This window comes from Danio rerio, chromosome 8 (assembly GCF_049306965.1).
Source record: "Danio rerio strain Tuebingen ecotype United States chromosome 8, GRCz12tu, whole genome shotgun sequence".
NCBI lineage: Eukaryota > Metazoa > Chordata > Actinopteri > Cypriniformes > Danionidae > Danio > Danio rerio.
The window spans coordinates 39,689,907-39,975,405 of NC_133183.1; the positions used below are offsets into that span (position 1 = coordinate 39,689,907).

The window sequence follows — 285,499 nt, forward strand, 5'->3', positions numbered from 1 at the left end:
TCTCCGGTCTACCTCCGAAAGCAGCACCTCCATTTCACATTCTGTTCAAAGTTTCTCTTTTTGCTTGATTTTGCCGTTGCTTTTTCGTTGGGTTTTGCCATTAGCATAGTCATTAGCATATTCATACGGGGGAGGAGGCAGGGAGGGGTTTTGCGCTCGTGCATGTTGCGCTCAGTTTCACGTTCATTCAGATGTACAAAAGAATATGCGTGAAATTCGGCGTACGCAGTGTTTCATACATCTGAATTTTTTTCTGCGTACGCACATTTACAGCTTCGTGCGTACGCAATGTTTTAGTAAGATTTCCACGCAAGTCTTCGTACATGAGGCCCCAGATCTACACACACATCACTGGTTTTGAGTCAAAGTAGGGACCAGATCTACACACACATCACTGGTTTTGAGTCAAAGCAAGGACCAGGGGCCTCATGTACGAAGACTTGCGTGGAAATCTTACTAAAACATTGCGTACGCACAAAGCTGTAAATGTGCGTACGCAGAAAAAAATTCAGATGTATGAAACTGTAGGGTCCAGCCAGTTGGTCCAATGACGGTATCCAATGGTGGATGAAGGTTCACTGCATGTTCGGTCTTTCCAGTGCACAATGTTGATTTATCTTAAACTTAACTCATATCTGACTCCAATTTTAGTATGAGATGGTTTAGAATATTAATATGTTTATCCTCGTTTTATCTGACTCCAATCATAAAACATTAAGAAGATTATATCAATATGTAATTTAGATAAATGTTTGAACCGTTTGTCTTCACTAGTAACTATTACATCCGTTCATTCGGGTGCTCATGTCGCTCAGAGAAATCGCCTCGGCCGAAGGCGTCCCTCACGGTCACACTCCGGTCAGTCTTGAATATTAAACAGAGGTAAATTGACTAATACTTTAGATGGCCGCTACCAGCGCGCTCGTTCTAAAATACTTTAGTTAGTCCCGCTTAGATGTACACCTTTGAGTTAAGATAATCATCATTTCTAATTAGAGGTTAGGGCATTAATATAAATGTACCGACTACTGGACTCTATAGTAACTTTGGTTTTCACCAAGCCCATGGTTTCCCATATGAACTTAATTTAGAATAATATTACCTTCAAACAAAGGTCGGGTACCCAATCTAGGTTAGTCGTGCAACACCTTGTTGACCTAGACGGAAGTTATCGCCCTTTCCACCTAAGTACACATGAATCAATATCAAGAGTCAGCCGGATCCCTAAAACACAATTAGTGTGCCCAATGCTCCATCTCAATTGGATTTTAGTCCGTCTACTGACCTGACGCAAGACGTGCGGAAACAAGGATACAGCGTAATCTACTTGAATTAATAATTACAGAGTGAGCAAAATATGGTCAAACATTACAATTTATTAGTCAGGTAAATGTATTATGCCAATTCAATCAGTCAATTCATAAATGATCAATACAAAACATCAAATTATCAAAGATAAATCCAAGATGAAAAAGATGCATTCCTGACTTTGTAATATACATAACATGGGGCAGACCCCATGTTATGGGCTGATCTGGTTAGGCAGAATCGCCCTGAGTTTTTCTTAGACCTTACCTTAAATAATCCAAGAATTCCCTCAAGGAAGTTGGTGTGAACAAAAGGCATTCACACTTAGTGGCACACCCCTCTCAGTGGTTCAAAAGATGCCTGAAGTTATATATTTATTGTTCTGATTATGTCTATTTCTGAGAGAATGAGACCATTGTACCAATCGCACTGAGACATTTCAAATGATATCAAACATGATAGTTAAAGTCAGTTTGGTTAGTCTAAAACATTGAAACATTGAAATGACCATATGTGTGACTTGGGGGGATGAAGCTGAGTCTCAGCATAGTCAGATGCAAATGCAGCAGGAACTGGTTTTTCACGCATTCCCCCCTGGTGGGTTGTGGAGTCCATTGGCCCTGTCTTCAGCTCATGTTTTGAATTGTCAAAGATATCAGAATATTTGCAATATTTCAATTCTTACAGAAACACTGCGTACGCCGAATCTCACGCATATTCTTTTGTACATCTGAATGAACGTGAAACTGAGCGCAACATGCACGAGCACAAAACCCCTCCCTGCCTCCTCCCCTGTATTAATATGCTAATGACTATGCTAATGGCAAAACCCAACGAAAAAGCAATGGCAAAAGCAAGCAAAAACAGAAACTTTTAACAGAATGTGAATTGGAGGCGCTGCTTTCGGAGGTAGACCGGAGAAAAGCGGTGTTATTTGCAAGTTTGTTTTCCGGAATTAACAACAAAAGAAAAAAATAGAGTGGGAGAGTTTAGCTGATGCGGTCAACACAGTTGGGTCTGAACATCGCACTGAGTGCATTAAAATAAAGAAATAGTGTGATTTATATCTGTAAAATGTTGCAGGTCGTTTGACAGTCTCAGTGGCGCTACTCGTAAGACGCATGTGATCATGAATTTATACGTTCGAGCATGAACTCGGCTCGAATCCAGCGTCTGATGAACTCTTTCTTGTTTTTTCCCCCGCTACATATCAGATTTTGCCAACTATTTATCACGAGAAAGACAAGTAGGAATAATCAATAACTTCATATCAATAAGCATCATATTTTATTTGCACATTTATTGAATGGAAATGTTTCTGATTCACGCATGCAAATTCATCTTCAGATAGTGTCTTTATAGCAATGTGCGTGTGGTAGATCGCTCAGATTACATTGGGAAAACAGGCGACTGCTGCAAATTGTGCTTTAATGTTTAGCTGGTCAAATGTATGGTATGGAAACCTTATATACCTGCTGAACCCGTCTCATACAGCTGCCATTGCAAGGCTCAGACACTTTGTAGAGAGGAATTTAACACAACCGCCTCTAGGAGTCGCCAATGGAAATAAAACAGACACGCACAAAAAATGTGCGTACGCCTGCCAGAAAGCTGCCGTGAAGCTGCGCACATTCCCACGTTCAGTTCATCGTTAGTAAATCCAAACGTGAGCGATTCTGAGCGTGAAACCTGGCGTACGCAAAGTTTTTGTGCGTACGCAGCTTTGATACATGAGGCCCCAGATCTACACACACATTACCGTTTTTTAGTCAAAGTAAGGACCAGTTCTACACACACATTACCGGTTTTTAGGCAACGTGGGGATCAGATCAGCACCCTTACTAATATTAAATTTTAAACCTCAATCAAGTAATTTGACAGTAAACTGCTTTAGAATTTTCATTTGAAGAGCAGGTCAGTTTATAAGAAATGTAATTTGAATACAGAAGGAACCTCAAGATCCAAACAGGAAATGGTCCAGAATAGATTTAATAAATGTTATATTTATTATAAATAATTTCCACAAAACCTTTAAACACAAAAAAAGCAGTAAACACAAAATCCATGAAACTCTCTTGCTTGTCTAAAAGCAGTTCTCATTGGGTATAACAAGCTTCCACATAACTCTTCCATGTCTGCGTGCACATTTAGTTAAGTGCAATAGCAAATAATATTAAACGGTTAGTTCACCTCAAAATGAAGATTCTTTTATTAATTCCTCTCCTTCAAATTGTTTCAATCCCTTGCTGTCTATGGAGGATGAGGAGTTCTTGCACTTCATCTAAGTTATCTTCCTTTGAGTCTGAAGAAGAATGAAGGTCTCAGGGGATTAGAGTGAGATGAGGGCAAGTAATTAATAATATAATGTACATTTTTGGGTAAACTCTTAAAACCCACCAGTATGTTCTATTTCTGTTTCTGTCGTATTTTAACTATTTGAAAAAAAAAACATTAAAAATATTTTAAAATATATTAATAAAGAACTGAACCCCACAAATGCAAAACCTTCATCATATAACCAAGCCACCAAAACTCCAAATAGACATCATTTGTTAAGCATTAACTCTACATTAATAGTAAGCAGTTTATAAACACAGCTAGATGCTCTATTGTTGACTTATAAGCATGTGTAATGTGCTCAATTTTTGTGTTTTCATACTTTGTTTATAATTCATTTTTCATAACTAAATGAAGTATTGCATTATTTACAAACTGTCTAAGAATAATTGGTGTTTTTTAAGATCATTAAGAATGAGTAAATAAATGATTAAAATACTATATAAATGAACATTTATACATTTACTATTCAGGCATATAATCAGGGCTAAAAAAAAAAGAAAAAAAAAAAGAAAATCCAATCGGTTCACTCTACACACAGCCCCACTCCTTGGTATCGAGCGCAGGCCCGGCCCTACATTTAGATGTTGTATAATATGAAATAGCAGTAAAAATTATGAAAATTGTTATGAAATAGTTTTTCAGTCATGTAGCCTAATACAAATATTTAGTACACTGCACAGTGCAATTATTATTTAAATTTATTATATCCATTATTATTAATATTAGTAAAATCTTTTTAAAAAATTTACTTTAGGCTATACTGCTATTTGCTCATGCAAAATTAAACACCAGAAAATATATCGTAGGCCTATATTAAGAGCTAAATAACAGTTAGCATCATAATTAGTTCAATTATGTGCTGTAGGCTATTGATTGACCAACACCCCCTGTATACAGTTTACACACTGCAGGTCTACAGTTCTGATGTGTATTTTGAATTACTTGTTTTAAATGACAGTAAGACATGCTATATTTAGTTTTTATAGTAAAATATACATTATAATCCAGTACAAAGTAAAATAATATTTATTAGTGGCCTATTGGCAGCGTATAGCCGTTAAGCTTATAGTCTAAGCATGTCATTTATTTATTATTAACATAAATTACAAACTAGCATCCTTATGATTTTATTTCGTTTCTGTATATTTTTATCAAACGAAAAATGCAATGATTTATACTTTGGTTTTAATTTTATTAGAAATTTAATAGCCGTTTAGGCAACACTACTTCTACATGTCATTGGCTCTGATTGCGTTTTTTACAGATAACCTATTTACAAAGATTTTTATTAAACAAGTGCACCACCACAAGATATTTTTGTAGGTGTAAAAATCTAAAAAGTATCATTATCATATTCTTGCCTTATTCATCTTTAATATAAATATAAAATTTAACACATTCATTGATTAAACTAGGGATGCTAACGATTACTCGATTGATTTATTGTCGGTAACCCTTTAAAACCGATAGACCTTATCGATGACCGATTAAGCATGGGCATTTAATAAGTTATGCTTTGCTCTTTGAGATGCGTCCACGATTTCACACATTACATAATCAAGTGTGCGCAGTTTAGGCTACGTTACCCTATGGAGTCGTGCACTCTCTTGACTTTGCATATTGGTTATGCACATATTGGTCATACCTATTATGCTCAGATCTCGTTTATCCGCTGGTGCTGCCATTAATCCGCTGGTCAAGTAATCAAAAAGTAGGCTACATGACGTTTAATTATGGGCAGGTTATTAAGACCAAACATTGGTTGTGCAAACTGTATTACGTTCTCTAAAATTTTAAAGTGTTTTAAGCTACATTATCTTTTATAGACTGGCATAGGCCTAAATACGCATCACGGCCAGACATTTATAGTTTATATAAAAACGAGCGTCACCGTCGCATTTGTTCACATGCTTTAAATTAATGCTTTTTGTCTCCCAAAAATAATATAATAAAGAGAACGATAAAATGACATTATTAACCGTTTAACTGTAAACATTTCTGTTCAGAACGATTAAAGTTGATCTTTTTTTTTCGGTTTTCGTTTCTGTTCCTGAAAAACGTCATTTGATTCTGTTTTTCGTTTCCGTTCCTTGAACCGGTTTGGAGCCCTGTATATAATACGTTTTTCTGCATGTTAAATAATGCTTTATTAACTCAACTTCATGTAGTTTTGAGATCTAATCTAAAGTGAGGAATATTGATGCTTTATAAATCCCTTATAAATGACAATTAAAGGCTCAGAATCATTCATTTATTCATTTATTTTCATTTTGGTTTTCTCTCTTTATTAATTCGGGGTCGCAACAGCGGATTGAACCACCAACTTATCCAGCACGTTTTTATGCAGCGGATGCCCTTCCAGCTGCAACCCATCCCTGGGACACATCCATACACATACACACTCATTTACTACGGACCATTTTAGGCTACCCAATTCACCTGTACCGCATGTAGGAGCACCTGGAGGAAACCCACACCAACACAGGGAGAACATGCAAACTTTACACAGAAATGCCAACTGACCCAGCCAGGGCTCGAACCAGCGACCTTCTTGCTGTGACAGCACTACCTACTGTGTATCAAATAAACAATAAGTATTTGCAATCATACCTAAACAAATACAATTACTGTAAATTTTAAACATTGCTGAATAACAGGAGTGTCGAAATACAACATCATTTGATAAAACAACAATATAATAATTTAACAATACATTACGTGTAAAGCAATTTTATATTTAGACAAGATTGCAATGATTTACTTTTCATTTGATACAGTTTCATTTGAGCATCTTGTAATAAGTAGAAATTAATAGTCATTTTTTCCCTGTATATAATGTAACTGAGCCTTATATTGTCATTTATAATGGATTTATAAAGCATGAATAGCCCTCGCTTTAGATTAGATCACAAAACTGCATGAAGTTGAGTTCATAAAGCATTTATTAACATACTAAACAACTTATTATATGCCTGAATAATAAGAATTATCAATGTTATTTTGAATAGTTTATTAATCATTTACTTGCACATTCTGAATTATCTAAAAAAAAACACCTACTACTTTTAAATATCTGGTTTGTTAATGATGTATTTTTCATTACTAAATTAAGTATTGCATTATTTACCAAGTATGAAAACAATCATTAAGCACATTATAATTGTGCTTATAAGTCAATAATATTTGTAATTTATATTTATAAATATAATTTATAAACTGCTTACTAATGTCTATTAATGTAGCGTTAATGCTTAACAAACGTTCAACTAACTATTTGCTAATGTTTCATAAATAATTCATTGTGTGCAGTTATTATAGTGTTACCCAACATTTATATATCTTATTAATCAGGCATATAGTAATGGTTACTCTGTCTAATAATAAATGCTTTATTAACTCAACTTCATGCAGTTTTGTGAGCTAATCTAAAGTGAGGACTATTGATGCTTTATAAATCCCTTATAAATGAAAATTAAAATCTCAGCTATATTCTACACAGAAAAAAAGAAATAAATTAAAAGGGGGAGTGATTTATAGCTTTATATATATATATACATATATATATATATATGGTGAAGCAGTGGCGCGGTAGGTAGTGCTGTCGCCTCACAGCAAGAAGGTCGCTGGGTCACTGGTTTGAACCTCGGCTCAGTTGGCATTTCTGTGAGAAGTTTGCATGTTCTCCCTGCATTCGTGTGGGTTTCCTCCGGGTGCAAAGGCACAGTCCAAAGACATGCTACAGGTGAATTGGGAAGGCTAAATTGTCCCTAGTGTATGAGTGTGACAGGCCCATATGACAGGCTGGCCGGAAGGTGTAAAAAAGTCGTTATCATATGGACAAGTCTAAAACTGAAGGCCTTGTTCCAAAAAGAGCCGACCCCGCAATCATACGGGACTAAGGCCAAAGAAGATATATATATATTTTTTTTTTCCATTAATTTCAAGATACACAAATGAAACTATCTAATGAAAAATAAATCTTTGCAATCTTATCAAAATATAAAATTACTGTACAGTGCAAACATCACAGAAACACTGAAATGAATCTTGTCATATTGTTAATTGTTGTTTTGAAATGATGTTGTATTTTTATTTTGCAATGTTTAAACTTTACAGAATTTTTTAAATAAGATTGCAAAGATTTATTGTTCATTAGATACTGAGCCTTAAATTGACATTTATAAGGGATTTATCAACTATAAACAGTCCTTAGGTCACAAAACTGCATGAAGTTGTGTTATTATAGCATTTACTAACACACATGGTTACAATTACTATATGCCTGAATATAACATGTATAAATGCTCATTTGAATAGTTTATTAATCATTTAATAACTCATTCTGAATTATCTTAAAAACCACCAACTACTCTTATATACAAATAGTTTGTAAATAATGCAATACATAATATAGTAATGAAAAATGAATCAGTAACAAAGCATGAAAATACAATTAAGTCAAGTCAAGAATACAGCGTTTGAAGCTGTATTTATAAACTGCTTCCTAAAGTCTATTAATGTAGAGTTAGTGCTAAACTAATGATGTATAGTGTATACTTACTATAAAAGTGTTATTCAGATTTTTTATCTAAAGAGCCGAGATTCAGTTTTTAATATAAAAATCCAAAGCTGACCAATCTCTGGTTTTTAGAGCCAATGGTTCAGCTTTCACCACAGCATGTACTTCCTGTTTGCTCCAGGATCTTCTCTTTATGGGACCTATGGGTGGTTAAAATATAAAAAAGTGGTTTTAGTTGCATAAATGTTCAGTCATTTTTACAACATGTGCTGTTATGTTAGTTTAATATTGTGATAGAAAATGCTAGAAAAATATGTCTTGCCTATTATTAAAAATACTTAAGATGGAGATGGATTAAAAAATACTTCCTAATAACTCCAAATCTGGTTAATGGGGTTACACTTTATTCCATAGTCCAGTTTAGACATTCTTCTAACTATGCGTAACTCTGCAACTACGTTAATTATCTCACCGTAAAGTATTATGTATTAGAGTATTTCAATAAGACTAACGCTCATCTGATTATCAGTAGAGTATTAGCAGACTGTTAGCTCAAGTTTAGCTCAAAACACTACACTGTAACAGATATCTGTTCATTACCAGTTCCTGTATTTTGTGATTTACAAGTGTTTTTTTTTTTGTTTGTTTTTTTGTGGTGGTGAATTGCATTATGGGATGTTGATCTCTGCTCTGTGCACTTTTGATGTTGAAAATTCAACTCTACAGTTTAACAAAGTGACTTTTACTGACATTTTAGTAGTTTGAAATAATATAATGTATAAGAAATAATATATAGAGATAAATAAGTCTTTAGAATAACAGAAAATGTACCGGCAGTTTATTACAAGGTTTCTGTAGCATAATATACAACAACAACCCAAACAAAAAGTCACTTTTTTTTACTTTTTAAGATTAAAAGTTGTTGGAAGAAAGATCAAGATCCCATAATGCAATTCAAAAGCAGAAACAAACAGATTTCATAAAAACAAATTATGAAAAACTGCTAATTTAATTATTATTACTTATTTTTATTAATTTTAGAGTGTAGAGTATTAGCTGACAGTTAAGGTTACCTCAATAAAACCAACTCTCATTGGTCTCAGTAAATAGTACAGCAGACTGTTAGGTTACGCTCAAAATTAGTACAATATGACTAATTCTTATATAAATTTAGTAGAGCATTAGCAGTGTTGATTCTAACAGACAGTCTAATACTGTTAGTTGACAAGTAGTTGCAGTTACTTGTAGTTAGTAGTAGTAGTAAAGTAAATTATCAAAATAAAGTGTAACCAGATATGCAATTAGTATATTTTTCCAAAGTATTTAGCAATATTGTTTAACTAACATGAAATGAGACATCAAGTGCAACTGTACTGAAATCATCATGGAAGTAATGTGCTTCTGTCCTGTTTTACCCTACATGTTATGTAAATGAGCTTGTGCATTTGGACTTGTACAATAACACAAGTCAGTCACAAATTAACTTTAATGATCACACCTCTCTTTTTTGTGAATGCTGGGTCTGCATCACTATCTTCACAGACACTGTACCATGGTGATGATACTTGAGGGGACTCTGAAAGTAAAAATCAAGTCTGAGAGTTGACTTCTCTGCATAAAGCTTACCAAAATATTTATTTGATTTTGTGTTGTTCTTTTTAATGGGTAAAAGCGTGTGATGGTAGCTTAAAAATAGTTTTCAAACATAGCACATACATATCATGATAAAAATAAACATTCTGAAAAAAGAAAAAATCTGATTAGAAAAATAAATAATATTTTTACCTTTTAGATTGGACTTCACCTCCTCCAAAATCACGATCCACTGTAACTTTCTCTGAATGTAAAAACCCACACAAAAATACATCATTTAAAACAATATGGTATATGTTTGCAAATACAAATGTGTATATAACATCCAGAAAATCTGGCACTGTATTACATGTTTGTGTGTAAACCCACGATTTGATCAAGATTCCCCCCTTTAAAATCTGCTGAGCGTCTGTTTTCAAGTCCCAGAAAAACTGAGTTGTGGGAACAGAGCAGTTCTCTTCTGCAGTCATACAGTCATAACACACACATACATATGAAGAGTTCGGTTGCAAAATGCGATAAACGGCATTTTTTGACATTTGGATTTTATTATTGGAAATCACTGTTCAGATGTACCTTAATCTATGTGTCAATTGCTGCCATTAATAACATTTAAGAATGCACATTTTAGGCCAAGTACAAAACGTATTTTTTTTCACAAAACGCAATATCCGTCAGACCAGTTTCTTTACAAAGTGCGATATAACAGTTAGAGAGCGTTCAGGATGCGGCGCGAGCTCAGCATCCCCTGGGAAGAGAGTCATCACCGGTGAAGTGCTCAGAGTTTGCTCATTGATTTAGCGATAGAAGATGAAGTCTTCAACTTCACAAAAAATTATAAAAAGGCCACAAAAGTGGACCAGAATAAGATACTTCTGCGTCAACAATACACAAATGCAGCAGGGAACGAGTCTCCGCTGATGTCAAGAGAAGGCCTAGGAGCGCCTTTTTTCCTACTCCCCATCACAAGATACCTGTCTGCAAGTGTTCTTTATAAGTTTATTTTTTAAATAATTTCTTAAATGTAGCTGAGTAGCCTATCTGAAGATTTATTTATGTGGTTGCACCTATTATTTAAAATTAATTCTTGTTGTTGTTGATTTATTACAAAGGAACTTAAAGGGCACATGTTGTTATGGAGAAAACGGTTTAGCTTTTTCACAACCAAATAAATAAGCTATTATTATTATTACAGTGAAATAATTCATTAAATATGACATAGCGAGGCAAGTTTGTGTCACGGACTCAGCTCCGCCCGCTCTAATCATACAGGTTTGGTTTTCTGCAGCGGTGTGGAAGGAGCCGCCCCCCACTCTTTCTGTACCAAGCTAAAGGTCATTTATCTAACTAACTTAATCTTACTTATCAAACAAAACATTGATTCACTAGCTTTTGGTAATGGTATTAATGTAGTATAATATAGCCTAAGGTGGATGTAGCGTTTTGCAAAAAAAAAAAAAAAAAAGTTATGTTATGTTATGTTGTGTACATTCTGGCCAAATCTAACTTAGAATCTTATTATTATTAATCAATCTTTGCATATATTATTCCATGTTTGACAATGTGGGTTGGATTAATATGTAGCATTTTGGCATGTCTTTTTTTACTTAATTATAGACATAAAATTAAATAAAAAATATCCTGGATTTGAAAATATTGTGTTCCTGGCCTTCACTGAGCTCAAGTTATAGTTTAATGTACAAAAATTGTGAATGAACTTGACTGTTGATGTCCTGAAAAATAATGTCAAAATTACCAACATTTTTTTTAAATGGATATATCTCGTTCTGCAATGAAACTCTTTATATACAGTTGAAGTCAGAATTATTAGCCCCCCTGAATTATTAGACAGCTTGTTTATTATTTCCCCAATTTCTGTTTAACGGAGAGAAGATTTTTTTCAACACATTTCTAAACATAATAGTTTTAATAACTATTTCTAATAATCATTTCTAATAATGGACTTATTTTCTCTTTGCCATGACGACAGTAAATAATATTAGACTAGATATTCTTTAAGACACTTCTATACAGCTTAAAGTGAAATTTAAAGGCTTCACTAGGGTAATTAGGTTAACTAGACAGGTTAGGGTAATTAGTCAAGTTATTGTATAATGATGGTTATATGAAATGATATATATATATGAAAGTATATACAGTTGAAGTCAGCCCACCTTTTTAAAACTTTTTTACAAATATTTCCCAAATGATGTGTAACAGAGCAGGGAATTTTTTCATAGTATTTCTGATAATATTTTTTTCTTCTGGAGAAAGTCTTATTTGTTTTATTTCAGCTAGAATAAAAGCAGTTTTAATTTTTTATGAACCATTTTAAGGTCAATATTATTATCCCTCCAATAACTTGCCTAGTTACCCTAATTAACTTAGTGAAGCCTTTAAATGTCACTTTAAGCTGTATAGAAGTGTCTTGAAAAATATCTAGTCAAATAATTTTTACTGTCATCATGGCAAAGAGAAAATAAATCAGTTATTAGAGATGAGTTATTAACACTGTTATGATTAGAAATGTGTTTAAAAAATCTGCTTTCCATTAAACAGAAATTTAGTACAAGAAATAAACAAGGGGGCTAATAATTCTGACTTCAACTGTATATAATTAAAAATATATATTTTATATATAATTTTATAAATATTTTATAAAAAATATTTACATATTTTTATATATAATTTATAATTTTTATTTTGAAAAATATAATTTAGACAGTAGTACTCAAGGGTCCAGGGGTCTGTTCTTCGGACCTCGCTTAAATAATCTAAGAATATATTACAGATCCTGGATCTTTTAATCTTGATAACTCATCTTAGGCTAATTTGGTTCTTCAAAAAAGTTTGCGAATCAGATTAAACTGATCTGAGAGGTGTTGTGACTGTGTGTTGTGACAGATCTATCGATCCTCAAAATCATTATCAGCAATACAACGATTGGCTGACGGCACAGCAGCTTGATGACATCTGATTAATGCAGTTATCAAAATTACATGAAATCCGTAGTAAACGGTTCGTTAAATCTGATATGCAATAACAGAGTTGTGAGTTACGTGCTGGAGCAGAGCAGTTCTCTTCCTCTGTCATATGGTCATCCTTCAATAAAAGCTGAATATAAAAAATATATATTAGTTAGACAGCAGTACTCAAGGGTCGTGGTCCCCACTATGTCAGACCTTACTGTGTGTGTATTGAGGACTAAGTGTGTTTCACAGCTTCTCTAACATGCCTCTGGTCCCCACAATGTCAGTGCATATGTTCACCAATTAGGACACACACTCTGTTTCATTTCTATATTTTGATTAAGTTAAATAATTACAATTAAATACACCACTACTACAACAACAACTACTATTACTACTACAACTAATAATATTAATAATAATAATAATAATATAATAATAATAATAATTGTTATTATTATTATTATACACACACCTCATCAGAGTTGTGGGTCTCCTACTGGAGCAGAGCAGTTCTCTTCCTCTGTCATATGGTCATCCTTCCATCCTTCAATAAAAGCTGAATAATAAAAAAAAATATATATATATATTAGTTAGACAGTAGTACTCAAGGGTCCCGGTCCCCACTACGTCAGACCTTACTGTGTGTATTCAGGACTAAGTGTGTTTCACAGTTTCTCTAACATGCCTCTGGTACATGCCTCTGGTCCCCACAATGTTACACTAGTGCATACATTCATACATTAGGACACACACTCTGTTTCATTTCTATATTTTGATTAAGTTAAATAATTACAATTAAATGCACTACTACTACTACATCAACAACTACTACAACTACTACTACTAATAAAAATAATAACAACAACATTAAACACACCTCATCAGAGAGTTGTGGGTCACGTACTGGAGCAGAGCAGTTCTCTCCTTCTGTCATACGGTCATACTTCAGCAAAGCTGAATAAAAAAAATTAAAAAAAAAATATTAGTTAGACAGCAGTACTCAAGGGTCCCGGTCCCCACTATGTCAGACCTTACTGTGTGTATTCAGGACTAAGTGTGTTTCACAGCTTCTCTAACATGCCTCTGGTCCCCACAATGTTACACTAGTGCATGGGTTCACCAATTAGGACACACACTCTATTTCATTTCTAGATTTTGATTAAGAAAATAATTACAATTAAATGCACTACTACTACAACAACAACTACTACAACTACTACTACTACTACTACTACTACTAATAAAAATAACAACAACATTAAACACACCTTATCAGAGTTGTGGGTCACGTACTGGAGCAGAGCAGTTCTCTTCCTCTGTCATATGGTCATCCTTCAATATAAGCTGAAAATAAAAAAATTTATATTAGTTAGACAGTAGTACTCAAGGGTTCCGGTCCCCACTATGTCAGACCGTACTGAGTGTGTATTCAGGACTAAGTGTGTTTCACAGTTTCTCTAACATGCCTCTGGTCCCCACAATGTTACACTAGTGCATACGTTCACCAATTAGGACACACACTTCTACTTCTACTACTACTACTAATAATAATAATTATTATTATTAAATTTAAACACACCTCATCAGAGGGTTGTGGGTCTCCTACTGGAGCAGAGCAGTTCTCTTCTTCTCGTCATATGATCATACTTCAATGAAAGCTGAATATAAAAAACACAAAATAATAATTAGACAGTAGTACTCAGGGCTCCTGGTCCCCACTATGTCAGACCGTACTGTGTGTGTATTGAGGACTAAGTGTGTTTCACAGCTTCTCTAACATGCCTCTGGTCCCCACAATGTTACACTATTGCATATGTTCATAAATTAGGACACACACTAAGTTAAATAATTACAATTAAATGCACTACTACAGCAACAACATCTACTACTACTACTACTACTACTACTACTAATAATAATAATAATACTAATAAACATACCTCATCAGAGAGTTGTCGGAGCAGTTTTCTTCTGCAGTCATATGGGCATCCTTCAATGAAAGCTATTTAAAAACAGCTTTGTTATATAAGTCATGTCATGACTATAAAGCTTTCATGACAGTCTTATGAACCCCCCTTTAAAGTAAAGCATTACCCAATTAATTAAACTTTTTTACCCATTAAGACAAGAAGAAGATATTAAGAGATTGATTTCATTATCTCTTATGGATGATGCAAACTCTTTATTTTTGAACAGATTTACCCTTAATCTATATTAACATTAAAAAACTCTTAGCTTTGCTGAATGTATTAAGGATTAATGTATTAAGTAATCAAAATGTCAAACCTTTCTCCAAGGCCAATCACATGCGCCATAGTCAAACGTTATTTCCTCTCCAAAGAAAATATCCCTGATTGCAAAAAGGCACAAATGAGGTTTTCTCTGAACAACGATCTTATTGACAGTGCAGTTAGGGTGCAGATCGTCCTCATGATCGGCATCAATGCTGCAAAACTAAGAGAAAAGAGCAAGCAACATTTTAATTATGCCCTCTCATAGCAATAAAAAGCTAAACTATGGCATGAATACAAACACAATGAATGTAATATATACATGTACATTTGAATGGGGAAAACACTTAACCACCTGTTCTTGTTTTACCATATAAAGTCAAACATAAAGACAGTATTTTTATTATATCTCATATATGCTTTGCTTCCACAAGCTCTATCATTTGTACTCAACCACAAAACTTCCTTTAATAAATGTGGACAACTCAAACTCTGACCTAAAAGATTTAATGAAATGTGTAGGGTTCAAAAACTACAAAAACCTCACATTAGCATCCTCTCTGTGTGTGAATTATAAATACAGTAAACCTTTTGAAGTGGATCAGAACCTTTCCTCAATGTTGTTCTAATACTATTGAACACCTGTTCTTCTTTCTTAGGACAGTTTTAAAGAACTTTTTTTCCACTTCGATTGTTTACAGGTCACACTTTACAATTAGGTTTTATTAGTTAATGTACTTACTAACATGACCTAGTAATGAACAATGCATGTACAGCATTTATTAATCAGTTTAACATTTACTAATTACTAATGCATTATTCAAATCTACATTCATGCTTGTACCAGTAATAATGCATTGCAATAATTAATGCATTGTGCGTGTTCAACTAGTAATGAACAACTTTATTTTCATTTACTAAAGTTAACAAACATGAACAAATACTGTAATAAAGTATTATTTATTGTTCATGTTAGTAAATGCATTAACCAGCATTAACTAATTTAACCTTATTGTAAAAGGCTACCAGTTGACAGCAAATAAATAAATAAAACACACACAGTGAACATTTATGTATTATAATTATTTATCTAAAATAAAACGTTTCTACACGTCATAGAACAATAAATTAAGTACATTTCTAGGACCAGATAGCCCCACATTTTAATTATAACCTCTAACGTTATATTACTACATTAACGTATAAATAGTATATAATAGTGTTATTTCAGGATTAACGTTAAATGTTTAAAGCAATTAACCATTTAAAAAGTACGATACAAGAACTATGAAAACATACCTTAGTAACCTTCTATATATTCGGTTTCCAGTGAATGGGTCTTGTCAGTGGAGCTGGTGATGTGTTTCTCCGCATCTTTTAATGGTTTTATCCTCCGTCGATCCATTTAGCCGCCCGGTGATTGGTGACTGTCTGACCGCGGCTCATGCACTCCACCCCGGCCTCTGACTCACGTAGCACCGGGCAGTTAGCACGTTAGCACATTAGCGCGAGTAACTTTTACTCGTGTAAACAAGTTAAATTACATACCGAACTGTAGTTTGTGTCTTATCAGTGTTATATTAATACGTAATTTGAAACAACATCGATTAAAACACCCAGGAAATTCGTTAAAACATTTAATTAACTATACCTGATAACTGTCAAAATATGCAACATAAGTATTTGTCATATAACCTATTTTATTACATTATGATGGTGAAAAACATTCTAACTTACCCAAAAATTCGAATAATTTGATGATAGATGTTAATTAAGTTGATTAAAGTCGGATTCACTTATGAGATTGCGCATGTGCAGTAGGCAGAGTGTGTGAATTGCGTCAAGTGTGTGTCAGGGTGCAGTACCGCCATCCGACTACAGGACCGCTATAGAGCAGTGCGCCGACACACACTTACACACTCAATTCAGGTAAATGGTCAAGGTGGGGATCAGTGAAAAAACTGCACTAGGCATATCAGCAACGCCCCCTGAGTCTTTTAAAGGCAAAACATAGTGGGGACCGGGCGATCGGTCAGAACGCACAGAGACGAGCTTTTGTGCAAAAATGAACTTAAAGGTGCCTTTAAAAAAGTGTCAAAGTACTTTTGAAAACAAAAAAGCAAACCCCCAATAGGTGGCAGCAAGAGGCCGCTTTATTTGAGTAAAGCATTGAACGATTCATTCAGCCAAAGAAGCCAATAGGATGAACGGACAGTTGAATCAATCCCTGAATCATCGACTCACCCGAGTCTTCTTGGCGAAGGCCTGAATCGTTCGTGCAGGGAAACGTCGCTGTGTATTATTCAGAGATGGCCAACTGTTCTGCTGTTTATTTTATTATACTTATTGCAATGATTTTACTACTACTATCAATAAAATTAATATTAATAATGATAATATTGCCGGAAGTTGTACAGCGCATGCGTCACGTGTTCATCATCAGCATCCATGACAACCGTCCTGTGGCTGTTGTTTGAATCTCGCTGTGTCGATTGGCATCTGATCTCTGCGTCCTCCGTGACAATTTTTCCAGATTATCGATATTATTGATCGTTGGATACGTCGATTGATCGCCTGCTGTTCCCATCACTCAGGTTTGACCCTTTTTATTACGCTGTGCTTTGTGTTTGTGTTCAGTATGTCTTGTGTTCACTACAGGTTCCAGAGTCGACTCACCTACGACTCGCTCCAGTTTGAAGGCCTCAACATCAGCGCGGGGGAGCTGAAGCGGCAGATCATGAGGAGCAAGAGGCTGAAGTTCTGCCAGCTGAAGATCAGCAACGCCCAGACTGATGAAGGTGAGTTGAGGAAAAGACACTTCAACTGTTCTACGCTAACATTAGATGCGTTACATCAGACACTTCTGGAAGCTGTAAGGTGGTGCTGATGCTGACATGTAGGGATGTTTTGGCTGTTTTAAAAGGCTAATGGCTCTCAAAGTATACCGTGCTCCATAATTATGTGCTGATTCTGATTTTATTTTGCTGTCAGAATACACAGATGATGCTCTCATCCCTAAAAACACGTCGGTCATCATCAGACGGATCCCTGCGGCGGGACTGAAGTCCTCAAACAGAAGATTTGTTGGGTAAGTGCTGTGAAATGAGCACACGCGTCCTCTGTTAGATGTTATATGAAGACTCCTGGTCTGTCCCTGGTGTTTTAGTCACACAAGCTCCTTTGTTTTGCAGACATCAAGCTGGACGCTGGCGTGAACCTTCACCTAGAGCTGATCCTTCACTCCTCTCACTGGAGCAGTTGTTGAAGGTATTGAACAAATGAATAGCACAATAGCAATGTAAAGCACACAATATACGCACACGCACTCAGCTTCTTAGGGAGATTTGAGATTGTTTGAAGGGTTGAGGGTGAAAAAGATTCAAATGTGCAAATGCCTGTGAAACAGACTGAGAATCTGGCTGAGGCAAAGGCGTCAGAGGAGGACAAGCTGAAAGCGGTGATGTACCAGTCCAGCCTGTGCTACTACTCCAGCAGGTGAGCGTTCAGACACTGACAGGTTTGCTTTGTGAGAGATGTCTGAGCTGATTCTCATGGTTCTGATGTTCACTAGTGAGGCCATGAGGCTGCTTGGGATCCCGGGACACCACATTAGGCACTGCCCCACTAATGTGGTAACTGGGTTTTCCAAGCTCACGGTTGCTGTGAACTTGAGCTCTTGTCCTCATCAGTCAGATTGTTTGCTCAGAGTTTGACTGTCACTCCTCAATTCACAGGGCAGCCGCTCCGCGCCGCACAAGCGCATCCGGAAGAGCACAGGGATTCCCCGCAGCTTCCTGTTGGAGGTGGACGACCCAGACCGAAAGGGAGTCATGATAGACGGCAGCGGCCGATACGTCATTCCCATCATAGACGCGTGAGTAAACTGTACTTGGCATAGCCGCATGTTCTAGTGTTTGTCCAAATCTCACATGATGTCTGCTTGTGTGTGTTTGCGCTCGATCTGTTCAGTGAGGCCTATGCTGCTGAGAAGAGAAAGAGGCCGTCCTTCTCCTGCCAGACCGAGCCTTTGCCCTCCTCGTCCTCAGCAGGTGCGGCATCTTCGGTCCGGGACGCCGGAGGGAAACGGTCCCGCTCCCCATCTTCACCAGAGACGCGCGGCGACCAGAAGAGACCACGTCGCTGAGAGACCTTCATCCAAGAGACCTGGAGCCGACGTGTAAATATTGTACATAGTTTATTAATAAAAGATAATAAAGATTATAGCCGCATGAACTGTGTGGACTGGTTAACCTTCACTCCAGCAGTGCAACACACACATACACACACACACACACACACACACACACGAATGAATTCATAAACACAATATCATGAAGTTTTGCTTTAATTTAGGAAAAGAGAAACTCTTCTGGGCTAAAATCTGATGGGTTTTTTTCAGCGTTCTTACTTCAGTCTTTAATGTCAGGTGATCCTTCAAATGTCAGTGTAAAGTGTTGAGTACACTATTAGTGCTCAGTCGTGTTTTTCATAGTTACCAGTGCCGATGGAGTTTTTTGAAGCGTCATATTCTGCTGGAAACGTTTCATTTGAATGGTAATGTCCCATAAGCGGAGGTCTTGTGAGTAACTTCACAAGTCGGTCAAAGTCTACACCGGTGACAAGCTCATCTACTCCCAGAACCTGCTACTCTCTACCTACACGTTGTCAGCTGATGTTTCAAAACCTCAACACTCGCATACAGAACAGCCTCAGCGTCTGCACCACTTATCGGCACTAGCTGCAAGTCTACACCCCCTCTGTCCAGAAGTGAGCACAGCCTCTTGGTACCATCCCAGCAAGCATTTTTTTGGGGTGTTTAAAGGTGCCAACTGACCATCAAAAGTAAAAATGACTCATTTTATCTCATCCCAACAGGGAAACCACCAACAATAAAGAATGAGTTACTATCTGGTGTCATGGCTTTGCAATTAAAACAAGTTTAGTTATAATGGAGGTCATTGGGGGCAAAAAACAGCCACTTGAACAATATGAACAATACATAAGGGTTAAAAGTCTAATAGACGGCTTGGTTAAAACCAGGCTAAATCTAGGCTGTCAGTGAGTGTGCACCCCTAACCCCGCCTCTCACAGTGACCTCACTAGCTCCGCTGAGTGCTTTGTGTCTCAGATTGCATGCAAGTCTGCAGCCAGATACTGCTGGAAGCTAGTCATCAAATACACAGGAACGAATGACTACACGTGTCAATCTGTCTATTAAACTATCTAATCTGTCTAGTCAGTCTTTTATTATCTTTTATATGCAAAAATATTCATTCATAAAAACATATGTATATATGAACACTGGGTCAAATAGGGTCCGTGCATTTTAAATCTAATAACAAAATTAACCCAATGTTGGTTTTGTCCATATTTAAATGAACGTGTGTAAACGCACGCTTTGATCAAACCTTTTATTCCCCTTGATGATATTGTGCTTTTTTTTCCCCTCAATGCCCTCCAAAGTTTCAATGTTTGGCCGTGTCTGCCATATCTGTTTTGTTTAAAAAAAAAAAAAGGAATGCATCGGTTCCTGCATGTAGAATTCAGAAATCTCATGGCATTGAAAGAAAACTGGCAGCAGTTGAGTGCCGAGGTCAAAGGTCAGATGAGCAGGCATCACACCTGATAAACACCTGGGGCAACTGTACAGTAAAAAAAAAAAAAAAACAACAAGATTAAGAAATATTGCTTTAATTTGAGAGAGACAAAAAAAACTCTTCCGTGTTAAAATTTGATGTTCCTCCAGCGTTCTTACGTCAGTCTTTAATGTCAGGTGATCCTTCAAATGTCAGTGTAAATTGTTGAGTGTACCATTAGTGCTCAGTCGTGTTTTTCATAGTTACCAGTGCCGATGGAGTTTTTTTTTTTTAGAGCGTCATATTCTGCTGGAAAAGTTTCATTTTAATGGTAATATGCCATGAGCGGAGGTGTATGAGTAACTTCACAAGTTGACCATAGTCTAGAGCGATGACATGCTCATCTACTCCCAGAACCTGGCAGAACGAAATGTTGCAGCTCGTCCGGTCTTCAATGATGAGCCCAAAAGAGGCCACTTCACAGAGCCGGCCCAAGGCTTAAGAGAACTGAGAGGCAGGACAAGATGGCGGGCTGGACTTGGTTAACTTTAGATTTTACACAAATCTCATTGTTTTGTTTTTCACCTAAAATAGTAATTAAAACATCCAAGATGTGTTTTGCCTCATCAAAATGTGGAATTTGATCAGCAAACTACTCATTCTAAGACAACTATGCCTTGGGCTAAATGACTTGGCTTCAAGTACGATGCCACACGATTCAGAAATGAAGGTACAGACTGCACAAACAGATAAACGACATGATGCATCTCATTTCACCACAACTAAAGGCAGCGACAAAAAAAAAGTCAAGCTCTCACGATGATGACATTTCTCATGCAACCCTTTAGCAAGCCTACATAGTATTTATGCCTAAAAGTCACTGCATGGGTAAATAAGAAACAAGCAACACACACACACACACATATATATATATATATATATATCCATGGGCCACTGTAAAGTAATATGGTTCTGTCATAACGTTTTGAATGAAAATCTGCATTTGGATAAGACACCTTTAGTATAGTTTTGATTTTAAGGCATAATAAAGATCAAATGCAAGTACGAGTGGATTTACATTGAAAATTTCAAACGCATCAAGAAAACCATGTGCTAAGGAAATTTCAAACCATTTGGAACGCACAGAGACGAGCTTTTGTGCAAAAATGAACTTAAAGGTGCCTTTAAAAAAGTGTCAAAGTACTTTTGAAAACAAAAAAGCAAACCCCCAATAGGTGGCAGCAAGAGGCCGCTTTATTTGAGTAAAGCATTGAACGATTCATTCAGCCAAAGAAGCCAATAGGATGAACGGACAGTTGAATCAATCCCTGAATCATCGACTCACCCGAGTCTTCTTGGCGAAGGCCTGAATCGTTCGTGCAGGGAAACGTCGCTGTGTATTATTCAGAGATGGCCAACTGTTCTGCTGTTTATTTTATTATACTTATCGCAATGATTTTACTACTACTATCAATAAAATTAATATTAATAATGATAATATTGCCGGAAGTTGTACAGCGCATGCGTCACGTGTTCATCATCAGCATCCATGACAACCGTCCTGTGGGTGTTGTTTGAATCTCGCTGTGTCGATTGGCATCTGATCTCTGCGTCCTCCGTGACAATTTTTCCAGATTATCGATATTATTGATCGTTGGATACGTCGATTGATCGCCTGCTGTTCCCATCACTCAGGTTTGACCCTTTTTATTACGCTGTGCTTTGTGTTTGTGTTCAGTATGTCTTGTGTTCACTACAGGTTCCAGAGTCGACTCACCTACGACTCGCTCCAGTTTGAAGGCCTCAACATCAGCTGAAGCGGCAGATCATGAGGAGCAAGAGGCTGAAGTTCTGCCAGCTGAAGATCAGCAACGCCCAGACTGATGAAGGTGAGTTGAGGAAAAGACACTTCAACTGTTCTACGCTAACATTAGATGCGTTACATCAGACACTTCTGGAAGCTGTAAGGTGGTGCTGATGCTGACATGTAGGGATGTTTTGGCTGTTTTAAAAGGCTAATGGCTCTCAAAGTATACCGTGCTCCATAATTATGTGCTGATTCTGATTTTATTTTGCTGTCAGAATACACAGATGATGCTCTCATCCCTAAAAACACGTCGGTCATCATCAGACGGATCCCTGCGGCGGGACTGAAGTCCTCAAACAGAAGATTTGTTGGGTAAGTGCTGTGAAATGAGCACACGCGTCCTCTGTTAGATGTTATATGAAGACTCCTGGTCTGTCCCTGGTGTTTTAGTCACACAAGCTCCTTTGTTTTGCAGACATCAAGCTGGACGCTGGCGTGAACCTTCACCTAGAGCTGATCCTTCACTCCTCTCACTGGAGCAGTTGTTGAAGGTATTGAACAAATGAATAGCACAATAGCAATGTAAAGCACACAATATACGCACACGCACTCAGCTTCTTAGGGAGATTTGAGATTGTTTGAAGGGTTGAGGGTGAAAAAGATTCAAATGTGCAAATGCCTGTGAAACAGACTGAGAATCTGGCTGAGGCAAAGGCGTCAGAGGAGGACAAGCTGAAAGCGGTGATGTACCAGTCCAGCCTGTGCTACTACTCCAGCAGGTGAGCGTTCAGACACTGACAGGTTTGCTTTGTGAGAGATGTCTGAGCTGATTCTCATGGTTCTGATGTTCACTAGTGAGGCCATGAGGCTGCTTGGGATCCCGGGACACCACATTAGGCACTGCCCCACTAATGTGGTAACTGGGTTTTCCAAGCTCACGGTTGCTGTGAACTTGAGCTCTTGTCCTCATCAGTCAGATTGTTTGCTCAGAGTTTGACTGTCACTCCTCAATTCACAGGGCAGCCGCTCCGCGCCGCACAAGCGCATCCGGAAGAGCACAGGGATTCCCCGCAGCTTCCTGTTGGAGGTGGACGACCCAGACCGAAAGGGAGTCATGATAGACGGCAGCGGCCGATACGTCATTCCCATCATAGACGCGTGAGTAAACTGTACTTGGCATAGCCGCATGTTCTAGTGTTTGTCCAAATCTCACATGATGTCTGCTTGTGTGTGTTTGCGCTCGATCTGTTCAGTGAGGCCTATGCTGCTGAGAAGAGAAAGAGGCCGTCCTTCTCCTGCCAGACCGAGCCTTTGCCCTCCTCGTCCTCAGCAGGTGCGGCATCTTCGGTCCGGGACGCCGGAGGGAAACGGTCCCGCTCCCCATCTTCACCAGAGACGCGCGGCGACCAGAAGAGACCACGTCGCTGAGAGACCTTCATCCAAGAGACCTGGAGCCGACGTGTAAATATTGTACATAGTTTATTAATAAAAGATAATAAAGATTATAGCCGCATGAACTGTGTGGACTGGTTAACCTTCACTCCAGCAGTGCAACACACACATACACACACACACACACACACACGAATGAATTCATAAACACAATATCATGAAGTTTTGCTTTAATTTAGGAAAAGAGAAACTCTTCTGGGCTAAAATCTGATGGGTTTTTTTCAGCGTTCTTACTTCAGTCTTTAATGTCAGGTGATCCTTCAAATGTCAGTGTAAAGTGTTGAGTACACTATTAGTGCTCAGTCGTGTTTTTCATAGTTACCAGTGCCGATGGAGTTTTTTGAAGCGTCATATTCTGCTGGAAACGTTTCATTTGAATGGTAATGTCCCATAAGCGGAGGTCTTGTGAGTAACTTCACAAGTCGGTCAAAGTCTACACCGGTGACAAGCTCATCTACTCCCAGAACCTGCTACTCTCTACCTACACGTTGTCAGCTGATGTTTCAAAACCTCAACACTCGCATACAGAACAGCCTCAGCGTCTGCACCACTTATCGGCACTAGCTGCAAGTCTACACCCCCTCTGTCCAGAAGTGAGCACAGCCTCTTGGTACCATCCCAGCAAGCATTTTTTTGGGGTGTTTAAAGGTGCCAACTGACCATCAAAAGTAAAAATGACTCATTTTATCTCATCCCAACAGGGAAACCACCAACAATAAAGAATGAGTTACTATCTGGTGTCATGGCTTTGCAATGAAAACAAGTTTAGTTATAATGGAGGTCATTGGGGGCAAAAAACAGCCACTTGAACAATATGAACAATACATAAGGGTTAAAAGTCTAATAGACGGCTTGGTTAAAACCAGGCTAAATCTAGGCTGTCAGTGAGTGTGCACCCCTAACCCCGCCTCTCACAGTGACCTCACTAGCTCCGCTGAGTGCTTTGTGTCTCAGATTGCATGCAAGTCTGCAGCCAGATACTGCTGGAAGCTAGTCATCAAATACACAGGAACGAATGACTACACGTGTCAATCTGTCTATTAAACTATCTAATCTGTCTAGTCAGTCTTTTATTATCTTTTATATGCAAAAATATTCATTCATAAAAACATATGTATATATGAACACTGGGTCAAATAGGGTCCGTGCATTTTAAATCTAATAACAAAATTAACCCAATGTTGGTTTTGTCCATATTTAAATGAACGTGTGTAAACGCACGCTTTGATCAAACCTTTTATTCCCCTTGATGATATTGTGCTTTTTTTTCCCCTCAATGCCCTCCAAAGTTTCAATGTTTGGCCGTGTCTGCCATATCTGTTTTGTTTAAAAAAAAAAAAAGGAATGCATCGGTTCCTGCATGTAGAATTCAGAAATCTCATGGCATTGAAAGAAAACTGGCAGCAGTTGAGTGCCGAGGTCAAAGGTCAGATGAGCAGGCATCACACCTGATAAACACCTGGGGCAACTGTACAGTAAAAAAAAAAAAAAACAACAAGATTAAGAAATATTGCTTTAATTTGAGAGAGACAAAAAAAACTCTTCCGTGTTAAAATTTGATGTTCCTCCAGCGTTCTTACGTCAGTCTTTAATGTCAGGTGATCCTTCAAATGTCAGTGTAAATTGTTGAGTGTACCATTAGTGCTCAGTCGTGTTTTTCATAGTTACCAGTGCCGATGGAGTTTTTTTTTTTTAGAGCGTCATATTCTGCTGGAAAAGTTTCATTTTAATGGTAATATGCCATGAGCGGAGGTGTATGAGTAACTTCACAAGTTGACCATAGTCTAGAGCGATGACATGCTCATCTACTCCCAGAACCTGGCAGAACGAAATGTTGCAGCTCGTCCGGTCTTCAATGATGAGCCCAAAAGAGGCCACTTCACAGAGCCGGCCCAAGGCTTAAGAGAACTGAGAGGCAGGACAAGATGGCGGGCTGGACTTGGTTAACTTTAGATTTTACACAAATCTCATTGTTTTGTTTTTCACCTAAAATAGTAATTAAAACATCCAAGATGTGTTTTGCCTCATCAAAATGTGGAATTTGATCAGCAAACTACTCATTCTAAGACAACTATGCCTTGGGCTAAATGACTTGGCTTCAAGTACGATGCCACACGATTCAGAAATGAAGGTACAGACTGCACAAACAGATAAACGACATGATGCATCTCATTTCACCACAACTAAAGGCAGCGACAAAAAAAAAGTCAAGCTCTCACGATGATGACATTTCTCATGCAACCCTTTAGCAAGCCTACATAGTATTTATGCCTAAAAGTCACTGCATGGGTAAATAAGAAACAAGCAACACACACACACACATATATATATATATATATATATATATATATATATATATATATCCATGGGCCACTGTAAAGTAATATGGTTCTGTCATAACGTTTTGAATGAAAATCTGCATTTGGATAAGACACCTTTAGTATAGTTTTGATTTTAAGGCATAATAAAGATCAAATGCAAGTACGAGTGGATTTACATTGAAAATTTCAAACGCATCAAGAAAACCATGTGCTAAGGAAATTTCAAACCATTTGGAACGCACAGAGACGAGCTTTTGTGCAAAAATGAACTTAAAGGTGCCTTTAAAAAAGTGTCAAAGTACTTTTGAAAACAAAAAAGCAAACCCCCAATAGGTGGCAGCAAGAGGCCGCTTTATTTGAGTAAAGCATTGAACGATTCATTCAGCCAAAGAAGCCAATAGGATGAACGGACAGTTGAATCAATCCCTGAATCATCGACTCACCCGAGTCTTCTTGGCGAAGGCCTGAATCGTTCGTGCAGGGAAACGTCGCTGTGTATTATTCAGAGATGGCCAACTGTTCTGCTGTTTATTTTATTATACTTATCGCAATGATTTTACTACTACTATCAATAAAATTAATATTAATAATGATAATATTGCCGGAAGTTGTACAGCGCATGCGTCACGTGTTCATCATCAGCATCCATGACAACCGTCCTGTGGGTGTTGTTTGAATCTCGCTGTGTCGATTGGCATCTGATCTCTGCGTCCTCCGTGACAATTTTTCCAGATTATCGATATTATTGATCGTTGGATACGTCGATTGATCGCCTGCTGTTCCCATCACTCAGGTTTGACCCTTTTTATTACGCTGTGCTTTGTGTTTGTGTTCAGTATGTCTTGTGTTCACTACAGGTTCCAGAGTCGACTCACCTACGACTCGCTCCAGTTTGAAGGCCTCAACATCAGCTGAAGCGGCAGATCATGAGGAGCAAGAGGCTGAAGTTCTGCCAGCTGAAGATCAGCAACGCCCAGACTGATGAAGGTGAGTTGAGGAAAAGACACTTCAACTGTTCTACGCTAACATTAGATGCGTTACATCAGACACTTCTGGAAGCTGTAAGGTGGTGCTGATGCTGACATGTAGGGATGTTTTGGCTGTTTTAAAAGGCTAATGGCTCTCAAAGTATACCGTGCTCCATAATTATGTGCTGATTCTGATTTTATTTTGCTGTCAGAATACACAGATGATGCTCTCATCCCTAAAAACACGTCGGTCATCATCAGACGGATCCCTGCGGCGGGACTGAAGTCCTCAAACAGAAGATTTGTTGGGTAAGTGCTGTGAAATGAGCACACGCGTCCTCTGTTAGATGTTATATGAAGACTCCTGGTCTGTCCCTGGTGTTTTAGTCACACAAGCTCCTTTGTTTTGCAGACATCAAGCTGGACGCTGGCGTGAACCTTCACCTAGAGCTGATCCTTCACTCCTCTCACTGGAGCAGTTGTTGAAGGTATTGAACAAATGAATAGCACAATAGCAATGTAAAGCACACAATATACGCACACGCACTCAGCTTCTTAGGGAGATTTGAGATTGTTTGAAGGGTTGAGGGTGAAAAAGATTCAAATGTGCAAATGCCTGTGAAACAGACTGAGAATCTGGCTGAGGCAAAGGCGTCAGAGGAGGACAAGCTGAAAGCGGTGATGTACCAGTCCAGCCTGTGCTACTACTCCAGCAGGTGAGCGTTCAGACACTGACAGGTTTGCTTTGTGAGAGATGTCTGAGCTGATTCTCATGGTTCTGATGTTCACTAGTGAGGCCATGAGGCTGCTTGGGATCCCGGGACACCACATTAGGCACTGCCCCACTAATGTGGTAACTGGGTTTTCCAAGCTCACGGTTGCTGTGAACTTGAGCTCTTGTCCTCATCAGTCAGATTGTTTGCTCAGAGTTTGACTGTCACTCCTCAATTCACAGGGCAGCCGCTCCGCGCCGCACAAGCGCATCCGGAAGAGCACAGGGATTCCCCGCAGCTTCCTGTTGGAGGTGGACGACCCAGACCGAAAGGGAGTCATGATAGACGGCAGCGGCCGATACGTCATTCCCATCATAGACGCGTGAGTAAACTGTACTTGGCATAGCCGCATGTTCTAGTGTTTGTCCAAATCTCACATGATGTCTGCTTGTGTGTGTTTGCGCTCGATCTGTTCAGTGAGGCCTATGCTGCTGAGAAGAGAAAGAGGCCGTCCTTCTCCTGCCAGACCGAGCCTTTGCCCTCCTCGTCCTCAGCAGGTGCGGCATCTTCGGTCCGGGACGCCGGAGGGAAACGGTCCCGCTCCCCATCTTCACCAGAGACGCGCGGCGACCAGAAGAGACCACGTCGCTGAGAGACCTTCATCCAAGAGACCTGGAGCCGACGTGTAAATATTGTACATAGTTTATTAATAAAAGATAATAAAGATTATAGCCGCATGAACTGTGTGGACTGGTTAACCTTCACTCCAGCAGTGCAACACACACATACACACACACACACACACACACACACACACACACACGAATGAATTCATAAACACAATATCATGAAGTTTTGCTTTAATTTAGGAAAAGAGAAACTCTTCTGGGCTAAAATCTGATGGGTTTTTTTCAGCGTTCTTACTTCAGTCTTTAATGTCAGGTGATCCTTCAAATGTCAGTGTAAAGTGTTGAGTACACTATTAGTGCTCAGTCGTGTTTTTCATAGTTACCAGTGCCGATGGAGTTTTTTGAAGCGTCATATTCTGCTGGAAACGTTTCATTTGAATGGTAATGTCCCATAAGCGGAGGTCTTGTGAGTAACTTCACAAGTCGGTCAAAGTCTACACCGGTGACAAGCTCATCTACTCCCAGAACCTGCTACTCTCTACCTACACGTTGTCAGCTGATGTTTCAAAACCTCAACACTCGCATACAGAACAGCCTCAGCGTCTGCACCACTTATCGGCACTAGCTGCAAGTCTACACCCCCTCTGTCCAGAAGTGAGCACAGCCTCTTGGTACCATCCCAGCAAGCATTTTTTTGGGGTGTTTAAAGGTGCCAACTGACCATCAAAAGTAAAAATGACTCATTTTATCTCATCCCAACAGGGAAACCACCAACAATAAAGAATGAGTTACTATCTGGTGTCATGGCTTTGCAATTAAAACAAGTTTAGTTATAATGGAGGTCATTGGGGGCAAAAAACAGCCACTTGAACAATATGAACAATACATAAGGGTTAAAAGTCTAATAGACGGCTTGGTTAAAACCAGGCTAAATCTAGGCTGTCAGTGAGTGTGCACCCCTAACCCCGCCTCTCACAGTGACCTCACTAGCTCCGCTGAGTGCTTTGTGTCTCAGATTGCATGCAAGTCTGCAGCCAGATACTGCTGGAAGCTAGTCATCAAATACACAGGAACGAATGACTACACGTGTCAATCTGTCTATTAAACTATCTAATCTGTCTAGTCAGTCTTTTATTATCTTTTATATGCAAAAATATTCATTCATAAAAACATATGTATATATGAACACTGGGTCAAATAGGGTCCGTGCATTTTAAATCTAATAACAAAATTAACCCAATGTTGGTTTTGTCCATATTTAAATGAACGTGTGTAAACGCACGCTTTGATCAAACCTTTTATTCCCCTTGATGATATTGTGCTTTTTTTTCCCCTCAATGCCCTCCAAAGTTTCAATGTTTGGCCGTGTCTGCCATATCTGTTTTGTTTAAAAAAAAAAAAAGGAATGCATCGGTTCCTGCATGTAGAATTCAGAAATCTCATGGCATTGAAAGAAAACTGGCAGCAGTTGAGTGCCGAGGTCAAAGGTCAGATGAGCAGGCATCACACCTGATAAACACCTGGGGCAACTGTACAGTAAAAAAAAAAAAAAAACAACAAGATTAAGAAATATTGCTTTAATTTGAGAGAGACAAAAAAAACTCTTCCGTGTTAAAATTTGATGTTCCTCCAGCGTTCTTACGTCAGTCTTTAATGTCAGGTGATCCTTCAAATGTCAGTGTAAATTGTTGAGTGTACCATTAGTGCTCAGTCGTGTTTTTCATAGTTACCAGTGCCGATGGAGTTTTTTTTTTTTAGAGCGTCATATTCTGCTGGAAAAGTTTCATTTTAATGGTAATATGCCATGAGCGGAGGTGTATGAGTAACTTCACAAGTTGACCATAGTCTAGAGCGATGACATGCTCATCTACTCCCAGAACCTGGCAGAACGAAATGTTGCAGCTCGTCCGGTCTTCAATGATGAGCCCAAAAGAGGCCACTTCACAGAGCCGGCCCAAGGCTTAAGAGAACTGAGAGGCAGGACAAGATGGCGGGCTGGACTTGGTTAACTTTAGATTTTACACAAATCTCATTGTTTTGTTTTTCACCTAAAATAGTAATTAAAACATCCAAGATGTGTTTTGCCTCATCAAAATGTGGAATTTGATCAGCAAACTACTCATTCTAAGACAACTATGCCTTGGGCTAAATGACTTGGCTTCAAGTACGATGCCACACGATTCAGAAATGAAGGTACAGACTGCACAAACAGATAAACGACATGATGCATCTCATTTCACCACAACTAAAGGCAGCGACAAAAAAAAAGTCAAGCTCTCACGATGATGACATTTCTCATGCAACCCTTTAGCAAGCCTACATAGTATTTATGCCTAAAAGTCACTGCATGGGTAAATAAGAAACAAGCAACACACACACACACATATATATATATATATATATATATATATATATATATATATCCATGGGCCACTGTAAAGTAATATGGTTCTGTCATAACGTTTTGAATGAAAATCTGCATTTGGATAAGACACCTTTAGTATAGTTTTGATTTTAAGGCATAATAAAGATCAAATGCAAGTACGAGTGGATTTACATTGAAAATTTCAAACGCATCAAGAAAACCATGTGCTAAGGAAATTTCAAACCATTTGGAACGCACAGAGACGAGCTTTTGTGCAAAAATGAACTTAAAGGTGCCTTTAAAAAAGTGTCAAAGTACTTTTGAAAACAAAAAAGCAAACCCCCAATAGGTGGCAGCAAGAGGCCGCTTTATTTGAGTAAAGCATTGAACGATTCATTCAGCCAAAGAAGCCAATAGGATGAACGGACAGTTGAATCAATCCCTGAATCATCGACTCACCCGAGTCTTCTTGGCGAAGGCCTGAATCGTTCGTGCAGGGAAACGTCGCTGTGTATTATTCAGAGATGGCCAACTGTTCTGCTGTTTATTTTATTATACTTATCGCAATGATTTTACTACTACTATCAATAAAATTAATATTAATAATGATAATATTGCCGGAAGTTGTACAGCGCATGCGTCACGTGTTCATCATCAGCATCCATGACAACCGTCCTGTGGGTGTTGTTTGAATCTCGCTGTGTCGATTGGCATCTGATCTCTGCGTCCTCCGTGACAATTTTTCCAGATTATCGATATTATTGATCGTTGGATACGTCGATTGATCGCCTGCTGTTCCCATCACTCAGGTTTGACCCTTTTTATTACGCTGTGCTTTGTGTTTGTGTTCAGTATGTCTTGTGTTCACTACAGGTTCCAGAGTCGACTCACCTACGACTCGCTCCAGTTTGAAGGCCTCAACATCAGCGCGGGGGAGCTGAAGCGGCAGATCATGAGGAGCAAGAGGCTGAAGTTCTGCCAGCTGAAGATCAGCAACGCCCAGACTGATGAAGGTGAGTTGAGGAAAAGACACTTCAACTGTTCTACGCTAACATTAGATGCGTTACATCAGACACTTCTGGAAGCTGTAAGGTGGTGCTGATGCTGACATGTAGGGATGTTTTGGCTGTTTTAAAAGGCTAATGGCTCTCAAAGTATACCGTGCTCCATAATTATGTGCTGATTCTGATTTTATTTTGCTGTCAGAATACACAGATGATGCTCTCATCCCTAAAAACACGTCGGTCATCATCAGACGGATCCCTGCGGCGGGACTGAAGTCCTCAAACAGAAGATTTGTTGGGTAAGTGCTGTGAAATGAGCACACGCGTCCTCTGTTAGATGTTATATGAAGACTCCTGGTCTGTCCCTGGTGTTTTAGTCACACAAGCTCCTTTGTTTTGCAGACATCAAGCTGGACGCTGGCGTGAACCTTCACCTAGAGCTGATCCTTCACTCCTCTCACTGGAGCAGTTGTTGAAGGTATTGAACAAATGAATAGCACAATAGCAATGTAAAGCACACAATATACGCACACGCACTCAGCTTCTTAGGGAGATTTGAGATTGTTTGAAGGGTTGAGGGTGAAAAAGATTCAAATGTGCAAATGCCTGTGAAACAGACTGAGAATCTGGCTGAGGCAAAGGCGTCAGAGGAGGACAAGCTGAAAGCGGTGATGTACCAGTCCAGCCTGTGCTACTACTCCAGCAGGTGAGCGTTCAGACACTGACAGGTTTGCTTTGTGAGAGATGTCTGAGCTGATTCTCATGGTTCTGATGTTCACTAGTGAGGCCATGAGGCTGCTTGGGATCCCGGGACACCACATTAGGCACTGCCCCACTAATGTGGTAACTGGGTTTTCCAAGCTCACGGTTGCTGTGAACTTGAGCTCTTGTCCTCATCAGTCAGATTGTTTGCTCAGAGTTTGACTGTCACTCCTCAATTCACAGGGCAGCCGCTCCGCGCCGCACAAGCGCATCCGGAAGAGCACAGGGATTCCCCGCAGCTTCCTGTTGGAGGTGGACGACCCAGACCGAAAGGGAGTCATGATAGACGGCAGCGGCCGATACGTCATTCCCATCATAGACGCGTGAGTAAACTGTACTTGGCATAGCCGCATGTTCTAGTGTTTGTCCAAATCTCACATGATGTCTGCTTGTGTGTGTTTGCGCTCGATCTGTTCAGTGAGGCCTATGCTGCTGAGAAGAGAAAGAGGCCGTCCTTCTCCTGCCAGACCGAGCCTTTGCCCTCCTCGTCCTCAGCAGGTGCGGCATCTTCGGTCCGGGACGCCGGAGGGAAACGGTCCCGCTCCCCATCTTCACCAGAGACGCGCGGCGACCAGAAGAGACCACGTCGCTGAGAGACCTTCATCCAAGAGACCTGGAGCCGACGTGTAAATATTGTACATAGTTTATTAATAAAAGATAATAAAGATTATAGCCGCATGAACTGTGTGGACTGGTTAACCTTCACTCCAGCAGTGCAACACACACATACACACACACACACACACACACACACACACACACACGAATGAATTCATAAACACAATATCATGAAGTTTTGCTTTAATTTAGGAAAAGAGAAACTCTTCTGGGCTAAAATCTGATGGGTTTTTTTCAGCGTTCTTACTTCAGTCTTTAATGTCAGGTGATCCTTCAAATGTCAGTGTAAAGTGTTGAGTACACTATTAGTGCTCAGTCGTGTTTTTCATAGTTACCAGTGCCGATGGAGTTTTTTGAAGCGTCATATTCTGCTGGAAACGTTTCATTTGAATGGTAATGTCCCATAAGCGGAGGTCTTGTGAGTAACTTCACAAGTCGGTCAAAGTCTACACCGGTGACAAGCTCATCTACTCCCAGAACCTGCTACTCTCTACCTACACGTTGTCAGCTGATGTTTCAAAACCTCAACACTCGCATACAGAACAGCCTCAGCGTCTGCACCACTTATCGGCACTAGCTGCAAGTCTACACCCCCTCTGTCCAGAAGTGAGCACAGCCTCTTGGTACCATCCCAGCAAGCATTTTTTTGGGGTGTTTAAAGGTGCCAACTGACCATCAAAAGTAAAAATGACTCATTTTATCTCATCCCAACAGGGAAACCACCAACAATAAAGAATGAGTTACTATCTGGTGTCATGGCTTTGCAATTAAAACAAGTTTAGTTATAATGGAGGTCATTGGGGGCAAAAAACAGCCACTTGAACAATATGAACAATACATAAGGGTTAAAAGTCTAATAGACGGCTTGGTTAAAACCAGGCTAAATCTAGGCTGTCAGTGAGTGTGCACCCCTAACCCCGCCTCTCACAGTGACCTCACTAGCTCCGCTGAGTGCTTTGTGTCTCAGATTGCATGCAAGTCTGCAGCCAGATACTGCTGGAAGCTAGTCATCAAATACACAGGAACGAATGACTACACGTGTCAATCTGTCTATTAAACTATCTAATCTGTCTAGTCAGTCTTTTATTATCTTTTATATGCAAAAATATTCATTCATAAAAACATATGTATATATGAACACTGGGTCAAATAGGGTCCGTGCATTTTAAATCTAATAACAAAATTAACCCAATGTTGGTTTTGTCCATATTTAAATGAACGTGTGTAAACGCACGCTTTGATCAAACCTTTTATTCCCCTTGATGATATTGTGCTTTTTTTTCCCCTCAATGCCCTCCAAAGTTTCAATGTTTGGCCGTGTCTGCCATATCTGTTTTGTTTAAAAAAAAAAAAAGGAATGCATCGGTTCCTGCATGTAGAATTCAGAAATCTCATGGCATTGAAAGAAAACTGGCAGCAGTTGAGTGCCGAGGTCAAAGGTCAGATGAGCAGGCATCACACCTGATAAACACCTGGGGCAACTGTACAGTAAAAAAAAAAAAAAAACAACAAGATTAAGAAATATTGCTTTAATTTGAGAGAGACAAAAAAAACTCTTCCGTGTTAAAATTTGATGTTCCTCCAGCGTTCTTACGTCAGTCTTTAATGTCAGGTGATCCTTCAAATGTCAGTGTAAATTGTTGAGTGTACCATTAGTGCTCAGTCGTGTTTTTCATAGTTACCAGTGCCGATGGAGTTTTTTTTTTTTAGAGCGTCATATTCTGCTGGAAAAGTTTCATTTTAATGGTAATATGCCATGAGCGGAGGTGTATGAGTAACTTCACAAGTTGACCATAGTCTAGAGCGATGACATGCTCATCTACTCCCAGAACCTGGCAGAACGAAATGTTGCAGCTCGTCCGGTCTTCAATGATGAGCCCAAAAGAGGCCACTTCACAGAGCCGGCCCAAGGCTTAAGAGAACTGAGAGGCAGGACAAGATGGCGGGCTGGACTTGGTTAACTTTAGATTTTACACAAATCTCATTGTTTTGTTTTTCACCTAAAATAGTAATTAAAACATCCAAGATGTGTTTTGCCTCATCAAAATGTGGAATTTGATCAGCAAACTACTCATTCTAAGACAACTATGCCTTGGGCTAAATGACTTGGCTTCAAGTACGATGCCACACGATTCAGAAATGAAGGTACAGACTGCACAAACAGATAAACGACATGATGCATCTCATTTCACCACAACTAAAGGCAGCGACAAAAAAAAAGTCAAGCTCTCACGATGATGACATTTCTCATGCAACCCTTTAGCAAGCCTACATAGTATTTATGCCTAAAAGTCACTGCATGGGTAAATAAGAAACAAGCAACACACACACACACACATATATATATATATATATATATATCCATGGGCCACTGTAAAGTAATATGGTTCTGTCATAACGTTTTGAATGAAAATCTGCATTTGGATAAGACACCTTTAGTATAGTTTTGATTTTAAGGCATAATAAAGATCAAATGCAAGTACGAGTGGATTTACATTGAAAATTTCAAACGCATCAAGAAAACCATGTGCTAAGGAAATTTCAAACCATTTGGAACGCACAGAGACGAGCTTTTGTGCAAAAATGAACTTAAAGGTGCCTTTAAAAAAGTGTCAAAGTACTTTTGAAAACAAAAAAGCAAACCCCCAATAGGTGGCAGCAAGAGGCCGCTTTATTTGAGTAAAGCATTGAACGATTCATTCAGCCAAAGAAGCCAATAGGATGAACGGACAGTTGAATCAATCCCTGAATCATCGACTCACCCGAGTCTTCTTGGCGAAGGCCTGAATCGTTCGTGCAGGGAAACGTCGCTGTGTATTATTCAGAGATGGCCAACTGTTCTGCTGTTTATTTTATTATACTTATCGCAATGATTTTACTACTACTATCAATAAAATTAATAATGATAATATTGCCGGAAGTTGTACAGCGCATGCGTCACGTGTTCATCATCAGCATCCATGACAACCGTCCTGTGGCTGTTGTTTGAATCTCGCTGTGTCGATTGGCATCTGATCTCTGCGTCCTCCGTGACAATTTTTCCAGATTATCGATATTATTGATCGTTGGATACGTCGATTGATCGCCTGCTGTTCCCATCACTCAGGTTTGACCCTTTTTATTACGCTGTGCTTTGTGTTTGTGTTCAGTATGTCTTGTGTTCACTACAGGTTCCAGAGTCGACTCACCTACGACTCGCTCCAGTTTGAAGGCCTCAACATCAGCGCGGGGGAGCTGAAGCGGCAGATCATGAGGAGCAAGAGGCTGAAGTTCTGCCAGCTGAAGATCAGCAACGCCCAGACTGATGAAGGTGAGTTGAGGAAAAGACACTTCAACTGTTCTACGCTAACATTAGATGCGTTACATCAGACACTTCTGGAAGCTGTAAGGTGGTGCTGATGCTGACATGTAGGGATGTTTTGGCTGTTTTAAAAGGCTAATGGCTCTCAAAGTATACCGTGCTCCATAATTATGTGCTGATTCTGATTTTATTTTGCTGTCAGAATACACAGATGATGCTCTCATCCCTAAAAACACGTCGGTCATCATCAGACGGATCCCTGCGGCGGGACTGAAGTCCTCAAACAGAAGATTTGTTGGGTAAGTGCTGTGAAATGAGCACACGCGTCCTCTGTTAGATGTTATATGAAGACTCCTGGTCTGTCCCTGGTGTTTTAGTCACACAAGCTCCTTTGTTTTGCAGACATCAAGCTGGACGCTGGCGTGAACCTTCACCTAGAGCTGATCCTTCACTCCTCTCACTGGAGCAGTTGTTGAAGGTATTGAACAAATGAATAGCACAATAGCAATGTAAAGCACACAATATACGCACACGCACTCAGCTTCTTAGGGAGATTTGAGATTGTTTGAAGGGTTGAGGGTGAAAAAGATTCAAATGTGCAAATGCCTGTGAAACAGACTGAGAATCTGGCTGAGGCAAAGGCGTCAGAGGAGGACAAGCTGAAAGCGGTGATGTACCAGTCCAGCCTGTGCTACTACTCCAGCAGGTGAGCGTTCAGACACTGACAGGTTTGCTTTGTGAGAGATGTCTGAGCTGATTCTCATGGTTCTGATGTTCACTAGTGAGGCCATGAGGCTGCTTGGGATCCCGGGACACCACATTAGGCACTGCCCCACTAATGTGGTAACTGGGTTTTCCAAGCTCACGGTTGCTGTGAACTTGAGCTCTTGTCCTCATCAGTCAGATTGTTTGCTCAGAGTTTGACTGTCACTCCTCAATTCACAGGGCAGCCGCTCCGCGCCGCACAAGCGCATCCGGAAGAGCACAGGGATTCCCCGCAGCTTCCTGTTGGAGGTGGACGACCCAGACCGAAAGGGAGTCATGATAGACGGCAGCGGCCGATACGTCATTCCCATCATAGACGCGTGAGTAAACTGTACTTGGCATAGCCGCATGTTCTAGTGTTTGTCCAAATCTCACATGATGTCTGCTTGTGTGTGTTTGCGCTCGATCTGTTCAGTGAGGCCTATGCTGCTGAGAAGAGAAAGAGGCCGTCCTTCTCCTGCCAGACCGAGCCTTTGCCCTCCTCGTCCTCAGCAGGTGCGGCATCTTCGGTCCGGGACGCCGGAGGGAAACGGTCCCGCTCCCCATCTTCACCAGAGACGCGCGGCGACCAGAAGAGACCACGTCGCTGAGAGACCTTCATCCAAGAGACCTGGAGCCGACGTGTAAATATTGTACATAGTTTATTAATAAAAGATAATAAAGATTATAGCCGCATGAACTGTGTGGACTGGTTAACCTTCACTCCAGCAGTGCAACACACACACACACACATACAGGCATACATGGTTTATGAGGTCAATGTGACTTTTTGGTGGTTTACGGGGACATACCTTTGCCAACATCCTACGAACATAAAACTTGTGCCAAAATTTTTTATTTGAGCTACAAAAGGCAAACAACGCTTAAAAACAGCAATTTTAGTTTCACAACACACTCAAATTAACTATGTGACATTTCACAGGCTTATGGGGACAGACAAAATCATGGTTTACAAGGTCTGTTTACATGTTACACACAAACCTAGCCCCTTCATGGTTTAAAAGGACTGATTAACACATTTTACATATCACACTATTCTGCTATTGCAGTAAGGGTGACAACAGAACAGACTCTGGCTTTCCTCAGCTAGACACCTGCTAAACCCATCTCAGTTGCTAAGGTTCTGCCTGTCACTTCTTAAATGACAAAATACTATTTTGCTTATAATACACTTTTGATTTAACAATTCTGTAGGCTTATTGTGTTGTATCAGTTAAACAATCTGTTTAATGTACTGTTGAACAATAACCTGAAAAAGACAGCATTTTAACATTAAAGTATGAAGAGTTAATTGTTTAAGGGCCTTTGCTCTTATTTTATAGGACAGTAGATATTTTGAAAGGCAACTTCAGATAAAAAAAGAACATAATTGGCAAAGAACCTTCAACCATGAACAACCAGAAGCACAACTGTACGATAACATATTCATTATTTTATTCTTTTACTTGGCCAGAACACAAATGTTCCCCTCTGTGAACTCTGTGTGGAGTTTGCATGTTCTCTGTGTTGGAGTGGGTTTCCTCCAGGTGCTCCGGTTTCCCCCACAGTCCAAAGACAAGCGGTACAGGGGATTGAATACACTAAATTGTCCGTAGTGTGTGTGTATGAGTGTGTATGGATGTTTTCCAGTGATGGGTTGCAGCTGGAAGAACAACCGCAACGTAAAACATATTCTGGATAAGTTGGTGGTTCATTTCACTGTGGAAACCCCTGATAAATAAAGGGGTTAAGCCGAAAAGAAAATGAATGAATGAATGATTACAGCTTATAAACAAACTAATGGTATTTTAAAATTTAATTAAGTCGTTCAACAGATTATTCTTTTTCAAATTTAAATATTTATACTAGAACACAACATGGTAGTGCACTAGAATACTGTCAAATACAAAACATTGCCACTCAATGACAGAAATAAAAAAATAAACTTTTTTAATTTTACTTTTGAAGTCCAGGAAAACAGCAGGGGAACTAAACATGTATATACATTTTATTATGAAATGCATCAACTATTATCGCTCTGACAAGAACAAAAAATAGATGGATAAAAATAGATAAAAAGATAGATAAAAAGAAAAAAAGATAAAACTAGACATAAAAGTTTGATTCCACAAATTGAATGATACATACAGAATGATATGAACACAAAACAGATTAAAAACTAAATTTCGTAATGTGACAGTAATATAATGTGTTATAATGTGACTAATTAATATCATACACATTTTCACTTTTTTGTCACAGTGACAATATTTGACCATTTTCAAACATGTAAATAAAAAACAAAAAACATGTCTTTTTGCTACTCAACACTGTTGTAAATGTTTAGTCTGAGGGACTGCATTTGTGGGTTATGTATTTTTGTGTGATGGGTATTGCCCAGGCTCATGAAGCAGACGTGGACCTGGACTGTGGAGCAGTACCAGACTGTGGAGTAGTGGCAGACATGGGTTGAGAAGCAGAGGCAAACTGTAGAGCAATGTAGAGACTACCCTAGAGTGATGATGGACTGTGAAGCACTGGCATGGAACAGAAGTGGGTTTGAAAATGGTTAAATATTGTCACTCTGTGACAAGGGAAAAAAATGAAAATGTGTATAATAATAATCAGTCTTTTGAACTCATTACAGCCTTCACGTCTGCTTTTGTCCATGGTCTTCTCATGTAGGTTGTTCTGCCAGTGCTAGAGCCTGAAAGCAAACAAGATGATTAACTGTTAGCATCACTGACTTTTAATAGATCATATCAACTGTTCATCAATATCGTTTAAAAGTCTCTTTCTTGGAAAAAAGGTTAATCCTTAGGTGTGCACTTACACCATGGTTATACATCACACAACTACATGATTTAACAGCAACATATGCGAGTATAACTTTCAGTAGCTGCTTTGAATCATTGTGGACTATTGAAAGTGATATGACCTTTCCATGTAAAGACTTTTCTTAATTTTAAAAAAAGGCAATCAATAATTTCATAATATTCCCTATTATATTTTTCCACTGGAGAAAGTCTTCCGTTTTTTAGTTTAGCTGAATAATAAAAAGGTAAAAACTGCAAAGGTCAATATTATGAGCACAAAAAATAAAATAAAAATATATAAAATTATAAAAATTAAAATTTATTTTTTGATTTTTTTGTCAGCCAGATATCGCAGAGCCCTATTTAAAAATGGCCAGATACAAAAGAGAAAGTGATAAATGGAAGACATTGACGAGAAATGTAGCATAGGAAAAAGCATTTGTGCATTTGCGCTACAAGCACTGCGATAGAAAGTCTGAACGTGTATTGAGTGCTGCTGGAAACATTGCGACTCCAACTAGGTCTGCTTAATCCAGACAATGTGTCAGCATGTTAGCTTTTCTGTCAAATAATTTACCAAAAACAGTGGAGAGTTAGTAGCCTACGCTGTTTTTTCCTCAACATCTCATTTATATTGTTATCAATAGGCTAATATTTTTTGTTCTTCTTTTTATTATTATCATTATTATTATTAGTTACTATTTATATTATCACTGATACTGAAAAGTGTTATTTAGGCTATTTGTGAAGTTCTTAAAAATGTAACATTTAATTATTATACAGGAGGGGGGAACCAGTGAATATTGTCCTCACCACTTAAAAAAATGTGTAAATAAAAACAAAAAAAAAAAAACTAAAAATAAAGGATAAAAGGAAAAGCATGCTCTTCATCATTTTTCATAATCTGATTTGTACATGCTGCTGTGTGTGTGCACTTAGGCTAGACGAGCAGAGTACACACATCTAAAGTTATCTTACTGTGAGCGTTTTAATGGTCAAATAGGTGTCAAAATGCTGTGTTCAGTGATCATTTATAAGAAGCTTAAAGCACAGTTTGTTTCATATTTTTATTCTATTGTACATATTTCCCTTTGCTCATTTACAGGGAGGAAAATAACTGCATATATACAGTTGAAATCCGAATTATTAGCCCTCCTGAATTATTAGCAACCATTTTCCACCAATTTCTGTTTAATGGAAAGAAGATTTTTTTTCAACCCATTTCTAAACATAATAGTTTTAATAACTAATTTTTTATAACTGATTTCATTCATCTTTGTTATGATGACAGCACATACTTTACTATATATTTTTCAAAGTACAAGCATTCAGATTAAAGTACAATTCAAAGGCTTAATTAGGATAATTGGGCAAGTCATTAATATTGACCTTAAAATAGGTTTCAAAATATTTAAACCTGCTTTTATTCTAGCCAAAATAAAACAAATAAGACTTCCTCCAGAAGAAAAAAAATATTATAGAAAATACTGTAAAAAAATCCTGAATTTGTTAAACATCCTTTTGGAAATATTTATTAAAAAAATATAAATAAAAAATTCACAGGAGCGCTAATAATTTTGACTTCAGCTGAAAAATCGTTTTGAATAATCTTGTTTGCAATTATGACAAAAATAATCGTGATTATGATTTTTCCCATAATAGAGCAGCCCTTACTGTATGTGTAATGTAGCCTACAGTAGATTATGTGATGTGATCAATTAAAAAATACATTTTCTTTTTTCTTAGTAATAAACATGCTTTTACACTATACTGTATGCTTTAGAAAAGATACAATAGATGGTGAGAAGTATAGCCCCAGGCTGCAAAAATTAAACAAATATAAGAATGAAGTTGTTTAGCCTTTATAGCGCCCTATTAAATTGTGTTGGGGTAAAAAGAATGTTTACATTTCTTTGACTATCATGGCGATGTTATTACCTCAAATCTTAAACGTGCGCACATTGCAAGAAATGAAAATCGCGTCACAGCACACACTACAAAATATTAAGGTTATCGAGTCAATGAAACACATCACCTGATAGCAGTATAACTTGCTTTATCAATAATTATTATTATTTATTATAGGCCAGGTTACAAATATTTGAAAATCTGTCACTACATGCCAAACACTCAAAATAGGTTCCCTTTTGCATAGCTATTAGTGGCAGTTATGAATTAAATAAATGGGCATATCGGCACGTAAGGTGAGTCGACTATTATTTATTGTCTGTTTATTTTTCTCTGTTCATTTCTTTCACATGCATGCAGAGTGAACAGTCTGTGCTGTTTCTGCTTGTTTAATAGAGCGCCTCCTCTTATAGCCGGCCTATTTCGGTATAAAGGACAAAAAATTTTTTTTTTGTATACTGTATGCTATTCTATCCCCTATATTAAACACAGCAAATGTATAATTAAATATTAGAAACATAAATATTTTAAGTTTCTAAAAGCACATTTTAATGTTTAAGCATTGTTTATTGGCCGTCGGCGTCGATGATGTGCACCTCTCAAAAAATGTAACTACAAGTCGCAACGACACAGAGCGCAAGGTCGTGATTTGTTTGATGGTCGTGATTGGTCGGCTTGGCAGCGCTGACAAGTCTGGGGGCGGGACCAAGAGCCGTGCGAGTGGTGCGAGCCCAATAGAGCGATTGTTTACACGTGTGGAGTCCCATGAAGGAGCTCTGGATAGAAAGTTTTGTTTTGTGTTTATCTCATAGTTAAAGTTGTTCCACGTCCGCCGGTTCCAGCCTCAAAATGAGCGAGTTTGAGTCACTTGCATGTTCAGGAAGCGTTTAGAAAAAACAAAACAACAGCGAAGAAACTCAACACAGAGGAACATTAACACCTCACTGCCAACTAGCGTTTTGAAAGTGTTAATGCAGACCAACAGAGACATTGCGCAGAAGTAAAATAAACAGCTACGCGGCTTGCATGTGCCGTGGGTTACGCCGATCATAACGCAGAAGTATAAACCAGGCTCTATAAACTTTAATTTCATAAGTGCATACAATATAATATTAATAATAATAAGACAATTAGCATGTTTATCAGGGTAGACGACATGCAGTGAGTGGATAATTCCATATGTGCAATATGTACATTTAAATCTCTCCATTTTGCTGTAATGGCTGTGCTGTGTTTGACTGGCAATAGCTTTTAGATTATAACCCGCGACCCACTTATTAATATGCAGCCTTTTTTGATTACATGGGGCCAGTTGCACCAGCAGTGTGTAAGTTAAAATGAAGCCTAGTTGTGACTTAAAGGGACACTAATTTACAATGTACGCACTACTAAATATTTCTGTGTTGCAGCATTTCACTCAGTTTAAACCTAACGCTGTGTTCCAACTAAACATTTACCGCAGCCTCCCCCCATGTATAATGGTAGAAAAGAGATGACGGTGAGATTAGTTTACATCGAGGAGCTTGCGATGATCTCCCTCTATTCACAGCCTTATTTTCTTCCTAAATCTCGCATTTCTTTCGGTTTGTGAATGAAGAGTTTAATTTTGTTTCAAGAAATGTTTTGTGTTAACATACATTTCTTTATGACTGGGTTTTTTCTCCCTGCTATTTTTTCTTTAACGTGTAGAATATTTAAAAAATCAAGTTTTATGTTTTGATAACTTTGTGTAATTTGTGTGCATTCACAGCAAATTTTCAAAGAACAGTTATATGTAGATGCATTAGTTGCAGAATTCTAAATCAGTTTAACGATTGAAACACTTTTTATTTGATATTAGGTGATTTAATGCAACTATGTATGGCTTTACGGAGAGCTTATGACCTTACTAACTACGGTTTGCCTTAAGAGCATGTGGTGCAACCGAAGTAAAAACAACTTTAGTTATAAACATGCCAGTAGTTATTATTATTATTATTATTATTACTACTACTTCTATTATTATTAGGCAATTTTCTGAAGCAACCCCTGTAACCAATTTAGTGCTTTTGGGTTGTTGTTGTTTTCGGTTAAAGCGCAATGCCCCATTAACACCTCAGACAGGCTGCTTCATTAATAGCCAAACATTTTGTTTGAGATGAGGGCAGGGGTATATCTTGAGTATATTTCACAAGCAAGGTTGACACAAAATCCCCGGTTATATACCTTTTACCTATAGGCCAACTTCTGGTAATGTAGGCTTATATAGGCTGTTTCTATTCACAGCAACTTATGGACTGAACTACGTGTTAATTAAAATTTCTATATTAGGCTCGTAGCAATTGATATTGGGAGTCATGGAATATTGTTTGCATTTATTTTGCATATTGTTTGCAATATCCTACTTTAATAATAATAATAATAATTAATATTATATTAAAAAGTTTTTTCTATTTCTAAATAAATAGCCTACTGTAAATTAGGCCTACAACCATTAATGATTTATATATGAAATTAGAAATGAAATTCTTAATAATATTTGTAAAGGAAACAAATATAGGTCTTATATGTGCCGTTATATATATTTCAATTAATATGGAATATAAGTGCATGTTTTCACCAAAACTATGATAGATTTTTTTTTTAAATGTGTGATTGTGTAAAACAATATACTTTGCAAATAAAATAATGTTTTTTTTTTTTCTCTCTCTCTAAAGAAATTGTTACCACCTCGTTTAGAGCATCATTATGGGCATTTTACGTTATAACTAATGTGGGTCAAACAATAGATCTGTGACAGAGAAACTACAGGTTTTGGGACACACTCGTCACTACATCGTTCTTTTCCCAAACGACACATTGTACTATGATATTTCTGCCGCGAGTTACGTTGTTGTTTGGGAAACCCAGCCCTGGTGCAGAGCCAGAGGAAGAAGCGTGCTGCGCTTGTGGAGCAGATAAGAAGCAAGAGAAACTTCTAGACCAGGGGAGAGTTTCCCAAACAACGACATATATCTGAATGAAGGGGTAATCTACTGTATTTTAGCCTAATTATTATTTCTAATGTTTACACACTGTGAAATAGGCTAATCCAATCTTAAAAAAACACACACACTAAATCATTTTTTGTGAATTGTTTTTATTCCAAGCTAAATAACATTTTAGAAAATGTTGCATATCAAGCTGTTGGTATCTCCTCGCGGTTGAAATTGGCTGTTATGCGAAAAAAAACAAAAACAAATATTAGCTCGCAGGCTAGTTGCTTTTTAGATTTAATTTAAGCCTATATTCAGCTGACAGCGCACACTCAGCCGCGATACAGAGAGAAAAAGTAAATAATAGATTCTTTAATGTAAACGACTAAGAAAAACTTCGGCTATATACTCGGGAGAGGACGTAATGAGATCTAGACTGGCTGTAAAATATATACACCAATAGTAATAGTTAATCAACGCATTTTATTAAAAAAAAATCTACTCATTTTAATATTGCGATTTTTACATTTTTTAGAGAATGTCTGTTTTTATTAACTTTTCTGTCATTTATTTCAAATTTGTCATTATTTTATTAATTTGATGATGTTAATATTTTACATAGGCTATTTTATATACACATCTAAAATCATTCAAATTAAGGTTGTGACGATGAGGAAATTTCCCCACCGGTTAATCGACATGTGACAACACCGGTAATACCGGTATCATAGTGGGGGTCGGGGTTTCCTCTTTTCTTTCTGCTTTTAAATAGCTTATAAATGCATATAATACTTTCACTTTCAGTTTTGCGGGAATTGCCAATTCGGCGTAAATTGTTTGAATGGACGAATGTGATGAATGTTAGAATGTTTTTAAAACGAATAAGAAAATAAAATAGCAAGATAAGTAATTAAATTGCACAAAGTTTAAATAAGATTAAACGAATGAACAAGAAACAAATATAAAAGAAAAGCTTTCAAAATTACATTACAAAAATGACAGGTTGACACAGTCTTTAAAAAAAAATAAAAAATAAAACATTGTAAATTGGCATTTATTAACAGTGAGGTTTACTTGTTCTTTGCGAGGAATCCTGGCCAATATGTTGACCATCTCTGGCTTAAGATGGGATCTTGTGGGGCTTACTATGTTCCCCATCGTGCTGAACACACCCTCAGATGAGCAGCTTGTTGCACGTAAAGATACTTTTTGGTTACATTTGCTAACAGGGGGAACATGTTTGGTTGTCTTTTGTTGTCCTACCTGACTTCAATAGAGTGGAGGAACTATGACGTCAATTTGTATGCAAAAACCCGGAAGCGAGTTAGCATTTTAGCACTTCCGGTTCCCTCGTCCCAAAGTCAATGGGTTTTTTGAATGGGGTTTCAGTAAAATCGCTCAAATAAGGTCCGTGGCTAACACCAACTCAATATACTTTCACGTTTTGTTCTACGACATAAAACACATCAGTTACAGCACACTCTTCAACTTTTAAATCGATTATGCTTCTTTAAAAAGACGGTTGCTATCAAGTTGCTAAATGAGACTACAGGCTGCGTCGGGGGCATTATACGTCATCGAGCTGATCTGGTCTGGAGCGCAGCTCGCTTGGGCGTTTGGATTAGTCTGTGATTTAAGTATTTTCAGAATAGTATTTTATAGTTTGTTGTATTATTCTAATTGAGAATTCAGATTGTGTGTAGATAATTCCTTCACATGTAAAGGCTGTCGAGACAGATTCATTTGTTGATCATTCATTTTAATTAAACGATAATATGAAGATACTGCTCAGTTTCTTTCCTGCTCTCAGTAATGCAAACGTGTGAATAAATGTGTAAAAATACATGCATGTTAACTGTCATTTTAACGTGATCAAGTGATTTCTCGTCTTTTTTTCTTCATCAACACATTTAACTCTGTCATAACTGCAATATTTACACTCCTCCATAAAACGTATAGCAGATGTGACTGTATTGGGCTGTTTTTCGCTGTACTTCGTGACACAAAAGGAATATTGAATGTTATTCTGTGTCCATGATGATGAAACCTGCAGGCATTTGATAGACTTGTTCCTCCTCACGCCGTCGTCTGTTAAGGTAAGCGGGCTGTGTGCACGCGAGCGATACACTTATTTAAATATGTCTCATAATAATACTATATAGGCACATTTATACACATTTTTTAAACTTTTAGAACAACCGCAAAGCAAAACATGTATTTCCCACGTAAAAACGATCCAAAAGGCACAAAGGTCTATGTGTGTTTGCGTATTTATTAGTTTATAATATATAGCGTGGATTACAATATAATATACTGAGAGGTTAACTCTTTGTCATGGACGTTATTTCTAAAAATAAGCTTGATAAGTCGTCTGTAGTAGGGTGGGGCTGACGTCACTGACGAGCGCCCCGAGGGCGCTGTAGTCCGTTTATAGCCTTATGTTAGCTTTTTAAGTCTTGCGTTTGCATTTAAGATCCAAAAGTGCTCAATGTTATATTTTCGTGTGACAATTATCCGGCTGAACAAAACGTGTAAGTGTAATGAACAGTGTTTGAACACAGAGCGTATTATTCGCAATCTTCGAAAACCCTATGGGAAAATCCTATAGGGATTTCCACGAGGGAACCAGTTTTATGCTAGCAGCCGATTAGCCTACAAAGTGACGTCATAGTTCCTAGTTCCTCCACTCTATTTCTTAATGTATTATTTAGCCTATTGCATTATATATTAATAGCTTAGTCCTTATGAACAATCCGTTTATAAAATAGCCTTATTAACGAATTTATAGGCTAGTGAAGAATAAACCGAATATGAAATATGATCCTTGCATAATGATCACAACTAAACAAGCTAGCACTCATTTTATATATAAACTTTAAATAAAAAAGAAAGAAATGTTAAGAAATTAAACATTGTGTAAAAAATCTAAAGACAGGCTAAATAAAAGTAATTTTATTTAACAGGCTAAAAAAATAATCAACATGTAAATGTATAAATATTTCGATAAGTATTGTTATGGAATATTTATAACTATATGATCTTGCTTTTTTTGGTTATATCCATACAAGCTTTGAGCTCTCTTACAAGCACAGTTGACAGGCGCAGGTGTCTTATGTCACTGTCAGTGGCGGATTACACACAGCATACCCTGGCAAGATGTTTTATTTGTTGCCGATTGGCGTGTTGTTCCTTTTTTAAAACACCTTTTGTTTTTAAAATCCCTCAAGGTAATGTTGTCTATCGAGTTATATAGTCTCCCTCGGAGATATTGTAGTTCAGTAACATGCTTCGCAGCATATAACCGTGAAGCTTAAATAGGCTGAGCATATTTTTATTAATTTTAAGACACATTAATACAAACTAGCCACCGTTTGATTTTTTTTCGTTTACGTATATTTTTATCAATCGAAAAATGCAATGAATAGTTTAATTTGGTTTTCATTTTATTAGAATTAATATAATTAATAGGCTACACAACTCCTATTGGCTCGAATTGCGTTTTGACAGATAAGGCGTGACTTTCTGGCTCAAAGATATTTGTGCCTGTTAATTTCAGCGCTGTATTTTGAAAGATTTCGCAAAGGCTTCAGCTGTTCTACCTGTCAGCTGGTACCAGCCTCAGTTTTGCGACTTGACCTGTGTGGCGTTTCGATGTCTGAATGATAGCGAGAGAGAGATGAGATCAGACCTCAGATTCGATGTGTAGCCGCACTTCACAGTTACTTTATAGCAATTTTTAATATTGGCTCACCTAAATTAACTTTTCATTTATTAAAAGCCGAAATATTTCCAGACAGATGAAGCAACTTTCGGTTTTTAAAGACAGCGGCCTCAGTGATAAAAGACGCGCGCACACAGGTTACATTCTTGTAGGCATATTCATCTTTTATTTTTTTACATGAAATGCATAAAGTGCAAAAAAGAAGAGCTGAACTTCGGAAAAAGTGCTCACTTCAGTTGCCGTGATGATTGCTTTGTTTCTCTGCAGTTGGCTTGTCGATGGCGCGGCATTGCTACATCATTCTTGTTTTAATAAAAATAAGATATTTATTATTAAACACTGTGAGATGATGGTCGCGTGATTTTTAAAATGAGAGTATGCCTTGCATATTTATTCTCACGTGATAAATGAAATATGACGCATTACTATGTTCAGATTTTAATTATAAAGCATGCTCTGGCCTTAAGTAAATTATTACGAATTCTATTTTCCATTTAATTAAAATAAATATTTAATAAAAAAATAAATAAATAAAACGAATACTTAGAAAAAACAAATGTGAGGACGGTGTCACGGTAAAAACGTGATGTCACCGGTGTTGCGTCTTAAAACCGGTATCACCGTCAACACCGTCTATCGTGGCAAGCCTAATTTGCTTTTTTAACTTGTGAGAGAAAAGCGAATTTTACCTGTCAGTGGCTGCACATTGCTCCTAAATAGCATAAAGCATTTCTTTCTTTTGTAACATTCTTTTTTTTTTTTTTTTACTTTAACCCATTAAAAGAAAAAGTGTCATAATAAATACAATTATTATTAAAAATGCAATTAAGTTTTGTCTGTCGCATAGTTAACTATGTGATGTGGGTAAATGGTGTTTCAATGCTGCAAGTCCTATATTTCAAACCTGCGGGAAGCACTGTAATTGATCGTTTTTTTTTCCCAATAAGGTGGTGTAATAAATACATTACAATTTTTAATTAAAAGTTATTCACATTAAATAATAATAATAAAAAACATTGGTTTAAAGAATGTTAAAAACGCAGGATTATGTTTTAAATAACTCCAAATCGAGGCATTCATTTTAGGCCTCTACAAACTACAAAACGTCAATGCAAATTAATGCAATACTATATGTAAAAACAAACTATTATATACTATAGTGGCCTATAAAAAATGGTCAATATTGCCTTATTTCTCGTCTCGCTCAGCACATGTGCATTGAATCGCAAGTGACAGATACAGAGGAAATTAATAAAAATAATATAGGCTAGATTTAAAATAATATAGCCCACCTAGCAGTTTTCTTTAAAATTATAATAGGCCTGTATATAAAAATGGACTGAAAATTCTTGTAGGCCTTTTGTGATGTTCAGTTATAAAAATGCTTATCTGTACATTTGTAAAACTGTCCTGTTTAGGCTATACTGCTTCTGCTTTTGAAAAGGAAAAAAATAGTCTGGGCTATACTTTGAATTAATCAAAAACAGTTATAGGTTCAGTTTGAAATTTAACTTGATAAACAGTTAATAATGGCACCTGATGTTCAAAGAAACATCAATGGGGCGTCGATTAGGGATGTTCGGTTCTGGGTTTTTTGGATGAGACTCTTAACTCCTAATTTTGGAGTCGGTGGAATACATATGCATTCACTTAAAATAGTGCAAGGATTAAATATGCTGTCTCATATCGCACTTTACACAATGCTACTACGTCAATTCCAACATTGTGTTGTTCTCTGGTCAGATAAAACCAGCAGTAAATCATTTCCAGCCAAAATAAAATAGTTATCAACCTAAACTTTTTTACAGCATATTTTAATTGTCTAGTTTAACTAGTTTAGTTTAACTTAGAAAATTACAATGCAATCTTGGAGACATAAAGTTAAAACATAATTTTAATATCAAAATGTTTAATGGAAAGATGAGTGGCAGTTCATTAACAAATAATCCCAACTGAGCCCAAACAATGTTAAAAACTATATAGAATAGTCTAATTATTTAGTATAGTCTAAGTATCTAAATACTTTACAGAGAGAATAAAATAATCTGTGGTTGTTCATTTCTTTGTTTATTGATCGGTTGAAGTGTCAAAAAATAAAGTAGCTAGCTTCTTCATTTGATTTAATGACCAATTAAATATTAAACCACATACATGAAATATTTAACTTAAATAATTCATTCATAAACAAACCTAAAATAATAAATAAAAGCAGTGTGACAGAGCAGTATATGCTTTAAGGCACAGTCTCTCTTATAAATGTGGTTTTCTTTAAAGTGTACTTTTAAATAGCTCATTAGTTTACTCTTAAATATTACTGTTTGTTTGTGCAATTTGTTAATTATTGTAATTTAATAAAGGTGTGTTAATGAGACGGCGGAAGAAAAGGAGTGACTCAGACCTAGTTTTTGAACATTTTACCTTGACTATATTTTTATTTAAAAATCCTCTTTTGGAAGTTTTTGCGTTCCCTCGCAGATGTTTTGCGTTCTCGCAAAACTGTTTTTCCACAAACACTTCCTGTTCACTTCATACATGTCAACCCTCCTGTTTTACCAGGATTCTCCCAAGCCTTCCGTTTTTGCTGTGATTCTCCCATATTTCTCTTTCTTTCCATTAAAGCTGTGGGTCGATCATCGCTCTTCATATGCAACCTGTGAATTAGCGAATGCATGTATACGGATGTGCTAGGTATGATAAACTGATCCCAGATCAGCTTCTATACACACCATTTAAAGCGACACCTCTGTTATCAAACAAGTGATGAGCAGCAAATGAATCTCTCATTTTCTTTTATTTCATATCAGAGGTGTCAATTTAAGAATGCACAGATCTATAATGAAAGTATTCCATTACTTAAGTAACTGTTTGTGCTCATTTAAGAGAAAATGAGTTGTGTTTAAAATAAAACACACAGGACGAACATGTTTACATATTGTTAAGTATATTTGTCTGTTTAAACACAGATCTGAATCCTGCACTTTAGCTCCTCTTTAAATGGCATGTACAGAAGTTGATCTGGGATCAGTTTATCATTCCCTGATTCAGAGGTTGCATATGAAGGGCGATGATCAACCCACAGCTTTTAATGGAAAGAAAGTAAATGCAGACATTTTTATATTTGTTTCAGAATGCTTTCAAAAATAAAAATATATGAGAAATATGGGAAAATACTTAACAATAGCATGATAGAGGGATAGAATGGTAAAATACAGGAGGGTTGACAGGTATGAAGTGAACAGGAAGTGTGGATAACGCAAAACATCTTTGTGAGGGAACAAAAACTTAAAAATATATATATATATATATTCCTATCACTGTTTTTTTTCTACCATCCTTTTTTTTTCTCCCACTCAGTTTTTTTTTCTTCCACCCAATTTTTTTCTTCACCATCACGTCCCTTCCGAGTCTCCGTACTAATGCCTTAAAATGTAACTTAATAAATTTTTTTTAATGACATTTGATTGTAACATTTAACTTTTTCCTAACACTGATTTTGGTTGGTTAAGGTTTTGTGAAGCGTGATTCAGTAATGCTGATTTTACTATATTTATTTACCGGTTATAGAATAGTCTAACCGTGGATTAGCTTGCATGTATGGGCATAGTTTGACGTCTTTACCTAAAACTTTAAACCTTTATAGGCCTATTATAGGCCCATATAAGGATAATAATATTTGATATAAAGCACTCGTTTGGCAATGAACCATGATCTGTCTGCGTTGATAAATGGTATAAAATCAATAATAGCAAAACTGCATATCATTATTACTATAAAAAAGTATATTACTGCCTTGAGTCAGTAACTTAGGCAGTAATGCAAAGTAATAATTAATGTGAATAAATAGCCTAAATGAAAGGAACAAGAGGGACCAAAATTAGTCATGGGATTAAAATGCCTCCTCAGTTATGATATCCTGGCGCCGGGCCTGCTACCTTCGCAAGTATATTATAAACATACGGGAAGTAGGGCTATGCAATTAATCGAAAATTCGATTTTGATTATGGCTTCAAACGAATATGAAAATCATTAATCGAGATAAAACGATTGTTGCATCATATATCGTCCTCTTTTCAGTTGTACACATTTGTTGCTCTGCAAAGCTCAGTTTCACGTGAATATTACTAAAAGCATGCATTGTAATTTTGCAGCACGGCATGTGCATCATTCATTGATGTACATTCGAATCATTCATGTTTTAAAAGCATGAATGAGACCGCATGGTTTGTGTATGCGGCACACACATATTCGCACACTGTGTGCTCAGAGCAAAGCACACACATCTAAAGTTATCTTAATGTGAGCATTTTAATGGTCAAATAGGTATCAAAACGCGATGTTCAGTGATTATTCATATTAACTCTCATTTAAGTAATAAACAAACTAGTTGAGAATCAAAAGACATGTGAAAGAGAAACCATAAATCAGAACCGTACTGCTCTTAAAGTGAAAGTGCGTGATATTCCTGCTGCCGACTGTTTTTACCATTAATCAAACAACAAAAGAAGACAATCCCTCACTGTTCTTGTCTGAAGGACTTTAGTAGCTATAATCAAAGTTTTTTTTTTTTTACAGTGAAGATGCTTAAAGCACAGTTTGTTTCATATTTTTATTCTATTGTACATATTTCCCTTTCCTTTGCAGGGAGGAAAATAAATGAATACAGTTGAAATCTAAATTATTAGCCCTACTTTCCCCCCCCAATTTCTGATTAATGGAAAGAAGATTTTTTTTAACCCATTTCTAAACATAATAGTTTTAATAACTAATTTTTTATAACTGATTTCATTCATCTTTGTTATGATGACAGCACATATTTTACTAGATATTTTTCAAAATACAAGCATTCAGATTAAAGTACGATTCAAAGGCTTAATTAGGATAATTGGGCAAGTCATTGTATACCAGTAATTTCTTCTGCTGACCATCAAAAACTATTTTGCTTAAGGGAGCTATTAATATTGACCATAAAATAGATTTCAAAATATTTAAACCTGCTTTTATTTTAGCTGAAATAAAACAAATAAGACTTCCTCCAAAGGAAAAAATATTATAGGAAATACTGTGAAAAATTCCTGAATCTGTTAAACATCATTTGGGAAATATTTATAAAAAATAATAATAATAATTTCACAGGAGCCCTAATAATTTTGACTTGAACTGATAATCATTTTGAATAATTGTGATTAAAATAATGACCAAAAAAATCGTGATTATGATTTTTCCCATAATAGAGCAGCCCTAGCGGGAAGCACTGTAATTGATAAAAAAATAAGGTGTGTATTAAGGACATTTCAGTATTTATTAAGTGTTGTCCACAATAAATAATAATCATATTAATAAAAACACTGATTTAAAAAGAATTTTGTGACACCTACATCTATCATTACAAACACAGGTTTGTTTTAAAATAATAACTCTGTACCAAAGCGTTTATTTTAGGCCTGTATAAACTATAAAACATCTCTGCAAATTAATGCAATGCAATATAAAAAACAAAATTCAATATTTTGTCAATATTGCCTTGTCTCTCAGCGCACAGGCACACGCACTGAACTTCAAGTAACAGACAGAAAAAATAATTTAAAATAATGTAGCACACCTTGCAGCTTTCTTTAAAATTATGATAGGCCTGTATATAAAAATAGCGCCAGACCGTTTCTCAGTATTTCGCTGGTAATGTTTTTAAATAAATAATTAGGCCTACTTAAATATTAATTTGCTATTAATGTACAGTAATTGAGACAAAATAACATAATAGTAAAATATAAATATAATAAAAGTAAAATAAGAGTAATAATAAGAAAAAAATAAGATTTTTAATAGGTAAAAGTAAGAGTAAAATATAATCAACAAAATGTAAATTAAAACTGTGAATTAATAGGTAAATAAAAAGCTTATTTATTGACCATCTTAGTCCTATCACTTTAAAATAACAAACACTGTTTATCACTCTACGACGCAATAGTTTTTATTCATAACAATTTGCTTTTGTATGTTATTATTAGCAGTAATAATTATTATATCCATATTTATATTTGTTTTATTAAAAAAAAGCTTAGATTTGCCCACCTGCAGGTTTTAGACCATATGCGGGCAACATGTTTTTTAGGATATAACTCAGGTTTATGACAACACTTAGTTATTATTGTTCATTTATTCATTTGCTGAAAATTAGAACTGCATTTAGAAATAGTTTTGAAACAAATACTTGCGCTTAACAAACGCAACTAATTATTATTATTAGGCTAACTGATGTCTGTGCGTAAAGATTTTCCTATCCACCAAGAGCGAAAGTGAAAGTAGATCATTTATCTCTCATTCTCGCGCGGTAGATGCTCTGTTTAACAGTTTTCTGTTAAAAATAACTGTTAACTGTTTGCTTGTGAAATGCTCAGTTTTTCCACTTAAACTTACTTTACGTCATGTAAATAGCAAATGCGCTTATGGCACGATGCAAGGCTATTAAAGGGAATGGGAGATGAGACTCTGATTGGTTTATTCTCAAAATACACCTATAACTCATTAAGAAAATAAACTCAACCCTTTAGATCATGCTTAAAATTTGCTTAAAATAAAAAAGGCCTAAAATGCACATTATTTTTAAAGTAATTTTAGTTACTTAGTTTCTTCCTGCATTGTTATTGACAGAAATTCTTAACATCACCACCATCACTGTCTGGCTTCCTGGATTTCTGTCAAGATTCACCTGTTATTTCCTGAAGGGAAAAAGTGAGAGAGACATTATTATTCACTTATTTAAATTATTTAATTATTTTAATTATTATTAGTTTATTTTCTTAATAAATTAAAACGTGCACTCATTGACTTCCATGTTATTATTTTTCCTACTATTGGACTTTTCTACTTTACAAGTTTATTTTTTCTGTTAAACGAAAAACAAGGTATTTTGATGGAAGAAGAAAACCTGCAATCATTGACTTCCAAAATAAAAACACCAAAAATATGGAAGTCAATGAGTACAGGTTTTCATCTTCCATCTTCTTTTGTGTTTAACAGAAAAAATAAACCCATAAAGGGTGTGCAAATGATGACACATTTGTCATTTTTGGGTATGAGCCAGTCACAGAGTTGTTTTCTACAGAGGTTTGTTAATTCTTGACAAAAGAATTAACAAACCTCTGTAAAAAACAACTCTGTGTTGGTCAAAGCGACTGGCTCATGGAGGTACTGAAACAGAAAAGCAAAGATAAAGAAAATTCAACATTCGTTTACTTACTTTTAAAGTCTCGCATAACAAACCATGCCCTCATAAACCATGAAGAAACACATGTTATAATAGTCTACTGCTAGCACCATGTAAACCTACACATACTGTGTCCTCATAAACCATGAAGAAACACAGATTGAAGGAAGTGAAGGATGAGCAAATGATGACAAAATTGTCATTTTTGGGTGAACTATCCTTTTAAGGAGTGTCAAAATAGCATTACAAAAGAATTAACAAACCTCTGTAGAAGACAGCTCTGTTTGTGTTTGTCAAAGTGACTGACTTATAGAGGTGCTGAAAGAGAGAAGTAAAGAAAGATGAAGAAAACATGAAATTCACTTACTGAAAGCTTTAAGTCTTGCAAAACCAATCATGTCCTCATAAACCATGAAGAAACACACACGTTATAAAATAACAGTCTACTGGTAACATTGTAAACCTACACATACTGTGTCCTCATGAACCATGAAGAAACACACAGATTTAATAAAACAATAGTCTACTGCTAAGTCACATCCAATAGACATACTTGGTCCTCATAAACCATGAATAAACACACAGGACTGCTAACCTGCATTTAGCAGAAATAGGAAACTGTTACTTTAGCACTTAAAAGGATGGTTCATCCAAAAATGAAAATGTACTTGCTATTAATATACCCCAAAGCATTCCAACCCTTTAAGGGTTTATTTCTTCTGATAAACAACAAAAACAAGATATTTTGATGGAAGAAGAAAACCTGCAATCATTGACTTTCATAATAGAAAACACAAAAAATATGAAAGTCAATGGTTACAGGTTTCCATCTTCTTTTGTGTTTAACAGAAAAATAAACCCATAAAGATTTAAAACAAGTAAAGGGTGAGCAAATGATGACACAATTGTCGTTTTTGGGTGTACTCCTTTACTCTCCCCTCATAAACCATGAAGAAACATGTTATAATAGTCTACTGCTAGCACTATGTAAACCATTGTAAACCTACACATACTGTGTCCTCATATACCATGAAGAAACACACAGATTTAATAAAACAACAACCTACTGCTAAGTCACATCCAATAGACATACTTAGTTCTCATAAACCATGACTAAACATACAGGACTGCTAACCTGCATTTAGTAAAAATAGGAAACTGTCAATTTTGCACTTAAAGTGATGGTTCACCCAAAAATTAACATTTACTTACTATTAATTTACCCTCAAGTGTTCCAAACTTTTATGGGTTTATTTCTTCTGTTAAACACAAAAGATACTTTGAAAACTGATGAAAACCTGTAACCATTGACTTTCATATTATTGGTATTTTCTATTATGGAAATCTATGGTTACAGGTTTCCATCTTTTTTTTTTAAAGTATTTTCTTTTGTCTTTAACAGAAGAATTAAACCCATAAGGTTTAGAACAAGTAAAGGATGAGCAAATGATGAAACAATTGTCATTTTTGGGTAAACTATCCCTTTAACGACTGTCAAAATAGCTTGACAAAAAATTAACAAACCTCTGTAGAAGACAGCTCTGTTTGTGTTTGTCAAAGTGACGAGCTCATTGAGATACTGAAAGAAAGAAGCACAGAAAGATTAAGAAGCAGGGCTCGAAATTGCGACCATTTTGGTCGCATATGCGCCCGAAAATTAATCTATGCGACCTCATAATATATTTGGGCGCATTAGTGCGACTGCAGATAATGGTTGTAGTGCGACCTGTTTTGGTTTTTTCTAAAAACATGCTGAATCGCTCTTCCCTGCCTCTATATTGGTTCATATTAGCTGTCATTCACTCAAGGTATTGCGCTGTCAGATGACAGGGAAGGAGCTTTTATGACCACAGGAAATGCAAACGGCTGAAGAGTAAAAACTTAAAGCTCACAAGTTTGAAAACCCCACCTAAGTTGAGGCGCAGATGAAAGCGATCATGACACGTCACGTGGTGAATAATGATCCGCCAGCTGTGATCAATCGAGTACGCGCTTCTTGGAGAAGGTGCCCGAATCTCCATGCGTCGCTTTCACTGCGTGTTCAGCGCAAATGTCCGCTGAAAGTCAAATCTAATACTGTACATATCATCGCCAAAGAAGCTCGCCTTTACTAAGTTTACACTGAAACTGCGGCTCATAACAAAGACCGGATTTGCGCCGATGGTTAGCGCAAGAATCTTGCGCTGCCTACTTATTAATTGGGTCGGCTGACTCGCCTGCTTTTCCACAAACACAGAAAAATGAAGATCATCTCAGACTGAACCTTTAAATTGACACAAACTGAAACCAAAACTTTAAAAGAGTGATAGAAGCGAGACTTTACTTTCTTTCTTTTGTCTATTCTTTTTTAAGGTATATATTATTTTTTTTTTTATTTACTGATGACTGCTTTGCAGCTTTCATCATTGAATTGAATGATTTATTATAATCTTTTGTTTGTTTTGTAGCAGAAATATTATTTATTAAATTGACATGCATATAAAAACAGCAGTACAAAATTAATATTTCTTACTGCAATGCTTCATTTTTGTTTGATGCAAACTATACAATTATTTTTCATAAAGTAACAGACTTTTAATAGCAGATAACCTACATTCATGCACATTCAAGGCAGTATCATAATGAGAAATGGAATTCATTGTTACTATTATTGTCATTTTCATCATCATTAATATTCTATGGCCTAATTATTAGACATTCATTTTGGAATTATTGCACACAAATATCAATGTCTTCGCAGCATTAGTTAGATAGTTGTTTCTGGTTTTTGTTAGTCCTATTAATGTTGTTTTAAAATACAATAAATCCCTTAAAAAACAATTTGCAGCGGTGCTCATTCATTTTTGGTGGGTGCTCCTAAATTTTTTCTGGTGCTCCTAAAAATTTTTTGGTGCTCCTAAATATTTGAAGTTGGGAGCACCGGTGCTACCAAGTAAAAAAGTTAATTTCGAGCCCTGAGAAGACATGTCATTGGCTTAATGAAAGCTTTATGTCTCGCAAACCAATCATGTCCTTATAAACCATGAAGAAACACACAGATTTAATAAAACAATAGCCTGCTGGTAAGTCACATCCAATAGACATACTTGGTCCTCATAAACCATGACTAAACTCAAAGGACTGCTAACCTGCATTTAGTAAAAATAGGAAACTGTCATTTTAGCACTTAAAGTGATGGTTCACCCAAAAATTTCCTTACTATGAATTTACCCTCAAGTGTTCCAAACCTTTAAGGGTTTATTTCTTCTGATAAAAAACAAAACAAGATATTTTGATTGAAGAAGAAAACCTGCAATCATTGACTTCCACAATAGAAAACACAAAAAATATGGAAGTCAATGGTTACAGGTTTCCACCTTATTTCAAAGTATCTTCTTTTGTGTTTAACAGAAAAAATAAACCCATAAAAATTTAAAACAAGCAAATGGTGAGCAAATGATGACACAATTGTACTTTTGGGTGAACTAGCCCTTTAAGGAGCGTCAAAATAGCTTGACAAAATAATTAACAAACCTCTGTAGAAGACAACTCTGTTTGTGTTTGACAAAGCGACTGGCTTATGGAGGTGCTGAAGGAGAGAAGTAAAGAAAGATGAAGAAAACATGACATTCGCTTACTGAAAGCTTTAAGTCTCACAAAACCAATCATGTCCTCATAAACCATGAAGAAACAAACGTTATGAAATAAGTCTACTGGTAACATTGTAAACCTACACATACTGTGTCCTCATGAACCATGAAGAAACACACAGATTTAATAAAACAATAGTCTACTGCTAAGTCACATTCAATAGACATACTTGGTCCTCGTAAACCATGACTAAACACACAGGACTGCTACACTGCATTTAGCAGAAATAGGAAACTGTAATTTTAGCACTTGAAGGGACTTTTTAAGTCACGCATAACAAACCATGCCCTTATAAACCATGAAGAAACAAGTTATAAGTCAACTGCTAGCACTATGTAAACTTACACATACTGTGTCCTCATAAACCATGAGTAAACACACAGATTTAATAAAACAATAGCCTGTTGCTAACTCACATCCAATAGACATACTTGGTCCTCATAAACCCTGACTAAACACACAGGACTGCTAAATTGCATTTAGTAAAAATAGGAAACTGTCATTTTAACACTCAGAGAGATTGATCACCCAAAAATGAACATTTACTCACTATTAATTTACCCTCAAGTGTTCCAAACCTACAAACAAACTAGATATTTTGACAGAAGAAGAAAACCTGCAATCAATGACTTCCATAATAGAAATCAAAAATAATATGAAAGTCAATGGTTAGAGGTATCCATCTTTTTTCAAAGTATCTTATTTGTTTTGTCAAACAGAAAAAAAGAAACCCATAAAGGTTTGGAACACTTGAGGGTAAATTAATGGTGAGTAAATGTTAATTTTTGGGTGAATCATCCCTTTAAGTGCTAAAATTACAGTTTCCTATTTCTGCTAAATGCAGTGTAGCAGTCCTGTGTGTTTAGTCATGGTTTATGAGGACCAAGTATGACTATTGGATGTGACTTAGCAGTACAATGTTTTTTTTATTAAATCTGTGTTTCTTCATGGTTTATGAGGACACAGTATGTGTAGTTTTACAATGTTAACAGAAGACTGTTGTTTTATAATGTGTGCTTCTTCATGGTTTATGAGGACATGATTGGTTTAAAGTACCAAAATAGCTTGACAAAACAATTACAAAAACCTCTGTAGAAGACAAGTCTTTGTGTTTGTCAAAGTGACAGGCTCATATAGGTACTAAAAGCGAGAAGCAAAGAAAGATGAAGAAAACTACTGAAAGCTTTAAGGCTCGCATAACCAATCATGTCCTCATGAACCCTGAAGAAATACACAGATTTAATAAAACAATAGTCTACTGCTAAGTCACATCTAATAGACATACTTGGTCCTTATAAACCATGACTAAACACGCAGGACTGCTACACTGCATTTAGCAGTGATAGGAAACTGTTATTTTAGCACTTAAAGGGGTAGTTCATCCAAAAATTAACATTTACTCTATTAATTTACCCTCACGTGTTCCAAACCTTTATGGGTTTATTTCTTCTATTAAACACAAAAGATACTTTGAAAACCAATGAATATTGACTTTCATATTATTTGTGTTTTCTACTATGGAAGTCTATGGTTACAGGTTTACATCTTTTTTTAAAGTACTTTCTTTTGTCTTTAACAGAAGAAATAACCCAAAATGGTTTGAAACAAGTAAAATGTAAGCAAATAATGACACATTTGTACCGTTTGGGTGAACTATCCATTTAGGGAGTGTCAAAATAGCATTACAAAAGAATTAACAAACCTCTGTAGAAGACAACTCTGTTTGTGTTTGTCAAAGTGACGGACTCATGAAGGTACTGAAAGAGAGAAGCAAAGATAAAGAAAATTTACCATTCGTTTACTTACTGTTTTAAGTTTTGCACAACAAACCATGCCCTCATAAACCATGAAGAAACACACGTTATAATAGTCTACTGCTAGCACCATGTAAAACTACACATACTGTGTCCTCATAAACCATGAAGAAACACGCAGTTTCCATAAAACAACATCCTACTGCTAAGTCACATTAAATAGACATACTGTGTCTTCATAAACCATGACTAAACACACAGGACCGCTACATTGCATTTAGCTGAAAAAGGAAACTGTAATTTTAGCATTTAAAGGGATGGTTCACTCAAAAATGAACATTTACTCACTATGAATTTACCCTCAAGTGTTCCAAACTTTTATGTGCTTATTTCTTCTGATAAACAACAAAAACAAGATATTATGATGGAAGAAGAAAACCTGCAATCAATAGCCCCTTTCACACATACAGACCTTTCCGGAAAATTGCCGGCAATTTTCCGGAAAGGTTGTATGTGTGAACAGGTCCTTTTTGAAAATACCGGTAAATTCGTTCTGGCTATTTTCCGGAAAGAGAAGTTGTAACATTACCGGCAATGTGCCGGAATGCTGCGCTGTGTGAATGCAAAAGGAAGATTCCCGTAATAAGCGCGTGCACGTCTAGAACGTGCTGACGTGAGACGTCTGCTTTAGCCAATCACAACAGTCAGACGCATTTACGTCCGCGCGGTTTGTGAGGATAAAAGCCTTTGAATATTTTTCCAGACACATTTAGCTGCTAGAAGTTAGTCAGATCACGTTTATATGTTCTTCTTAATGATAACTGTGTAAATAATCATCGATGAGATGCTTATGATAAGCCGTTGTTTGTTTACCTTCAAGCTTTGCACATGCACATATTATGAACATCTCGACATGCGAAAGTGATCCTGCGAAAGTTGTTCACAATATTGATCATCCACAGAGTTTGTAATTTAGTCAAATGTTTACAAATACAAGCGCAGCCGTTTAAAGCTCATTTGTGGTGAATGTTGTCAGAATTTACCGGTATTTTGGAATGGATGTGTGAATGCTCTTTTCCGGAAAATTTCCGTAACGTCCTCGCCTGTGTGAACAGCGCTTTTTTGAATATACCGGTAAAGTCTTTCCGGAAATTTTCCAGATATTTACCGGTATCACTGTGTGAAAGGGGCTAATGACTTCCATAATAGAAAACACAAATAATATGGAAGTCAATGGTTACAAGTTTCCATCTTTTTTCAAAGTATCTTCTTTTGTGTTCAACAGAAAAAATAAACCCATAAAGATTTAAAACAAGTAAAGGGTGAGCAAATGATGACACAATTGTACTGTTTGGGTGAACTATCCCTTTAAGGAGTGTCAAAATAGCATTACAAAAGAATTAACTAACCTCTGTAGAAGACAGCTTTGTTTGTGTTTGACAAAGTGACTGGGTCATGGAGGTACTGAAAGAGAGAAGCAAAGAAAGATGAAGGAAACATGACATTCGCTTACTGAAAGCTTTAAGTCTCACAAAACCAATCATGTCCTCATAAACCATGACTAAACACACAGGATTGCTACACTGCATTTAGTCTAATTAAGAAACTGTCATTTTAGCACTTAAAGGGATGGTTCACCCAAAAATGAACATTTACTTACTATGAATTACAGGTTTACATCTTTTTAAAAGTATTTTGTTTTGTCTTTAACAGAACAAATAAAGAAACAAGTAAAGGGTAGGCAAATGAGGACACAATTGTACTGTTGGGTGAACTATCCCTTTAAGGAGTGTCAAAATAACATGACAAAAGAATAAACAAACCTCTGTAGAAAACAACTCTGTGTTGGTCAAAGTGACGGGCTTAGGGAGGTACTGAAAAAGAGAAGCAAAGATGAGATTTTTTTAACATTGTTAAATTACTTTAAGTCACGCATAACAAATCATGCCCTTACAAATTACGAAGAAACACACGTTATGATTGTCTACTGCTAGCACTATGTCAACCTACACATACTGTGTCCTTATGAACCATGAAGAAACACACAGATTTAATAAAACAATAGTCTACTGCTAAGTCACATCTAATAGACATACTTGGTCCTCATAAACCATGACTAAACACACAGGACTGCTAACCTGCATTTAGCAGAAATAGGAAACTGTCATTTTAGCACTTAAAGGGATGGTTCACCTAAAAATTAACATTTACTCACTATTAATTTACCCTCGAGTGTTCCAAACCTTTAAGGGTTTATTTCTTTTGTTAAAAACAAAACATACTTTGAAAAACGATGGAAACCTGTAACCATTGACTTTTATATTACTTGTTTTTTACTACTATGGAAGTCAATGGTTAGAGGTTTCTATCTTATTTCAAAGTATCTTATTTGTTTTGTTAAACAGAAAAAAGAAAACCATAAAGGTTTGGAACACTTGAGGGTAAACTAATAGTGAGTAAATGTTCATTTTTGGGTAAAACTATCCTTTCAAGAAGTATCAAAATAGCTTGACAAAAGAATTAACAAACCTCTGTAGAAGACAACTCTGTGTTTGTCAAAGCGACTGGCTTATGGAGGTGCTGAAAAAGAAAAGTAAAGAAAGATGAAGAAAACATGAGATTCGCTTACTGAAAGCTTTAAGTCTTGTTTAACCAATCATGTCCTCATAAACCATGAAGAAACACACACGTTATAAAACAATAGTCTACTGCTAACATTGCATTCTACATACAGTGTCCTCATAAACCATGAGTAAACACACAGATTTATTAAAACAATATCCTACTGCTAAGTCACATCCAATAGACATACTTGGTCCTCATAAACCATGACAAAACACACAGGACTGCTACACTGCATTTAGCAGAAATATGAAACTGTTATTTTAGCACTTAAAGGGATGATTCACCCAAAAACGAACATTTACTCACTAACAATTTACCCTCAAGGGTTCCAAACCTTTACGTGTTTATTTCTTCTGATAAAAAACAAAAACAAGACATTTGGTGGAAGAAAATCTGCAATCATTGACTTTCATGGTAGAAAACAAGAAAAGATGGAAACCTGTAATCATTCACTCCCATATTATTTGTAAGTATTTTCTTTTGTCTTTAACAGAATAAATAACCCCAAAAAGGTTTGAGACAATTAAAGGGTGAGCAAATGATGACACAATTGTACTTTTTGGGAGAACTATCCTTTTAAAAAGTGTCAAAATAGTTTGACAAAATAATTAACAAACCTCTCAAAGTGACGAGCTCATAGAGGTACTGAAAGAGAGAAACAAAGATAAAGAAAATGTAACATTTGTTTACTAACTGTTTGAAGTCTCGCATAACAAAAAATGCCCTCATAAACCATGAAGAAACACATGTTATAATAGTCTACTGCTAGCACCATGTAAACCTACACATACTGTGTCCTCATAAACCATGAGTAAACACACAGATTTATTAAAACAATATCCTACTGCTAAGTCACATCTAATAGACATACTTGGTCCTCATAAACCATGACTAATCACACAGGACTGCTACACTGCATTTAGCAGAAATATGTAACTGTCATTTTAGCACTTAAAGGGATGATTCACACAAAAATTAACATTTACTCACTATTAATTTACCCTCAAGTGTTCCAAACCTTTAAGGGTTTCTTTTTTCTGTTAAACACAAAAGAAGATACTTTGAAAAACGATGGAAACCTGTAACCATTGACTTTCATATTATTTGTGTTTTCTATTATGTAAGTCAATGGATACATGTTTCCATCTTTTTTCAAAGTATCTCATTTGTTTTATTAAACAGAAAAAAAGAAACCCATAAAGGTTTGAAACACTTGAGGGTAAATTAATAGTGAGTAAATGTTCATTTTTGGGTGAACTATGCCTTTAAGGAGTGTCAAAATAGCTTGACAAAAGAATTAACAAACCTCTGTAGAAAACAACTCTGTTTGTGTTTGTCCAAGCGACGGGCTCATGGAGGTACCGAAAGAGAGAAGCAAAGAAAGATGAAGAAAACATGACATTCACTTACTGAAAGCTTCAAGTCTTCCATAACCAATCATGTCCTCATAAACTATGAGTAAACACACATATTTGATATAACAATAGCTTGCTGCTAACTCACATAAAATAGACATACTTGGTCCTCATAAACCATGACTAAACACACAGGACTGCTACGTTGAATGTAGTAGAAATATGAAACTGTCATTTTAGCACTTAAAGGGATGATTCACACAAAAATTTATATTTACTCACTATTAATTTACCCTCAAGTGTTCCAAACCTTTAAGGGTTTATTACTTCTGTTAAACAACAAAAACAAGATATTTTGATGGAAGAAGAAAACCTGCAATCATTGACTTCCACAACAGAAAACACAAATAATATGGAAGTCTATGGTTACAGGTTTCCATATTTTTTCTAAGTATCTTCTTTTGTCTTTAACAGAAGAAATATCCCAATAATGGTTTGAGACAAGTAAAGGGGGATCAAATAATGAGACAATTGCACTTTTTGGATGAACTATCCCTTTAAGGAGTGTCAAATTAGCATGACAAAATAATTAACAAACCTCTGTAGAAGACAGCTCTGTTTGTGTTGGTTAAAGCCACAGGCTCATGGAGGCGCTGAAAGAGAGAAGCAAAGAAAGATTAAGAAAACATTAAAAGCTTTAAGTCTCGCATAACAAACCATGTCCTCATAAACCATGAATAAACAGATTTAACAAAACAATAGCCTACTGCTAAGTCACATTCAGTAGACATACTTGGTCCTCATAAACCATGAGCAAACACACAGATATTAAAACAATAGCCTATTGATAGGTCAGCAAACTTGACATTGTTTCTCTTGATATCTCAATATTGTAAGCTATAAAAAAAAAGCTTTAAATATTAGTAATATTTGTTATTTCTCAAATGTGGTAAAAAACAATATTATTATAATATGTAGGCCTAGTAATGGTTAAAATGCTCAATTTTGCATAGATCTGGCATGTTAAACTTTAAATTGGTCTTTAATGCACAGGACAGAGATGACATCAGAATACAAATTCAAAATTCTGAAGATGAGTGTTAGATGTATGCTTGCACTCTCTTATGGTCCACATGCAAATAGATCATTTTCACTGGTATAACCAGGCATTTGTCATCATCAGATTTCAACTTGCATTATTTTCATCATTTAACAACAGTAGTTTATACTGCAACGGTGTAAACGTTTAATCTTACACAGGGCTCGAAATTAACTTTTTTACTTGGTAGCACCGGTGCTCCCAACTTCAAAAATTTAGGAGCACCAGAAAAAATTTAGGAGCACCACAAAAAATTTAGAGATGACATTGATATTTGTGTGCAATAATTCCAAAATGTGTATGTATTAAAATTCTAGAATATTAATGATGATGAAAATGACAATAATAGTAACAATGAATTACATTTGTCATTATCATGCTGCCTTGAATGTGCTTGAATGCAAGTTATCTGCTATAAAAAGTCTGTTACTTTCTGAAAAATAAATGTATAGTTTGCATCAAACAAAAATGAAGCATTGCAGTAAGAAATATTTTTTTTGTACTGCTAAACAGCATATATATGCATGTCAGTTTAATAAATAATATTTCAGCTGCAAAACAAACAAAAGATTATAATAAAATATTAAATTCAAGGCTGAAAGCTGCAAAACAGTCATCAGTAACTAAATAAAAAAAATATATACATCTCATGAAAGAATAGGCAAAAGAAAGTAAATAAAGTCTCACTTCTATCACTATTTAAAAGTTTTGGTTTCAGTTTGTGTCAATTTAAATGTTCAGTCTGAGCTGATCTTCATTTTTCTGTGTTTGTGGAAAAGCAGGCGAGTCAGCCGACCCAATTTATGAGCAGGTTGAGCACCGGCGCAATACCGCTGTTTGTTATGAGACGCAGTTTCAGTGTAAACTTAGTAAAGGCGAGCTTCTTTGGCGATGATACAGTATTAGATTTGACTTTTAGCGGACATTTGCGCTGAACACGTAGTGAATGCAACGCATGGAGATTCGACCACCTTCTCCGAAAAGCACGTACTCGATTGATCTCAGCTGGCGGATCAATATTCACCACGTGTCATGATCGCTCTCATCTGCGCCTCAACTTTAGGTGGGGTTTGCACTTTGCAAACCTGTGTGCTTTACGTTTTCACACTTTAGCCGTTTGCATTTCCCGTGGACATAAAAGCTCCCTCCCTGTCATCTAACAGTGGATAGCCTTGAGTGATTGACAGCTAATATGAACCAATATAGCGGCAGGGAAGAGCGATTCAGCACGTTTTAAAAAAAAAATCAAAACAGGTCGCACTAATGCGCCCAAATATATTATGAGGTCGCATCGATTAATTTTCGGGCGCATATGCGACCAAAATGGTCGCAATTTCGAGCCCTGTTACACATAATACTCACCGTGTGAATAGAGGCTAATCTAAAGAAAAAACTTTGAATTGTTATATTGCGATTCTCAATATAATAATGTATCGCTACACCCATATTAAATGTATTATTATATAAAAATAACTGCACAGATACAGGAACAATAAGAAAATATCTCTTCAGATCAACATTTAAAAGACAATTATATAGACAAACCTCTTTGAAGCTCACTCTGTTCAGAATTCAAAGATAATGGCTCATGAGGAGACTGAAAAACATAATCAAAACACAGAAAATAAAGCTAAAACAACTCAAGTGTGTGCTAAACAGACATTATTAAACATTATATTTAATACTACATACGGTTCAAAATATGCCAATTTTTAAAATAAAATCCAATATACCCTACCTTTGCTTTTTCATGTTTGTTACAGGAGAGAAGGTCAACTCCTCCACATGACACACTCTAAAATTACAATTGTATGTTGTGATATCGTGCAGAACAATGTTTTAAAATTAAACACAAGGTACTTTTTTTTATACAAGATTAAAATTGTAACTCTGCCAAATAAAAACAGTTCTGTCAACACATGAACACTGACTCCACAGAGTATGCATCACAAACTTTTCTGGACAGTGAAAACTGATACAGAAGAAACTAAATCATTGAAAAAATTCATTATGTTGGTTTAATAGTGCACAAAAAGTACACTGTACAGGAAACTGGCCCAAAACAATTATCTAATACTTTACTATTTGATAGTGTCAGGCCCGGATTAAGAACTCAAGAGGTCTGTATTAAAAAAAATAAGAATAGAATACATTTTTTTCAAAACAAATCTATAATATATTGCCCACATTTTTTAAATAAATTATATATATATATATATATATATATATATATATATATATATATATATATATATATATATATATATAGTCTACAAAGATTTAACTTATTTTTTAAGAAAATGAAAATTTTCTTATGAAAATGAAAATTGATGGTATAAGTACACTTGTTCAAGTTAACTGAAGCAGTACTAAAATATATATTTTAAAAGGTATTTATTACTATTCTCCACTGTGCTTTGCGAGAGCGCTTACTGAACAGCACGTTCGTTGACATAAGACTGCCCAGGCACGAATGCAATGTGAGTGCAGGCCGTAGGGGGAGACGGAAGGGGGGAAAAGCATGCTTCAGCCTGGTTCATGGCAACTGTACAGTGCGAGTATGCCCTCAGACACACAATGAATCCAGTCTGCACTGCCATTAGCATCCTCCACCTGGTTAATGCTAGCTTGCACATAACATTACCATAACGTCTTCTATACTCTCATTCTCCTCATCATGGGTCTGTTTGAAGGAGTGAATACATGAAACATGCCTCAATAAAGATGCACCCTCTCCTCTTTTTCTCTTGTGATTGCCAAATCCACTTGTTCACTCATTTTGATCTACGGCAAATACTACACTACAGTCCGCTCAATTCAGTGCAGGTTATTTCAAAACTTACAAGCACTTCACCAATTAAAGCATGCTGTTTAGTTAAAAAAAGTAAAGAAGGAAAGGAAAAAATCTGCATGCTTTTTATACATGGTGACATTTTCTGACAATTTAAATACAATGATAATAATAATATATGATAGGGGTGTAACGATTTATCGTTGTACGATTTATTGCGATGCAAAAATGTCTCGATATGCATCGTGGCGTTATGACGATATGATTACGATATGACGTCCGTTTTCTCTTATTAGTTGAGCTGTTTGCACGTGAGCTACGTTCCACCTGCTGTCGCACGTGAGTTCAGATTGCAGCAGCAGTAATGTTAGCAAACCAAGATGAGTGGAGTTGAAATAGAGGATGGCCCATCCTCTCAAAATCAGACGTCTGGCAACATTTCGGTTGTACAGTAATTGCTTTAGACTCGTCCGCTTTTTGACACGCATACTGGGTCACACATACTAAGTTTTAAAGTCTTCACAGTGATTTACATACTTTGCACAGCGACAGGGATACCTCCTAATGGTGTTGAAAGAGTCACATACTGTATTTATAAGGTACAATTCACCTTAAAATATCATTCTGTCTTCATATGATGTATTGGCGGCCGCAAAATCACACATGACATGAGCTGACCGTGAGCTGTTACTACAAAGGGCGGACTATGATAGACGCGTGCGTATGGCAAGCCGTTTTAACATTTAAACCTTTGATCTGACTATCCATAAATATATTTAGAGATATCTCTAATTATATTTTGACTAGTCATAATTATAATTCGACTAGTCAAAATATAATTAGAGATATCTCTAAATGAATTTAATTAAATATGAATTACATATATTTATGGATAGTCAGAACAAAGGTTTAAATGCTAAAACGGCTTGCCATACGCGCGCGTCTGCTTCAGTGAACAGAACCTGCAGGTTGTGACTAATAAAGTAGTAAACAACATTCAGTTTGTGGAACAGAGTGATCTTTCAGGAGCAGCGTGGGAAGTTTGAACAGCACTTAGCAGTGTAAATGAAACCGAAAACGTACACATTATTTAAACAATCATATCGATTTTAGAGTTATGATTACGATGAGCTAACCCTTTAAAGCTAAATTTGAGTACAGAGGTACACAAAAATGCACGTCAACATGATACACTTGATAGCGCCGACATCAGCGACGCCGAAGAAATAGTAAACCTGCCTAAACTGCTAAAAAGAGTCACGACTGTCCTGTGTAATGATAAGACGGCCACCCTGTCACTCATGCCCAACATGAAGACAGCCATCCATAAAAACCTCTCAGACAGATACACATAAGTTCAGGATTATCTTATAGAACTGCTGATTACCTGGAAATGTAGATTTTTTTTTGCACACACAAAAAACGCAAGTGACCAAGCAAAGCCTTAAGCTCTCACTGTTAAATTCAATTGAATAGAAAGCTTATTTTTTTGCACCTTTACTTAAATTGTTCCTTAATTTTGTCTCTGTCATTTCAATAATATTTTTAAAGAAGTTTTTAAATTGTTTTATTTTCCAGAGACAGGCCTGTTTAATATATTTTCTAAAAGAAGGTTCAGTTTAACAAGTTGAAACAAAAGAAATACATAAAAAATAGTTTACTTGGTAAAATTTGCATTTCAGTTAAATTTTCAATTTTTATTCCAAATATCGTGATACATATCGAATCGTGAACACCATATCGTGATACACATCGTATCGTGAGCTGAGTGTATCGTTACACCCCTAATATATGATATTGACTATTTGCTAAGAGGAAATGCCTAGTTTCTAAAAAAAATGTTTTTAAAGAGAGGGAGGCAACCTTTATTAAGACATGTGCAACCTATTAAATGCTCTTCAACAGAGCCATGAGGTAGGAGAATATGGGTGAAGTAGCGCTAGTTGTGGCAAATGATAATCGACAGGCTAACCAGGGTTTGGGAAAGGGCGACTAATAGTGGTGTAACGGATCCAAAATCTGCAGTTCGGATCACTCTACGTTTTTTGAGTTATGGATCGGACCATTTTTTGGATCAGCAAAAAAGGGAGGAGACAATTTGCTTTCCATTTATACAAAAATGTTACTGCATAATACATTGCTTTTAACAAACAGAAAATAGAACCTGTAATTTTAATAAAAAATAAAAATCAGGAAATAACCAGCTAAAAAAAAGTATTCAATATGAAATATGATCTTTGCTACTGTTGCTGATAATGCAAAATATATAGAAATCTTGTACAACATATATTTATCTTCAATTAATGATTCAACAATTCACACATAAAACTTCATGTTTCATTATACTGTAGGTGTATTATATTTGAAAACCTATTCAATTACATAGTTTTGATGTTTGTTTGTCGCCATCTGTTGGTTACACAATGTAGTTGCTTTCACCAGCATCTTGTTTCATTAAACAGTGATTTTATTCTTACCATAATGAATGCATTAATGCAGGCTAAACAAACAGTGACAAAAAAACACCTTAATAGCCAAAAGCATTTATGTAGGTCCCACAACGTCATCATTATATTTTACAGGGAAGCCAAAATGCTTTCATTCATGCAATTTGAATGACACGGGAGGCGATCTCTCTGCGATTGTTATAAATGTTGGATTAACCTACAAGTTCAAAAAAAGTTATTAATCTACGGGTCACGCGCATTCCGAACCGTGGGTTGTGATCCGTATCGATCACGGATCAACAGTGATCCGTTACACCCCTAGTGACTAACGTCACAAATAAATAAATACAAATGAATTCTATTAAGATGTTGCTAACATTTGAAAATAACTTTATTATATATTTAAAATAACTATTTAGAGAAATAAGATAAACATCATCAAAACACACGAGGCACTTGTGACTTTATTTAACATTTGCATTATTTTAATTTTTTTTTTTAAATGTTTCCTAAAAATAAATGTATTTCCCATCTGATATCCAATGGGGAGAAAAAAAATAAGAATAAGTTCAGCAGACGGTATATTAGAACTCGAGTTGATGATCAATCGCGTCAAAACATGTTGCTGTGCATTACAAGCTACACCACTGGCGCTATTTAGTTATGTTGTCTCTGTCGGTCAGACATCACTTGTCTGACAAAATTTGTGTAAATGGCTTATTCCATCAATGTGTGTTATTAACCATTGGTTAATCAGGCCCTGGATAGTGTACAATCTTTAATAGTTTTAACTTTTCACTAATATGGAAATCATTAATATTAGCATTTTTTAGACTCTTAAATTAAACATTAACATTTTAAAGTGTGGTTTTCAATTAGGACATTTCTTTTTATTATTATTATTATTTAAATGTTATTTGTTGACATTTATAATGTCTTGTCATCAAATCATCATTCATGACTTAATTTTTTTGTGTTAAATTAAACTCCTTTTTGCATCTTAACATTTTATACACTATGCTTATAATGAAACAATAACTGGGGACTACCTGCAGTAAGAAAAAACATGTACAAAACTTTGGTACCTTTGATGTCACTGATGTACCTCCACGTAAGCATGTCTTTATCCTTCCCCAACCTCACATGATGAGCAGCATCTTTCAAAGGATTTAATCCTCTGCTTTGACTCTTACCACCATTCATTCACTGTTAAAATATTATATAAGGTTAAACTTCACAGTTTATAATATCAATACAATACCACATATGCAAAGCAGTATTAATATATGTGACGTAGTGTAAAATTCTCTAAAGAAGACCAAAACAGAAAATAGTAATATAGTTATCAAATTTCATAATACAGTTATCACATTTCAAACCATTTAACAAAATATAAGTTAGTAGTGCACTATTTTGACAATTTGATCAAATAAAGTTATTTAACTTGGGTAAGTTAACCTCTTTTCATAATAAAATTTCATTTATTCAAATGTACAGTTTAACTGAACACAAGTTTATCACAAAAAAACATTAGAAAAAATAAAACCACACATTTACATTACTAAATTCAAACATTTTGTTCAATCATGCTTAATAATTCAAGTTTAGTAAATTGTTTCTACGTCATATTTATGTTTAATATACCTTGTTACCATGTTATTTATACCATATTCGAATGGTCATTGCTTCTCACATAAAAGTATGTGTAGAAAAAAAATCACAGTTACATAGTGCATCTATCATAACGTTACATCTCATGGAATCAGACGGCGAATTGTTTACCGCGGAGGAGTGAGCTCTACCCGGTTCTGGGTTAAATCGACACCGGCGCTTCCGAGCCAGATACAGGCCTAGCGCGTGCTATTATTAGCAAATACACATTTTGAAGAACTACTTCTGATGCTGCCATTACAAACACCTATTTCTAACGTTTATTTGTTCTCATCTTCTGTTCCCAGTCACTAATTATTATTGTCTAAAACAGTACGCGCCGGATATAAATATATAAATAAACTTGCTATTTTGAATAACAAGTGGAATAATACAGTACATATAATAATAAATAATTGATAGATTAGATTAGTAAATAGATTACATTGCGACTGCTGCAATTTGCGCTTTAATGTTTAGCTGGTCAACTGTATGGTATGGAAATGTTACATACCTACTATATGAACCCGTCTCATACAGCTGCCATTGCAAGGCTCAGACACTTTGTAGAGAGGAATTTAACACAACTGCCTCTAGGAGTCGCCAATGGAAATAAAACAGACACGCACAAAAAATGTGCGTACGCCTGCCAGAAAGCTGCCGTGAAGCTGCGCACATTCCCACGTTCAGTTCATCGTTAGTAAATCCAAACGTGAGCGATTCTGAGCGTGAAACCTGGCGTACGCAAAGTTTTTGTGCGTACGCAGCGTTGATACATGAGGCCCCAGATCTACAAACACATTACCGTTTTTTAGTCAAAGTAAGGACCAGTTCTACACACACATTACCGGTTTTTAGGCAACGTGGGGATCAGATCAGCACCCTTACTAATATTAAATTTTAAACCTCAATCAAGTAATTTGACAGTAAACTGCTTTAGAATTTTCATTTGAAGAGCAGGTCAGTTTATAAAAAATGTAATTTGAATACAGAAGGAACCTCAAGATCCAAACAGGAAATGGTCCAGAATAGATTTAATAAATGTTATATTTATTATAAATAATTTCCACAAAACCTTTAAACACAAAAAAAAGCAGTAAACACAAAATCCATGAAACTCTCTTGCTTGTCTAAAAGCAGTTCTCATTGGGTATAACAAGCTTCCACATAACTCTTCCATGTCTGCGTGCACATTTAGTTAAGTGCAATAGCAAATAATATTAAACGGTTAGTTCACCTCAAAATGAAGATTCTTTTATTAATTCCTCTCCTTCAAATTGTTTCAATCCCTTGCTGTCTATGGAGGATGAGGAGTTCTTGCACTTCATCTAAGTTATCTTCCTTTGAGTCTGAAGAAGAATGAAGGTCTCAGGGGATTAGAGTGAGATGAGGGCAAGTAATTAATAATATAATGTACATTTTTGGGTAAACTCTTAAAACCCACCAGTATGTTCTATTTCTGTTTCTGTCGTATTTTAACTATTTGAAAAAAAAAACATTAAAAATATTTTAAAATATATTAATAAAGAACTGAACCCCACAAATGCAAAGAGACCTTCATCATATAACCAAGCCACCAAAACTCCAAATAGACATCATTTGTTAAGCATTAACTCTACATTAATAGTAAGCAGTTTATAAACACAGCTAGATGCTCTATTGTTGACTTATAAGCATGTGTAATGTGCTCAATTTTTGTGTTTTCATACTTTGTTTATAATTCATTTTTCATAACTAAATGAAGTATTGCATTATTTACAAACTGTCTAAGAATAATTGGTGTTTTTTAAGATCATTAAGAATGAGTAAATAAATGATTAAAAAACTATATAAATGAACATTTATACATTTACTATTCAGGCATATAATCAGGGCTAAAAAAAAAAGAAAAAAAAAAAGAAAATCCAATCGGTTCACTCTACACACAGCCCCACTCCTTGGTATCGAGCGCAGGCCCGGCCCTACATTTAGATGTTGTATAATATGAAATAGCAGTAAAAATTATGAAAATTGTTATGAAATAGTTTTTCAGTCATGTAGCCTAATACAAATATTTAGTAACACTGCACAGTGCAATTATTATTTAAATTTATTATATCCATTATTATTAATATTAGTAAAATCTTTTTAAAAAATTTACTTTAGGCTATACTGCTATTTGCTCATGCAAAATTAAACACCAGAAAATATATCGTAGGCCTATATTAAGAGCTAAATTACAGTTAGCATCATAATTAGTTCAATTATGTGCTGTAGGCTATTGATTGACCAACACCCCCTGTATACAGTTTACACACTGCAGGTCTACAGTTCTGATGTGTATTTTGAATTACTTGTTTTAAATGACAGTAAGACATGCTATATTTAGTTTTTATAGTAAAATATACATTATAATCCAGTACAAAGTAAAATAATATTTATTAGTGGCCTATTGGCAGCGTATAGCCGTTAAGCTTATAGTCTAAGCATGTCATTTATTTATTATTAACATAAATTACAAACTAGCATCCTTATGATTTTATTTCGTTTCTGTATATTTTTATCAAACGAAAAATGCAATGATTTATACTTTGGTTTTAATTTTATTAGAAATTTAATAGCCGTTTAGGCAACACTACTTCTACATGTCATTGGCTCTGATTGCGTTTTTTACAGATAACCTATTTACAAAGATTTTTATTAAACAAGTGCACCACCACAAGATATTTTTGTAGGTGTAAAAATCTAAAAAGTATCATTATCATATTCTTGCCTTATTCATCTTTAATATAAATATAAAATTTAACACATTCATTGATTAAACTAGGGATGCTAACGATTACTCGATTGATTTATTGTCGGTAACCCTTTAAAACCGATAGACCTTATCGATGACCGATTAAGCATGGGCATTTAATAAGTTATGCTTTGCTCTTTGAGATGCGTCCACGATTTCACACATTACATAATCAAGTGTGCGCAGTTTAGGCTACGTTACCCTATGGAGTCGTGCACTCTCTTGACTTTGCATATTGGTTATGCACATATTGGTCATACCTATTATGCTCAGATCTCGTTTATCCGCTGGTGCTGCCATTAATCCGCTGGTCAAGTAATCAAAAAGTAGGCTACATGACGTTTAATTATGGGCAGGTTATTAAGACCAAACATTGGTTGTGCAAACTGTATTACGTTCTCTAAAATTTTAAAGTGTTTTAAGCTACATTATCTTTTATAGACTGGCATAGGCCTAAATACGCATCACGGCCAGACATTTATAGTTTATATAAAAACGAGCGTCACCGTCGCATTTGTTCACATGCTTTAAATTAATGCTTTTTGTCTCCCAAAAATAATATAATAAAGAGAACGATAAAATAACATTATTAACCGTTTAACTGTAAACATTTCTGTTCAGAACGATTAAAGTTGATCTTTTTTTTTCGGTTTTCGTTTCTGTTCCTGAAAAATGTCATTTGATTCTGTTTTTCGTTTCCGTTCCTTGAACCGGTTTGGAGCCCTGTATATAATACGTTTTTCTGCATGTTAAATAATGCTTTATTAACTCAACTTCATGTAGTTTTGAGATCTAATCTAAAGTGAGGAATATTGATGCTTTATAAATCCCTTATAAATGACAATTAAAGGCTCAGAATCATTCATTTATTCATTTATTTTCATTTTGGTTTTCTCTCTTTATTAATTCGGTGTCGCAACAGCGGATTGAACCACCAACTTATCCAGCACGTTTTTATGCAGCGGATGCCCTTCCAGCTGCAACCCATCCCTGGGACACATCCATACACATACACACTCATTTACTACGGACCATTTTAGGCTACCCAATTCACCTGTACCGCATGTAGGAGCACCTGGAGGAAACCCACACCAACACAGGGAGAACATGCAAACTTTACACAGAAATGCCAACTGACCCAGCCAGGGCTCGAACCAGCGACCTTCTTGCTGTGAGGTGACAGCACTACCTACTGTGTATCAAATAAACAATAAGTATTTGCAATCATACCTAAACAAATACAATTACTGTAAATTTTAAACATTGCTGAATAACAGGAGTGTCGAAATACAACATCATTTGATAAAACAACAATATAATAATTTAACAATACATTACGTGTAAAGCAATTTTATATTTAGACAAAATTGCAATGATTTACTTTTCATTTGATACAGTTTCATTTGAGCATCTTGTAATAAGTAGAAATTAATAGTCATTTTTTCCCTGTATATAATGTAACTGAGCCTTATATTGTCATTTATAATGGATTTATAAAGCATGAATAGCCCTCGCTTTAGATTAGATCACAAAACTGCATGAAGTTGAGTTCATAAAGCATTTATTAACATACTAAACAACTTATTATATGCCTGAATAATAAGAATTATCAATGTTATTTTGAATAGTTTATTAATCATTTACTTGCACATTCTGAATTATCTAAAAAAAAAAACACCTACTACTTTTAAATATCTGGTTTGTTAATGATGTATTTTTCATTACTAAATTAAGTATTGCATTATTTACCAAGTATGAAAACAATCATTAAGCACATTATAATTGTGCTTATAAGTCAATAATATTTGTAATTTATATTTATAAATATAATTTATAAACTGCTTACTAATGTCTATTAATGTAGCGTTAATGCTTAACAAACGTTCAACTAACTATTTGCTAATGTTTCATAAATAATTCATTGTGTGCAGTTATTATAGTGTTACCCAACATTTATATATCTTATTAATCAGGCATATAGTAATGGTTACTCTGTCTAATAATAAATGCTTTATTAACTCAACTTCATGCAGTTTTGTGAGCTAATCTAAAGTGAGGACTATTGATGCTTTATAAATCCCTTATAAATGACAATTAAAATCTCAGCTATATTCTACACAGAAAAAAAGAAATAAATTAAAAGGGGGAGTGATTTATAGCTTTATATATATATATACATATATATATATATATGGTGAAGCAGTGGCGCGGTAGGTAGTGCTGTCGCCTCACAGCAAGAAGGTCGCTGGGTCACTGGTTTGAACCTCGGTTCAGTTGGCATTTCTGTGAGAAGTTTGCATGTTCTCCCTGCATTCGTGTGGGTTTCCTCCGGGTGCAAAGGCACAGTCCAAAGACATGCTACAGGTGAATTGGGAAGGCTAAATTGTCCCTTAGTGTATGAGTGTGACAGGCCCATATGACAGGCTGGCCGGAAGGTGTAAAAAAGTCGTTATCATATGGACAAGTCTAAAACTGAAGGCCTTGTTCCAAAAAGAGCCGACCCCGCAATCATACGGGACTAAGGCCAAAGAAGATATATATATATATATTTTTTTCCATTAATTTCAAGATACACAAATGAAACTATCTAATGAAAAATAAATCTTTGCAATCTTATCAAAATATAAAATTACTGTACAGTGCAAACATCACAGAAACACTGAAATGAATCTTGTCATATTGTTAATTGTTGTTTTGAAATGATGTTGTATTTTTATTTTGCAATGTTTAAACTTTACAGAATTTTTTAAATAAGATTGCAAAGATTTATTGTTCATTAGATACTGAGCCTTAAATTGACATTTATAAGGGATTTATCAACTATAAACAGTCCTTAGGTCACAAAACTGCATGAAGTTGTGTTATTATAGCATTTACTAACACACATGGTTACAATTACTATATGCCTGAATATAACATGTATAAATGCTCATTTGAATAGTTTATTAATCATTTAATAACTCATTCTGAATTATCTTAAAAACCACCAACTACTCTTATATACAAATAGTTTGTAAATAATGCAATACATAATATAGTAATGAAAAATGAATCAGTAACAAAGCATGAAAATACAATTAAGTCAAGTCAAGAATACAGCGTTTGAAGCTGTATTTATAAACTGCTTCCTAAAGTCTATTAATGTAGAGTTAGTGCTAAACTAATGATGTATAGTGTATACTTACTATAAAAGTGTTATTCAGATTTTTTATCTAAAGAGCCGAGATTCAGTTTTTAATATAAAAATCCAAAGCTGACCAATCTCTGGTTTTTAGAGCCAATGGTTCAGCTTTCACCACAGCATGTACTTCCTGTTTGCTCCAGGATCTTCTCTTTATGGGACCTATGGGTGGTTAAAATATAAAAAAGTGGTTTTAGTTGCATAAATGTTCAGTCATTTTTACAACATGTGCTGTTATGTTAGTTTAATATTGTGATAGAAAATGCTAGAAAAATATGTCTTGCCTATTATTAAAAATACTTAAGATGGAGATGGATTTAAAAATACTTCCTAATAACTCCAAAACTGGTTAATGGGGTTACACTTTATTCCATAGTCCAGTTTAGACATTCTTCTAACTATGCGTAACTCTGCAACTACGTTAATTATCTCACCGTAAAGTATTATGTATTAGAGTATTTCAATAAGACTAACGCTCATCTGATTATCAGTAGAGTATTAGCAGACTGTTAGCTCAAGTTTAGCTCAAAACACTACACTGTAACAGATATCTGTTCATTACCAGTTCCTGTATTTTGTGATTTACAAGTGTTTTTTTTTTTTGTTTGTTTTTTTGTGGTGGTGAATTGCATTATGGGATGTTGATCTCTGCTCTGTGCACTTTTGATGTTGAAAATTCAACTCTACAGTTTAACAAAGTGACTTTTACTGACATTTTAGTAGTTTGAAATAATATAATGTATAAGAAATAATATATAGAGATAAATAAGTCTTTAGAATAACAGAAAATGTACCGGCAGTTTATTACAAGGTTTCTGTAGCATAATATACAACAACAACCCAAACAAAAAGTCACTTTTTTTTACTTTTTAAGATTAAAAGTTGTTGGAAGAAAGATCAAGATCCCATAATGCAATTCAAAAGCAGAAACAAACAGATTTCATAAAAACAAATTATGAAAAACTGCTAATTTAATTATTCTTACTTATTTTTATTAATTTTAGAGTGTAGAGTATTAGCTGACAGTTAAGGTTACCTCAATAAAACCAACTCTCATTGGTCTCAGTAAATAGTACAGCAGACTGTTAGGTTACGCTCAAAATTAGTACAATATGACTAATTCTTATATAAATTTAGTAGAGCATTAGCAGTGTTGATTCTAACAGACAGTCTAATACTGTTAGTTGACAAGTAGTTGCAGTTACTTGTAGTTAGTAGTAGTAGTAAAGTAAATTATCAAAATAAAGTGTAACCAGATATGCAATTAGTATATTTTTCCAAAGTATTTAGCAATATTGTTTAACTAACATGAAATGAGACATCAAGTGCAACTGTACTGAAATCATCATGGAAGTAATGTGCTTCTGTCCTGTTTTACCCTACATGTTATGTAAATGAGCTTGTGCATTTGGACTTGTACAATAAAACAAGTCAGTCACAAATTAACTTTAATGATCATACCTCTCTTTTTTGTGAATGCTGGGTCTGCATCACTATCTTCACAGACACTGTACCATGGTGATGATACTTGAGGGGACTCTGAAAGTAAAAATCAAGTCTGAGAGTTGACTTCTCTGCATAAAGCTTACCAAAATATTTATTTGATTTTGTGTTGTTCTTTTTAATGGGTAAAAGCGTGTGATGGTAGCTTAAAAATAGTTTTCAAACATAGCACATACATATCATGATAAAAATAAACATTCTGAAAAAAGAAAAAATCTGATTAGAAAAATAAATAATATTTTTACCTTTTAGATTGGACTTCACCTCCTCCAAAATCACGATCCACTGTAACTTTCTCTGAATGTAAAAACCCACACAAAAATACATCATTTAAAACAATATGGTATATGTTTGCAAATACAAATGTGTATATAACATCCAGAAAATCTGGCACTGTATTACATGTTTGTGTGTAAACCCACGATTTGATCAAGATTCCCCCCTTTAAAATCTGCTGAGCGTCTGTTTTCAAGTCCCAGAAAAACTGAGTTGTGGGAACAGAGCAGTTCTCTTCTGCAGTCATACAGTCATAACACACACATACATATGAAGAGTTCGGTTGCAAAATGCGATAAACGGCATTTTTTGACATTTGGATTTTATTATTGGAAATCACTGTTCAGATGTACCTTAATCTATGTGTCAATTGCTGCCATTAATAACATTTAAGAATGCACATTTTAGGCCAAGTACAAAACGTATTTTTTTTCACAAAACGCAATATCCGTCAGACCAGTTTCTTTACAAAGTGCGATATAACAGTTAGAGAGCGTTCAGGATGCGGCGCGAGCTCAGCATCCCCTGGGAAGAGAGTCATCGCCGGTGAAGTGCTCAGAGTTTGCTCATTGATTTAGCGATAGAAGATGAAGTCTTCAACTTCACAAAAAATTATAAAAAGGCCACAAAAGTGGACCAGAATAAGATACTTCTGCGTCAACAATACACAAATGCAGCAGGGAACGAGTCTCCGCTGATGTCAAGAGAAGGCCTAGGAGCGCCTTTTTTCCTACTCCCCATCACAAGATACCTGTCTGCAAGTGTTCTTTATAAGTTTATTTTTTAAATAATTTCTTAAATGTAGCTGAGTAGCCTATCTGAAGATTTATTTATGTGGTTGCACCTATTATTTAAAATTAATTCTTGTTGTTGTTGATTTATTACAAAGGAACTTAAAGGGCACATGTTGTTATGGAGAAAACGGTTTAGCTTTTTCACAACCAAATAAATAAGCTATTATTATTATTACAGTGAAATAATTCATTAAATATGACATAGCGAGGCAAGTTTGTGTCACGGACTCAGCTCCGCCCGCTCTAATCATACAGGTTTGGTTTTCTGCAGCGGTGTGGAAGGAGCCGCCCCCCACTCTTTCTGTACCAAGCTAAAGGTCATTTATCTAACTAACTTAATCTTACTTATCAAACAAAACATTGATTCACTAGCTTTTGGTAATGGTATTAATGTAGTATAATATAGCCTAAGGTGGATGTAGCGTTTTGCAAAAAAAAAAAAAAAAAAGTTATGTTATGTTATGTTGTGTACATTCTGGCCAAATCTAACTTAGAATCTTATTATTATTAATCAATCTTTGCATATATTATTCCATGTTTGACAATGTGGGTTGGATTAATATGTAGCATTTTGGCATGTCTTTTTTTACTTAATTATAGACATAAAATTAAATAAAAAATATCCTGGATTTGAAAATATTGTGTTCCTGGCCTTCACTGAGCTCAAGTTATAGTTTAATGTACAAAAATTGTGAATGAACTTGACTGTTGATGTCCTGAAAAATAATGTCAAAATTACCAACATTTTTTTAAATGGATATATCTCGTTCTGCAATGAAACTCTTTATATACAGTTGAAGTCAGAATTATTAGCCCCCCTGAATTATTAGACAGCTTGTTTATTATTTCCCCAATTTCTGTTTAACGGAGAGAAGATTTTTTTCAACACATTTCTAAACATAATAGTTTTAATAACTATTTCTAATAATCATTTCTAATAATGGACTTATTTTCTCTTTGCCATGACGACAGTAAATAATATTAGACTAGATATTCTTTAAGACACTTCTATACAGCTTAAAGTGAAATTTAAAGGCTTCACTAGGGTAATTAGGTTAACTAGACAGGTTAGGGTAATTAGTCAAGTTATTGTATAATGATGGTTATATGAAATGATATATATATATATGAAAGTATATACAGTTGAAGTCAGCCCACCTTTTTAAAACTTTTTTACAAATATTTCCCAAATGATGTGTAACAGAGCAGGGAATTTTTTCATAGTATTTCTGATAATATTTTTTTCTTCTGGAGAAAGTCTTATTTGTTTTATTTCAGCTAGAATAAAAGCAGTTTTAATTTTTTATGAACCATTTTAAGGTCAATATTATTATCCCTCCAATAACTTGCCTAGTTACCCTAATTAACTTAGTGAAGCCTTTAAATGTCACTTTAAGCTGTATAGAAGTGTCTTGAAAAATATCTAGTCAAATAATTTTTACTGTCATCATGGCAAAGAGAAAATAAATCAGTTATTAGAGATGAGTTATTAACACTGTTATGATTAGAAATGTGTTTAAAAAATCTGCTTTCCATTAAACAGAAATTTAGCACAAGAAATAAACAAGGGGGCTAATAATTCTGACTTCAACTGTATATAATTAAAAATATATATTTTATATATAATTTTATAAATATTTTATAAAAAATATTTTATATATTTTTATATATAATTTATAATTTTTATTTTGAAAAATATAATTTAGACAGTAGTACTCAAGGGTCCAGGGGTCTGTTCTTCGGACCTCGCTTAAATAATCTAAGAATATATTACAGATCCTGGATCTTTTAATCTTGATAACTCATCTTAGGCTAATTTGGTTCTTCAAAAAAGTTTGCGAATCAGATTAAACTGATCTGAGAGGTGTTGTGACTGTGTGTTGTGACAGATCTATCGATCCTCAAAATCATTATCAGCAATACAACGATTGGCTGACGGCACAGCAGCTTGATGACATCTGATTAATGCACAGTTATCAAAATTACATGAAATCCGTAGTAAACGGTTCGTTGAATCTGATATGCAATAACAGAGTTGTGAGTTACGTGCTGGAGCAGAGCAGTTCTCTTCCTCTGTCATATGGTCATCCTTCAATAAAAGCTGAATATAAAAAATATATATTAGTTAGACAGCAGTACTCAAGGGTCGTGGTCCCCACTATGTCAGACCGTACTGTGTGTGTATTGAGGACTAAGTGTGTTTCACAGCTTCTCTAACATGCCTCTGGTCCCCACAATGTCAGTGCATATGTTCACCAATTAGGACACACACTCTGTTTCATTTCTATATTTTGATTAAGTTAAATAATTACAATTAAATACACCACTACTACAACAACAACTACTATTACTACTACAACTAATAATATTAATAATAATAATATAATAATAATAATAATTGTTATTATTATTATTATACACACACCTCATCAGAGTTGTGGGTCTCCTACTGGAGCAGAGCAGTTCTCTTCCTCTGTCATATGGTCATCCTTCCATCCTTCAATAAAAGCTGAATAATAAAAAAAAATATATATATATATTAGTTAGACAGTAGTACTCAAGGGTCCCGGTCCCCACTACGTCAGACCTTACTGTGTGTATTCAGGACTAAGTGTGTTTCACAGTTTCTCTAACATGCCTCTGGTACATGCCTCTGGTCCCCACAATGTTACACTAGTGCATACATTCATACATTAGGACACACACTCTGTTTCATTTCTATATTTTGATTAAGTTAAATAATTACAATTAAATGCACTACTACTACTACATCAACAACTACTACAACTACTACTACTAATAAAAATAATAACAACAACATTAAACACACCTCATCAGAGAGTTGTGGGTCACGTACTGGAGCAGAGCAGTTCTCTCCTTCTGTCATACGGTCATACTTCAGCAAAGCTGAATAAAAAAAATAAAAAAAAATATATTAGTTAGACAGCAGTACTCAAGGGTCCCGGTCCCCACTATGTCAGACCTTACTGTGTGTATTCAGGACTAAGTGTGTTTCACAGCTTCTCTAACATGCCTCTGGTCCCCACAATTTTACACTAGTGCATGGGTTCACCAATTAGGACACACACTCTATTTCATTTCTAGATTTTGATTAAGAAAATAATTACAATTAAATGCACTACTACTACAACAACAACTACTACTACTACTACTACTACTACTACTACTAATAAAAATAACAACAACATTAAACACACCTTATCAGAGTTGTGGGTCACGTACTGGAGCAGAGCAGTTCTCTTCCTCTGTCATATGGTCATCCTTCAATATAAGCTGAAAATAAAAAAATTTATATTAGTTAGACAGTAGTACTCAAGGGTTCCGGTCCCCACTATGTCAGACCGTACTGAGTGTGTATTCAGGACTAAGTGTGTTTCACAGTTTCTCTAACATGCCTCTGGTCCCCACAATGTTACACTAGTGCATACGTTCACCAATTAGGACACACACTTCTACTTCTACTACTACTAATAATAATTATTATTATTATTAAATTTAAACACACCTCATCAGAGGGTTGTGGGTCTCCTACTGGAGCAGAGCAGTTCTCTTCTTCTCGTCAATATAAAAAACACAAAATAATAATTAGACAGTAGTACTCAGGGCTCCTGGTCCCCACTATGTCAGACCGTACTGTGTGTGTATTGAGGACTAAGTGTGTTTCACAGCTTCTCTAACATGCCTCTGGTCCCCACAATGTTACACTATTGCATATGTTCATAAATTAGGACACACACTAAGTTAAATAATTACAATTAAATGCACTACTACAGCAACAACATCTACTACTACTACTACTACTACTAATAATAATAATACTAATAAACAAACCTCATCAGAGAGTTGTCGGAGCAGTTTTCTTCTGCAGTCATATGGGCATCCTTCAATGAAAGCTATTTAAAAACAGCTTTGTTATATAAGTCATGTCATGACTATAAAGCTTTCATGACAGTCTTATGAACCCCCCTTTAAAGTAAAGCATTACCCAATTAATTAAACTTTTTTACCCATTAAGACAAGAAGAAGATATTAAGAGATTGATTTCATTATCTCTTATGGATGATGCAAACTCTTTATTTTTGAACAGATTTACCCTTAATCTATATTAACATTAAAAAACTCTTAGCTTTGCTGAATGTATTAAGGATTAATGTATTAAGTAATCAAAATGTCAAACCTTTCTCCAAGGCCAATCACATGCGCCATAGTCAAACGTTATTTCCTCTCCAAAGAAAATATCCCTGATTGCAAAAAGGCACAAATGAGGTTTTCTCTGAACAACGATCTTACTGACAGTGCAGTTAGGGTGCAGATCGTCCTCATGATCGGCATCAATGCTGCAAAACTAAGAGAAAAGAGCAAGCAACATTTTAATTATGCCCTCTCATAGCAATAAAAAGCTAAACTATGGCATGAATACAAACACAATGAATATAATATATACATGTACATTTGAATGGGGAAAACACTTAACCACCTGTTCCCCTTCGGTTGGGGAACTTCAGTGCCATGAATGGGAGGATTCGGATCAGAAGCCGCTTATCTGGAGAGTATTGAACGGGCCAATGAATGAAATTAATTGGCAGCGTAAGCTTGCGCAGGTGTGCGACATCTGCAATTATCTCAGCATATAAGCACACCTGAAGCCAGCAGACGCCATCCTTTTCGCTTCAGATCCTTTCTGAGTGAGTCGATGAGGGTTCCTCTTGCTGATCAGCACTTCAGAGCGAACGAGTGTGTCTCCCGGTCCAGAGTGGGTCTTCGCGGTGGCAGACGGTCGAGCTGGGTTACTCCCTTGCCTGCGGTCCTTTGGGTCCGGTCCTCCAGAGCGGTGCGTATAGTTGCAACTTTCCTAAAAGAGCAACACAGTCGTGCAGCACGTCCTTTTCAGGATGGCGCTCCGACTGTGCGTTTCTGGATGCGGGGGTTTCCTGTCTCCGGATGATGGACACGATCACTGCATTGCATGTTTGGGGGTCCAGCATGTTAATGCGGTGCTCGCGGGCGGTTCATGTCGTCATTGCGATGCCATGACCGTTGCACAGCTAAGATCGCGGCTAACTTTCGCAAGAGAGCGAGCCACCCCAGTTGCCTCCTGTTCTAAAAAAGCAGCGGGCGCTCGGGCAGATCTGAGGGTTTCAGCGGGAGCTAATCCGCCGCCCACGGGCTCGCGGACCTCTCGCTCCTCACGGCGCTCCACCCAAGCTTCGGGTGGTGAGAGTGATCCGTCTAACCAGATGGTAGCTCTCACACTCGCTGACACCGGAGATCAGATGTCCTCCGCGGCATCGGAGGGTGGGCTTTCACTGTCCGACGAAGATCCGGACCCGCTCGCCCCCTCCGGGCAGGTGAGCGCTGTCAAATCGGATCCTGAAGCGGACATGTTAGCCGTGCTTTCCCGGGCTGCTTCGGCCGTGGGGTTGGAGATGGTTTATCCCCCAGCTCCGCGGCCGGACCGACTAGATGGGTGCTACGTAGAGGACCAGAAGGCGAAGCCTTCGAAGCCTCTCGTCCCCTTCTTCCCGGAAGTGCACAGTAGGCTCACGCAGTCCTGGAGGGCACCTTTCTCTGCCCGTGCTGCGAGTGCCTCCGCCCTCACCGCCCTTGACGGCGGAGCTGCCAGGGGGTATGAGGCGATCCCGTCAGTGGAGCGCGCTATCGCGGTCAATCTTTGTCCGCGCGGCGCCTCTACGTGGCGGGGTTTGCCCCGCCTCCCGTCCAAAGCCTGTAGGTTGTCTGCCTCCCTCGGAGCCAGAGCTTATAAGGCTGCGGGCCAGGCTGCTTCTGCTTTGCACGCGATGGCCACCTACCAGCGCTACCAAGCGCAGGCGCTGGCCGAGCTGCACGAGGGCGGGTCCAACCCAAGCTTATTACATGAGCTGCGCACCGCGACCGACTATGCTCTTCGGACTACTAAGTCCGCCGCGTGTGCGCTGGGGAGGACGATGTCCACACTTGTGGTTCAGGAACGCCACCTCTGGCTAAACCTGGCCGATATGCGCGACGTTGACAAAGTTCGCTTTCTTGACTCGCCCATATCCCAGGCTGGCCTGTTCGGCGACACCGTCGGTGAATTCACCCAGGAATTCAAGGCGGTGAAAGAGCAGTCGGATGCGATGGGCAATGTCATCTATCGGCGTGGCCGTAAGCCCGCTCCGCCCGCCGAGCCATCCACCTCCGCTGTTCCTCGCCGAGGGCGCCCGCCAACGAGTGCTGCCCCGCCCCCGCCTGCGCCTCCGGCCAAGCGGGCGCGGCGTTCACCTCGAAAGCAGGCAGCCCCTCCTGCCCAGGGCGCCGTTAAGTCCGGTAAACGGACCGCGAAGCGTCCCTGAGACAGGCCATCCGGAGAAGAGGAAACTGGCTCTTTCCCCGCTGGAGGGCGGGGCCCCGATAACAACGGTACTTTTCAGTGCCACCAAAACATCAGTAAAAGAGCACTTTTTCCCTTCCCTGGATGTGACTGCACGAGTTCTGCCAGTCCGGGACGCGCTGCCTTCCGGCTCGCAGACTCTACGTGCTTCGCCAGTGGCTCACGAGCGCTGGGGGGACGGTCTCCCTTCCCTCAGCCCTCCAGCCCCCTCTCCGGAGTCAGGGTGCGGAGCCAGAGCGAATCGCTCTCCTCCAGCTTTTCCGCGGGACCCTCGTGCTTCCCGGATCAGCACACCCACTCCGCGCTGCCCCACCGCTGGTACGTCAGCGATTGTAGCGATGACTCCATTAGCGAGGGCTCTGCCTGCCTGGTTAGCGCGGGCCAGCCCCTCGCGGTGGCTCATACGCACAATCAGACTCGGTTACGCGATTCAGTTCGCGAAACGGCCCCCCAAGTTTACGGGCGTGTATTTCTCCAGGGTCAACCCCCTGTCCGCCCCTGTCTTGCGAGAGGAGATTGCTGCCCTCCTGGCGAAGGGTGCAATCGAGCCGGTTCCTCCAGCCGAGATGGAGAGTGGGTTTTACAGCCCATACTTCATCGTACCCAAAAAGAGCGGTGGGTCACGGCCAATCCTAGATCTGCGCGTTTTGAACCGCTGTCTGCACAAGCTGCCGTTCAGAATGCTCACGCAGAGGCGCATTCTCCAATGCGTTCGTCCTCGGGATTGGTTTGCAGCCATAGACCTGAAGGACGCGTATTTCCATGTCTCCATTCTTCCACGCCACCGCCAATTTCTGCGGTTTGCGTTCGAGGGTCGAGCGTGGCAGTACAAGGTCCTCCCCTTCGGGCTCTCTCTGTCTCCGCGGGTCTTCACCAAACTCGCGGAGGGTGCCCTAGCGCCCCTTCGGCTCGCGGGCATTCGCATACTCGGTTATCTCGACGACTGGCTGATTTTAGCCCACTCGCGGGAGCAATTGATTATGCACAGGGACGAGGTGCTTCGGCATCTCCGCCTACTGGGGCTTCAGGTCAACCGAGAAAAGAGCAAACTCGCCCCCGTGCAGAGGATTTCTTTTCTCGGGATGGAGCTGGACTCGATCACCATGGTAGCGCACCTCTCCGAGGAACGCGCTCGCCTGTTGCTGAACTGTCTGAGGGAGCTCGACAGCAACTAGTGGTCCCACTGAAGTTCTTTCAGAGGCTCCTGGGGCATATGGCATCCGCAGCCGCCGTCACGCCGCTCGGGTTGCTCCATATGAGACCACTTCAGCACTGGCTTCACGATCGGGTCCCCAGATGCGCATGGCACGCGGGCACACACCGGGTCTCGGTTACTGCGCTGTGTCGCCGCGCCCTCAGCCCTTGGAACGACCCCTCGTTCCTACAGGCCGGTGTGCCTCTAGGACAGGCGTCCAGCCATGTTGTTGTTTCAACAGACGCTTCCAACACGGGTTGGGGGGCCGTGTGTCGCGGGCATGCGGCTGCGGGCCTCTGGAAGGGTGCCCAGCTGCATTGGCATATCAATCGCCTAGAGCTGTTGGCAGTGTTCCTCGCTCTCCACCGCTTTTTACCGGTGCTGGAGCGGCAACACGTGCTGGTCAGGACGGACAGTACGGCGGCGGCGGCGTATATCAACCGCATGGGGGGTATGCGCTCTCGCCGCATGTCTCAGCTCGCCCGCCGTCTGCTCCTCTGGAGTCACCCGCGGCTGAAATCGCTGCGCGCCATTCACGTCCCAGGCACGCTCAATCGTGCAGCCGATGCGCTCTCACGACAGCTGTTACGCCCTGGAGAATGGAGACTCCACCCCGAGTCTGTTCAGCTGATATGGGCGCGATTCGGGGAGGCCCAGATCGATCTGTTTGCTTCCCCCGAGAACGCTCACTGCCAGTTGTTTTTTTCCCTGACCGAGGGCTCTCTCGGCACGGATGCACTGGCCCACAGCTGGCCTCGGGGCATGCGCAAGTATGCGTTTCCCCCAGTGAGCCTGCTCGCGCAGTTTCTGTGCAAGGTCAGGGAGGACGAGGAACAGGTTCTGCTAGTTGCGCCCCTTTGGCCCAACCGGACCTGGATATCAGAGCTCTCACTCCTCGCGACGGCCCTCCCCTGGCGGATCCCTTTGAGAGAGGACCTACTCTCTCAGGGACAGGGCACCATCTGGCACCCTCGCCCCGATCTTTGGAACCTCCACGTGTGGTCCCTAGACGCGAGGAAGACTTAGGTAACCTACCGACTGCGGTGGTTAATACCATCACTCAGGCTAGAGCCCCCTCCACGAGGCGCGCCTACGCCCTGAAGTGGAGTCTATTCACTGAATGGTGCGTCTCTCACAGAGAAGACCCCCGAAATTGCCAGATTAGTGTTGTGCTCTCTTTCCTTCAAGAGAAGTTGGACAGCAGGCTGTCGCCCTCCACTCTCAAGGTTTACGTGGCCGCCATCTCCGCTTATCATAGCGCGGTAGCTGGCGGCACCGTGGGAAAGCATAACCTGGTCATCCAGTTCCTTAGGGGTGCTAGGCGAATTAATCCATCTCGCCCCCCTCTCATGCCCTCTTGGGATCTCGCCCTCGTTCTCACGAGTCTGCGATCCGATCCCTTTGAGCCACTCGAATCAGTATCTCTAAGATTTCTGTCCCTGAAGACAGCTCTGCTGGTTGCGTTGGCCTCCATCAAGAGGGTCGGGTACCTGGAGGCATTTTCGGTCAGTGACTCGTGCCTGGAATTCGGGCCGGATTACTCTCACGTTATCCTGAGACCCCGCCCCGGTTATGTGCCCAAGGTTCCTACCACCCCCTTTAGAGATCAGGTAGTGAACCTGCAAGCGCTGCCCCCGGAGGAGGCAGACCCAGCCCTTTCTTTACTTTGTCCAGTTCGCGCTCTGCGCATTTATGTGGACCGTACTCAGAATTTTAGATCATCTGAGCAGCTCTTTGTCTGTTATGGCGGTCGGCAGCAGGGAAGTGCCGTATCGAAACAAAGATTATCCCACTGGATTGTGGATGCCATTTCACTCGCTTATTCGAGTCGAGGTCAGCCGTGTCCCCCGGGAGTACGTGCACACTCCACTCGGAGCGTTGCATCCTCTTGGGCGCGTGCACGCGGCGCCTCTCTAACAGACATCTGTAGAGCTGCGGGCTGGGCGACACCCAACACATTTGCAAGGTTTTACAATCTGCGAGTGGAGCCGGTTTCCTCAAGGGTATTAGGTAACCCTTTGGTGATTGAGGAGACAACTCGGTAGGGTGTTGAAACACGCTTACTGCGCCATTCTCCCTAACACGGAGGTACGTGCGCCTTTTTTATCTGTCAGTAAAGTTCCCCGTCAGGTGAGCCCTGCAGATTCCTCCGTGGCCCCCAGCACTGACTCAGCGGAGGAGTCACTTGCTGGCCCACTACGTTGTAGGTCTGCCCGCTGGTCAGCCCGCGTTTTGGGTATAGGTGCCTGCTATGCGTGATCCCCACTAGGCGATCCCATATGCTTATTCCGCCACGGTTAAGTCCCCCCCCTGGGCGGACCCGTGTCTTCCCTCTCCGCTAACCACTCTTTGCTATGCGTACTCCCCCTTTTTAGGGCTAGTCCATAGGTAAATTCTGCCATCTATCCCCCCCTTGGGTAACGGATGGCCTCCGCAGCGTCCTCCCTATCGGGATTGCACGCTTCCCAACGTACTGTCGTATTTCCTAGAATTATCTAGATGCTCACGACTTCCCAAAAAATATATCTAATCCGTAAAACTTCTGTTGAAGTAGGATAAATTAGGGCCAGGGACACGTTGGAGGACCGCGCCCCCCATGATGTGGGTGTGTCACGCTTGCTTGACTATCTCCTCATCGGGGGTGTTGGTAAGGTGCAGTCATTATGGCGCTTTCCATATTCTCCCATTCATGGCACTGAAGTTCCCCAACCGAAGGGGAACGTTCGAGGTTACAGAAGTAACCCTTCGTTCCCCGAGGAGGGGAACGGAAGTGCCATATTCCGTCGCCATAATGACTGTCCCTTAGCTGTTTGAAAGTCTCTTCAGCTTAAAAGGATGGCGTCTGCTGGCTTCAGGTGTGCTTATATGCTGAGATAATTGCAGATGTCGCACACCTGCGCAAGCTTACGCTGCCAATTAATTTCATTCATTGGCCCGTTCAATACTCTCCAGATAAGCGGCTTCTGATCCGAATCCTCCCATTCATGGCACTTCCGTTCCCCTCCTCGGGGAACGAAGGGTTACTTCTGTAACCTCGAACGTTCTTGTTTTACCATATAAAGTCAAACATAAAGACAGTATTTTTATTATATCTCATATATGCTTTGCTTCCACAAGCTCTATCATTTGTACTCAACCACAAAACTTCCTTTAATAAATGTGGACAACGCAAACTCTGACCTAAAAGATTTAATGAAATGTGTAGGGTTCAAAAACTACAAAAACCTCACATTAGCATCCTCTCTGTGTGTGAATTATAAATACAGTAAACCTTTTGAAGTGGATCAGAACCTTTCCTCAATGTTGTTCTAATACTATTGAACACCTGTTCTTCTTTCTTAGGACAGTTTTAAAGAACTTTTTTTCCACTTCGATTGTTTACAGGTCACACTTTACAATTAGGTTTTATTAGTTAATGTACTTACTAACATGACCTAGTAATGAACAATGCATGTACAGCATTTATTAATCAGTTTAACATTTACTAATTACTAATGCATTATTCAAATCTACATTCATGCTTGTACCAGTAATAATGCATTGCAATAATTAATGCATTGTGCGTGTTCAACTAGTAATGAACAACTTTATTTTCATTTACTAAAGTTAACAAACATGAACAAATACTGTAATAAAGTATTATTTATTGTTCATGTTAGTAAATGCATTAACCAGCATTAACTAATTTAACCTTATTGTAAAAGGCTACCAGTTGACAGCAAATAAATAAATAAAACACACACAGTGAACATTTATGTATTATAATTATTTATCTAAAATAAAACGTTTCTACACGTCATAGAACAATAAATTAAGTACATTTCTAGGACCAGATAGCCCCACATTTTAATTATAACCTCTAACGTTATATTACTACATTAACGTATAAATAGTATATAATAGTGTTATTTCAGGATTAACGTTAAATGTTTAAAGCAATTAACCATTTAAAAAGTACGATACAAGAACTATGAAAACATACCTTAGTAACCTTCTATATATTCGGTTTCCAGTGAATGGGTCTTGTCAGTGGAGCTGGTGATGTGTTTCTCCGCATCTTTTAATGGTTTTATCCTCCGTCGATCCATTTAGCCGCCCGGTGATTGGTGACTGTCTGACCGCGGCTCATGCACTCCACCCCGGCCTCTGACTCACGTAGCACCGGGCAGTTAGCACGTTAGCACATTAGCGCGAGTAACTTTTACTCGTGTAAACAAGTTAAATTACATACCGAACTGTAGTTTGTGTCTTATCAGTGTTATATTAATACGTAATTTGAAACAACATCGATTAAAACACCCAGGAAATTCGTTAAAACATTTAATTAACTATACCTGATAACTGTCAAAATATGCAACATAAGTATTTGTCATATAACCTATTTTATTACATTATGATGGTGAAAAACATTCTAACTTACCCAAAAATTCGAATAATTTGATGATAGATCTTAATTAAGTTGATTAAAGTCGGATTCACTTATGAGATTGCGCATGTGCAGTAGGCAGAGTGTGTGAATTGCGTCAAGTGTGTGTCAGGGTGCAGTACCGCCATCCGACTACAGGACCGCTATAGAGCAGTGCGCCGACACACACTTACACACTCAATTCAGGTAAATGGTCAAGGTGGGGATCAGTGAAAAAACTGCACTAGGCATAATAAAGATCAAATGCAAGTACGAGTGGATTTACATTGAAAATTTCAAACGCATCAAGAAAACCATGTGCTAAGGAAATTTCAAACCATTTGGAACGCACAGAGACGAGCTTTTGTGCAAAAATGAACTTAAAGGTGCCTTTAAAAAAGTGTCAAAGTACTTTTGAAAACAAAAAAGCAAACCCCCAATAGGTGGCAGCAAGAGGCCGCTTTATTTGAGTAAAGCATTGAACGATTCATTCAGCCAAAGAAGCCAATAGGATGAACGGACAGTTGAATCAATCCCTGAATCATCGACTCACCCGAGTCTTCTTGGCGAAGGCCTGAATCGTTCGTGCAGGGAAACGTCGCTGTGTATTATTCAGAGATGGCCAACTGTTCTGCTGTTTATTTTATTATACTTATCGCAATGATTTTACTACTACTATCAATAAAATTAATATTAGTAATGATAATATTGCCGGAAGTTGTACAGCGCATGCGTCACGTGTTCATCATCAGCATCCATGACAACCGTCCTGTGGGTGTTGTTTGAATCTCGCTGTGTCGATTGGCATCTGATCTCTGCGTCCTCCGTGACAATTTTTCCAGATTATCGATATTATTGATCGTTGGATACGTCGATTGATCGCCTGCTGTTCCCATCACTCAGGTTTGACCCTTTTTATTACGCTGTGCTTTGTGTTTGTGTTCAGTATGTCTTGTGTTCACTACAGGTTCCAGAGTCGACTCACCTACGACTCGCTCCAGTTTGAAGGCCTCAACATCAGCGCGGGGGAGCTGAAGCGGCAGATCATGAGGAGCAAGAGGCTGAAGTTCTGCCAGCTGAAGATCAGCAACGCCCAGACTGATGAAAGTGAGTTGAGGAAAAGACACTTCAACTGTTCTACGCTAACATTAGATGCGTTACATCAGACACTTCTGGAAGCTGTAAGGTGGTGCTGATGCTGACATGTAGGGATGTTTTGGCTGTTTTAAAAGGCTAATGGCTCTCAAAGTATACCGTGCTCCATAATTATGTGCTGATTCTGATTTTATTTTGCTGTCAGAATACACAGATGATGCTCTCATCCCTAAAAACACGTCGGTCATCATCAGACGGATCCCTGCGGCGGGACTGAAGTCCTCAAACAGAAGATTTGTTGGGTGAGTGCTGTCAAATGAGCACACGCGTCCTCTGTTAGATGTTATATGAAGACTCCTGGTCTGTCCCTGGTGTTTTAGTCACACAAGCTCCTTTGTTTTGCAGACATCAAGCTGGACGCTGGCGTGAACCTTCACCTAGAGCTGATCCTTCACTCCTCTCACTGGAGCAGTTGTTGAAGGTATTGAACAAATGAATAGCACAATAGCAATGTAAAGCACACAATATACGCACACGCACTCAGCTTCTTAGGGAGATTTGAGATTGTTTGAAGGGTTGAGGGTGAAAAAGATTCAAATGTGCAAATGCCTGTGAAACAGACTGAGAATCTGGCTGAGGCAAAGGCGTCAGAGGAGGACAAGCTGAAAGCGGTGATGTACCAGTCCAGCCTGTGCTACTACTCCAGCAGGTGAGCGTTCAGACACTGACAGGTTTGCTTTGTGAGAGATGTCTGAGCTGATTCTCATGGTTCTGATGTTCACTAGTGAGGCCATGAGGCTGCTTGGGATCCCGGGACACCACATTAGGCACTGCCCCACTAATGTGGTAACTGGGTTTTCCAAGCTCACGGTTGCTGTGAACTTGAGCTCTTGTCCTCATCAGTCAGATTGTTTGCTCAGAGTTTGACTGTCACTCCTCAATTCACAGGGCAGCCGCTCCGCGCCGCACAAGCGCATCCGGAAGAGCACAGGGATTCCCCGCAGCTTCCTGTTGGAGGTGGACGACCCAGACCGAAAGGGAGTCATGATAGACGGCAGCGGCCGATACGTCATTCCCATCATAGACGCGTGAGTAAACTGTACTTGGCATAGCCGCATGTTCTAGTGTTTGTCCAAATCTCACATGATGTCTGCTTGTGTGTGTTTGCGCTCGATCTGTTCAGTGAGGCCTATGCTGCTGAGAAGAGAAAGAGGCCGTCCTTCTCCTGCCAGACCGAGCCTTTGCCCTCCTCGTCCTCAGCAGGTGCGGCATCTTCGGTCCGGGACGCCGGAGGGAAACGGTCCCGCTCCCCATCTTCACCAGAGACGCGCGGCGACCAGAAGAGACCACGTCGCTGAGAGACCTTCATCCAAGAGACCTGGAGCCGACGTGTAAATATTGTACATAGTTTATTAATAAAAGATAATAAAGATTATAGCCGCATGAACTGTGTGGACTGGTTAACCTTCACTCCAGCAGTGCAACACACACATACACACACACACACACACACACACACACACACACACACGAATGAATTCATAAACACAATATCATGAAGTTTTGCTTTAATTTAGGAAAAGAGAAACTCTTCTGGGCTAAAATCTGATGGGTTTTTTTCAGCGTTCTTCAGTCTTTAATGTCAGGTGATCCTTCAAATGTCAGTGTAAAGTGTTGAGTACACTATTAGTGCTCAGTCGTGTTTTTCATAGTTACCAGTGCCGATGGAGTTTTTTGAAGCGTCATATTCTGCTGGAAACGTTTCATTTGAATGGTAATGTCCCATAAGCGGAGGTCTTGTGAGTAACTTCACAAGTCGGTCAAAGTCTACACCGGTGACAAGCTCATCTACTCCCAGAACCTGCTACTCTCTACCTACACGCTGTCAGCTGATGTTTCAAAACCTCAACACTCGCATACAGAACAGCCTCAGCGTCTGCACCACTTATCGGCACTAGCTGCAAGTCTACACCCCCTCTGTCCAGAAGTGAGCACAGCCTCTTGGTACCATCCCAGCAAGCATTTTTTTGGGGTGTTTAAAGGTGCCAACTGACCATCAAAAGTAAAAATGACTCATTTTATCTCATCCCAACAGGGAAACCACCAACAATAAAGAATGAGTTACTATCTGGTGTCATGGCTTTGCAATTAAAACAAGTTTAGTTATAATGGAGGTCATTGGGGGCAAAAACAGCCACTTGAACAATATGAACAATACATAAGGGTTAAAAGTCTAATAGACGGCTTGGTTAAAACCAGGCTAAATCTAGGCTGTCAGTGAGTGTGCACCCCTAACCCCGCCTCTCACAGTGACCTCACTAGCTCCGCTGAGTGCTTTGTGTCTCAGATTGCATGCAAGTCTGCAGCCAGATACTGCTGGAAGCTAGTCATCAAATACACAGGAACGAATGACTACACGTGTCAATCTGTCTATTAAACTATCTAATCTGTCTAGTCAGTCTTTTATTATCTTTTATATGCAAAAATATTCATTCATAAAAACATATGTATATATGAACACTGGGTCAAATAGGGTCCGTGCATTTTAAATCTAATAACAAAAATAACCCAATGTTGGTTTTGTCCATATTTAAATGAACGTGTGTAAACGCACGCTTTGATCAAACCTTTTATTCCCCTTGATGATATTGTGCTTTTTTTTCCCCTCAATGCCCTCCAAAGTTTCAATGTTTGGCCGTGTCTGCCATATCTGTTTTGTTTAAAAAAAAAAAAGGAAAAAAAAGGAATGCATCGGTTCCTGCATGTAGAATTCAGAAATCTCATGGCATTGAAAGAAAACTGGCAGCAGTTGAGTGCCGAGGTCAAAGGTCAGATGAGCAGGCATCACACCTGATAAACACCTGGGGCAACTGTACAGTAAAAAAAAAAAAAAACAACAAGATTAAGAAATATTGCTTTAATTTGAGAGAGACAAAAAAAACTCTTCCGTGTTAAAATTTGATGTTCCTCCAGCGTTCTTACGTCAGTCTTTAATGTCAGGTGATCCTTCAAATGTCAGTGTAAATTGTTGAGTGTACCATTAGTGCTCAGTCGTGTTTTTCATAGTTACCAGTGCCGATGGAGTTTTTTTTTTTAGAGCGTCATATTCTGCTGGAAAAGTTTCATTTTAATGGTAATATGCCATGAGCGGAGGTGTACGAGTAACTTCACAAGTTGACCATAGTCTAGAGCGATGACATGCTCATCTACTCCCAGAACCTGGCAGAACGAAATGTTGCAGCTCGTCCGGTCTTCAATGATGAGCCCAAAAGAGGCCACTTCACAGAGCCGGCCCAAGGCTTAAGAGAACTGAGAGGCAGGACAAGATGGCGGGCTGGACTTGGTTAACTTTAGATTTTACACAAATCTCATTGTTTTGTTTTTCACCTAAAATAGTAATTAAAACATCCAAGATGTGTTTTGCCTCATCAAAATGTGGAATTTGATCAGCAAACTACTCATTCTAAGACAACTATGCCTTGGGCTAAATGACTTGGCTTCAAGTACGATGCCACACGATTCAGAAATGAAGGTACAGACTGCACAAACAGATAAACGACATGATGCATCTCATTTCACCACAACTAAAGGCAGCGACAAAAAAAAAGTCAAGCTCTCACGATGATGACATTTCTCATGCAACCCTTTAGCAAGCCTACATAGTATTTATGCCTAAAAGTCACTGCATGGGTAAATAAGAAACAAGCAACACACACACACACACACACACACACATATATATATATATATATATATATATATATATCCATGGGCCACTGTAAAGTAATATGGTTCTGTCATAACGTTTTGAATGAAAATCTGCATTTGGATAAGACACCTTTAGTATAGTTTTGATTTTAAGGCATAATAAAGATCAAATGCAAGTACGAGTGGATTTACATTGAAAATTTCAAACGCATCAAGAAAACCATGTGCTAAGGAAATTTCAAACCATTTGGAACGCACAGAGACGAGCTTTTGTGCAAAAATGAACTTAAAGGTGCCTTTAAAAAAGTGTCAAAGTACTTTTGAAAACAAAAAAGCAAACCCCCAATAGGTGGCAGCAAGAGGCCGCTTTATTTGAGTAAAGCATTGAACGATTCATTCAGCCAAAGAAGCCAATAGGATGAACGGACAGTTGAATCAATCCCTGAATCATCGACTCACCCGAGTCTTCTTGGCGAAGGCCTGAATCGTTCGTGCAGGGAAACGTCGCTGTGTATTATTATTAAGATATGGCCAACTGTTCTGCTGTTTATTTTATTATACTTATCGCAATGATTTTACTACTACTATCAATAAAATTAATATTAATAATGATAATATTGCCGGAAGTTGTACAGCGCATGCGTCACGTGTTCATCATCAGCATCCATGACAACCGTCCTGTGGGTGTTGTTTGAATCTCGCTGTGTCGATTGGCATCTGATCTCTGCGTCCTCCGTGACAATTTTTCCAGATTATCGATATTATTGATCGTTGGATACGTCGATTGATCGCCTGCTGTTCCCATCACTCAGGTTTGACCCTTTTTATTACGCTGTGCTTTGTGTTTGTGTTCAGTATGTCTTGTGTTCACTACAGGTTCCAGAGTCGACTCACCTACGACTCGCTCCAGTTTGAAGGCCTCAACATCAGCGCGGGGGAGCTGAAGCGGCAGATCATGAGGAGCAAGAGGCTGAAGTTCTGCCAGCTGAAGATCAGCAACGCCCAGACTGATGAAGGTGAGTTGAGGAAAAGACACTTCAACTGTTCTACGCTAACATTAGATGCGTTACATCAGACACTTCTGGAAGCTGTAAGGTGGTGCTGATGCTGACATGTAGGGATGTTTTGGCTGTTTTAAAAGGCTAATGGCTCTCAAAGTATACCGTGCTCCATAATTATGTGCTGATTCTGATTTTATTTTGCTGTCAGAATACACAGATGATGCTCTCATCCCTAAAAACACGTCGGTCATCATCAGACGGATCCCTGCGGCGGGACTGAAGTCCTCAAACAGAAGATTTGTTGGGTAAGTGCTGTGAAATGAGCACACGCGTCCTCTGTTAGATGTTATATGAAGACTCCTGGTCTGTCCCTGGTGTTTTAGTCACACAAGCTCCTTTGTTTTGCAGACATCAAGCTGGACGCTGGCGTGAACCTTCACCTAGAGCTGATCCTTCACTCCTCTCACTGGAGCAGTTGTTGAAGGTATTGAACAAATGAATAGCACAATAGCAAAACGCAATGTAAAGCACACAATATACGCACACGCACTCAGCTTCTTAGGGAGATTTGAGATTGTTTGAAGGGTTGAGGGTGAAAAAGATTCAAATGTGCAAATGCCTGTGAAACAGACTGAGAATCTGGCTGAGGCAAAGGCGTCAGAGGAGGACAAGCTGAAAGCGGTGATGTACCAGTCCAGCCTGTGCTACTACTCCAGCAGGTGAGCGTTCAGACACTGACAGGTTTGCTTTGTGAGAGATGTCTGAGCTGATTCTCATGGTTCTGATGTTCACTAGTGAGGCCATGAGGCTGCTTGGGATCCCGGGACACCACATTAGGCACTGCCCCACTAATGTGGTAACTGGGTTTTCCAAGCTCACGGTTGCTGTGAACTTGAGCTCTTGTCCTCATCAGTCAGATTGTTTGCTCAGAGTTTGACTGTCACTCCTCAATTCACAGGGCAGCCGCTCCGCGCCGCACAAGCGCATCCGGAAGAGCACAGGGATTCCCCGCAGCTTCCTGTTGGAGGTGGACGACCCAGACCGAAAGGGAGTCATGATAGACGGCAGCGGCCGATACGTCATTCCCATCATAGACGCGTGAGTAAACTGTACTTGGCATAGCCGCATGTTCTAGTGTTTGTCCAAATCTCACATGATGTCTGCTTGTGTGTGTTTGCGCTCGATCTGTTCAGTGAGGCCTATGCTGCTGAGAAGAGAAAGAGGCCGACCTTCTCCTGCCAGACCGAGCCTTTGCCCTCCTCGTCCTCAGCAGGTGCGGCATCTTCGGTCCGGGACGCCGGAGGGAAACGGTCCCGCTCCCCATCTTCACCAGAGACGCGCGGCGACCAGAAGAGACCACGTCGCTGAGAGACCTTCATGCAAGAGACCTGGAGCCGACGTGTAAATATTGTACATAGTTTATTAATAAAAGATAATAAAGATTATAGCCGCATGAACTGTGTGGACTGGTTAACCTTCACTCCAGCAGTGCAACAAACACACACACATACAGGCATACATGGTTTATGAGGTCAATGTGACTTTTTGGTGGTTTACGGGGACATACCTTTGCCAACATCCTACGAACATAAAACTTGTGCCAAAATTTTTTATTTGAGCTACAAAAGGCAAACAACGCTTAAAAACAGCAATTTTAGTTTCACAACACACTCAAATTAACTATGTGACATTTTACAGGCTTATGGGGACAGACAAAATCATGGTTTACAAGGTCTGTTTACATGTTACACACAAACCTAGCCCCTTCATGGTTTAAAAGGACTGATTAACACATTTTACATATCACACTATTCTGCTATTGCAGTAAGGGTGACAACAGAACAGACTCTGGCTTTCCTCAGCTAGACACCTGCTAAACCCATCTCAGTTGCTAAGGTTCTGCCTGTCACTTCTTAAATGACAAAATACTATTTTGCTTAAAATACACTTTTGATTTAACAATTCTGTAGGCTTATTGTGTTGTATCAGTTAAACAATCTGTTTAATGTACTGTTGAACAATAACCTGAAAAAGACAGCATTTTAACATTAAAGTATGAAGAGTTAATTGTTTAAGGGCCTTTGCTCTTATTTTATAGGACAGTAGATATTTTGAAAGGCAACTTCAGATAAAAAAAGAACATAATTGGCAAAGAACCTTCAACCATGAACAACCAGAAGCACAACTGTACGATAACATATTCATTATTTTATTCTTTTACTTGGCCAGAGCACAAATGTTCCCCTCTGTGAACTCTGTGTGGAGTTTGCATGTTCTCTGTGTTGGAGTGGGTTTCCTCCAGGTGCTCCGGTTTCCCCCACAGTCCAAAGACAAGCGGTACAGGGGATTGAATACACTAAATTGTCCGTAGTGTGTGTGTATGAGTGTGTATGGATGTTTTCCAGTGATGGGTTGCAGCTGGAAGAACAACCGCAACGTAAAACATATTCTGGATAAGTTGGTGGTTCATTTCACTGTGGAAACCCCTGATAAATAAAGGGGTTAAGCCGAAAAGAAAATGAATGAATGAATGATTACAGCTTATAAACAAACTAATGGTATTTTAAAATTTAATTAAGTCGTTCAACAGATTATTCTTTTTCAAATTTAAATATTTATACTAGAACACAACATGGTAGTGCACTAGAATACTGTCAAATACAAAACATTGCCACTCAATGACAGAAATAAAAAAATAAACTTTTTTAATTTTACTTTTGAAGTCCAGGAAAACAGCAGGGGAACTAAACATGTATATACATTTTATTATGAAATGCATCAACTATTATCGCTCTGACAAGAACAAAAAATAGATGGATAAAAATAGATAAAAAGATAGAAAAAAAGAAAAAAAGATAAAACTAGACATAAAAGTTTGATTCCACAAATTGAATGATACATACAGAATGATATGAACACAAAACAGATTAAAAACTAAATTTCGTAATGTGACAGTAATATAATGTGTTATAATGTGACTAATTAATATCATACACATTTTCACTTTTTTGTCACAGTGACAATATTTGACCATTTTCAAACATGTAAATAAAAAACAAAAAACATGTCTTTTTGCTACTCAACACTGTTGTAAATGTTTAGTCTGAGGGACTGCATTTGTGGGTTATGTATTTTTGTGTGATGGGTATTGCCCAGGCTCATGAAGCAGACGTGGACCTGGACTGTGGAGCAGTACCAGACTGTGGAGTAGTGGCAGACATGGGTTGAGAAGCAGAGGCAAACTGTAGAGCAATGTAGAGACTACCCTAGAGTGATGATGGACTGTGAAGCACTGGCATGGAACAGAAGTGGGTTTGAAAATGGTTAAATATTGTCACTCTGTGACAAGGAAAAAAAATGAAAATGTGTATAATAATAATCAGTCTTTTGAACTCATTACAGCCTTCACGTCTGCTTTTGTCCATGGTCTTCTCATGTAGGTTGTTCTGCCAGTGCTAGAGCCTGAAAGCAAACAAGATGATTAACTGTTAGCATCACTGACTTTTAATAGATCATATCAACTGTTCATCAATATCGTTTAAAAGTCTCTTTCTTGGAAAAAAGGTTAATCCTTAGGTGTGCACTTACACCATGGTTATACATCACACAACTACATGATTTAACAGCAACATATGCGAGTATAACTTTCAGTAGCTGCTTTGAATCATTGTGGACTATTGAAAGTGATATGACCTTTCCATGTAAAGACTTTTCTTAATTTTAAAAAAAGGCAATCAATAATTTCATAATATTCCCTATTATATTTTTCCACTGGAGAAAGTCTTCCGTTTTTTAGTTTAGCTGAATAATAAAAAGGTAAAAACTGCAAAGGTCAATATTATGAGCACAAAAAATAAAATAAAAATATATAAAATTATAAAAATTAAAATTTATTTTTTGATTTTTTTGTCAGCCAGATATCGCAGAGCCCTATTTAAAAATGGCCAGATACAAAAGAGAAAGTGATAAATGGAAGACATTGACGAGAAATGTAGCATAGGAAAAAGCATTTGTGCATTTGCGCTACAAGCACTGCGATAGAAAGTCTGAACGTGTATTGAGTGCTGCTGGAAACATTGCGACTCCAACTAGGTCTGCTTAATCCAGACAATGTGTCAGCATGTTAGCTTTTCTGTCAAATAATTTACCAAAAACAGTGGAGAGTTAGTAGCCTACGCTGTTTTTTCCTCAACATCTCATTTATATTGTTATCAATAGGCTAATATTTTTTGTTCTTCTTTTTATTATTATCATTATTATTATTATTAGTTACTATTTATATTATCACTGATACTGAAAAGTGTTATTTAGGCTATTTGTGAAGTTCTTAAAAATGTAACATTTAATTATTATACTGGAGGGGGGAACCAGTGAATATTGTCCTCACCACTTAAAAAAATGTGTAAATAAAAACAAAAAAAAAAAAACTAAAAATAAAGGATAAAAGGAAAAGCATGCTCTTCATCATTTTTCATAATCTGATTTGTACATGCTGCTGTGTGTGTGCACTTAGGCTAGACGAGCAGAGTACACACATCTAAAGTTATCTTACTGTGAGCGTTTTAATGGTCAAATAGGTGTCAAAATGCTGTGTTCAGTGATCATTTATAAGAAGCTTAAAGCACAGTTTGTTTCATATTTTTATTCTATTGTACATATTTCCCTTTGCTCATTTACAGGGAGGAAAATAACTGCATATATACAGTTGAAATCCGAATTATTAGCCCTCCTGAATTATTAGCAACCATTTTCCACCAATTTCTGTTTAATGGAAAGAAGATTTTTTTTTCAACCCATTTCTAAACATAATAGTTTTAATAACTAATTTTTTATAACTGATTTCATTCATCTTTGTTATGATGACAGCACATACTTTACTATATATTTTTCAAAGTACAAGCATTCAGATTAAAGTACAATTCAAAGGCTTAATTAGGATAATTGGGCAAGTCATTAATATTGACCTTAAAATAGGTTTCAAAATATTTAAACCTGCTTTTATTCTAGCCAAAATAAAACAAATAAGACTTCCTCCAGAAGAAAAAAAATATTATAGAAAATACTGTAAAAAAAATCCTGAATTTGTTAAACATCCTTTTGGAAATATTTATTACAAAAATATAAATAAAAAATTCACAGGAGCGCTAATAATTTTGACTTCAGCTGAAAAATCGTTTTGAATAATCTTGTTTGCAATTATGACAAAAATAATCGTGATTATGATTTTTCCCATAATAGAGCAGCCCTTACTGTATGTGTAATGTAGCCTACAGTAGATTATGTGATGTGATCAATTAAAAAATACATTTTCTTTTTTCTTAGTAATAAACATGCTTTTACACTATACTGTATGCTTTAGAAAAGATACAATAGATGGTGAGAAGTATAGCCCCAGGCTGCAAAAATTAAACAAATATAAGAATGAAGTTGTTTAGCCTTTATAGCGCCCTATTAAATTGTGTTGGGGTAAAAAGAATGTTTACATTTCTTTGACTATCATGGCGATGTTATTACCTCAAATCTTAAACATGCGCACATTGCAAGAAATGAAAATCGCGTCACAGCACACACTACAAAATATTAAGGTTATCGAGTCAATGAAACACATCACCTGATTGCAGTATAACTTGCTTTATCAATAATTATTATTATTTATTATAGGCCAGGTTACAAATATTTGAAAATCTGTCACTACATGCCAAACACTCAAAATAGGTTCCCTTTTGCATAGCTATTAGTGGCAGTTATGAATTAAATAAATGGGCATATCGGCACGTAAGGTGAGTCGCCTATTATTTATCGTCTGTTTATTTTTCTCTGTTCATTTCTTTCACATGCATGCAGAGTGAACAGTCTGTGCTGTTTCTGCTTGTTTAATAGAGCGCCTCCTCTTATAGCCGGCCTATTTCGGTATAAAGGACAAAAAAATTTTTTTTATATACTGTATGCTATTCTATCCCCTATATTAAACACAGCAAATGTATAATTAAATATTAGAAACATAAATATTTTAAGTTTCTAAAAGCACATTTTAATGTTTAAGCATTGTTTATTGGCCGTCGGCGTCGATGATGTGCACCTCTCAAAAAATGTAACTACAAGTCGCAACGACACAGAGCGCAAGGTCGTGATTTGTTTGATGGTCGTGATTGGTCGGCTTGGCAGCGCTGACAAGTCTGGGGGCGGGACCAAGAGCCGTGCGAGTGGTGCGAGCCCAATAGAGCGATTGTTTACACGTGTGGAGTCCCATGAAGGAGCTCTGGATAGAAAGTTTTGTTTTGTGTTTATCTCATAGTTAAAGTTGTTCCACGTCCGCCGGTTCCAGCCTCAAAATGAGCGAGTTTGAGTCACTTGCATGTTCAGGAAGCGTTTAGAAAAAACAAAACAACAGCGAAGAAACTCAACACAGAGGAACATTAACACCTCACTGCCAACTAGCGTTTTGAAAGTGTTAATGCAGACCAACAGAGACATTGCGCAGAAGTAAAATAAACAGCTACGCGGGTTGCATGTGCCGTGGGTTACGCCGATCATAACGCAGAAGTATAAACCAGGCTCTATAAACTTTAATTTCATAAGTGCATACAATATAATATTAATAATAATAAGACAATTAGCATGTTTATCAAGGTGAACGACATGCAGTGAGTGGATAATTCCATATGTGCAATATGTACATTTAAATCTCTCCATTTTGCTGTAATGGCTGTGCTGTGTTTGACTGGCAATAGCTTTTAGATTATAACCCGCGACCCACTTATTAATATGCAGCCTTTTTTGATTACATGGGGCCAGTTGCACCAGCAGTGTGTAAGTTAAAATGAAGCCTAGTTGTGACTTAAAGGGACACTAATTTACAATGTACGCACTACTAAATATTTCTGTGTTGCAGCATTTCACTCAGTTTAAACCTAACGCTGTGTTCCAACTAAAAATTTACCGCAGCCTCCCCCCATGTATAATGGTAGAAAAGAGATGACGGTGAGATTAGTTTACATCGAGGAGCTTGCGATGATCTCCCTCTATTCACAGCCTTATTTTCTTCCTAAATCTCGCATTTCTTTCGGTTTGTGAATGAAGAGTTTAATTTTGTTTCAAGAAATGTTTTGTGTTAACATACATTTCTTTATGACTGGGTTTTTTCTCCCTGCTATTTTTTCTTTAACGTGTAGAATATTTAAAAAATCAAGTTTTATGTTTTGATAACTTTGTGTAATTTGTGTGCATTCACAGCAAATTTTCAAAGAACAGTTATATGTAGATGCATTAGTTGCAGAATTCTAAATCAGTTTAACGATTGAAACACTTTTTATTTGATATTAGGTGATTTAATGCAACTATGTATGACTTTACGGAGAGCTTATGACCTTACTAACTACGGTTTGCCTTAAGAGCATGTGGTGCAACCGAAGTGAAAACAACTTTAGTTATAAACATGCCAGTAGTTATTATTATTATTATTATTATTATTACTACTACTTCTATTATTATTAGGCAATTTTCTGAAGCAACCCCTGTAACCAATTTAGTGCTTTTGGGTTGTTGTTGTTTTCGGTTAAAGCGCAATGCCCCATTAACACCTCAGACAGGCTGCTTCATTAATAGCCAAACATTTTGTTTGAGATGAGGGCAGGGGTATATCTTGAGTATATTTCACAAGCAAGGTTGACACAAAATCCCCGGTTATATACCTTTTACCTATAGGCCAACTTCTGGTAATGTAGGCTTATATAGGCTGTTTCTATTCACAGCAACTTATGGACTGAACTACGTGTTAATTAAAATTTCTATATTAGGCTCGTAGCAATTGATATTGGGAGTCATGGAATATTGTTTGCATTTATTTTGCATATTGTTTGCAATATCCTACTTTAATAATAATAATAATAATTAATATTATATTAAAAAGTTTTTTCTATTTCTAAATAAATAGCCTACTGTAAATTAGGCCTACAACCATTAATGATTTATATATGAAATTAGAAATGAAATTCTTAATAATATTTGTAAAGGAAACAAATATAGGTCTTATATGTGCCGTTATATATATTTCAATTAATATGGAATATAAGTGCATGTTTTCACCAAAACTATGATAGATTTTTTTTTTAAATGTGTGATTGTGTAAAACAATATACTTTGCAAATAAAATAATGTTTTTTTTTTCTCTCTCTCTAAAGAAATTGTTACCACCTCGTTTAGAGCATCATTATGGGCATTTTACGTTATAACTAATGTGGGTCAAACAATAGATCTGTGACAGAGAAACTACAGGTTTTGGGACACACTCGTCACTACATCGTTCTTTTCCCAAACGACACATTGTACTATGATATTTCTGCCGCGAGTTACGTTGTTGTTTGGGAAACCCAGCCCTGGTGCAGAGCCAGAGGAAGAAGCGTGCTGCGCTTGTGGAGCAGATAAGAAGCAAGAGAAACTTCTAGACCAGGGGAGAGTTTCCCAAACAACGACATATATCTGAATGAAGGGGTAATCTACTGTATTTTAGCCTAATTATTATTTCTAATGTTTACACACTGTGAAATAGGCTAATCCAATCTTAAAAAAACACACACACTAAATCATTTTTTGTGAATTGTTTTTATTCCAAGCTAAATAACATTTTAGAAAATGTTGCATATCAAGCTGTTGGTATCTCCTCGCGGTTGAAATTGGCTGTTATGCGAAAAAAAACAAAAACAAATATTAGCTCGCAGGCTAGTTGCTTTTTAGATTTAATTTAAGCCTATATTCAGCTGACAGCGCACACTCAGCCGCGATACAGAGAGAAAAAGTAAATAATAGATTCTTTAATGTAAACGACTAAGAAAAACTTCGGCTATATACTCGGGAGAGGACGTAATGAGATCTAGACTGGCTGTAAAATATATACACCAATAGTAATAGTTAATCAACGCATTTTATTTAAAAAAAATCTACTCATTTTAATATTGCGATTTTTACATTTTTTAGAGAATGTCTGTTTTTATTAACTTTTCTGTCATTTATTTCAAATTTGTCATTATTTTATTAATTTGATGATGTTAATATTTTACATAGGCTATTTTATATACACATCTAAAATCATTCAAATTAAGGTTGTGACGATGAGGAAATTTCCCCACCGGTTAATCGACATGTGACAACACCGGTAATACCGGTATCATAGTGGGGGTCGGGGTTTCCTCTTTTCTTTCTGCTTTTAAATAGCTTATAAATGCATATAATACTTTCACTTTCAGTTTTGCGGGAATTGCCAATTCGGCGTAAATTGTTTGAATGGACGAATGTGATGAATGTTAGAATGTTTTTAAAACGAATAAGAAAATAAAATAGCAAGATAAGTAATTAAATTGCACAAAGTTTAAATAAGATTAAACGAATGAACAAGAAACAAATATAAAAGAAAAGCTTTCAAAATTACATTACAAAAATGACAGGTTGACACAGTCTTTAAAAAAAAATAAAAAATAAAACATTGTAAATTGGCATTTATTAACAGTGAGGTTTACTTGTTCTTTGCGAGGAATCCTGGCCAATATGTTGACCATCTCTGGCTTAAGATGGGATCTTGTGGGGCTTACTATGTTCCCCATCGTGCTGAACACACCCTCAGATGAGCAGCTTGTTGCACGTAAAGATACTTTTTGGTTACATTTGCTAACAGGGGGAACATGTTTGGTTGTCTTTTGTTGTCCTACCTGACTTCAATAGAGTGGAGGAACTATGACGTCAATTTGTATGCAAAAACCCGGAAGCGAGTTAGCATTTTAGCACTTCCGGTTCCCTCGTCCCAAAGTCAATGGGTTTTTTGAATGGGGTTTCAGTAAAATCGCTCAAATAAGGTCCGTGGCTAACACCAACTCAATATACTTTCACGTTTTGTTCTACGACATAAAACACATCAGTTACAGCACACTCTTCAACTTTTAAATCGATTATGCTTCTTTAAAAAGACGGTTGCTATCAAGTTGCTAAATGAGACTACAGGCTGCGTCGGGGGCATTATACGTCATCGAGCTGATCTGGTCTGGAGCGCAGCTCGCTTGGGCGTTTGGATTAGTCTGTGATTTAAGTATTTTCAGAATAGTATTTTATAGTTTGTTGTATTATTCTAATTGAGAATTCAGATTGTGTGTAGATAATTCCTTCACATGTAAAGGCTGTCGAGACAGATTCATTTGTTGATCATTCATTTTAATTAAACGATAATATGAAGATACTGCTCAGTTTCTTTCCTGCTCTCAGTAATGCAAACGTGTGAATAAATGTGTAAAAATACATGCATGTTAACTGTCATTTTAACGTGATCAAGTGATTTCTCGTCTTTTTTTCTTCATCAACACATTTAACTCTGTCATAACTGCAATATTTACACTCCTCCATAAAACGTATAGCAGATGTGACTGTATTGGGCTGTTTTTCGCTGTACTTCGTGACACAAAAGGAATATTGAATGTTATTCTGTGTCCATGATGATGAAACCTGCAGGCATTTGATAGACTTGTTCCTCCTCACGCCGTCGTCTGTTAAGGTAAGCGGGCTGTGTGCACGCGAGCGATACACTTATTTAAATATGTCTCATAATAATACTATATAGGCACATTTATACACATTTTTTAAACTTTTAGAACAACCGCAAAGCAAAACATGTATTTCCCACGTAAAAACGATCCAAAAGGCACAAAGGTCTATGTGTGTTTGCGTATTTATTAGTTTATAATATATAGCGTGGATTACAATATAATATACTGAGAGATTAACTCTTTGTCATGGACGTTATTTCTAAAAATAAGCTTGATAAGTCGTCTGTAGTAGGGTGGGGCTGACGTCACTGACGAGCGCCCCGAGGGCGCTGTAGTCCGTTTATAGCCTTATGTTAGCTTTTTAAGTCTTGCGTTTGCATTTAAGATCCAAAAGTGCTCAATGTTATATTTTCGTGTGACAATTATCCGGCTGAACAAAACGTGTAAGTGTAATGAACAGTGTTTGAACACAGAGCGTATTATTCGCAATCTTCGAAAACCCTATGGGAAAATCCTATAGGGATTTCCACGAGGGAACCAGTTTTATGCTAGCAGCCGATTAGCCTACAAAGTGACGTCATAGTTCCTAGTTCCTCCACTCTATTTCTTAATGTATTATTTAGCCTATTGCATTATATATTAATAGCTTAGTCCTTATGAACAATCCGTTTATAAAATAGCCTTATTAACGAATTTATAGGCTAGTGAAGAATAAACCGAATATGAAATATGATCCTTGCATAATGATCACAACTAAACAAGCTAGCACTCATTTTATATATAAACTTTAAATAAAAAAGAAAGAAATGTTAAGAAATTAAACATTGTGTAAAAAATCTAAAGACAGGCTAAATAAAAGTAATTTTATTTAACAGGCTAAAAAAATAATCAACATGTAAATGTATAAATATTTCGATAAGTATTGTTATGGAATATTTATAACTATATGATCTTGCTTTTTTGGTTATATCCATACAAGCTTTGAGCTCTCTTACAAGCACAGTTGACAGGCGCAGGTGTCTTATGTCACTGTCAGTGGCGGATTACACACAGCATACTCTGGCAAGATGTTTTATTTGTTGCCGATTGGCGTGTTGTTCCTTTTTTAAAACACCTTTTGTTTTTAAAATCCCTCAAGGTAATGTTGTCTATCGAGTTATATAGTCTCCCTCGGAGATATTGTAGTTCAGTAACATGCTTCGCAGCATATAACCGTGAAGCTTAAATAGGCTGAGCATATTTTTATTAATTTTAAGACACATTAATACAAACTAGCCACCGTTTGATTTTTTTTCGTTTACGTATATTTTTATCAATCGAAAAATGCAATGAATAGTTTAATTTGGTTTTCATTTTATTAGAATTAATATAATTAATAGGCTACACAACTCCTATTGGCTCGAATTGCGTTTTGACAGATAAGGCGTGACTTTCTGGCTCAAAGATATTTGTGCCTGTTAATTTCAGCGCTGTATTTTGAAAGATTTCGCAAAGGCTTCAGCTGTTCTACCTGTCAGCTGGTACCAGCCTCAGTTTTGCGACTTGACCTGTGTGGCGTTTCGATGTCTGAATGATAGCGAGAGAGAGATGAGATCAGACCTCAGATTCGATGTGTTGCCGCACTTCACAGTTACTTTATAGCAATTTTTAATATTGGCTCACCTAAATTAACTTTTCATTTATTAAAAGCCGAAATATTTCCAGACAGATGAAGCAACTTTCGGTTTTTAAAGACAGCGGCCTCAGTGATAAAAGACGCGCGCACACAGGTTACATTCTTGTAGGCATATTCATCTTTTATTTTTTTACATGAAATGCATAAAGTGCAAAAAAAGAAGAGCTGAACTTCGGAAAAAGTGCTCACTTCAGTTGCCGTGATGATTGCTTTGTTTCTCTGCAGTTGGCTTGTCGATGGCGCGGCATTGCTACATCATTCTTGTTTTAATAAAAATAAGATATTTATTATTAAACACTGTGAGATGATGGTCGCGTGATTTTTAAAATGAGAGTATGCCTTGCATATTTATTCTCACGTGATAAATGAAATATGACGCATTACTATGTTCAGATTTTAATTATAAAGCATGCTCTGGCCTTAAGTAAATTATTACGAATTCTATTTTCCATTTAATTAAAATAAATATTTAATAAAAAAATAAATAAATAAAACGAATACTTAGAAAAAACAAATGTGAGGACGGTGTCACGGTAAAAACGTGATGTCACCGGTGTTGCGTCTTAAAACCGGTATCACCGTCAACACCGTCTATCGTGGCAAGCCTAATTTGCTTTTTTAACTTGTGAGAGAAAAGCGAATTTTACCTGTCAGTGGCTGCACATTGCTCCTAAATAGCATAAAGCATTTCTTTCTTTTGTAACATTCTTTTTTTTTTTTTTTACTTTAACCCATTAAAAGAAAAAGTGTCATAATAAATACAATTATTATTAAAAATGCAATTAAGTTTTGTCTGTCGCATAGTTAACTATGTGATGTGGGTAAATGGTGTTTCAATGCTGCAAGTCCTATATTTCAAACCTGCGGGAAGCACTGTAATTGATCGTTTTTTTTTCCCAATAAGGTGGTTTAATAAATACATTACAATTTTTAATTAAAAGTTATTCACATTAAATAATAATAATAAAAAACATTGGTTTAAAGAATGTTAAAAACGCAGGATTATGTTTTAAATAACTCCAAATCGAGGCATTCATTTTAGGCCTCTACAAACTACAAAACGTCAATGCAAATTAATGCAATACTATATGTAAAAACAAACTATTATATACTATAGTGGCCTATAAAAAATGGTCAATATTGCCTTATTTCTCGTCTCGCTCAGCACATGTGCATTGAATCGCAAGTGACAGATACAGAGGAAATTAATAAAAATAATATAGGCTAGATTTAAAATAATATAGCCCACCTAGCAGTTTTCTTTAAAATTATAATAGGCCTGTATATAAAAATGGACTGAAAATTCTTGTAGGCCTTTTGTGATGTTCAGTTATAAAAATGCTTATCTGTACATTTGTAAAACTGTCCTGTTTAGGCTATACTGCTTCTGCTTTTGAAAAGGAAAAAAATAGTCTGGGCTATACTTTGAATTAATCAAAAACAGTTATAGGTTCAGTTTGAAATTTAACTTGATAAACAGTTAATAATGGCACCTGATGTTCAAAGAAACATCAATGGGGCGTCGATTAGGGATGTTCGGTTCTGGGTTTTTTGGATGAGACTCTTAACTCCTAATTTTGGAGTCGGTGGAATAAATAATGCATTCACTTAAAATAGTGCAAGGATTAAATATGCTGTCTCATATCGCACTTTACACAATGCTACTACGTCAATTCCAACATTGTGTTGTTCTCTGGTCAGATAAAACCAGCAGTAAATCATTTCCAGCCAAAATAAAATAGTTATCAACCTAAACTTTTTTACAGCATATTTTAATTGTCTAGTTTAACTAGTTTAGTTTAACTTAGAAAATTACAATGCAATCTTGGAGACATAAAGTTAAAACATAATTTTAATATCAAAATGTTTAATGGAAAGATGAGTGGCAGTTCATTAACAAATAATCCCAACTGAGCCCAAACAATGTTAAAAACTATATAGAATAGTCTAATTATTTAGTATAGTCTAAGTATCTAAATACTTTACAGAGAGAATAAAATAATCTGTGGTTGTTCATTTCTTTGTTTATTGATCGGTTGAAGTGTCAAAAAATAAAGTAGCTAGCTTCTTCATTTGATTTAATGACCAATTAAATATTAAACCACATACATGAAATATTTAACTTAAATAATTCATTCATAAACAAACCTAAAATAATAAATAAAAGCAGTGTGACAGAGCAGTATATGCTTTAAGGCACAGTCTCTCTTATAAATGTGGTTTTCTTTAAAGTGTACTTTTAAATAGCTCATTAGTTTACTCTTAAATATTACTGTTTGTTTGTGCAATTTGTTAATTATTGTAATTTAATAAAGGTGTGTTAATGAGACGGCGGAAGAAAAGGAGTGACTCAGACCTAGTTTTTGAACATTTTACCTTGACTATATTTTTATTTAAAAATCCTCTTTTGGAAGTTTTTGCGTTCCCTCGCAGATGTTTTGCGTTCTCGCAAAACTGTTTTTCCACAAACACTTCCTGTTCACTTCATACATGTCAACCCTCCTGTTTTACCAGGATTCTCCCAAGCCTTCCGTTTTTGCTGTGATTCTCCCATATTTCTCTTTCTTTCCATTAAAGCTGTGGGTCGATCATCGCTCTTCATATGCAACCTGTGAATTAGCGAATGCATGTATACGGATGTGCTAGGTATGATAAACTGATCCCAGATCAGCTTCTATACACACCATTTAAAGCGACACCTCTGTTATCAAACAAGTGATGAGCAGCAAATGAATATCTCATTTTCTTTTATTTCATATCAGAGGTGTCAATTTAAGAATGCACAGATCTATAATGAAAGTATTCCATTACTTAAGTAACTGTTTGTGCTCATTTAAGAGAAAATGAGTTGTGTTTAAAATAAAACACACAGGACGAACATGTTTACATATTGTTAAGTATATTTGTCTGTTTAAACACAGATCTGAATCCTGCACTTTAGCTCCTCTTTAAATGGCATGTACAGAAGTTGATCTGGGATCAGTTTATCATTCCCTGATTCAGAGGTTGCATATGAAGGGCGATGATCAACCCACAGCTTTTAATGGAAAGAAAGTAAATGCAGACATTTTTATATTTGTTTCAGAATGCTTTCAAAAATAAAAATATATGAGAAATATGGGAAAATACTTAACAATAGTATGATAGAGGGATAGAATGGTAAAATACAGGAGGGCTGACAGGTATGAAGTGAACAGGAAGTGTGGATAACGCAAAACATCTTTGTGAGGGAACAAAAACTTAAAAATATATATATATATATATTCCTATCACTGTTTTTTTTTCTACCATCCTTTTTTTTTCTCCCACTCAGTTTTTTTTTCTTCCACCCAATTTTTTTCTTCACCATCACGTCCCTTCCGAGTCTCCGTACTAATGCCTTAAAATGTAACTTAATAAATTTTTTTTAATGACATTTGATTGTAACATTTAACTTTTTCCTAACACTGATTTTGGTTGGTTAAGGTTTTGTGAAGCGTGATTCAGTAATGCTGATTTTACTATATTTATTTACCGGTTATAGAATAGTCTAACCGTGGATTAGCTTGCATGTATGGGCATAGTTTGACGTCTTTACCTAAAACTTTAAACCTTTATAGGCCTATTATAGGCCCATATAAGGATAATAAAATTTGATATAAAGCACTCGTTTGGCAATGAACCATGATCTGTCTGCGTTGATAAATGGTATAAAATCAATAATAGCAAAACTGCATATCATTATTACTATAAAAAAGTATATTACTGCCTTGAGTCAGTAACTTAGGCAGTAATGCAAAGTAATAATTAATGTGAATAAATAGCCTAAATGAAAGGAACAAGAGGGACCAAAATTAGTCATGGGATTAAAATGCCTCCTCAGTTATGATATCCTGGCGCCGGGCCTGCTACCTTCGCAAGTATATTATAAACATACGGGAAGTAGGGCTATGCAATTAATCGAAAATTCGATTTTGATTATGGCTTCAAACGAATATGAAAATCATTAATCGAGATAAAACGATTGTTGCATCATATATCGTCCTCTTTTCAGTTGTACACATTTGTTGCTCTGCAAAGCTCAGTTTCACGTGAATATTACTAAAAGCATGCATTGTAATTTTGCAGCACGGCATGTGCATCATTCATTGATGTACATTCGAATCATTCATGTTTTAAAAGCATGAATGAGACCGCATGGTTTGTGTATGCGGCACACACATATTCGCACACTGTGTGCTCAGAGCAAAGCACACACATCTAAAGTTATCTTAATGTGAGCATTTTAATGGTCAAATAGGTATCAAAACGCGATGTTCAGTGATTATTCATATTAACTCTCATTTAAGTAATAAACAAACTAGTTGAGAATCAAAAGACATGTGAAAGAGAAACCATAAATCAGAACCGTACTGCTCTTAAAGTGAAAGTGCGTGATATTCCTGCTGCCGACTGTTTTTACCATTAATCAAACAACAAAAGAAGACAATCCCTCACTGTTCTTGTCTGAAGGACTTTAGTAGCTATAATCAAAGTTTTTTTTTTTTTACAGTGAAGATGCTTAAAGCACAGTTTGTTTCATATTTTTATTCTATTGTACATATTTCCCTTTCCTTTGCAGGGAGGAAAATAAATGAATACAGTTGAAATCTAAATTATTAGCCCTACTTTCCCCCCCAATTTCTGATTAATGGAAAGAAGATTTTTTTTAACCCATTTCTAAACATAATAGTTTTAATAACTAATTTTTTATAACTGATTTCATTCATCTTTGTTATGATGACAGCACATATTTTACTAGATATTTTTCAAAATACAAGCATTCAGATTAAAGTACGATTCAAAGGCTTAATTAGGATAATTGGGCAAGTCATTGTATACCAGTAATTTCTTCTGCTGACCATCAAAAACTATTTTGCTTAAGGGAGCTATTAATATTGACCATAAAATAGATTTCAAAATATTTAAACCTGCTTTTATTTTAGCTGAAATAAAACAAATAAGACTTCCTCCAAAGGAAAAAATATTATAGGAAATACTGTGAAAAATTCCTGAATCTGTTAAACATCATTTGGGAAATATTTATAAAAAATAATAATAATAATTTCACAGGAGCCCTAATAATTTTGACTTGAACTGATAATCATTTTGAATAATTGTGATTAAAATGATGACCAAAAAAATCGTGATTATGATTTTTCCCATAATAGAGCAGCCCTAGCGGGAAGCACTGTAATTGATAAAAAAATAAGGTGTGTATTAAGGACATTTCAGTATTTATTAAGTGTTGTCCACAATAAATAATAATCATATTAATAAAAACACTGATTTAAAAAGTATTTTGTGACACCTACATCTATCATTACAAACACAGGTTTGTTTTAAAATAATAACTCTGTACCAAAGCGTTTATTTTAGGCCTGTATAAACTATAAAACATCTCTGCAAATTAATGCAATGCAATATAAAAAACAAAATTCAATATTTTGTCAATATTGCCTTGTCTCTCAGCGCACAGGCACACGCACTGAACTTCAAGTAACAGACAGAAAAAATAATTTAAAATAATGTAGCACACCTTGCAGCTTTCTTTAAAATTATGATAGGCCTGTATATAAAAATAGCGCCAGACCGTTTCTCAGTATTTCGCTGGTAATGTTTTTAAATAAATAATTAGGCCTACTTAAATATTAATTTGCTATTAATGTACAGTAATTGAGACAAAATAACATAATAGTAAAATATAAATATAATAAAAGTAAAATAAGAGTAATAATAAGAAAAAAATAAGATTTTTAATAGGTAAAAGTAAGAGTAAAATATAATCAACAAAATGTAAATTAAAACTGTGAATTAATAGGTATATAAAAAGCTTATTTATTGACCATCTTAGTCCTATCACTTTAAAATAACAAACACTGTTTATCACTCTACGACGCAATAGTTTTTATTCATAACAATTTGCTTTTGTATGTTATTATTAGCAGTAATAATTATTATATCCATATTTATATTTGTTTTATTAAAAAAAAGCTTAGATTTGCCCACCTGCAGGTTTTAGACCATATGCGGGCAACATGTTTTTTAGGATATAACTCAGGTTTATGACAACACTTAGTTATTATTGTTCATTTATTCATTTGCTGAAAATTAGAACTGCATTTAGAAATAGTTTTGAAACAAATACTTGCGCTTAACAAACGCAACTAATTATTATTATTAGGCTAACTGATGTCTGTGCGTAAAGATTTTCCAATCCACCAAGAGCGAAAGTGAAAGTAGATCATTTATCTCTCATTCTCGCGCGGTAGATGCTCTGTTTAACAGTTTTCTGTTAAAAATAACTGTTAACTGTTTGCTTGTGAAATGCTCAGTTTTTCCACTTAAACTTACTTTACGTCATGTAAATAGCAAATGCGCTTATGGCACGATGCAAGGCTATTAAAGGGAATGGGAGATGAGACTCTGATTGGTTTATTCTCAAAATACACCTATAACTCATTAAGAAAATAAACTCAACCCTTTAGATCATGCTTAAAATTTGCTTAAAATAAAAAAGGCCTAAAATGCACATTATTTTTAAAGTAATTTTAGTTACTTAGTTTCTTCCTGCATTGTTATTGACAGAAATTCTTAACATCACCACCATCACTGTCTGGCTTCCTGGATTTCTGTCAAGATTCACCTGTTATTTCCTGAAGGGAAAAAGTGAGAGAGACATTATTATTCACTTATTTAAATTATTTAATTATTTTAATTATTATTAGTTTATTTTCTTAATAAATTAAAACGTGCACTCATTGACTTCCATGTTATTATTTTTCCTACTATTGGACTTTTCTACTTTACAAGTTTATTTTTTCTGTTAAACGAAAAACAAGGTATTTTGATGGAAGAAGAAAACCTGCAATCATTGACTTCCAAAATAAAAACACCAAAAATATGGAAGTCAATGAGTACAGGTTTTCATCTTCCATCTTCTTTTGTGTTTAACAGAAAAAATAAACCCATAAAGGGTGTGCAAATGATGACACATTTGTCATTTTTGGGTATGAGCCAGTCACAGAGTTGTTTTCTACAGAGGTTTGTTAATTCTTGACAAAAGAATTAACAAACCTCTGTAAAAAACAACTCTGTGTTGGTCAAAGCGACTGGCTCATGGAGGTACTAAAACAGAAAAGCAAAGATAAAGAAAATTCAACATTCGTTTACTTACTTTTAAAGTCTCGCATAACAAACCATGCCCTCATAAACCATGAAGAAACACATGTTATAATAGTCTACTGCTAGCACCATGTAAACCTACACATACTGTGTCCTCATAAACCATGAAGAAACACAGATTGAAGGAAGTGAAGGATGAGCAAATGATGACAAAATTGTCATTTTTGGGTGAACTATCCTTTTAAGGAGTGTCAAAATAGCATTACAAAAGAATTAACAAACCTCTGTAGAAGACAGCTCTGTTTGTGTTTGTCAAAGTGACTGACTTATAGAGGTGCTGAAAGAGAGAAGTAAAGAAAGATGAAGAAAACATGAAATTCGCTTACTGAAAGCTTTAAGTCTTGCAAAACCAATCATGTCCTCATAAACCATGAAGAAACACACACGTTATAAAATAACAGTCTACTGGTAACATTGTAAACCTACACATACTGTGTCCTCATAAACCATGAAGAAACACACAGATTTAATAAAACAATAGTCTACTGCTAAGTCACATCCAATAGACATACTTGGTCCTCATAAACCATGAATAAACACACAGGACTGCTAACCTGCATTTAGCAGAAATAGGAAACTGTTACTTTAGCACTTAAAAGGATGGTTCATCCAAAAATGAAAATGTACTTGCTATTAATATACCCCAAAGCATTCCAACCCTTTAAGGGTTTATTTCTTCTGATAAACAACAAAAACAAGATATTTTGATGGAAGAAGAAAACCTGCAATCATTGACTTTCATAATAGAAAACACAAAAAATATGAAAGTCAATGGTTACAGGTTTCCATCTTCTTTTGTGTTTAACAGAAAAATAAACCCATAAAAATTTAAAACAAGTAAAGGGTGAGCAAATGATGACACAATTGTTGTTTTTGGGTGTACTCCTTTACTCTGCCCTCATAAACCATGAAGAAACATGTTATAACAGTCTACTGCTAGCACTATGTAAACCATTGTAAACCTACACATACTGTGTCCTCATATACCATGAAGAAACACACAGATTTAATAAAACAACAACCTACTGCTAAGTCACATCCAATAGACATACTTAGTTCTCATAAACCATGACTAAACATACAGGACTGCTAACCTGCATTTAGTAAAAATAGGAAACTGTCAATTTTGCACTTAAAGTGATGGTTCACCCAAAAATTAACATTTACTTACTATTAATTTACCCTCAAGTGTTCCAAACTTTTATGGGTTTATTTCTTCTGTTAAACACAAAAGATACTTTGAAAACTGATGAAAACCTGTAACCATTGACTTTCATATTATTGGTATTTTCTATTATGGAAATCTATGGTTACAGGTTTCCATCTTTTTTTTAAAAAGTATTTTCTTTTGTCTTTAACAGAAGAATTAAACCCATAAGGTTTAGAACAAGTAAAGGATGAGCAAATGATGAAACAATTGTCATTTTTGGGTAAACTATCCCTTTAACGACTGTCAAAATAGCTTGACAAAAAATTAACAAACCTCTGTAGAAGACAGCTCTGTTTGTGTTTGTCAAAGTGACGAGCTCATTGAGATACTGAAAGAAAGAAGCACAGAAAGATTAAGAAGCAGGGCTCGAAATTGCGACCATTTTGGTCGCATATGCGCCCGAAAATTAATCTATGCGACCTCATAATATATTTGGGCGCATTAGTGCGACTGCAGATAATGGTTGTAGTGCGACCTGTTTTGGTTTTTTCTAAAAACATGCTGAATCGCTCTTCCCTGCCTCTATATTGGTTCATATTAGCTGTCATTCACTCAAGGTATTGCGCTGTCAGATGACAGGGAAGGAGCTTTTATGACCACAGGAAATGCAAACGGCTGAAGAGTAAAAACTTAAAGCTCACAAGTTTGAAAACCCCACCTAAGTTGAGGCGCAGATGAAAGCGATCATGACACGTCACGTGGTGAATAATGATCCGCCAGCTGTGATCAATCGAGTACGCGCTTCTTGGAGAAGGTGCCCGAATCTCCATGCGTCGCTTTCACTGCGTGTTCAGCGCAAATGTCCGCTGAAAGTCAAATCTAATACTGTACATATCATCGCCAAAGAAGCTCGCCTTTACTAAGTTTACACTGAAACTGCGGCTCATAACAAAGACCGGATTTGCGCCGATGGTTAGCGCAAGAATCTTGCGCTGCCTACTTATTAATTGGGTCGGCTGACTCGCCTGCTTTTCCACAAACACAGAAAAATGAAGATCATCTCAGACTGAACCTTTAAATTGACACAAACTGAAACCAAAACTTTAAAAGAGTGATAGAAGCGAGACTTTACTTTCTTTCTTTTGTCTATTCTTTTTTAAGGTATATATTATTTTTTTATTTATTTACTGATGACTGCTTTGCAGCTTTCATCATTGAATTGAATGATTTATTATAATCTTTTGTTTGTTTTGTAGCAGAAATATTATTTATTAAATTGACATGCATATAAAAACAGCAGTACAAAATTAATATTTCTTACTGCAATGCTTCATTTTTGTTTGATGCAAACTATACAATTATTTTTCATAAAGTAACAGACTTTTAATAGCAGATAACCTACATTCATGCACATTCAAGGCAGTATCATAATGAGAAATGGAATTCATTGTTACTATTATTGTCATTTTCATCATCATTAATATTCTATGGCCTAATTATTAGACATTCATTTTGGAATTATTGCACACAAATATCAATGTCTTCGCAGCATTAGTTAGATAGTTGTTTCTGGTTTTTGTTAGTCCTATTAATGTTGTTTTAAAATACAATAAATCCCTTAAAAAACAATTTGCAGCGGTGCTCATTCATTTTTGGTGGGTGCTCCTAAATTTTTTCTGGTGCTCCTAAAAATTTTTTGGTGCTCCTAAATATTTGAAGTTGGGAGCACCGGTGCTACCAAGTAAAAAAGTTAATTTCGAGCCCTGAGAAGACATGTCATTGGCTTAATGAAAGCTTTATGTCTCGCAAACCAATCATGTCCTTATAAACCATGAAGAAACACACAGATTTAATAAAACAATAGCCTGCTGGTAAGTCACATCCAATAGACATACTTGGTCCTCATAAACCATGACTAAACTCAAAGGACTGCTAACCTGCATTTAGTAAAAATAGGAAACTGTCATTTTAGCACTTAAAGTGATGGTTCACCCAAAAATTTCCTTACTATGAATTTACCCTCAAGTGTTCCAAACCTTTAAGGGTTTATTTCTTCTGATAAAAAACAAAACAAGATATTTTGATTAAAGAAGAAAACCTGCAATCATTGACTTCCACAATAGAAAACACAAAAAATATGGAAGTCAATGGTTACAGGTTTCCACCTTATTTCAAAGTATCTTCTTTTGTGTTTAACAGAAAAAATAAACCCATAAAAATTTAAAACAAGCAAATGGTGAGCAAATGATGACACAATTGTACTTTTGGGTGAACTAGCCCTTTAAGGAGCGTCAAAATAGCTTGACAAAATAATTAACAAACCTCTGTAGAAGACAACTCTGTTTGTGTTTGACAAAGCGACTGGCTTATGGAGGTGCTGAAGGAGAGAAGTAAAGAAAGATGAAGAAAACATGACATTCGCTTACTGAAAGCTTTAAGTCTCACAAAACCAATCATGTCCTCATAAACCATGAAGAAACAAACGTTATGAAATAAGTCTACTGGTAACATTGTAAACCTACACATACTGTGTCCTCATGAACCATGAAGAAACACACAGATTTAATAAAACAATAGTCTACTGCTAAGTCACATTCAATAGACATACTTGGTCCTCTGGTCCTCGTAAACCATGACTAAACACACAGGACTGCTACACTGCATTTAGCAGAAATAGGAAACTGTAATTTTAGCACTTGAAGGGACTTTTTAAGTCACGCATAACAAACCATGCCCTTATAAACCATGAAGAAACAAGTTATAAGTCAACTGCTAGCACTATGTAAACTTACACATACTGTGTCCTCATAAACCATGAGTAAACACACAGATTTAATAAAACAATAGCCTGTTGCTAACTCACATCCAATAGACATACTTGGTCCTCATAAACCCTGACTAAACACACAGGACTGCTAAATTGCATTTAGTAAAAATAGGAAACTGTCATTTTAACACTCAGAGAGATTGATCACCCAAAAATGAACATTTACTCACTATTAATTTACCCTCAAGTGTTCCAAACCTACAAACAAACTAGATATTTTGACAGAAGAAGAAAACCTGCAATCAATGACTTCCATAATAGAAATCAAAAATAATATGAAAGTCAATGGTTAGAGGTATCCATCTTTTTTCAAAGTATCTTATTTGTTTTGTCAAACAGAAAAAAAGAAACCCATAAAGGTTTGGAACACTTGAGGGTAAATTAATGGTGAGTAAATGTTAATTTTTGGGTGAATCATCCCTTTAAGTGCTAAAATTACAGTTTCCTATTTCTGCTAAATGCAGTGTAGCAGTCCTGTGTGTTTAGTCATGGTTTATGAGGACCAAGTATGACTATTGGATGTGACTTAGCAGTACAATGTTTTTTTTATTAAATCTGTGTTTCTTCATGGTTTATGAGGACACAGTATGTGTAGTTTTACAATGTTAACAGAAGACTGTTGTTTTATAATGTGTGCTTCTTCATGGTTTATGAGGACATGATTGGTTTAAAGTACCAAAATAGCTTGACAAAACAATTACAAAAACCTCTGTAGAAGACAAGTCTTTGTGTTTGTCAAAGTGACAGGCTCATATAGGTACTAAAAGCGAGAAGCAAAGAAAGATGAAGAAAACTACTGAAAGCTTTAAGGCTCGCATAACCAATCATGTCCTCATAAACCCTGAAGAAATACACAGATTTAATAAAACAATAGTCTACTGCTAAGTCACATCTAATAGACATACTTGGTCCTTATAAACCATGACTAAACACGCAGGACTGCTAAACTGCATTTAGCAGAGATAGGAAACTGTTATTTTAGCACTTAAAGGGGTAGTTCATCCAAAAATTAACATTTACTCTATTAATTTACCCTCACGTGTTCCAAACCTTTATGGGTTTATTTCTTCTATTAAACACAAAAGATACTTTGAAAACCAATGAATATTGACTTTCATATTATTTGTGTTTTCTACTATGGAAGTCTATGGTTACAGGTTTACATCTTTTTTTAAAGTACTTTCTTTTGTCTTTAACAGAAGAAATAACCCAAAATGGTTTGAAACAAGTAAAATGTAAGCAAATAATGACACATTTGTACCGTTTGGGTGAACTATCCATTTAGGGAGTGTCAAAATAGCATTACAAAAGAATTAACAAACCTCTGTAGAAGACAACTCTGTTTGTGTTTGTCAAAGTGACGGACTCATGAAGGTACTGAAAGAGAGAAGCAAAGATAAAGAAAATTTACCATTCGTTTACTTACTGTTTTAAGTTTTGCACAACAAACCATGCCCTCATAAACCATGAAGAAACACACGTTATAATAGTCTACTGCTAGCACCATGTAAAACTACACATACTGTGTCCTCATAAACCATGAAGAAACACGCAGTTTCCATAAAACAACATCCTACTGCTAAGTCACATTAAATAGACATACTGTGTCTTCATAAACCATGACTAAACACACAGGACCGCTACATTGCAATTAGCTGAAAAAGGAAACTGTAATTTTAGCATTTAAAGGGATGGTTCACTCAAAAATGAACATTTACTCACTATGAATTTACCCTCAAGTGTTCCAAACTTTTATGTGCTTATTTCTTCTGATAAACAACAAAAACAAGATATTATGATGGAAGAAGAAAACCTGCAATCAATAGCCCCTTTCACACATACAGACCTTTCCGGAAAATTGACGGCAATTTTCCGGAAAGGTTGTATGTGTGAACAGGTCCTTTTTGAAAATACCGGTAAATTCGTTCTGGCTATTTTCCGGAAAGAGAAGTTGTAACATTACCGGCAATGTGCCGGAATGCTGCGCTGTGTGAATGCAAAAGGAAGATTCCCGTAATAAGCGCGTGCACGTCTAGAACGTGCTGACGTGAGACGTCTGCTTTAGCCAATCACAACAGTCAGACGCATTTACGTCCGCGCGGTTTGTGAGGATAAAAGCCTTTGAATATTTTTCCAGACACATTTAGCTGCTAGAAGTTAGTCAGATCACGTTTATATGTTCTTCTTAATGATAACTGTGTAAATAATCATCGATGAGATGCTTATGATAAGCCGTTGTTTGTTTACCTTCAAGCTTTGCACATGCACATATTATGAACATCTCGACATGCGAAAGTGATCCTGCGAAAGTTGTTCACAATATTGATCATCCACAGAGTTTGTAATTTAGTCAAATGTTTACAAATACAAGCGCAGCCGTTTAAAGCTCATTTGTGGTGAATGTTGTCAGAATTTACCGGTATTTTGGAATGGATGTGTGAATGCTCTTTTCCGGAAAATTTCCGTAACGTCCTCGCCTGTGTGAACAGCGCTTTTTTGAATATACCGGTAAAGTCTTTCCGGAAATTTTCCAGATATTTACCGGTATCACTGTGTGAAAGGGGCTAATGACTTCCATAATAGAAAACACAAATAATATGGAAGTCAATGGTTACAAGTTTCCATCTTTTTTCAAAGTATCTTCTTTTGTGTTCAACAGAAAAAATAAACCCATAAAGATTTAAAACAAGTAAAGGGTGAGCAAATGATGACACAATTGTACTGTTTGGGTGAACTATCCCTTTAAGGAGTGTCAAAATAGCATTACAAAAGAATTAACTAACCTCTGTAGAAGACAGCTTTGTTTGTGTTTGACAAAGTGACTGGGTCATGGAGGTACTGAAAGAGAGAAGCAAAGAAAGATGAAGGAAACATGACATTCGCTTACTGAAAGCTTTAAGTCTCACAAAACCAATCATGTCCTCATAAACCATGACTAAACACACAGGATTGCTACACTGCATTTAGTCTAATTAAGAAACTGTCATTTTAGCACTTAAAGGGATGGTTCACCCAAAAATGAACATTTACTTACTATGAATTACAGGTTTACATCTTTTTAAAAGTATTTTGTTTTGTCTTTAACAGAACAAATAAAGAAACAAGTAAAGGGTAGGCAAATGAGGACACAATTGTACTGTTGGGTGAACTATCCCTTTAAGGAGTGTCAAAATAACATGACAAAAGAATAAACAAACCTCTGTAGAAAACAACTCTGTGTTGGTCAAAGTGACGGGCTCAGGGAGGTACTGAAAAAGAGAAGCAAAGATAAGATTTTTTTTAACATTGTTAAATTACTTTAAGTCACGCATAACAAATCATGCCCTTACAAATTACGAAGAAACACACGTTATAATTGTCTACTGCTAGCACTATGTCAACCTTCACATACTGTGTCCTCATGAACCATGAAGAAACACACAGATTTAATAAAACAATAGTCTACTGCTAAGTCACATCCAATAGACATACTTGGTCCTCATAAACCATGACTAAACACACAGGACTGCTAACCTGCATTTAGCAGAAATAGGAAACTGTCATTTTAGCACTTAAAGGGATGGTTCACCTAAAAATTAACATTTACTCACTATTAATTTACCCTCGAGTGTTCCAAACCTTTAAGGGTTTATTTCTTTTGTTAAAAACAAAACATACTTTGAAAAACGATGGAAACCTGTAACCATTGACTTTTATATTACTTGTTTTTTACTACTATGGAAGTCAATGGTTACAGGTTTCTATCTTATTTCAAAGTATCTTATTTGTTTTGTTAAACAGAAAAAAGAAAACCATAAAGGTTTGGAAAACTTGAGGGTAAACTAATAGTGAGTAAATGTTCATTTTTGGGTAAAACTATCCTTTCAAGAAGTATCAAAATAGCTTGACAAAAGAATTAACAAACCTCTGTAGAAGACAACTCTGTGTTTGTCAAAGCGACTGGCTTATGGAGGTGCTGAAAAAGAAAAGTAAAGAAAGATGAAGAAAACATGAGATTCGCTTACTGAAAGCTTTAAGTCTTGTTTAACCAATCATGTCCTCATAAACCATGAAGAAACACACACGTTATAAAACAATAGTCTACTGCTAACATTGCATTCTACATACAGTGTCCTCATAAACCATGAGTAAACACACAGATTTATTAAAACAATATCCTACTGCTAAGTCACATCCAATAGACATACTTGGTCCTCATAAACCATGACAAAACACACAGGACTGCTACACTGCATTTAGCAGAAATATGAAACTGTTATTTTAGCACTTAAAGGGATGATTCACCCAAAAACGAACATTTACTCACTAACAATTTACCCTCAAGGGTTCCAAACCTTTACGTGTTTATTTCTTCTGATAAAAAACAAAAACAAGACATTTGGTGGAAGAAAATCTGCAATCATTGACTTTCATGGTAGAAAACAAGAAAAGATGGAAACCTGTAATCATTCACTCCCATATTATTTGTAAGTATTTTCTTTTGTCTTTAACAGAATAAATAACCCCAAAAAGGTTTGAGACAATTAAAGGGTGAGCAAATGATGACACAATTGTACTTTTTGGGAGAACTATCCTTTTAAAAAGTGTCAAAATAGTTTGACAAAATAATTAACAAACCTCTCAAAGTGACGAGCTCATAGAGGTACTGAAAGAGAGAAACAAAGATAAAGAAAATGTAACATTTGTTTACTAACTGTTTGAAGTCTCGCATAACAAAAAATGCCCTCATAAACCATGAAGAAACACATGTTATAATAGTCTACTGCTAGCACCATGTAAACCTACACATACTGTGTCCTCATAAACCATGAGTAAACACACAGATTTATTAAAACAATATCCTACTGCTAAGTCACATCTAATAGACATACTTGGTCCTCATAAACCATGACTAATCACACAGGACTGCTACACTGCATTTAGCAGAAATATGTAACTGTCATTTTAGCACTTAAAGGGATGATTCACACAAAAATTAACATTTACTCACTATTAATTTACCCTCAAGTGTTCCAAACCTTTAAGGGTTTCTTTTTTCTGTTAAACACAAAAGAAGATACTTTGAAAAACGATGGAAACCTGTAACCATTGACTTTCATATTATTTGTGTTTTCTATTATGTAAGTCAATGGATACATGTTTCCATCTTTTTTCAAAGTATCTCATTTGTTTTATTAAACAGAAAAAAAGAAACCCATAAAGGTTTGAAACACTTGAGGGTAAATTAATAGTGAGTAAATGTTCATTTTTGGGTGAACTATGCCTTTAAGGAGTGTCAAAATAGCTTGACAAAAGAATTAACAAACCTCTGTAGAAAACAACTCTGTTTGTGTTTGTCCAAGCGACGGGCTCATGGAGGTACCGAAAGAGAGAAGCAAAGAAAGATGAAGAAAACATGACATTCACTTACTGAAAGCTTCAAGTCTTCCATAACCAATCATGTCCTCATAAACTATGAGTAAACACACATATTTGATATAACAATAGCTTGCTGCTAACTCACATAAAATAGACATACTTGGTCCTCATAAACCATGACTAAACACACAGGACTGCTACGTTGAATGTAGTAGAAATATGAAACTGTCATTTTAGCACTTAAAGGGATGATTCACACAAAAATTTATATTTACTCACTATTAATTTACCCTCAAGTGTTCCAAACCTTTAAGGGTTTATTACTTCTGTTAAACAACAAAAACAAGATATTTTGATGGAAGAAGAAAACCTGCAATCATTGACTTCCACAACAGAAAACACAAATAATATGGAAGTCTATGGTTACAGGTTTCCATATTTTTTCTAAGTATCTTCTTTTGTCTTTAACAGAAGAAATATCCCAATAATGGTTTGAGACAAGTAAAGGGGGATCAAATAATGAGACAATTGCACTTTTTGGATGAACTATCCCTTTAAGGAGTGTCAAATTAGCATGACAAAATAATTAACAAACCTCTGTAGAAGACAGCTCTGTTTGTGTTGGTTAAAGCCACAGGCTCATGGAGGCGCTGAAAGAGAGAAGCAAAGAAAGATGAAGAAAACATTAAAAGCTTTAAGTCTCGCATAACAAACCATGTCCTCATAAACCATGAATAAACAGATTTAACAAAACAATAGCCTACTGCTAAGTCACATTCAGTAGACATACTTGGTCCTCATAAACCATGAGCAAACACACAGATATTAAAACAATAGCCTATTGATAGGTCAGCAAACTTGACATTGTTTCTCTTGATATCTCAATATTGTAAGCTATAAAAAAAAAGCTTTAAATATTAGTAATATTTGTTATTTCTCAAATGTGGTAAAAAACAATATTATTATAATATGTAGGCCTAGTAATGGTTAAAATGCTCAATTTTGCATAGATCTGGCATGTTAAACTTTAAATTGGTCTTTAATGCACAGGACAGAGATGACATCAGAATACAAATTCAAAATTCTGAAGATGAGTGTTAGATGTATGCTTGCACTCTCTTATGGTCCACATGCAAATAGATCATTTTCACTGGTATAACCAGGCATTTGTCATCATCAGATTTCAACTTGCATTATTTTCATCATTTAACAACAGTAGTTTATACTGCAACTGTGTAAACGTTTAATCTTACACAGGGCTCGAAATTAACTTTTTTACTTGGTAGCACCGGTGCTCCCAACTTCAAAAATTTAGGAGCACCACAAAAAATTTAGGAGCACCACAAAAAATTTAGAGATGACATTGATATTTGTGTGCAATAATTCCAAAATGTGTATGTATTAAAATTCTAGAATATTAATGATGATGAAAATGACAATAATAGTAACAATGAATTACATTTGTCATTATCATGCTGCCTTGAATGTGCTTGAATGCAAGTTATCTGCTATAAAAAGTCTGTTACTTTCTGAAAAATAAATGTATAGTTTGCATCAAACAAAAATGAAGCATTGCAGTAAGAAATATTTATTTTGTACTGCTAAACAGCATATATATGCATGTCAGTTTAATAAATAATATTTCAGCTGCAAAACAAACAAAAGATTATAATAAAATATTAAATTCAAGGCTGAAAGCTGCAAAACAGTCATCAGTAACTAAATAAAAAAAATATATACATCTCATGAAAGAATAGGCAAAAGAAAGTAAATAAAGTCTCACTTCTATCACTATTTAAAAGTTTTGGTTTCAGTTTGTGTCAATTTAAATGTTCAGTCTGAGCTGATCTTCATTTTTCTGTGTTTGTGGAAAAGCAGGCGAGTCAGCCGACCCAATTTATGAGCAGGTTGAGCACCGGCACAATACCGCTGTTTGTTATGAGACGCAGTTTCAGTGTAAACTTAGTAAAGGCGAGCTTCTTTGGCGATGATACAGTATTAGATTTGACTTTTAGCGGACATTTGCGCTGAACACGCAGTGAATGCAACGCATGGAGATTCGACCACCTTCTCCGAAAAGCACGTACTCGATTGATCTCAGCTGGCGGATCATTATTCACCACGTGTCATGATCGCTCTCATCTGCGCCTCAACTTTAGGTGGGGTTTGCACTTTGCAAACCTGTGTGCTTTACGTTTTCACACTTTAGCCGTTTGCATTTCCCGTGGACATAAAAGCTCCCTCCCTGTCATCTAACAGTGGATAGCCTTGAGTGATTGACAGCTAATATGAACCAATATAGCGTCAGGGAAGAGCGATTCAGCACGTTTTAAAAAAAAAATCAAAACAGGTCGCACTAATGCGCCCAAATATATTATGAGGTCGCATCGATTAATTTTCGGGCGCATATGCGACCAAAATGGTCGCAATTTCGAGCCCTGTTACACATAATACTCACCGTGTGAATAGAGGCTAATCTAAAGAAAAAACTTTGAATTGTTATATTGCGATTCTCAATATAATAATGTATCGCTACACCCATATTAAATGTATTATTATATAAAAATAACTGCACAGATACAGGAACAATAAGAAAATATCTCTTCAGATCAACATTTAAAAGACAATTATATAGACAAACCTCTTTGAAGCTCACTCTGTTCAGAATTCAAAGATAATGGCTCATGAGGAGACTGAAAAACATAATCAAAACACAGAAAATAAAGCTAAAACAACTCAAGTGTGTGCTAAACAGACATTATTAAACATTATATTTAATACTACATACGGTTCAAAATATGCCAATTTTTAAAATAAAATCCAATATACCCTACCTTTGCTTTTTCATGTTTGTTACAGGAGAGAAGGTCAACTCCTCCACATGACACACTCTAAAATTACAATTGTATGTTGTGATATCGTGCAGAACAATGTTTTAAAATTAAACACAAGGTACTTTTTTTATACAAGATTAAAATTGTAACTCTGCCAAATAAAAACAGTTCTGTCAACACATGAACACTGACTCCACAGAGTATGCATCACAAACTTTTCTGGACAGTGAAAACTGATACAGAAGAAACTAAATCATTGAAAAAATTCATTATGTTGGTTTAATGGTGCACAAAAAGTACACTGTACAGGAAACTGGCCCAAAACAATTATCTAATACTTTACTATTTGATAGTGTCAGGCCCGGATTAAGAACTCAAGAGGTCTGTATTAAAAAAAATAAGAATAGAATACATTTTTTTCAAAACAAATCTATAATATATTGCCCACATTTTTTAAATAAATTATATATATATATATATATATATATAGTCTACAAAGATTTAACTTATTTTTTAAGAAAATGAAAATTTTCTTATGAAAATGAAAATTGATGGTATAAGTACACTTGTTCAAGCTAACTGAAGCAGTACTAAAATATATATTTTAAAAGGTATTTATTACTATTCTCCACTGTGCTTTGCGAGAGCGCTTACTGAACAGCACGTTCGTTGACATAAGACTGCCCAGGCACGAATGCAATGTGAGTGCAGGCCGTAGGGGGAGACGGAAGGGGGGAAAAGCATGCTTCAGCCTGGTTCATGGCAACTGTACAGTGCGAGTACGCCCTCAGACACACGATGAATCCAGTCTGCACTGCCATTAGCATCCTCCATCTGGTTAATGCTAGCTTGCACATAACATTACCATAACGTCTTCTATACTCTCATTCTCCTCATCATGGGTCTGTTTGAAGGAGTGAATACATGAAACATGCCTCAATAAAGATGCACCCTCTCCTCTTTTTCTCTTGTGATTGCCAAATCCACTTGTTCACTCATTTTGATCTACGGCAAATACTACACTTCAGTCCGCTCAATTCAGTGCAGGTTATTTCAAAACTTACAAGCACTTCACCAATTAAAGCATGCTGTTTAGTTAAAAAAAGTAAAGAAGGAAAGGAAAAAATCTGCATGCTTTTTATACATGGTGACATTTTCTGACAATTTAAATACAATGATAATAATAATATATGATAGGGGTGTAACGATTTATCGTTGTACGATTTATTGCGATGCAAAAATGTCTCGATATGCATCGTGGCGTTATGACGATATGATTACGATATGACGTCCGTTTTCTCTTATTAGTTGAGCTGTTTGCACGTGAGCTACGTTCCACCTGCTGTCGCACGTGAGTTCAGATTGCAGCAGCAGTAATGTTAGCAAACCAAGATGAGTGGAGTTGAAATAGAGGATGGCCCATCCTCTCAAAATCAGACGTCTGGCAACATTTCGGTTGTACAGTAATTGCTTTAGACTCGTCCGCTTTTTGATACGCATACTGGGTCACACATCCTAAGTTTTAAAGTCTTCACAGTGATTTACATACTTTGCACAGCGACAGGGATACCTCCTAATGGTGTTGAAAGAGTCACATACTGTATTTATAAGGTACAATTCACCCTAAAATATCATTCTGTCTTCATATGATGTATTGGCGGCCGCAAAATCACACATGACATGAGCTGACCGTGAGCTGTTACTACAAAGGGCGGACTATGATAGACGCGTGCGTATGGCAAGCCGTTTTAACATTTAAACCTTTGATCTGACTATCCATAAATATATTTAGAGATATCTCTAATTATATTTTGACTAGTCATAATTATAATTCGACTAGTCAAAATATAATTAGAGATATCTCTAAATGAATTTAATTAAATATGAATTACATATATTTATGGATAGTCAGAACAAAGGTTTAAATGCTAAAACGGCTTGCCATACGCGCGCGTCTGCTTCAGTGAACAGAACCTGCAGGTTGTGACTAATAAAGTAGTAAACAACATTCAGTTTGTGGAACAGAGTGATCTTTCAGGAGCAGCGTGGGAAGTTTGAACAGCACTTAGCAGTGTAAATGAAACCGAAAACGTACACATTATTTAAACAATCATATCGATTTTAGAGTTATGATTACGACGAGCTAACCCTTTAAAGCTAAATTTGAGTACAGAGGTACACAAAAATGCACGTCAACATGATACACTTGATAGCGCCGACATCAGCGACGCCGAAGAAATAAGGCTCGTTTGACTTGGCCAAAATCTGCGCAGAATGGATCACCGGTGATCACCGCAAGATGCATGCCGGTTAGAAATGTGTCCGCCTTGCCTTCGCCTCGCTCTGATGTCACGCTGACGTGCGCCAAAAAACTCTCGCGATCGTGAGGCGGGTACCTCGGATAGAGCAGTTGGCCGCAGTTGCTCTCAAAAGACTGCGTTACCAAAAGCATGATGGGAAACGACTGGCTGACGACACAGCTTAATGCTGATTGGATGAGACTGACACATTACACTTTATTATCTTGTTTTACTAAGGTTTATACCTGGATTTGTTGAATACTTTTTTTTTGTTTTTTCGTTGATAATTTTAAAAAAAGTCATAAAGAGCATAACATATGGTTATTTATTTAGATTTACACACAAACAAAAACAAAACACATCTTTGTAAAACATAACGTGACCTATGTAATATAACTAAATGTTACTAATAAATCATTAGGATGTGTGTGTGTATTTCTCTCTCAGTTCTAAGTCCTGTTTGTTGTCATTTTCACTTTTTGTATGTTTGTGTGAATTTTGTATTGTAATTTTTATGCAGCATTATTCCATTAAAGTCAATCCAATATATACATATATTCAGAAATACAAAGATAATCAGACTGTTTTGTCATTATGCCTTATCTTTGTGTGGTTTCATATGAGAAGTGAAAAGGGTGTAGTAAACAAGACACACACACACATATGTATATATATATATGTATGTGAAGTCAAAAGTCATGTTTATTAGACCAAGAATATTTTGATAGTTTTTCCTACAGTCTAATAGTTTTTATTCTGGAGAAAGTCTTGGGCTGTTTATTTTAGTCTGGCTGGAGTAAAAGCAGTTTATATAGACCTAATAAGCTTGTCAATATAATTAACCCCCTAAGAATTTATTTGTCAAACAAACATTTGTCATGACTTGTCACTCAAAAGCATCTTGCTATGGCTACTTCATTTATAATGTAGCCAAATTAGGTTTCTTGAAAGTTTTCTTGCTGTATAAGCTGTTTATTTTGTTATTCTTTTAATGTTTGTTGAATATACAGAATTATATTTTTAATACACCCTTTTAGTTAATGAGCTGTTCATCTTCTGTAATTCTGACCATCTTTATGTAAAAACAGTGATATTTCTATTGCATCCACTCCCATATTAAAAATACTATAGTAATGTATACTGTTGTGCTTTTGAACCATGTTATAAAATAGCCTATTTAAATTTTATATTTCTGGTATCACAACAACTATAAACACAACACAATACTGAATAAACATGTTCAAAAATGCTATAATATTTACTATAAATCACCATAGTATTTTTTCATGAGGTCATTCGTCTGCGATAAAAAACGCGAACGAGATCTCCGCCACTGGTGACGTTTCCAGGTGGCTTAACAGCGAGATTCGGCAGGTGTCCGACTTCTGATGTAATTTTTGAGCCCTCCTCTTACTGCGCACGCCTGCTCTCGTTTACAATGCAGTCAAGGCGAGGCGCACCTCAAACGAGCCTATAGTAAACCTGCCTAAACTGCTAAAAAGAGTCACGACTGTCCTGTGTAATGATAAGACGGCCACCCTGTCACTCATGCCCAACATGAAGACAGCCATCCATAAAAACCTCTCAGACAGATACACATAAGTTCAGGATTATCTTATAGAACTGCTGATTACCTGAAAATGTAGATTTTTTTTTGCACACACAAAAAACGCAAGTGACCAAGCAAAGCCTTAAGCTCTCACTGTTAAATTCAATTGAATAGAAAGCTTATTTTTTTGCACCTTTACTTAAATTGTTCCTTAATTTTGTCTCTGTCATTTCAATAATATTTTTTAAGAAGTTTTTAAATTGTTTTATTTTCCAGAGACAGGCCTGTTTAATATATTTTCTAAAAGAAGGTTCCGTTTAACAAGTTGAAACAAAAGAAATACATAAAAAATAGTTTACTTGGTAAAATTTGCATTTCAGTTAAATTTTCAATTTTTATTCCAAATATCGTGATACATATCGAATCGTGAACACTATATCGTGATACACATCGTATCGTGAGCTGAGTGTATCGTTACACCCCTAATATATGATATTGACTATTTGCTAAGAGGAAATGCCTAGTTTCTAAAAAAAATGTTTTTAAAGAGAGGGAGGCAACCTTTATTAAGACATGTGCAACCTATTAAATGCTCTTCAACAGAGCCATGAGGTAGGAGAATATGGGTGAAGTAGCGCTAGTTGTGGCAAATGATAATCGACAGGCTAACCAGGGTTTGGGAAAGGGCGACTAATAGTGGTGTAACGGATCCAAAATCTGCAGTTCGGATCACTCTACGTTTTTTGAGTTATGGATCGGACCACTTTTTGGATCAGCAAAAAAGGGAGGAGACAATTTGCTTTCCATTTATACAAAAATGTTACTGCATAAAACATTGCTTTTAACAAACAGAAAATAGAACCTGTAATTTTAATAAAAAAAAAAAATCAGGAAATAACCAGCTAAAAAAAAGTATTCAATATGAAATATGATCTTTGCTACTGTTGCTGATAATGCAAAATATATAGAAATCTTGCACAACATATATTTATCTTCAATTAATGATTCAACAATTCACACATAAAACTTCATGTTTCATTATACTGTAGGTGTATTATATTTGAAAACCTATTCAATTACATAGTTTTGATGTTTGTTTGTCGCCATCTGTTGGTTACACAATGTAGTTGCTTTCACCAGCATCTTGTTTCATTAAACAGTGATTTTATTCTTACCATAATGAATGCATTAATGCAGGCTAAACAAACAGTGACAAAAAAACACCTTAATAGCCAAAAGCATTTATGTAGGTATGGAACAAAATCAATGCCTAAAGTCTTGAATTAAAAAGCTTGTTGAATATCACAAACTGAAAAAAATAATACACCGTATTAACAAGTTCTTGCATTTTAATGACTTGAATTCCAGGGTTTGTATTTTTAGGTCCTGAAATTTAACATATCTGTTTATTTAAGCTGTGAATATTTCAACGAAAAATATTTCAAACACGTTTTCATACTTAAAAATTCAATAATTCATATTCAATTTTCAGATTTCACTTAAAAAATATTCAATACCCTTTAAAAATACGATGTATAATATTCAAAAGGTCATTTTCAGTTCATTTTATTTCAGTTCTAATATTCGCTTCCATAAATTCAGTGGATCAAATTCGACTGATAAAATTCAACTTTACATCTGGGAACTGCAGGAGAAGCAATAGATTGCAGATTGAAGATCGCCAGCTGCTCTAGCTTTCACCAGCAGGTGGAGATGGAATAATGTAAGATTTTTAACCCAGTAAACAGGCGAGAAAAAGGCTAATAGAGGCAAAAAAGTAGCATTTAATTTTAATATCAATGCCTTGGACATTATAAATAATAAAAAGTATGAGTAAAATGAGTAAATGAGGTTTTAGTCATCTATATTTGCCCTTATGTAACGGAAGCCAGCTGGTGATCGCGTAAAGCTCACTCCTCGGATCCAGGGACAGACGTTCTGCAATCTTATCGGAGCTTGTCTCCCATGCTGGCTCGTTACCTGCTCGGACCGGTGCGGTTACTTGCACATAAACCGTCTTTTGATGAATATGATGTTAAACATTGTCTATCTTTATTGACTCTTTCTTCCATAGACGCGAAGTATTATATTGACAGCTAAAGAATATAAACGTAAGAGAAACAGGAGAGGAAATATTATAATAATAATACAAAATAGATAAACATTGACAGGGCTAAGAACAATTACGAACAAAGATTTTCAAAACCAGAGAGATTTTATCAGGATGTCACAAAACAGTTTACTTGGAACTGTTAAACAGTGTTCAGGTATGATTTAAGGTTGGTTATGGATGGGGCGTCTAATTTAAAATAATTTAATACAATGTGTGAATGCATTAAAGGAGCGTCTTCAGTTATTATTTAAACGCAGCTATGTCAGGATTGGGATAGGTTATAATTTCATTATTTAAATTATGATTGTTATTATTATTATTTTATGACATGTATTTGGGCTATTGCGCTTAAATAAGTCATCCGTGATTCTAAATTAATATTTCTATTTATCCTTTTTAGCTATCACTTTGCTATCGTCTTTCTCTTCTTTTTTTTCGAATTTTTGGGGTTCTGCCACGGTTAAACGTTTGCAAAATGTCTTTAGTTTGTCCAGATTATCTTTTCCTCTAAAATAGAGACAAAGCAGAAGGAAAATGAATGAATTGATGAATGAATGAAATGATTGACGTTTTTATGCATGTGCGGTGCGGCTTGCTCACGACAAAGTCGAACGAGTGGCCGCGAGCTCCGGTGGCCGGTCAGAGCCAGCGCCGCATATCAAACTGGTTAAGAGATGCTGGATGGCTGCCAATATATGATAGGAATTCTTCCAAAGTTTCAGATGATATCTGGGCTTGTGCATAATAATGTAAAATGAAAGTGAAAGTCATGACATTTGGCCAAGCACAAGAATAGCCTACAAGAGTGTTTCGATTATTATATTTATCATGGCATATGTCATGCTTGGGCTTATATGAATAACACCTCGCTGTTTACCATTTCCGAAAGTGGAGCTGATGTCTGCGTGAAATTGCTTGTATAATTGTAAAAAGAGTGATGAATATTAATGGATTTCTTATATCTGTCATTTCTGATAATATAATTGATTAGTGTGAGATTATGAGTTTCCAACACATCAAAAATGCATCCAGAATCCTAAACAACTTTGTCAAGCAAAAATTATGATTTTATAAGCTACTGATTTTTTTTTAAGAAAAAAGAAACTATTAGCTACCCTAGCAATTGTTTATTTAAATATGATCATCTCAAAATATAAAATAAAAACATAATGGTTTGACTTTGTGAAATCATAAAACACACTTGCAGAAAAGAGTTAATAAAATAAATGAGCAAATACATTCTCTACAGTGGATGGCGATTAAAGCTCAGTAATACCCCATGAGGATGAACATTGAGCTGCTTTGCAGGAACCCCTCAACCACGCATGTCAAACCACGCATTCTAAACATTAATCTTATGAAACTAGCTGAAGTGACAACTATATTAAATTTAAACCAGTTTAAATAAGTTTATATGTTTAATAACTGCAAAAAAGATAAACTTTGCTAATCATAAAATACAAACGGTCGCTGCAAAGTTATAAATAACGGTTTTCTCATTTAATAAAAACTAATTAAAGTCAGTTATAACTGCCTATTATCAAACCATAGGCGACTCATTTTATTACTTATCATTGGCTGCGACGTTGCCACTTTTGCGTTAATACCTTTTTCTCGCCTATAGGCTACATAACAATAAAACAATAATCTGGACAAACTAAGACATTTTGCAAACGTTTAACCATGGCAGAACCCCAAAAACTAGAAAAAAGAAGAGAAAGACAGGCAGAGTGATAAAAAGGATAAATAGAAATATTAATTTAGAATTACAGATGACTTATTTAAGCGCAATAGCCCAAATAAATGTCATACAATAATAATATTAACAATCATAATAATAATTTAAATGATGAAAATGTATAACCTATCCCAATCCTGACATAGCTGCGTTTAAACAGCGCAAACATTACTCCTTATAGTTATGCCATATTAGACGGTTCTGTGTGAATAACTGAAGACGCTCCTTTAATGCATTCGCACATTATATTAAATTATTTTAAATTAGACGCCCCATCCATAACCAACCTTAAATCATACCTGAACACTGTTTAACAGTTCCAAGTAAACTGTTTTGTGACATCCTGATAAAATCTCTCTGGTTTTGAAAATCTTTGTTCGTAATTGTTCTTAGCCCTGTCAATGTTTATCTATTTTGTATTATTATTATAATATTTCCTCTCCTGTTTCTCTTACGTTTATATTCTTTAGCTGTCAATATAATACTTCGCGTCTATGGAAGAAAGAGTCAATAAAGATAGACAATGTTTAACATCATATTCATCAAAAGACGGTTTATGTGCAAGTAACCGCACCGGTCCGAGCAGGTAACGAGCCAGCATGGGAGACAAGCTCCGATAAGATTGCAGAACGTCTGTCCCTGGATCCGAGGAGTGAGCTTTACGCGATCACCAGCTGGCTTCCGTTACATAAGGGCAAATATAGATGACTAAAACCTCATTTACTCATTTTACTCATACTTTTTATTATTTATAATGTCCAAGGCATTGATATCAAAATTAAATGCTACTTTTTTGCCTCTATTAGCCTTTTTCTCGCCTGTTTACTGGGTTAAAAATCTTACATTATTCCATCTCCACCTGCTGGTGAAAGCTAGAGCAGCTGGCGATCTTCAATCTGCAATCTATTGCTTCTCCTGCAGTTCCCGGATGTAATGTTGAATTTTATCAGTCGAATTTGATCCACTGAATTTATGGAAGCGAATATTAGAACTGAAATAAAATGAACTGAAAATGACCTTTTGAATATTATACATCGTATTTTTAAAGGGTATTGAATATTTTTTAAGTGAAATCTGAAAATTGAATATGAATTATTAAATTTTTAAGTATGAAAACGTGTTTGAAATATTTTTCGTTGAAATATTCACAGCTTAAATAAACAGATATGTTAAAATTCAGGACCTAAAAATACAAACCCTGGAATTCAAGTCATTAAAATGCAAGAACTTGTTAATACGGTGTATTATTTTTTTCAGTTTGTGATATTCAACAAGCTTTTTAATTCAAGACTTTAGGCATTGATTTTGTTCCATATGTAGGTCCCACAACGTCATCATTATATTTTACAGGGAAGCCAAAATGCTTTCATTCATGCAATTTGAATGACACGGGAGGCGATCTCTCTGCGATTGTTATAAATGTTGGATTAACCTACAAGTTCAAAAAAAGTTATTAATCTACGGGTCACGCGCATTCCGAACCGTGGGTTGTGATCCGTATCGATCACGGATCAACAGTGATCCGTTACACCCCTAGTGACTAACGTCACAAATAAATAAATACAAATGAATTCTATTAAGATGTTGCTAACATTTGAAAATAACTTTATTATATATTTAAAATACCTATTTAGAGAAATAAGATAAACATCATCAAAACACACGAGGCACTTGTGACTTTATTTAACATTTGCATTATTTTAATTTTTTTTTAAATGTTTCCTAAAAATAAATGTATTTCCCATCTGATATCCAATGGGGAGAAAAAAAATAAGAATAAGTTCAGCAGACGGTATATTAGAACTCGAGTTGATGATCAATCGCGTCAAAACATGTTGCTGTGCATTACAAGCTACACCACTGGCGCTATTTAGTTATGTTGTCTCTGTCGGTCAGACATCACTTGTCTGACAAAATTTGTGTAAATGGCTTATTCCATCAATGTGTGTTATTAACCATTGGTTAATCAGGCCCTGGATAGTGTACAATCTTTAATAGTTTTAACTTTTCACTAATATGGAAATCATTAATATTAGCATTTTTTAGACTCTTAAATTAAACATTAACATTTTAAAGTGTGGTTTTCAATTAGGACATTTCTTTTTATTATTATTATTATTTAAATGTTATTTGTTGACATTTATAATGTCTTGTCATCAAATCATCATTCATGACTTAATTTTTTTGTGTTAAATTAAACTCCTTTTTGCATCTTAACATTTTATACACTATGCTTATAATGAAACAATAACTGGGGACTACCTGCAGTAAGAAAAAACATGTACAAAACTTTGGTACCTTTGATGTCACTGATGTACCTCCACGTAAGCATGTCTTTATCCTTCCCCAACCTCACATGATGAGCAGCATCTTTCAAAGGATTTAATCCTCTGCTTTGACTCTTACCACCATTCATTCACTGTTAAAATATTATATAAGGTTAAACTTCACAGTTTATAATATCAATACAATACCACATATGCAAAGCAGTATTAATATATGTGACGTAGTGTAAAATTCTCTAAAGAAGACCAAAACAGAAAATAGTAATATAGTTATCAAATTTCATAATACAGTTATCACATTTCAAACCATTTAACAAAATATAAGTTAGTAGTGCACTATTTTGACAATTTGATCAAATAAAGTTATTTAACTTGGGTAAGTTAACCTCTTTTCATAATAAAAGTTCATTTATTCAAATGTACAGTTTAACTGAACACAAGTTTATCACAAAAAAACATTAGAAAAAATAAAACCACACATTTACATTACTAAATTCAAACATTTTGTTCAATCATGCTTAATAATTCAAGTTTAGTAAATTGTTTCTACGTCATATTTATGTTTAATATACCTTGTTACCATGTTATTTATACCATATTCGAATGGTCATTGCTTCTCACATAAAAGTATGTGTAGAAAAAAAATCACAGTTACATAGTGCATCTATCATAACGTTACATCTCATGGAATCAGACGGCGAATTGTTTACCGCGGAGGAGTGAGCTCTACCCGGTTCTGGGTTAAATCGACACCGGCGCTTCCGAGCCAGATACAGGCCGAGCGCGTGCTATTATTAGCAAATACACATTTTGAAGAACTACGTCTGATGCTGCCATTACAAACACCTATTTCTAACGTTTATTTGTTCTCATCTTCTGTTCCCAGTCACTAATTATTATTGTCTAAAACAGTACGCGCCGGATATAAATATATAAATAAACTTGCTATTTTGAATAACAAGTGGAATAATACAGTACATATAATAATAAATAATTGATAGATTAGATTAGTAAATAGATTACATTGCGACTGCTGCAATTTGCGCTTTAATGTTTAGCTGGTCAACTGTATGGTATGGAAATGTTACATACCTACTATATGAACCCGTCTCATACAGCTGCCATTGCAAGGCTCAGACACTTTGTAGAGAGGAATTTAACACAACTGCCTCTAGGAGTCGCCAATGGAAATAAAACAGACACGCACAAAAAATGTGCGTACGCCTGCCAGAAAGCTGCCGTGAAGCTGCGCACATTCCCACGTTCAGTTCATCGTTAGTAAATCCAAACGTGAGCAATTCTGAGCGTGAAACCTGGCGTACGCAAAGTTTTTGTGCGAACGCAGCGTTGATACATGAGGCCCCAGATCTACACACACATTACCGTTTTTTAGTCAAAGTAAGGACCAGTTCTACACACACATTACCGTTTTTTAGTCAAAGTAAGGACCAGTTCTACACACACATTACCAGTTTTTAGGCAACGTGGGGATCAGATCAGCACCCTTACTAATATTAAATTTTAAACCTCAATCAAGTAATTTGACAGTAAACTGCTTTAGAATTTTCATTTGAAGAGCAGGTCAGTTTATAAAAAATGTAATTTGAATACAGAAGGAACCTCAAGATCCAAACAGGAAATGGTCCAGAATAGATTTAATAAATGTTATATTTATTATAAATAATTTCCACAAAACCTTTAAACACAAAAAAAACAGTAAACACAAAATCCATGAAACTCTCTTGCTTGTCTAAAAGCAGTTCTCATTGGGTATAACAAGCTTCCACATAACTCTTCCATGTCTGCGTGCACATTTAGTTAAGTGCAATAGCAAATAATATTAAACGGTTAGTTCACCTCAAAATGAAGATTCTTTTATTAATTCCTCTCCTTCAAATTGTTTCAATCCCTTGCTGTCTATGGAGGATGAGGAGTTCTTGCACTTCATCTAAGTTATCTTCCTTTGAGTCTGAAGAAGAATGAAGGTCTCAGGGGATTAGAGTGAGATGAGGGCAAGTAATTAATAATATAATGTACATTTTTGGGTAAACTCTTAAAACCCACCAGTATGTTCTATTTCTGTTTCTGTCGTATTTTAACTATTTGAAAAAAAAAACATTAAAAATATTTTAAAATATATTAATAAAGAACTGAACCCCACAAATGCAAAACCTTCATCATATAACCAAGCCACCAAAACTCCAAATAGACATCATTTGTTAAGCATTAACTCTACATTAATAGTAAGCAGTTTATAAACACAGCTAGATGCTCTATTGTTGACTTATAAGCATGTGTAATGTGCTCAATTTTTGTGTTTTCATACTTTGTTTATAATTCATTTTTCATAACTAAATGAAGTATTGCATTATTTACAAACTGTCTAAGAATAATTGGTGTTTTTTAAGATCATTAAGAATGAGTAAATAAATGATTAAAAAACTATATAAATGAACATTTATACATTTACTATTCAGGCATATAATCAGGGCTAAAAAAAAAAGAAAAAAAAAAAGAAAATCCAATCGGTTCCCTCTACACACAGCCCCACTCCTTGGTATCGAGCGCAGGCCCGGCCCTACATTTAGATGTTGTATAATATGAAATAGCAGTAAAAATTATGAAAATTGTTATGAAATAGTTTTTCAGTCATGTAGCCTAATACAAATATTTAGTACACTGCACAGTGCAATTATTATTTAAATTTATTATATCCATTATTATTAATATTAGTAAAATCTTTTTAAAAAATTTACTTTAGGCTATACTGCTATTTGCTCATGCAAAATTAAACACCAGAAAATATATCGTAGGCCTATATTAAGAGCTAAATTACAGTTAGCATCATAATTAGTTCAATTATGTGCTGTAGGCTATTGATTGACCAACACCCCCTGTATACAGTTTACACACTGCAGGTCTACAGTTCTGATGTGTATTTTGAATTACTTGTTTTAAATGACAGTAAGACATGCTATATTTAGTTTTTATAGTAAAATATACATTATAATCCAGTACAAAGTAAAATAATATTTATTAGTGGCCTATTGGCAGCGTATAGCCGTTAAGCTTATAGTCTAAGCATGTAATTTATTTATTATTAACATAAATTACAAACTAGCATCCTTATGATTTTATTTCGTTTCTGTATATTTTTATCAAACGAAAAATGCAATGATTTATACTTTGGTTTTAATTTTATTAGAAATTTAATAGCCGTTTAGGCAACACTACTTCTACATGTCATTGGCTCTGATTGCGTTTTTTACAGATAACCTATTTACAAAGATTTTTATTAAACAAGTGCACTACCACAAGATATTTTTGTAGGTGTAAAAATCTAAAAAGTATCATTATCATATTCTTGCCTTATTCATCTTTAATATAAATTTAAAATTTAACACATTCATTGATTAAACTAGGGATGCTAACGATTACTCGATTGATTTATTGTCGGTAACCCTTTAAAACCGATAGACCTTATCGATGACCGATTAAGCATGGGCATTTAATAAGTTATGCTTTGCTCTTTGAGATGCGTCCACGATTTCACACATTACATAATCAAGTGTGCGCAGTTTAGGCTACGTTACCCTATGGAGTCGTGCACTCTCTTGACTTTGCATATTGGTTATGCACATATTGGTCATACCTATTATGCTCAGATCTCGTTTATCCGCTGGTGCTGCCATTAATCCGCTGGTCAAGTAATCAAAAAGTAGGCTACATGACGTTTAATTATGGGCAGGTTATTAAGACCAAACATTGGTTGTGCAAACTGTATTACGTTCTCTAAAATTTTAAAGTGTTTTAAGCTACATTATCTTTTATAGACTGGCATAGGCCTAAATACGCATCACGGCCAGACATTTATAGTTTATATAAAAACGAGCGTCACCGTCGCATTTGTTCACATGCTTTAAATTAATGCTTTTTGTCTCCCAAAAATAATATAATAAAGAGAACGATAAAATAACATTATTAACCGTTTAACTGTAAACATTTCTGTTCAGAACGATTAAAGTTGATCTTTTTTTTTCGGTTTTCGTTTCTGTTCCTGAAAAATGTCATTTGATTCTGTTTTTCGTTTCCGTTCCTTGAACCGGTTTGGAGCCCTGCATATAATACGTTTTTCTGCATGTTAAATAATGCTTTATAAACTCAACTTCATGCAGTTTTGTGAGCTAATCTAAAGTGAGGACTATTGATGCTTTATAAATCCCTTATAAATGAAAATTAAAATCTCAGCTATATTCTACACAGAAAAAAAGAAATAAATTAAAAGGGGGAGTGATTTATAGCTTTATATATATATATGGTGAAGCAGTGGCGCGGTAGGTAGTGCTGTCGCCTCACAGCAAGAAGGTCGCTGGGTCACTGGTTTGAACCTCGGTTCAGTTGGCATTTCTGTGAGAAGTTTGCATGTTCTCCCTGCATTCGTGTGGGTTTCCTCCGGGTGCAAAGGCACAGTCCAAAGACATGCTACAGGTGAATTGGGAAGGCTAAATTGTCCCTAGTGTATGAGTGTGACAGGCCCATATGACAGGCTGGCCGGAAGGTGTAAAAAAGTCGTTATCATATGGACAAGTCTAAAACTGAAGGACTTGTTCCAAAAAGAGCCGACCCCGCAATCATACGGGACTAAGGCCAAAGAAGATATATATATATATTTTTTTTTTTCCATTAATTTCAAGATACACAAATGAAACTATCTAATGAAAAATAAATCTTTGCAATCTTATCAAAATATAAAATTACTGTACAGTGCAAACATCACAGAAACACTGAAATGAATCTTGTCATATTGTTAATTGTTGTTTTGAAATGATGTTGTATTTTTATTTTGCAATGTTTAAACTTTACAGAATTTTTAAAATAAGATTGCAAAGATTTATTGTTCATTAGATACTGAGCCTTAAATTGACATTTATAAGGGATTTATCAACTATAAACAGTCCTTAGGTCACAAAACTGCATGAAGTTGTGTTATTATAGCATTTACTAACACACATGGTTACAATTACTATATGCCTGAATATAACATGTATAAATGCTCATTTGAATAGTTTATTAATCATTTAATAACTCATTCTGAATTATCTTAAAAACCACCAACTACTCTTATATACAAATAGTTTGTAAATAATGCAATACATAATATAGTAATGAAAAATGAATCAGTAACAAAGCATGAAAATACAATTAAGTCAAGTCAAGAATACAGCGTTTGAAGCTGTATTTATAAACTGCTTCCTAAAGTCTATTAATGTAGAGTTAGTGCTAAACTAATGATGTATAGTGTATACTTACTATAAAAGTGTTATTCAGATTTTTTATCTAAAGAGCCGAGATTCAGTTTTTAATATAAAAATCCAAAGCTGATCTCTGGTTTTTAGAGCCAATGGTTCAGCTTTCACCACAGCATGTACTTCCTGTTTGCTCCAGGATCTTCTCTTTATGGGACCTATGGGTGGTTAAAATATAAAAAAGTGGTTTTAGTTGCATAAATGTTCAGTCATTTTTACAACATGTGCTGTTATGTTAGTTTAATATTGTGATAGAAAATGCTAGAAAAATATGTCTTGCCTATTATTAAAAATACTTAAGATGGAGATGGATTAAAAAATACTTCCTATTAACTTCAAATCTGGTTAATGGGGTTACACTTTATTCCATAGTCCAGTTTAGACATTCTTCTAACTATGCGTAACTCTGCAACTACGTTAATTATCTCACCGTAAAGTATTATGTATTAGAGTATTTCAATAAGACTAACGCTCATCTGATTATCAGTAGAGTATTAGCAGACTGTTAGCTCAAGTTTAGCTCAAAACACTACACTGTAACAGATATCTGTTCATTACCAGTTCCTGTATTTTGTGATTTACAAGTGTTTTTTTTTTTGTTTGTTTTTTTGTGGTGGTGAATTGCATTATGGGATGTTGATCTCTGCTCTGTGCACTTTTGATGTTGAAAATTCAACTCTACAGTTTAACAAAGTGACTTTTACTGACATTTTAGTAGTTTGAAATAATATAATGTATAAGAAATAATATATAGAGATAAATAAGTCTTTAGAATAACAGAAAATGTACCGGCAGTTTATTACAAGGTTTCTGTAGCATAATATACAACAACAACCCAAACAAAAAGTCACTTTTTTTTACTTTTTAAGATTAAAAGTTGTTGGAAGAAAGATCAAGATCCCATAATGCAATTCAAAAGCAGAAACAAACAGATTTCATAAAAACAAATTATGAAAAACTGCTAATTTAATTATTATTACTTATTTTTATTAATTTTAGAGTGTAGAGTATTAGCTGACAGTTAAGGTTACCTCAATAAAACCAACTCTCATTGGTCTCAGTAAATAGTACAGCAGACTGTTAGGTTACGCTCAAAATTAGTACAATATGACTAATTCTTATATAAATTTAGTAGAGCATTAGCAGTGTTGATTCTAACAGACAGTCTAATGGCTGTTAGTTGACAAGTAGTTGCAGTTACTTGTAGTTAGTAGTTAGTAGTAGTAGTAAAGTAAATTATCAAAATAAAGTGTAACCAGATATGCAATTAGTATATTTTTCCAAAGTATTTAGCAATATTGTTTAACTAACATGAAATGAGACATCAAGTGCAACTGTACTGAAATCATCATGGAAGTAATGTGCTTCTGTCCTGTTTTACCCTACATGTTATGTAAATGAGCTTGTGCATTTGGACTTGTACAATAAAACAAGTCAGTCACAAATTAACTTTAATGATCATACCTCTCTTTTTTGTGAATGCTGGGTCTGCATCACTATCTTCACAGACACTGTACCATGGTGATGATACTTGAGGGGACTCTGAAAGTAAAAATCAAGTCTGAGAGTTGACTTCTCTGCATAAAGCTTACCAAAATATTTATTTGATTTTGTGTTGTTCTTTTTAATGGGTAAAAGCGTGTGATGGTAGCTTAAAAATAGTTTTCAAACATAGCACATACATATCATGATAAAAATAAACATTCTGAAAAAAGAAAAAATCTGATTAGAAAAATAAATAATATTTTTACCTTTTAGATTGGACTTCACCTCCTCCAAAATCACGATCCACTGTAACTTTCTCTGAATGTAAAAACCCACACAAAAATACATCATTTAAAACAATATGGTATATGTTTGCAAATACAAATGTGTATATAACATCCAGAAAATCTGGCACTGTATTACATGTTTGTGTGTAAACCCACGATTTGATCAAGATTCCCCCCTTTAAAATCTGCTGAGCGTCTGTTTTCAAGTCCCAGAAAAACTGAGTTGTGGGAACAGAGCAGTTCTCTTCTGCAGTCATACAGTCATAACACACACATACATATGAAGAGTTTGGTTGCAAAATGCGATAAACGGCATTTTTTGACATTTGGATTTTATTATTGGAAATCACTGTTCAGATGTACCTTAATCTATGTGTGAATTGCTGCCATTAATAACATTTAAGAATGCACATTTTAGGCCAAGTACAAAACGTATTTTTTTTTCACAAAACGCAATATCCGTCAGACCAGTTTCTTTACAAAGTGCGATATAACAGTTAGAGAGCGTTCAGGATGCGGCGCGAGCTCAGCATCCCCTGGGAAGAGAGTCATTACCGGTGAAGTGCTCAGAGTTTGCTCATTGATTTAGCGATAGAAGATGAAGTCTTCAACTTCACAAAAAATTATAAAAAGGCCACAAAAGTGGACCAGAATAAGATACGTCTGCGTCAACAATACACAAATGCAGCAGGGAACGAGTCTCCGCTGATGTCAAGAGAAGGCCTAGGAGCGCCTTTTTTCCTACTCCCTATCACAAGATACCTGTCTGCAAGTGTTCTTTATAAGTTTATTTTTTAAATAATTTCTTAAATGTAGCTGAGTAGCCTATCTGAAGATTTATTTATGTGGTTGCACCTATTATTTAAAATTAATTCTTGTTGTTGTTGATTTATTACAAAGGAACTTAAAGGGCACATGTTGTTATGGAGAAAACGGTTTAGCTTTTTCACAACCAAATAAATAAGCTATTATTATTATTACAGTGAAATAATTCATTAAATATGACATAGCGAGGCAAGTTTGTGTCACGGACTCAGCTCCGCCCGCTCTAATCATACAGGTTTGGTTTTCTGCAGCGGTGTGGAAGGAGCCGCCCCCCACTCTTTCTGTACCAAGCTAAAGGTCATTTATCTAACTAACTTAATCTTACTTATCAAACAAAACATTGATTCACTAGCTTTTGGTAATGGTATTAATGTAGTATAATATAGCCTAAGGTGGATGTAGCGTTTTGCAAAAAAAAAAAAAAAAAGTTATGTTATGTTATGTTGTGTACATTCTGGCCAAATCTAACTTAGAATCTTATTATTATTAATCAATCTTTGCATATATTATTCCATGTTTGACAATGTGGGTTGGATTAATATGTAGCATTTTGGCATGTCTTTTTTTACTTAATTATAGACATAAAATTAAATAAAAAATATCCTGGATTTGAAAATATTGTGTTCCTGGCCTTCACTGAGCTCAAGTTATAGTTTAATGTACAAAAATTGTGAATGAACTTGACTGTTGATGTCCTGAAAAATAATGTCAAAATTACCAACATTTTTTTAAATGGATATATCTCGTTCTGCAATGAAACTCTTTATATACAGTTGAAGTCAGAATTATTAGCCCCCCTGAATTATTAGACAGCTTGTTTATTATTTCCCCAATTTCTGTTTAACGGAGAGAAGATTTTTTTCAACACATTTCTAAACATAATAGTTTTAATAACTATTTCTAATAATCATTTCTAATAATGGACTTATTTTCTCTTTGCCATGACGACAGTAAATAATATTAGACTAGATATTCTTTAAGACACTTCTATACAGCTTAAAGTGAAATTTAAAGGCTTCACTAGGGTAATTAGGTTAACTAGACAGGTTAGGGTAATTAGTCAAGTTATTGTATAATGATGGTTTGTTCTGTAGATTATCGAGAAAAAAATATAGCTTAAAGAGGCTAATAATTTTGTCCCTTAAACGGTGTTTAAAAAAATGTAAATTGTTTTTATTCTAGTCAAAATAAAACAAATAAGACTTTCTCCAGAAGAAAAAAATATTATCAGACACACTGTGAAAATTTCCTTGCTCTGTTAAACATCGTTTAGGAAATATTTAAAAAAGAAGAGAAAAATTCCAAGGGGTCTAATAATTCTGACTTCAACTGTGTGTATATATATATATATATATATATATATATATATATATATATATATATATATATATATATATATATATATATATATATATGAAAGTATATACAGTTGAAGTCAGCCCACCTTTTTAAAACTTTTTTACAAATATTTGCCAAATGATGTGTAACAGAGCAGGGAATTTTTTCATAGTATTTCTGATAATATTTTTTTCTTCTGGAGAAAGTCTTATTTGTTTTATTTCAGCTAGAATAAAAGCAGTTTTAATTTTTTATGAACCATTTTAAGGTCAATATTATTATCCCTCCAATAACTTGCCTAGTTACCCTAATTAACTTAGTGAAGCCTTTAAATGTCACTTTAAGCTGTATAGAAGTGTCTTGAAAAATATCTAGTCAAATAATTTTTACTGTCATCATGGCAAAGAGAAAATAAATCAGTTATTAGAGATGAGTTATTAACACTGTTATGATTAGAAATGTGTTTAAAAAATCTGCTTTCCATTAAACAGAAATTTAGTACAAGAAATAAACAAGGGGGCTAATAATTCTGACTTTAACTGTATATAATTAAAAATGTATATTTTATATATAATTTTATAAATATCTTATAAATATATTTTATATATTTTTATATATAATTTATAATTTTTATTTTGAAAAATATAATTTAGACAGTAGTACTCAAGGGTCCAGGGGTCTGTTCTTCGGACCTCGCTTAAATAATCTAAGAATATATTACAGATCCTGGATCTTTTAATCTTGATAACTCATCTTAGGCTAATTTGGTTCTTCAAAAAAGTTTGCGAATCAGATTAAACTGATCTGAGAGGTGTTGTGACTGTGTGTTGTGACAGATCTATCGATCCTCAAAATCATTATCAGCAATACAACGATTGGCTGACGGCACAGCAGCTTGATGACATCTGATTAATGCACAGTTATCAAAATTACATGAAATCCGTAGTAAACGGTTCGTTGAATCTGATATGCAATAACAGAGTTGTGAGTTACGTGTTGGAGCAGAGCAGTTCTCTTCCTCTGTCATATGGTCATCCTTCAATAAAAGCTGAATATAAAAAATATATATTAGTTAGACAGCAGTACTCAAGGGTCGCGGTCCCCACTATGTCAGACCTTACTGTGTGTGTATTGAGGACTAAGTGTGTTTCACAGCTTCTCTAACATGCCTCTGGTCCCCACAATGTTACACTAGTGCATGGGTTCACCAATTAGGACACACACTCTATTTCATTTCTAGATTTTGATTAAGAAAATAATTACAATTAAATGCACTACTACTACAACAACAACTACTACAACTACTACTACTACTACTAATAAAAATAACAACAACATTAAACACACCTCATCAGAGTTGTGGGTCACGTGCTGGAGCAGAGCAGTTCTCTTCCTCTGTCATATGGTCATCCTTCAATATAAGCTGAAAATAAAAAAATTTATATTAGTTAGACAGCAGTACTCAAGGGTTCCGGTCCCCACAATGTCAGACCGTACTGAGTGTGTATTCAGGACTAAGTGTGTTTCACAGTTTCTCTAACATGCCTCTGGTCCCCACAATGTTACACTAGTGCATACGTTCACCAATTAGGACACACACTTCTACTTCTACTACTACTACTAATAATAATTATTATTATTATTAAATTTAAACACACCTCATCAGAGGGTTGTGGGTCTCCTACTGGAGCAGAGCAGTTCTCTTCTTCTCGTCATATGATCATACTTCAATGAAAGCTGAATATAAAAAACACAAAATAATAATTAGACAGTAGTACTCAGGGCTCCTGGTCCCCACTATGTCAGACCGTACTGTGTGTGTATTGAGGACTAAGTGTGTTTCACAGCTTCTCTAACATGCCTCTGGTCCCCACAATGTTACACTATTGCATATGTTCATAAATTAGGACACACACTAAGTTAAATAATTACAATTAAATGCACTACTACAGCAACAACATCTACTACTACTACTACTACTACTACTACTAATAATAATAATACTAATAAACATACCTCATCAGAGAGTTGTCGGAGCAGTTTTCTTCTGCAGTCATATGGGCATCCTTCAATGAAAGCTATTTAAAAACAGCTTTGTTATACAAGTCATGTCATGACTATAAAGCTTTCATGACAGTCTTATGAACCCCCCTTTAAAGTAAAGCATTACCCAATTAATTAAACTTTTTTACCCATTAAGACAAGAAGAAGATATTAAGAGATTGATTTCATTATCTCTTATGGATGATGCAAACTCTTTATTTTTGAACAGATTTACCCTTAATCTATATTAACATTAAAAAACTCTTAGCTTTGCTGAATGTATTAAGGATTAATGTATTAAGTAATCAAAATGTCAAACCTTTCTCCAAGGCCAATCACATGCGCCATAGTCAAACGTTATTTCCTCTCCAAAGAAAATATCCCTGATTGCAAAAAGGCACAAATGAGGTTTTCTCTGAACAACGATCTTATTGACAGTGCAGTTAGGGTGCAGATCGTCCTCATGATCGGCATCAATGCTGCAAAACTAAGAGAAAAGAGCAAGCAACATTTTAATTATGCCCTCTCATAGCAATAAAAAGCTAAACTATGGCATGAATACAAACAGAATGAATATAATATATACATGTACATTTGAATGGGGAAAACACTTAACCACCTGTTCTTGTTTTACCATATAAAGTCAAACATAAAGACAGTATTTTTATTATATCTCATATATGCTTTGCTTCCACAAGCTCTATCATTTGTACTCAACCACAAAACTTCCTTTAATAAATGTGGACAACGCAAACTCTGACCTAAAAGATTTAATGAAATGTGTAGGGTTCAAAAACTACAAAAACCTCACATTAGCATCCTCTCTGTGTGTGAATTATAAATACAGTAAACCTTTTGAAGTGGATCAGAACCTTTCCTCAATGTTGTTCTAATACTATTGAACACCTGTTCTTCTTTCTTAGGACAGTTTTAAAGAACTTTTTTTCCACTTTAATTGTTTACAGGTCACACTTTACAATCAGGTTTTATTAGTTAATGTACTACTACTTACTAACATGACCTAGTAATGAACAATGCATGTACAGCATTTATTAATCAGTTTAACATTTACTAATTACTAATGCATTATTCAAATCTACATTCATGCTTGTACCAGTAATAATGCATTGCAATAATTAATGCATTGTGCGTGTTCAACTAGTAATGAACAACTTTATTTTCATTTACTAAAGTTAACAAACATGAACAAATACTGTAATAAAGTATTATGTATTGTTCATGTTAGTAAATGCATTAACCAGCATTAACTAATTTAACCTTATTGTAAAAGGCTACCATTTGACAGCAAATAAATAAATAAAACACACACAGTGAACATTTATGTATTATAATTATTTATCTAAAATAAAACGTTTCTACACGTCATAGAACAATAAATTAAGTACATTTCTAGGACCAGATAGCCCCACATTTTAATTATAACCTCTAACGTTATATTACTACATTAACGTATAAATAGTATATAATAGTGTCATTTCAGGATTAACGTTAAATGTTTAAAGCAATTAACCATTTAAAAAGTACGATACAAGAACTATGAAAACATACCTTAGTAACCTTCTATATATTCGGTTTCCAGTGAATGGGTCTTGTCAGTGGAGCTGGTGATGTGTTTCTCCGCATCTTTTAATGGTTTTATCCTCCGTCGATCCATTTAGCCGCCCGGTGATTGGTGACTGTCTGACCGCGGCTCATGCACTCCACCCCGGCCTCTGACTCACGTAGCACCGGGCAGTTAGCACGTTAGCACATTAGCGCGAGTAACTTTTACTCGTGTAAACAAGTTAAATTACATACCGAACTGTAGTTTGTGTCTTATCAGTGTTATATTAATACGTAATTTGAAACAACATCGATTAAAACACCCAGGAAATTCGTTAAAACATTTAATTAACTATACCTGATAACTGTCAAAATATGCAACATAAGTATTTGTCATATAACCTATTTTATTACATTATGATGGTGAAAAACATTCTAACTTACCCAAAAATTCGAATAATTTGATGATAGATCTTAATTAAGTTGATTAAAGTCGGATTCACTTATGAGATTGCGCATGTGCAGTAGGCAGAGTGTGTGAATTGCGTCAAGCGTGTGTCAGGGTGCAGTACCGCCATCCGACTACAGGAGCGCTATAGAGCAGTGCGCCGACACACACTTACACACTCAATTCAGGTAAATGGTCAAGGTGGGGATCAGTGAAAAAACTGCACTAGGCATATCAGCAACGCCCCCTGAGTCTTTTAAAGGCAAAACATAGTGGGGACCGGGCGATCGGTCCCCACTATGTTTTTGGTCCCCACTTTGTGAGTGTGCTATCATGCTGAGGTCCCCACCATGTAATAAAAACAAACACACACACACACACACACACACACACACACACACACACATATATATATCCATGGGCCACTGTAAAGCAATATGGTTCTGTCATAACGTTTTGAATGAAAATCTGCATTTGGATAAGACACCTTTAGTATAGTTTTGATTTTAAGGCATAATAAAGATCAAATGCAAGTACGAGTGGATTTACATTGAAAATTTCAAACGCATCAAGAAAACCATGTGCTAAGGAAATTTCAAACCATTTGGAACGCACAGAGACGAGCTTTTGTGCAAAAATGAACTTAAAGGTGCCTTTAAAAAAGTGTCAAAGTACTTTTGAAAACAAAAAAGCAAACCCCCAATAGGTGGCAGCAAGAGGCCGCTTTATTTGAGTAAAGCATTGAACGATTCATTCAGCCAAAGAAGCCAATAGGATGAACGGACAGTTGAATCAATCCCTGAATCATCGACTCACCCGAGTCTTCTTGGCGAAGGCCTGAATCGTTCGTGCAGGGAAACGTCGCTGTGTATTATTCAGAGATGGCCAACTGTTCTGCTGTTTATTTTATTATACTTATCGCAATGATTTTACTACTACTATCAATAAAATTAATATTAATAATGATAATATTGCCGGAAGTTGTACAGCGCATGCGTCACGTGTTCATCATCAGCATCCATGACAACCGTCCTGTGGGTGTTGTTTGAATCTCGCTGTGTCGATTGGCATCTGATCTCTGCGTCCTCCGTGACAATTTTTCCAGATTATCGATATTATTGATCGTTGGATACGTCGATTGATCGCCTGCTGTTCCCATCACTCAGGTTTGACCCTTTTTATTACGCTGTGCTTTGTGTTTGTGTTCAGTATGTCTTGTGTTCACTACAGGTTCCAGAGTCGACTCACCTACGACTCGCTCCAGTTTGAAGGCCTCAACATCAGCGCGGGGGAGCTGAAGCGGCAGATCATGAGGAGCAAGAGGCTGAAGTTCTGCCAGCTGAAGATCAGCAACGCCCAGACTGATGAAGGTGAGTTGAGGAAAAGACACTTCAACTGTTCTACGCTAACATTAGATGCGTTACATCAGACACTTCTGGAAGCTGTAAGGTGGTGCTGATGCTGACATGTAGGGATGTTTTGGCTGTTTTAAAAGGCTAATGGCTCTCAAAGTATACCGTGCTCCATAATTATGTGCTGATTCTGATTTTATTTTGCTGTCAGAATACACAGATGATGCTCTCATCCCTAAAAACACGTCGGTCATCATCAGACGGATCCCTGCGGCGGGACTGAAGTCCTCAAACAGAAGATTTGTTGGGTAAGTGCTGTGAAATGAGCACACGCGTCCTCTGTTAGATGTTATATGAAGACTCCTGGTCTGTCCCTGGTGTTTTAGTCACACAAGCTCCTTTGTTTTGCAGACATCAAGCTGGACGCTGGCGTGAACCTTCACCTAGAGCTGATCCTTCACTCCTCTCACTGGAGCAGTTGTTGAAGGTATTGAACAAATGAATAGCACAATAGCAAAACGCAATGTAAAGCACACAATATACGCACACGCACTCAGCTTCTTAGGGAGATTTGAGATTGTTTGAAGGGTTGAGGGTGAAAAAGATTCAAATGTGCAAATGCCTGTGAAACAGACTGAGAATCTGGCTGAGGCAAAGGCGTCAGAGGAGGACAAGCTGAAAGCGGTGATGTACCAGTCCAGCCTGTGCTACTACTCCAGCAGGTGAGCGTTCAGACACTGACAGGTTTGCTTTGTGAGAGATGTCTGAGCTGATTCTCATGGTTCTGATGTTCACTAGTGAGGCCATGAGGCTGCTTGGGATCCCGGGACACCACATTAGGCACTGCCCCACTAATGTGGTAACTGGGTTTTCCAAGCTCACGGTTGCTGTGAACTTGAGCTCTTGTCCTCATCAGTCAGATTGTTTGCTCAGAGTTTGACTGTCACTCCTCAATTCACAGGGCAGCCGCTCCGCGCCGCACAAGCGCATCCGGAAGAGCACAGGGATTCCCCGCAGCTTCCTGTTGGAGGTGGACGACCCAGACCGAAAGGGAGTCATGATAGACGGCAGCGGCCGATACGTCATTCCCATCATAGACGCGTGAGTAAACTGTACTTGGCATAGCCGCATGTTCTAGTGTTTGTCCAAATCTCACATGATGTCTGCTTGTGTGTGTTTGCGCTCGATCTGTTCAGTGAGGCCTATGCTGCTGAGAAGAGAAAGAGGCCGTCCTTCTCCTGCCAGACCGAGCCTTTGCCCTCCTCGTCCTCAGCAGGTGCGGCATCTTCGGTCCGGGACGCCGGAGGGAAACGGTCCCGCTCCCCATCTTCACCAGAGACGCGCGGCGACCAGAAGAGACCACGTCGCTGAGAGACCTTCATCCAAGAGACCTGGAGCCGACGTGTAAATATTGTACATAGTTTATTCATAAAAGATAATAAAGATTATAGCCGCATGAACTGTGTGGACTGGTTAACCTTCACTCCAGCAGTGCAACACACACATACACACACACACACACACACACACACACACACACGAATGAATTCATAAACACAATATCATGAAGTTTTGCTTTAATTTAGGAAAAGAGAAACTCTTCTGGGCTAAAATCTGATGGGTTTTTTTCAGCGTTCTTACTTCAGTCTTTAATGTCAGGTGATCCTTCAAATGTCAGTGTAAAGTGTTGAGTACACTATTAGTGCTCAGTCGTGTTTTTCATAGTTACCAGTGCCGATGGAGTTTTTTGAAGCGTCATATTCTGCTGGAAACGTTTCATTTGAATGGTAATGTCCCATAAGCGGAGGTCTTGTGAGTAACTTCACAAGTCGGTCAAAGTCTACACCGGTGACAAGCTCATCTACTCCCAGAACCTGCTACTCTCTACCTACACGCTGTCAGCTGATGTTTCAAAACCTCAACACTCGCATACAGAACAGCCTCAGCGTCTGCACCACTTATCGGCACTAGCTGCAAGTCTACACCCCCTCTGTCCAGAAGTGAGCACAGCCTCTTGGTACCATCCCAGCAAGCATTTTTTTGGGGTGTTTAAAGGTGCCAACTGACCATCAAAAGTAAAAATGACTCATTTTATCTCATCCCAACAGGGAAACCACCAACAATAAAGAATGAGTTACTATCTGGTGTCATGGCTTTGCAATTAAAACAAGTTTAGTTATAATGGAGGTCATTGGGGGCAAAAACAGCCACTTGAACAATATGAACAATACATAAGGGTTAAAAGTCTAATAGACGGCTTGGTTAAAACCAGGCTAAATCTAGGCTGTCAGTGAGTGTGCACCCCTAACCCCGCCTCTCACAGTGACCTCACTAGCTCCGCTGAGTGCTTTGTGTCTCAGATTGCATGCAAGTCTGCAGCCAGATACTGCTGGAAGCTAGTCATCAAATACACAGGAACGAATGACTACACGTGTCAATCTGTCTATTAAACTATCTAATCTGTCTAGTCAGTCTTTTATTATCTTTTATATGCAAAAATATTCATTCATAAAAACATATGTATATATGAACACTGGGTCAAATAGGGTCCGTGCATTTTAAATCTAATAACAAAAATAACCCAATGTTGGTTTTGTCCATATTTAAATGAACGTGTGTAAACGCACGCTTTGATCAAACCTTTTATTCCCCTTGATGATATTGTGCTTTTTTTTCCCCTCAATGCCCTCCAAAGTTTCAATGTTTGGCCGTGTCTGCCATATCTGTTTTGTTTAAAAAAAAAAAAGGAAAAAAAAGGAATGCATCGGTTCCTGCATGTAGAATTCAGAAATCTCATGGCATTGAAAGAAAACTGGCAGCAGTTGAGTGCCGAGGTCAAAGGTCAGATGAGCAGGCATCACACCTGATAAACACCTGGGGCAACTGTACAGTAAAAAAAACAAAAAAACAACAAGATTAAGAAATATTGCTTTAATTTGAGAGAGACAAAAAAAACTCTTCCGTGTTAAAATTTGATGTTCCTCCAGCGTTCTTACGTCAGTCTTTAATGTCAGGTGATCCTTCAAATGTCAGTGTAAATTGTTGAGTGTACCATTAGTGCTCAGTCGTGTTTTTCATAGTTACCAGTGCCGATGGAGTTTTTTTTTTTAGAGCGTCATATTCTGCTGGAAAAGTTTCATTTTAATGGTAATATGCCATGAGCGGAGGTGTATGAGTAACTTCACAAGTTGACCATAGTCTAGAGCGATGACATGCTCATCTACTCCCAGAACCTGGCAGAACGAAATGTTGCAGCTCGTCCGGTCTTCAATGATGAGCCCAAAAGAGGCCACTTCACAGAGCCGGCCCAAGGCTTAAGAGAACTGAGAGGCAGGACAAGATGGCGGGCTGGACTTGGTTAACTTTAGATTTTACACAAATCTCATTGTTTTGTTTTTCACCTAAAATAGTAATTAAAACATCCAAGATGTGTTTTGCCTCATCAAAATGTGGAATTTGATCAGCAAACTACTCATTCTAAGACAACTATGCCTTGGGCTAAATGACTTGGCTTCAAGTACGATGCCACACGATTCAGAAATGAAGGTACAGACTGCACAAACAGATAAACGACATGATGCATCTCATTTCACCACAACTAAAGGCAGCGACAAAAAAAAAGTCAAGCTCTCACGATGATGACATTTCTCATGCAACCCTTTAGCAAGCCTACATAGTATTTATGCCTAAAAGTCACTGCATGGGTAAATAAGAAACAAGCAACACACACACACACACATATATATATATATATATATATATATATATATATATATATCCATGGGCCACTGTAAAGTAATATGGTTCTGTCATAACGTTTTGAATGAAAATCTGCATTTGGATAAGACACCTTTAGTATAGTTTTGATTTTAAGGCATAATAAAGATCAAATGCAAGTACGAGTGGATTTACATTGAAAATTTCAAACGCATCAAGAAAACCATGTGCTAAGGAAATTTCAAACCATTTGGAACGCACAGAGACGAGCTTTTGTGCAAAAATGAACTTAAAGGTGCCTTTAAAAAAGTGTCAAAGTACTTTTGAAAACAAAAAAGCAAACCCCCAATAGGTGGCAGCAAGAGGCCGCTTTATTTGAGTAAAGCATTGAACGATTCATTCAGCCAAAGAAGCCAATAGGATGAACGGACAGTTGAATCAATCCCTGAATCATCGACTCACCCGAGTCTTCTTGGCGAAGGCCTGAATCGTTCGTGCAGGGAAACGTCGCTGTGTATTATTCAGAGATGGCCAACTGTTCTGCTGTTTATTTTATTATACTTATCGCAATGATTTTACTACTACTATCAATAAAATTAATATTAATAATGATAATATTGCCGGAAGTTGTACAGCGCATGCGTCACGTGTTCATCATCAGCATCCATGACAACCGTCCTGTGGGTGTGATGGGGTCGATATACCGGAAGGCGGAAGGTTGATGACGTCGACAGAGTAATGGCGGCGAATTCAAACAATCAAAATAATTCAAAGAATAGAAATCGAGAAAATAAAGTTGGGAATGGATCGGAGACTCTAAGAGTAGAGAATAGTGGTGAAGAGGAGGAAGAGGATGATATGGATATAGGATGGACACAAATAGAAGGACGATACGGGAAAAAAGCATCTAGGAAAAGGAAAAAAGGTAAGGAGGATGCATCGGAAAGTAGTTCGCTAGCGAGTGAGGAGGAAGGGGTTGGAGAAAAAGCCAAATTAGGATTTAGGATAATATTAAGATTCAAGGAAGAAACGGGAGTTTCAGGAATAAATCCAATGATGTTGACACATGAATTAAAGAAACAAGTAGGTGAAATCGCATTCGCAAAGGTGCTTCAGGATGGTGCGTTAATGATTGTGTGCAAAAACGAAGAACAGAAAAATAAGGCAATGAAAGTAAAAACAGTGGGGAAGAAGGTTGTTACGAGTAGTAAGATCATAGGTCAGAATTCATGGATATTTGGCGTGATAAAAGGAGTTCCTATTGGGGTAACAATGGAGGAATTAAAAAAGAATCTTGATGGAGGTAAAGTCATAGACGCAGTTAGATTGAAGATGAATAGAGAAGGAAGAAGAATGGACAGTCTGTCGGTGCGCATTAAATTTGAAGGAAGAGAAATGCCAGATAAAGTCAGAATGGGATTCATCAGCTACCCAGTTATAGAATACAATGCACCTCCAATGAGATGTTACAACTGTCAGAGGTATGGGCACACAGCAGCTTTATGTAAATCAAAAATAAGATGTGCGCGATGTGGAGGGGAACACGAATTTGGAAAGTGTGAAGAAGGAGTGGAGGTGAAATGTTGCAACTGTGGAGGAGGACATAATGCTGCATATGGAGGTTGTGAGGCAAGAAAAAGGGCAGTGGAAGTTCAGCAGGAAAAAGAAAAAAACAATCTAACTTACGCTGAAGCAGTAAAGATGGTGAGGGAAAAGAGGAAGTCAAATGAAACAGTAAGATTGGATTCAGGTAAGAAAAATGAAGGAGAAGAAAGAATTGGTGAAAGTAGGTCATCAGAGGATTTGGCGTTAGTAAGCAAGAAAAATTTTGTACTCTTCATGGTAGAAGTAATTAACTGCACTGCCCAAACAGAAAGAAGAACAGAAAAGATACAAATAATAATTAAAGCAGCAGAAAGGTATCTGGAAATAAAGGGTCTGAAGAGTGATGATATAAGAAGAAGCCTCAGTTCAGATTTTCAAGAGAGTCAGGAGATAGGAATAGGTTAGTAGGGTTATGTTGAGAATCCTACAATGGAATGCAAGAAGTCTATGTGCTAATGGACAAGAGTTTAAGGGATATTTAAGTAAAATGAAAGAAAAACCTAATGTAATATGTATTCAGGAAACTTGGTTGAACTCAAGGTTAGATTTTGTTTTAAAGGGATATGTAAGTGTAAGAAGGGACAGGGAAGAAGGTATAGGTGGAGGTTGTGTCACGTTTATAAAAGAAGGAATGCCTTATAGAACTTTGGAAAAAGGAGTAAACCTGGAATATATAGTGATAGAAATATGGTATGGAATAAAAGAGTATGTTATAATAAATTTTTATAACCCATGTAAAAAACTAACAATGGATAGTATGGAAGAAATTAAAGGTCTAAATGAAGAAAGGGTTATATGGTGTGGTGATTTTAATGCACATAATACACTATGGGGAGGAATAATAACAGATAGAAATGGTATGGTAATAGAGGAGATTATAGAAAAGAAAAATTTGGTATGCATGAATGATGGAGGATATACACGAATGGATGTAAATACAAGCAAAGAATCAGCACTTGACCTAACAATTGTGTCAAATTCACTGGGTGGAATTACAGTATGGGAGGTCATAAGGAAATGCTCAATTGGAAGTGACCATTTTCCTATTATTAGTTCAATTATAAATAGTGAGAATAAGAATGTTAATAAAGGTAATTCTGGAAAATGGAAGTATGAGAAAGCTGATTGGGAGAAATTCAAAGAAATAAGTGAAGAAGGGTTGAAAAAAATTAAGATGAATGAAGATATTGAAATTGAAAGGCTATATGCAGAGTTAAGTAATGTAATTCGGCATGCAGCAAATGAAAGTATTCCAAAGAGTTCAGGAAAAAGAGTAGGGAAAATGGTCCCATGGTGGAATGACCAGTGTACAATAGCAGTAAGAAAAAAAAGGAAGGCATTTAAAATTCTAAAGAGAACACATAAATTGCAAAACTTGATAGAATATAAGAAAGCTCAGGCAGAAACTAGGAAAATAATCAGAGAAAAGAAGAAAGAATATTGGAGATCGTTTTGTAATGAAATTGGGAAAAGTACTCCGGTTGAGGAAGTATGGAATATGATAAGAAAAATGAGTGGTATTAGAAGAGAATATGAATACCCAGTATTAAATGTAGGAAGCAAGAATGCAGTAAATGTTAAAGATAAAGCAGAAATGTTTAAAAATGAGTTCTTAAAAGTAAACAGCTCCAATAACTTGACAAATGAAAGTAAGAATATGAGAGAAAGAGTGTTATCCGGGAATTGTAATATAATGGAAAAAAGGACAGTTACCGAAGGTACGTTAGATGTCTTGTTCACCTTTTCAGAAATGAAAAGGGCATTAAAATACACCAAGACATCAACTCCAGGACAAGACGATATAAGCTATGTGATGTTAAAAAAGTTAAGTGAAGAGTCACTAAGGAAAATTCTGGAATTTTATAACAGGGTGTGGGAAGAAGGAAAATTGCCTCTAGAATGGAAGGATTCATTAATTATACCCATAAAAAAATCAGGTAAAGACCCTAGTAATCCTTTAAGCTATAGACCAATAGCACTAACATCACACATGTGTAAATTAATGGAAAAAATGATCACTGACAGACTTGGGTATCACTTGGAGAAAAATAACTTTTTCTCCCCTTATCAAAGTGAATTCAGAAGTGGAAGAGGTACAATGGACTCAGTTATTAATTTAGAAACAGACATTAGGAAAGCGTTAACTAATAAGGAAACAGTAGTGGCAGTTTTCTTTGATATTGAGAAAGCATATGATATGCTATGGAAGGAGGGCCTGTTAATTAAGTTGAACCAAATAGGAATAAGTGGTAGACTATTTAATTGGATTAAAGAGTTTTTAATTGAAAGATATATTAGAGTAAAGATTGGGAAAGATGTGTCGAGTAGAGGAATTATTGAAAATGGTACTCCACAAGGCAGTGTTATAAGTCCTTTGTTATTTCTAATTATGATTAATGATGTTTTTCAAGTTTAGAAAGAAATATCAATAAATCTCTGTTTGCAGATGATGGAGCTCTATGGTTAAGAGGCAGAAATGTGGATCATATAGTTAATAAAATGCAAACAGCATTAATTAAAGTTGAGAACTGGTCAAATAAATGGGGTTTTAAATTTTCAGTGGAAAAAACCAAATATATTTTCTTTACAAACAAAAAAAGTAGTATTGACCTAAAACTGAAAATATATAATATAGAATTAGAACAAGTAAAAATGATCAGGTTTTTAGGTATGTGGTTAGATTCTAGAGCTACATGGAGTAATCACATCAGTAAGATGCAGGAGAAATGCAAAAGAATTTTGAATGTAATGAGATGTATTTCTGGGCGTGAGTGGGGAGCAGATAGACTAGCTTTAAAAACTATTTATGTAACAATGATCAGAGCAATTTTAGATTATGGTTGTGTGGCATACAATTCAGCAGCAAAGTCACAATTAGAAAAACTTGAAAGAATACAATCCCAAGCTCTTAGAATTTGTTGCGGAGCATATTCTTCCTCTCCAGTTCCAGCTTTGCAGGTGGAGATGGGGGAAATGCCAATTCAACTAAGAAGGAAACAACTGATATTGACATACTGGGCAAGAACAAAAGGCCAAGAGGTTAATCATCCTGTAAAAACACTAATGGAGGTATGTTGGGAATATGGGAAAAAGAAAATTAATAGCTTTAACTGGATTATTGAGGAATTAGTGCAGGAAATGAAATTAAATGAATATAATATTATACCATCAATAGTTCTACCAACAACACTTTTATGGATATTACCACAACCAAAAATAGACCTCAAATTATTGAAAGACAGACAGGAAAAAGGACATGAGTTAACAGAGGGATATCTAACAAGAGAGTATATCGGGACAAAATATGATCAGTATACACACATTTTTACAGATGCATCAAAAGATCCGCAAAGTGGCCGGGTGGGGATCGCATATATTATTCCAAGTTTAGATGTGTTAGAAGGGAAAAGAATATCTAATCATTTGTCAGTATTTACAGGAGAGCTGCTAGCAATTATGCTAGCAGTCAACAAAGTTTATGAAATGGATCTAAACAAGTCGATAATATGTTCTGATTCAACTTCAGCGTTACTATGCCTGGATATTAAAAAATCGGAAACTAGACAGGACATTATAATAGAAATTCTTCAATTATTACAAAATTTAGAACAGAAAAACAAAATAGTTGAGTTTGTATGGGTACCAGCACATTCAGGAGTTGAGGGCAATGAAGCAGCAGATAGATTAGCAAAAACAGTAATGGCAAAAGAGAGGATAGAAATGAAAATCAGGTATAGTAGGGCTGAACTTAAATCAGTAATTAAAAAGGGAATACACAAAAAGTGGCAAATAAGTTGGGACAATGAACAAAAAGGCAGACATTTATATGCAATACAACCAAAGGTAGGACAGATTTTGAAATCATGGGGGAGCAGGAAGGAGGATTGTATTCTTTCAAGAATAAGGATAGGACATACAGGGCTGAACACTACATTACACATGATAGGAAAACATCCAACAGGGTTGTGTGATGGATGCGGAGAAAGAGAGACAGTAGAACATGTAATCATTAGTTGCAATAAATACACAGAGGAAAGAAATATGTTAATTAATGACCTACAGATAAATGATGAACAAATAACACTGAAAGAGTTTTTATATCAGGAAGGAAAGAAATGGTTGATTCAATTCTTAAAAAGAACTCAGTTAATACATAGGATATAGAATGTCTAAATATATTTATTTAATTAACTTAATTATTATTTTATTTATAACAATATTAAGCTTTCTCCTCTCATCTACTATGTTTTCTATGTCTCGGCTGTGAAGGACCTGAGCTGTAGATGGAGGAGCTGAACACGCAGCAACATCGAAGGCTCGGGTTTTGAAGAGTCAAGAGGTAAAAAAAAAATATATATATATATATATATATATATATATATAAATAAATAAAAATAAGAGAGTCTCTGATCCATAACCCACAGTAGGTGGCGGTAATGCTCTGATAAGAATGCGAACCGCCAATAAACACCAGGAAGAAGAAGAAGAAGAAGTCCTGTGGGTGTTGTTTGAATCTCGCTGTGTCGATTGGCATCTGATCTCTGCGTCCTCCGTGACAATTTTTCCAGATTATCGATATTATTGATCGTTGGATACGTCGATTGATCGCCTGCTGTTCCCATCACTCAGGTTTGACCCTTTTTATTACGCTGTGCTTTGTGTTTGTGTTCAGTATGTCTTGTGTTCACTACAGGTTCCAGAGTCGACTCACCTACGACTCGCTCCAGTTTGAAGGCCTCAACATCAGCGCGGGGGAGCTGAAGCGGCAGATCATGAGGAGCAAGAGGCTGAAGTTCTGCCAGCTGAAGATCAGCAACGCCCAGACTGATGAAGGTGAGTTGAGGAAAAGACACTTCAACTGTTCTACGCTAACATTAGATGCGTTACATCAGACACTTCTGGAAGCTGTAAGGTGGTGCTGATGCTGACATGTAGGGATGTTTTGGCTGTTTTAAAAGGCTAATGGCTCTCAAAGTATACCGTGCTCCATAATTATGTGCTGATTCTGATTTTATTTTGCTGTCAGAATACACAGATGATGCTCTCATCCCTAAAAACACGTCGGTCATCATCAGACGGATCCCTGCGGCGGGACTGAAGTCCTCAAACAGAAGATTTGTTGGGTAAGTGCTGTGAAATGAGCACACGCGTCCTCTGTTAGATGTTATATGAAGACTCCTGGTCTGTCCCTGGTGTTTTAGTCACACAAGCTCCTTTGTTTTGCAGACATCAAGCTGGACGCTGGCGTAAACCTTCACCTAGAGCTGATCCTTCACTCCTCTCACTGGAGCAGTTGTTGAAGGTATTGAACAAATGAATAGCACAATAGCAAAACGCAATGTAAAGCACACAATATACGCACACGCACTCAGCTTCTTAGGGAGATTTGAGATTGTTTGAAGGGTTGAGGGTGAAAAAGATTCAAATGTGCAAATGCCTGTGAAACAGACTGAGAATCTGGCTGAGGCAAAGGCGTCAGAGGAGGACAAGCTGAAAGCGGTGATGTACCAGTCCAGCCTGTGCTACTACTCCAGCAGGTGAGCGTTCAGACACTGACAGGTTTGCTTTGTGAGAGATGTCTGAGCTGATTCTCATGGTTCTGATGTTCACTAGTGAGGCCATGAGGCTGCTTGGGATCCCGGGACACCACATTAGGCACTGCCCCACTAATGTGGTAACTGGGTTTTCCAAGCTCACGGTTGCTGTGAACTTGAGCTCTTGTCCTCATCAGTCAGATTGTTTGCTCAGAGTTTGACTGTCACTCCTCAATTCACAGGGCAGCCGCTCCGCGCCGCACAAGCGCATCCGGAAGAGCACAGGGATTCCTGTTGGAGGTGGACGACCCAGACCGAAAGGGAGTCATGATAGACGGCAGCGGCAGATACGTCATTCCCATCATAGACGCGTGAGTAAACTGTACTTGGCATAGCCGCATGTTCTAGTGTTTGTCCAAATACCACATGATGTCTGCTTGTGTGTGTTTGCGCTCGATCTGTTCAGTGAGGCCTATGCTGCTGAGAAGAGAAAGAGGCCGTCCTTCTCCTGCCAGACCGAGCCTTTGCCCTCCTCGTCCTCAGCAGGTGCGGCATCTTCGGTCCGGGACGCCGGAGGGAAACGGTCCCGCTCCCCATCTTCACCAGAGACGCGCGGCGACCAGAAGAGACCACGTCGCTGAGAGACCTTCATCCAAGAGACCTGGAGCCGACGTGTAAATATTGTACATAGTTTATTAATAAAAGATAATAAAGATTATAGCCGCATGAACTGTGTGGACTGGTTAACCTTCACTCCAGCAGTGCAACACACACATACACACACACACACACACACGAATGAATTCATAAACACAATATCATGAAGTTTTGCTTTAATTTAGGAAAAGAGAAACTCTTCTGGGCTAAAATCTGATGGGTTTTTTTCAGCGTTCTTACTTCAGTCTTTAATGTCAGGTGATCCTTCAAATGTCAGTGTAAAGTGTTGAGTACACTATTAGTGCTCAGTCGTGTTTTTTTTTTTTTATTATTTATTTATTGCAGAACAAAGCCAGCATACATAGCTAGCAACAACTATATACAAGCCAGGGTTTGCATTAAATAAAAATACATAAAGAAATTTCAAATAATAATAATAATAAAATAAAGACATTACAATAATAAATGAATAACAATACACAGAAAAAAAAGAAAAAAAAAACTCTGGGGTGAGAATTAACTAGTTATTATATAAGAAATTTTCTCAATAAAATCGGACCATGCTTTGATTGTATGGGGTTTAGCTCTGTTAATTCTTGCAGTGGAACGTTCTTACAGTGCAATATTTTTTAGTTCAATAAGCCACATTTTATCCGCTGGAAATGAGGGTTCATGCCATATTTTAAATATAACTTTCTTGGCTGCAGTTAGTGCAGTATGAAATATCCTGCGTTGGGAATTGTTTAGGTTTAGATCATAATCATCATTCAATAAACAGATATTAGGGTATTTGGGAATGAACATCTCACACAATTCTGAAGTAGTTTGAAATACCTTATCCCAAAATGTACTGATAAGTGGACATTCAAAAAACATATGCATGTATGTCCCCACAGAGTTTGAATTACACAGTGTACAAAAAGGGGTAGGTAACCGTTTCATGCGGTGAAGCACATATGGAGTTGCATAAGCCTTGTGGATCAGTTTATAGTGTATGAGTTGATGGGCAGGATTCTTAGACATCACCTGGATACTTTCCCATATCTAGTCCCAGTTCAGTTGGTAAGAGGACAGTTCCTTTTCCCATATTGTGATGATGGGGAGTGCAACAGAGTCATAATTAAGCAGTTTGTTGTAAATGCATGAGATTGATCCACGTGACTGAGAGAAATTCACACAGTCCCGCAATGGATGATTGTCCAAATTACAGTTCCACGGAACTCCATAAGCGCGCATTGCACTTCTCAGCCTTAAATACAGAAAGTAGGAATGTCCGGGGAGATTGTAACCTTCTTTCAAATCCTGGAAAGACCTCAAGCCCTGGTTGTCGAAGATATCACCCAACACAGAAATACCTTGATCTGACCACAGCTTATATATAAAGGGCTTACCCCCAGATTGTAAATGATAATTGTTCCAAATCGGAGATTCTTTTGTAAATTTGTTGGTGCATCCAGTAAATTTGCAAACATCATACCATATTTTAAGGGAGTCAACCACTATTCTATTATCAATTTTTTTTACTTTCTTTTAGGTAATCCCGTAAATAACAAATCTTGTAGTCGGTGTGGATGCACAGCAGATGATTCAATGTTACGCCAAGCAATATCAGCATCTACTTCCAACCAAGTCTTAAGACTGCGCAGTCGACATGCCCAGAAATATAGTTGAATGTTAGGAACTGCCAACCCCCCTTTAGCAGGTGTTTTTTGTAATGTTTTAAGTTTAATTCGAGGACGTTTGTTGTTCCAAATAAATTTAGTTATAATGGAATTTATTTCTTTAAAAAACGTCTTATGTGGAGAAAGAGGAATCATGGTAAATAAAAATAGAAGTCTAGGTAGAACATTCATTTTGATAATCGCAATCCTACCTTGCAGAGAGAGTAATAGTGCGCCCCATCTCTCTAGGTCCTGTCTGATATTGTTGAATAAGGAACTATAGTTTTGTTTGACCATCACCTGAAGTGAAGGAAGAATCTGAATTCCTAAATATGTAAATGCGCTATTAACTGGAATTGAAGCGGGCACTGACGTGATATCACTTCTCCCCGACAGTGGCATTAGTACAGATTTCTCCCAGTTAATCTTATACCCACTCACTTTTCTAAAATCATTAAATATTTTAAGACATTGAATAATAGAGGTAGAAGTATCTGACATATATAGTAGAATATCATCAGCGAACAGAGAGATGTGATGTTTAGAATTATCTATAATGATAGGGGCGATTACATGATCCTGACGAATTGCCTGGGCCAAAGGCTCTAACGAAAGGGCAAACAACAATGGTGACAATGGGCAGCCCTGTCTTGTGCCTCTGCCCAGCAGAAAAGCACTTGAGCAGCTCAACCCTGTTGACACCCTTGCAGCTGAATTACGATACAGAGTTTGTACCATATGTATAAAATTTGGACCAAAGCCCAGACACTTCAAAACTGACCAGAGATATGTCCATTCGACCCGGTCAAAGGCTTTCTCTGCATCTAGTGAGAGAATAGCACTTTGATCCTCAGTAAGTTTGGACTTGTCCATGATATTTAAAAGTCGTCTGACATTATCCATAGCAGAGCGACCCTTAAGAAAGCCTGTCTGGTCATGGGAAATTATAGAACCGGCAATTTGATCTAAACGGCGGGCTAGAACTTTTGCGTAAACCTTAGTGTCTGTACAGATTAGTGAAATCGGCCTGTAACTAGAGCAGCTAAAGGGGTCCTTCCCTTTTTTAAAATCAGTGAGATAAGGGCAGTATTCTGATCTCTGTGAAAACAACCTGTATCTATTGCAAAATTTAAGGAATTTAGAAGGAGTGGTCCTAGCAAGTCCCATATCACCAAATACAACTCTGGGGGTAGACCATCTAGGCCCGGGGCCTTTCCTTTATTCATTGACTCTAGAGCTTCTTTTACTTCACTTAATGTAATTGGAGAGTCTAAAAATTTCTGTTGCTCATCACTTAGGCAAGGGAGATTTAGTTTTGATATAAATTCAATTGTTTGTTGATCCTCTATCCCCACCTCGGAACTGTAAAGATGCTCATAGAAGTTCTTGAATGTAGCATTCACCTTGTCCGGAGCAGTATGCAGGGTGCCCATACTATCCTTAATGGCTGTTATTGATGACATTGCCTCATTATGTTTCAGCCTTAAAGCTAATAATTTAGTGGGTCGTTCTGCATTAAAATAATAATTTTGTTTGGTGCGATGAATCAAAAATTCTGCCTTTCTTAATAAAATTGCATTGCAATCAGATTTTAAATTTCCTAAAATCCTGCTCTTCTGTTCTGAAAAAGTTTCCTTTAAGTCTCTCTCTATTATTTTAATTTGTTTTTCTAAATGATTTAATTCTTTAGTTTTAGATCTATGTTCATAGGAGGCAAATGATATACAGTTCCCTCTCAGAAAACACTTGGTTGTTTCCCATAAAATCTGCGGATTAACTGCTGAACTGGAGTTTTCTGAAAGAAACATGGTCAGATTATCTCGTAACTGTTTAATAAAATCATCTTTCAGTAGCAGAGTTGTGTTAAAGCGCCACCTTTTTGTCCTTTGAAATCCTGTAGGGGGTGATAAATTACAAATTACTGCCGAATGGTCTGAAATGAGCATGGGGAGAATACCTATGTTATTTACACTCTGAATTAAATATTTTGATATAAGAATATAATCTATTCTTGTAAATGTCTTGTGTCGGGAAGAATAAAAGGTATAGTCTCTACATTTTTCATTCTGCAGCCTCCAGATATCACACAAGTCATTATCCAAAATAAGCTCATTCAATGCCCGGGAAGACTGGTCACTGTGTACAGCGGACGGTGCGGAGAGAGACTTATCAATAGAGGGATTGACAACTGCATTAGCATCCATACCCACTACCAGATTGTAGTCACCAAAGCTAAGGAGGAGCTTGGTAAGCGAAGGAAAAAAAACTGTCAAATTTATTTGGGGCATAGACTGAAACAAAAGCTATTTTTAAACTATTCCAGGATCCCAAAACATATGTGATCGCCCCATGATCATCACTCCCTGATTTCTCTAATATAAATGGGAATCTTCTATTTTGAAGTATTAGCACTCCTCTTGAAGCGCTAGTGTAAGATGAAGCGGCTATAATTTTAAAATGTCTATTTTGACAACGAGTAACATCTGAGGCCCTGAAGTGGGATTCTTGTATGAGAGCTATATCGGCTCTCTTGCGATGTAAATAATCCAGGCATTTTGTTCTCTTTACCGGTGAATTCAAGCCATTGACATTCCACGATATCACGTTGATATCATTCATAACAGAACGCATAGATTAAACACTTAACAGATACAGTGATCATTTTAAACCCATAAATAGCACACATGTAATCAAGAATGTCTCCCCAGAGAACCATCAAATTGAATATATAATAAGAAAAAGCAAACCCTGTTAACAACAACGAAATGATTAAATTAAATAAAAACAGAATAAACAAAATATAAATGGCAGCCTGTAGAGAGAGAATACAGTCTCTCTTACCTGCCTGGAAAATAAACAAATTCGAGGCCATGCGCTCGAGCTGCGCGGCTATACCCAGGGAGCCGTGTCTCGCCTAATCAAATGTCCATATCAGTAATACAACTTAAATTCCTACTTGAAATATGTAGTAAGCACCCTTTATATGAGGCAAAATTTAGTCAGTTGATAGCGCCGTCAGGTTTTCTCCCATCGGAGTGTCAGCATTTAGCGATGAGACGAACTTCTCCAGATCTGTGGGTGTTTTGAAGAGAATTTGCTCACGGCCGTTTAACACTTTCACCACTGCTGGGTATAACAAGAAAGACTCAATGCCCAACTGTTGGAGACGTTTCCTTTTTTCTGACATGACTTTCCTTTTTTGAGACGTGCCCTTGCTGTAATCGGGGAAGAACCATAGTTTGGTTCCTTCGTAATTTAGGGATGAAGAATTTCTGGCTTCCTTAAGAATCGCTTGCCTGTCATTGTACCGGAGAAGTTTGAAAATCAAAGTGCGCGCTTTCTTTCTGGAGGAATCTTCGTTCGCGTACAGGCGATGTGCGCGTTCAATCTCGATCACCTTCCCTTGCAAGGCCGGCAGCCACTTAGGAATCTGGGTCTGCAGGAACTGAATTGCATTGCTGCTTTCCGCGCCTTCAGGTAAACCCACCAATCTTAGATTATTTTGTCTGGCCTTGTCTTCGTAAAGCCAAAGCTTCTCCTGTAGCTCCTCCACACGCGACGTGCTGGCAATCGAATCCTTTTTAATATCGCGCACTGTGGATTGCATATAATCCAGTCTGTCGCCGACCGCTTTGACATCATTTTCCAGGGAGTTAAGACGTGTAGAAATCTTTGAAATTTCCTCCCGAACGATCGCAGACATACTTAGCTTTATAGCGCTCAGTTGTTGTTCGAGCATCTCGGCAATGGCGTCGTAAAGGCGTTCGTCATCTTTAGGTCGTTTTTTGGAGGGCGAGTGTAGCAATTCTCGTTTGGATGCCATCTCTGACGTCTCTTAACAAAAGCGAATACTTAAAACCTCAGTTTAAAGCTCAGTAGGAATATTTATAAAAGAAAAGGACATCTGAAGCAGAGCGCGTTTCACTAAGCAGCCATCACCGTCCGTTGCGCATGCCCTCAGTCGTGTTTTTCATAGTTACCAGTGCCGATGGAGTTTTTTAAAGCGTCATATTCTGCTGGAAACGTTTCATTTGAATGGTAATGTCCCATAAGCGGAGGTCTTGTGAGTAACTTCACAAGTCGGTCAAAGTCTACACCGGTGACAAGCTCATCTACTCCCAGAACCTGCTACTCTCTACCTACACGTTGTCAGCTGATGTTTCAAAACCTCAATACTCGCATACAGAACAGCCTCAGCGTCTGCACCTCTTATCGGCACTAGCTGCAAGTCTACACCCCCTCTGTCCAGAAGTGAGCACAGCCTCTTGGTACCATCCCAGCAAGCATTTTTTTGGGGTGTTTAAAGGTGCCAACTGACCATCAAAAGTAAAAATGACTCATTTTATCTCATCCCAACAGGGAAACCACCAACAATAAAGAATGAGTTACTATCTGGTGTCATGGCTTTGCAATTAAAACAAGTTTAGTTATAATGGAGGTCATTGGGGGCAAAAACAGCCACTTGAACAATATGAACAATACATAAGGGTTAAAAGTCTAATAGACGGCTTGGTTAAAACCAGGCTAAATCTAGGCTGTCAGTGAGTGTGCACCCCTAACCCCGCCTCTCACAGTGACCTCACTAGCTCCGCTGAGTGCTTTGTGTCTCAGATTGCATGCAAGTCTGCAGCCAGATACTGCTGGAAGCTAGTCATCAAATACACAGGAACGAATGACTACACGTGTCAATCTGTCTATTAAACTATCTAATCTGTCTAGTCAGTCTTTTATTATCTTTTATATGCAAAAATATTCATTCATAAAAACATATGTATATATGAACACTGGGTCAAATAGGGTCCGTGCATTTTAAATCTAATAACAAAATTAACCCAATGTTGGTTTTGTCCATATTTAAATGAACGTGTGTAAACGCACGCTTTGATCAAACCTTTTATTCCCCTTGATGATATTGTGCTTTTTTTTCCCCTCAATGCCCTCCAAAGTTTCAATGTTTGGCCGTGTCTGCCATATCTGTTTTGTTTAAAAAAAAAAAAGGAAAAAAAAGGAATGCATCGGTTCCTGCATGTAGAATTCAGAAATCTCATGGCATTGAAAGAAAACTGGCAGCAGTTGAGTGCCGAGGTCAAAGGTCAGATGAGCAGGCATCACACCTGATAAACACCTGGGGCAACTGTACAGTAAAAAAAAAACAAAAAAACAACAAGATTAAGAAATATTGCTTTAATTTGAGAGAGACAAAAAAAACTCTTCCGTGTTAAAATTTGATGTTCCTCCAGCGTTCTTACGTCAGTCTTTAATGTCAGGTGATCCTTCAAATGTCAGTGTAAATTGTTGAGTGTACCATTAGTGCTCAGTCGTGTTTTTCATAGTTACCAGTGCCGATGGAGTTTTTTTTTTAGAGCGTCATATTCTGCTGGAAAAGTTTCATTTTAATGGTAATATGCCATGAGCGGAGGTGTATGAGTAACTTCACAAGTTGACCATAGTCTAGACCGATGACATGCTCATCTACTCCCAGAACCTGGCAGAACGAAATGTTGCAGCTCGTCCGGTCTTCAATGATGAGCCCAAAAGAGGCCACTTCACAGAGCCGGCCCAAGGCTTAAGAGAACTGAGAGGCAGGACAAGATGGCGGGCTGGACTTGGTTAACTTTAGATTTTACACAAATCTCATTGTTTTGTTTTTCACCTAAAATAGTAATTAAAACATCCAAGATGTGTTTTGCCTCATCAAAATGTGGAATTTGATCAGCAAACTACTCATTCTAAGACAACTATGCCTTGGGCTAAATGACTTGGCTTCAAGTACGATGCCACACGATTCAGAAATGAAGGTACAGACTGCACAAACAGATAAACGACATGATGCATCTCATTTCACCACAACTAAAGGCAGCGACAAAAAAAAAGTCAAGCTCTCACGATGATGACATTTCTCATGCAACCCTTTAGCAAGCCTACATAGTATTTATGCCTAAAAGTCACTGCATGGGTAAATAAGAAACAAGCAACACACACACACACATATATATATATATATATCCATGGGCCACTGTAAAGTAATATGGTTCTGTCATAACGTTTTGAATGAAAATCTGCATTTGGATAAGACACCTTTAGTATAGTTTTGATTTTAAGGCATAATAAAGATCAAATGCAAGTACGAGTGGATTTACATTGAAAATTTCAAACGCATCAAGAAAACCATGTGCTAAGGAAATTTCAAACCATTTGGAACGCACAGAGACGAGCTTTTGTGCAAAAATGAACTTAAAGGTGCCTTTAAAAAAGTGTCAAAGTACTTTTGAAAACAAAAAAGCAAACCCCCAATAGGTGGCAGCAAGAGGCCGCTTTATTTGAGTAAAGCATTGAACGATTCATTCAGCCAAAGAAGCCAATAGGATGAACGGACAGTTGAATCAATCCCTGAATCATCGACTCACCCGAGTCTTCTTGGCGAAGGCCTGAATCGTTCGTGCAGGGAAACGTCGCTGTGTATTATTCAGAGATGGCCAACTGTTCTGCTGTTTATTTTATTATACTTATCGCAATGATTTTACTACTACTATCAATAAAATTAATATTAATAATGATAATATTGCCGGAAGTTGTACAGCGCATGCGTCACGTGTTCATCATCAGCATCCATGACAACCGTCCTGTGGGTGTTGTTTGAATCTCGCTGTGTCGATTGGCATCTGATCTCTGCGTCCTCCGTGACAATTTTTCCAGATTATCGATATTATTGATCGTTGGATACGTCGATTGATCGCCTGCTGTTCCCATCACTCAGGTTTGACCCTTTTTATTACGCTGTGCTTTGTGTTTGTGTTCAGTATGTCTTGTGTTCACTACAGGTTCCAGAGTCGACTCACCTACGACTCGCTCCAGTTTGAAGGCCTCAACATCAGCGCGGGGGAGCTGAAGCGGCAGATCATGAGGAGCAAGAGGCTGAAGTTCTGCCAGCTGAAGATCAGCAACGCCCAGACTGATGAAGGTGAGTTGAGGAAAAGACACTTCAACTGTTCTACGCTAACATTAGATGCGTTACATCAGACACTTCTGGAAGCTGTAAGGTGGTGCTGATGCTGACATGTAGGGATGTTTTGGCTGTTTTAAAAGGCTAATGGCTCTCAAAGTATACCGTGCTCCATAATTATGTGCTGATTCTGATTTTATTTTGCTGTCAGAATACACAGATGATGCTCTCATCCCTAAAAACACGTCGGTCATCATCAGACGGATCCCTGCGGCGGGACTGAAGTCCTCAAACAGAAGATTTGTTGGGTAAGTGCTGTGAAATGAGCACACGCGTCCTCTGTTAGATGTTATATGAAGACTCCTGGTCTGTCCCTGGTGTTTTAGTCACACAAGCTCCTTTGTTTTGCAGACATCAAGCTGGACGCTGGCGTGAACCTTCACCTAGAGCTGATCCTTCACTCCTCTCACTGGAGCAGTTGTTGAAGGTATTGAACAAATGAATAGCACAATAGCAAAACGCAATGTAAAGCACACAATATACGCACACGCACTCAGCTTCTTAGGGAGATTTGAGATTGTTTGAAGGGTTGAGGGTGAAAAAGATTCAAATGTGCAAATGCCTGTGAAACAGACTGAGAATCTGGCTGAGGCAAAGGCGTCAGAGGAGGACAAGCTGAAAGCGGTGATGTACCAGTCCAGCCTGTGCTACTACTCCAGCAGGTGAGCGTTCAGACACTGACAGGTTTGCTTTGTGAGAGATGTCTGAGCTGATTCTCATGGTTCTGATGTTCACTAGTGAGGCCATGAGGCTGCTTGGGATCCCGGGACACCACATTAGGCACTGCCCCACTAATGTGGTAACTGGGTTTTCCAAGCTCACGGTTGCTGTGAACTTGAGCTCTTGTCCTCATCAGTCAGATTGTTTGCTCAGAGTTTGACTGTCACTCCTCAATTCACAGGGCAGCCGCTCCGCGCCGCACAAGCGCATCCGGAAGAGCACAGGGATTCCCCGCAGCTTCCTGTTGGAGGTGGACGACCCAGACCGAAAGGGAGTCATGATAGACGGCAGCGGCCGATACGTCATTCCCATCATAGACGCGTGAGTAAACTGTACTTGGCATAGCCGCATGTTCTAGTGTTTGTCCAAATCTCACATGATGTCTGCTTGTGTGTGTTTGCGCTCGATCTGTTCAGTGAGGCCTATGCTGCTGAGAAGAGAAAGAGGCCGTCCTTCTCCTGCCAGACCGAGCCTTTGCCCTCCTCGTCCTCAGCAGGTGCGGCATCTTCGGTCCAGGACGCCGGAGGGAAACGGTCCCGCTCCCCATCTTCACCAGAGACGCGCGGCGACCAGAAGAGACCACGTCGCTGAGAGACCTTCATCCAAGAGACCTGGAGCCGACGTGTAAATATTGTACATAGTTTATTAATAAAAGATAATAAAGATTATAGCCGCATGAACTGTGTGGACTGGTTAACCTTCACTCCAGCAGTGCAACACACACACACACACACACACACACACGAATGAATTCATAAACACAATATCATGAAGTTTTGCTTTAATTTAGGAAAAGAGAAACTCTTCTGGGCTAAAATCTGATGGGTTTTTTTCAGCGTTCTTACTTCAGTCTTTAATGTCAGGTGATCTTTCAAATGTCAGTGTAAAGTGTTGAGTACACTATTAGTGCTCAGTCGTGTTTTTCATAGTTACCAGTGCCGATGGAGTTTTTTGAAGCGTCATATTCTGCTGGAAACGTTTCATTTGAATGGTAATGTCCCATAAGCGGAGGTCTTGTGAGTAACTTCACAAGTCGGTCAAAGTCTACACCGGTGACAAGCTCATCTACTCCCAGAACCTGCTACTCTCTACCTACACGTTGTCAGCTGATGTTTCAAAACCTCAACACTCGCATACAGAACAGCCTCAGCGTCTGCACCACTTATCGGCACTAGCTGCAAGTCTACACCCCCTCTGTCCAGAAGTGAGCACAGCCTCTTGGTACCATCCCAGCAAGCATTTTTTTGGGGTGTTTAAAGGTGCCAACTGACCATCAAAAGTAAAAATGACTCATTTTATCTCATCCCAACAGGGAAACCACCAACAATAAAGAATGAGTTACTATCTGGTGTCATGGCTTTGCAATTAAAACAAGTTTAGTTATAATGGAGGTCATTGGGGGCAAAAAACAGCCACTTGAACAATATGAACAATACATAAGGGTTAAAAGTCTAATAGACGGCTTGGTTAAAACCAGGCTAAATCTAGGCTGTCAGTGAGTGTGCACCCCTAACCCCGCCTCTCACAGTGACCTCACTAGCTCCGCTGAGTGCTTTGTGTCTCAGATTGCATGCAAGTCTGCAGCCAGATACTGCTGGAAGCTAGTCATCAAATACACAGGAACGAATGACTACACGTGTCAATCTGTCTATTAAACTATCTAATCTGTCTAGTCAGTCTTTTATTATCTTTTATATGCAAAAATATTCATTCATAAAAACATATGTATATATGAACACTGGGTCAAATAGGGTCCGTGCATTTTAAATCTAATAACAAAATTAACCCAATGTTGGTTTTGTCCATATTTAAATGAACGTGTGTAAACGCACGCTTTGATCAAACCTTTTATTCCCCTTGATGATATTGTGCTTTTTTTTCCCCTCAATGCCCTCCAAAGTTTCAATGTTTGGCCGTGTCTGCCATATCTGTTTTGTTTAAAAAAAAAAAAAAGGAATGCATCGGTTCCTGCATGTAGAATTCAGAAATCTCATGGCATTGAAAGAAAACTGGCAGCAGTTGAGTGCCGAGGTCAAAGGTCAGATGAGCAGGCATCACACCTGATAAACACCTGGGGCAACTGTACAGTAAAAAAAAAAAAACAACAAGATTAAGAAATATTGCTTTAATTTGAGAGAGACAAAAAAAACTCTTCCGTGTTAAAATTTGATGTTCCTCCAGCGTTCTTACGTCAGTCTTTAATGTCAGGTGATCCTTCAAATGTCAGTGTAAATTGTTGAGTGTACCATTAGTGCTCAGTCGTGTTTTTCATAGTTACCAGTGCCGATGGAGTTTTTTTTTTTTAGAGCGTCATATTCTGCTGGAAAAGTTTCATTTTAATGGTAATATGCCATGAGCGGAGGTGTATGAGTAACTTCACAAGTTGACCATAGTCTAGAGCGATGACATGCTCATCTACTCCCAGAACCTGGCAGAACGAAATGTTGCAGCTCGTCCGGTCTTCAATGATGAGCCCAAAAGAGGCCACTTCACAGAGCCGGCCCAAGGCTTAAGAGAACTGAGAGGCAGGACAAGATGGCGGGCTGGACTTGGTTAACTTTAGATTTTACACAAATCTCATTGTTTTGTTTTTCACCTAAAATAGTAATTAAAACATCCAAGATGTGTTTTGCCTCATCAAAATGTGGAATTTGATCAGCAAACTACTCATTCTAAGACAACTATGCCTTGGGCTAAATGACTTGGCTTCAAGTACGATGCCACACGATTCAGAAATGAAGGTACAGACTGCACAAACAGATAAACGACATGATGCATCTCATTTCACCACAACTAAAGGCAGCGACAAAAAAAAAGTCAAGCTCTCACGATGATGACATTTCTCATGCAACCCTTTAGCAAGCCTACATAGTATTTATGCCTAAAAGTCACTGCATGGGTAAATAAGAAACAAGCAACACACACACACACATATATATATATATATATCCATGGGCCACTGTAAAGTAATATGGTTCTGTCATAACGTTTTGAATGAAAATCTGCATTTGGATAAGACACCTTTAGTATAGTTTTGATTTTAAGGCATAATAAAGATCAAATGCAAGTACGAGTGGATTTACATTGAAAATTTCAAACGCATCAAGAAAACCATGTGCTAAGGAAATTTCAAACCATTTGGAACGCACAGAGACGAGCTTTTGTGCAAAAATGAACTTAAAGGTGCCTTTAAAAAAGTGTCAAAGTACTTTTGAAAACAAAAAAGCAAACCCCCAATAGGTGGCAGCAAGAGGCCGCTTTATTTGAGTAAAGCATTGAACGATTCATTCAGCCAAAGAAGCCAATAGGATGAACGGACAGTTGAATCAATCCCTGAATCATCGACTCACCCGAGTCTTCTTGGCGAAGGCCTGAATCGTTCGTGCAGGGAAACGTCGCTGTGTATTATTCAGAGATGGCCAACTGTTCTGCTGTTTATTTTATTATACTTATCGCAATGATTTTACTACTACTATCAATAAAATTAATATTAATAATGATAATATTGCCGGAAGTTGTACAGCGCATGCGTCACGTGTTCATCATCAGCATCCATGACAACCGTCCTGTGGCTGTTGTTTGAATCTCGCTGTGTCGATTGGCATCTGATCTCTGCGTCCTCCGTGACAATTTTTCCAGATTATCGATATTATTGATCGTTGGATACGTCGATTGATCGCCTGCTGTTCCCATCACTCAGGTTTGACCCTTTTTATTACGCTGTGCTTTGTGTTTGTGTTCAGTATGTCTTGTGTTCACTACAGGTTCCAGAGTCGACTCACCTACGACTCGCTCCAGTTTGAAGGCCTCAACATCAGCGCGGGGGAGCTGAAGCGGCAGATCATGAGGAGCAAGAGGCTGAAGTTCTGCCAGCTGAAGATCAGCAACGCCCAGACTGATGAAGGTGAGTTGAGGAAAAGACACTTCAACTGTTCTACGCTAACATTAGATGCGTTACATCAGACACTTCTGGAAGCTGTAAGGTGGTGCTGATGCTGACATGTAGGGATGTTTTGGCTGTTTTAAAAGGCTAATGGCTCTCAAAGTATACCGTGCTCCATAATTATGTGCTGATTCTGATTTTATTTTGCTGTCAGAATACACAGATGATGCTCTCATCCCTAAAAACACGTCGGTCATCATCAGACGGATCCCTGCGGCGGGACTGAAGTCCTCAAACAGAAGATTTGTTGGGTGAGTGCTGTGAAATGAGCACACGCGTCCTCTGTTAGATGTTATATGAAGACTCCTGGTCTGTCCCTGGTGTTTTAGTCACACAAGCTCCTTTGTTTTGCAGACATCAAGCTGGACGCTGGCGTGAACCTTCACCTAGAGCTGATCCTTCACTCCTCTCACTGGAGCAGTTGTTGAAGGTATTGAACAAATGAATAGCACAATAGCAATGTAAAGCACACAATATACGCACACGCACTCAGCTTCTTAGGGAGATTTGAGATTGTTTGAAGGGTTGAGGGTGAAAAAGATTCAAATGTGCAAATGCCTGTGAAACAGACTGAGAATCTGGCTGAGGCAAAGGCGTCAGAGGAGGACAAGCTGAAAGCGGTGATGTACCAGTCCAGCCTGTGCTACTACTCCAGCAGGTGAGCGTTCAGACACTGACAGGTTTGCTTTGTGAGAGATGTCTGAGCTGATTCTCATGGTTCTGATGTTCACTAGTGAGGCCATGAGGCTGCTTGGGATCCCGGGACACCACATTAGGCACTGCCCCACTAATGTGGTAACTGGGTTTTCCAAGCTCACGGTTGCTGTGAACTTGAGCTCTTGTCCTCATCAGTCAGATTGTTTGCTCAGAGTTTGACTGTCACTCCTCAATTCACAGGGCAGCCGCTCCGCGCCGCACAAGCGCATCCGGAAGAGCACAGGGATTCCCCGCAGCTTCCTGTTGGAGGTGGACGACCCAGACCGAAAGGGAGTCATGATAGACGGCAGCGGCCGATACGTCATTCCCATCATAGACGCGTGAGTAAACTGTACTTGGCATAGCCGCATGTTCTAGTGTTTGTCCAAATCTCACATGATGTCTGCTTGTGTGTGTTTGCGCTCGATCTGTTCAGTGAGGCCTATGCTGCTGAGAAGAGAAAGAGGCCGTCCTTCTCCTGCCAGACCGAGCCTTTGCCCTCCTCGTCCTCAGCAGGTGCGGCATCTTCGGTCCGGGACGCCGGAGGGAAACGGTCCCGCTCCCCATCTTCACCAGAGACGCGCGGCGACCAGAAGAGACCACGTCGCTGAGAGACCTTCATCCAAGAGACCTGGAGCCGACGTGTAAATATTGTACATAGTTTATTAATAAAAGATAATAAAGATTATAGCCGCATGAACTGTGTGGACTGGTTAACCTTCACTCCAGCAGTGCAACACACACATACACACACACACACACACACACACACGAATGAATTCATAAACACAATATCATGAAGTTTTGCTTTAATTTAGGAAAAGAGAAACTCTTCTGGGCTAAAATCTGATGGGTTTTTTTCAGCGTTCTTACTTCAGTCTTTAATGTCAGGTGATCCTTCAAATGTCAGTGTAAAGTGTTGAGTACACTATTAGTGCTCAGTCGTGTTTTTCATAGTTACCAGTGCCGATGGAGTTTTTTGAAGCGTCATATTCTGCTGGAAACGTTTCATTTGAATGGTAATGTCCCATAAGCGGAGGTCTTGTGAGTAACTTCACAAGTCGGTCAAAGTCTACACCGGTGACAAGCTCATCTACTCCCAGAACCTGCTACTCTCTACCTACACGTTGTCAGCTGATGTTTCAAAACCTCAACACTCGCATACAGAACAGCCTCAGCGTCTGCACCACTTATCGGCACTAGCTGCAAGTCTACACCCCCTCTGTCCAGAAGTGAGCACAGCCTCTTGGTACCATCCCAGCAAGCATTTTTTTGGGGTGTTTAAAGGTGCCAACTGACCATCAAAAGTAAAAATGACTCATTTTATCTCATCCCAACAGGGAAACCACCAACAATAAAGAATGAGTTACTATCTGGTGTCATGGCTTTGCAATTAAAACAAGTTTAGTTATAATGGAGGTCATTGGGGGCAAAAAACAGCCACTTGAACAATATGAACAATACATAAGGGTTAAAAGTCTAATAGACGGCTTGGTTAAAACCAGGCTAAATCTAGGCTGTCAGTGAGTGTGCACCCCTAACCCCGCCTCTCACAGTGACCTCACTAGCTCCGCTGAGTGCTTTGTGTCTCAGATTGCATGCAAGTCTGCAGCCAGATACTGCTGGAAGCTAGTCATCAAATACACAGGAACGAATGACTACACGTGTCAATCTGTCTATTAAACTATCTAATCTGTCTAGTCAGTCTTTTATTATCTTTTATATGCAAAAATATTCATTCATAAAAACATATGTATATATGAACACTGGGTCAAATAGGGTCCGTGCATTTTAAATCTAATAACAAAATTAACCCAATGTTGGTTTTGTCCATATTTAAATGAACGTGTGTAAACGCACGCTTTGATCAAACCTTTTATTCCCCTTGATGATATTGTGCTTTTTTTTCCCCTCAATGCCCTCCAAAGTTTCAATGTTTGGCCGTGTCTGCCATATCTGTTTTGTTTAAAAAAAAAAAAAGGAATGCATCGGTTCCTGCATGTAGAATTCAGAAATCTCATGGCATTGAAAGAAAACTGGCAGCAGTTGAGTGCCGAGGTCAAAGGTCAGATGAGCAGGCATCACACCTGATAAACACCTGGGGCAACTGTACAGTAAAAAAAAAAAAAAACAACAAGATTAAGAAATATTGCTTTAATTTGAGAGAGACAAAAAAAACTCTTCCGTGTTAAAATTTGATGTTCCTCCAGCGTTCTTACGTCAGTCTTTAATGTCAGGTGATCCTTCAAATGTCAGTGTAAATTGTTGAGTGTACCATTAGTGCTCAGTCGTGTTTTTCATAGTTACCAGTGCCGATGGAGTTTTTTTTTTTTAGAGCGTCATATTCTGCTGGAAAAGTTTCATTTTAATGGTAATATGCCATGAGCGGAGGTGTATGAGTAACTTCACAAGTTGACCATAGTCTAGAGCGATGACATGCTCATCTACTCCCAGAACCTGGCAGAACGAAATGTTGCAGCTCGTCCGGTCTTCAATGATGAGCCCAAAAGAGGCCACTTCACAGAGCCGGCCCAAGGCTTAAGAGAACTGAGAGGCAGGACAAGATGGCGGGCTGGACTTGGTTAACTTTAGATTTTACACAAATCTCATTGTTTTGTTTTTCACCTAAAATAGTAATTAAAACATCCAAGATGTGTTTTGCCTCATCAAAATGTGGAATTTGATCAGCAAACTACTCATTCTAAGACAACTATGCCTTGGGCTAAATGACTTGGCTTCAAGTACGATGCCACACGATTCAGAAATGAAGGTACAGACTGCACAAACAGATAAACGACATGATGCATCTCATTTCACCACAACTAAAGGCAGCGACAAAAAAAAAAGTCAAGCTCTCACGATGATGACATTTCTCATGCAACCCTTTAGCAAGCCTACATAGTATTTATGCCTAAAAGTCACTGCATGGGTAAATAAGAAACAAGCAACACACACACACACATATATATATATATATATATATATATATATATATATATATATATATATATATATATATATATCCATGGGCCACTGTAAAGTAATATGGTTCTGTCATAACGTTTTGAATGAAAATCTGCATTTGGATAAGACACCTTTAGTATAGTTTTGATTTTAAGGCATAATAAAGATCAAATGCAAGTACGAGTGGATTTACATTGAAAATTTCAAACGCATCAAGAAAACCATGTGCTAAGGAAATTTCAAACCATTTGGAACGCACAGAGACGAGCTTTTGTGCAAAAATGAACTTAAAGGTGCCTTTAAAAAAGTGTCAAAGTACTTTTGAAAACAAAAAAGCAAACCCCCAATAGGTGGCAGCAAGAGGCCGCTTTATTTGAGTAAAGCATTGAACGATTCATTCAGCCAAAGAAGCCAATAGGATGAACGGACAGTTGAATCAATCCCTGAATCATCGACTCACCCGAGTCTTCTTGGCGAAGGCCTGAATCGTTCGTGCAGGGAAACGTCGCTGTGTATTATTCAGAGATGGCCAACTGTTCTGCTGTTTATTTTATTATACTTATCGCAATGATTTTACTACTACTATCAATAAAATTAATATTAATAATGATAATATTGCCGGAAGTTGTACAGCGCATGCGTCACGTGTTCATCATCAGCATCCATGACAACCGTCCTGTGGCTGTTGTTTGAATCTCGCTGTGTCGATTGGCATCTGATCTCTGCGTCCTCCGTGACAATTTTTCCAGATTATCGATATTATTGATCGTTGGATACGTCGATTGATCGCCTGCTGTTCCCATCACTCAGGTTTGACCCTTTTTATTACGCTGTGCTTTGTGTTTGTGTTCAGTATGTCTTGTGTTCACTACAGGTTCCAGAGTCGACTCACCTACGACTCGCTCCAGTTTGAAGGCCTCAACATCAGCGCGGGGGAGCTGAAGCGGCAGATCATGAGGAGCAAGAGGCTGAAGTTCTGCCAGCTGAAGATCAGCAACGCCCAGACTGATGAAGGTGAGTTGAGGAAAAGACACTTCAACTGTTCTACGCTAACATTAGATGCGTTACATCAGACACTTCTGGAAGCTGTAAGGTGGTGCTGATGCTGACATGTAGGGATGTTTTGGCTGTTTTAAAAGGCTAATGGCTCTCAAAGTATACCGTGCTCCATAATTATGTGCTGATTCTGATTTTATTTTGCTGTCAGAATACACAGATGATGCTCTCATCCCTAAAAACACGTCGGTCATCATCAGACGGATCCCTGCGGCGGGACTGAAGTCCTCAAACAGAAGATTTGTTGGGTAAGTGCTGTGAAATGAGCACACGCGTCCTCTGTTAGATGTTATATGAAGACTCCTGGTCTGTCCCTGGTGTTTTAGTCACACAAGCTCCTTTGTTTTGCAGACATCAAGCTGGACGCTGGCGTGAACCTTCACCTAGAGCTGATCCTTCACTCCTCTCACTGGAGCAGTTGTTGAAGGTATTGAACAAATGAATAGCACAATAGCAATGTAAAGCACACAATATACGCACACGCACTCAGCTTCTTAGGGAGATTTGAGATTGTTTGAAGGGTTGAGGGTGAAAAAGATTCAAATGTGCAAATGCCTGTGAAACAGACTGAGAATCTGGCTGAGGCAAAGGCGTCAGAGGAGGACAAGCTGAAAGCGGTGATGTACCAGTCCAGCCTGTGCTACTACTCCAGCAGGTGAGCGTTCAGACACTGACAGGTTTGCTTTGTGAGAGATGTCTGAGCTGATTCTCATGGTTCTGATGTTCACTAGTGAGGCCATGAGGCTGCTTGGGATCCCGGGACACCACATTAGGCACTGCCCCACTAATGTGGTAACTGGGTTTTCCAAGCTCACGGTTGCTGTGAACTTGAGCTCTTGTCCTCATCAGTCAGATTGTTTGCTCAGAGTTTGACTGTCACTCCTCAATTCACAGGGCAGCCGCTCCGCGCCGCACAAGCGCATCCGGAAGAGCACAGGGATTCCCCGCAGCTTCCTGTTGGAGGTGGACGACCCAGACCGAAAGGGAGTCATGATAGACGGCAGCGGCCGATACGTCATTCCCATCATAGACGCGTGGGTAAACTGTACTTGGCATAGCCGCATGTTCTAGTGTTTGTCCAAATCTCACATGATGTCTGCTTGTGTGTGTTTGCGCTCGATCTGTTCAGTGAGGCCTATGCTGCTGAGAAGAGAAAGAGGCCGTCCTTCTCCTGCCAGACCGAGCCTTTGCCCTCCTCGTCCTCAGCAGGTGCGGCATCTTCGGTCCGGGACGCCGGAGGGAAACGGTCCCGCTCCCCATCTTCACCAGAGACGCGCGGCGACCAGAAGAGACCACGTCGCTGAGAGACCTTCATCCAAGAGACCTGGAGCCGACGTGTAAATATTGTACATAGTTTATTAATAAAAGATAATAAAGATTATAGCCGCATGAACTGTGTGGACTGGTTAACCTTCACTCCAGCAGTGCAACACACACACACACACACACACACACACACACACACACGAATGAATTCATAAACACAATATCATGAAGTTTTGCTTTAATTTAGGAAAAGAGAAACTCTTCTGGGCTAAAATCTGATGGGTTTTTTTCAGCGTTCTTACTTCAGTCTTTAATGTCAGGTGATCCTTCAAATGTCAGTGTAAAGTGTTGAGTACACTATTAGTGCTCAGTCGTGTTTTTCATAGTTACCAGTGCCGATGGAGTTTTTTGAAGCGTCATATTCTGCTGGAAACGTTTCATTTGAATGGTAATGTCCCATAAGCGGAGGTCTTGTGAGTAACTTCACAAGTCGGTCAAAGTCTAAACCGGTGACAAGCTCATCTACTCCCAGAACCTGCTACTCTCTACCTACACGTTGTCAGCTGATGTTTCAAAACCTCAACACTCGCATACAGAACAGCCTCAGCGTCTGCACCACTTATCGGCACTAGCTGCAAGTCTACACCCCCTCTGTCCAGAAGTGAGCACAGCCTCTTGGTACCATCCCAGCAAGCATTTTTTTGGGGTGTTTAAAGGTGCCAACTGACCATCAAAAGTAAAAATGACTCATTTTATCTCATCCCAACAGGGAAACCACCAACAATAAAGAATGAGTTACTATCTGGTGTCATGGCTTTGCAATGAAAACAAGTTTAGTTATAATGGAGGTCATTGGGGGCAAAAAACAGCCACTTGAACAATATGAACAATACATAAGGGTTAAAAGTCTAATAGACGGCTTGGTTAAAACCAGGCTAAATCTAGGCTGTCAGTGAGTGTGCACCCCTAACCCCGCCTCTCACAGTGACCTCACTAGCTCCGCTGAGTGCTTTGTGTCTCAGATTGCATGCAAGTCTGCAGCCAGATACTGCTGGAAGCTAGTCATCAAATACACAGGAACGAATGACTACACGTGTCAATCTGTCTATTAAACTATCTAATCTGTCTAGTCAGTCTTTTATTATCTTTTATATGCAAAAATATTCATTCATAAAAACATATGTATATATGAACACTGGGTCAAATAGGGTCCGTGCATTTTAAATCTAATAACAAAATTAACCCAATGTTGGTTTTGTCCATATTTAAATGAACGTGTGTAAACGCACGCTTTGATCAAACCTTTTATTCCCCTTGATGATATTGTGCTTTTTTTTCCCCCTCAATGCCCTCCAAAGTTTCAATGTTTGGCCGTGTCTGCCATATCTGTTTTGTTTAAAAAAAAAAAAAGGAATGCATCGGTTCCTGCATGTAGAATTCAGAAATCTCATGGCATCGAAAGAAAACTGGCAGCAGTTGAGTGCCGAGGTCAAAGGTCAGATGAGCAGGCATCACACCTGATAAACACCTGGGGCAACTGTACAGTAAAAAAAAAAAAAAACAACAAGATTAAGAAATATTGCTTTAATTTGAGAGAGACAAAAAAAACTCTTCCGTGTTAAAATTTGATGTTCCTCCAGCGTTCTTACGTCAGTCTTTAATGTCAGGTGATCCTTCAAATGTCAGTGTAAATTGTTGAGTGTACCATTAGTGCTCAGTCGTGTTTTTCATAGTTACCAGTGCCGATGGAGTTTTTTTTTTTAGAGCGTCATATTCTGCTGGAAAAGTTTCATTTTAATGGTAATATGCCATGAGCGGAGGTGTATGAGTAACTTCACAAGTTGACCATAGTCTAGAGCGATGACATGCTCATCTACTCCCAGAACCTGGCAGAACGAAATGTTGCAGCTCGTCCGGTCTTCAATGATGAGCCCAAAAGAGGCCACTTCACAGAGCCGGCCCAAGGCTTAAGAGAACTGAGAGGCAGGACAAGATGGCGGGCTGGACTTGGTTAACTTTAGATTTTACACAAATCTCATTGTTTTGTTTTTCACCTAAAATAGTAATTAAAACATCCAAGATGTGTTTTGTCTCATCAAAATGTGGAATTTGATCAGCAAACTACTCATTCTAAGACAACTATGCCTTGGGCTAAATGACTTGGCTTCAAGTACGATGCCACACGATTCAGAAATGAAGGTACAGACTGCACAAACAGATAAACGACATGATGCATCTCATTTCACCACAACTAAAGGCAGCGACAAAAAAAAAGTCAAGCTCTCACGATGATGACATTTCTCATGCAACCCTTTAGCAAGCCTACATAGTATTTATGCCTAAAAGTCACTGCATGGGTAAATAAGAAACAAGCAACACACACACACACATATATATATATATATATATATATATATATATATATATATCCATGGGCCACTGTAAAGTAATATGGTTCTGTCATAACGTTTTGAATGAAAATCTGCATTTGGATAAGACACCTTTAGTATAGTTTTGATTTTAAGGCATAATAAAGATCAAATGCAAGTACGAGTGGATTTACATTGAAAATTTCAAACGCATCAAGAAAACCATGTGCTAAGGAAATTTCAAACCATTTGGAACGCACAGAGACGAGCTTTTGTGCAAAAATGAACTTAAAGGTGCCTTTAAAAAAGTGTCAAAGTACTTTTGAAAACAAAAAAGCAAACCCCCAATAGGTGGCAGCAAGAGGCCGCTTTAACTTTAACTTGGTTAACTTTAGATTTTACACAAATCTCATTGTTTTGTTTTTCACCTAAAATAGTAATTAAAACATCCAAGATGTGTTTTGCCTCATCAAAATGTGGAATTTGATCAGCAAACTACTCATTCTAAGACAACTATGCCTTGGGCTAAATGACTTGGCTTCAAGTACGATGCCACACGATTCAGAAATGAAGGTACAGACTGCACAAACAGATAAACGACATGATGCATCTCATTTCACCACAACTAAAGGCAGCGACAAAAAAAAAGTCAAGCTCTCACGATGATGACATTTCTCATGCAACCCTTTAGCAAGCCTACATAGTATTTATGCCTAAAAGTCACTGCATGGGTAAATAAGAAACAAGCAACACACACACACACACATATATATATATATATATATATATATATATATATATATATATATATATATATATATCCATGGGCCACTGTAAAGTAATATGGTTCTGTCATAACGTTTTGAATGAAAATCTGCATTTGGATAAGACACCTTTAGTATAGTTTTGATTTTAAGGCATAATAAAGATCAAATGCAAGTACGAGTGGATTTACATTGAAAATTTCAAACGCATCAAGAAAACCATGTGCTAAGGAAATTTCAAACCATTTGGAACGCACAGAGACGAGCTTTTGTGCAAAAATGAACTTAAAGGTGCCTTTAAAAAAGTGTCAAAGTACTTTTGAAAACAAAAAAGCAAACCCCCAATAGGTGGCAGCAAGAGGCCGCTTTATTTGAGTAAAGCATTGAACGATTCATTCAGCCAAAGAAGCCAATAGGATGAACGGACAGTTGAATCAATCCCTGAATCATCGACTCACCCGAGTCTTCTTGGCGAAGGCCTGAATCGTTCGTGCAGGGAAACGTCGCTGTGTATTATTCAGAGATGGCCAACTGTTCTGCTGTTTATTTTATTATACTTATCGCAATGATTTTACTACTACTATCAATAAAATTAATATTAATAATGATAATATTGCCGGAAGTTGTACAGCGCATGCGTCACGTGTTCATCATCAGCATCCATGACAACCGTCCTGTGGCTGTTGTTTGAATCTCGCTGTGTCGATTGGCATCTGATCTCTGCGTCCTCCGTGACAATTTTTCCAGATTATCGATATTATTGATCGTTGGATACGTCGATTGATCGCCTGCTGTTCCCATCACTCAGGTTTGACCCTTTTTATTACGCTGTGCTTTGTGTTTGTGTTCAGTATGTCTTGTGTTCACTACAGGTTCCAGAGTCGACTCACCTACGACTCGCTCCAGTTTGAAGGCCTCAACATCAGCGCGGGGGAGCTGAAGCGGCAGATCATGAGGAGCAAGAGGCTGAAGTTCTGCCAGCTGAAGATCAGCAACGCCCAGACTGATGAAGGTGAGTTGAGGAAAAGACACTTCAACTGTTCTACGCTAACATTAGATGCGTTACATCAGACACTTCTGGAAGCTGTAAGGTGGTGCTGATGCTGACATGTAGGGATGTTTTGGCTGTTTTAAAAGGCTAATGGCTCTCAAAGTATACCGTGCTCCATAATTATGTGCTGATTCTGATTTTATTTTGCTGTCAGAATACACAGATGATGCTCTCATCCCTAAAAACACGTCGGTCATCATCAGACGGATCCCTGCGGCGGGACTGAAGTCCTCAAACAGAAGATTTGTTGGGTGAGTGCTGTGAAATGAGCACACGCGTCCTCTGTTAGATGTTATATGAAGACTCCTGGTCTGTCCCTGGTGTTTTAGTCACACAAGCTCCTTTGTTTTGCAGACATCAAGCTGGACGCTGGCGTGAACCTTCACCTAGAGCTGATCCTTCACTCCTCTCACTGGAGCAGTTGTTGAAGGTATTGAACAAATGAATAGCACAATAGCAATGTAAAGCACACAATATACGCACACGCACTCAGCTTCTTAGGGAGATTTGAGATTGTTTGAAGGGTTGAGGGTGAAAAAGATTCAAATGTGCAAATGCCTGTGAAACAGACTGAGAATCTGGCTGAGGCAAAGGCGTCAGAGGAGGACAAGCTGAAAGCGGTGATGTACCAGTCCAGCCTGTGCTACTACTCCAGCAGGTGAGCGTTCAGACACTGACAGGTTTGCTTTGTGAGAGATGTCTGAGCTGATTCTCATGGTTCTGATGTTCACTAGTGAGGCCATGAGGCTGCTTGGGATCCCGGGACACCACATTAGGCACTGCCCCACTAATGTGGTAACTGGGTTTTCCAAGCTCACGGTTGCTGTGAACTTGAGCTCTTGTCCTCATCAGTCAGATTGTTTGCTCAGAGTTTGACTGTCACTCCTCAATTCACAGGGCAGCCGCTCCGCGCCGCACAAGCGCATCCGGAAGAGCACAGGGATTCCCCGCAGCTTCCTGTTGGAGGTGGACGACCCAGACCGAAAGGGAGTCATGATAGACGGCAGCGGCCGATACGTCATTCCCATCATAGACGCGTGAGTAAACTGTACTTGGCATAGCCGCATGTTCTAGTGTTTGTCCAAATCTCACATGATGTCTGCTTGTGTGTGTTTGCGCTCGATCTGTTCAGTGAGGCCTATGCTGCTGAGAAGAGAAAGAGGCCGTCCTTCTCCTGCCAGACCGAGCCTTTGCCCTCCTCGTCCTCAGCAGGTGCGGCATCTTCGGTCCGGGACGCCGGAGGGAAACGGTCCCGCTCCCCATCTTCACCAGAGACGCGCGGCGACCAGAAGAGACCACGTCGCTGAGAGACCTTCATCCAAGAGACCTGGAGCCGACGTGTAAATATTGTACATAGTTTATTAATAAAAGATAATAAAGATTATAGCCGCATGAACTGTGTGGACTGGTTAACCTTCACTCCAGCAGTGCAACACACACATACACACACACACACACACACACACACACACACACACGAATGAATTCATAAACACAATATTATGAAGTTTTGCTTTAATTTAGGAAAAGAGAAACTCTTCTGGGCTAAAATCTGATGGGTTTTTTTCAGCGTTCTTACTTCAGTCATAATGTCAGGTGATCCTTCAAATGTCAGTGTAAAGTGTTGAGTACACTATTAGTGCTCAGTCGTGTTTTTCTTTTTTTTTTTTTTTTTATAACTTTTTATTTGTAGTAGCAATAAACACAGTACAATGATACCACTTAGGAGAAAACATTTCCGACTGCTTAACATTTTTCTTTTTCACAAACTCTAAAGTAACAGAACACAAAAAAATTAAAAATAAAAAAAAATAAATAAAGGTTTCATCAAATACAATATATGAAAATAACAGTAAAATGGTAACATAAATAATAACAATACTAAATTTCCATAGGTCAGAGAGGGTCAAATCTTTATTTATTCATTCAACTTTAGGTTATTATCAACTGTGAATTACTAATTTAAAAAGATGATTAAAGGGGGAGTGCAATGGGTCGTAAATTGAAAAAATGTTTGTTATGTGGATGGGAATTAGATAGTAATAGTTTTATATTTCTATGAAGATTGGATGGAGCAATCTAACGTAATCAGTCCACTTGGACCAGATGTTTCTAAATGTATTAATTTGGAGTCGAAGGGAGAATGTAATTTTTTCCATCACATAGATATTATATACTATCTCTAGCCATTCTTGGGTTGTTGGGGATTCAGGAAGTAACCAGTGTCTTGTAATTGCTTTTTTGGCTGCGAGTATTAAAATATTTATCAGTTTAATATTTTAATATTACAGTTATAAATATTTAAAATTTAAAAGTATTTATCAGATTTTCATATTTGGATATCAGAGCTTCCAAAATAAATAACTATAAATTGAAAGGGTAGTGTAATATTAAGTATGTTTTCTATTACTCCATGTACTTCTACCCAAAATTGCTTTATTACTGGACATTCCCAAAAAATGTGCCAGTGATTAGGTTCCTGAGACCCGCATAGTCTCCAGCACTTAGTGTTCTTTCCTGTGGTGTATGCTCTTTGTTTTGGCGTGATGAAAAATCTCATTAGACATTTCCATCCAAATTCTCTCCACATATGTGAATTAGTACATTTTGATGTAAATCTACATATGTCTAACCATTCTTCCACCGTAATAATGGCATTACTTTCCTTTTCCCATTTTTCTTTAACATATTCTGTTGAATGGGGTTTAATCGATCTAAATCCTTTATAAAGTTTTGAAATTATACCTTTACTCCCACTGCCTTTGTAGGCATCTATAAAAATTTTCAGTATTGAGTCATCCAGATCTGTTTTAATTTTAATATTATTTTCAAAGTGGTTACGTAATTGAAGGTATCTATAAAAATCAGATTTATCCAGGTTATATTCTTTCTTCAGCCTTTCAAAATCTTTCAAAAGGCCTTTCTCTGTGAGTGAGTAGAATGTTAATATTCCTTTAGAAATCCAGGATTTAAATCTATAGTCCATTTGATTTGGTTTGAATTCAGTGTCATAAGCACACCATTGAATTATTTGTAGTTTATCATTCAGTTTGTATTCTTCTTTTATAATGTTCCAAATTTTTAATTGGGCTTTAATCCATAAATTTTGCGTTTTTTCTATGTATCCCCCCAGGTTTTTATGTGCCAATATCGCTTGTAATGGAGGATCATTCATTAGTGTAATTTCAATGTCTTTCCATTTTGCTTGATATGTTGGGTTACATAGGTTAACCAGATATTTAGTCTGGGCTGCATAAAAGTAATCCTTAAAGTAGGGTAAAGCCATTCCTCCTTGTTCCTTTGGAAGTTCTACTGTTTTTAATTTAATCCTTGGTTTTTTCCCCTGCCAAATGAATCTAGAAATGGTCTTGTTCAATTCTGACCAATGTGTTTGGGGTATTTCTGTTGGGAGAGCTTGGAATAAATAGAGGTATCGAGGAAGGACATTCACTCTTATTGCGTCAATTCTCTGGCTAAAGCTCAAGAAAGAAACGGCATTCCATCTGTGTATATCATTTTTAATATTTATTAGTAGAGGATCATAATTTACTTTTGCCAATGTTGAAATCTCTTTTGTTAAATGAATTCCTAAGTATTTTAGTGATTTCTGATCCCATTTCATATTCAATTTGTCTTTTATAGTTACTGGGGGTGTATATTTAAAAGATAGGGTCTGTGTTTTTTGTATATTTAATTTATAACCTGCATAGGAACCAAATTTCTCCAGTAAAGTCATTAGTTCAGGAAGTGAGGTTGTGGGTGTGCTTAAATAAATCAAAATATCATCTGCATACAATGCCAGCTTGTGAATATCTCCATTTATGTTTATACCTTTAATATTTTTAGTTTGTCTTATCCATTGTGCCAAAGGTTCTATATATAGAGCAAATAACAATGGTGAGATTGGGCATCCTTGTCTTGTCCCACGTTGTAATGTTATGGTGTCTGTGAGGTATCCATTTATTTTTATCCGGGCTACTGGTTTATTGTAAATTGTACGAATGCCTTTTATAAAGTTTTCATGTATGCCAAATCTTTCAAGAGCTTTATATAAAAAAGACCAATTTACAGAGTCAAAAGCCTTCTCCGCGTCAAGACTGATTAAAAGAGCCTCCATTTTGTTCTGATATATATGATTTAGTAAATGTAAGGATCTTCTAATATTATCATAAGTTTGTCTTTGCGAGATAAAACCTGTCTGATCTTTATGTATTAGCTGCGGAAGAATCTTTTCTAGTCTTTTGGCGAGAATGCCTGTGTATAATTTATAATCAACATTTAAGATCGAGATTGGCCTATATGAACCGCATTCTAATTTATCTTTCCCCTCCTTTGGTAAAACAGAGATTACTGCTTCATTCCATGATGGGGGCATCTTACCCTCTTTTATAGTGATATTGCACGCTTGGAGTAGGCTTGGAGTTAAGTTTGATCGAAAAGTTTTATACCATTCTGATGAAAACCCGTCGGGGCCAGGTGACTTATTTGATTTAAGATTAGAAATAGCGTTGACTAATTCAGTTTCAGTTATTTCAGCAGTTAATATTTTATTTTGTTCTTCTGTTACAACTGGTAGGTTGATAGAATCGAGAAATTGTTCTATTTGTTGGGCGTTCTTTAAATGTGGCTGAGTATACAAGAGCTCGTAATAGTTTTCAAAAGTCTTTTGTATTTCATGTTGTTTGTGTAGTGTATTTTTAGAATTCAAATCCCTTATTTTGTATATTGATCTCTCAATTTGTTGTTTTTGCATCCTTCTTGCTAACAATTTAGTGCCCTTTGGACCAGATTCATAGTATTTTTGTTTTGTAAAATTAATCTTTCTTTCAATTTCTTGTGCATATATTCAATTTATCTCGTTTCTGATTTTCTTTATTTTAGTCATTAAATCAGATTTTTTTTTCCTTCTTATGTTGTAATTCCAGATCTTTTAGTTCTTCATTAAGGTTTGTTAATTTTAATCGTTTTTGTTTCTTTTCTTGAGCACATAGTGATATGATTCTACCTCTAATGACTGCTTTTAATGTATCCCATAATATGGCTGGGTTAACTTCTCCATTATCCTTCTCTGTAAAAAATAACTTTATATCTTCCTTAATTTGAGTTTGAAATTGTTGATTATTCAGCATATTTGTATTTAATCTCCACAATGTTCTTCCTGGATTATCTCTAATATGTATAGTACAAGAGAGAGGGGCGTGATCAGATAGGTCAATCGTTCCAATATCACAGGTTTGTACTCTATGTCGATCTCGCTTGAGTACAAAAAAATAATCTATTCGTGAGTATACATCATGGGGGTTTGAGTAAAAAGTGTAGTCACGGCCTGTTGGATAAAGATCTCTCCAGAGATCTACTATACCTAGCTCATTCATTACAATTTTTATTTTTTTATGTAGGGGTGCGAGTTTAGAGTTTTTTGATGAATCTAGATTTGGATTAAGACGGATATTCCAATCTCCACCACATATAACAATTCCTTTGCCTTCTATCATTAAGTCAATTATTTTCCTATAGAAAGATAACTTGCTTCCTGGGGGAGCATATACATTACATAAAGTTATATTAATATCTTCAACTTTCCCTGTTACTGAAATATATCTCCCTTCCTTGTCTGAAATTTCTGAGAGGTGTTCAAATGGTATTTTTTGCGAAATTAATATTGCTACTCCCCTTCTATGTCCTGATTTGTAAGAAGAATAATACACTTTGGAAAATCCCATTCTCTTTAATTTTTCATGTTCTATTGGTGTAAGGTGTGTCTCTTGTAACAACACTATCCCTGCATTTTCTTTTTTCATTTTTAACAGTATTTGACTCCTCTTAGCTGGATTCAACACTTCATTTACATTAAATGTAATAACTTTAAGATTACCTTTATTCATATTTTCGTAGTTTACTAACCAATTTAATTCCCCTCTGCGTCTCTCTTATTGACCGTAGTGTATATTTTGACATTGCCTCTCTTAAATTATAGATACTAAACTGATACCAAATTAGAACAATTTTAAAGAACATTACACCACCGTAACTAACAAGAACAGTTGCTTCCGGTGTAGAGGCTCGATTCTAAAGAGCCTTATGGGGCTTACTGCGTTTTAAGCCTCCGTAAGGGAAATGTCCACTTTATTCAAGAAGTGGGGCCCTATTAATTGGTCGTAAATTAGTCCAGACAACACAAAAAAAAAGTCTAACTCCAAAAGAAAATTATCCTCGGATGACAGTCAATAATCAAGTACCGACATTTTCAAACATTATTCGAACGCAATTAGGAATATAACGTTATTCATTCAGATGATTGTTTCAAAAACAGTCAGATAGGATAAAATATTGGTGTGAAAGACATATGAGATCTTAGCTGTTTTCCTGGATTAGATGTATAGAATTCCGTTTTTGTTCATTTTCTAAATTGCTTAAGCTTCTCCTTATACTGACTGCGGGAAGCTTTTTTGGGTTGTGCGTCACCGGCCACCTCTCCGTATCTCTGATCTTCTCCCCGGTCCCGTCGTTTCAGTACCGGTTGCCAGGTGGTTAGTTGTTTAGCTGTAATTTCCTCCTGTTCTATTGCCACGGAAGGTTTCACCACCGCGACCGTAAATCCACGCTTGACCAAGTCTTTCGTTGCCTCCGTCGCACTCTGGTACAGTTGGGTGCCATCCTCATAGAAAACACGCATCCTTGCCGGGTATGGGGTCTGGAATTTTATTTGCTTCTCCTTCAATACTTTCTTGACTTCGACATACTCTCCTCGCTTTTTAAGCACCTCTAAAGGGAAGTCGTGGTCTACGAAGAAACGAGTGTCATTAAAATACACCTTTTTTCTCTGCCAGGCCTTTCGAAGCACTTCTTCTTTCGTCCGGTAGCTCGAAAATTTCACTACTTTTGAGCGTGGCTTTGCCTCCGGGTTACTGGGTTTCAGTTGTAATGCTCGATGTGCTCGTTCAATTCCAAGTTCACGGTCCCGGGGTAAGTCCAATGCGTTTTTCAGCAAATTATTTAGAAACTCGATCATGTCTGTGCCTTCCTTGTCTTCAGGTATACCGTAAATCCTTAGATTATCTCTGCGTGCCCGTCCTTCCTGATCGAGCACTCTGGCTTCCAGATTAGCTTGGCGCTGTATGAGGCGTTTGATTAGCGTCGATGCTAATTGTAGCGTGGTCTCGGTCTCTTCAATTCTTTCCTCAGCCTCTTCCAGTCTATCGTTCGTTCTTTTTAATTCCTGTTTGAATTCGTCAAACTGCTCCATGTTATCCTTTCTGAATTCTCGAAGTTCGATGAGAATACACCGCAGACTGACCTCGGGGCCCTCTTCGCCATGAGGTGATGGTGTCCGGGAACGGCTTCTGTTTAACGTTACTTGACTTGTTTCAGGGTTGTTTTCTGATACATTCGATGTTATTTTGCTCCTTGTGGTGACCCCTTTCTCCATCATTACTTTAATACTCCCAAAGTTTTACAAAATCAGGTTTTAGGGGGTTATTTTGTTAACCGTCGGCGAGCTCGAAGATTAAGCAGTCATCCTGTCGGTGGCGCAACCGGAAGTCCTCTCTCAGTCGTGTTTTTCATAGTTACCAGTGCCGATGGAGTTTTTTAAAGCGTCATATTCTGCTGGAAACGTTTCATTTGAATGGTAATGTCCCATAAGCGGAGGTCTTGTGAGTAACTTCACAAATCGGTCAAAGTCTACACCGGTGACAAGCTCATCTACTCCCAGAACCTGCTACTCTCTACCTACACGTTGTCAGCTGATGTTTCAAAACCTCAACACTCGCATACAGAACAGCCTCAGCGTCTGCACCTCTTATCGGCACTAGCTGCAAGTCTACACCCCCTCTGTCCAGAAGTGAGCACAGCCTCTTGGTACCATCCCAGCAAGCATTTTTGGGGTGTTTAAAGGTGCCAACTGACCATCAAAAGTAAAAATGACTCATTTTATCTCATCCCAACAGGGAAACCACCAACAATAAAGAATGAGTTACTATCTGGTGTCATGGCTTTGCAATTAAAACAAGTTTAGTTATAATGGAGGTCATTGGGGGCAAAAACAGCCACTTGAACAATATGAACAATACATAAGGGTTAAAAGTCTAATAGACGGCTTGGTTAAAACCAGGCTAAATCTAGGCTGTCAGTGAGTGTGCCTAACCCCGCCTCTCACAGTGACCTCACTAGCTCCGCTGAGTGCTTTGTGTCTCAGATTGCATGCAAGTCTGCAGCCAGATACTGCTGGAAGCTAGTCATCAAATACACAGGAACGAATGACTACACGTGTCAATCTGTCTATTAAACTATCTAATCTGTCTAGTCAGTCTTTTATTATCTTTTATATGCAAAAATATTCATTCATAAAAACATATGTATATATGAACACTGGGTCAAATAGGGTCCGTGCATTTTAAATCTAATAACAAAAATAACCCAATGTTGGTTTTGTCCATATTTAAATGAACGTGTGTAAACGCACGCTTTGATCAAAACTTTTATTCCCCTTGATGATATTGTGCTTTTTTTTTTCCCCTCAATGCCCTCCAAAGTTTCAATGTTTGGCCGTGTCTGCCATATCTGTTTTGTTTAAAAAAAAAAAAGGAAAAAAAAGGAATGCATCGGTTCCTGCATGTAGAATTCAGAAATCTCATGGCATTGAAAGAAAACTGGCAGCAGTTGAGTGCCGAGGTCAAAGGTCAGATGAGCAGGCATCACACCTGATAAACACCTGGGGCAACTGTACAGTAAAAAAAAAAAAAAAACAACAAGATTAAGAAATATTGCTTTAATTTGAGAGAGACAAAAAAAACTCTTCCGTGTTAAAATTTGATGTTCCTCCAGCGTTCTTACGTCAGTCTTTAATGTCAGGTGATCCTTCAAATGTCAGTGTAAATTGTTGAGTGTACCATTAGTGCTCAGTCGTGTTTTTCATAGTTACCAGTGCCGATGGAGTTTTTTTTTTTAGAGCGTCATATTCTGCTGGAAAAGTTTCATTTTAATGGTAATATGCCATGAGCGGAGGTGTATGAGTAACTTCACAAGTTGACCATAGTCTAGACCGATGACATGCTCATCTACTCCCAGAACCTGGCAGAACGAAATGTTGCAGCTCGTCCGGTCTTCAATGATGAGCCCAAAAGAGGCCACTTCACAGAGCCGGCCCAAGGCTTAAGAGAACTGAGAGGCAGGACAAGATGGCGGGCTGGACTTGGTTAACTTTAGATTTTACACAAATCTCATTGTTTTGTTTTTCACCTAAAATAGTAATTAAAACATCCAAGATGTGTTTTGCCTCATCAAAATGTGGAATTTGATCAGCAAACTACTCATTCTAAGACAACTATGCCTTGGGCTAAATGACTTGGCTTCAAGTACGATGCCACACGATTCAGAAATGAAGGTACAGACTGCACAAACAGATAAACGACATGATGCATCTCATTTCACCACAACTAAAGGCAGCGACAAAAAAAAAGTCAAGCTCTCACGATGATGACATTTCTCATGCAACCCTTTAGCAAGCCTACATAGTATTTATGCCTAAAAGTCACTGCATGGGTAAATAAGAAACAAGCAACACACACATACTTGTTTTTGTGCATTGTGGGGGTCACCTGTCACGGTGGTTACGTAATGGGGACCGCCCTTTCTGATGATGTTAGAGACATAAAAAAATAGTTTGCCACACAAAAACACAAACTATTTCATAAAATCACTTCAGATTTTGGATATTCTGCAATTTTATTTTTAGACCTGACACAGTGGTCACTTGTGGGGACATTTCAGGTTTTGTGTAGAAGTGGGGTCCGCCACATACACAACCGATTTTTAGACAAAGTGGGGACCAATTCTACACACACTTTACTGGTATTGAGTCAAAGTAGGGACCAGATCTACACACACATTACCGGTATTGAGTCAAAGTAAGGACCAGGGGCCTCATGTATCAACGCTGCGTACGCACAAAAACTTTGCGTACGCCAGGTTTCACGCTCAGAATCGCTCACGTTTGGATTTACTAACAATGAACTGAACGTGGGAATGTGCGCAGGTTCACGGCAGCTTTCTGGCAGGCGTACGCACATTTTTTGTGCGTGTCTGTTTTATTTCCATTGGCGACTCCTAGAGGCAGTTGTGTTAAATTCTTCTCTACAAAGTGTCTGAGCCTTGCAATGGCAGCTGTATGAGACGGGTTCATATAGTAGGTATGTAACATTTCCATACCATACAGTTGACCAGCTAAACATTAAAGCGCAAATTGCAGCAGTCGCAATGTAATCTGAGCAATCTACCGCACACACATTGCTATAAAGACACTATCTGAAGATGAATTTGCATGCGTGAATCAGAAACATTTCCATTCAATAAATGTGCAAATAAAATATGATGCACAAACTTATTGATGATTCCTACTTGTCTTTCTCTTGATAAATAGTTGGCAAAATCTGATATGTAGCGGGGGAAAAAAGAAGAAAGAATTTATCAGACGCTGGATTCGAGCCGAGTTTACGCTCGAATTTGTCTGTACATGATCTCATGCTTCTTATGAGGTGCGCCACTGAGACCGCTTAGGGTATTGCAACATTTTTCAGTTATAAACCACACTATTTCTTTTTTAAATGCACTCAGTGCGATGTTCAGACCCAACTGTGTTAACCGTATCAGCTAAACTCCCACTCTATTTTTTTCTTTTGTTGTTAATTCCGGAGAACAAACTTGCAAATAACACCGCTTTTCTCCGGTCTACCTCCGAAAGCAGCACCTCCATTTCACATTCTGTTCAAAGTTTCTCTTTTTGCTTGATTTTGCCGTTGCTTTTTCGTTGGGTTTTGCCATTAGCATAGTCATTAGCATATTCATACGGGGGAGGAGGCAGGGAGGGGTTTTGCGCTCGTGCATGTTGCGCTCAGTTTCACGTTCATTCAGATGTACAAAAGAATATGCGTGAAATTCGGCGTACGCAGTGTTTCATACATCTGAATTTTTTTCTGCGTACGCACATTTACAGCTTCGTGCGTACGCAATGTTTTAGTAAGATTTCCACGCAAGTCTTCGTACATGAGGCCCCAGATCTACACACACATCACTGGTTTTGAGTCAAAGTAGGGACCAGATCTACACACACATCACTGGTTTTGAGTCAAAGCAAGGACCAGGGGCCTCATGTACGAAGACTTGCGTGGAAATCTTACTAAAACATTGCGTACGCACAAAGCTGTAAATGTGCGTACGCAGAAAAAAATTCAGATGTATGAAACTGTAGGGTCCAGCCAGTTGGTCCAATGACGGTATCCAATGGTGGATGAAGGTTCACTGCATGTTCGGTCTTTCCAGTGCACAATGTTGATTTATCTTAAACTTAACTCATATCTGACTCCAATTTTAGTATGAGATGGTTTAGAATATTAATATGTTTATCCTCGTTTTATCTGACTCCAATCATAAAACATTAAGAAGATTATATCAATATGTAATTTAGATAAATGTTTGAACCGTTTGTCTTCACTAGTAACTATTACATCCGTTCATTCGGGTGCTCATGTCGCTCAGAGAAATCGCCTCGGCCGAAGGCGTCCCTCACGGTCACACTCCGGTCAGTCTTGAATATTAAACAGAGGTAAATTGACTAATACTTTAGATGGCCGCTACCAGCGCGCTCGTTCTAAAATACTTTAGTTAGTCCCGCTTAGATGTACACCTTTGAGTTAAGATAATCATCATTTCTAATTAGAGGTTAGGGCATTAATATAAATGTACCGACTACTGGACTCTATAGTAACTTTGGTTTTCACCAAGCCCATGGTTTCCCATATGAACTTAATTTAGAATAATATTACCTTCAAACAAAGGTCGGGTACCCAATCTAGGTTAGTCGTGCAACACCTTGTTGACCTAGACGGAAGTTATCGCCCTTTCCACCTAAGTACACATGAATCAATATCAAGAGTCAGCCGGATCCCTAAAACACAATTAGTGTGCCCAATGCTCCATCTCAATTGGATTTTAGTCCGTCTACTGACCTGACGCAAGACGTGCGGAAACAAGGATACAGCGTAATCTACTTGAATTAATAATTACAGAGTGAGCAAAATATGGTCAAACATTACAATTTATTAGTCAGGTAAATGTATTATGCCAATTCAATCAGTCAATTCATAAATGATCAATACAAAACATCAAATTATCAAAGATAAATCCAAGATGAAAAAGATGCATTCCTGACTTTGTAATATACATAACATGGGGCAGACCCCATGTTATGGGCTGATCTGGTTAGGCAGAATCGCCCTGAGTTTTTCTTAGACCTTACCTTAAATAATCCAAGAATTCCCTCAAGGAAGTTGGTGTGAACAAAAGGCATTCACACTTAGTGGCACACCCCTCTCAGTGGTTCAAAAGATGCCTGAAGTTATATATTTATTGTTCTGATTATGTCTATTTCTGAGAGAATGAGACCATTGTACCAATCGCACTGAGACATTTCAAATGATATCAAACATGATAGTTAAAGTCAGTTTGGTTAGTCTAAAACATTGAAACATTGAAATGACCATATGTGTGACTTGGGGGGATGAAGCTGAGTCTCAGCATAGTCAGATGCAAATGCAGCAGGAACTGGTTTTTCACGCATTCCCCCCTGGTGGGTTGTGGAGTCCATTGGCCCTGTCTTCAGCTCATGTTTTGAATTGTCAAAGATATCAGAATATTTGCAATATTTCAATTCTTACAGAAACACTGCGTACGCCGAATCTCACGCATATTCTTTTGTACATCTGAATGAACGTGAAACTGAGCGCAACATGCACGAGCACAAAACCCCTCCCTGCCTCCTCCCCTGTATTAATATGCTAATGACTATGCTAATGGCAAAACCCAACGAAAAAGCAATGGCAAAAGCAAGCAAAAACAGAAACTTTTAACAGAATGTGAATTGGAGGCGCTGCTTTCGGAGGTAGACCGGAGAAAAGCGGTGTTATTTGCAAGTTTGTTTTCCGGAATTAACAACAAAAGAAAAAAATAGAGTGGGAGAGTTTAGCTGATGCGGTCAACACAGTTGGGTCTGAACATCGCACTGAGTGCATTAAAATAAAGAAATAGTGTGATTTATATCTGTAAAATGTTGCAGGTCGTTTGACAGTCTCAGTGGCGCTACTCGTAAGACGCATGTGATCATGAATTTATACGTTCGAGCATGAACTCGGCTCGAATCCAGCGTCTGATGAACTCTTTCTTGTTTTTTCCCCCGCTACATATCAGATTTTGCCAACTATTTATCACGAGAAAGACAAGTAGGAATAATCAATAACTTCATATCAATAAGCATCATATTTTATTTGCACATTTATTGAATGGAAATGTTTCTGATTCACGCATGCAAATTCATCTTCAGATAGTGTCTTTATAGCAATGTGCGTGTGGTAGATCGCTCAGATTACATTGGGAAAACAGGCGACTGCTGCAAATTGTGCTTTAATGTTTAGCTGGTCAAATGTATGGTATGGAAACCTTATATACCTGCTGAACCCGTCTCATACAGCTGCCATTGCAAGGCTCAGACACTTTGTAGAGAGGAATTTAACACAACCGCCTCTAGGAGTCGCCAATGGAAATAAAACAGACACGCACAAAAAATGTGCGTACGCCTGCCAGAAAGCTGCCGTGAAGCTGCGCACATTCCCACGTTCAGTTCATCGTTAGTAAATCCAAACGTGAGCGATTCTGAGCGTGAAACCTGGCGTACGCAAAGTTTTTGTGCGTACGCAGCTTTGATACATGAGGCCCCAGATCTACACACACATTACCGTTTTTTAGTCAAAGTAAGGACCAGTTCTACACACACATTACCGGTTTTTAGGCAACGTGGGGATCAGATCAGCACCCTTACTAATATTAAATTTTAAACCTCAATCAAGTAATTTGACAGTAAACTGCTTTAGAATTTTCATTTGAAGAGCAGGTCAGTTTATAAGAAATGTAATTTGAATACAGAAGGAACCTCAAGATCCAAACAGGAAATGGTCCAGAATAGATTTAATAAATGTTATATTTATTATAAATAATTTCCACAAAACCTTTAAACACAAAAAAAGCAGTAAACACAAAATCCATGAAACTCTCTTGCTTGTCTAAAAGCAGTTCTCATTGGGTATAACAAGCTTCCACATAACTCTTCCATGTCTGCGTGCACATTTAGTTAAGTGCAATAGCAAATAATATTAAACGGTTAGTTCACCTCAAAATGAAGATTCTTTTATTAATTCCTCTCCTTCAAATTGTTTCAATCCCTTGCTGTCTATGGAGGATGAGGAGTTCTTGCACTTCATCTAAGTTATCTTCCTTTGAGTCTGAAGAAGAATGAAGGTCTCAGGGGATTAGAGTGAGATGAGGGCAAGTAATTAATAATATAATGTACATTTTTGGGTAAACTCTTAAAACCCACCAGTATGTTCTATTTCTGTTTCTGTCGTATTTTAACTATTTGAAAAAAAAAACATTAAAAATATTTTAAAATATATTAATAAAGAACTGAACCCCACAAATGCAAAACCTTCATCATATAACCAAGCCACCAAAACTCCAAATAGACATCATTTGTTAAGCATTAACTCTACATTAATAGTAAGCAGTTTATAAACACAGCTAGATGCTCTATTGTTGACTTATAAGCATGTGTAATGTGCTCAATTTTTGTGTTTTCATACTTTGTTTATAATTCATTTTTCATAACTAAATGAAGTATTGCATTATTTACAAACTGTCTAAGAATAATTGGTGTTTTTTAAGATCATTAAGAATGAGTAAATAAATGATTAAAATACTATATAAATGAACATTTATACATTTACTATTCAGGCATATAATCAGGGCTAAAAAAAAAAGAAAAAAAAAAAGAAAATCCAATCGGTTCACTCTACACACAGCCCCACTCCTTGGTATCGAGCGCAGGCCCGGCCCTACATTTAGATGTTGTATAATATGAAATAGCAGTAAAAATTATGAAAATTGTTATGAAATAGTTTTTCAGTCATGTAGCCTAATACAAATATTTAGTACACTGCACAGTGCAATTATTATTTAAATTTATTATATCCATTATTATTAATATTAGTAAAATCTTTTTAAAAAATTTACTTTAGGCTATACTGCTATTTGCTCATGCAAAATTAAACACCAGAAAATATATCGTAGGCCTATATTAAGAGCTAAATAACAGTTAGCATCATAATTAGTTCAATTATGTGCTGTAGGCTATTGATTGACCAACACCCCCTGTATACAGTTTACACACTGCAGGTCTACAGTTCTGATGTGTATTTTGAATTACTTGTTTTAAATGACAGTAAGACATGCTATATTTAGTTTTTATAGTAAAATATACATTATAATCCAGTACAAAGTAAAATAATATTTATTAGTGGCCTATTGGCAGCGTATAGCCGTTAAGCTTATAGTCTAAGCATGTCATTTATTTATTATTAACATAAATTACAAACTAGCATCCTTATGATTTTATTTCGTTTCTGTATATTTTTATCAAACGAAAAATGCAATGATTTATACTTTGGTTTTAATTTTATTAGAAATTTAATAGCCGTTTAGGCAACACTACTTCTACATGTCATTGGCTCTGATTGCGTTTTTTACAGATAACCTATTTACAAAGATTTTTATTAAACAAGTGCACCACCACAAGATATTTTTGTAGGTGTAAAAATCTAAAAAGTATCATTATCATATTCTTGCCTTATTCATCTTTAATATAAATATAAAATTTAACACATTCATTGATTAAACTAGGGATGCTAACGATTACTCGATTGATTTATTGTCGGTAACCCTTTAAAACCGATAGACCTTATCGATGACCGATTAAGCATGGGCATTTAATAAGTTATGCTTTGCTCTTTGAGATGCGTCCACGATTTCACACATTACATAATCAAGTGTGCGCAGTTTAGGCTACGTTACCCTATGGAGTCGTGCACTCTCTTGACTTTGCATATTGGTTATGCACATATTGGTCATACCTATTATGCTCAGATCTCGTTTATCCGCTGGTGCTGCCATTAATCCGCTGGTCAAGTAATCAAAAAGTAGGCTACATGACGTTTAATTATGGGCAGGTTATTAAGACCAAACATTGGTTGTGCAAACTGTATTACGTTCTCTAAAATTTTAAAGTGTTTTAAGCTACATTATCTTTTATAGACTGGCATAGGCCTAAATACGCATCACGGCCAGACATTTATAGTTTATATAAAAACGAGCGTCACCGTCGCATTTGTTCACATGCTTTAAATTAATGCTTTTTGTCTCCCAAAAATAATATAATAAAGAGAACGATAAAATGACATTATTAACCGTTTAACTGTAAACATTTCTGTTCAGAACGATTAAAGTTGATCTTTTTTTTTCGGTTTTCGTTTCTGTTCCTGAAAAACGTCATTTGATTCTGTTTTTCGTTTCCGTTCCTTGAACCGGTTTGGAGCCCTGTATATAATACGTTTTTCTGCATGTTAAATAATGCTTTATTAACTCAACTTCATGTAGTTTTGAGATCTAATCTAAAGTGAGGAATATTGATGCTTTATAAATCCCTTATAAATGACAATTAAAGGCTCAGAATCATTCATTTATTCATTTATTTTCATTTTGGTTTTCTCTCTTTATTAATTCGGGGTCGCAACAGCGGATTGAACCACCAACTTATCCAGCACGTTTTTATGCAGCGGATGCCCTTCCAGCTGCAACCCATCCCTGGGACACATCCATACACATACACACTCATTTACTACGGACCATTTTAGGCTACCCAATTCACCTGTACCGCATGTAGGAGCACCTGGAGGAAACCCACACCAACACAGGGAGAACATGCAAACTTTACACAGAAATGCCAACTGACCCAGCCAGGGCTCGAACCAGCGACCTTCTTGCTGTGACAGCACTACCTACTGTGTATCAAATAAACAATAAGTATTTGCAATCATACCTAAACAAATACAATTACTGTAAATTTTAAACATTGCTGAATAACAGGAGTGTCGAAATACAACATCATTTGATAAAACAACAATATAATAATTTAACAATACATTACGTGTAAAGCAATTTTATATTTAGACAAGATTGCAATGATTTACTTTTCATTTGATACAGTTTCATTTGAGCATCTTGTAATAAGTAGAAATTAATAGTCATTTTTTCCCTGTATATAATGTAACTGAGCCTTATATTGTCATTTATAATGGATTTATAAAGCATGAATAGCCCTCGCTTTAGATTAGATCACAAAACTGCATGAAGTTGAGTTCATAAAGCATTTATTAACATACTAAACAACTTATTATATGCCTGAATAATAAGAATTATCAATGTTATTTTGAATAGTTTATTAATCATTTACTTGCACATTCTGAATTATCTAAAAAAAAACACCTACTACTTTTAAATATCTGGTTTGTTAATGATGTATTTTTCATTACTAAATTAAGTATTGCATTATTTACCAAGTATGAAAACAATCATTAAGCACATTATAATTGTGCTTATAAGTCAATAATATTTGTAATTTATATTTATAAATATAATTTATAAACTGCTTACTAATGTCTATTAATGTAGCGTTAATGCTTAACAAACGTTCAACTAACTATTTGCTAATGTTTCATAAATAATTCATTGTGTGCAGTTATTATAGTGTTACCCAACATTTATATATCTTATTAATCAGGCATATAGTAATGGTTACTCTGTCTAATAATAAATGCTTTATTAACTCAACTTCATGCAGTTTTGTGAGCTAATCTAAAGTGAGGACTATTGATGCTTTATAAATCCCTTATAAATGAAAATTAAAATCTCAGCTATATTCTACACAGAAAAAAAGAAATAAATTAAAAGGGGGAGTGATTTATAGCTTTATATATATATATACATATATATATATATATGGTGAAGCAGTGGCGCGGTAGGTAGTGCTGTCGCCTCACAGCAAGAAGGTCGCTGGGTCACTGGTTTGAACCTCGGCTCAGTTGGCATTTCTGTGAGAAGTTTGCATGTTCTCCCTGCATTCGTGTGGGTTTCCTCCGGGTGCAAAGGCACAGTCCAAAGACATGCTACAGGTGAATTGGGAAGGCTAAATTGTCCCTAGTGTATGAGTGTGACAGGCCCATATGACAGGCTGGCCGGAAGGTGTAAAAAAGTCGTTATCATATGGACAAGTCTAAAACTGAAGGCCTTGTTCCAAAAAGAGCCGACCCCGCAATCATACGGGACTAAGGCCAAAGAAGATATATATATATATTTTTTTTTCCATTAATTTCAAGATACACAAATGAAACTATCTAATGAAAAATAAATCTTTGCAATCTTATCAAAATATAAAATTACTGTACAGTGCAAACATCACAGAAACACTGAAATGAATCTTGTCATATTGTTAATTGTTGTTTTGAAATGATGTTGTATTTTTATTTTGCAATGTTTAAACTTTACAGAATTTTTTAAATAAGATTGCAAAGATTTATTGTTCATTAGATACTGAGCCTTAAATTGACATTTATAAGGGATTTATCAACTATAAACAGTCCTTAGGTCACAAAACTGCATGAAGTTGTGTTATTATAGCATTTACTAACACACATGGTTACAATTACTATATGCCTGAATATAACATGTATAAATGCTCATTTGAATAGTTTATTAATCATTTAATAACTCATTCTGAATTATCTTAAAAACCACCAACTACTCTTATATACAAATAGTTTGTAAATAATGCAATACATAATATAGTAATGAAAAATGAATCAGTAACAAAGCATGAAAATACAATTAAGTCAAGTCAAGAATACAGCGTTTGAAGCTGTATTTATAAACTGCTTCCTAAAGTCTATTAATGTAGAGTTAGTGCTAAACTAATGATGTATAGTGTATACTTACTATAAAAGTGTTATTCAGATTTTTTATCTAAAGAGCCGAGATTCAGTTTTTAATATAAAAATCCAAAGCTGACCAATCTCTGGTTTTTAGAGCCAATGGTTCAGCTTTCACCACAGCATGTACTTCCTGTTTGCTCCAGGATCTTCTCTTTATGGGACCTATGGGTGGTTAAAATATAAAAAAGTGGTTTTAGTTGCATAAATGTTCAGTCATTTTTACAACATGTGCTGTTATGTTAGTTTAATATTGTGATAGAAAATGCTAGAAAAATATGTCTTGCCTATTATTAAAAATACTTAAGATGGAGATGGATTAAAAAATACTTCCTAATAACTCCAAATCTGGTTAATGGGGTTACACTTTATTCCATAGTCCAGTTTAGACATTCTTCTAACTATGCGTAACTCTGCAACTACGTTAATTATCTCACCGTAAAGTATTATGTATTAGAGTATTTCAATAAGACTAACGCTCATCTGATTATCAGTAGAGTATTAGCAGACTGTTAGCTCAAGTTTAGCTCAAAACACTACACTGTAACAGATATCTGTTCATTACCAGTTCCTGTATTTTGTGATTTACAAGTGTTTTTTTTTTTGTTTGTTTTTTTGTGGTGGTGAATTGCATTATGGGATGTTGATCTCTGCTCTGTGCACTTTTGATGTTGAAAATTCAACTCTACAGTTTAACAAAGTGACTTTTACTGACATTTTAGTAGTTTGAAATAATATAATGTATAAGAAATAATATATAGAGATAAATAAGTCTTTAGAATAACAGAAAATGTACCGGCAGTTTATTACAAGGTTTCTGTAGCATAATATACAACAACAACCCAAACAAAAAGTCACTTTTTTTTACTTTTTAAGATTAAAAGTTGTTGGAAGAAAGATCAAGATCCCATAATGCAATTCAAAAGCAGAAACAAACAGATTTCATAAAAACAAATTATGAAAAACTGCTAATTTAATTATTATTACTTATTTTTATTAATTTTAGAGTGTAGAGTATTAGCTGACAGTTAAGGTTACCTCAATAAAACCAACTCTCATTGGTCTCAGTAAATAGTACAGCAGACTGTTAGGTTACGCTCAAAATTAGTACAATATGACTAATTCTTATATAAATTTAGTAGAGCATTAGCAGTGTTGATTCTAACAGACAGTCTAATACTGTTAGTTGACAAGTAGTTGCAGTTACTTGTAGTTAGTAGTAGTAGTAAAGTAAATTATCAAAATAAAGTGTAACCAGATATGCAATTAGTATATTTTTCCAAAGTATTTAGCAATATTGTTTAACTAACATGAAATGAGACATCAAGTGCAACTGTACTGAAATCATCATGGAAGTAATGTGCTTCTGTCCTGTTTTACCCTACATGTTATGTAAATGAGCTTGTGCATTTGGACTTGTACAATAACACAAGTCAGTCACAAATTAACTTTAATGATCACACCTCTCTTTTTTGTGAATGCTGGGTCTGCATCACTATCTTCACAGACACTGTACCATGGTGATGATACTTGAGGGGACTCTGAAAGTAAAAATCAAGTCTGAGAGTTGACTTCTCTGCATAAAGCTTACCAAAATATTTATTTGATTTTGTGTTGTTCTTTTTAATGGGTAAAAGCGTGTGATGGTAGCTTAAAAATAGTTTTCAAACATAGCACATACATATCATGATAAAAATAAACATTCTGAAAAAAGAAAAAATCTGATTAGAAAAATAAATAATATTTTTACCTTTTAGATTGGACTTCACCTCCTCCAAAATCACGATCCACTGTAACTTTCTCTGAATGTAAAAACCCACACAAAAATACATCATTTAAAACAATATGGTATATGTTTGCAAATACAAATGTGTATATAACATCCAGAAAATCTGGCACTGTATTACATGTTTGTGTGTAAACCCACGATTTGATCAAGATTCCCCCCTTTAAAATCTGCTGAGCGTCTGTTTTCAAGTCCCAGAAAAACTGAGTTGTGGGAACAGAGCAGTTCTCTTCTGCAGTCATACAGTCATAACACACACATACATATGAAGAGTTCGGTTGCAAAATGCGATAAACGGCATTTTTTGACATTTGGATTTTATTATTGGAAATCACTGTTCAGATGTACCTTAATCTATGTGTCAATTGCTGCCATTAATAACATTTAAGAATGCACATTTTAGGCCAAGTACAAAACGTATTTTTTTTCACAAAACGCAATATCCGTCAGACCAGTTTCTTTACAAAGTGCGATATAACAGTTAGAGAGCGTTCAGGATGCGGCGCGAGCTCAGCATCCCCTGGGAAGAGAGTCATCACCGGTGAAGTGCTCAGAGTTTGCTCATTGATTTAGCGATAGAAGATGAAGTCTTCAACTTCACAAAAAATTATAAAAAGGCCACAAAAGTGGACCAGAATAAGATACTTCTGCGTCAACAATACACAAATGCAGCAGGGAACGAGTCTCCGCTGATGTCAAGAGAAGGCCTAGGAGCGCCTTTTTTCCTACTCCCCATCACAAGATACCTGTCTGCAAGTGTTCTTTATAAGTTTATTTTTTAAATAATTTCTTAAATGTAGCTGAGTAGCCTATCTGAAGATTTATTTATGTGGTTGCACCTATTATTTAAAATTAATTCTTGTTGTTGTTGATTTATTACAAAGGAACTTAAAGGGCACATGTTGTTATGGAGAAAACGGTTTAGCTTTTTCACAACCAAATAAATAAGCTATTATTATTATTACAGTGAAATAATTCATTAAATATGACATAGCGAGGCAAGTTTGTGTCACGGACTCAGCTCCGCCCGCTCTAATCATACAGGTTTGGTTTTCTGCAGCGGTGTGGAAGGAGCCGCCCCCCACTCTTTCTGTACCAAGCTAAAGGTCATTTATCTAACTAACTTAATCTTACTTATCAAACAAAACATTGATTCACTAGCTTTTGGTAATGGTATTAATGTAGTATAATATAGCCTAAGGTGGATGTAGCGTTTTGCAAAAAAAAAAAAAAAAAAGTTATGTTATGTTATGTTGTGTACATTCTGGCCAAATCTAACTTAGAATCTTATTATTATTAATCAATCTTTGCATATATTATTCCATGTTTGACAATGTGGGTTGGATTAATATGTAGCATTTTGGCATGTCTTTTTTTACTTAATTATAGACATAAAATTAAATAAAAAATATCCTGGATTTGAAAATATTGTGTTCCTGGCCTTCACTGAGCTCAAGTTATAGTTTAATGTACAAAAATTGTGAATGAACTTGACTGTTGATGTCCTGAAAAATAATGTCAAAATTACCAACATTTTTTTTAAATGGATATATCTCGTTCTGCAATGAAACTCTTTATATACAGTTGAAGTCAGAATTATTAGCCCCCCTGAATTATTAGACAGCTTGTTTATTATTTCCCCAATTTCTGTTTAACGGAGAGAAGATTTTTTTCAACACATTTCTAAACATAATAGTTTTAATAACTATTTCTAATAATCATTTCTAATAATGGACTTATTTTCTCTTTGCCATGACGACAGTAAATAATATTAGACTAGATATTCTTTAAGACACTTCTATACAGCTTAAAGTGAAATTTAAAGGCTTCACTAGGGTAATTAGGTTAACTAGACAGGTTAGGGTAATTAGTCAAGTTATTGTATAATGATGGTTATATGAAATGATATATATATATGAAAGTATATACAGTTGAAGTCAGCCCACCTTTTTAAAACTTTTTTACAAATATTTCCCAAATGATGTGTAACAGAGCAGGGAATTTTTTCATAGTATTTCTGATAATATTTTTTTCTTCTGGAGAAAGTCTTATTTGTTTTATTTCAGCTAGAATAAAAGCAGTTTTAATTTTTTATGAACCATTTTAAGGTCAATATTATTATCCCTCCAATAACTTGCCTAGTTACCCTAATTAACTTAGTGAAGCCTTTAAATGTCACTTTAAGCTGTATAGAAGTGTCTTGAAAAATATCTAGTCAAATAATTTTTACTGTCATCATGGCAAAGAGAAAATAAATCAGTTATTAGAGATGAGTTATTAACACTGTTATGATTAGAAATGTGTTTAAAAAATCTGCTTTCCATTAAACAGAAATTTAGTACAAGAAATAAACAAGGGGGCTAATAATTCTGACTTCAACTGTATATAATTAAAAATATATATTTTATATATAATTTTATAAATATTTTATAAAAAATATTTACATATTTTTATATATAATTTATAATTTTTATTTTGAAAAATATAATTTAGACAGTAGTACTCAAGGGTCCAGGGGTCTGTTCTTCGGACCTCGCTTAAATAATCTAAGAATATATTACAGATCCTGGATCTTTTAATCTTGATAACTCATCTTAGGCTAATTTGGTTCTTCAAAAAAGTTTGCGAATCAGATTAAACTGATCTGAGAGGTGTTGTGACTGTGTGTTGTGACAGATCTATCGATCCTCAAAATCATTATCAGCAATACAACGATTGGCTGACGGCACAGCAGCTTGATGACATCTGATTAATGCAGTTATCAAAATTACATGAAATCCGTAGTAAACGGTTCGTTAAATCTGATATGCAATAACAGAGTTGTGAGTTACGTGCTGGAGCAGAGCAGTTCTCTTCCTCTGTCATATGGTCATCCTTCAATAAAAGCTGAATATAAAAAATATATATTAGTTAGACAGCAGTACTCAAGGGTCGTGGTCCCCACTATGTCAGACCTTACTGTGTGTGTATTGAGGACTAAGTGTGTTTCACAGCTTCTCTAACATGCCTCTGGTCCCCACAATGTCAGTGCATATGTTCACCAATTAGGACACACACTCTGTTTCATTTCTATATTTTGATTAAGTTAAATAATTACAATTAAATACACCACTACTACAACAACAACTACTATTACTACTACAACTAATAATATTAATAATAATAATAATAATATAATAATAATAATAATTGTTATTATTATTATTATACACACACCTCATCAGAGTTGTGGGTCTCCTACTGGAGCAGAGCAGTTCTCTTCCTCTGTCATATGGTCATCCTTCCATCCTTCAATAAAAGCTGAATAATAAAAAAAAATATATATATATATTAGTTAGACAGTAGTACTCAAGGGTCCCGGTCCCCACTACGTCAGACCTTACTGTGTGTATTCAGGACTAAGTGTGTTTCACAGTTTCTCTAACATGCCTCTGGTACATGCCTCTGGTCCCCACAATGTTACACTAGTGCATACATTCATACATTAGGACACACACTCTGTTTCATTTCTATATTTTGATTAAGTTAAATAATTACAATTAAATGCACTACTACTACTACATCAACAACTACTACAACTACTACTACTAATAAAAATAATAACAACAACATTAAACACACCTCATCAGAGAGTTGTGGGTCACGTACTGGAGCAGAGCAGTTCTCTCCTTCTGTCATACGGTCATACTTCAGCAAAGCTGAATAAAAAAAATTAAAAAAAAAATATTAGTTAGACAGCAGTACTCAAGGGTCCCGGTCCCCACTATGTCAGACCTTACTGTGTGTATTCAGGACTAAGTGTGTTTCACAGCTTCTCTAACATGCCTCTGGTCCCCACAATGTTACACTAGTGCATGGGTTCACCAATTAGGACACACACTCTATTTCATTTCTAGATTTTGATTAAGAAAATAATTACAATTAAATGCACTACTACTACAACAACAACTACTACAACTACTACTACTACTACTACTACTACTAATAAAAATAACAACAACATTAAACACACCTTATCAGAGTTGTGGGTCACGTACTGGAGCAGAGCAGTTCTCTTCCTCTGTCATATGGTCATCCTTCAATATAAGCTGAAAATAAAAAAATTTATATTAGTTAGACAGTAGTACTCAAGGGTTCCGGTCCCCACTATGTCAGACCGTACTGAGTGTGTATTCAGGACTAAGTGTGTTTCACAGTTTCTCTAACATGCCTCTGGTCCCCACAATGTTACACTAGTGCATACGTTCACCAATTAGGACACACACTTCTACTTCTACTACTACTACTAATAATAATAATTATTATTATTAAATTTAAACACACCTCATCAGAGGGTTGTGGGTCTCCTACTGGAGCAGAGCAGTTCTCTTCTTCTCGTCATATGATCATACTTCAATGAAAGCTGAATATAAAAAACACAAAATAATAATTAGACAGTAGTACTCAGGGCTCCTGGTCCCCACTATGTCAGACCGTACTGTGTGTGTATTGAGGACTAAGTGTGTTTCACAGCTTCTCTAACATGCCTCTGGTCCCCACAATGTTACACTATTGCATATGTTCATAAATTAGGACACACACTAAGTTAAATAATTACAATTAAATGCACTACTACAGCAACAACATCTACTACTACTACTACTACTACTACTACTAATAATAATAATAATACTAATAAACATACCTCATCAGAGAGTTGTCGGAGCAGTTTTCTTCTGCAGTCATATGGGCATCCTTCAATGAAAGCTATTTAAAAACAGCTTTGTTATATAAGTCATGTCATGACTATAAAGCTTTCATGACAGTCTTATGAACCCCCCTTTAAAGTAAAGCATTACCCAATTAATTAAACTTTTTTACCCATTAAGACAAGAAGAAGATATTAAGAGATTGATTTCATTATCTCTTATGGATGATGCAAACTCTTTATTTTTGAACAGATTTACCCTTAATCTATATTAACATTAAAAAACTCTTAGCTTTGCTGAATGTATTAAGGATTAATGTATTAAGTAATCAAAATGTCAAACCTTTCTCCAAGGCCAATCACATGCGCCATAGTCAAACGTTATTTCCTCTCCAAAGAAAATATCCCTGATTGCAAAAAGGCACAAATGAGGTTTTCTCTGAACAACGATCTTATTGACAGTGCAGTTAGGGTGCAGATCGTCCTCATGATCGGCATCAATGCTGCAAAACTAAGAGAAAAGAGCAAGCAACATTTTAATTATGCCCTCTCATAGCAATAAAAAGCTAAACTATGGCATGAATACAAACACAATGAATGTAATATATACATGTACATTTGAATGGGGAAAACACTTAACCACCTGTTCTTGTTTTACCATATAAAGTCAAACATAAAGACAGTATTTTTATTATATCTCATATATGCTTTGCTTCCACAAGCTCTATCATTTGTACTCAACCACAAAACTTCCTTTAATAAATGTGGACAACTCAAACTCTGACCTAAAAGATTTAATGAAATGTGTAGGGTTCAAAAACTACAAAAACCTCACATTAGCATCCTCTCTGTGTGTGAATTATAAATACAGTAAACCTTTTGAAGTGGATCAGAACCTTTCCTCAATGTTGTTCTAATACTATTGAACACCTGTTCTTCTTTCTTAGGACAGTTTTAAAGAACTTTTTTTCCACTTCGATTGTTTACAGGTCACACTTTACAATTAGGTTTTATTAGTTAATGTACTTACTAACATGACCTAGTAATGAACAATGCATGTACAGCATTTATTAATCAGTTTAACATTTACTAATTACTAATGCATTATTCAAATCTACATTCATGCTTGTACCAGTAATAATGCATTGCAATAATTAATGCATTGTGCGTGTTCAACTAGTAATGAACAACTTTATTTTCATTTACTAAAGTTAACAAACATGAACAAATACTGTAATAAAGTATTATTTATTGTTCATGTTAGTAAATGCATTAACCAGCATTAACTAATTTAACCTTATTGTAAAAGGCTACCAGTTGACAGCAAATAAATAAATAAAACACACACAGTGAACATTTATGTATTATAATTATTTATCTAAAATAAAACGTTTCTACACGTCATAGAACAATAAATTAAGTACATTTCTAGGACCAGATAGCCCCACATTTTAATTATAACCTCTAACGTTATATTACTACATTAACGTATAAATAGTATATAATAGTGTTATTTCAGGATTAACGTTAAATGTTTAAAGCAATTAACCATTTAAAAAGTACGATACAAGAACTATGAAAACATACCTTAGTAACCTTCTATATATTCGGTTTCCAGTGAATGGGTCTTGTCAGTGGAGCTGGTGATGTGTTTCTCCGCATCTTTTAATGGTTTTATCCTCCGTCGATCCATTTAGCCGCCCGGTGATTGGTGACTGTCTGACCGCGGCTCATGCACTCCACCCCGGCCTCTGACTCACGTAGCACCGGGCAGTTAGCACGTTAGCACATTAGCGCGAGTAACTTTTACTCGTGTAAACAAGTTAAATTACATACCGAACTGTAGTTTGTGTCTTATCAGTGTTATATTAATACGTAATTTGAAACAACATCGATTAAAACACCCAGGAAATTCGTTAAAACATTTAATTAACTATACCTGATAACTGTCAAAATATGCAACATAAGTATTTGTCATATAACCTATTTTATTACATTATGATGGTGAAAAACATTCTAACTTACCCAAAAATTCGAATAATTTGATGATAGATGTTAATTAAGTTGATTAAAGTCGGATTCACTTATGAGATTGCGCATGTGCAGTAGGCAGAGTGTGTGAATTGCGTCAAGTGTGTGTCAGGGTGCAGTACCGCCATCCGACTACAGGACCGCTATAGAGCAGTGCGCCGACACACACTTACACACTCAATTCAGGTAAATGGTCAAGGTGGGGATCAGTGAAAAAACTGCACTAGGCATATCAGCAACGCCCCCTGAGTCTTTTAAAGGCAAAACATAGTGGGGACCGGGCGATCGGTCAGAACGCACAGAGACGAGCTTTTGTGCAAAAATGAACTTAAAGGTGCCTTTAAAAAAGTGTCAAAGTACTTTTGAAAACAAAAAAGCAAACCCCCAATAGGTGGCAGCAAGAGGCCGCTTTATTTGAGTAAAGCATTGAACGATTCATTCAGCCAAAGAAGCCAATAGGATGAACGGACAGTTGAATCAATCCCTGAATCATCGACTCACCCGAGTCTTCTTGGCGAAGGCCTGAATCGTTCGTGCAGGGAAACGTCGCTGTGTATTATTCAGAGATGGCCAACTGTTCTGCTGTTTATTTTATTATACTTATCGCAATGATTTTACTACTACTATCAATAAAATTAATATTAATAATGATAATATTGCCGGAAGTTGTACAGCGCATGCGTCACGTGTTCATCATCAGCATCCATGACAACCGTCCTGTGGCTGTTGTTTGAATCTCGCTGTGTCGATTGGCATCTGATCTCTGCGTCCTCCGTGACAATTTTTCCAGATTATCGATATTATTGATCGTTGGATACGTCGATTGATCGCCTGCTGTTCCCATCACTCAGGTTTGACCCTTTTTATTACGCTGTGCTTTGTGTTTGTGTTCAGTATGTCTTGTGTTCACTACAGGTTCCAGAGTCGACTCACCTACGACTCGCTCCAGTTTGAAGGCCTCAACATCAGCGCGGGGGAGCTGAAGCGGCAGATCATGAGGAGCAAGAGGCTGAAGTTCTGCCAGCTGAAGATCAGCAACGCCCAGACTGATGAAGGTGAGTTGAGGAAAAGACACTTCAACTGTTCTACGCTAACATTAGATGCGTTACATCAGACACTTCTGGAAGCTGTAAGGTGGTGCTGATGCTGACATGTAGGGATGTTTTGGCTGTTTTAAAAGGCTAATGGCTCTCAAAGTATACCGTGCTCCATAATTATGTGCTGATTCTGATTTTATTTTGCTGTCAGAATACACAGATGATGCTCTCATCCCTAAAAACACGTCGGTCATCATCAGACGGATCCCTGCGGCGGGACTGAAGTCCTCAAACAGAAGATTTGTTGGGTAAGTGCTGTGAAATGAGCACACGCGTCCTCTGTTAGATGTTATATGAAGACTCCTGGTCTGTCCCTGGTGTTTTAGTCACACAAGCTCCTTTGTTTTGCAGACATCAAGCTGGACGCTGGCGTGAACCTTCACCTAGAGCTGATCCTTCACTCCTCTCACTGGAGCAGTTGTTGAAGGTATTGAACAAATGAATAGCACAATAGCAATGTAAAGCACACAATATACGCACACGCACTCAGCTTCTTAGGGAGATTTGAGATTGTTTGAAGGGTTGAGGGTGAAAAAGATTCAAATGTGCAAATGCCTGTGAAACAGACTGAGAATCTGGCTGAGGCAAAGGCGTCAGAGGAGGACAAGCTGAAAGCGGTGATGTACCAGTCCAGCCTGTGCTACTACTCCAGCAGGTGAGCGTTCAGACACTGACAGGTTTGCTTTGTGAGAGATGTCTGAGCTGATTCTCATGGTTCTGATGTTCACTAGTGAGGCCATGAGGCTGCTTGGGATCCCGGGACACCACATTAGGCACTGCCCCACTAATGTGGTAACTGGGTTTTCCAAGCTCACGGTTGCTGTGAACTTGAGCTCTTGTCCTCATCAGTCAGATTGTTTGCTCAGAGTTTGACTGTCACTCCTCAATTCACAGGGCAGCCGCTCCGCGCCGCACAAGCGCATCCGGAAGAGCACAGGGATTCCCCGCAGCTTCCTGTTGGAGGTGGACGACCCAGACCGAAAGGGAGTCATGATAGACGGCAGCGGCCGATACGTCATTCCCATCATAGACGCGTGAGTAAACTGTACTTGGCATAGCCGCATGTTCTAGTGTTTGTCCAAATCTCACATGATGTCTGCTTGTGTGTGTTTGCGCTCGATCTGTTCAGTGAGGCCTATGCTGCTGAGAAGAGAAAGAGGCCGTCCTTCTCCTGCCAGACCGAGCCTTTGCCCTCCTCGTCCTCAGCAGGTGCGGCATCTTCGGTCCGGGACGCCGGAGGGAAACGGTCCCGCTCCCCATCTTCACCAGAGACGCGCGGCGACCAGAAGAGACCACGTCGCTGAGAGACCTTCATCCAAGAGACCTGGAGCCGACGTGTAAATATTGTACATAGTTTATTAATAAAAGATAATAAAGATTATAGCCGCATGAACTGTGTGGACTGGTTAACCTTCACTCCAGCAGTGCAACACACACATACACACACACACACACACACACACACACGAATGAATTCATAAACACAATATCATGAAGTTTTGCTTTAATTTAGGAAAAGAGAAACTCTTCTGGGCTAAAATCTGATGGGTTTTTTTCAGCGTTCTTACTTCAGTCTTTAATGTCAGGTGATCCTTCAAATGTCAGTGTAAAGTGTTGAGTACACTATTAGTGCTCAGTCGTGTTTTTCATAGTTACCAGTGCCGATGGAGTTTTTTGAAGCGTCATATTCTGCTGGAAACGTTTCATTTGAATGGTAATGTCCCATAAGCGGAGGTCTTGTGAGTAACTTCACAAGTCGGTCAAAGTCTACACCGGTGACAAGCTCATCTACTCCCAGAACCTGCTACTCTCTACCTACACGTTGTCAGCTGATGTTTCAAAACCTCAACACTCGCATACAGAACAGCCTCAGCGTCTGCACCACTTATCGGCACTAGCTGCAAGTCTACACCCCCTCTGTCCAGAAGTGAGCACAGCCTCTTGGTACCATCCCAGCAAGCATTTTTTTGGGGTGTTTAAAGGTGCCAACTGACCATCAAAAGTAAAAATGACTCATTTTATCTCATCCCAACAGGGAAACCACCAACAATAAAGAATGAGTTACTATCTGGTGTCATGGCTTTGCAATTAAAACAAGTTTAGTTATAATGGAGGTCATTGGGGGCAAAAAACAGCCACTTGAACAATATGAACAATACATAAGGGTTAAAAGTCTAATAGACGGCTTGGTTAAAACCAGGCTAAATCTAGGCTGTCAGTGAGTGTGCACCCCTAACCCCGCCTCTCACAGTGACCTCACTAGCTCCGCTGAGTGCTTTGTGTCTCAGATTGCATGCAAGTCTGCAGCCAGATACTGCTGGAAGCTAGTCATCAAATACACAGGAACGAATGACTACACGTGTCAATCTGTCTATTAAACTATCTAATCTGTCTAGTCAGTCTTTTATTATCTTTTATATGCAAAAATATTCATTCATAAAAACATATGTATATATGAACACTGGGTCAAATAGGGTCCGTGCATTTTAAATCTAATAACAAAATTAACCCAATGTTGGTTTTGTCCATATTTAAATGAACGTGTGTAAACGCACGCTTTGATCAAACCTTTTATTCCCCTTGATGATATTGTGCTTTTTTTTCCCCTCAATGCCCTCCAAAGTTTCAATGTTTGGCCGTGTCTGCCATATCTGTTTTGTTTAAAAAAAAAAAAAGGAATGCATCGGTTCCTGCATGTAGAATTCAGAAATCTCATGGCATTGAAAGAAAACTGGCAGCAGTTGAGTGCCGAGGTCAAAGGTCAGATGAGCAGGCATCACACCTGATAAACACCTGGGGCAACTGTACAGTAAAAAAAAAAAAAAAACAACAAGATTAAGAAATATTGCTTTAATTTGAGAGAGACAAAAAAAACTCTTCCGTGTTAAAATTTGATGTTCCTCCAGCGTTCTTACGTCAGTCTTTAATGTCAGGTGATCCTTCAAATGTCAGTGTAAATTGTTGAGTGTACCATTAGTGCTCAGTCGTGTTTTTCATAGTTACCAGTGCCGATGGAGTTTTTTTTTTTTAGAGCGTCATATTCTGCTGGAAAAGTTTCATTTTAATGGTAATATGCCATGAGCGGAGGTGTATGAGTAACTTCACAAGTTGACCATAGTCTAGAGCGATGACATGCTCATCTACTCCCAGAACCTGGCAGAACGAAATGTTGCAGCTCGTCCGGTCTTCAATGATGAGCCCAAAAGAGGCCACTTCACAGAGCCGGCCCAAGGCTTAAGAGAACTGAGAGGCAGGACAAGATGGCGGGCTGGACTTGGTTAACTTTAGATTTTACACAAATCTCATTGTTTTGTTTTTCACCTAAAATAGTAATTAAAACATCCAAGATGTGTTTTGCCTCATCAAAATGTGGAATTTGATCAGCAAACTACTCATTCTAAGACAACTATGCCTTGGGCTAAATGACTTGGCTTCAAGTACGATGCCACACGATTCAGAAATGAAGGTACAGACTGCACAAACAGATAAACGACATGATGCATCTCATTTCACCACAACTAAAGGCAGCGACAAAAAAAAAGTCAAGCTCTCACGATGATGACATTTCTCATGCAACCCTTTAGCAAGCCTACATAGTATTTATGCCTAAAAGTCACTGCATGGGTAAATAAGAAACAAGCAACACACACACACACATATATATATATATATATATATATATATATATATATATATATCCATGGGCCACTGTAAAGTAATATGGTTCTGTCATAACGTTTTGAATGAAAATCTGCATTTGGATAAGACACCTTTAGTATAGTTTTGATTTTAAGGCATAATAAAGATCAAATGCAAGTACGAGTGGATTTACATTGAAAATTTCAAACGCATCAAGAAAACCATGTGCTAAGGAAATTTCAAACCATTTGGAACGCACAGAGACGAGCTTTTGTGCAAAAATGAACTTAAAGGTGCCTTTAAAAAAGTGTCAAAGTACTTTTGAAAACAAAAAAGCAAACCCCCAATAGGTGGCAGCAAGAGGCCGCTTTATTTGAGTAAAGCATTGAACGATTCATTCAGCCAAAGAAGCCAATAGGATGAACGGACAGTTGAATCAATCCCTGAATCATCGACTCACCCGAGTCTTCTTGGCGAAGGCCTGAATCGTTCGTGCAGGGAAACGTCGCTGTGTATTATTCAGAGATGGCCAACTGTTCTGCTGTTTATTTTATTATACTTATCGCAATGATTTTACTACTACTATCAATAAAATTAATATTAATAATGATAATATTGCCGGAAGTTGTACAGCGCATGCGTCACGTGTTCATCATCAGCATCCATGACAACCGTCCTGTGGGTGTTGTTTGAATCTCGCTGTGTCGATTGGCATCTGATCTCTGCGTCCTCCGTGACAATTTTTCCAGATTATCGATATTATTGATCGTTGGATACGTCGATTGATCGCCTGCTGTTCCCATCACTCAGGTTTGACCCTTTTTATTACGCTGTGCTTTGTGTTTGTGTTCAGTATGTCTTGTGTTCACTACAGGTTCCAGAGTCGACTCACCTACGACTCGCTCCAGTTTGAAGGCCTCAACATCAGCGCGGGGGAGCTGAAGCGGCAGATCATGAGGAGCAAGAGGCTGAAGTTCTGCCAGCTGAAGATCAGCAACGCCCAGACTGATGAAGGTGAGTTGAGGAAAAGACACTTCAACTGTTCTACGCTAACATTAGATGCGTTACATCAGACACTTCTGGAAGCTGTAAGGTGGTGCTGATGCTGACATGTAGGGATGTTTTGGCTGTTTTAAAAGGCTAATGGCTCTCAAAGTATACCGTGCTCCATAATTATGTGCTGATTCTGATTTTATTTTGCTGTCAGAATACACAGATGATGCTCTCATCCCTAAAAACACGTCGGTCATCATCAGACGGATCCCTGCGGCGGGACTGAAGTCCTCAAACAGAAGATTTGTTGGGTGAGTGCTGTGAAATGAGCACACGCGTCCTCTGTTAGATGTTATATGAAGACTCCTGGTCTGTCCCTGGTGTTTTAGTCACACAAGCTCCTTTGTTTTGCAGACATCAAGCTGGACGCTGGCGTGAACCTTCACCTAGAGCTGATCCTTCACTCCTCTCACTGGAGCAGTTGTTGAAGGTATTGAACAAATGAATAGCACAATAGCAATGTAAAGCACACAATATACGCACACGCACTCAGCTTCTTAGGGAGATTTGAGATTGTTTGAAGGGTTGAGGGTGAAAAAGATTCAAATGTGCAAATGCCTGTGAAACAGACTGAGAATCTGGCTGAGGCAAAGGCGTCAGAGGAGGACAAGCTGAAAGCGGTGATGTACCAGTCCAGCCTGTGCTACTACTCCAGCAGGTGAGCGTTCAGACACTGACAGGTTTGCTTTGTGAGAGATGTCTGAGCTGATTCTCATGGTTCTGATGTTCACTAGTGAGGCCATGAGGCTGCTTGGGATCCCGGGACACCACATTAGGCACTGCCCCACTAATGTGGTAACTGGGTTTTCCAAGCTCACGGTTGCTGTGAACTTGAGCTCTTGTCCTCATCAGTCAGATTGTTTGCTCAGAGTTTGACTGTCACTCCTCAATTCACAGGGCAGCCGCTCCGCGCCGCACAAGCGCATCCGGAAGAGCACAGGGATTCCCCGCAGCTTCCTGTTGGAGGTGGACGACCCAGACCGAAAGGGAGTCATGATAGACGGCAGCGGCCGATACGTCATTCCCATCATAGACGCGTGAGTAAACTGTACTTGGCATAGCCGCATGTTCTAGTGTTTGTCCAAATCTCACATGATGTCTGCTTGTGTGTGTTTGCGCTCGATCTGTTCAGTGAGGCCTATGCTGCTGAGAAGAGAAAGAGGCCGTCCTTCTCCTGCCAGACCGAGCCTTTGCCCTCCTCGTCCTCAGCAGGTGCGGCATCTTCGGTCCGGGACGCCGGAGGGAAACGGTCCCGCTCCCCATCTTCACCAGAGACGCGCGGCGACCAGAAGAGACCACGTCGCTGAGAGACCTTCATCCAAGAGACCTGGAGCCGACGTGTAAATATTGTACATAGTTTATTAATAAAAGATAATAAAGATTATAGCCGCATGAACTGTGTGGACTGGTTAACCTTCACTCCAGCAGTGCAACACACACATACACACACACACACACACACACACACACACACACACGAATGAATTCATAAACACAATATCATGAAGTTTTGCTTTAATTTAGGAAAAGAGAAACTCTTCTGGGCTAAAATCTGATGGGTTTTTTTCAGCGTTCTTACTTCAGTCTTTAATGTCAGGTGATCCTTCAAATGTCAGTGTAAAGTGTTGAGTACACTATTAGTGCTCAGTCGTGTTTTTCATAGTTACCAGTGCCGATGGAGTTTTTTGAAGCGTCATATTCTGCTGGAAACGTTTCATTTGAATGGTAATGTCCCATAAGCGGAGGTCTTGTGAGTAACTTCACAAGTCGGTCAAAGTCTACACCGGTGACAAGCTCATCTACTCCCAGAACCTGCTACTCTCTACCTACACGTTGTCAGCTGATGTTTCAAAACCTCAACACTCGCATACAGAACAGCCTCAGCGTCTGCACCACTTATCGGCACTAGCTGCAAGTCTACACCCCCTCTGTCCAGAAGTGAGCACAGCCTCTTGGTACCATCCCAGCAAGCATTTTTTTGGGGTGTTTAAAGGTGCCAACTGACCATCAAAAGTAAAAATGACTCATTTTATCTCATCCCAACAGGGAAACCACCAACAATAAAGAATGAGTTACTATCTGGTGTCATGGCTTTGCAATTAAAACAAGTTTAGTTATAATGGAGGTCATTGGGGGCAAAAAACAGCCACTTGAACAATATGAACAATACATAAGGGTTAAAAGTCTAATAGACGGCTTGGTTAAAACCAGGCTAAATCTAGGCTGTCAGTGAGTGTGCACCCCTAACCCCGCCTCTCACAGTGACCTCACTAGCTCCGCTGAGTGCTTTGTGTCTCAGATTGCATGCAAGTCTGCAGCCAGATACTGCTGGAAGCTAGTCATCAAATACACAGGAACGAATGACTACACGTGTCAATCTGTCTATTAAACTATCTAATCTGTCTAGTCAGTCTTTTATTATCTTTTATATGCAAAAATATTCATTCATAAAAACATATGTATATATGAACACTGGGTCAAATAGGGTCCGTGCATTTTAAATCTAATAACAAAATTAACCCAATGTTGGTTTTGTCCATATTTAAATGAACGTGTGTAAACGCACGCTTTGATCAAACCTTTTATTCCCCTTGATGATATTGTGCTTTTTTTTCCCCTCAATGCCCTCCAAAGTTTCAATGTTTGGCCGTGTCTGCCATATCTGTTTTGTTTAAAAAAAAAAAAAGGAATGCATCGGTTCCTGCATGTAGAATTCAGAAATCTCATGGCATTGAAAGAAAACTGGCAGCAGTTGAGTGCCGAGGTCAAAGGTCAGATGAGCAGGCATCACACCTGATAAACACCTGGGGCAACTGTACAGTAAAAAAAAAAAAAAACAACAAGATTAAGAAATATTGCTTTAATTTGAGAGAGACAAAAAAAACTCTTCCGTGTTAAAATTTGATGTTCCTCCAGCGTTCTTACGTCAGTCTTTAATGTCAGGTGATCCTTCAAATGTCAGTGTAAATTGTTGAGTGTACCATTAGTGCTCAGTCGTGTTTTTCATAGTTACCAGTGCCGATGGAGTTTTTTTTTTTTAGAGCGTCATATTCTGCTGGAAAAGTTTCATTTTAATGGTAATATGCCATGAGCGGAGGTGTATGAGTAACTTCACAAGTTGACCATAGTCTAGAGCGATGACATGCTCATCTACTCCCAGAACCTGGCAGAACGAAATGTTGCAGCTCGTCCGGTCTTCAATGATGAGCCCAAAAGAGGCCACTTCACAGAGCCGGCCCAAGGCTTAAGAGAACTGAGAGGCAGGACAAGATGGCGGGCTGGACTTGGTTAACTTTAGATTTTACACAAATCTCATTGTTTTGTTTTTCACCTAAAATAGTAATTAAAACATCCAAGATGTGTTTTGCCTCATCAAAATGTGGAATTTGATCAGCAAACTACTCATTCTAAGACAACTATGCCTTGGGCTAAATGACTTGGCTTCAAGTACGATGCCACACGATTCAGAAATGAAGGTACAGACTGCACAAACAGATAAACGACATGATGCATCTCATTTCACCACAACTAAAGGCAGCGACAAAAAAAAAGTCAAGCTCTCACGATGATGACATTTCTCATGCAACCCTTTAGCAAGCCTACATAGTATTTATGCCTAAAAGTCACTGCATGGGTAAATAAGAAACAAGCAACACACACACACACATATATATATATATATATATATATATATCCATGGGCCACTGTAAAGTAATATGGTTCTGTCATAACGTTTTGAATGAAAATCTGCATTTGGATAAGACACCTTTAGTATAGTTTTGATTTTAAGGCATAATAAAGATCAAATGCAAGTACGAGTGGATTTACATTGAAAATTTCAAACGCATCAAGAAAACCATGTGCTAAGGAAATTTCAAACCATTTGGAACGCACAGAGACGAGCTTTTGTGCAAAAATGAACTTAAAGGTGCCTTTAAAAAAGTGTCAAAGTACTTTTGAAAACAAAAAAGCAAACCCCCAATAGGTGGCAGCAAGAGGCCGCTTTATTTGAGTAAAGCATTGAACGATTCATTCAGCCAAAGAAGCCAATAGGATGAACGGACAGTTGAATCAATCCCTGAATCATCGACTCACCCGAGTCTTCTTGGCGAAGGCCTGAATCGTTCGTGCAGGGAAACGTCGCTGTGTATTATTCAGAGATGGCCAACTGTTCTGCTGTTTATTTTATTATACTTATCGCAATGATTTTACTACTACTATCAATAAAATTAATATTAATAATGATAATATTGCCGGAAGTTGTACAGCGCATGCGTCACGTGTTCATCATCAGCATCCATGACAACCGTCCTGTGGGTGTTGTTTGAATCTCGCTGTGTCGATTGGCATCTGATCTCTGCGTCCTCCGTGACAATTTTTCCAGATTATCGATATTATTGATCGTTGGATACGTCGATTGATCGCCTGCTGTTCCCATCACTCAGGTTTGACCCTTTTTATTACGCTGTGCTTTGTGTTTGTGTTCAGTATGTCTTGTGTTCACTACAGGTTCCAGAGTCGACTCACCTACGACTCGCTCCAGTTTGAAGGCCTCAACATCAGCGCGGGGGAGCTGAAGCGGCAGATCATGAGGAGCAAGAGGCTGAAGTTCTGCCAGCTGAAGATCAGCAACGCCCAGACTGATGAAGGTGAGTTGAGGAAAAGACACTTCAACTGTTCTACGCTAACATTAGATGCGTTACATCAGACACTTCTGGAAGCTGTAAGGTGGTGCTGATGCTGACATGTAGGGATGTTTTGGCTGTTTTAAAAGGCTAATGGCTCTCAAAGTATACCGTGCTCCATAATTATGTGCTGATTCTGATTTTATTTTGCTGTCAGAATACACAGATGATGCTCTCATCCCTAAAAACACGTCGGTCATCATCAGACGGATCCCTGCGGCGGGACTGAAGTCCTCAAACAGAAGATTTGTTGGGTAAGTGCTGTGAAATGAGCACACGCGTCCTCTGTTAGATGTTATATGAAGACTCCTGGTCTGTCCCTGGTGTTTTAGTCACACAAGCTCCTTTGTTTTGCAGACATCAAGCTGGACGCTGGCGTGAACCTTCACCTAGAGCTGATCCTTCACTCCTCTCACTGGAGCAGTTGTTGAAGGTATTGAACAAATGAATAGCACAATAGCAATGTAAAGCACACAATATACGCACACGCACTCAGCTTCTTAGGGAGATTTGAGATTGTTTGAAGGGTTGAGGGTGAAAAAGATTCAAATGTGCAAATGCCTGTGAAACAGACTGAGAATCTGGCTGAGGCAAAGGCGTCAGAGGAGGACAAGCTGAAAGCGGTGATGTACCAGTCCAGCCTGTGCTACTACTCCAGCAGGTGAGCGTTCAGACACTGACAGGTTTGCTTTGTGAGAGATGTCTGAGCTGATTCTCATGGTTCTGATGTTCACTAGTGAGGCCATGAGGCTGCTTGGGATCCCGGGACACCACATTAGGCACTGCCCCACTAATGTGGTAACTGGGTTTTCCAAGCTCACGGTTGCTGTGAACTTGAGCTCTTGTCCTCATCAGTCAGATTGTTTGCTCAGAGTTTGACTGTCACTCCTCAATTCACAGGGCAGCCGCTCCGCGCCGCACAAGCGCATCCGGAAGAGCACAGGGATTCCCCGCAGCTTCCTGTTGGAGGTGGACGACCCAGACCGAAAGGGAGTCATGATAGACGGCAGCGGCCGATACGTCATTCCCATCATAGACGCGTGAGTAAACTGTACTTGGCATAGCCGCATGTTCTAGTGTTTGTCCAAATCTCACATGATGTCTGCTTGTGTGTGTTTGCGCTCGATCTGTTCAGTGAGGCCTATGCTGCTGAGAAGAGAAAGAGGCCGTCCTTCTCCTGCCAGACCGAGCCTTTGCCCTCCTCGTCCTCAGCAGGTGCGGCATCTTCGGTCCGGGACGCCGGAGGGAAACGGTCCCGCTCCCCATCTTCACCAGAGACGCGCGGCGACCAGAAGAGACCACGTCGCTGAGAGACCTTCATCCAAGAGACCTGGAGCCGACGTGTAAATATTGTACATAGTTTATTAATAAAAGATAATAAAGATTATAGCCGCATGAACTGTGTGGACTGGTTAACCTTCACTCCAGCAGTGCAACACACACATACACACACACACACACACACACACACACACACACACGAATGAATTCATAAACACAATATCATGAAGTTTTGCTTTAATTTAGGAAAAGAGAAACTCTTCTGGGCTAAAATCTGATGGGTTTTTTTCAGCGTTCTTACTTCAGTCTTTAATGTCAGGTGATCCTTCAAATGTCAGTGTAAAGTGTTGAGTACACTATTAGTGCTCAGTCGTGTTTTTCATAGTTACCAGTGCCGATGGAGTTTTTTGAAGCGTCATATTCTGCTGGAAACGTTTCATTTGAATGGTAATGTCCCATAAGCGGAGGTCTTGTGAGTAACTTCACAAGTCGGTCAAAGTCTACACCGGTGACAAGCTCATCTACTCCCAGAACCTGCTACTCTCTACCTACACGTTGTCAGCTGATGTTTCAAAACCTCAACACTCGCATACAGAACAGCCTCAGCGTCTGCACCACTTATCGGCACTAGCTGCAAGTCTACACCCCCTCTGTCCAGAAGTGAGCACAGCCTCTTGGTACCATCCCAGCAAGCATTTTTTTGGGGTGTTTAAAGGTGCCAACTGACCATCAAAAGTAAAAATGACTCATTTTATCTCATCCCAACAGGGAAACCACCAACAATAAAGAATGAGTTACTATCTGGTGTCATGGCTTTGCAATTAAAACAAGTTTAGTTATAATGGAGGTCATTGGGGGCAAAAAACAGCCACTTGAACAATATGAACAATACATAAGGGTTAAAAGTCTAATAGACGGCTTGGTTAAAACCAGGCTAAATCTAGGCTGTCAGTGAGTGTGCACCCCTAACCCCGCCTCTCACAGTGACCTCACTAGCTCCGCTGAGTGCTTTGTGTCTCAGATTGCATGCAAGTCTGCAGCCAGATACTGCTGGAAGCTAGTCATCAAATACACAGGAACGAATGACTACACGTGTCAATCTGTCTATTAAACTATCTAATCTGTCTAGTCAGTCTTTTATTATCTTTTATATGCAAAAATATTCATTCATAAAAACATATGTATATATGAACACTGGGTCAAATAGGGTCCGTGCATTTTAAATCTAATAACAAAATTAACCCAATGTTGGTTTTGTCCATATTTAAATGAACGTGTGTAAACGCACGCTTTGATCAAACCTTTTATTCCCCTTGATGATATTGTGCTTTTTTTTCCCCTCAATGCCCTCCAAAGTTTCAATGTTTGGCCGTGTCTGCCATATCTGTTTTGTTTAAAAAAAAAAAAAGGAATGCATCGGTTCCTGCATGTAGAATTCAGAAATCTCATGGCATTGAAAGAAAACTGGCAGCAGTTGAGTGCCGAGGTCAAAGGTCAGATGAGCAGGCATCACACCTGATAAACACCTGGGGCAACTGTACAGTAAAAAAAAAAAAAAAACAACAAGATTAAGAAATATTGCTTTAATTTGAGAGAGACAAAAAAAACTCTTCCGTGTTAAAATTTGATGTTCCTCCAGCGTTCTTACGTCAGTCTTTAATGTCAGGTGATCCTTCAAATGTCAGTGTAAATTGTTGAGTGTACCATTAGTGCTCAGTCGTGTTTTTCATAGTTACCAGTGCCGATGGAGTTTTTTTTTTTTAGAGCGTCATATTCTGCTGGAAAAGTTTCATTTTAATGGTAATATGCCATGAGCGGAGGTGTATGAGTAACTTCACAAGTTGACCATAGTCTAGAGCGATGACATGCTCATCTACTCCCAGAACCTGGCAGAACGAAATGTTGCAGCTCGTCCGGTCTTCAATGATGAGCCCAAAAGAGGCCACTTCACAGAGCCGGCCCAAGGCTTAAGAGAACTGAGAGGCAGGACAAGATGGCGGGCTGGACTTGGTTAACTTTAGATTTTACACAAATCTCATTGTTTTGTTTTTCACCTAAAATAGTAATTAAAACATCCAAGATGTGTTTTGCCTCATCAAAATGTGGAATTTGATCAGCAAACTACTCATTCTAAGACAACTATGCCTTGGGCTAAATGACTTGGCTTCAAGTACGATGCCACACGATTCAGAAATGAAGGTACAGACTGCACAAACAGATAAACGACATGATGCATCTCATTTCACCACAACTAAAGGCAGCGACAAAAAAAAAGTCAAGCTCTCACGATGATGACATTTCTCATGCAACCCTTTAGCAAGCCTACATAGTATTTATGCCTAAAAGTCACTGCATGGGTAAATAAGAAACAAGCAACACACACACACACACATATATATATATATATATATATATCCATGGGCCACTGTAAAGTAATATGGTTCTGTCATAACGTTTTGAATGAAAATCTGCATTTGGATAAGACACCTTTAGTATAGTTTTGATTTTAAGGCATAATAAAGATCAAATGCAAGTACGAGTGGATTTACATTGAAAATTTCAAACGCATCAAGAAAACCATGTGCTAAGGAAATTTCAAACCATTTGGAACGCACAGAGACGAGCTTTTGTGCAAAAATGAACTTAAAGGTGCCTTTAAAAAAGTGTCAAAGTACTTTTGAAAACAAAAAAGCAAACCCCCAATAGGTGGCAGCAAGAGGCCGCTTTATTTGAGTAAAGCATTGAACGATTCATTCAGCCAAAGAAGCCAATAGGATGAACGGACAGTTGAATCAATCCCTGAATCATCGACTCACCCGAGTCTTCTTGGCGAAGGCCTGAATCGTTCGTGCAGGGAAACGTCGCTGTGTATTATTCAGAGATGGCCAACTGTTCTGCTGTTTATTTTATTATACTTATCGCAATGATTTTACTACTACTATCAATAAAATTAATAATGATAATATTGCCGGAAGTTGTACAGCGCATGCGTCACGTGTTCATCATCAGCATCCATGACAACCGTCCTGTGGCTGTTGTTTGAATCTCGCTGTGTCGATTGGCATCTGATCTCTGCGTCCTCCGTGACAATTTTTCCAGATTATCGATATTATTGATCGTTGGATACGTCGATTGATCGCCTGCTGTTCCCATCACTCAGGTTTGACCCTTTTTATTACGCTGTGCTTTGTGTTTGTGTTCAGTATGTCTTGTGTTCACTACAGGTTCCAGAGTCGACTCACCTACGACTCGCTCCAGTTTGAAGGCCTCAACATCAGCGCGGGGGAGCTGAAGCGGCAGATCATGAGGAGCAAGAGGCTGAAGTTCTGCCAGCTGAAGATCAGCAACGCCCAGACTGATGAAGGTGAGTTGAGGAAAAGACACTTCAACTGTTCTACGCTAACATTAGATGCGTTACATCAGACACTTCTGGAAGCTGTAAGGTGGTGCTGATGCTGACATGTAGGGATGTTTTGGCTGTTTTAAAAGGCTAATGGCTCTCAAAGTATACCGTGCTCCATAATTATGTGCTGATTCTGATTTTATTTTGCTGTCAGAATACACAGATGATGCTCTCATCCCTAAAAACACGTCGGTCATCATCAGACGGATCCCTGCGGCGGGACTGAAGTCCTCAAACAGAAGATTTGTTGGGTAAGTGCTGTGAAATGAGCACACGCGTCCTCTGTTAGATGTTATATGAAGACTCCTGGTCTGTCCCTGGTGTTTTAGTCACACAAGCTCCTTTGTTTTGCAGACATCAAGCTGGACGCTGGCGTGAACCTTCACCTAGAGCTGATCCTTCACTCCTCTCACTGGAGCAGTTGTTGAAGGTATTGAACAAATGAATAGCACAATAGCAATGTAAAGCACACAATATACGCACACGCACTCAGCTTCTTAGGGAGATTTGAGATTGTTTGAAGGGTTGAGGGTGAAAAAGATTCAAATGTGCAAATGCCTGTGAAACAGACTGAGAATCTGGCTGAGGCAAAGGCGTCAGAGGAGGACAAGCTGAAAGCGGTGATGTACCAGTCCAGCCTGTGCTACTACTCCAGCAGGTGAGCGTTCAGACACTGACAGGTTTGCTTTGTGAGAGATGTCTGAGCTGATTCTCATGGTTCTGATGTTCACTAGTGAGGCCATGAGGCTGCTTGGGATCCCGGGACACCACATTAGGCACTGCCCCACTAATGTGGTAACTGGGTTTTCCAAGCTCACGGTTGCTGTGAACTTGAGCTCTTGTCCTCATCAGTCAGATTGTTTGCTCAGAGTTTGACTGTCACTCCTCAATTCACAGGGCAGCCGCTCCGCGCCGCACAAGCGCATCCGGAAGAGCACAGGGATTCCCCGCAGCTTCCTGTTGGAGGTGGACGACCCAGACCGAAAGGGAGTCATGATAGACGGCAGCGGCCGATACGTCATTCCCATCATAGACGCGTGAGTAAACTGTACTTGGCATAGCCGCATGTTCTAGTGTTTGTCCAAATCTCACATGATGTCTGCTTGTGTGTGTTTGCGCTCGATCTGTTCAGTGAGGCCTATGCTGCTGAGAAGAGAAAGAGGCCGTCCTTCTCCTGCCAGACCGAGCCTTTGCCCTCCTCGTCCTCAGCAGGTGCGGCATCTTCGGTCCGGGACGCCGGAGGGAAACGGTCCCGCTCCCCATCTTCACCAGAGACGCGCGGCGACCAGAAGAGACCACGTCGCTGAGAGACCTTCATCCAAGAGACCTGGAGCCGACGTGTAAATATTGTACATAGTTTATTAATAAAAGATAATAAAGATTATAGCCGCATGAACTGTGTGGACTGGTTAACCTTCACTCCAGCAGTGCAACACACACACACACACATACAGGCATACATGGTTTATGAGGTCAATGTGACTTTTTGGTGGTTTACGGGGACATACCTTTGCCAACATCCTACGAACATAAAACTTGTGCCAAAATTTTTTATTTGAGCTACAAAAGGCAAACAACGCTTAAAAACAGCAATTTTAGTTTCACAACACACTCAAATTAACTATGTGACATTTCACAGGCTTATGGGGACAGACAAAATCATGGTTTACAAGGTCTGTTTACATGTTACACACAAACCTAGCCCCTTCATGGTTTAAAAGGACTGATTAACACATTTTACATATCACACTATTCTGCTATTGCAGTAAGGGTGACAACAGAACAGACTCTGGCTTTCCTCAGCTAGACACCTGCTAAACCCATCTCAGTTGCTAAGGTTCTGCCTGTCACTTCTTAAATGACAAAATACTATTTTGCTTAAAATACACTTTTGATTTAACAATTCTGTAGGCTTATTGTGTTGTATCAGTTAAACAATCTGTTTAATGTACTGTTGAACAATAACCTGAAAAAGACAGCATTTTAACATTAAAGTATGAAGAGTTAATTGTTTAAGGGCCTTTGCTCTTATTTTATAGGACAGTAGATATTTTGAAAGGCAACTTCAGATAAAAAAAGAACATAATTGGCAAAGAACCTTCAACCATGAACAACCAGAAGCACAACTGTACGATAACATATTCATTATTTTATTCTTTTACTTTGCCAGAACACAAATGTTCCCCTCTGTGAACTCTGTGTGGAGTTTGCATGTTCTCTGTGTTGGAGTGGGTTTCCTCCAGGTGCTCCGGTTTCCCCCACAGTCCAAAGACAAGCGGTACAGGGGATTGAATACACTAAATTGTCCGTAGTGTGTGTGTATGAGTGTGTATGGATGTTTTCCAGTGATGGGTTGCAGCTGGAAGAACAACCGCAACGTAAAACATATTCTGGATAAGTTGGTGGTTCATTTCACTGTGGAAACCCCTGATAAATAAAGGGGTTAAGCCGAAAAGAAAATGAATGAATGAATGATTACAGCTTATAAACAAACTAATGGTATTTTAAAATTTAATTAAGTCGTTCAACAGATTATTCTTTTTCAAATTTAAATATTTATACTAGAACACAACATGGTAGTGCACTAGAATACTGTCAAATACAAAACATTGCCACTCAATGACAGAAATAAAAAAATAAACTTTTTTAATTTTACTTTTGAAGTCCAGGAAAACAGCAGGGGAACTAAACATGTATATACATTTTATTATGAAATGCATCAACTATTATCGCTCTGACAAGAACAAAAAATAGATGGATAAAAATAGATAAAAAGATAGATAAAAAGAAAAAAAGATAAAACTAGACATAAAAGTTTGATTCCACAAATTGAATGATACATACAGAATGATATGAACACAAAACAGATTAAAAACTAAATTTCGTAATGTGACAGTAATATAATGTGTTATAATGTGACTAATTAATATCATACACATTTTCACTTTTTTGTCACAGTGACAATATTTGACCATTTTCAAACATGTAAATAAAAAACAAAAAACATGTCTTTTTGCTACTCAACACTGTTGTAAATGTTTAGTCTGAGGGACTGCATTTGTGGGTTATGTATTTTTGTGTGATGGGTATTGCCCAGGCTCATGAAGCAGACGTGGACCTGGACTGTGGAGCAGTACCAGACTGTGGAGTAGTGGCAGACATGGGTTGAGAAGCAGAGGCAAACTGTAGAGCAATGTAGAGACTACCCTAGAGTGATGATGGACTGTGAAGCACTGGCATGGAACAGAAGTGGGTTTGAAAATGGTTAAATATTGTCACTCTGTGACAAGGGAAAAAAATGAAAATGTGTATAATAATAATCAGTCTTTTGAACTCATTACAGCCTTCACGTCTGCTTTTGTCCATGGTCTTCTCATGTAGGTTGTTCTGCCAGTGCTAGAGCCTGAAAGCAAACAAGATGATTAACTGTTAGCATCACTGACTTTTAATAGATCATATCAACTGTTCATCAATATCGTTTAAAAGTCTCTTTCTTGGAAAAAAGGTTAATCCTTAGGTGTGCACTTACACCATGGTTATACATCACACAACTACATGATTTAACAGCAACATATGCGAGTATAACTTTCAGTAGCTGCTTTGAATCATTGTGGACTATTGAAAGTGATATGACCTTTCCATGTAAAGACTTTTCTTAATTTTAAAAAAAGGCAATCAATAATTTCATAATATTCCCTATTATATTTTTCCACTGGAGAAAGTCTTCCGTTTTTTAGTTTAGCTGAATAATAAAAAGGTAAAAACTGCAAAGGTCAATATTATGAGCACAAAAAATAAAATAAAAATATATAAAATTATAAAAATTAAAATTTATTTTTTGATTTTTTTGTCAGCCAGATATCGCAGAGCCCTATTTAAAAATGGCCAGATACAAAAGAGAAAGTGATAAATGGAAGACATTGACGAGAAATGTAGCATAGGAAAAAGCATTTGTGCATTTGCGCTACAAGCACTGCGATAGAAAGTCTGAACGTGTATTGAGTGCTGCTGGAAACATTGCGACTCCAACTAGGTCTGCTTAATCCAGACAATGTGTCAGCATGTTAGCTTTTCTGTCAAATAATTTACCAAAAACAGTGGAGAGTTAGTAGCCTACGCTGTTTTTTCCTCAACATCTCATTTATATTGTTATCAATAGGCTAATATTTTTTGTTCTTCTTTTTATTATTATCATTATTATTATTAGTTACTATTTATATTATCACTGATACTGAAAAGTGTTATTTAGGCTATTTGTGAAGTTCTTAAAAATGTAACATTTAATTATTATACAGGAGGGGGGAACCAGTGAATATTGTCCTCACCACTTAAAAAAATGTGTAAATAAAAACAAAAAAAAAAAAACTAAAAATAAAGGATAAAAGGAAAAGCATGCTCTTCATCATTTTTCATAATCTGATTTGTACATGCTGCTGTGTGTGTGCACTTAGGCTAGACGAGCAGAGTACACACATCTAAAGTTATCTTACTGTGAGCGTTTTAATGGTCAAATAGGTGTCAAAATGCTGTGTTCAGTGATCATTTATAAGAAGCTTAAAGCACAGTTTGTTTCATATTTTTATTCTATTGTACATATTTCCCTTTGCTCATTTACAGGGAGGAAAATAACTGCATATATACAGTTGAAATCCGAATTATTAGCCCTCCTGAATTATTAGCAACCATTTTCCACCAATTTCTGTTTAATGGAAAGAAGATTTTTTTTCAACCCATTTCTAAACATAATAGTTTTAATAACTAATTTTTTATAACTGATTTCATTCATCTTTGTTATGATGACAGCACATACTTTACTATATATTTTTCAAAGTACAAGCATTCAGATTAAAGTACAATTCAAAGGCTTAATTAGGATAATTGGGCAAGTCATTAATATTGACCTTAAAATAGGTTTCAAAATATTTAAACCTGCTTTTATTCTAGCCAAAATAAAACAAATAAGACTTCCTCCAGAAGAAAAAAAATATTATAGAAAATACTGTAAAAAAATCCTGAATTTGTTAAACATCCTTTTGGAAATATTTATTAAAAAAATATAAATAAAAAATTCACAGGAGCGCTAATAATTTTGACTTCAGCTGAAAAATCGTTTTGAATAATCTTGTTTGCAATTATGACAAAAATAATCGTGATTATGATTTTTCCCATAATAGAGCAGCCCTTACTGTATGTGTAATGTAGCCTACAGTAGATTATGTGATGTGATCAATTAAAAAATACATTTTCTTTTTTCTTAGTAATAAACATGCTTTTACACTATACTGTATGCTTTAGAAAAGATACAATAGATGGTGAGAAGTATAGCCCCAGGCTGCAAAAATTAAACAAATATAAGAATGAAGTTGTTTAGCCTTTATAGCGCCCTATTAAATTGTGTTGGGGTAAAAAGAATGTTTACATTTCTTTGACTATCATGGCGATGTTATTACCTCAAATCTTAAACGTGCGCACATTGCAAGAAATGAAAATCGCGTCACAGCACACACTACAAAATATTAAGGTTATCGAGTCAATGAAACACATCACCTGATAGCAGTATAACTTGCTTTATCAATAATTATTATTATTTATTATAGGCCAGGTTACAAATATTTGAAAATCTGTCACTACATGCCAAACACTCAAAATAGGTTCCCTTTTGCATAGCTATTAGTGGCAGTTATGAATTAAATAAATGGGCATATCGGCACGTAAGGTGAGTCGACTATTATTTATTGTCTGTTTATTTTTCTCTGTTCATTTCTTTCACATGCATGCAGAGTGAACAGTCTGTGCTGTTTCTGCTTGTTTAATAGAGCGCCTCCTCTTATAGCCGGCCTATTTCGGTATAAAGGACAAAAAATTTTTTTTTTGTATACTGTATGCTATTCTATCCCCTATATTAAACACAGCAAATGTATAATTAAATATTAGAAACATAAATATTTTAAGTTTCTAAAAGCACATTTTAATGTTTAAGCATTGTTTATTGGCCGTCGGCGTCGATGATGTGCACCTCTCAAAAAATGTAACTACAAGTCGCAACGACACAGAGCGCAAGGTCGTGATTTGTTTGATGGTCGTGATTGGTCGGCTTGGCAGCGCTGACAAGTCTGGGGGCGGGACCAAGAGCCGTGCGAGTGGTGCGAGCCCAATAGAGCGATTGTTTACACGTGTGGAGTCCCATGAAGGAGCTCTGGATAGAAAGTTTTGTTTTGTGTTTATCTCATAGTTAAAGTTGTTCCACGTCCGCCGGTTCCAGCCTCAAAATGAGCGAGTTTGAGTCACTTGCATGTTCAGGAAGCGTTTAGAAAAAACAAAACAACAGCGAAGAAACTCAACACAGAGGAACATTAACACCTCACTGCCAACTAGCGTTTTGAAAGTGTTAATGCAGACCAACAGAGACATTGCGCAGAAGTAAAATAAACAGCTACGCGGCTTGCATGTGCCGTGGGTTACGCCGATCATAACGCAGAAGTATAAACCAGGCTCTATAAACTTTAATTTCATAAGTGCATACAATATAATATTAATAATAATAAGACAATTAGCATGTTTATCAGGGTAGACGACATGCAGTGAGTGGATAATTCCATATGTGCAATATGTACATTTAAATCTCTCCATTTTGCTGTAATGGCTGTGCTGTGTTTGACTGGCAATAGCTTTTAGATTATAACCCGCGACCCACTTATTAATATGCAGCCTTTTTTGATTACATGGGGCCAGTTGCACCAGCAGTGTGTAAGTTAAAATGAAGCCTAGTTGTGACTTAAAGGGACACTAATTTACAATGTACGCACTACTAAATATTTCTGTGTTGCAGCATTTCACTCAGTTTAAACCTAACGCTGTGTTCCAACTAAACATTTACCGCAGCCTCCCCCCATGTATAATGGTAGAAAAGAGATGACGGTGAGATTAGTTTACATCGAGGAGCTTGCGATGATCTCCCTCTATTCACAGCCTTATTTTCTTCCTAAATCTCGCATTTCTTTCGGTTTGTGAATGAAGAGTTTAATTTTGTTTCAAGAAATGTTTTGTGTTAACATACATTTCTTTATGACTGGGTTTTTTCTCCCTGCTATTTTTTCTTTAACGTGTAGAATATTTAAAAAATCAAGTTTTATGTTTTGATAACTTTGTGTAATTTGTGTGCATTCACAGCAAATTTTCAAAGAACAGTTATATGTAGATGCATTAGTTGCAGAATTCTAAATCAGTTTAACGATTGAAACACTTTTTATTTGATATTAGGTGATTTAATGCAACTATGTATGACTTTACGGAGAGCTTATGACCTTACTAACTACGGTTTGCCTTAAGAGCATGTGGTGCAACCGAAGTAAAAACAACTTTAGTTATAAACATGCCAGTAGTTATTATTATTATTATTATTATTACTACTACTTCTATTATTATTAGGCAATTTTCTGAAGCAACCCCTGTAACCAATTTAGTGCTTTTGGGTTGTTGTTGTTTTCGGTTAAAGCGCAATGCCCCATTAACACCTCAGACAGGCTGCTTCATTAATAGCCAAACATTTTGTTTGAGATGAGGGCAGGGGTATATCTTGAGTATATTTCACAAGCAAGGTTGACACAAAATCCCCGGTTATATACCTTTTACCTATAGGCCAACTTCTGGTAATGTAGGCTTATATAGGCTGTTTCTATTCACAGCAACTTATGGACTGAACTACGTGTTAATTAAAATTTCTATATTAGGCTCGTAGCAATTGATATTGGGAGTCATGGAATATTGTTTGCATTTATTTTGCATATTGTTTGCAATATCCTACTTTAATAATAATAATAATAATTAATATTATATTAAAAAGTTTTTTCTATTTCTAAATAAATAGCCTACTGTAAATTAGGCCTACAACCATTAATGATTTATATATGAAATTAGAAATGAAATTCTTAATAATATTTGTAAAGGAAACAAATATAGGTCTTATATGTGCCGTTATATATATTTCAATTAATATGGAATATAAGTGCATGTTTTCACCAAAACTATGATAGATTTTTTTTTTAAATGTGTGATTGTGTAAAACAATATACTTTGCAAATAAAATAATGTTTTTTTTTTTTCTCTCTCTCTAAAGAAATTGTTACCACCTCGTTTAGAGCATCATTATGGGCATTTTACGTTATAACTAATGTGGGTCAAACAATAGATCTGTGACAGAGAAACTACAGGTTTTGGGACACACTCGTCACTACATCGTTCTTTTCCCAAACGACACATTGTACTATGATATTTCTGCCGCGAGTTACGTTGTTGTTTGGGAAACCCAGCCCTGGTGCAGAGCCAGAGGAAGAAGCGTGCTGCGCTTGTGGAGCAGATAAGAAGCAAGAGAAACTTCTAGACCAGGGGAGAGTTTCCCAAACAACGACATATATCTGAATGAAGGGGTAATCTACTGTATTTTAGCCTAATTATTATTTCTAATGTTTACACACTGTGAAATAGGCTAATCCAATCTTAAAAAAACACACACACTAAATCATTTTTTGTGAATTGTTTTTATTCCAAGCTAAATAACATTTTAGAAAATGTTGCATATCAAGCTGTTGGTATCTCCTCGCGGTTGAAATTGGCTGTTATGCGAAAAAAAACAAAAACAAATATTAGCTCGCAGGCTAGTTGCTTTTTAGATTTAATTTAAGCCTATATTCAGCTGACAGCGCACACTCAGCCGCGATACAGAGAGAAAAAGTAAATAATAGATTCTTTAATGTAAACGACTAAGAAAAACTTCGGCTATATACTCGGGAGAGGACGTAATGAGATCTAGACTGGCTGTAAAATATATACACCAATAGTAATAGTTAATCAACGCATTTTATTAAAAAAAAATCTACTCATTTTAATATTGCGATTTTTACATTTTTTAGAGAATGTCTGTTTTTATTAACTTTTCTGTCATTTATTTCAAATTTGTCATTATTTTATTAATTTGATGATGTTAATATTTTACATAGGCTATTTTATATACACATCTAAAATCATTCAAATTAAGGTTGTGACGATGAGGAAATTTCCCCACCGGTTAATCGACATGTGACAACACCGGTAATACCGGTATCATAGTGGGGGTCGGGGTTTCCTCTTTTCTTTCTGCTTTTAAATAGCTTATAAATGCATATAATACTTTCACTTTCAGTTTTGCGGGAATTGCCAATTCGGCGTAAATTGTTTGAATGGACGAATGTGATGAATGTTAGAATGTTTTTAAAACGAATAAGAAAATAAAATAGCAAGATAAGTAATTAAATTGCACAAAGTTTAAATAAGATTAAACGAATGAACAAGAAACAAATATAAAAGAAAAGCTTTCAAAATTACATTACAAAAATGACAGGTTGACACAGTCTTTAAAAAAAAATAAAAAATAAAACATTGTAAATTGGCATTTATTAACAGTGAGGTTTACTTGTTCTTTGCGAGGAATCCTGGCCAATATGTTGACCATCTCTGGCTTAAGATGGGATCTTGTGGGGCTTACTATGTTCCCCATCGTGCTGAACACACCCTCAGATGAGCAGCTTGTTGCACGTAAAGATACTTTTTGGTTACATTTGCTAACAGGGGGAACATGTTTGGTTGTCTTTTGTTGTCCTACCTGACTTCAATAGAGTGGAGGAACTATGACGTCAATTTGTATGCAAAAACCCGGAAGCGAGTTAGCATTTTAGCACTTCCGGTTCCCTCGTCCCAAAGTCAATGGGTTTTTTGAATGGGGTTTCAGTAAAATCGCTCAAATAAGGTCCGTGGCTAACACCAACTCAATATACTTTCACGTTTTGTTCTACGACATAAAACACATCAGTTACAGCACACTCTTCAACTTTTAAATCGATTATGCTTCTTTAAAAAGACGGTTGCTATCAAGTTGCTAAATGAGACTACAGGCTGCGTCGGGGGCATTATACGTCATCGAGCTGATCTGGTCTGGAGCGCAGCTCGCTTGGGCGTTTGGATTAGTCTGTGATTTAAGTATTTTCAGAATAGTATTTTATAGTTTGTTGTATTATTCTAATTGAGAATTCAGATTGTGTGTAGATAATTCCTTCACATGTAAAGGCTGTCGAGACAGATTCATTTGTTGATCATTCATTTTAATTAAACGATAATATGAAGATACTGCTCAGTTTCTTTCCTGCTCTCAGTAATGCAAACGTGTGAATAAATGTGTAAAAATACATGCATGTTAACTGTCATTTTAACGTGATCAAGTGATTTCTCGTCTTTTTTTCTTCATCAACACATTTAACTCTGTCATAACTGCAATATTTACACTCCTCCATAAAACGTATAGCAGATGTGACTGTATTGGGCTGTTTTTCGCTGTACTTCGTGACACAAAAGGAATATTGAATGTTATTCTGTGTCCATGATGATGAAACCTGCAGGCATTTGATAGACTTGTTCCTCCTCACGCCGTCGTCTGTTAAGGTAAGCGGGCTGTGTGCACGCGAGCGATACACTTATTTAAATATGTCTCATAATAATACTATATAGGCACATTTATACACATTTTTTAAACTTTTAGAACAACCGCAAAGCAAAACATGTATTTCCCACGTAAAAACGATCCAAAAGGCACAAAGGTCTATGTGTGTTTGCGTATTTATTAGTTTATAATATATAGCGTGGATTACAATATAATATACTGAGAGATTAACTCTTTGTCATGGACGTTATTTCTAAAAATAAGCTTGATAAGTCGTCTGTAGTAGGGTGGGGCTGACGTCACTGACGAGCGCCCCGAGGGCGCTGTAGTCCGTTTATAGCCTTATGTTAGCTTTTTAAGTCTTGCGTTTGCATTTAAGATCCAAAAGTGCTCAATGTTATATTTTCGTGTGACAATTATCCGGCTGAACAAAACGTGTAAGTGTAATGAACAGTGTTTGAACACAGAGCGTATTATTCGCAATCTTCGAAAACCCTATGGGAAAATCCTATAGGGATTTTCACGAGGGAACCAGTTTTATGCTAGCAGCCGATTAGCCTACAAAGTGACGTCATAGTTCCTCCACTCTATTTCTTAATGTATTATTTAGCCTATTGCATTATATATTAATAGCTTAGTCCTTATGAACAATCCGTTTATAAAATAGCCTTATTAACGAATTTATAGGCTAGTGAAGAATAAACCGAATATGAAATATGATCCTTGCATAATGATCACAACTAAACAAGCTAGCACTCATTTTATATATAAACTTTAAATAAAAAAGAAAGAAATGTTAAGAAATTAAACATTGTGTAAAAAATCTAAAGACAGGCTAAATAAAAGTAATTTTATTTAACAGGCTAAAAAAATAATCAACATGTAAATGTATAAATATTTCGATAAGTATTGTTATGGAATATTTATAACTATATGATCTTGCTTTTTTTGGTTATATCCATACAAGCTTTGAGCTCTCTTACAAGCACAGTTGACAGGCGCAGGTGTCTTATGTCACTGTCAGTGGCGGATTACACACAGCATACCCTGGCAAGATGTTTTATTTGTTGCCGATTGGCGTGTTGTTCCTTTTTTAAAACACCTTTTGTTTTTAAAATCCCTCAAGGTAATGTTGTCTATCGAGTTATATAGTCTCCCTCGGAGATATTGTAGTTCAGTAACATGCTTCGCAGCATATAACCGTGAAGCTTAAATAGGCTGAGCATATTTTTATTAATTTTAAGACACATTAATACAAACTAGCCACCGTTTGATTTTTTTTCGTTTACGTATATTTTTATCAATCGAAAAATGCAATGAATAGTTTAATTTGGTTTTCATTTTATTAGAATTAATATAATTAATAGGCTACACAACTCCTATTGGCTCGAATTGCGTTTTGACAGATAAGGCGTGACTTTCTGGCTCAAAGATATTTGTGCCTGTTAATTTCAGCGCTGTATTTTGAAAGATTTCGCAAAGGCTTCAGCTGTTCTACCTGTCAGCTGGTACCAGCCTCAGTTTTGCGACTTGACCTGTGTGGCGTTTCGATGTCTGAATGATAGCGAGAGAGAGATGAGATCAGACCTCAGATTCGATGTGTTGCCGCACTTCACAGTTACTTTATAGCAATTTTTAATATTGGCTCACCTAAATTAACTTTTCATTTATTAAAAGCCGAAATATTTCCAGACAGATGAAGCAACTTTCGGTTTTTAAAGACAGCGGCCTCAGTGATAAAAGACGCGCGCACACAGGTTACATTCTTGTAGGCATATTCATCTTTTATTTTTTTACATGAAATGCATAAAGTGCAAAAAAGAAGAGCTGAACTTCGGAAAAAGTGCTCACTTCAGTTGCCGTGATGATTGCTTTGTTTCTCTGCAGTTGGCTTGTCGATGGCGCGGCATTGCTACATCATTCTTGTTATAATAAAAATAAGATATTTATTATTAAACACTGTGAGATGATGGTCGCGTGTTTTTTAAAATGAGAGTATGCCTTGCATATTTATTCTCACGTGATAAATGAAATATGACGCATTACTATGTTCAGATTTTAATTATAAAGCATGCTCTGGCCTTAAGTAAATTATTACGAATTCTATTTTCCATTTAATTAAAATAAATATTTAATAAAAAAATAAATAAATAAAACGAATACTTAGAAAAAACAAATGTGAGGACGGTGTCACGGTAAAAACGTGATGTCACCGGTGTTGCGTCTTAAAACCGGTATCACCGTCAACACCGTCTATCGTGGCAAGCCTAATTTGCTTTTTTAACTTGTGAGAGAAAAGCGAATTTTACCTGTCAGTGGCTGCACATTGCTCCTAAATAGCATAAAGCATTTCTTTCTTTTGTAACATTCTTTTTTTTTTTTTTTTACTTTAACCCATTAAAAGAAAAAGTGTCATAATAAATACAATTATTATTAAAAATGCAATTAAGTTTTGTCTGTCGCATAGTTAACTATGTGATGTGGGTAAATGGTGTTTCAATGCTGCAAGTCCTATATTTCAAACCTGCGGGAAGCACTGTAATTGATCGTTTTTTTTTCCCAATAAGGTGGTGTAATAAATACATTACAATTTTTAATTAAAAGTTATTCACATTAAATAATAATAATAAAAAACATTGGTTTAAAGAATGTTAAAAACGCAGGATTATGTTTTAAATAACTCCAAATCGAGGCATTCATTTTAGGCCTCTACAAACTACAAAACGTCAATGCAAATTAATGCAATACTATATGTAAAAACAAACTATTATATACTATAGTGGCCTATAAAAAATGGTCAATATTGCCTTATTTCTCGTCTCGCTCAGCACATGTGCATTGAATCGCAAGTGACAGATACAGAGGAAATTAATAAAAATAATATAGGCTAGATTTAAAATAATATAGCCCACCTAGCAGTTTTCTTTAAAATTATAATAGGCCTGTATATAAAAATGGACTGAAAATTCTTGTAGGCCTTTTGTGATGTTCAGTTATAAAAATGCTTATCTGTACATTTGTAAAACTGTCCTGTTTAGGCTATACTGCTACTGATTTTGAAAAGGAAAAAAATAGTCTGGGCTATACTTTGAATTAATCAAAAACAGTTATAGGTTCAGTTTGAAATTTAACTTGATAAACAGTTAATAATGGCACCTGATGTTCAAAGAAACATCAATGGGGCGTCGATTAGGGATGTTCGGTTCTGGGTTTTTTGGATGAGACTCTTAACTCCTAATTTTGGAGTCGGTGGAATACATATGCATTCACTTAAAATAGTGCAAGGATTAAATATGCTGTCTCATATCGCACTTTACACAATGCTACTACGTCAATTCCAACATTGTGTTGTTCTCTGGTCAGATAAAACCAGCAGTAAATCATTTCCAGCCAAAATAAAATAGTTATCAACCTAAACTTTTTTACAGCATATTTTAATTGTCTAGTTTAACTAGTTTAGTTTAACTTAGAAAATTACAATGCAATCTTGGAGACATAAAGTTAAAACATAATTTTAATATCAAAATGTTTAATGGAAAGATGAGTGGCAGTTCATTAACAAATAATCCCAAATGAGCCCAAACAATGTTAAAAACTATATAGAATAGTCTAATTATTTAGTATAGTCTAAGTATCTAAATACTTTACAGAGAGAATAAAATAATCTGTGGTTGTTCATTTCTTTGTTTATTGATCGGTTGAAGTGTCAAAAAATAAAGTAGCTAGCTTCTTCATTTGATTTAATGACCAATTAAATATTAAACCACATACATGAAATATTTAACTTAAATAATTCATTCATAAACAAACCTAAAATAATAAATAAAAGCAGTGTGACAGAGCAGTATATGCTTTAAGGCACAGTCTCTCTTATAAATGTGGTTTTCTTTAAAGTGTACTTTTAAATAGCTCATTAGTTTACTCTTAAATATTACTGTTTGTTTGTGCAATTTGTTAATTATTGTAATTTAATAAAGGTGTGTTAATGAGACGGCGGAAGAAAAGGAGTGACTCAGACCTAGTTTTTGAACATTTTACCTTGACTATATTTTTATTTAAAAATCCTCTTTTGGAAGTTTTTGCGTTCCCTCGCAGATGTTTTGCGTTCTCGCAAAACTGTTTTTCCACAAACACTTCCTGTTCACTTCATACATGTCAACCCTCCTGTTTTACCAGGATTCTCCCAAGCCTTCCGTTTTTGCTGTGATTCTCCCATATTTCTCTTTCTTTCCATTAAAGCTGTGGGTCGATCATCGCTCTTCATATGCAACCTGTGAATTAGCGAATGCATGTATACGGATGTGCTAGGTATGATAAACTGATCCCAGATCAGCTTCTATACACACCATTTAAAGCGACACCTCTGTTATCAAACAAGTGATGAGCAGCAAATGAATCTCTCATTTTCTTTTATTTCATATCAGAGGTGTCAATTTAAGAATGCACAGATCTATAATGAAAGTATTCCATTACTTAAGTAACTGTTTGTGCTCATTTAAGAGAAAATGAGTTGTGTTTAAAATAAAACACACAGGACGAACATGTTTACATATTGTTAAGTATATTTGTCTGTTTAAACACAGATCTGAATCCTGCACTTTAGCTCCTCTTTAAATGGCATGTACAGAAGTTGATCTGGGATCAGTTTATCATTCCCTGATTCAGAGGTTGCATATGAAGGGCGATGATCAACCCACAGCTTTTAATGGAAAGAAAGTAAATGCAGACATTTTTATATTTGTTTCAGAATGCTTTCAAAAATAAAAATATATGAGAAATATGGGAAAATACTTAACAATAGTATGATAGAGGGATAGAATGGTAAAATACAGGAGGGTTGACAGGTATGAAGTGAACAGGAAGTGTGGATAACGCAAAACATCTTTGTGAGGGAACAAAAACTTAAAAATATATATATATATATATTCCTATCACTGTTTTTTTTTCTACCATCCTTTTTTTTTCTCCCACTCAGTTTTTTTTTCTTCCACCCAATTTTTTTCTTCACCATCACGTCCCTTCCGAGTCTCCGTACTAATGCCTTAAAATGTAACTTAATAAAATTTTTTTAATGACATTTGATTGTAACATTTAACTTTTTCCTAACACTGATTTTGGTTGGTTAAGGTTTTGTGAAGCGTGATTCAGTAATGCTGATTTTACTATATTTATTTACCGGTTATAGAATAGTCTAACCGTGGATTGGCTTGCATGTATGGGCATAGTTTGACGTCTTTACCTAAAACTTTAAACCTTTATAGGCCTATTATAGGCCCATATAAGGATAATAAAATTTGATATAAAGCACTCGTTTGGCAATGAACCATGATCTGTCTGCGTTGATAAATGGTATAAAATCAATAATAGCAAAACTGCATATCATTATTACTATAAAAAAGTATATTACTGCCTTGAGTCAGTAACTTAGGCAGTAATGCAAAGTAATAATTAATGTGAATAAATAGCCTAAATGAAAGGAACAAGAGGGACCAAAATTAGTCATGGGATTAAAATGCCTCCTCAGTTATGATATCCTGGCGCCGGGCCTGCTACCCTCACAAGTATATTATAAACATACGGGAAGTAGGGCTATGCAATTAATCGAAAATTCGATTTTGATTATGGCTTCAAACGAATATGAAAATCATTAATCGAGATAAAACGATTGTTGCATCATATATCGTCCTCTTTTCAGTTGTACACATTTGTTGCTCTGCAAAGCTCAGTTTCACGTGAATATTACTAAAAGCATGCATTGTAATTTTGCAGCACGGCATGTGCATCATTCATTGATGTACATTCGAATCATTCATGTTTTAAAAGCATGAATGAGACCGCATGGTTTGTGTATGCGGCACACACATATTCGCACACTGTGTGCTCAGAGCAAAGCACACACATCTAAAGTTATCTTAATGTGAGCATTTTAATGGTCAAATAGGTATCAAAACGCGATGTTCAGTGATTATTCATATTAACTCTCATTTAAGTAATAAACAAACTAGTTGAGAATCAAAAGACATGTGAAAGAGAAACCATAAATCAGAACCGTACTGCTCTTAAAGTGAAAGTGCGTGATATTCCTGCTGCCGACTGTTTTTACCATTAATCAAACAACAAAAGAAGACAATCCCTCACTGTTCTTGTCTGAAGGACTTTAGTAGCTATAATCAAAGTTTTTTTTTTTTTACAGTGAAGATGCTTAAAGCACAGTTTGTTTCATATTTTTATTCTATTGTACATATTTCCCTTTCCTTTGCAGGGAGGAAAATAAATGAATACAGTTGAAATCTAAATTATTAGCCCTACTTTCCCCCCCCAATTTCTGATTAATGGAAAGAAGATTTTTTTTAACCCATTTCTAAACATAATAGTTTTAATAACTAATTTTTTATAACTGATTTCATTCATCTTTGTTATGATGACAGCACATATTTTACTAGATATTTTTCAAAATACAAGCATTCAGATTAAAGTACGATTCAAAGGCTTAATTAGGATAATTGGGCAAGTCATTGTATACCAGTAATTTCTTCTGCTGACCATCAAAACTATTTTGCTTAAGGGAGCTATTAATATTGACCATAAAATAGATTTCAAAATATTTAAACCTGCTTTTATTTTAGCTGAAATAAAACAAATAAGACTTCCTCCAAAGGAAAAAATATTATAGGAAATACTGTGAAAAATTCCTGAATCTGTTAAACATCATTTGGGAAATATTTATAAAAAATAATAATAATAATTTCACAGGAGCCCTAATAATTTTGACTTGAACTGATAATCATTTTGAATAATTGTGATTAAAATAATGACCAAAAAAATCGTGATTATGATTTTTCCCATAATAGAGCAGCCCTAGCGGGAAGCACTGTAATTGATAAAAAAATAAGGTGTGTATTAAGGACATTTCAGTATTTATTAAGTGTTGTCCACAATAAATAATAATCATATTAATAAAAACACTGATTTAAAAAGTATTTTGTGACACCTACATCTATCATTACAAACACAGGTTTGTTTTAAAATAATAACTCTGTACCAAAGCGTTTATTTTAGGCCTGTATAAACTATAAAACATCTCTGCAAATTAATGCAATGCAATATAAAAAACAAAATTCAATATTTTGTCAATATTGCCTTGTCTCTCAGCGCACAGGCACACGCACTGAACTTCAAGTAACAGACAGAAAAAATAATTTAAAATAATGTAGCACACCTTGCAGCTTTCTTTAAAATTATGATAGGCCTGTATATAAAAATAGCGCCAGACCGTTTCTCAGTATTTCGCTGGTAATGTTTTTAAATAAATAATTAGGCCTACTTAAATATTAATTTGCTATTAATGTACAGTAATTGAGACAAAATAACATAATAGTAAAATATAAATATAATAAAAGTAAAATAAGAGTAATAATAAGAAAAAAATAAGATTTTTAATAGGTAAAAGTAAGAGTAAAATATAATCAACAAAATGTAAATTAAAACTGTGAATTAATAGGTAAATAAAAAGCTTATTTATTGACCATCTTAGTCCTATCACTTTAAAATAACAAACACTGTTTATCACTCTACGACGCAATAGTTTTTATTCATAACAATTTGCTTTTGTATGTTATTATTAGCAGTAATAATTATTATATCCATATTTATATTTGTTTTATTAAAAAAAAGCTTAGATTTGCCCACCTGCAGGTTTTAGACCATATGCGGGCAAAATGTTTTTTAGGATATAACTCAGGTTTATGACAACACTTAGTTATTATTGTTCATTTATTCATTTGCTGAAAATTAGAACTGCATTTAGAAATAGTTTTGAAACAAATACTTGCGCTTAACAAACGCAACTAATTATTATTATTAGGCTAACTGATGTCTGTGGGTAAAGATTTTCCTATCCACTAAGAGCGAAAGTGAAAGTAGATCATTTATCTCTCATTCTCGCGCGGTAGATGCTCTGTTTAACAGTTTTCTGTTAAAAATAACTGTTAACTGTTTGCTTGTGAAATGCTCAGTTTTTCCACTTAAACTTACTTTACGTCATGTAAATAGCAAATGCGCTTATGGCACGATGCAAGGCTATTAAAGGGAATGGGAGATGAGACTCTGATTGGTTTATTCTCAAAATACACCTATAACTCATTAAGAAAATAAACTCAACCCTTTAGATCATGCTTAAAATTTGCTTAAAATAAAAAAGGCCTAAAATGCACATTATTTTTAAAGTAATTTTAGTTACTTAGTTTCTTCCTGCATTGTTATTGACAGAAATTCTTAACATCACCACCATCACTGTCTGGCTTCCTGGATTTCTGTCAAGATTCACCTGTTATTTCCTGAAGGGAAAAAGTGAGAGAGACATTATTATTCACTTATTTAAATTATTTAATTATTTTAATTATTATTAGTTTATTTTCTTAATAAATTAAAACGTGCACTCATTGACTTCCATGTTATTATTTTTCCTACTATTGGACTTTTCTACTTTACAAGTTTATTTTTTCTGTTAAACGAAAAACAAGGTATTTTGATGGAAGAAGAAAACCTGCAATCATTGACTTCCAAAATAAAAACACCAAAAATATGGAAGTCAATGAGTACAGGTTTTCATCTTCCATCTTCTTTTGTGTTTAACAGAAAAAATAAACCCATAAAGGGTGTGCAAATGATGACACATTTGTCATTTTTGGGTATGAGCCAGTCACAGAGTTGTTTTCTACAGAGGTTTGTTAATTCTTGACAAAAGAATTAACAAACCTCTGTAAAAAACAACTCTGTGTTGGTCAAAGCGACTGGCTCATGGAGGTACTGAAACAGAAAAGCAAAGATAAAGAAAATTCAACATTCGTTTACTTACTTTTAAAGTCTCGCATAACAAACCATGCCCTCATAAACCATGAAGAAACACATGTTATAATAGTCTACTGCTAGCACCATGTAAACCTACACATACTGTGTCCTCATAAACCATGAAGAAACACAGATTGAAGGAAGTGAAGGATGAGCAAATGATGACAAAATTGTCATTTTTGGGTGAACTATCCTTTTAAGGAGTGTCAAAATAGCATTACAAAAGAATTAACAAACCTCTGTAGAAGACAGCTCTGTTTGTGTTTGTCAAAGTGACTGACTTATAGAGGTGCTGAAAGAGAGAAGTAAAGAAAGATGAAGAAAACATGAAATTCACTTACTGAAAGCTTTAAGTCTTGCAAAACCAATCATGTCCTCATAAACCATGAAGAAACACACACGTTATAAAATAACAGTCTACTGGTAACATTGTAAACCTACACATACTGTGTCCTCATGAACCATGAAGAAACACACAGATTTAATAAAACAATAGTCTACTGCTAAGTCACATCCAATAGACATACTTGGTCCTCATAAACCATGAATAAACACACAGGACTGCTACACTGCATTTAGCAGAAATAGGAAACTGTTACTTTAGCACTTAAAAGGGTGGTTCATCCAAAAATGAAAATGTACTTGCTATTAATATACCCCAAAGCATTCCAACCCTTTAAGGGTTTATTTCTTCTGATAAACAACAAAAACAAGATATTTTGATGGAAGAAGAAAACCTGCAATCATTGACTTTCATAATAGAAAACACAAAAAATATGAAAGTCAATGGTTACAGGTTTCCATCTTCTTTTGTGTTTAACAGAAAAATAAACCCATAAAGATTTAAAACAAGTAAAGGGTGAGCAAATGAGGACACAATTGTCGTTTTTGGGTGTACTCCTTTACTCTGCCCTCATAAACCATGAAGAAACATGTTATAATAGTCTACTGCTAGCACTATGTAAACCATTGTAAACCTACACATACTGTGTCCTCATATACCATGAAGAAACACACAGATTTAATAAAACAACAACCTACTGCTAAGTCACATCCAATAGACATACTTAGTTCTCATAAACCATGACTAAACATACAGGACTGCTAACCTGCATTTAGTAAAAATAGGAAACTGTCAATTTTGCACTTAAAGTGATGGTTCACCCAAAAATTAACATTTACTTACTATTAATTTACCCTCAAGTGTTCCAAACTTTTATGGGTTTATTTCTTCTGTTAAACACAAAAGATACTTTGAAAACTGATGAAAACCTGTAACCATTGACTTTCATATTATTGGTATTTTCTATTATGGAAATCTATGGTTACAGGTTTCCATCTTTTTTTTAAAAAGTATTTTCTTTTGTCTTTAACAGAAGAATTAAACCCATAAGGTTTAGAACAAGTAAAGGATGAGCAAATGATGAAACAATTGTCATTTTTGGGTAAACTATCCCTTTAACGACTGTCAAAATAGCTTGACAAAAAATTAACAAACCTCTGTAGAAGACAGCTCTGTTTGTGTTTGTCAAAGTGACGAGCTCATTGAGATACTGAAAGAAAGAAGCACAGAAAGATTAAGAAGCAGGGCTCGAAATTGCGACCATTTTGGTCGCATATGCGCCCGAAAATTAATCTATGCGACCTCATAATATATTTGGGCGCATTAGTGCGACTGCAGATAATGGTTGTAGTGCGACCTGTTTTGGTTTTTTCTAAAAACATGCTGAATCGCTCTTCCCTGCCTCTATATTGGTTCATATTAGCTGTCATTCACTCAAGGTATTGCGCTGTCAGATGACAGGGAAGGAGCTTTTATGACCACAGGAAATGCAAACGGCTGAAGAGTAAAAACTTAAAGCTCACAAGTTTGAAAACCCCACCTAAGTTGAGGCGCAGATGAAAGCGATCATGACACGTCACGTGGTGAATAATGATCCGCCAGCTGTGATCAATCGAGTACGCGCTTCTTGGAGAAGGTGCCCGAATCTCCATGCGTCGCTTTCACTGCATGTTCAGCGCAAATGTCCGCTGAAAGTCAAATCTAATACTGTACATATCATCGCCAAAGAAGCTCGCCTTTACTAAGTTTACACTGAAACTGCGGCTCATAACAAAGACCGGATTTGCGCCGATGGTTAGCGCAAGAATCTTGCGCTGCCTACTTATTAATTGGGTCGGCTGACTCGCCTGCTTTTCCACAAACACAGAAAAATGAAGATCATCTCAGACTGAACCTTTAAATTGACACAAACTGAAACCAAAACTTTAAAAGAGTGATAGAAGCGAGACTTTACTTTCTTTCTTTTGTCTATTCTTTTTTAAGGTATATATTATTTTTTTATTTATTTACTGATGACTGCTTTGCAGCTTTCATCATTGAATTGAATGATTTATTATAATCTTTTGTTTGTTTTGTAGCAGAAATATTATTTATTAAATTGACATGCATATAAAAACAGCAGTACAAAATTAATATTTCTTACTGCAATGCTTCATTTTTGTTTGATGCAAACTATACAATTATTTTTCATAAAGTAACAGACTTTTAATAGCAGATAACCTACATTCATGCACATTCAAGGCAGTATCATAATGAGAAATGGAATTCATTGTTACTATTATTGTCATTTTCATCATCATTAATATTCTATGGCCTAATTATTAGACATTCATTTTGGAATTATTGCACACAAATATCAATGTCTTCGCAGCATTAGTTAGATAGTTGTTTCTGGTTTTTGTTAGTCCTATTAATGTTGTTTTAAAATACAATAAATCCCTTAAAAAACAATTTGCAGCGGTGCTCATTCATTTTTGGTGGGTGCTCCTAAATTTTTTCTGGTGCTCCTAAAAATTTTTTGGTGCTCCTAAATATTTGAAGTTGGGAGCACCGGTGCTACCAAGTAAAAAAGTTAATTTCGAGCCCTGAGAAGACATGTCATTGGCTTAATGAAAGCTTTATGTCTCGCAAACCAATCATGTCCTTATAAACCATGAAGAAACACACAGATTTAATAAAACAATAGCCTGCTGGTAAGTCACATCCAATAGACATACTTGGTCCTCATAAACCATGACTAAACTCAAAGGACTGCTAACCTGCATTTAGTAAAAATAGGAAACTGTCATTTTAGCACTTAAAGTGATGGTTCACCCAAAAATGAACATTTCCTTACTATGAATTTACCCTCAAGTGTTCCAAACCTTTAAGGGTTTATTTCTTCTGATAAAAAACAAAACAAGATATTTTGATTGAAGAAGAAAACCTGCAATCATTGACTTCCACAATAGAAAACACAAAAAATATGGAAGTCAATGGTTACAGGTTTCCACCTTATTTCAAAGTATCTTCTTTTGTGTTTAACAGAAAAAATAAACCCATAAAATTTTAAAACAAGCAAATGGTGAGCAAATGATGACACAATTGTACTTTTGGGTGAACTAGCCCTTTAAGGAGCGTCAAAATAGCTTGACAAAATAATTAACAAACCTCTGTAGAAGACAACTCTGTTTGTGTTTGACAAAGCGACTGGCTTATGGAGGTGCTGAAGGAGAGAAGTAAAGAAAGATGAAGAAAACATGACATTCGCTTACTGAAAGCTTTAAGTCTCGCAAAACCAATCATCTCCTCATAAACCATGAAGAAACAAACGTTATGAAATAAGTCTACTGGTAACATTGTAAACCTACACATACTGTGTCCTCATGAACCATGAAGAAACACACAGATTTAATAAAACAATAGTCTACTGCTAAGTCACATTCAATAGACATACTTGGTCCTCGTAAACCATGACTAAACACACAGGACTGCTACACTGCATTTAGCAGAAATAGGAAACTGTAATTTTAGCACTTGAAGGGACTTTTTAAGTCACGCATAACAAACCATGCCCTTATAAACCATGAAGAAACAAGTTATAAGTCAACTGCTAGCACTATGTAAACTTACACATACTGTGTCCTCATAAACCATGAGTAAACACACAGATTTAATAAAACAATAGCCTGTTGCTAACTCACATCCAATAGACATACTTGGTCCTCATAAACCCTGACTAAACACACAGGACTGCTAAATTGCATTTAGTAAAAATAGGAAACTGCCATTTTAACACTCAGAGAGATTGATCACCCAAAAATGAACATTTACTCACTATTAATTTACCCTCAAGTGTTCCAAACCTACAAACAAACTAGATATTTTGACAGAAGAAGAAAACCTGCAATCAATGACTTCCATAATAGAAATCAAAAAATAATATGAAAGTCAATGGTTAGAGGTATCCATCTTTTTTCAAAGTATCTTATTTGTTTTGTCAAACAGAAAAAAAGAAACCCATAAAGGTTTGGAACACTTGAGGGTAAATTAATGGTGAGTAAATGTTAATTTTTGGGTGAATCATCCCTTTAAGTGCTAAAATTACAGTTCCCCTTCGGTTGGGGAACTTCAGTGCCATGAATGGGAGGATTCGGATCAGAAGCCGCTTATCTGGAGAGTATTGAACGGGCCAATGAATGAAATTAATTGGCAGCGTAAGCTTGCGCAGGTGTGCGACATCTGCAATTATCTCAGCATATAAGCACACCTGAAGCCAGCAGACGCCATCCTTTTCGCTTCAGATCCTTTCTGAGTGAGTCGATGAGGGTTCCTCTTGCTGATCAGCACTTCAGAGCGAACGAGTGTGTCTCCCGGTCCAGAGTGGGTCTTCGCGGTGGCAGACGGTCGAGCTGGGTTACTCCCTTGCCTGCGGTTCTTTGGGTCCGGTCCTCCAGAGCGGTGCGTATAGTTGCAACTTTCCTAAAAGAGCAACACAGTCGTGCAGCACGTCCTTTTCAGGATGGCGCTCCGACTGTGCGTTTCTGGATGCGGGGGTTTCCTGTCTCCGGATGATGGACACGATCACTGCATTGCATGTTTGGGGGTCCAGCATGTTAATGCGGTGCTCGCGGGCGGTTCATGTCGTCATTGCGATGCCATGACCGTTGCACAGCTAAGATCGCGGCTAACTTTCGCAAGAGAGCGAGCCACCCCAGTTGCCTCCTGCTCTAAAAAAGCAGCGGGCGCTCGGGCAGATCTGAGGGTTTCAGCGGGAGCTAATCCGCCGCCCACGGGCTCGCGGACCTCTCGCTCCTCACGGCGCTCCATCCAAGCTTCGGGTGGTGAGAGTGATCCGTCTAACCAGATGGTAGCTCTCACACTCGCTGACACCGGAGATCAGATGTCCTCCGCGGCATCGGAGGGTGGGCTTTCACTGTCCGACGAAGATCCGGACCCGCTCGCCCCCTCCGGGCAGGTGAGCGCTGTCAAATCGGATCCTGAAGCGGACATGTTAGCCGTGCTTTCCCGGGCTGCTTCGGCCGTGGGGTTGGAGATGGTTTATCCCCCAGCTCCGCGGCCGGACCGACTAGATGGGTGCTACGTAGAGGACCAGAAGGCGAAGCCTTCGAAGCCTCTCGTCCCCTTCTTCCCGGAAGTGCACAGTAGGCTCACGCAGTCCTGGAGGGCACCTTTCTCTGCCCGTGCTGCGAGTGCCTCCGCCCTCACCGCCCTTGACGGCGGAGCTGCCAGGGGGTATGAGGCGATCCCGTCAGTGGAGCGCGCTATCGCGGTCAATCTTTGTCCGCGCGGCGCCTCTACGTGGCGGGGTTTGCCCCGCCTCCCGTCCAAAGCCTGTAGGTTGTCTGCCTCCCTCGGAGCCAGAGCTTATAAGGCTGCGGGCCAGGCTGCTTCTGCTTTGCACGCGATGGCCACCTACCAGCGCTACCAAGCGCAGGCGCTGGCCGAGCTGCACGAGGGCGGGTCCAACCCAAGCTTATTACATGAGCTGCGCACCGCGACCGACTATGCTCTTCGGACTACTAAGTCCGCCGCGTGTGCGCTGGGGAGGACGATGTCCACACTTGTGGTTCAGGAACGCCACCTCTGGCTAAACCTGGCCGATATGCGCGACGTTGACAAAGTTCGCTTTCTTGACTCGCCCATATCCCAGGCTGGCCTGTTCGGCGACACCGTCGGTGAATTCACCCAGGAATTCAAGGCGGTGAAAGAGCAGTCGGATGCGATGGGCAATGTCATCTATCGGCGTGGCCGTAAGCCCGCTCCGCCCGCCGAGCCATCCACCTCCGCTGTTCCTCGCCGAGGGCGCCCGCCAACGAGTGCTGCCCCGCCCCCGCCTGCGGCCAAGCGGGCGCGGCGTTCACCTCGAAAGCAGGCAGCCCCTCCTGCCCAGGGCGCCGTTAAGTCCGGTAAACGGACCGCGAAGCGTCCCTGAGACAGGCCATCCGGAGAAGAGGAAACTTGCTCTTTCCCCGCTGGAGGGCGGGGCCCCGATAACAACGGTACTTTTCAGTGCCACCAAAACATCAGTAAAAGAGCACTTTTTCCCTTCCCCGGATGTGACTGCACGAGTTCTGCCAGTCCGGGACGCGCTGCCTTCCGGCTCGCAGACTCTACGTGCTTCGCCAGTGGCTCACGAGCGCTGGGGGGACGGTCTCCCTTTCCTCAGCCCTCCAGCCCCCTCTCCGGAGTCAGGGTGCGGAGCCAGAGCGAATCGCTCTCCTCCAGCTCTTCCGCGGGACCCTCGTGCTTCCCGGATCAGCACACCCACTCCGCGCTGCCCCACCGCTGGTACGTCAGCGATTGTAGCGATGACTCCATTAGCGAGGGCTCTGCCTGCCTGGTTAGCGCGGGCCAGCCCCTCGCGGTGGCTCATACGCACAATCAGACTCGGTTACGCGATTCAGTTCGCGAAACGGCCCCCCAAGTTTACGGGCGTGTATTTCTCCAGGGTCAACCCCCTGTCCGCCCCTGTCTTGCGAGAGGAGATTGCTGCCCTCCTGGCGAAGGGTGCAATCGAGCCGGTTCCTCCAGCCGAGATGGAGAGTGGGTTTTACAGCCCATACTTCATCGTACCCAAAAAGAGCGGTGGGTCACGGCCAATCCTAGATCTGCGCGTTTTGAACCGCTGTCTGCACAAGCTGCCGTTCAGAATGCTCACGCAGAGGCGCATTCTCCAATGTGTTCGTCCTCGGGATTGGTTTGCAGCCATAGACCTGAAGGACGCGTATTTCCATGTCTCCATTCTTCCACGCCACCGCCAATTTCTGCGGTTTGCGTTCGAGGGTCGAGCGTGGCAGTACAAGGTCCTCCCCTTCGGGCTCTCTCTGTCTCCGCGGGTCTTCACCAAACTCGCGGAGGGTGCCCTAGCGCCCCTTCGGCTCGCGGGCATTCGCATACTCAATTATCTCGACGACTGGCTGATTTTAGCCCACTCGCGGGAGCAATTGATTATGCACAGGGACAAGGTGCTTCGGCATCTCCGCCTACTGGGGCTTCAGGTCAACCGAGAAAAGAGCAAACTCGCCCCCGTGCAGAGGATTTCTTTTCTCGGGATGGAGCTGGACTCGATCACCATGGTAGCGCACCTCTCCGAGGAACGCGCTCGCCTGTTGCTGAACTGTCTGAGGGAGCTCGACAGCAAACTAGTGGTCCCACTGAAGTTCTTTCAGAGGCTCCTGGGGCATATGGCATCCGCAGCCGCCGTCACGCCGCTCGGGTTGCTCCATATGAGACCACTTCAGCACTGGCTTCACGATCGGGTCCCCAGACGCGCATGGCACGCGGGCACACACCGGGTCTCGGTTACTGCGCTGTGTCGCCGCGCCCTCAGCCCTTGGAACGACCCCTCGTTCCTACAGGCCGGTGTGCCTCTAGGACAGGCGTCCAGCCATGTTGTTGTTTCAACAGACGCTTCCAACACGGGTTGGGGGGCCGTGTGTCGCGGGCATGCGGCTGCGGGCCTCTGGAAGGGTGCCCAGCTGCATTGGCATATCAATCGCCTAGAGCTGTTGGCAGTGTTCCTCGCTCTCCACCGCTTTTTACCGGTGCTGGAGCGGCAACACGTGCTGGTCAGGACGGACAGTATGGCGGCGGCGGCGTATATCAACCGCATGGGGGGTATGCGCTCTCGCCGCATGTCTCAGCTCGCCCGCCGTCTGCTCCTCTGGAGTCACCCGCGGCTGAAATCGCTGCGCGCCATTCACGTCCCAGGCACGCTCAATCGTGCAGCCGATGCGCTCTCACGACAGCTGTTACGCCCTGGAGAATGGAGACTCCACCCCGAGTCTGTTCAGCTGATATGGGCGCGATTCGGGGAGGCCCAGATCGATCTGTTTGCTTCCCCCGAGAACGCTCACTGCCAGTTGTTTTTTTCCCTGACCGAGGGCTCTCTCGGCACGGATGCACTGGCCCACAGCTGGCCTCGGGGCATGCGCAAGTATGCGTTTCCCCCAGTGAGCCTGCTCGCGCAGTTTCTGTGCAAGGTCAGGGAGGACGAGGAACAGGTTCTGCTAGTTGCGCCCCTTTGGCCCAACCGGACCTGGATATCAGAGCTCTCACTCCTCGCGACGGCCCTCCCCTGGCGGATCCCTTTGAGAGAGGACCTACTCTCTCAGGGACAGGGCACCATCTGGCACCCTCGCCCCGATCTTTGGAACCTCCACGTGTGGTCCCTAGACGCGAGGAAGACTTAGGTAACCTACCGACTGCGGTGGTTAATACCATCACTCAGGCTAGAGCCCCCTCCACGAGGCGCGCCTACGCCCTGAAGTGGAGTCTATTCACTGAATGGTGCGTCTCTCGCAGAGAAGACCCCCGAAATTGCCAGATTAGTGTTGTGCTCTCTTTCCTTCAAGAGAAGTTGGACAGCAGGCTGTCGCCCTCCACTCTCAAGGTTTACGTGGCCGCCATCTCCGCTTATCATAGCGCGGTAGCTGGCGGCACCGTGGGAAAGCATAACCTGGTCATCCAGTTCCTTAGGGGTGCTAGGCGAATTAATCCATCTCGCCCCCCTCTCATGCCCTCTTGGGATCTCGCCCTCGTTCTCACGAGTCTGCGATCCGATCCCTTTGAGCCACTCGAATCAGTATCTCTAAGATTTCTGTCCCTGAAGACAGCTCTGCTGGTTGCGTTGGCCTCCATCAAGAGGGTCGGGGACCTGGAGGCATTTTCGGTCAGTGACTCGTGCCTGGAATTCGGGCCGGATTACTCTCACGTCATCCTGAGACCCCGCCCCGGTTATGTGCCCAAGGTTCCTACCACCCCCTTTAGAGATCAGGTAGTGAACCTGCAAGCGCTGCCCCCGGAGGAGGCAGACCCAGCCCTTTCTTTAATTTGTCCAGTTCGCGCTCTGCGCATTTATGTGGACCGTACTCAGAATTTTAGATCATCTGAGCAGCTCTTTGTCTGTTATGGCGGTCGGCAGCAGGGAAGTGCCGTATCAAAACAAAGATTATCCCACTGGATTGTGGATGCCATTTCACTCGCTTATTCGAGTCGAGGTCAGCCGTGTCCCCCGGGAGTTCGTGCACACTCCACTCGGAGCGTTGCATCCTCTTGGGCGCGTGCACGCGGCGCCTCTCTAACAGACATCTGTAGAGCTGCGGGCTGGGCGACACCCAACACATTTGCAAGGTTTTACAATCTGCGAGTGGAGCCGGTTTCCTCAAGGGTATTAGGTAACCCTTTGGTGATTGAGGAGACAACTCGGTAGGGTGTTGAAACACGCTTGCGGCGCCATTCTCCCTAACACGGAGGTACGTGCGCCTTTTTTATCTGTCAGTAAAGTTCCCCGTCAGGTGAGCCCTGCAGATTCCTCCGTGGCCCCCAGCACTGACTCAGCGGAGGAGTCACTTGCTGGCCCACTACGTTGTAGGTCTGCCCGCTGGTCAGCCCGCGTTTTGGGTATAGGTGCCTGCTATGCGTGATCCCCACTAGGCGATCCCATATGCTTATTCCGCCACGGTTAAGTCCCCCCCCTGGGTGGACCCGTGTCTTCCCTCTCCGCTAACCACTCTTTTGCTATGCGTACTCCCCCTTTTTAGGGCTAGTCCATAGGTAAATTCTGCCATCTATCCCCCCCTTGGGTAACGGATGGCCTCCGCAGCGTCCTCCCTATCGGGATTGCACGCTTCCCAACGTACTGTCGTATTTCCTAGAATTATCTAGATGCTCACGACTTCCCAAAAAATATATCTAAATCCGTAAAACTTCTGTTGAAGTAGGATAAATTAGGGCCAGGGACACGTTGGAGGACCGCGCCCCCCATGATGTGGGTGCGTCACGCTTGCTTGACTATCTCCTCATCGGGGGTGTTGGTAAGGTGCAGTCATTATGGCGCTTTCCATATTCTCCCATTCATGGCACTGAAGTTCCCCAACCGAAGGGGAACGTTCGAGGTTACAGAAGTAACCCTTCGTTCCCCGAGGAGGGGAACGGAAGTGCCATATTCCGTCGCCATAATGACTGTCCCTTAGCTGTTTGAAAGTCTCTTCAGCTTAAAAGGATGGCGTCTGCTGGCTTCAGGTGTGCTTATATGCTGAGATAATTGCAGATGTCGCACACCTGCGCAAGCTTACGCTGCCAATTAATTTCATTCATTGGCCCGTTCAATACTCTCCAGATAAGCGGCTTCTGATCCGAATCCTCCCATTCATGGCACTTCCGTTCCCCTCCTCGGGGAACGAAGGGTTACTTCTGTAACCTCGAACGTTTCCTATTTCTGCTAAATGCAGTGTAGCAGTCCTGTGTGTTTAGTCATGGTTTATGAGGACCAAGTATGACTATTGGATGTGACTTAGCAGTACAATGTTTTTTTTATTAAATCTGTGTTTCTTCATGGTTTATGAGGACACAGTATGTGTAGTTTTACAATGTTAACAGAAGACTGTTGTTTTATAATGTGTGCTTCTTCATGGTTTATGAGGACATGATTGGTTTAAAGTACCAAAATAGCTTGACAAAACAATTACAAAAACCTCTGTAGAAGACAAGTCTTTGTGTTTGTCAAAGTGACAGGCTCATATAGGTACTAAAAGCGAGAAGCAAAGAAAGATGAAGAAAACTACTGAAAGCTTTAAGGCTCGCATGTCCTCATGAACCCTGAAGAAATACACAGATTTAATAAAACAATAGTCTACTGCTAAGTCACATTCAATAGACATACTTGGTCCTTATAAACCATGACTAAACACGCAGGACTGCTACACTGCATTTAGCAGTGATAGGAAACTGTTATTTTAGCACTTAAAGGGGTAGTTCATCCAAAAATTAACATTTACTCTATTAATTTACCCTCACGTGTTCCAAACCTTTATGGGTTTATTTCTTCTATTAAACACAAAAGATACTTTGAAAACCAATGAATATTGACTTTCATATTATTTGTGTTTTCTACTATGGAAGTCTATGGTTACAGGTTTACATCTTTTTTTAAAGTACTTTCTTTTGTCTTTAACAGAAGAAATAACCCAAAATGGTTTGAAACAAGTAAAATGTAAGCAAATAATGACACATTTGTACCGTTTGGGTGAACTATCCATTTAGGGAGTGTCAAAATAGCATTACAAAAGAATTAACAAACCTCTGTAGAAGACAACTCTGTTTGTGTTTGTCAAAGTGACGGACTCATGAAGGTACTGAAAGAGAGAAGCAAAGATAAAGAAAATTTACCATTCGTTTACTTACTGTTTTAAGTTTTGCACAACAAACCATGCCCTCATAAACCATGAAGAAACACACGTTATAATAGTCTACTGCTAGCACCATGTAAAACTACACATACTGTGTCCTCATAAACCATGAAGAAACACGCAGTTTCCATAAAACAACATCCTACTGCTAAGTCACATTAAATAGACATACTGTGTCTTCATAAACCATGACTAAACACACAGGACCGCTACATTGCATTTAGCTGAAAAAGGAAACTGTAATTTTAGCATTTAAAGGGATGGTTCACTCAAAAATGAACATTTACTCACTATGAATTTACCCTCAAGTGTTCCAAACTTTTATGTGCTTATTTCTTCTGATAAACAACAAAAACAAGATATTATGGAAGAAGAAAACCTGCAATCAATAGCCCCTTTCACACATACAGACCTTTCCGGAAAATTGCCGGCAATTTTCCGGAAAGGTTGTATGTGTGAACAGGTCCTTTTTGAAAATACCGGTAAATTCGTTCTGGCTATTTTCCGGAAAGAGAAGTTGTAACATTACCGGCAATGTGCCGGAATGCTGCGCTGTGTGAATGCAAAAGGAAGATTCCCGTAATAAGCGCGTGCACGTCTAGAACGTGCTGACGTGAGACGTCTGCTTTAGCCAATCACAACAGTCAGACGCATTTACGTCCGCGCGGTTTGTGAGGATAAAAGCCTTTGAATATTTTTCCAGACACATTTAGCTGCTAGAAGTTAGTCAGATCACGTTTATATGTTCTTCTTAATGATAACTGTGTAAATAATCATCGATGAGATGCTTATGATAAGCCGTTGTTTGTTTACCTTCAAGCTTTGCACATGCACATATTATGAACATCTCGACATGCGAAAGTGATCCTGCGAAAGTTGTTCACAATATTGATCATCCACAGAGTTTGTAATTTAGTCAAATGTTTACAAATACAAGCGCAGCCGTTTAAAGCTCATTTGTGGTGAATGTTGTCAGAATTTACCGGTATTTTGGAATGGATGTGTGAATGCTCTTTTCCGGAAAATTTCCGTAACGTCCTCGCCTGTGTGAACAGCGCTTTTTTGAATATACCGGTAAAGTCTTTCCGGAAATTTTCCAGATATTTACCGGTATCACTGTGTGAAAGGGGCTAATGACTTCCATAATAGAAAACACAAATAATATGGAAGTCAATGGTTACAAGTTTCCATCTTTTTTCAAAGTATCTTCTTTTGTGTTCAACAGAAAAAATAAACCCATAAAGATTTAAAACAAGTAAAGGGTGAGCAAATGATGACACAATTGTACTGTTTGGGTGAACTATCCCTTTAAGGAGTGTCAAAATAGCATTACAAAAGAATTAACTAACCTCTGTAGAAGACAGCTTTGTTTGTGTTTGACAAAGTGACTGGGTCATGGAGGTACTGAAAGAGAGAAGCAAAGAAAGATGAAGGAAACATGACATTCGCTTACTGAAAGCTTTAAGTCTCACAAAACCAATCATGTCCTCATAAACCATGACTAAACACACAGGATTGCTACACTGCATTTAGTCTAATTAAGAAACTGTCATTTTAGCACTTAAAGGGATGGTTCACCCAAAAATGAACATTTACTTACTATGAATTACAGGTTTACATCTTTTTAAAAGTATTTTGTTTTGTCTTTAACAGAACAAATAAAGAAACAAGTAAAGGGTAGGCAAATGAGGACACAATTGTACTGTTGGGTGAACTATCCCTTTAAGGAGTGTCAAAATAACATGACAAAAGAATAAACAAACCTCTGTAGAAAACAACTCTGTGTTGGTCAAAGTGACGGGCTCAGGGAGGTACTGAAAAAGAGAAGCAAAGATAAGATTTTTTTAACATTGTTAAATTACTTTAAGTCACGCATAACAAATCATGCCCTTACAAATTACGAAGAAACACACGTTATAATTGTCTACTGCTAGCACTATGTCAACCTACACATACTGTGTCCTTATGAACCATGAAGAAACACACAGATTTAATAAAACAATAGTCTACTGCTAAGTCACATCTAATAGACATACTTGGTCCTCATAAACCATGACTAAACACACAGGACTGCTAACCTGCATTTAGCAGAAATAGGAAACTGTCATTTTAGCACTTTTTAGGGATGGTTCACCTAAAAATTAACATTTACTCACTATTAATTTACCCTCGAGTGTTCCAAACCTTTAAGGGTTTATTTCTTTTGTTAAAAACAAAACATACTTTGAAAAACGATGGAAACCTGTAACCATTGACTTTTATATTACTTGTTTTTTACTACTATGGAAGTCAATGGTTACAGGTTTCTATCTTATTTCAAAGTATCTTATTTGTTTTGTTAAACAGAAAAAAGAAAACCATAAAGGTTTGGAACACTTGAGGGTAAACTAATAGTGAGTAAATGTTCATTTTTGGGTAAAACTATCCTTTCAAGAAGTATCAAAATAGCTTGACAAAAGAATTAACAAACCTCTGTAGAAGACAACTCTGTGTTTGTCAAAGCGACTGGCTTATGGAGGTGCTGAAAAAGAAAAGTAAAGAAAGATGAAGAAAACATGAGATTCGCTTACTGAAAGCTTTAAGTCTTGTTTAACCAATCATGTCCTCATAAACCATGAAGAAACACACACGTTATAAAACAATAGTCTACTGCTAACATTGCATTCTACATACAGTGTCCTCATAAACCATGAGTAAACACACAGATTTATTAAAACAATATCCTACTGCTAAGTCACATCCAATAGACATACTTGGTCCTCATAAACCATGACAAAACACACAGGACTGCTACACTGCATTTAGCAGAAATATGAAACTGTTATTTTAGCACTTAAAGGGATGATTCACCCAAAAACGAACATTTACTCACTAACAATTTACCCTCAAGGGTTCCAAACCTTTACGTGTTTATTTCTTCTGATAAAAAACAAAAACAAGACATTTGGTGGAAGAAAATCTGCAATCATTGACTTTCATGGTAGAAAACAAGAAAAGATGGAAACCTGTAATCATTCACTCCCATATTATTTGTAAGTATTTTCTTTTGTCTTTAACAGAATAAATAACCCCAAAAAGGTTTGAGACAATTAAAGGGTGAGCAAATGATGACACAATTGTACTTTTTGGGAGAACTATCCTTTTAAAAAGTGTCAAAATAGTTTGACAAAATAATTAACAAACCTCTCAAAGTGACGAGCTCATAGAGGTACTGAAAGAGAGAAACAAAGATAAAGAAAATGTAACATTTGTTTACTAACTGTTTGAAGTCTCGCATAACAAAAAATGCCCTCATAAACCATTAAGAAACACATGTTATAATAGTCTACTGCTAGCACCATGTAAACCTACACATACTGTGTCCTCATAAACCATGAGTAAACACACAGATTTATTAAAACAATATCCTACTGCTAAGTCACATCTAATAGACATACTTGGTCCTCATAAACCATGACTAATCACACAGGACTGCTACACTGCATTTAGCAGAAATATGTAACTGTCATTTTAGCACTTAAAGGGATGATTCACACAAAAATTAACATTTACTCACTATTAATTTACCCTCAAGTGTTCCAAACCTTTAAGGGTTTCTTTTTTCTGTTAAACACAAAAGAAGATACTTTGAAAAACGATGGAAACCTGTAACCATTGACTTTCATATTATTTGTGTTTTCTATTATGTAAGTCAATGGATACATGTTTCCATCTTTTTTCAAAGTATCTCATTTGTTTTATTAAACAGAAAAAAAGAAACCCATAAAGGTTTGAAACACTTGAGGGTAAATTAATAGTGAGTAAATGTTCATTTTTGGGTGAACTATGCCTTTAAGGAGTGTCAAAATAGCATTACAAAAGAATTAACTAACCTCTGTAGAAGACAGCTTTGTTTGTGTTTGACAAAGTGACTGGGTCATGGAGGTACTGAAAGAGAGAAGCAAAGAAAGATGAAGGAAACATGACATTCGCTTACTGAAAGCTTTAAGTCTCACAAAACCAATCATGTCCTCATAAACCATGACTAAACACACAGGATTGCTACACTGCATTTAGTCTAATTAAGAAACTGTCATTTTAGCACTTAAAGGGATGGTTCACCCAAAAATGAACATTTACTTACTATGAATTACAGGTTTACATCTTTTTAAAAGTATTTTGTTTTGTCTTTAACAGAACAAATAAAGAAACAAGTAAAGGGTAGGCAAATGAGGACACAATTGTACTGTTGGGTGAACTATCCCTTTAAGGAGTGTCAAAATAACATGACAAAAGAATAAACAAACCTCTGTAGAAAACAACTCTGTGTTGGTCAAAGTGACGGGCTCAGGGAGGTACTGAAAAAGAGAAGCAAAGATAAGATTTTTTTAACATTGTTAAATTACTTTAAGTCACGCATAACAAATCATGCCCTTACAAATTACGAAGAAACACACGTTATAATTGTCTACTGCTAGCACTATGTCAACCTACACATACTGTGTCCTTATGAACCATGAAGAAACACACAGATTTAATCAAGTCTTCCATAACCAATCATGTCCTCATAAACTATGAGTAAACACACATATTTGATATAACAATAGCTTGCTGCTAACTCACATAAAATAGACATACTTGGTCCTCATAAACCATGACTAAACACACAGGACTGCTACGTTGAATGTAGTAGAAATATGAAACTGTCATTTTAGCACTTAAAGGGATGATTCACACAAAAATTTATATTTACTCACTATTAATTTACCCTCAAGTGTTCCAAACCTTTAAGGGTTTTTTACTTCTGTTAAACAACAAAAACAAGATATTTTGATGGAAGAAGAAAACCTGCAATCATTGACTTCCACAACAGAAAACACAAATAATATGGAAGTCTATGGTTACAGGTTTCCATATTTTTTCTAAGTATCTTCTTTTGTCTTTAACAGAAGAAATATCCCAATAATGGTTTGAGACAAGTAAAGGGGGATCAAATAATGAGACAATTGCACTTTTTGGATGAACTATCCCTTTAAGGAGTGTCAAATTAGCATGACAAAATAATTAACAAACCTCTGTAGAAGACAACTCTGTTTGTGTTGGTTAAAGCCACAGGCTCATGGAGGCGCTGAAAGAGAGAAGCAAAGAAAGATGAAGAAAACATTAAAAGCTTTAAGTCTCGCATAACAAACCATGTCCTCATAAACCATGAATAAACAGATTTAACAAAACAATAGCCTACTGCTAAGTCACATTCAGTAGACATACTTGGTCCTCATAAACCATGAGCAAACACACAGATATTAAAACAATAGCCTATTGATAGGTCAGCAAACTTGACATTGTTTCTCTTGATATCTCAATATTGTAAGCTATAAAAAAAAGCTTTAAATATTAGTAATATTTGTTATTTCTCAAATGTGGTAAAAAACAATATTATTATAATATGTAGGCCTAGTAATGGTTAAAATGCTCAATTTTGCATAGATCTGGCATGTTAAACTTTAAATTGGTCTTTAATGCACAGGACAGAGATGACATCAGAATACAAATTCAAAATTCTGAAGATGAGTGTTAGATGTATGCTTGCACTCTCTTATGGTCCACATGCAAATAGATCATTTTCACTGGTATAACCAGGCATTTGTCATCATCAGATTTCAACTTGCATTATTTTCATCATTTAACAACAGTAGTTTATACTGCAACTGTGTAAACGTTTAATCTTACACAGGGCTCGAAATTAACTTTTTTACTTGGTAGCACCGGTGCTCCCAACTTCAAAAATTTAGGAGCACCAGAAAAAATTTAGGAGCACCACAAAAAATTTAGAGATGACATTGATATTTGTGTGCAATAATTCCAAAATGTGTATGTATTAAAATTCTAGAATATTAATGATGATGAAAATGACAATAATAGTAACAATGAATTACATTTGTCATTATCATGCTGCCTTGAATGTGCTTGAATGCAAGTTATCTGCTATAAAAAGTCTGTTACTTTCTGAAAAATAAATGTATAGTTTGCATCAAACAAAAATGAAGCATTGCAGTAAGAAATATTTATTTTGTACTGCTAAACAGCATATATATGCATGTCAGTTTAATAAATAATATTTCAGCTGCAAAACAAACAAAAGATTATAATAAAATATTAAATTCAAGGCTGAAAGCTGCAAAACAGTCATCAGTAACTAAATAAAAAAAATATATACATCTCATGAAAGAATAGGCAAAAGAAAGTAAATAAAGTCTCGCTTCTATCACTATTTAAAAGTTTTGGTTTCAGTTTGTGTCAATTTAAATGTTCAGTCTGAGCTGATCTTCATTTTTCTGTGTTTGTGGAAAAGCAGGCGAGTCAGCCGACCCAATTTATGAGCAGGTTGAGCACCGGCGCAATACCGCTGTTTGTTATGAGACGCAGTTTCAGTGTAAACTTAGTAAAGGCGAGCTTCTTTGGCGATGATACAGTATTAGATTTGACTTTTAGCGGACATTTGCGCTGAACACGCAGTGAATGCAACGCATGGAGATTCGACCACCTTCTCCGAAAAGCACGTACTCGATTGATCTCAGCTGGCGGATCAATATTCACCACGTGTCATGATCGCTCTCATCTGCGCCTCAACTTTAGGTGGGGTTTGCACTTTGCAAACCTGTGTGCTTTACGTTTTCACACTTTAGCCGTTTGCATTTCCCGTGGACATAAAAGCTCCCTCCCTGTCATCTAACAGTGGATAGCCTTGAGTGATTGACAGCTAATATGAACCAATATAGCGGCAGGGAAGAGCGATTCAGCACGTTTTAAAAAAAAAATCAAAACAGGTCGCACTAATGCGCCCAAATATATTATGAGGTCGCATCGATTAATTTTCGGGCGCATATGCGACCAAAATGGTCGCAATTTCGAGCCCTGTTACACATAATACTCACCGTGTGAATAGAGGCTAATCTAAAGAAAAAACTTTGAATTGTTATATTGCGATTCTCAATATAATAATGTATCGCTACACCCATATTAAATGTATTATTATATAAAAATAACTGCACAGATACAGGAACAATAAGAAAATATCTCTTCAGATCAACATTTAAAAGACAATTATATAGACAAACCTCTTTGAAGCTCACTCTGTTCAGAATTCAAAGATAATGGCTCATGAGGAGACTGAAAAACATAATCAAAACACAGAAAATAAAGCTAAAACAACTCAAGTGTGTGCTAAACAGACATTATTAAACATTATATTTAATACTACATACGGTTCAAAATATGCCAATTTTTAAAATAAAATCCAATATACCCTACCTTTGCTTTTTCATGTTTGTTACAGGAGAGAAGGTCAACTCCTCCACATGACACACTCTAAAATTACAATTGTATGTTGTGATATCGTGCAGAACAATGTTTTAAAATTAAACACAAGGTACTTTTTTTTATACAAGATTAAAATTGTAACTCTGCCAAATAAAAACAGTTCTGTCAACACATGAACACTGACTCCACAGAGTATGCATCACAAACTTTTCTGGACAAACAGTGAAAACTGATACAGAAGAAACTAAATCATTGAAAAAATTCATTATGTTGGTTTAATAGTGCACAAAAAGTACACTGTACAGGAAACTGGCCCAAAACAATTATCTAATACTTTACTATTTGATAGTGTCAGGCCCGGATTAAGAACTCAAGAGGTCTGTATTAAAAAAAATAAGAATAGAATACATTTTTTTCAAAACAAATCTATAATATATTGCCCACATTTTTTAAATAAATTATATATATATATATATATATATATATAGTCTACAAAGATTTAACTTATTTTTTAAGAAAATGAAAATTTTCTTATGAAAATGAAAATTGATGGTATAAGTACACTTGTTCAAGTTAACTGAAGCAGTACTAAAATATATATTTTAAAAGGTATTTATTACTATTCTCCACTGTGCTTTGCGAGAGCGCTTACTGAACAGCACGTTCGTTGACATAAGACTGCCCAGGCACGAATGCAATGTGAGTGCAGGCCGTAGGGGGAGACGGAAGGGGGGAAAAGCATGCTTCAGCCTGGTTCATGGCAACTGTACAGTGCGAGTACGCCCTCAGACACACGATGAATCCAGTCTGCACTGCCATTAGCATCCTCCACCTGGTTAATGCTAGCTTGCACATAACATTACCATAACGTCTTCTATACTCTCATTCTCCTCATCATGGGTCTGTTTGAAGGAGTGAATACATGAAACATGCCTCAATAAAGATGCACCCTCTCCTCTTTTTCTCTTGTGATTGCCAAATCCACTTGTTCACTCATTTTGATCTACGGCAAATACTACACTACAGTCCGCTCAATTCAGTGCAGGTTATTTCAAAACTTACAAGCACTTCACCAATTAAAGCATGCTGTTTAGTTAAAAAAAGTAAAGAAGGAAAGGAAAAAATCTGCATGCTTTTTATACATGGTGACATTTTCTGACAATTTAAATACAATGATAATAATAATATATGATAGGGGTGTAACGATTTATCGTTGTACGATTTATTGCGATGCAAAAATGTCTCGATATGCATCGTGGCGTTATGACGATATGATTACGATATGACGTCCGTTTTCTCTTATTAGTTGAGCTGTTTGCACGTGAGCTACGTTCCACCTGCTGTCGCACGTGAGTTCAGATTGCAGCAGCAGTAATGTTAGCAAACCAAGATGAGTGGAGTTGAAATAGAGGATGGCCCATCCTCTCAAAATCAGACGTCTGGCAACTTTTCGGTTGTACAGTAATTGCTTTAGACTCGTCCGCTTTTTGACACGCATACTGGGTCACACATCCTAAGTTTTAAAGTCTTCACAGTGATTTACATACTTTGCACAACGACAGGGATACCTCCTAATGGTGTTGAAAGAGTCACATACTGTATTTATAAGGTACAATTCACCCTAAAATATCATTCTGTCTTCATATGATGTATTGGCGGCCGCAAAATCACACATGACATGAGCTGACCGTGAGCTGTTACTACAAAGGGCGGACTATGATAGACGCGTGCGTATGGCAAGCCGTTTTAACATTTAAACCTTTGATCTGACTATCCATAAATATATTTAGAGATATCTTTAATTATATTTTGACTAGTCATAATTATAATTCGACTAGTCAAAATATAATTAGAGATATCTCTAAATGAATTTAATTAAATATGAATTACATATATTTATGGATAGTCAGAACAAAGGTTTAAATGCTAAAACGGCTTGCCATACGCGCGCGTCTGCTTCAGTGAACAGAACCTGCAGGTTGTGACTAATAAAGTAGTAAACAACATTCAGTTTGTGGAACAGAGTGATCTTTCAGGAGCAGCGTGGGAAGTTTGAACAGCACTTAGCAGTGTAAATGAAACCGAAAACGTACACATTATTTAAACAATCATATCGATTTTAGAGTTATGATTACGACGAGCTAACCCTTTAAAGCTAAATTTGAGTACAGAGGTACACAAAAATGCACGTCAACATGATACACTTGATAGCCTCTCAGACAGATACACATAAGTTCAGGATTATCTTATAGAACTGCTGATTACCTGGAAATGTAGATTTTTTTTTGCACACACAAAAAACGCAAGTGACCAAGCAAAGCCTTAAGCTCTCACTGTTAAATTCAATTGAATAGAAAGCTTATTTTTTTGCACCTTTACTTAAATTGTTCCTTAATTTTGTCTCTGTCATTTCAATAATATTTTTTAAGAAGTTTTTAAATTGTTTTATTTTCCAGAGACAGGCCTGTTTAATATATTTTCTAAAAGAAGGTTCAGTTTAACAAGTTGAAACAAAAGAAATACATAAAAAATAGTTTACTTGGTAAAATTTGCATTTCAGTTAAATTTTCAATTTTTATTCCAAATATCGTGATACATATCGAATCGTGAACACTATATCGTGATACACATCGTATCGTGAGCTGAGTGTATCGTTACACCCCTAATATATGATATTGACTATTTGCTAAGAGGAAATGCCTAGTTTCTAAAAAAAATGTTTTTAAAGAGAGGGAGGCAACCTTTATTAAGACATGTGCAACCTATTAAATGCTCTTCAACAGAGCCATGAGGTAGGAGAATATGGGTGAAGTAGCGCTAGTTGTGGCAAATGATAATCGACAGGCTAACCAGGGTTTGGGAAAGGGCGACTAATAGTGGTGTAACGGATCCAAAATCTGCAGTTCGGATCACTCTACGTTTTTTGAGTTATGGATCGGACCATTTTTTGGATCAGCAAAAAAGGGAGGAGACAATTTGCTTTCCATTTATACAAAAATGTTACTGCATAAAACATTGCTTTTAACAAACAGAAAATAGAACCTGTAATTTTAATAAAAAATAAAAATCAGGAAATAACCAGCTAAAAAAAAGTATTCAATATGAAATATGATCTTTGCTACTGTTGCTGATAATGCAAAATATATAGAAATCTTGCACAACATATATTTATCTTCAATTAATGATTCAACAATTCACACATAAAACTTCATGTTTCATTATACTGTAGGTGTATTATATTTGAAAACCTATTCAATTACATAGTTTTGATGTTTGTTTGTCGCCATCTGTTGGTTACACAATGTAGTTGCTTTCACCAGCATCTTGTTTCATTAAACAGTGATTTTATTCTTACCATAATGAATGCATTAATGCAGGCTAAACAAACAGTGACAAAAAAACACCTTAATAGCCAAAAGCATTTATGTAGGTCCCACAACGTCATCATTATATTTTACAGGGAAGCCAAAATGCTTTCATTCATGCAATTTGAATGACACGGGAGGCGATCTCTCTGCGATTGTTATAAATGTTGGATTAACCTACAAGTTCAAAAAAAGTTATTAATCTACGGGTCACGCGCATTCCGAACCGTGGGTTGTGATCCGTATCGATCACGGATCAACAGTGATCCGTTACACCCCTAGTGACTAACGTCACAAATAAATAAATACAAATGAATTCTATTAAGATGTTGCTAACATTTGAAAATAACTTTATTATATATTTAAAATACCTATTTAGAGAAATAAGATAAACATCATCAAAACACACGAGGCACTTGTGACTTTATTTAACATTTGCATTATTTTAATTTTTTTTTAAATGTTTCCTAAAAATAAATGTATTTCCCATCTGATATCCAATGGGGAGAAAAAAAATAAGAATAAGTTCAGCAGACGGTATATTAGAACTCGAGTTGATGATCAATCGCGTCAAAACATGTTGCTGTGCATTACAAGCTACACCACTGGCGCTATTTAGTTATGTTGTCTCTGTCGGTCAGACATCACTTGTCTGACAAAATTTGTGTAAATGGCTTATTCCATCAATGTGTGTTATTAACCATTGGTTAATCAGGCCCTGGATAGTGTACAATCTTTAATAGTTTTAACTTTTCACTAATATGGAAATCATTAATATTAGCATTTTTTAGACTCTTAAATTAAACATTAACATTTTAAAGTGTGGTTTTCAATTAGGACATTTCTTTTCATTATTATTATTATTTAAATGTTATTTGTTGACATTTATAATGTCTTGTCATCAAATCATCATTCATGACTTAATTTTTTTGTGTTAAATTAAACTCCTTTTTGCATCTTAACATTTTATACACTATGCTTATAATGAAACAATAACTGGGGACTACCTGCAGTAAGAAAAAACATGTACAAAACTTTGGTACCTTTGATGTCACTGATGTACCTCCACGTAAGCATGTCTTTATCCTTCCCCAACCTCACATGATGAGCAGCATCTTTCAAAGGATTTAATCCTCCACTGAAAACAGTGTTGCATGCAGAACTGTTGCAAACAATTTATTTGTGTTTAATTTAAACAAACAAATTAAGTTTAATAATGTTCAACTTAATTTGTTTGTTTAAATTCAACACAAATAAAATGTTTACAACCACTTAACATATAAAAGTTGAGTAAATCCAAGGAATCAAGTTTGAATAATTTTTTTCAGTGTCTGCTTTGACTCTTACCACCATTCATTCACTGTTAAAATATTATATAAGGTTAAACTTCACAGTTTATAATATCAATACAATACCACATATGCAAAGCAGTATTAACATATGTGACGTAGTGTAAAATTCTCTAAAGAAGACCAAAACAGAAAATAGTAATATAGTTATCAAATTTCATAATACAGTTATCACATTTCAAACCATTTAACAAAATATAAGTTAGTAGTGCACTATTTTGACAATTTGATCAAATAAAGTTATTTAACTTGGGTAAGTTAACCTCTTTTCATAATAAAAGTTCATTTATTCAAATGTACAGTTTAACTGAACACAAGTTTATCACAAAAAAACATTAGAAAAAATAAAACCACACATTTACATTACTAAATTCAAACATTTTGTTCAATCATGCTTAATAATTCAAGTTTAGTAAATTGTTTCTACGTCATATTTATGTTTAATATACCTTGTTACCATGTTATTTATACCATATTCGAATGGTCATTGCTTCTCACATAAAAGTATGTGTAGAAAAAAAATCACAGTTACATAGTGCATCTATCATAACGTTACATCTCATGGAATCAGACGGCGAATTGTTTACCTCGGAGGAGTGAGCTCTGCCCGGTTCTGGGTGAAATCGACACCGGCGCTTCCGAGCCAGATACAGGCCGAGCGCGTGCTATTATTAGCAAATACACATTTTGAAGAACTACGTCTGATGCTGCCATTACAAACACCTATTTCTAACGTTTATTTGTTCTCATCTTCTGTTCCCAGTCACTAATTATTATTGTCTAAAACAGTACGCGCCGGATATAAATATATAAATAAACTTGCTATTTTGAATAACAAGTGGAATAATACAGTACATATAATAATAAATAATGTACAAAGTATTAAAAACAAATGACTTACTTGTTTGATGTTTCACTGCTTGAAGCGCGACTGTCACGTCCACAGTCTTCATGAGGGACGTTTTCCCGCGATTGAATGTATGGCGCGAAATTGTGTAAGATTTGGCGCGAGTGTGTATAGAAGTGCAGTACCAAGTTCCGCCTACAGAGGCGCTGTTCAAAGATCACACATACACATCATGGTTTACAAGACCATATTTGTAAAGGTCATAAAAAGCACACCAAGTGTAATAATAACCAAATAACAATGTAAACTTTTGAAACAAGTCTTATAATTATCATTTAGGTCATTGTAATGAATAATCATCATTTAAACCATTTTTAATATCAACTTAAATTTTTAGTTTATGAGACCACCAAAAATGGTCTCATAAACTAAATGGTCTCATAATGCTGGTGGGTAAACCTGAAAATTGGTTCCATAAACCACATATGCCAACACACACACACACACACACACACACACACACGAATGATTTCATAAACACAATATTATGAATATAAATACAATTTTGCTTTAATTTAGGAAAAGAGAAACTCTTCTGGGCTAAAATCTGATGGGTTTTTTTCAGCGTTCTTACTTCAGTCTTTAATGTCAGGTGATCCTTCAAATGTCAGTGTAAAGTGTTGAGTACACTATTAGTGCTCAGTCGTGTTTTTCATAGTTACCAGTGCCGATGGAGTTTTTTAAAGCGTCATATTCTGCTGGAAACGTTTCATTTGAATGGTAATGTCCCATAAGCGGAGGTCTTGTGAGTAACTTCACAAGTCGGTCAAAGTCTACACCGGTGACAAGCTCATCTACTCCCAGAACCTGCTACTCTCTACCTACACGTTGTCAGCTGATGTTTCAAAACCTCAACACTCGCATACAGAACAGCCTCAGCGTCTGCACCTCTTATCGGCACTAGCTGCAAGTCTACACCCCCTCTGTCCAGAAGTGAGCACAGCCTCTTGGTACCATCCCAGCAAGCATTTTTTTGGGGTGTTTAAAGGTGCCAACTGACCATCAAAAGTAAAAATGGCTCATTTTATCTCATCCCAACAGGGAAACCACCAACAATAAAGAATGAGTTACTATCTGGTGTCATGGCTTTGCAATTAAAACAAGTTTAGTTATAATGGAGGTCATTGGGGGCAAAAACAGCCACTTGAACAATATGAACAATACATAAGGGTTAAAAGTCTAATAGACGGCTTGGTTAAAACCAGGCTAAATCTAGGCTGTCAGTGAGTGTGCACCCCTAACCCCGCCTCTCACAGTGACCTCACTAGCTCTGCTGAGTGCTTTGTGTCTCAGATTGCATGCAAGTTGCAGCCAGATACTGCTGGAAGCTAGTCATCAAATACACAGGAACGAATGACTACACGTGTCAATCTGTCTATTAAACTATCTAATCTGTCTAGTCAGTCTTTTATTATCTTTTATATGCAAAAATATTCATTCATAAAAACATATGTATATATGAACACTGGGTCAAATAGGGTCCGTGCATTTTAAATCTAATAACAAAATTAACCCAATGTTGGTTTTGTCCATATTTAAATGAACGTGTGTAAACGCACGCTTTGATCAAACCTTTTATTCCCCTTGATGATATTGTGCTTTTTTTTCCCCTCAATGCCCTCCAAAGTTTCAATGTTTGGCCGTGTCTGCCATATCTGTTTTGTTTAAAAAAAAAAAAGGAAAAAAAAGGAATGCATCGGTTCCTGCATGTAGAATTCAGAAATCTCATGGCATTGAAAGAAAACTGGCAGCAGTTGAGTGCCGAGGTCAAAGGTCAGATGAGCAGGCATCACACCTGATAAACACCTGGGGCAACTGTACAGTAAAAAAAACAAAAAAACAACAAGATTAAGAAATATTGCTTTAATTTGAGAGAGACAAAAAAAACTCTTCCGTGTTAAAATTTGATGTTCCTCCAGCGTTCTTACGTCAGTCTTTAATGTCAGGTGATCCTTCAAATGTCAGTGTAAATTGTTGAGTGTACCATTAGTGCTCAGTCGTGTTTTTCATAGTTACCAGTGCCGATGGAGTTTTTTTTTTAGAGCGTCATATTCTGCTGGAAAAGTTTCATTTTAATGGTAATATGCCATGAGCGGAGGTGTATGAGTAACTTCACAAGTTGACCATAGTCTAGAGCGATGACATGCTCATCTACTCCCAGAACCTGGCAGAACGAAATGTTGCAGCTCGTCCGGTCTTCAATGATGAGCCCAAAAGAGGCCACTTCACAGAGCCGGCCCAAGGCTTAAGAGAACTGAGAGGCAGGACAAGATGGCGGGCTGGACTTGGTTAACTTTAGATTTTACACAAATCTCATTGTTTTGTTTTTCACCTAAAATAGTAATTAAAACATCCAAGATGTGTTTTGCCTCATCAAAATGTGGAATTTGATCAGCAAACTACTCATTCTAAGACAACTATGCCTTGGGCTAAATGACTTGGCTTCAAGTACGATGCCACACGATTCAGAAATGAAGGTACAGACTGCACAAACAGATAAACGACATGATGCATCTCATTTCACCACAACTAAAGGCAGCGACAAAAAAAAAGTCAAGCTCTCACGATGATGACATTTCTCATGCAACCCTTTAGCAAGCCTACATAGTATTTATGCCTAAAAGTCACTGCATGGGTAAATAAGAAACAAGCAACACACACACACACACACATATATATATATATATATATATATATATATATATATATATATATATATATATATATATATATATATCCATGGGCCACTGTAAAGTAATATGGTTCTGTCATAACGTTTTGAATGAAAATCTGCATTTGGATAAGACACCTTTAGTATAGTTTTGATTTTAAGGCATAATAAAGATCAAATGCAAGTACGAGTGGATTTACATTGAAAATTTCAAACGCATCAAGAAAACCATGTGCTAAGGAAATTTCAAACCATTTGGAACGCACAGAGACGAGCTTTTGTGCAAAAATGAACTTAAAGGTGCCTTTAAAAAAGTGTCAAAGTACTTTTGAAAACAAAAAAGCAAACCCCCAATAGGTGGCAGCAAGAGGCCGCTTTATTTGAGTAAAGCATTGAACGATTCATTCAGCCAAAGAAGCCAATAGGATGAACGGACAGTTGAATCAATCCCTGAATCATCGACTCACCCGAGTCTTCTTGGCGAAGGCCTGAATCGTTCGTGCAGGGAAACGTCGCTGTGTATTATTCAGAGATGGCCAACTGTTCTGCTGTTTATTTTATTATACTTATCGCAATGATTTTACTACTACTATCAATAAAATTAATATTAGTAATGATAATATTGCCGGAAGTTGTACAGCGCATGCGTCACGTGTTCATCATCAGCATCCATGACAACCGTCCTGTGGGTGTTGTTTGAATCTCGCTGTGTCGATTGGCATCTGATCTCTGCGTCCTCCGTGACAATTTTTCCAGATTATCGATATTATTGATCGTTGGATACGTCGATTGATCGCCTGCTGTTCCCATCACTCAGGTTTGACCCTTTTTATTACGCTGTGCTTTGTGTTTGTGTTCAGTATGTCTTGTGTTCACTACAGGTTCCAGAGTCGACTCACCTACGACTCGCTCCAGTTTGAAGGCCTCAACATCAGCGCGGGGGAGCTGAAGCGGCAGATCATGAGGAGCAAGAGGCTGAAGTTCTGCCAGCTGAAGATCAGCAACGCCCAGACTGATGAAGGTGAGTTGAGGAAAAGACACTTCAACTGTTCTACGCTAACATTAGATGCGTTACATCAGACACTTCTGGAAGCTGTAAGGTGGTGCTGATGCTGACATGTAGGGATGTTTTGGCTGTTTTAAAAGGCTAATGGCTCTCAAAGTATACCGTGCTCCATAATTATGTGCTGATTCTGATTTTATTTTGCTGTCAGAATACACAGATGATGCTCTCATCCCTAAAAACACGTCGGTCATCATCAGACGGATCCCTGCGGCGGGACTGAAGTCCTCAAACAGAAGATTTGTTGGGTAAGTGCTGTGAAATGAGCACACGCGTCCTCTGTTAGATGTTATATGAAGACTCCTGGTCTGTCCCTGGTGTTTTAGTCACACAAGCTCCTTTGTTTTGCAGACATCAAGCTGGACGCTGGCGTGAACCTTCACCTAGAGCTGATCCTTCACTCCTCTCACTGGAGCAGTTGTTGAAGGTATTGAACAAATGAATAGCACAATAGCAAAACGCAATGTAAAGCACACAATATACGCACACGCACTCAGCTTCTTAGGGAGATTTGAGATTGTTTGAAGGGTTGAGGGTGAAAAAGATTCAAATGTGCAAATGCCTGTGAAACAGACTGAGAATCTGGCTGAGGCAAAGGCGTCAGAGGAGGACAAGCTGAAAGCGGTGATGTACCAGTCCAGCCTGTGCTACTACTCCAGCAGGTGAGCGTTCAGACACTGACAGGTTTGCTTTGTGAGAGATGTCTGAGCTGATTCTCATGGTTCTGATGTTCACTAGTGAGGCCATGAGGCTGCTTGGGATCCCGGGACACCACATTAGGCACTGCCCCACTAATGTGGTAACTGGGTTTTCCAAGCTCACGGTTGCTGTGAACTTGAGCTCTTGTCCTCATCAGTCAGATTGTTTGCTCAGAGTTTGACTGTCACTCCTCAATTCACAGGGCAGCCGCTCCGCGCCGCACAAGCGCATCCGGAAGAGCACAGGGATTCCCCGCAGCTTCCTGTTGGAGGTGGACGACCCAGACCGAAAGGGAGTCATGATAGACGGCAGCGGCCGATACGTCATTCCCATCATAGACGCGTGAGTAAACTGTACTTGGCATAGCCGCATGTTCTAGTGTTTGTCCAAATCTCACATGATGTCTGCTTGTGTGTGTTTGCGCTCGATCTGTTCAGTGAGGCCTATGCTGCTGAGAAGAGAAAGAGGCCGTCCTTCTCCTGCCAGACCGAGCCTTTGCCCTCCTCGTCCTCAGCAGGTGCGGCATCTTCGGTCCGGGACGCCGGAGGGAAACGGTCCCGCTCCCCATCTTCACCAGAGACGCGCGGCGACCAGAAGAGACCACGTCGCTGAGAGACCTTCATCCAAGAGACCTAGAGCCGACGTGTAAATATTGTACATAGTTTATTAATAAAAGATAATAAAGATTATAGCCGCATGAACTGTGTGGACTGGTTAACCTTCACTCCAGCAGTGCAACACACACATACACACACACACACACACACACACACACACACACGAATGAATTCATAAACACAATATCATGAAGTTTTGCTTTAATTTAGGAAAAGAGAAACTCTTCTGGGCTAAAATCTGATGGGTTTTTTTCAGCGTTCTTACTTCAGTCTTTAATGTCAGGTGATCCTTCAAATGTCAGTGTAAAGTGTTGAGTACACTATTAGTGCTCAGTCGTGTTTTTCATAGTTACCAGTGCCGATGGAGTTTTTTGAAGCGTCATATTCTGCTGGAAACGTTTCATTTGAATGGTAATGTCCCATAAGCGGAGGTCTTGTGAGTAACTTCACAAGTCGGTCAAAGTCTACACCGGTGACAAGCTCATCTACTCCCAGAACCTGCTACTCTCTACCTACACGCTGTCAGCTGATGTTTCAAAACCTCAACACTCGCATACAGAACAGCCTCAGCGTCTGCACCACTTATCGGCACTAGCTGCAAGTCTACACCCCCTCTGTCCAGAAGTGAGCACAGCCTCTTGGTACCATCCCAGCAAGCATTTTTTTGGGGTGTTTAAAGGTGCCAACTGACCATCAAAAGTAAAAATGACTCATTTTATCTCATCCCAACAGGGAAACCACCAACAATAAAGAATGAGTTACTATCTGGTGTCATGGCTTTGCAATTAAAACAAGTTTAGTTATAATGGAGGTCATTGGGGGCAAAAACAGCCACTTGAACAATATGAACAATACATAAGGGTTAAAAGTCTAATAGACGGCTTGGTTAAAACCAGGCTAAGTGAAGTTTATGTATAAACAAATTTCGAGAGGATCACGTGCTTATGATTGCTAGCAGCTGACCCGCATTATCCAATTCACTACTATCCAATCAGATGACTCCTAAACTACTATAAATACCCTGGGGTTTATTCCATTGCTATCTTCGTTTTGAAGAGGCAGCTTCACCGTAGCTAGCTCCGTTGAAGAACCTACTCTAAACCAGCATGGACAACCAAAGCATCTACAAGCTATCACCTACCAGCTATCACCTACCAGCTACAATCTACCAGCTACCATATACAAATTACCAGCTATAATCTACAAGCTACTAGCTATAATTTACAAGCTACAATCTACAGCAGCAACAACAACTGCAGCAACAACAACTGCAGCAACAACAACTGCAGCAACAACAACTGCAGCAACAACAACTACTACTTCAAAACAACTCCAACAATTGCATCAACGACTTCAACAAACATCAAACCTTCCACCTCAATGCATCCGCTGTGTCTTCAACCCTATTCTCCAGCAAATGACAGCCAAAAACTCCAAAGCCATTGCAATGAAACTGAACCATTACCTTTTTCCTAGCGGTGCACATGCTATGCACATGAAGGGAAGCTTTGCAAAATAACTTTACCAAACATTTAGACTAAAACATTTATAAATCTTTTGAATAACAAGACTAGTGTAAACAATGATTTTAACTAAAGATACTCGCCTCTTGCCCGTCCACTGATCCATAACATCTAACAGCTTGTTTGCCGGAATGTTCAGCAAGCAACAGCTCAAGCCATAAACAATGGTGAACTTGATCAACAAAATGGCCGCCGGGCTTTTTCACCTTTGGCACGCTTGACTGGCTCTCCTTCAAGCCAATAGCTGTAAGGAGAAGCTTCACCACCCAATAAGCTCTCTGGAGAAGGTCCTGCCCTCTCTCTTGACTCTGTTGCAAGTCTTATGAATGAATTTGGACCAGACAAGCTTGTGAATGAAGTTAAGATACCAACAAATGTTATTCATGGATTAAAGTAAAGCCAATTACTAACATTCCATTCACAGTTTTACTAAATGGTGACATCGCCCTTGAAATCTTATAGAGTTCAGAGTTCGATGTTAGCAATTTAAAAAAAAAAAAAAAAAAAAAAAAAAAAAAAAAAAAATTTAATAAATAAATAAATAAATAAATTATACACAGAGCACTGGGGTCCAATTACACTAGACCAGTGACTCATTTATTCATACACTAGTGTCTTACGTAAGCTTATAATGGCAAGTCAGTTGGATGTGAAACAGCAACAAACAACTTCCTGATTGGCTGCTATGAATAGGAGGACATTTCTGACAACGGAACTTCAATAAACACTTCCAGGACCACCAGACAAACCATACCCCTTATCCTCAGCTCTCCATCCAGTTGCCATTCTGTGGGGGGATGAATGCTCACCTCTACCATCCTTGCACGTAGCGACATCAAGCTATCAGACCATGCATTAATAAAAAGACCATGACATTTGGCTGCAGAACCTGACCCTCATCCAACCCATTACATTTTATATGCTCTTCAAATACAATCACACTCTACATAAAGGATGCATTTCCACTCACATAGCTCACATCCACGATGCCATATTTCTCAAATTGCTTGAATTGCATTGTCACCCTGATACTAACTTCTGATTTCTGATTTCAGATCTAACCCAAGGATCTAACCCGGGCGTTCCAGCTCTCCCTTCCTTAACCTTATTCTGCTCCAATCTACAATCTGCGACTACCGAACCTGCAACAGTGAATTCGTTAATCAAAAAGAATCGATAATAAACTCATGATAGTACTATTCTTGCCCCACTGTTCAGCGTTCGTGTATTAGTCCTATTGACATTGCGACTTGAGAATTCTCTAGCAAAAACCCTTGATTATTGGTCTCCGCTCCTCACAATTCTATATTCCTAGCATTAACAGCACCATTCCATCAGACGAATACTCGCTGAATTATCATGATATAGACCAAGCAATTTCGCTCATCAGTTTAGCCGGCCGCAATGCTTGGCTTGCAAAAATAGACATTTCATCCGCCTTTAAAATCATGCCAATTCACCCAGACTTCTGGCACCTTTTTGGCATTCATTGGCGCTCACAATTTTACTTTGCAGTCCGATAAACTTTCGGCTGCAAAAGTAGTCCTAAAATTTTCGATATGCTTAAGAAGCATTATGCTGGATTTTATCTAATAACTACGAAATCCCGCATATCATCCATCTCCTCAATGATTTTCTCCTTATTTCCCTACCTTCTCACCCCCAGCTAAACACCTATCGATCACCCAAAGGTTTTCGAAAATCTAGGCATCCCCCTCGCAGAGGAGAAACAGCCGGTCCCAGCACTTCCATAGAATTTCTGGGCATCAACTTAGATTTGAATAAATTTCAAGCATCCCTTCCCAAAGAAAAGATTGACCATATAATCTCTTTATCTCAAATTTTCCTCGAGAAA

General features: G+C 37.5%; 18 protein-coding genes and 6 long non-coding RNA genes across 54 annotated transcripts; 18 read left to right on the forward strand and 6 right to left on the reverse strand.

Annotated features, from left to right (window-relative positions):
* Window positions 1–7,579: 7,579 nt before the first annotated feature.
* LOC141375835 (uncharacterized) lies at window positions 7,580–16,813 on the reverse strand. Of its 6 annotated transcripts, none has more exons than XR_012384628.1 (12): window positions 16,701–16,813; window positions 16,263–16,426; window positions 15,019–15,186; window positions 14,673–14,734; window positions 14,312–14,390; window positions 14,001–14,076; window positions 13,610–13,686; window positions 13,205–13,288; window positions 12,820–12,874; window positions 9,953–10,004; window positions 9,666–9,743; window positions 7,580–8,367 (listed from the first exon to the last, which is right to left on the reverse strand). It is a non-coding gene; the product is annotated as an uncharacterized lncRNA (long non-coding RNA). The 6 variants fall into 6 exon arrangements; XR_012384630.1 differs by having other exon boundaries at window positions 16,263–16,430; XR_012384629.1 differs by having other exon boundaries at window positions 14,673–14,807; window positions 16,263–16,430.
* Window positions 15,991–19,192, forward strand: LOC141375050 (E3 ubiquitin-protein ligase RBBP6-like). Of its 3 annotated transcripts, none has more exons than XM_073910771.1 (7): window positions 17,231–17,761; window positions 17,955–18,051; window positions 18,155–18,230; window positions 18,370–18,458; window positions 18,535–18,595; window positions 18,698–18,837; window positions 18,933–19,192. In XM_073910771.1, exons 1-7 carry the CDS (start codon window positions 17,602–17,604, stop codon window positions 19,105–19,107), a joined length of 798 nt encoding a protein of 265 aa, XP_073766872.1. In that variant the 5' UTR covers window positions 17,231–17,601; the 3' UTR covers window positions 19,108–19,192. The 3 variants fall into 3 exon arrangements, with proteins under 3 accessions (XP_073766873.1, XP_073766872.1, XP_073766874.1); XM_073910773.1 differs by having other exon boundaries at window positions 17,379–17,859; XM_073910772.1 differs by lacking the exon at window positions 18,535–18,595 and having other exon boundaries at window positions 15,991–17,761.
* Window positions 19,193–20,716: 1,524 nt separating this feature from the next.
* LOC141375831 (E3 ubiquitin-protein ligase RBBP6-like) lies at window positions 20,717–23,861 on the forward strand. Of its 2 annotated transcripts, XM_073910804.1 has the most exons (7): window positions 21,886–22,428; window positions 22,622–22,718; window positions 22,822–22,897; window positions 23,037–23,125; window positions 23,202–23,262; window positions 23,365–23,504; window positions 23,600–23,861. In XM_073910804.1, the coding sequence occupies exons 1-7, from the start codon at window positions 22,368–22,370 to the stop codon at window positions 23,772–23,774; spliced, it is 699 nt and encodes a 232-aa protein (XP_073766905.1). In that variant the 5' UTR covers window positions 21,886–22,367; the 3' UTR covers window positions 23,775–23,861. The 2 variants fall into 2 exon arrangements, with proteins under 2 accessions (XP_073766906.1, XP_073766905.1); XM_073910805.1 differs by lacking the exon at window positions 23,202–23,262 and having other exon boundaries at window positions 20,717–22,428.
* Window positions 23,862–26,287: 2,426 nt separating this feature from the next.
* Window positions 26,288–29,961, forward strand: LOC110438818 (E3 ubiquitin-protein ligase RBBP6-like). Of its 2 annotated transcripts, XM_073910827.1 has the most exons (7): window positions 26,564–27,106; window positions 27,300–27,396; window positions 27,500–27,575; window positions 27,715–27,803; window positions 27,880–27,940; window positions 28,043–28,182; window positions 28,278–29,961. In XM_073910827.1, exons 1-7 carry the CDS (start codon window positions 27,046–27,048, stop codon window positions 28,450–28,452), a joined length of 699 nt encoding a protein of 232 aa, XP_073766928.1. In that variant the 5' UTR covers window positions 26,564–27,045; the 3' UTR covers window positions 28,453–29,961. The 2 variants fall into 2 exon arrangements, with proteins under 2 accessions (XP_021327793.2, XP_073766928.1); XM_021472118.3 differs by lacking the exon at window positions 27,880–27,940 and having other exon boundaries at window positions 26,288–27,106; window positions 28,278–28,539.
* LOC141375844 (E3 ubiquitin-protein ligase RBBP6-like) lies at window positions 29,888–33,236 on the forward strand. 2 transcript variants are annotated; one of them, XM_073910814.1, is made up of 7 exons: window positions 31,190–31,807; window positions 32,001–32,097; window positions 32,201–32,276; window positions 32,416–32,504; window positions 32,581–32,641; window positions 32,744–32,883; window positions 32,979–33,236. In XM_073910814.1, exons 1-7 carry the CDS (start codon window positions 31,648–31,650, stop codon window positions 33,151–33,153), a joined length of 798 nt encoding a protein of 265 aa, XP_073766915.1. In that variant the 5' UTR covers window positions 31,190–31,647; the 3' UTR covers window positions 33,154–33,236. The 2 variants fall into 2 exon arrangements, with proteins under 2 accessions (XP_073766916.1, XP_073766915.1); XM_073910815.1 differs by lacking the exon at window positions 32,581–32,641 and having other exon boundaries at window positions 29,888–31,807.
* LOC141375845 (E3 ubiquitin-protein ligase RBBP6-like) lies at window positions 32,979–39,157 on the forward strand. Of its 2 annotated transcripts, XM_073910816.1 has the most exons (7): window positions 35,956–36,488; window positions 36,682–36,778; window positions 36,882–36,957; window positions 37,097–37,185; window positions 37,262–37,322; window positions 37,425–37,564; window positions 37,660–39,157. In XM_073910816.1, the coding sequence occupies exons 1-7, from the start codon at window positions 36,329–36,331 to the stop codon at window positions 37,832–37,834; spliced, it is 798 nt and encodes a 265-aa protein (XP_073766917.1). In that variant the 5' UTR covers window positions 35,956–36,328; the 3' UTR covers window positions 37,835–39,157. The 2 variants fall into 2 exon arrangements, with proteins under 2 accessions (XP_073766918.1, XP_073766917.1); XM_073910817.1 differs by lacking the exon at window positions 37,262–37,322 and having other exon boundaries at window positions 32,979–36,488.
* Window positions 39,158–39,217: 60 nt separating this feature from the next.
* LOC110438822 (uncharacterized) lies at window positions 39,218–93,826 on the reverse strand. Of its 2 annotated transcripts, XR_012384653.1 has the most exons (29): window positions 93,714–93,826; window positions 93,276–93,443; window positions 85,906–86,073; window positions 85,560–85,621; window positions 85,234–85,280; window positions 84,926–85,001; window positions 84,538–84,614; window positions 84,133–84,216; window positions 83,754–83,808; window positions 80,883–80,934; window positions 80,596–80,673; window positions 79,139–79,296; window positions 74,622–74,656; window positions 74,415–74,526; window positions 72,613–72,733; window positions 68,028–68,084; window positions 67,835–67,886; window positions 65,142–65,843; window positions 64,453–64,480; window positions 63,740–63,790; window positions 63,034–63,084; window positions 62,620–62,674; window positions 61,159–61,213; window positions 59,340–59,394; window positions 57,351–57,405; window positions 56,090–56,144; window positions 55,242–55,338; window positions 39,869–39,930; window positions 39,218–39,760 (listed from the first exon to the last, which is right to left on the reverse strand). It is a non-coding gene; the product is annotated as an uncharacterized lncRNA (long non-coding RNA). The 2 variants fall into 2 exon arrangements; XR_012384654.1 differs by lacking the exons at window positions 39,218–39,760; window positions 39,869–39,930; window positions 55,242–55,338; ... (13 more) ...; window positions 74,622–74,656; window positions 83,754–83,808 and having other exon boundaries at window positions 78,509–79,296; window positions 93,276–93,439.
* On the forward strand, window positions 93,092–96,238 carry LOC141375848 (E3 ubiquitin-protein ligase RBBP6-like). Of its 3 annotated transcripts, none has more exons than XM_073910824.1 (7): window positions 93,177–94,805; window positions 94,999–95,095; window positions 95,199–95,274; window positions 95,414–95,502; window positions 95,579–95,639; window positions 95,742–95,881; window positions 95,977–96,238. In XM_073910824.1, the coding sequence occupies exons 1-7, from the start codon at window positions 94,646–94,648 to the stop codon at window positions 96,149–96,151; spliced, it is 798 nt and encodes a 265-aa protein (XP_073766925.1). In that variant the 5' UTR covers window positions 93,177–94,645; the 3' UTR covers window positions 96,152–96,238. The 3 variants fall into 3 exon arrangements, with proteins under 3 accessions (XP_073766926.1, XP_073766925.1, XP_073766927.1); XM_073910826.1 differs by having other exon boundaries at window positions 94,465–94,903; XM_073910825.1 differs by lacking the exon at window positions 95,579–95,639 and having other exon boundaries at window positions 93,092–94,805.
* Window positions 96,239–98,929: 2,691 nt separating this feature from the next.
* On the forward strand, window positions 98,930–102,321 carry LOC141375847 (E3 ubiquitin-protein ligase RBBP6-like). Of its 2 annotated transcripts, XM_073910822.1 has the most exons (7): window positions 98,940–99,517; window positions 99,711–99,807; window positions 99,911–99,986; window positions 100,133–100,221; window positions 100,298–100,358; window positions 100,461–100,600; window positions 100,696–102,321. In XM_073910822.1, the coding sequence occupies exons 1-7, from the start codon at window positions 99,358–99,360 to the stop codon at window positions 100,868–100,870; spliced, it is 798 nt and encodes a 265-aa protein (XP_073766923.1). In that variant the 5' UTR covers window positions 98,940–99,357; the 3' UTR covers window positions 100,871–102,321. The 2 variants fall into 2 exon arrangements, with proteins under 2 accessions (XP_073766924.1, XP_073766923.1); XM_073910823.1 differs by lacking the exon at window positions 100,298–100,358 and having other exon boundaries at window positions 98,930–99,517; window positions 100,696–102,187.
* Window positions 102,252–128,686, reverse strand: LOC141375850 (uncharacterized). Its single transcript, XR_012384657.1, has 12 exons — window positions 128,190–128,686; window positions 127,501–127,528; window positions 126,788–126,838; window positions 126,081–126,131; window positions 125,667–125,721; window positions 124,206–124,260; window positions 122,379–122,433; window positions 120,390–120,444; window positions 119,129–119,183; window positions 118,281–118,377; window positions 102,903–102,964; window positions 102,252–102,794 (listed from the first exon to the last, which is right to left on the reverse strand). It is a non-coding gene; the product is annotated as an uncharacterized lncRNA (long non-coding RNA).
* Window positions 128,687–144,884: 16,198 nt separating this feature from the next.
* LOC141375849 (uncharacterized) lies at window positions 144,885–154,464 on the reverse strand. 2 transcript variants are annotated; one of them, XR_012384655.1, is made up of 10 exons: window positions 154,352–154,464; window positions 153,914–154,077; window positions 152,664–152,831; window positions 152,318–152,379; window positions 151,960–152,038; window positions 151,649–151,724; window positions 151,295–151,349; window positions 148,118–148,169; window positions 147,831–147,908; window positions 144,885–146,524 (listed from the first exon to the last, which is right to left on the reverse strand). It is a non-coding gene; the product is annotated as an uncharacterized lncRNA (long non-coding RNA). The 2 variants fall into 2 exon arrangements; XR_012384656.1 differs by having other exon boundaries at window positions 153,914–154,081.
* A 323-nt stretch (window positions 154,465–154,787) lies between these two features.
* On the forward strand, window positions 154,788–158,435 carry LOC141375846 (E3 ubiquitin-protein ligase RBBP6-like). 3 transcript variants are annotated; one of them, XM_073910818.1, is made up of 7 exons: window positions 155,150–155,725; window positions 155,919–156,015; window positions 156,119–156,194; window positions 156,341–156,429; window positions 156,506–156,566; window positions 156,669–156,808; window positions 156,904–158,435. In XM_073910818.1, the coding sequence occupies exons 1-7, from the start codon at window positions 155,566–155,568 to the stop codon at window positions 157,076–157,078; spliced, it is 798 nt and encodes a 265-aa protein (XP_073766919.1). In that variant the 5' UTR covers window positions 155,150–155,565; the 3' UTR covers window positions 157,079–158,435. The 3 variants fall into 3 exon arrangements, with proteins under 3 accessions (XP_073766921.1, XP_073766919.1, XP_073766922.1); XM_073910821.1 differs by having other exon boundaries at window positions 155,357–155,823; XM_073910820.1 differs by lacking the exon at window positions 156,506–156,566 and having other exon boundaries at window positions 154,788–155,725; window positions 156,904–157,172.
* Window positions 158,436–160,136: 1,701 nt separating this feature from the next.
* Window positions 160,137–167,287, forward strand: LOC141375853 (E3 ubiquitin-protein ligase RBBP6-like). Of its 2 annotated transcripts, XM_073910835.1 has the most exons (9): window positions 160,137–160,349; window positions 163,974–164,098; window positions 165,299–165,368; window positions 165,454–165,862; window positions 166,056–166,152; window positions 166,256–166,331; window positions 166,478–166,566; window positions 166,806–166,934; window positions 167,030–167,287. In XM_073910835.1, exons 4-9 carry the CDS (start codon window positions 165,703–165,705, stop codon window positions 167,202–167,204), a joined length of 726 nt encoding a protein of 241 aa, XP_073766936.1. In that variant the 5' UTR covers window positions 160,137–160,349; window positions 163,974–164,098; window positions 165,299–165,368; window positions 165,454–165,702; the 3' UTR covers window positions 167,205–167,287. The 2 variants fall into 2 exon arrangements, with proteins under 2 accessions (XP_073766936.1, XP_073766935.1); XM_073910834.1 differs by lacking the exon at window positions 163,974–164,098.
* A 6,097-nt stretch (window positions 167,288–173,384) lies between these two features.
* LOC141375852 (E3 ubiquitin-protein ligase RBBP6-like) lies at window positions 173,385–178,537 on the forward strand. 2 transcript variants are annotated; one of them, XM_073910831.1, is made up of 7 exons: window positions 174,134–175,842; window positions 176,036–176,132; window positions 176,236–176,311; window positions 176,458–176,546; window positions 176,623–176,683; window positions 176,786–176,925; window positions 177,021–178,537. In XM_073910831.1, exons 1-7 carry the CDS (start codon window positions 175,683–175,685, stop codon window positions 177,193–177,195), a joined length of 798 nt encoding a protein of 265 aa, XP_073766932.1. In that variant the 5' UTR covers window positions 174,134–175,682; the 3' UTR covers window positions 177,196–178,537. The 2 variants fall into 2 exon arrangements, with proteins under 2 accessions (XP_073766933.1, XP_073766932.1); XM_073910832.1 differs by lacking the exon at window positions 176,623–176,683 and having other exon boundaries at window positions 173,385–175,842; window positions 177,021–178,496.
* Window positions 178,092–183,353, forward strand: LOC141375851 (E3 ubiquitin-protein ligase RBBP6-like). 2 transcript variants are annotated; one of them, XM_073910829.1, is made up of 7 exons: window positions 178,915–180,508; window positions 180,702–180,798; window positions 180,902–180,977; window positions 181,117–181,205; window positions 181,282–181,342; window positions 181,445–181,584; window positions 181,680–183,353. In XM_073910829.1, the coding sequence occupies exons 1-7, from the start codon at window positions 180,349–180,351 to the stop codon at window positions 181,852–181,854; spliced, it is 798 nt and encodes a 265-aa protein (XP_073766930.1). In that variant the 5' UTR covers window positions 178,915–180,348; the 3' UTR covers window positions 181,855–183,353. The 2 variants fall into 2 exon arrangements, with proteins under 2 accessions (XP_073766931.1, XP_073766930.1); XM_073910830.1 differs by lacking the exon at window positions 181,282–181,342 and having other exon boundaries at window positions 178,092–180,508; window positions 181,680–183,210.
* A 917-nt stretch (window positions 183,354–184,270) lies between these two features.
* On the forward strand, window positions 184,271–186,652 carry LOC141375854 (E3 ubiquitin-protein ligase RBBP6-like). Of its 2 annotated transcripts, XM_073910836.1 has the most exons (7): window positions 184,289–185,221; window positions 185,415–185,511; window positions 185,615–185,690; window positions 185,830–185,918; window positions 185,995–186,055; window positions 186,158–186,297; window positions 186,393–186,652. In XM_073910836.1, the coding sequence occupies exons 1-7, from the start codon at window positions 185,062–185,064 to the stop codon at window positions 186,565–186,567; spliced, it is 798 nt and encodes a 265-aa protein (XP_073766937.1). In that variant the 5' UTR covers window positions 184,289–185,061; the 3' UTR covers window positions 186,568–186,652. The 2 variants fall into 2 exon arrangements, with proteins under 2 accessions (XP_073766938.1, XP_073766937.1); XM_073910837.1 differs by lacking the exon at window positions 185,995–186,055 and having other exon boundaries at window positions 184,271–185,221.
* A 3,071-nt stretch (window positions 186,653–189,723) lies between these two features.
* LOC141375855 (E3 ubiquitin-protein ligase RBBP6-like) lies at window positions 189,724–192,491 on the forward strand. Of its 2 annotated transcripts, XM_073910839.1 has the most exons (7): window positions 189,742–190,674; window positions 190,868–190,964; window positions 191,068–191,143; window positions 191,283–191,371; window positions 191,448–191,508; window positions 191,611–191,750; window positions 191,846–192,107. In XM_073910839.1, exons 1-7 carry the CDS (start codon window positions 190,515–190,517, stop codon window positions 192,018–192,020), a joined length of 798 nt encoding a protein of 265 aa, XP_073766940.1. In that variant the 5' UTR covers window positions 189,742–190,514; the 3' UTR covers window positions 192,021–192,107. The 2 variants fall into 2 exon arrangements, with proteins under 2 accessions (XP_073766941.1, XP_073766940.1); XM_073910840.1 differs by lacking the exon at window positions 191,448–191,508 and having other exon boundaries at window positions 189,724–190,674; window positions 191,846–192,491.
* Window positions 192,492–209,013: 16,522 nt separating this feature from the next.
* LOC141375856 (uncharacterized) lies at window positions 209,014–218,247 on the reverse strand. 4 transcript variants are annotated; one of them, XR_012384658.1, is made up of 12 exons: window positions 218,135–218,247; window positions 217,697–217,860; window positions 216,453–216,620; window positions 216,107–216,168; window positions 215,746–215,824; window positions 215,435–215,510; window positions 215,044–215,120; window positions 214,639–214,722; window positions 214,254–214,308; window positions 211,387–211,438; window positions 211,100–211,177; window positions 209,014–209,801 (listed from the first exon to the last, which is right to left on the reverse strand). It is a non-coding gene; the product is annotated as an uncharacterized lncRNA (long non-coding RNA). The 4 variants fall into 4 exon arrangements; XR_012384659.1 differs by having other exon boundaries at window positions 217,697–217,864; XR_012384661.1 differs by lacking the exon at window positions 214,254–214,308.
* On the forward strand, window positions 217,082–220,626 carry LOC110438815 (E3 ubiquitin-protein ligase RBBP6-like). 2 transcript variants are annotated; one of them, XM_073910838.1, is made up of 7 exons: window positions 218,606–219,195; window positions 219,389–219,485; window positions 219,589–219,664; window positions 219,804–219,892; window positions 219,969–220,029; window positions 220,132–220,271; window positions 220,367–220,626. In XM_073910838.1, exons 1-7 carry the CDS (start codon window positions 219,036–219,038, stop codon window positions 220,539–220,541), a joined length of 798 nt encoding a protein of 265 aa, XP_073766939.1. In that variant the 5' UTR covers window positions 218,606–219,035; the 3' UTR covers window positions 220,542–220,626. The 2 variants fall into 2 exon arrangements, with proteins under 2 accessions (XP_021327780.1, XP_073766939.1); XM_021472105.3 differs by lacking the exon at window positions 219,969–220,029 and having other exon boundaries at window positions 217,082–219,195.
* A 2,307-nt stretch (window positions 220,627–222,933) lies between these two features.
* On the forward strand, window positions 222,934–225,321 carry LOC141374984 (E3 ubiquitin-protein ligase RBBP6-like). 2 transcript variants are annotated; one of them, XM_073910844.1, is made up of 7 exons: window positions 223,273–223,890; window positions 224,084–224,180; window positions 224,284–224,359; window positions 224,499–224,587; window positions 224,664–224,724; window positions 224,827–224,966; window positions 225,062–225,321. In XM_073910844.1, exons 1-7 carry the CDS (start codon window positions 223,731–223,733, stop codon window positions 225,234–225,236), a joined length of 798 nt encoding a protein of 265 aa, XP_073766945.1. In that variant the 5' UTR covers window positions 223,273–223,730; the 3' UTR covers window positions 225,237–225,321. The 2 variants fall into 2 exon arrangements, with proteins under 2 accessions (XP_073766946.1, XP_073766945.1); XM_073910845.1 differs by lacking the exon at window positions 224,664–224,724 and having other exon boundaries at window positions 222,934–223,890.
* Window positions 225,322–226,974: 1,653 nt separating this feature from the next.
* Window positions 226,975–230,007, forward strand: LOC141375857 (E3 ubiquitin-protein ligase RBBP6-like). 2 transcript variants are annotated; one of them, XM_073910842.1, is made up of 7 exons: window positions 226,975–228,578; window positions 228,772–228,868; window positions 228,972–229,047; window positions 229,187–229,275; window positions 229,352–229,412; window positions 229,515–229,654; window positions 229,750–230,007. In XM_073910842.1, exons 1-7 carry the CDS (start codon window positions 228,419–228,421, stop codon window positions 229,922–229,924), a joined length of 798 nt encoding a protein of 265 aa, XP_073766943.1. In that variant the 5' UTR covers window positions 226,975–228,418; the 3' UTR covers window positions 229,925–230,007. The 2 variants fall into 2 exon arrangements, with proteins under 2 accessions (XP_073766943.1, XP_073766944.1); XM_073910843.1 differs by lacking the exon at window positions 229,352–229,412.
* On the forward strand, window positions 229,750–234,690 carry LOC141375858 (E3 ubiquitin-protein ligase RBBP6-like). 2 transcript variants are annotated; one of them, XM_073910846.1, is made up of 7 exons: window positions 232,727–233,259; window positions 233,453–233,549; window positions 233,653–233,728; window positions 233,868–233,956; window positions 234,033–234,093; window positions 234,196–234,335; window positions 234,431–234,690. In XM_073910846.1, exons 1-7 carry the CDS (start codon window positions 233,100–233,102, stop codon window positions 234,603–234,605), a joined length of 798 nt encoding a protein of 265 aa, XP_073766947.1. In that variant the 5' UTR covers window positions 232,727–233,099; the 3' UTR covers window positions 234,606–234,690. The 2 variants fall into 2 exon arrangements, with proteins under 2 accessions (XP_073766948.1, XP_073766947.1); XM_073910847.1 differs by lacking the exon at window positions 234,033–234,093 and having other exon boundaries at window positions 229,750–233,259.
* A 1,298-nt stretch (window positions 234,691–235,988) lies between these two features.
* Window positions 235,989–277,138, reverse strand: LOC141375859 (uncharacterized). Its single transcript, XR_012384662.1, has 18 exons — window positions 277,066–277,138; window positions 275,859–275,977; window positions 271,442–271,498; window positions 271,249–271,300; window positions 269,204–269,258; window positions 268,438–268,488; window positions 268,024–268,078; window positions 267,335–267,362; window positions 266,622–266,672; window positions 265,915–265,965; window positions 265,501–265,555; window positions 264,043–264,097; window positions 256,110–256,164; window positions 254,115–254,169; window positions 252,854–252,908; window positions 252,006–252,102; window positions 236,640–236,701; window positions 235,989–236,531 (listed from the first exon to the last, which is right to left on the reverse strand). It is a non-coding gene; the product is annotated as an uncharacterized lncRNA (long non-coding RNA).
* A 2,908-nt stretch (window positions 277,139–280,046) lies between these two features.
* LOC141375860 (E3 ubiquitin-protein ligase RBBP6-like) lies at window positions 280,047–282,200 on the forward strand. Its single transcript, XM_073910849.1, has 6 exons — window positions 280,047–280,763; window positions 280,957–281,053; window positions 281,157–281,232; window positions 281,379–281,467; window positions 281,707–281,846; window positions 281,942–282,200. Exons 1-5 carry the CDS (start codon window positions 280,604–280,606, stop codon window positions 281,804–281,806), a joined length of 522 nt encoding a protein of 173 aa, XP_073766950.1. The 5' UTR covers window positions 280,047–280,603; the 3' UTR covers window positions 281,807–281,846; window positions 281,942–282,200.
* Window positions 282,201–285,499: the final 3,299 nt, after the last annotated feature.

Bases quoted from the DNA above. Each gene is read 5' to 3' on its own strand.
- LOC141375857 (XM_073910842.1), top strand. From the start codon at position 228,419: ATGTCTTGTGTTCACTACAGGTTCCAGAGTCGACTCACCTACGACTCG. The intron at 229,048-229,186 runs GTATTGAACAAA...CCTGTGAAACAG, and splicing joins CACTGGAGCAGTTGTTGAAG to ACTGAGAATCTGGCTGAGGC. The intron at 229,276-229,351 runs GTGAGCGTTCAG...GATGTTCACTAG, and splicing joins CTGTGCTACTACTCCAGCAG to TGAGGCCATGAGGCTGCTTG.
- LOC110438818 (XM_073910827.1), top strand. From the start codon at position 27,046: ATGAGGAGCAAGAGGCTGAAGTTCTGCCAGCTGAAGATCAGCAACGCC. The intron at 27,804-27,879 runs GTGAGCGTTCAG...GATGTTCACTAG, and splicing joins CTGTGCTACTACTCCAGCAG to TGAGGCCATGAGGCTGCTTG. The intron at 27,941-28,042 runs GTAACTGGGTTT...CTCAATTCACAG, and splicing joins GGCACTGCCCCACTAATGTG to GGCAGCCGCTCCGCGCCGCA.
- LOC141375845 (XM_073910816.1), top strand. From the start codon at position 36,329: ATGTCTTGTGTTCACTACAGGTTCCAGAGTCGACTCACCTACGACTCG. The intron at 36,958-37,096 runs GTATTGAACAAA...CCTGTGAAACAG, and splicing joins CACTGGAGCAGTTGTTGAAG to ACTGAGAATCTGGCTGAGGC. The intron at 37,323-37,424 runs GTAACTGGGTTT...CTCAATTCACAG, and splicing joins GGCACTGCCCCACTAATGTG to GGCAGCCGCTCCGCGCCGCA.
- LOC141375848 (XM_073910824.1), top strand. From the start codon at position 94,646: ATGTCTTGTGTTCACTACAGGTTCCAGAGTCGACTCACCTACGACTCG. The intron at 95,096-95,198 runs GTGAGTGCTGTC...TTTGTTTTGCAG, and splicing joins TCAAACAGAAGATTTGTTGG to ACATCAAGCTGGACGCTGGC. The intron at 95,503-95,578 runs GTGAGCGTTCAG...GATGTTCACTAG, and splicing joins CTGTGCTACTACTCCAGCAG to TGAGGCCATGAGGCTGCTTG.
- LOC141375855 (XM_073910839.1), top strand. From the start codon at position 190,515: ATGTCTTGTGTTCACTACAGGTTCCAGAGTCGACTCACCTACGACTCG. The intron at 191,509-191,610 runs GTAACTGGGTTT...CTCAATTCACAG, and splicing joins GGCACTGCCCCACTAATGTG to GGCAGCCGCTCCGCGCCGCA. The intron at 191,751-191,845 runs GTGAGTAAACTG...CGATCTGTTCAG, and splicing joins GTCATTCCCATCATAGACGC to TGAGGCCTATGCTGCTGAGA.
- LOC141374984 (XM_073910844.1), top strand. From the start codon at position 223,731: ATGTCTTGTGTTCACTACAGGTTCCAGAGTCGACTCACCTACGACTCG. The intron at 224,360-224,498 runs GTATTGAACAAA...CCTGTGAAACAG, and splicing joins CACTGGAGCAGTTGTTGAAG to ACTGAGAATCTGGCTGAGGC. The intron at 224,967-225,061 runs GTGAGTAAACTG...CGATCTGTTCAG, and splicing joins GTCATTCCCATCATAGACGC to TGAGGCCTATGCTGCTGAGA.
- LOC141375860 (XM_073910849.1), top strand. From the start codon at position 280,604: ATGTCTTGTGTTCACTACAGGTTCCAGAGTCGACTCACCTACGACTCG. The intron at 280,764-280,956 runs GTGAGTTGAGGA...TTTTGCTGTCAG, and splicing joins CAACGCCCAGACTGATGAAG to AATACACAGATGATGCTCTC. The intron at 281,054-281,156 runs GTAAGTGCTGTG...TTTGTTTTGCAG, and splicing joins TCAAACAGAAGATTTGTTGG to ACATCAAGCTGGACGCTGGC.
- LOC110438815 (XM_073910838.1), top strand. From the start codon at position 219,036: ATGTCTTGTGTTCACTACAGGTTCCAGAGTCGACTCACCTACGACTCG. The intron at 219,196-219,388 runs GTGAGTTGAGGA...TTTTGCTGTCAG, and splicing joins CAACGCCCAGACTGATGAAG to AATACACAGATGATGCTCTC. The intron at 219,486-219,588 runs GTAAGTGCTGTG...TTTGTTTTGCAG, and splicing joins TCAAACAGAAGATTTGTTGG to ACATCAAGCTGGACGCTGGC.
- LOC141375851 (XM_073910829.1), top strand. From the start codon at position 180,349: ATGTCTTGTGTTCACTACAGGTTCCAGAGTCGACTCACCTACGACTCG. The intron at 180,978-181,116 runs GTATTGAACAAA...CCTGTGAAACAG, and splicing joins CACTGGAGCAGTTGTTGAAG to ACTGAGAATCTGGCTGAGGC. The intron at 181,343-181,444 runs GTAACTGGGTTT...CTCAATTCACAG, and splicing joins GGCACTGCCCCACTAATGTG to GGCAGCCGCTCCGCGCCGCA.
- LOC141375050 (XM_073910771.1), top strand. From the start codon at position 17,602: ATGTCTTGTGTTCACTACAGGTTCCAGAGTCGACTCACCTACGACTCG. The intron at 18,052-18,154 runs GTAAGTGCTGTG...TTTGTTTTGCAG, and splicing joins TCAAACAGAAGATTTGTTGG to ACATCAAGCTGGACGCTGGC. The intron at 18,231-18,369 runs GTATTGAACAAA...CCTGTGAAACAG, and splicing joins CACTGGAGCAGTTGTTGAAG to ACTGAGAATCTGGCTGAGGC.
- LOC141375854 (XM_073910836.1), top strand. From the start codon at position 185,062: ATGTCTTGTGTTCACTACAGGTTCCAGAGTCGACTCACCTACGACTCG. The intron at 185,222-185,414 runs GTGAGTTGAGGA...TTTTGCTGTCAG, and splicing joins CAACGCCCAGACTGATGAAG to AATACACAGATGATGCTCTC. The intron at 186,298-186,392 runs GTGGGTAAACTG...CGATCTGTTCAG, and splicing joins GTCATTCCCATCATAGACGC to TGAGGCCTATGCTGCTGAGA.
- LOC141375831 (XM_073910804.1), top strand. From the start codon at position 22,368: ATGAGGAGCAAGAGGCTGAAGTTCTGCCAGCTGAAGATCAGCAACGCC. The intron at 22,719-22,821 runs GTAAGTGCTGTG...TTTGTTTTGCAG, and splicing joins TCAAACAGAAGATTTGTTGG to ACATCAAGCTGGACGCTGGC. The intron at 22,898-23,036 runs GTATTGAACAAA...CCTGTGAAACAG, and splicing joins CACTGGAGCAGTTGTTGAAG to ACTGAGAATCTGGCTGAGGC.
- LOC141375847 (XM_073910822.1), top strand. From the start codon at position 99,358: ATGTCTTGTGTTCACTACAGGTTCCAGAGTCGACTCACCTACGACTCG. The intron at 99,518-99,710 runs GTGAGTTGAGGA...TTTTGCTGTCAG, and splicing joins CAACGCCCAGACTGATGAAG to AATACACAGATGATGCTCTC. The intron at 100,601-100,695 runs GTGAGTAAACTG...CGATCTGTTCAG, and splicing joins GTCATTCCCATCATAGACGC to TGAGGCCTATGCTGCTGAGA.
- LOC141375846 (XM_073910818.1), top strand. From the start codon at position 155,566: ATGTCTTGTGTTCACTACAGGTTCCAGAGTCGACTCACCTACGACTCG. The intron at 155,726-155,918 runs GTGAGTTGAGGA...TTTTGCTGTCAG, and splicing joins CAACGCCCAGACTGATGAAG to AATACACAGATGATGCTCTC. The intron at 156,016-156,118 runs GTAAGTGCTGTG...TTTGTTTTGCAG, and splicing joins TCAAACAGAAGATTTGTTGG to ACATCAAGCTGGACGCTGGC.
- LOC141375853 (XM_073910835.1), top strand. From the start codon at position 165,703: ATGTCTTGTGTTCACTACAGGTTCCAGAGTCGACTCACCTACGACTCG. The intron at 166,567-166,805 runs GTGAGCGTTCAG...CTCAATTCACAG, and splicing joins CTGTGCTACTACTCCAGCAG to GGCAGCCGCTCCGCGCCGCA. The intron at 166,935-167,029 runs GTGAGTAAACTG...CGATCTGTTCAG, and splicing joins GTCATTCCCATCATAGACGC to TGAGGCCTATGCTGCTGAGA.
- LOC141375858 (XM_073910846.1), top strand. From the start codon at position 233,100: ATGTCTTGTGTTCACTACAGGTTCCAGAGTCGACTCACCTACGACTCG. The intron at 233,957-234,032 runs GTGAGCGTTCAG...GATGTTCACTAG, and splicing joins CTGTGCTACTACTCCAGCAG to TGAGGCCATGAGGCTGCTTG. The intron at 234,094-234,195 runs GTAACTGGGTTT...CTCAATTCACAG, and splicing joins GGCACTGCCCCACTAATGTG to GGCAGCCGCTCCGCGCCGCA.
- LOC141375852 (XM_073910831.1), top strand. From the start codon at position 175,683: ATGTCTTGTGTTCACTACAGGTTCCAGAGTCGACTCACCTACGACTCG. The intron at 175,843-176,035 runs GTGAGTTGAGGA...TTTTGCTGTCAG, and splicing joins CAACGCCCAGACTGATGAAG to AATACACAGATGATGCTCTC. The intron at 176,684-176,785 runs GTAACTGGGTTT...CTCAATTCACAG, and splicing joins GGCACTGCCCCACTAATGTG to GGCAGCCGCTCCGCGCCGCA.
- LOC141375844 (XM_073910814.1), top strand. From the start codon at position 31,648: ATGTCTTGTGTTCACTACAGGTTCCAGAGTCGACTCACCTACGACTCG. The intron at 32,098-32,200 runs GTAAGTGCTGTG...TTTGTTTTGCAG, and splicing joins TCAAACAGAAGATTTGTTGG to ACATCAAGCTGGACGCTGGC. The intron at 32,884-32,978 runs GTGAGTAAACTG...CGATCTGTTCAG, and splicing joins GTCATTCCCATCATAGACGC to TGAGGCCTATGCTGCTGAGA.